Below are 288,358 nucleotides of genomic sequence, written 5' to 3'. Positions count from 1 at the left end.
TCCTTCCAGCAAACATCAGGGAAGTTAAAATCCCCCGCGACGACCACGGCCTGTGACTGTGAGGCCGCTCTCAGCTGCCTGTAGAAGGCCTTGTCAACTTCCTCACCCTGATCCGGTGGTCTGTAACAGACACCTACAATAGTATCCCCCCTGCCAGCCTGCCCCTTAATTCTCACCCACAGACTCTCAACTCGCTCATCATCTGTCCCTGGACAGAACTCGGTGCATTGTAGTTCCTCCCGCATATAAAGAGCAACCCCACCACCCCTCCTGGCTGGCCTGTCTTTCCTGAAAAGGACATAGCCCTCCATGACTATATTCCAGTCATGTGAGCTGTCCCACCACGTCTCTGTAATTGCCACCAGATCATAGTCTCCTGACTTAACACAGGTTTCCAACTCCTCCTGCTTATTTCCCATGCTGCTCGCATTGGTGTACAGGCATTTCAGGGAGCGAGCTGAGCACACCGATTTCACCCTAGGATTGTAGGAGGCCTCCCAGTCTTCATTAATTCTGGAGCGCTGCCCCACTGGGGCAAGCCCAGCTACAACCCCATCCCCCTTCGAATCTATTTTAAAGCTGTCCAAATGAGCCCTGCTAATTCGTGCCCCAGCATCCTTTTCCCTCTGTGAGACAAACCTTTCTCACTTGTCATTGTCCAGACTGGTGCCCTATAAAACCAGCCGTTATCAAAGAATCCAAAGCCCTGCCTGTAGCACCAGTCTCGAAGCCAATTGTTCATGAACTGAATCTTCCCATTCCTTCCCACATCAGTGGAAGATGGAAGGAGTGAGGAGAAGATCACTTGAGCCCCAGACTCTTTCACCATCCGCCCCAAGGCCCTGTAGTCTTTCTTCATCCCCCTCAGACTGCGGGAAGCAGCTTCCTCCCCACCTGTCTGGAAGACCAGCAGCGGGTAGTAGTCTGTTGGGTGCACCAGGTTGGGGAGCGCCCTGCTGATATCCCTGATCCGGGCTCCAGGCAGACTACACACTTCCCTATGATGAGGGTCAACTCTGCATATCGGGCCCTCTGTTCCTTTCAGAAGGGAATCCCCTACTACAATGACCCTTCTTTCTTTCTTAACAGAGGCAGTCTTGAGGTGCAAAGTCGATCGCCTTTTCCTATGTGGCCTTGTGGGCTGGCCTTGCCCCACATTCTCACCTACCTCTCCTTCAAGATCCAGGGCCTCGAACCTATTACGGAGGGACACCTGGGGAAGCAGGGCAGGAAGGGGGGAGGGTTTCCCACGACGTCGAACTGGAACTCGCTTCCAACCCCCGTCGTCTTTTTGGTCCCCTACCTCTGCGCAACAGCTACAGGGCAGGGGGTGTCTCGGGCCATCCCCCTCTGTGTGAGAAGGCAGGGGGTCCTTCCCCTTTTGGGGGGTATCTCCCTGGAACCGTTTCGACTGGCCCGCCAGGAAGTTACTCCACCAGTCGATCTCCCTTTCACACTCCCTGATGGTCCTCAGAGTCTCAACCTCCTCCTTAAGTCTTGCCACCAGGCTAAGCAGATCTTCTACCTGCTCACACCTCATGCAGGTGGAATGCTGTCCTCCCTCCCCCGGCAGCAGCAGGCTCTGGCACTCCCTGCACCTTTGTCCTCATCTCATACCTGAGCAACATGTCCTGCTGGAAAAGAAAAAAAGCCAAATCTGTAATATGCAGACATTCCCTCAGCCCCATTATAAAGAGAGAATGGTAAAGGAAATATTAAAATCAATCTACCAAACATGCACCTTCCTTCTTTCACCTCCCTACCTGTCTCGCGTCTGTCCCCACCCCAAGATTAAGAAATGTTTCAAAGAGGCATTACGTGAAGTAAACATCTGCTTTTCCTGTGTCCTGGGATCTTTGGCTAGTTTGGGTCAGGTGTCCTGCCTCTGCTTCCTCCTGTCTTCCCCTCCTCCCTGGCAGAGCATGAAACTCACAACGTCCTTGGTCAGACTAAATATTTGAGCGGTAACTAAAACCATCTGTGTTATCAGCGCTGTTCCCAGGCCAAAAGTCAAAACCACAGCACTGCACCAGCTACTAAGAAGGAGAAAAATGACTGCTACTGCTGAACCCAGGACATCCTGAAGGATTATTTTTTGGCTAGCTTGGACCCTATGCACTATGTTCTGATGATAGTTGACAATACAATACTTTTTATTTCCTGTAGCTACCCATTTTTCATCATTCCCAGTAAATTTTATGATGTCTTTGGTGGATATAAATGTCACTGGCCAGACCATCCAGGCATGATAAGAAACAATCTCAGCACTGGACATCTTTAAATATATAGTTGGCTGGCTGCATGCTGACAGGACCACAAGAGAAACATTCGGAAAGATGTGACAAGCTCTTCGTGGGGGTGGACCTCAATATGTAACCTTATCAGGATCCACATCTCCGATATTACCCATGCCTCAAAGTCACATATCACTCAATGCCGTAAGAAGACTTGCAGAAACTGCTTTTCATTTCTGATTTCTGACCCTTGAAAGTAGAGTTAGAACAGCTTTGGGGTTGAGTTTTTTTTGTTTGTTTGTTTGGGGGGGGGGGGGTCCCCTGAAAATTTTAGAGTGTAATGTTTGCAAATGTTACACATTTACTCTTTCTCTACTCCTCTACATGAGGTCAGTGTTAACACACTTTCTCTAAATATCTATATTGAAATGTCCTTTCAAATTTCTCTGAAACTACAACTTATTATCAGTTTTCTTTGGGATGTGGATCTTCCAGAGGCAGCTCCTTTGAGTCAGTATCCCTTATATGCCTCCTACCTTGCAACCCCAGCAAAGCAAACTTCCCATCTGTACTCAAAATTTTTTCTCTGCTAATAGATACAAAGTGAAACATTCACCATATCAGTCATATTTAGTAAAGGTAATTTCTTTCTTCTGCTTAAGAAGTTTTCTCCATAAAGAATTCTAGTTCACATAACTAACAGATATACAGAACAATATACATACAGTTACATACGATTGTCATTATTGTCAAATACTGTTGACATGTTTGAACTGAAACCATATACTCCAACCTCCACCTTGATGGCTTGACACATTTTCCCATGTGTAGGCATTTAAAATGCAAGCAGAAGCCTGGCATAAAGCCTGCCCATGTCTGCTTGGTGTCACTCAGCACTCTGCATATTGGTACCTTCCATCAGGATTCCTGATTTAATTTATTCCCCATCCCATCACATTTTTGAATATCCACTCCAGGGCATCTTTGAAAGAGTAACTGGGAATGGTAAGTGGAAATACATTAAACTATCCCTCCCCCTTCCATTCTTTTGAAACAATACCAGTAGTGAGATGCAATTGTGGGTCAATGTTGCAGCTTTCCCCAGAGGATATTGTCCTCAGTCTAATCCTTTCATTAGAAAATACATTTGAAGATTACTTCCTGGGTTTTAAATCTGTTACTTCACTAGTAAAATTATTATGCTATTAAAAAAAAAAAAAAAAAAAAACAACAAAAAAACTGGTTTTAGAAAAAATTGAAAAGACCCTCTTAAAATTCTTATCAATCAAATTCTGAGAAAAATACCCTGAAACAAGTGATATGGAAGTTGTATGAATGTAATACAGCAGAGATAATGGAAGAAAGAATATTGTAAAAAGAGTCAGCTTTTTCCCTCTCTCCCCTGTAAATGGTAGAGCAACTAAAAGGAAGCAACAGAGCCTGAAAATCACAGACCAAGTATATGAAAAATGGAAACAGAGGAAATTAATAATTTCCTGCAGAACCAGAGCAATGTTTTCAAGATACATAATAGGTTTACAAATGAAAACCACAAAGGGACAAAAAATTTCTAGACAACATTCCCTTCTTGAAGTACCAAACAGTACAAATTCTTTCTATGCTCTGAAAGAAACCATTTTAAGAAAAAACTTTGTGGCTGAGGTAAATTTAGCAAATATATATTCTTGTTCTTTTTTTTATACAGCTAAGTGGCTCTGAAATGTATAGAAATATTTAGCCTAAAAGATACATCATAGTAGCAGCTTCTCATGTAGATACTAAGAATAAACAACTAACATGCTTTTTGCATAAAATTATGAGTACTTCTTTATGATAGTTTTGTTATTTGCATTAAGTAGCAAGTTAAGGATACACTATATTAAATTATCTGGGACATTATTAACCATGAATAAAACATGCTTGTGGTAATTTAGAGTAAAGCAATATTTTTGGGGGGTGAAAGTCAAAATTTCATGTAGAGAAAAACACACTCTGAGGAGCATGGGCCAGCATAGACTGCTAGAGCTGTATTCACATTAGTAACACATCGAGTGATAGTTTTGAAGGAAGCACTCCCTTTTCCCATTAACAGTCACTCAGTAAAGCAGATTTGATTTAGGGTAGCGGTGTGATATCGTGCAAGACAGCTATATGTGGCCCTTTAATCTCCTGCAGCCTGCAAGCAGCTCCCACTCCAGGGCAAAGTCACACAATTAGTAATGAGATTTTCATGTCTAACCGTTGCCAAGCAATACAAAATCTCAACACTGGAAGCAGTTGAGCCAAGCACAGGCTAATGAGTCTGATTATCAGTGACTGCTTTAATGCCCAAAGGGACCTCCAAGAATGCTCTGCAGAACCCATGAAAAACATGTCCTACAATTTGCAGCTTTGATTTTACAGTCATGACAAATGGACGACACAGTATAATGGACAGAGACTAAGGTCAGTGGGACAGAGGTTCAAGGCAGACAATTTGTTCAGGTTTCAGATTTTAATTGCCTAGCAGCACTGGAAAACTGACAAAAGATCTTCCAAGACTGATAATCAAGAACTAAGCACTCAGCATCAGCTAAAATCAGTATTTTTCCTTTTTGCTAGGACTGTCAGAGAAAGGACTGCAGCTAGTGCATAAGAGGATAGGACAAGTAGGGTTGCTTTTTCTATTTCATTGTACTTCGGTACTTCTGAATGTTAAATTATTTTGATGGACACTAAAAATTTTAAAAAGTGTTGCAAATTAATTTCCTGGTCAGAGCAAAACGAAAGTTAATCCATATAGATTGTAGAACCTCTTACTCTTCCTGCTTGACAAGCAAGACATGACGACTCTCTTCTGCTCCATTTCCCCTACTATTTTGGCATGAAGTAAGGATCTGATGTGATTGCAATGTGTATGCAAGAAAAGAAGTGGAGGGGTTGAAGTTTTTCTCCTTAACTGCAAACCATAGATTGACTTAATACTGAATTTTTCTGAAGATTTTCTTTAAAAAAAAAAAAAAATTGAAAACATTCCTGGTTAAAAGGAACCAAGGACATAGAAATAAAGAACATATAGATGATAATTTTCTGCTTGGCTGGCATGTAAGCGATAACTTCTATCCCTTATACTGTAATTACACTGAGCCCTCATCTTCAAAGTACATGTTGCCCCTAAATTCACCCTGTCTGGAATACTTTATCCTAATGTGGATGTAATACTACAAGAAGTTTATAATAGGACCAAATAATCTTTCCTAAAGAACATTGTGGATTTTAAGCTAGACCACCAATCAGTCCAGGCAGCTGCCTGGTTATCTTCATAAAGATAAAGCATTAGTGCTTTCCTGTAGAATACTTGAGCCACTAGAGGTTTTTACTTATGCAAGCGCAAAAAGTTTCTAGGTTTTTGCAATTTTTTTATAGCTACTAACTCTGAGGACATTTGAACATTATCAGTTGTGAAAACCATTGAAAGTCAATGAGATACTTTGGGGGTTCATTAAGTTAATAATTCTATTTGGCATAATACTAACATGGAAACAAATCCTTTGCACAAACAGAGCAATGTGTAGGGATTACACATTACCAAACTGTTAGGTTTACTAATTAAATTCCCCATTTGGCTTCTTTGCTACAAGTTTAATTTTATAAACTTATAATGCATGTCATTCCATGAGTCATAGAGCAGTTAGTTAAACTGATAGACTACACATAAATTTCATTTCCTGAAGGAGAACCTTACTGGGATTTTCCACTATGTTTGGGGGTTTGGCTTTGTTTGTTGAAAAATCTCTGAAACAGCGGTAGTTAATCAAATTCAAAGCCAGAACTCTTGGGGTTTGATTCAAAGGTCACTAAAATAAGTAGAAAGTTTTCATGGCTGTCATGGTTTAAGACCAAGTAACAATATGAAGGTTTGGAACTAGATGATTTTTAAGGTCCCTTCCAACACAGATTGTTCTATGGTTCTGATAACTCACCAAATATACGCAATGGTTTTAATTCCCCAGCTTTCTTGTTCAATGAGAGAGTCAGTGCCACCCGGAAGAGAAGTCAAAGAGGAGTTAGCGTCATGGACCACACCTGCCGCAAGCTGCTGAAAGGGACCAGAGCTAGGTTTTGATCCAAATTTGTTCAGGTTTAGGGACATAAAGTGCGTAAATAGAAATATGAGTGTTACAAATCTTCTGATCTCTCTGGTGTTTTCAATAAAATATTTTTCTAGGATTGAGAACTCAAATTACAATGCTCAACCCCATTCCTGCCTTTTGTTTTAAATGCATAACTTTTAGGCTTTTCATTCTTAAATCTGAAAAAGTACATTTTGGAAACAAAGTAGTTTTCAGTCCTGTGCAGGTATGATGTATATTACACAACTGATTTTTTTAGGAACTTTTTTTTTCTCCCTCTTTTATTACTAAGTATGTTTATAAAGACTGCAAAAAACAGTATCTTGGTGAGTGTGTCTGAACTCAATACTCCAACATTTTTATTAAGGTTCATGTATTTTTTAATAGACACAGACTCCCTAAATATTACATTCTATCTACAAATGCTTCATTATGATGTTTTGATCATGCAAACTCACTTTAGCTATGTAGTTAAGCTGTGCTCATGATGCCTGGAATTGCTGAAGAGCTGTGGTCAATCCAAGAATTTCCTTTTAATCACTTGTGTCCTGTAAAATTTTAGCTGAATATCAGACATGAAGTTTCAGATGTGCACTTGAACATGCTATGCACGACAGCTCATAAAAAACTATAACCGTAACTTATTAAATATTGTTCTGTATGAAGAAAACTCAACCTTTTATGTCATCTGAGCACACAGGTAAAATTTGAAGATATATACAGCTGCCTTACAAAATTTTGTAAATGTATATTCTGTCCGGACTTACATCTACTTCTTTACATTGACTATACGGTTACTGTAAGCAGAAAAGTGATACCATTTTTCAACCAATGTTATTCATATAAGAAAGGTAAGTATAATTTGCATGACTTCCAAGTTTGTGATGTAAAAGAGATTCTCATGATCAGTATGGAACAAATAAAAGTATTTTGTTCTATAAATTTGAAAAATTATTCTGATAAAACTGTTTTATTTGGTTAGTTTGTATAATATCTTATCTATGTAATAAAATGGAATATAAAAATTAAATTATCAATCTATATCTTCACATTCATCTTGCAGAAAATTCCTAACTACTGAATTGTAACTTGTGATCATTAATTTATACACAGGTGCTTTATGTTTAAAAAGCAAAACTGAACCAGTTACTATGTGGATCACATAGATTGTCTGAAAGCACATAATTCAAATCTCAGACACAATTTGTACAGTAGCATTAACACTCAATAAAAGTCCTGTATTACTTTCCTGAGAGTAGTCCTTTGTCTACACAGTTGTTTAAATCACATCTTTTCCTTATCTGCAATGCTACAGTCGGAAAATAAAAGTGAGAGATGTCAGAACAGAAAGGTTTGATAACTTGTTGAAGTAATTTTAATTGGGAAAAGAGCTTAATAAAGCTTAATAAAGTTGTACTTCGTGTTCTGAGTGTTCTCCTAATATCTCTTGAGTAGGAAAAAATGAAAACTATCTTTTCTTATTGTGTAACTTTAATAAGATGAAGATTCTTCAAGGAAAAGTAGAGTTCATATTGTTTCTCTTACAAAAAGTAAATATGCATCAGTCTGATAGAATCCTGATAAAAACAGGGTGCCACAATGGTGGCTCATGTTTAAGGTCTATAATATAGTCACTATTAAAAACTTCCAAGGATGAATGACTCTTTGCATACACGAAATGAAAAATTCTTTTAATTTTTTTTTTATTTTCAGTCATTTTCACTATACTTTTTGGTTAAGCACTACTGCTGCTATGAATCCACAAAAAAAAAAAAAAAGTAATTCCCTAGAATTAAGAAGTTGTAGGACACTTCATCTCACACTAAGAGCAAAGACGTGAGTCATTACAAGGGACAAGTACTACAGGACAGGGGCAAGAGGCTCAAGAAACATCATATACATACAGACATATATATATATATATATATATGTCCTGCATTTATAACATTTGCCGTCTTGGTTTTCATTTTGGTTTGAGCATCTATGAAATGTTGATCAAAGACTTTGTAAAAGACTTGCCTCTGTATAGAATCCCTGTTTTGGGGGAATTTTATAATTTTGGGAGAGACCTTTATATTTTCATAACATGGATAAACATTCTCTTTGACAAATGAGGAACATTTAGCACAGTTTTAAAGAATAATTTTAATTTTAAAAAATAATTTTAATTAACATTATCACTGGTGATAATCTTTACTTGGCACATAAGCAAGGACTAAACTGATGTGCACTTTGAAAATGCCAAGACCAGAATAAGAGGCAGACTATCGGCATCAAAAGATTTCAAATTAAAATCACAGCCATTTTAACTGTTTCCAAGAGGCTAAAATTATGATAGCTGAATCCAGAATAATGAGCTTCTGCTTTGGCCTTCATGCTTTGGCTTCAGATCCTTTGATTTTGTAAAATTCACATAAAGCAAGGGAAAAAATAAAAAAGATTTTTTAAGATATTTCAATAATTCAAAAGCTTTCTGTGTGTTCAGATAGATGAATATATGCTTCAACCCCAAGTCTCTACGCCAAATTTCTACCAGTAGCATCTTGTTGCCATAGAGAGAACGCAAGATATGAAAAGATGGTGAACCAGGTGACAGAGTGAACTATATACATCTGTTTATCTCTGGAGACTGGATTGCCTGCATCAGCTGGGAACAAATGAAGCTGAATATAGTTATCCAATGTTAGTGCCTGCCAAAACCCAACACAATTTCGTTAATTCTTTCCTCCTGATACAATTATCTGTTTAGCTCAAGAGTTACCATATTCATTATAATTCTGAACATCTCCTCAATCTATATTAATTATATGGATAATATTATTTAAAACACAGAGCTCACAGTCACATCGCCAGCCAGAGAAGCACATTAGCCTCAGGCTAATCGTTCAAGCAAATTGTTGTGCTTCTGTATGCATCATTTAGATTCTAATTCTGTTCACAACATAAATAATGACCAACTTGGCCTAAACTATCCAAGTTCCTGTGCATGCTTAAAAGAGGGAAGTTTCTCCTGAGTGGATAAAGGTTTTACTTATCTTCGGTATCTGCAATTGCATTGCAACTCCCATTCCCACAGCAGTGCCTGTGTCTTTATCATGAGATGGAAGCATGACAAGAATGAAACAGGAAACCAGTATGCACACAGATTTAATGGGATCTTGCTTTATGAACCATTTGTAAATTTAAGCAGTAACGCATTCTGCTGCATAAAACAGGATAAATTGGAAGTGACTAGCCAGTTGCAATGCAAAAAGTGCAAAGCTATTTATATCAGCCATAATTTATAAAACAACAAGCAGAGAAAAATGTGGATACAATTAGCTGGTTTGTTTGACAATAAAAGCCACTAAGTTCGTGAATTTTAGCCTTGCAGGGAGGATTAATCTAGATGTGTTTTGCAGAGCAGACTGATAGAATGTTTTCCTTTTCACAGAAAAAAAAAAACAAACCAGCTGGTATATCTGGATACTCTAGCAAAACATAAAGCAAACAGACATAAGTAGACATATTCTGTGGTATTTTTTATTTATTTTTTCTTTTTAAGTGAATTTGATTTGGTAATGATTCCTTCCATTCCAGATGTTGAAATAAGAACCTCTGCTTAGTAAAAATTTCACATTGTTTAAGACATTGTGACTAAACCGGCTTGGCTTATCAAATGGGTCAGGAGTACAGTGAAAGTATTCTGTCTGCTTTAAAATCAGTCAGGCTGAATGAAGAGAAGTGTGGGACTCTGGAATAGTCAAATTAACATTAGCAGATTTGCTGAACTCAGATCAATGCAGATTTAATTTAGGATACATGTTCAGTGCAAAGATGTGTTACAAACACGATGTTTAGTCTTTTCTACCAATGGGGTTTTAATTTTATAAACTATTCTTGCCTCATCAGCAGGCACAAGAAGAAACAAAAAAAGTTTATGTCTTCTTAAACTACTCTCCCAAAACATGAAAAGTAATCTGCACAAATGAGCTTCTCTTCTTGAAAAATCTATGCTTTCCTATGGGGTATGACAGAGTCTGGTATTGTCTCTGCTTACATTTCACATCCCCTTTGTTAACCAATCCTTCAGAACAGCAGAAGAGTCATTCTGAAACATTCTTGAAAACCCATTCAGGTCTCTTTGAAGTCCATAGCAGTCCTTCTGCTGACTTCAAACAGCTTGGAATTGGCTCTGTCATGCATAAACAGGGAGGAAAAATTAGGCCAGCAAGGAAAATTAGCTTACAAAATAGTATTGGTATTGATCTAAAAAAAGGAAAAACATATATATTACACTGCATTTGAGAAAGACAAGGTGTTCTTGTGTAAAAGCTGCATCATAAACAATACATTTAATGTGGGCATTTATGAGGGAAATTTCAGTGTAATTATCAAGATTGTAGGTGGTATATTACTGAAAATAATGCTTCAGTACAGCACTCTGCTGAGGTAAAATTTTCCAGAAGGCTTTCATGCCAACTGACCACTAAGACTGTTGCAACCATAATTCAATCCACCAAAGCTAATCCTGGAAGCTGTGCTTACCAAAGACTTAGCCTTAAAAGCTAACGTGCTCTGCCTAGAAACAGCACTTCCTGACCATGGAAGGATCTGTCCTGCTACATTTGCAAGGCATTTCTGCAGCACCGCGTGAACATGCACCCAATGTTATTAGGGGCTCTCTGCCTTGGTCTCCATTTGCGCTGCGAGAATGCTCTCATGCATGCTGAGCATTAGCATTCCATGGTATCTGCTGCTTCCAAAGATGTTAAATTAATCAGGAGGCTTCATCACCACTACACAAACATGCCGGCTATCCCTGGCTGCTCCAATCTGCTGAGACTTACCCGTTACAAAATGACTGCCATTCTCCTTGTACAAAACCTTCAGTAACTAAAAGAATTTGGTAATCTTCTACATGAAGTAACATTTGTTTGTCTAGGATTGTTTTCTAATCCTAGGCTGTTGTTTTGAAAATAATAATCTTACAGTGTTGCACTTTTGCTTGTAAAACGCACCTCAAATGTTAGAAACAGAGTTACCAAGGCTAAAAGCATTGTCTGAGGGTATAAAATCTAACTCTGAGTTGCAAGTATTTTGATTAGCAAGCCACAGCCACAGAATTCCAGTGTTATAAGCAAGGTCCTGGTGTCAGCTACAGTGTTTTTCTGACTGTCCATCTGTTTAGTTTTTAGTTCTAAAAATTACGTTTTACTACATTTTGAAGCAGAATTTAGGAACAGTGGAGTTTATTACCACTCTCCAGATAGTTTCAGATACTGCAGTAGTTTTTGAATGGATATGTGAAACAACCTTACCCAATCTCCTCCATGCTTTATGAATTTATCAGTTGAGCAGTAAAGTGCTATTGGCAGTTCAGATATAAAAGCTTTTTTCAAAGTATTATCTCCCTAGATCTTCCTTATCCTTCTAAGAGAAATCCTTCTCTATGCAAGCTTACTGTTAGAAAACCACACTGAGAGTTTCAGAGAACGAAAGGAAAGGAGATAGAAAAATATTGTAGGAGAGGTACAGAAATAGATTCCCCCTTTCCACTTCTTTATCAATTGAATCCACCCTGATTTTTCCTGTTATTATTCCCAATAATGCTGTGACTCACCAAGCAAAATAATGTCTGGCCTTCAGGATTAAAACAGCATTTGACGCTGGTGTCATGACAGGCTGTCTACAGAAGATCAAAAGATTGTTGGTCAGTGTGACATAAGCAATAACAGCCAGCACAGTAGACAATCTTTCTAATCCATTGAACCTCCAGGAACTGGCAACATTATCACCAAGCATCCTACGCACCGCACAAAGCACTGCGTTTCACAAGGCAACATTCTAGTTACTAGAATTTGGTATATCAGCAGAAATGCAATCCAGAGATTTCAAATGTACTTATCTGTGACCTTTATCCCTAAACTTGTAGGAACTCTGAATCCAAACATAAAACCTGAAGAATCATCACATCTTTGCTTACAAACTCTGAATATTGGTGATTTTGCTGTTTAATTTTGTCCCAGCCCTCTCAGTCAATTACAGCTTTCAAATGTATATGCTTACTATGCTTACCTTTGTTATGCTGAGCAAAACCCCATGAAAATAATTTGCATTTTGCTGAGAGAAATCTGTCATTTCCTTCTGCTCACCAGGAGATTATTCTTTGTGACATTTCAGTATCTTGCTGAGAAAATTGCCTTAAAATAGCAGAGAATTATGGCCTTATATGAAGTGATAATAACAGAAAATACATGCAGTTATTCTTAAAACAAACACCATTCTTTATCAAAATGCTGTGTTGAAATGCAACAGTGGTTATTTCATCAAGTTAACAACAACAAGAAAAATAAAACAAAACTCAGGACACTGTACTTACTAGTTTATAATGAAGGCTCATTAAAAATAACAACTGAAACTTAATTTTCCCTCTTTTTTTTTTTTTCTTTACAGACAAAACCAAGAAGACCTGAAGTATTGGACTGTATGCAATGAAATACAGAAATTTTATGACTGATTTTATTTCAGAGTCCACTATTAGAAAAAGATCAGACAAACATCAAAACCTTCAAATAGTTTAGGTTGTCACCCCAAAATTGAGAAAAAAAAAACAAAACTAGACTATTGTTTCAATACTGATTTTGTAAGTCAACATTTTGTGTTACTGTCTGATGTACTTAATACTGAAGTAATCTAACTAAAGTGCTTATTTCATAGTCAGGGAATAACACTTGCAAAATGCCTAGAATTCCTGAATTGATTGCATTTACAGGAAAAAAAAATAAAAATAGAACTGATCCTGTAATTTCAGAAAGCAATTTAAAATACAGCACTATTGAAAATACAGGGATATGACTTTGTTACAGAGAAATGCATCATCCTATAATGAAAAGGTTGCACACCAAGTGTTTAAATGATGCTCACTTCCAGGATTCAGGTGAGGATGCAAAGTTATCCATATACGCTGAGGACTGTCCTGGGTTCAGCAGTAGCAGTCATTTTTCTCCTTCTTGGCAGCTGGTGCAGTGCAGTGTTTTGACTTTCAGCCTGGGAACAGAGCTGATAACAATGATGTTTTGGTTTGGCCAAGGACTTTGTGAGCCTCATGCTCTGCCAGGGGGGAGTGGAAGCCAGGAGGAAGCAGAGACAGGACACCTGACCCAAACTGACCAAAGAGGTATTCCATACCACAGCATGTCATGCCCAGGATGTAACTGGGAGTTAGCCGGAAGGGCTGGGAGACTGCAGGGTTGGAGGAGGTATCGGTCGGAGCTTGGTCGGGCTGGGGGACAAGTTATCGGTCGGCTGGTGGTGAGGTGTTTTATTCTCTTCCCTTGTTATTTCCTTTATCATTATTATCATTGGTGGTAGCAGTAGTGATTTGTGTTATACCTTAGTTACTAAACTGTTCTTATCTCAACCTGTTGGAGTTGCATTCTTTTCGATTCTCCTCTCCGTCCCTCTGGGAAAGGGGGAGGGAAAGAAGGGGGGGGGGGGGGGGGGGAGTGAGTGAACGAGTTGCCTGAGTGGGTTTAAACCACGACAGTTCTTTTTGGTGCCCAACGTGGGGCACGAAGGGTTGAGATAACGACAGATCTGACCGGATTCATAGTCACTCGTCACAATGCAGATTTATTGGCTCTCAGAGTTGTTCCTCTTGATCTCACAGTTTCAGAATGTAGTACATTACTTAGAGCCGGTATTTGCTGTGTTAGTGTTTATCAAGTGTGGGGCTTGGGCTAAGGTTCTTGTCTCACTGTGTTTCGTGGCAATGACTTGTAATACGGGCGGGCTCCAGCAGCAGGGCGGGACGGACGTGGCCGTGGACTTGTACCTGGCCGTCCGGCTGCTCTTCACCGTCCTGGCCCTCACCCTACTCTCCATCTTCGTGAGGCTGCGGGGAGCCGAGGGGGAGCGGCCCCGGGAGCCGGCGGCTGCTGAAGCGGCCCGGGAGAGCGGCCCCGGGGACCAAGCGGCGGCGGGAGAGGGGCCGGAGGCCGGTAGGGTGGAGGAGGTCGGGGCGGTCGAGGAGGCTGCCGGTGGAGGAGGTCGGGGCAGTCGAGGAGAGGAAGGAGGCGGCTGCCGAGCAGAGGGAGAAGGCGGCGGAGAGGCCGAGCCCCGCGGAGGAGCCGAGCCCCGCGGCCGAGCCGAGCCCCGCAGCCGAGCTCAGCTCTGCGACGGCCGAGAGCATCCCCCGGAAGCCGCCCGCCGAGCCCCAGGAGGACGCAGGAGACCACGCAGCATTTCCCAGCAAGGCAGAGGAGGAAGAGCTGGACTCAGGAAAAGAGAAGCTGGCGGTGGGAGAGCCGGCAAGCACAGCAGCTACACCAGCCCCAGTGACAAGTACTGCAGCATCGTTTGAGAGTTCTGAAGGTTTGGAATGGCCTTTGGGTATCCTTGGGACCTGCCTGCTGATTGTGATGGGGATCAGCATGTTGGCACACACACAGACTGTGTTTTACCCGCAACCATTTTGTCTGATCTCAAAAGGTAAGCCGAGTCAGGTTTGGGTCTTGCCTGGAGTTAGACGACGATATAGGAGGACCAGGAGATTTTCCCCAAAGCTGGACAGTCATGAGTGGCAGGGTGTGTGGGACAGTATGGGCAAGCATCTAGTCCACTGAGCCCCTCCAGTGCTTTGGAAGTATCGGAGATGGAAGGCAGCTGTATGGAGTCCCCAGCAACAAGCTGCAGAAACTGCTAAAGGGGACAGTGAATTATTTTGAGCCTCGAGGGCCCATGGCACTTCAGGCCATCAGAGCAGAGATGCAACATAGAGATGGACTCATGATGGAGGGGTGGACTTAGCAATGGACACTATTGCCCTAGTTATTCATGAGTGTGAACACTGCACACAGTCTCTCCTGCTCTGGAAGACTGTTACAAGAGGTGGAGCCTGACATCATGGACCAGATGGATTTAGCAGCTTTATAGGGACTGGTCCATGCACTAAGAGTGATGGTATATTGAAAATGTGGGATCTGACCATGACGTGAATGGTATGGAATAAGGGGTGGATAATGTCCTGGGTTCAGCAGTAGCAGTCATTTTTCTCCTTCTTGGTAGCTGGTGCAGTGCAGTGTTTTGACTTTCAGCTCGGGAACAGAGCTGATAACAATGATGTTTTGGTTTGGCCAAGGACTTTGTGAGCCTCATGCTCTGCCAGGGAGGAGGGGAAGCCAGGAGGAAGCAGAGACAGGACACCTGACCCAAGCTAGCCAAAGAGGTATTCCATACCACAGCACGTCATGCCCAGGATGTAACTGGGAGTTAGCTGGAAGGGATGGTATTCTGCAGGGTTGGAAGAGGTATGGGTCAGTGCTTGGTCGGGCTGGGGGACAAGTTATCGGTCGGCTGGTGCTGAGGTGTTGTATTCTCTTCCCTTGTTATTTCCTTTATCATTATTATCATTGGTGGTAGCAGTAGTGATTTGTGTTATACCTTAGTTACTAAACTGTACTTATCTAAACCCGTGGGAGTTGCATTCTTTTCGATTCTCCTCTCCGTGCCTCAGGGAGTAGGGGGATGGAAAGAAGGGGGGGAGTGAGTGAACGAGTTACCTGACTGGGTTTAAACCACGACAGGACATATCATTTTTTCCTCCTCTCAGCAGACACAGAGATGACCAAATTTGGAACTGAGGCCCATGGGACACTCTGGGTTTTCTGTTTATATGGTGTCATAGTTTAACCCCAGGCAGCAGCTAAACCTGGCACAGCCACATGCTCACACCTCCCCAGTGGGATAGGGGAGAGAATTAGAAGAGTAAAAGTGAGAAAATTCATGGGTTGAGATAAAGACAGTTTAATAGGTAAAGCAAAAGCTGTGTGCAGAAGCAAAGCAGAACAAGGAATTCCCCACTTCCCTTCAGCAGGCAGGTGTTCAGCCATCCCCAGGACAGCAGGCCTCTATCATGTGTAACGGTTACTTGGAAAAACAAATGCCATCACTCCAAATGCTTTCCTTCTTCTTCCCCTAGCTGAGCATGATACCAGATGATATGGAATAGTCATTTGGTCGGTTGGGGTCAACTGTCTTGGCTGTGTCCCCTCCCAGCTTCTTGCACACTCCCAGAAAAGGCTTTGACTTTGTTTAAGCACTGCTTAGCAGTAACAGAAACATCTCTGTGTTATCAACACTGCTTCCAGCACAAATCTAAAACATAGTCCCATACAGGCTACTGTGAATAAAGTTAACTCTATCCCAGCCAAAACCAGTACATACAGCCACACAGACTGGAGTGCTGTTGCTAGCATAATTTAAGGCAATATAATATACAGACACAAAACTATGGCAAATGTCAGTGTGACATGCTAATAATTCCAGTAATGGTAGAGCTGCAAATGGGACTAAACCTCTGTCTTTGAGCTGGACCATGGTTGAGCCTCACAGTGTTATGGCTTCATTCCAGTTAATCAATGGATGTACCATTATTTACTTGTAGTAATGATCCTGTGGTTCTTTTTTTCACTTCTTTTACAGCATATGGGAACCTAGTGATAAATAACTGTGGCTATGTGTACATATTGAATAAAAGGACAGCTTCTCCTTTTTATGCCATCTAAGACAGGAGGCAGCTATAGATGTGTAGATACTCAAACATGGAAGTATAAGAATTGACTGACACTCTAAGGAGTTGCATTCACTTTTTAATGTTTAATCATATTTTGACTGTGCAAATCAATACACCTGCACTCTAGCAAATACTAGGCTTAGTTTGCAATAAGTTACTTTCAGAGGAAGAATTGTATTTGTCAAAAATACTGCAGGGAAAAAAACCTGTTAGTATGTTTGTTGCATACGCAGCTTCACTCCTGTGTTAGCCAAGAATACTGGCCCCATAAATGAGGCACATTTATGCAGCTACAGATTTCAAGACATACCTTTTGCATTCTCACTTTAATCCCTCAAATGCACTAGCACATACTGCAGTTGCATCTAAAAGCGTGAGGCTTAACAGCAGGAAGAAGAAAACATGAAATAATCAATTTATTTTGCTTTTCAAAGCAGAAAGGAAGAGATTAAATTCCCCGCCTTAATGAAACATGGTCTTTGAGATTACAGGAGCACACTTCCAGGATATCCCTCTTCCCAGCTCCTTCCTGTCCTGGGACTTGTGAAGCAAGGACCAGGTAGTCACAAGGTAAAATGTTAGCACTGTTACTGGTGCTAACGTGCCATAATGCTAGCACGCAGAGCTGCAGTTTTTGTCAGATGGGGAAAGAAAAGTTGCAGAAGAGAGTAGGCAGAATGCCACACAGATCTCCAAAAAAGGAAAGCTGTATTATGAAATGGTACTTTTTAACAACAGGGAAAAAAGAAACAAATCTGAACATAACTTGGGACATAGTGCATTCTAAAATGTTAAGAATGTTTAAAACCATTCATTATACTATCTGCCTTGTAGTTAGTGAAGCTGCTTTTTATTCCAGGTGTAACCATAAGAATATATTCAAATTCAAAATGAGAAAAACCAATAACTAAATCAGCCATGTAAGGCATTTAAAATAATTTTCGATGCAAGACTTAGGCTCATAAACCTGCAAGGCCTACAATATTAGAAAGCATTGTTAGAGTGTTTGTACCTAAGATCAATCCTCTGCTCAGACAGCAAATCAGAGAGCACATGCTCATGAGCTGAACTTTACAGAAGCATAAAGATCAAATACCCACTTTAGTTTCATGTAAAAGGCATTCTTCTTCAAAAGCTCAGTCAGGTGCCTGATCACAGCCAGCAATTATTCAAGTAGATAAGTCAAGATTTTGTCTTTAGTGGAGACAGTAATAGAACAGCATTAATTAATGTAATTAAGTGTAATCCAGCATTCAGATTTGCAGTCAGAGTTGGCATTAGGTATTATTCATGGTATTATTTTGTAAGAAACTCCACTTGATCAGTTCCTCAAATCCCACAGAAACATATTCTCTAAAAAATATTAGAATGGATTTTGCTGCTGGAGGTACTGATTCCTAGCGAGATAAAAAACATAGTTGTTTTCATTATAGAGACAATTCAAATAATTAATCTATTTGAGTAAGGAAAGTTATGGGTAGTTCTATTTTCTTTGGTGTCCCTGCCATATTCTAGTATAAGTGTCTCAGGAAGTCATAGGATGTAAGAGCAGAGAAGAAAGATCCAAATTATTTGTTCTGTCTTCATAGACCATGGTCATTTGAGCAAAGCTTGCTTTTTAAAAGATAACAAAACTTGAGAACAAGAGAAGATAGATAACCCATTAATCTTTAAAAACATGGCAAATCATTTTCACTCTTTTCAATGGTAAGCAGGCAGGAATATTTCTAATTTGTTTTAATATAATTTAAGTACAAACACAGAGACCTTCCTCTGCCACCTCATCTAAGGAGCATGAGATGTGTGCTATCATGGAAGCAACTGAAAACTGTGTAGCCCAGGTTATGAGCATCATGGGATGCAGCGTTTCTCTGTGCAGTTAGTTTGGATTCTCACAGATGGTGTTTAAGTTTAGTGTGAGAAGACAAATGCATATTAAATCCATGATGTCTTCCCTTTTCCTGTCCAAGAGATGGGAAATAATGATTAATTCAGATAACTTCCTGTGCCTCAATATTCCTTTCTCCTGAACATGTAGCTCCTTAGAATCATATATCATGATCTTGTATTCATTGTGCAAATAGCCAGCAGCAGATCTGTACAAGGGGATATAAGGTTTTACAGGATGTATCTGCAACCACAGTGAAAGAAGACATGGGGAATGGAAAGACATGTAACAGGACATCCCTTTGTCAGAGCAGTAAGGTGTTTCCAGGTTAAAAATTTTTTTAGTTTGCAAAGGTATATCTCCTCTGAGAGACCTGCATGAAGCAGCAGCACAGGGTGACACTTCCCATGGCATCTAAAATGTTAAATGGCTTAGACTGTGTTTAGCAGTACTTCAGCTACTCGTAAGAGTGACTTCTCAGAAATCAATATGAAAACCACTTTGGGATCTTCCCGTATGAAAATCAAACTATATCATGACAAGATTATTTTTTTTTTTTTATTTCCTCTGAACAGCCTTCTTTTTCTCAATTAAATTCAACAAGATAGAAGATGAGTCTAAGGCAAGACTTTAATGAATATAACTCAGAAGGCTAATAGTAATTTCCTAAGGGATGACAAAGGGATCAGAGGGTGGGTTTTGTGACACTTTTCTGACAATGCTTTATTGGAGAAAAAAAGGAATGAGAGACAATTCTGAAAAAGGTCATGGAAATCAGCACTTTAGAACAGGAACCAGCTATTCTAGTTACTTCAGAGGAGAAAACAAGTTACTGCCCTCTTAATATACAGAAGAAATAGAATAAACATCAGAAGGAAAGTTCAGTAATGCCAGTGTATTGAACATCAGGTAAAGGGTATTCATTGACAAGGCAGATTATGGAATTACAATGACTGGAATTATCCTTTTATTTCAAGATAGACTTCATCTCTCTTTATCAGAGACCAAATATCAATGGTTAAACTTGATGTTACAGAGAACTGACTGAGCAGGCCTTTAAAGTTCTTTTCAATTCACGTTATTTCAGGCTTCTCCTGTACATCTCTCCTTTCACCCCAAGAGATCAACAGTATTAATTCAGCCTGGGAAAAACTCTGCATTTGAGATTTCTTGACAACACAAATAATTCCAGAAGTTAGGAAAGTTCATTAAATGTATTTAAGGAAACCATTTTTCGTTGTGATTTAAACTTAAGCCTGAATTCCCATAAAATGATTTATGTCCATCACTTGTGAAGGAGTTCTGATGAATAGATAAAACAGATATTTTTAAAACAGATTTTATTTTCCTTTCAGTATTTTATTCTCTATCGATAATGTTCCTGCTTTTCTTACCTCTTTTTCTTTTTTCTTCTCACTCATGGCTACAATAATTGTAGTAATAGAAATTCACACTTTCAAAAGACACATGGTGGCCATGTGAATAAGGTGATTCAGAAAGTGATTGCAGCACCCACTTTTGAGCATTTATTGAATAAAAGCATACCTTCTAGAAGACTGTGCTGCTAGTAATGCATATAAATGACTAGACATAATGTTGCACTAGTATGTGGAAGATAAAACAAAGAAAGGGATTAGATTAGTATTTACAGTGTGATTAGGATTGGCTTTCTTCCCAGTCAAATGCCTTTAATATTATTAAGAACTAATATTGCACTGAAAAGACAATACATTCTGTTAACTCATCGAAGTGAATCTACATATTCAAATCTAAATTAAATATATTCCATTTATAATCATCCCCTCTTTTCTCTAATTGCATATCCATTAATTTGGCTCTTTCTTACCACATTACTGAAAATGAGTTTCCCCATCTTTCTGTTATCATTTGCAAGCAATTCACTGAGGAAAAACTGCCCAAATTCTCCTGTTTGAGTTCCTGCTTCCTTGGGCCCTGAAAAAGGTTATTTTTACAGTGCGGCAGCTGAAATAGAGCAACTAATCCTAATGAAGGAAAAGCAGTCTTACAGCTCTCAAATGAGTTAGCAGATTGCAGTAGAGAATGATAAGAAACAAAGCACATACCCTGAGCTGATATCCTGGTAAGAACTATTCACATTACACCTATGTTGTTCAGTGCTTTTCAGTGGCCATCATCAACAACTGGACGTTTTGCCTTAGGCCCCAAATAAGTGTCCACCACAGTGGACAAATAAATAAATAAATAAAATAGCTAGTGTGAAAAAAAGCAAGAAAATATATTTTAGTGGAAGATAAAGTCCATCTCCCATGAAGGCAGAAAGACTTCTTTGCAAAATCATTAATAGACTTCTCGGATTAAAATTTCAAAACTGAAATAACAAAGTCTGAGATATCAGCACCAAAGCACTGGCAACTGAAGTAACTTCTTGGATCATTTTTTATCCACATTATTTTTATGAGATTGAGAGAAGTCAATATCCCCCATGCTAGAATCAACACTCTTAATTACCTTAAGTTAATTAAGGTATCATGGGATTTGAGCACTATCTGCAGGTTTCCTCCCATCCTACTGTTTCCTTAAAGGACAAGATCTTTTCTTCAGCAACTCAGTTGTTTCCCTCTGGTCTCTTTATTTCTCTTTGACTTTTATGTTTCTGCTTTCTAACATAAAAGTTCCCCTCACTCTTTCCAGGGGTTACTTTCTAACTGCAGACTGCTTGCCTTATCCATCCAGGCATACAGAAGATTCTATTCCATGGCATTACTCAGTTGCTTTTGGGAGAGGAAGCCTCCAGAGAGTGTTGCAGGAACCAGGCAACACCACCTAAAAATAAGTAACCTTCCTCCTCACTTCACAGCTAGACCTTTTCATGAAAAACAATATAGAGTAAATTGAAAACAAATCAAGCTGTTAACAGCAGCTGCCAGAAAAATCCCACAGGTGCTGCAGTTTTGTCACTGGGCCATCATCTGGCCTGAAGTTATGAGAGCTTTTGGCATGGCCAAAAGACATGTGACAGCAGCCTACTGACACACACACTGAGTAGCTTCAGCTTCCCCTGACCGAGCTCCCTGCGTCCCAGTTCCCTGCTGCCTCTTCACCCCATTGTACCTTATCTCCAAGCTAACTGATCTTGAGTCACTGCTTGGTCTCATCTTCCTACCACAGCCTTTCCTCTGTGTCCTCTCACATCCCTGGTACTGAATGACAGCTTCTTGGCATCTTCCTACTCTCCACAGCTAGTCTAGCACCTGCTCTACTTTAGGTAATGCTGTCGACCAAATTAATCACTTTATCCCTCTCTTTCCCCTCCAGTTTGTTCTCATTATTGACTCAAATGAAACACCATCAGAATAACAAAAAAGTTGACTTGAAGCAAATAGCTAGAGGATATATCATTTGAGAGAAATACATGTTTGGATACCTATTTGGTCAGTTCCATGTATATGAATCCTTTGGAAATTGTGTACCAAACCAGATGGCATTTTCTTCAGAGCCAGAATACCTGCAAGAACTATTACAAACTAACATCTCTACTTAAAAGTATTATGTAGTAAATTTCTGAAGAAAAAAAGGTATGAGGTTGCATATTAGGAAATAGTACTCTGGGGAAACGAACTGTCAAGTGTCTGAGGGGCCAGCCATTAGTGGATTAAGTAACTTCAAATTCCATTCAGCTGTGTCAACAAAGAGTTTAATCCACTCTTGCTTACTACCAAAATGTGAAATTCACACCCTTGGAGACTAAAGCCTTAATTAGGAAAGCTACCTCAGTATGTACTAATCAACTCTCTTCTTGGCAGTCATTACAGATATGCCAACAGCCGAGTGAACATGAGGTCTGGGAACCAAACAACTGCTGACAGTTTTTGGAAATGCAGGGTCCACCTGGGACAAATTATTTATTGTTATGTCCTAGGTTATGAATATTGTCATTAAGGAGAGGCATATTATTAGACTAAGGCTAATATATGCAAATTTGTCATCAGGCTTCTGATTTTTCCCCTTCATTTTCACACAGTAACCACCTTTGTGCATATTGTTCCTCACCCTTTTTAACAACTGGATTAAACCATTTCAGAGAGAGAGAGAATGAGGATTCAGGCAACACAATTTTGTCAGTTTTATCAAAAATAGTTTCAAACAAGAACAAAGAGGCACTGTTCAGACCAACGTTTTTGTTCTAAGCGAGACTGTATTTATTATGCTGAGATAGGGAAAAGGAAAAAGAGGCAAATATTTATACAAGAAAATTAAAGTAATGTCTATATAAATTAATGATACATTTGTCTGCTCAATACAGGAGACAGTAAGTCTGAGTTTATTAAATGTTCTTTAAGAAATAAACCATAAGACCAGGAAAATTCAGGCTCTCAAACCTATGTAATTGTCCTGAATAGTAAATCACTGATAGTCACAGGGTATACAAAAAGCAAGCAGTTTATGTAACAGCATTTACAGAGAAGACTGAGTTATAAACTAGATGTTTTGAGTAGGATGTAGTAAAAATATTTGTCTAACATTGCACCCAGACTTGGGAAATAGATAACAATACACTTTTGTTAATATTGGTTTCATTATGCTAATGCCTCAAACACCAATAAAGAGCGGACACCTTCAAAGGTACTGCATATACACCTATTTACAGGATAAATAGATATGCCAGTGAAAGAAGAGGAAACGAAACAGAGGACCACTTATCTTAAAACAGATCACAGCCAGGAAAAGACTACACTAGTCTGGCCGTGTTTAACGTCTTTTTCAGGCACATGGACAGTGAGACTGAGTGCGCCCTCAGCAAGTTTGCTAATGACATCAAACTGCGTGGTGTGGTCCGCACACTGGAGGGAAGGGACCTTGACACACTTGAGAGGTGGGCCAGTGCAAACCTTGTGAAGTTCAATAAGGCCAAATGCAAGGTCCTGTATGTTGGTCAGAGCAATGCAAGCACAAATACAGGCTGGGTGGAGAATGGGTTAAGAACAGCCATGAGGAGCAGCACTGAGAGGTGCTGGTCGATGAGAAGCTTAATATGAGCCAGCTGTGAGCACACACAGCCTAGAAAATCAAATGTCTCCTGAGGTGTGTTGAAAGAAACCTGACCAGATGACTATGTACAGAAGCTAGGGTATGCTAATTTGTAACTGTCCGGCAGAAAACCTACAGGAGTATTTACTGAGTATTATCAGCTATGTGAGTTCTGGTTCTCTGCTATGTATTTGCACCTTCTAAGGGTTTTATATCTTTGTAAACTTATTTGCCTTTTAGCAAAGAAAGCGCAAAACAGATTCACTGCAAAATCATCATTCTCCCACTGTTTACGTCATCAATAATATATTTTGCTCATTTGTCACACTTTATTTGCCATATGTTTGAAAGCATAGGAGAATTTAAGTCATAGACTTGATATTTTCTCTTATTCTTTATGAGCATTGTGCACAGACATTATTCCAACAGGATCAATGCAAGACCATTTACAAAAAAGGAAATATTTTAAGCTATTTGATATGACTCAAGAGTGTATTCAAGGACTATCTGCTGTGTACATTTTTGCTTCAGTGAGAAGAAAAACTGCTTTTATTAAAAAATTCTCTTGGTTGTGCTCTTGTGCAAGTTCTGGGAACACACTGAAGGTTTCTGATGTGCCATGGCTTCACATGAGCAGTGTCTAAGACTTTGTCAGAAAATATCTTTATTTTCACCTGACAGTCTGATGGAATAACCATTTTTACTTTCTGCCTTTCAGTCAAATTACTATGTCGTGATTGTTCATATCATGAACCTTTCATTGGAAATAATATTCATATGTATTTTAGTCAACTATAAAGGGGACTCTCTAGTAAAAATTCTCTGTACACAGAGCAGATTCTTTAATACCTAACCCTCTGCACTTATTAATTCATGTGGGGACTGTCAAACATTTCCCTAGGCTTAAAACTAATTACAGAGAGTTTGAATTGAACAGTTTGGGGTATTTTGCTTCTCAAAACCAAAAAAAAAATCCTAGCATTAAGTATAAAATCTGATTTTTTTGACTGCTTTTTGTTTAAGTTCAAAGAGGACAGTTATTTTTCTTAATAGATTTAAATTACTTTTTTCACATAAAATGTGACATTTTCAAGAAAAGATTGTTCATTTATTTTGTATCATTTCATTTTTCGGAAATAGCTTCCATTTTTCCAGACAATCCTAGTGAAAATTATCACTCAGGACACCTAAGTTTGGTTTTCAGTTGTTCTTTTTATTTTTTTTGTGGGAATTATAGAGGCTAAATGCGATGAATAAATGGATTTTTAACAGGTTTATTGCAATGAACACTTGCCAACATGTTCTCGGCTTGAAAAATAAAGCTCCTAAGATTTAGGATTGGCAACCTTTCTCCAAAAGAAAAATTTAATTAGAACCCAATTATACTAAAATTGATGTAACTGCTGAGGTAGTGCAATGAATACATTGAATCCCATATGGTGTGATTTATAATGGTCCCATACGGTGTGATTTATAATCCACAAGCAGTTTGAAGAACTACCTTGTTGTCATCTCTATATTCATATGCATTTCCTATTAATATCAATAAGAATTGTGTGACTTCTTTGCATATACTTGAGAAAAAACTTAAAGTCATATAAGAATCTCTATTTTACTATGTACTTACTATGGCTTTACAAAGCCAAGAGTAAACATGCATAAATTCACATTAAATTTCATTACTTTAAAGTTTCTATTGGAAAGGTAAAGAAGAAATTAAGTGAATCTGATAGACACGTAAGTATCACCTTAATTCTTTAGTACAGAAAACACTTCCTAGAAAACACAGTTTCCTATTTTGTACCCTATTACAACAATGTGAGCCCAAAATAATGTTTCTGAACTCATTATTTCTAGTTATTCCAGAAGTCTAGCAAACATCTCCAAGCTATATGTTCAACCATAGCATGAAAGATTTTTTGTTTAAACAAACACCCAGAGATACTCTGCCAGACTGTTTTCTTACCCTTTTTCTTTTTCCTGAGGGAATTCCTGACACTTTTAGAGGGTTTGTGTCTGAGATTACTAGTTAATTATATGACCAGAACTTAGAGCAGAAAGCATCTTCATGCTCTCTCTATGTAAGGGACAACATAAGGTACAAGACAATGGAGAATCAGCGGGATAAAAAGCAGTGAAGAAACGGTCTGAAGAAATAGCCCTTCTTGACTCAAGCTCTAAATAATTTCTAGTCAAATTTCAAGTCAGAAATAGCTGCAATTGGATATGTTTTAATGCCAAACAGGAAATGTTAATGATTAAATGGTAATTAGTTATTTACATGATTAGCATTTTCTACAAGATAAATTTGATGTGGACTTAAGCTATCTTGTTAAGCTTAAGCTACCTTCTCCAGAGATCATTTTGTATTTTAAAAAAAGGGTTTCTGTTAAATTGCAACCTGCATTTTAAAAAACAATTTTCTGTATGATCAGCATGATGATCAACTTTTGCAGGCTAGCTAAATGACAGTAAGATATTAAGTTAATGCATGAAACAAGTGTTTTGTTAAGAAGTAGAATACTTTTTTGTAATGGAAAGCTTCTTCTACTTACTTTCATTTTCTTACATACAAGAGGCTTAAAGATTCTTTTATTGTATCTATTTTCTTCAATTACACAGTCTAATTGCAGATCTGACAATGCCATGGGAATTGCCAGCAGTTCTGCTTGTTGGCAGCTAAAAGTCACTAAATGCTGATACTCTACATCACCGTGTAACTTCTCAGATCACACTTGCATCCATAACCCAAGCGCTGTCAAAGAAAGCTAACAGGGGTTCCTACAGAGGATGTGGGACTCTACGACCTCCCACACAAATGATCATTACTCTGCAGTATTCAGTGCTTGATTACACACTGTTGAAAGGTAGAAAACTCTATAGCAATGTGCCTTTTTTTTTTTTTTACGCAATTCAGGCTGCTGCTGTCATTATACAATCATCATAAAAATATTTATGTCTTTGAAAAGGAGTTAGTTAACTTCTGAGCAGGTACTTGGCCATTTGGGAATCTTGCAGGGTGTGATCATCGGCATGCTGGCTCTCCCATACATAGTGTGTGAAAGGACCCTTTCCTCTCATCTCCTCTGCACTGTCTCTGTTCTCTATTGCATTTGTGGGCAAAAAAAGATGAAAAATGAATTTGCATCTGCTCAGTTTTTAATAATACTATTTGGAAATATGTCTTTATTGGAGAGGGACTTTTAATAAGGGCATGTAGTGATAGGATAAGGGGGGATGGATTTAAACTGAAAGAGAATAGATTTAGATTAGACATAAAAAAGAAGTTCTTTACTGTGAAGGTGGTGAAGCACTGGCATTGGTTGCCCAGGGTAGTTGTGGATGCCCTACCCCTGGAATTGTTCAAGGCCAGGCTGGACAGGGCTTTCAGCAACTTGGTCTAGTGGAAGGTGTCCCTGCCCATGGCAGGAGGGTTGGAACTAGATGATATTTAAGGTCCCTTCCAACTTAAACCATTCTATGATTAGTTGCTTTTCTGGTCAGCACTGCTAAATCGTGTCCAGGTATAAGATGATTTGAAACTTTAATGTTTAATTGAAATTTGTTCTTGGGCCTGTTATCATCAGCCAGTATGCTGGAAAATGCAGACTGACTTCTTGTGATACAAGCTGTCACAGTGACCCAGCCACTTTGTCTCAATAAAAGCTAAACCCACTAAAATACATTTGCTTAAACATCTTAAACATCACACTTAATCATACTTAAACATCACACAGAACATTCAAGAAAATCATAGTAAAAGGTCATTGTTTACCTAATAAAGAAAATATCTCCAAATTAGGAAATGCTGGATTTACAGTGACCCTTGCTATCTTTAGCTCCTTCCCCATGCATAAAAAGAAGTTCCTTGGGAGTGGAACAGTTCGTGGTTCTAGAAGTAACAACCACCTCCACCTTGATGATGTCTCACTCAAAAGACAAGTGAGAGACACCAGTGATTTTAGATTTTCCTTCTTTATCAGTGCTCAGGCCCAGCAGCTAAGCCAGGCTATTAGAACAACGACAGATAAAATGTTAAACTGAGGCACAGGAGCCCATATAGCTCCTGTATACGTACACAAAGGTGGTTTAGAACAATGTCCTTCCATCACTGAGTGGAGTACTGCTACCGTCCCTGGGTTTTCTTTGCTGAATCTGTAGGAAAGTGGTAATGATGAAACATGACAAACACATCTGTCTTTGCCTAGAGAAAAAAATGGAAGCAAACAATGTCTAGACATTGAAGAAGCATTTAACTGAGGCTAGTGCACAGTAAAGGCTATGACATTTGCCATTACTGCATTCTCTCCTATGGATATTTCCCCTGCTGTTCACAGCTCCACTCTCCACAGCTACAGTATCAGATCAGAGAAGCTGCTGTAGACTCACAAGCCCACCCAAAGACATGCTGTGCTTTTCTGAAATGTGTTCACTGTTACTGAAATTAGGTAACTCTGCTCTTGGATTGGGGGTAATGGGGCTTGGCAGCATTTACTTTCAGACACTGGGATGCTCGAAGGTAAGGGCACTTTGTCATTTTAGAACTGGCAGTGCTTTTAGATAATATTGATTTTATTTCATTGTCTTGAGATCATCTACCCTTAGCTCTAAGTATAACTGCAGACTCTCACACCTCTTAAAATGCAGGCTGGAATGTACTCCCCAGCTCAGCCTCGGCAAATGGCTGTGCACAGCTCTGCAGAGTGCTGCAGAGGCCAAGACATAGTATGTGCCGCTGGAAATAGGGGTGCTCCGAAAACCAGTCACAGCACTCAAGCAATAGCTAGCTATCCAGGCCAGGTGTTGCAAAGAGTTTCAGCAACAAGAGACAAATCTTGAGGCATGCTTATAGGTTTCATGTAGGCCTGGGATTTGCAGTGAGAAGAGTGAGTCAGCATGCACAAAGAGAAAACACAAGGGGCTCTCAGGCACCCACCTTTTATACCTAAAATATATGGTATTTCCGTTAGTAGTTCAGATGGACCACAGTCAACAACATCAAGCACAACTAGCTTTCCAAAGCTGTGGTGGAGCTAGTTTCCCATTATGCATGTAGGGAGGGGACAAGCAGGCATAGGATACAGCTGAAACATCTCCCATTCATCTTTTTCCTGTCCTGACTTTCCTTTTCCCGTCCTTTACTGTGAGAAGTCCTTTACTGTGGCTGCTACATGCCTTGGGCATGAAATGAGAAGAGGCTGAGATGAATGAAAAGAGAAGGGTTTTATGTGTCAAGCAGGTAAGTACTACATGGTGCAAATGCTGGAGGGGCTGTCTGCTATAGACATTATAGTGCAAGGTCTTGAAAATCACAAATATCAGCAAAGATATGCTACAGCATGGGGCAGCAGTAATATAGACTGGTTCATGGAGCAGCTCAGAACTACAGTGTTTAAAGCAGCTAAGCTACAGTGCCATGCCTCTTGGGAGAGATACAGCACTAATACCTTCTTGTGTCTACTCAACAGAAGTGTCCTTTCTGAATCAAACTTGCACTACAAGGTGCATTGAGCTAGTAATGACAGAGAGCTTCTGATACACAAATTATCTCCCTTGTTTAAAAAATGAACAAAATCCCCCTCCTGACAGATCAAAACCAGCTCACCAGATTAGTTCCATATTACACCTTTTCTGTTCCAAGTCAATGCTATAGAAATTTACCAAGTGTATCATCTTGTAATACAAAATCCAAAATTCTTGAATTTACCTCATACACCAAAAAACCTCACATATAGCCCCAAGAGAAAAAGGAAAGAAAAAAAAAATTGGCTCCACTATATTGCCATCTTCCTGCTGGCTTAAAAGTCATTAACAGATATTCATTGAAATCAAACAGAATTCTTTTGTATTCTTGCTAGTCACCAAGACAGCAGTACAACAGGGAGACAGAAACAAGTCAGAAACAATTAGAAATGAAGGCACCTTGTCAAAACTGAATTAGACAATTGCCTAAATCAAAACAGAAATCAAAAGCAGTTCTGGCTAAGCAATATACTTTTGGCACTGACCTGCCAACTTAGCGGCTGCAAGATGTGCTGTTATGTAAAGCATGAGTCAAATTCTTCAGCCAGACTTCCCTTTTCACTCCACTGGATCAGGACCAATCCCAGAAGCGTCTGAATGTACTTGTGAATTGTACTTAGTTCTACTTTTGTTGTATATTTCTTGAAATATAAAACTTTCTAAGTATTTGGGAATATACAGCTCTTGAGCTGTACGTTTCCAAATGTCTGTCTCTCATCCACATCACAAGAGATCTCTAACCTATTAAAATTTTTGTGGTTTCAGACTGTGTTTGCCAAAATGCAGTCATACTGGCACTCTTTGAGGCAGCAAAGACCATTTGAAGACATGGTTTTTTGGTCTATCCTTGGTTTTATTCTTCCTCCTCCTGTGTCCACTTTTGGCACAGTAGATGGGGCCTCTCTCTAGGCAGGAGAATAAAGAAGACTCATCATGGGACCAGAAAGATGGAAGAAGCTAGTAGCATCCATGTAAAGCCCTGTTCATTACTAGCAGTATAAATATACGGATGGATTTTCAAAGGCTTCCAGTGATTCTGTGACACTGAGTTGTGGTGTTAGTGAAAGGCTGACTATTGTCAGAATATCATTTTAGAAACAAGTGAAGAAAGAAAAGGTACTGGAAATCAACACTGCGAATCTTCAACTTAGTATCAGTCCATTTAAATTATGAGAAAGCATTTTTCTTTTCTACTCCCAAACTGACTCTTCTTTGCTTCTATTTCCATGAATCTGTTTTGACTAAGTCAAAAAAAATCTATGGGACAGGTGTGTTGTGAAAAGTAAAGACGTTGTTATCTATTGTAACCAAAGTGGCTTTGTGGAAGACATCACTTCACAATATAATACTAAATGAAGTACCCTTCTTTTGAGAATTCAACCATACTTTTAGAATTCAGAATTGCAATGTTTCTATTACAGGCAGGGTGAGGTGACAAGATGCTATCAGACTTATTTTGTACTAGCTCTAGTCTAGGAGAAAAAAGTCTCACATAGAGGAAACAGGGAAACTCTGTTCTCTCATTTTTTAAAGACTTCTCAATCATTGTGAAAATATTTTTTAAAGAAACCAACTCAAAACTCAGGAGAGGAGGACAGAAAAGATCTGGTGCTTCTGAAATAATGTTTTCTTACCAAAAAATAATAAAATGGTATTTTAACAACTTTATTCTGGCATAAACCTCAATGTAGTACCTGAAAAGCTGACATGATCTCATTTACAGATTTCCTTTGTTGCTTTGACTACTGCTAGAAGAAAATACTGCATTCTACAATATTTTTTTTTGTTAGCAAGAAGTGTTGTCTGGAAATAGCATCATATATACCATTGCACTTATACACAGTGTGCACAAAAGCACAGTAAAATGTGCTTATTGGGTTAGCAATATATCTAGTAATGCTCCAGGTTAACTAGGTCCAGACAGATTAACTAATTCCCTCACACCACACTACAAGAATTTGAGAAAGCGTATACAATACTTACTCAAAACAGGCTTTGAGTACAAGGCCTGGGAAACAATGAACAAAAATTGTGCTGATTTCCTAATAATAAGGAGTTCTAGTCTATCTGGGAATACCTTTCCCACACAACAAAAACAACAGGCTGTATCCTGCAGTTCTGCCAGAAGGCAGACTCATGCTGTCCATATCGCATAGCAACTTAAGGCCCTGAGTGAAGAGTCTGAATCAAACACAAGCATCGAATCTACTATACATTAGATTATTATTTTTCCAGTAGGGTACCTGTATCATCTGGTAATTTCTACATCAGACAAATGCCTTCAGGAAATAAAATGCACAATGGATTTAGAAGTCCTATGAAATGTTATGTTGTGTAGAGAAATTGGAAAACAAAATGAGAAGCAGTGAACCAGGAAAAAAAAAAGCAGAAATAAAAGGGAAATTTGATCACAGTCAATGATCACCATCAAGAGTTCAGAAAGAAGGATAAGCTTTTGTGTTTTGTGGGTGTAAAATATCCATGAGTAAAAATGATTCAAGACTCATCAGAAGGGAGGAATCCAAAACTCTGGCTGGCATCCAGGAAGAATTAGTGGCATAAAATTAAAGAGGAGTTCTGAGAACATGTGGGCTCATATGGAACTGAGGCATGGAGAAAGAGAAAAGGTGAAATGGAGAAAAAAGGAGGACGAAGCAGTGTTAGGCAGTAATAGATAACAATTTCCTAAACTGTTACAGATAGATTTACAAGTTCGTGCCAATCTGCTGCTTTGCATAAAGTTTTCCAAGGAGCCACTGAAGCCGTAGGGCCGCTGCAGTCATCTAGGGCATGTGGTTTGGAGCTGGTCTACACTGGTTTTCACAAGTTTTCTCATTTGAATGCTGCACACAACTTTAACTACATTACATAATGTAGGTCTCACCAACCGGACCATGCTAGTTGACATGCAGAACTTCAATCTGCTACTTTCCCTGTTGAGTGGTAACAGTTAGGGATTTTCTTAGGTAACTAGTTAAAATAATTTCCAGATTATATCAATATACCTTTTTGTAGCCTTAAAAACTGGGGTAGGGGTATAAATAACCTTGATGGTAGGGGAATTGCAAAAGAAATGTTGAACTTCAGCTGGTTCAAAGGTTACAAATAGAACTAAGTAACAGCAAGTGCATTAATAAGGTCAAATACACTAATACTGTAACCTGCTGCAGTATTAGCACATCAGCTTTTGAAATTACAGGACTTTTTTCAAAATCCAATCTATATTTCTATTGTACTTTCTACTATTCACCTTGGAGAAGTCACTGCAGAAGTACAGGCTACAGTGTTGTGACAGAGACAGATCTGTGCTGAAGCTCTTCCACCCAATTTGAAAGAAAAAGCTATTTAAAATGACATTTGGCTCATGAACTGGCCATAAAAGAACCCTGCTTCTACAAGGTGTCATTGTCTGCCATTACTTCCCCTTCTTCTAAGAAAGATATTGTGAGCTTCTCCTCTCTGGAGCTCACACCCAAAACAGATCCTTGCCCCACCTAACTCCTCACCTGGCTTGGGGAATAGATATTAGTCTGACAGCATGCAGCTGCATATGGGGGGATTTGCTCTGTCCCCATTAATTTCAGCAAAAACTGGTGCAGCCCTGAGACAGATTAGAAACTTTAATACGGGTAGCCTTACATGAGTTTTTGCAGCAACAAGCTTCAGTCATTTTGTCTATTTAACTCTCTGTGTGGACACAAAAACTGATTAAAAAAAAAAAAAGAAAAGATGAGATGTTTTACATTTGAACTGCTTGCTTTCTTGTGGTCTGAAGGGCAGCTCTGGAAGCCTTGCATAGGGTACCTCCAGCAGAGGAGTGTGAATGAAAAGACAGAACCATAATCCCTCACAGTAAATTAATTCTGGACAGGATAGTCATTGGCAACTACAGCCTCACCCACCATTCCCTGATGTTTTAATCCCAGCTCTGCACTGACCATGTACCCTAGAAATGACTTCCTGGGAATACTGACAAAGACCTATGCATGGGCCATGCCACTGGGATGACCCACAAAAAACATTTGAAAATCTGTTTAGGCAACCTAACTAGGATTTTCAGAAGTGCATTGAGTATTTATGCACAAAGACCTTCAAGGAAAAGAAAAAGTGTCTTTTAAAACTGAGATTTTCAACAGTACTTACGCTTTGTTTAGGCTCGTAAACTGTGTGCAAGAAGAATAGACCTAGACAGCAAACAGCTGGTACTTAGCAAACAATGCTAGCTCCCCATGTTTCATCGCTTGGGAGTTATTTCAGACTAGAATTTGTCTGATCGCATGGGCTGGATGATCGTTAATAATCAGAGCATGTTAGGTTTGTTCCTGCAGGACATCCTTCAGTTTGGTTTTGTCTGGCACATAATCTGCATTCTGTGCTCTAAGACTGCTCTGAGCTGCAGCAAGCCTTGCCACAGACCCTCTCTGAAAAAGCCACTCTGAATCTTACCTCTTTAAATGTTCAGCCATCCCTTTACGCTTACTCCTTCTTAGCTGTGTAATGATATCAGCAAGATCAGTTAGTAGTAGCAAATATAAAGCATGTAGACACTCTGAACCAATTATGTCACAGAGTTACGCATCAGAGAAATGAATTTTCAGACACTGAGTTCTAGAAAACCTGCATATTGAACACAACATTTTTATTTTGAGACGTTAATTATGAAAAGCAGTTAATTTTAGTAGATAAACTTCTGACCTCAACAGCAAACAGAACCCCTTAAACGTAAATTCTCATCATGTATGTCTGCCAAAGTGAAAAAAAACAGGGAGATTCAGATAAGGTAAAAATGTGGAACATGATACTTGACTTTTTTTTTTTTTTCCTGAAACTAGAATCTATGCATTGCAATGGCTCTTTAATTGGGTCCAAAATGCCTACCAGTCTTAATGAACAATGCTTGTACACACCACACAGCTAGAATCATGCAAAACCTAAGTAACACATAAGTCTGGATCAATATTCAGTTAAAAATACATATTTTTTAGATCAAAAAAATCTACACTTTTTAAAGTAATGTTAGATCAGCTACACTAATACTCACACCATCGATGTATTTTTTATATGTTAAATATACATCAGCATCTCCTTTAAAGTACAATATGCAGCCAGTCAGTTTTGTTTTCTCAATAAAACAAACTCTTCACTTCTATCTAAAAGTAACACTAGAAGTGAATAACCTCCAATTCACCAGATTTAGCAGATCCTTTGTTGTGACATCTCAGTCTAAGCATAAGAGCCAAAAATGAGATGCAAACTGCAAAGAAAAAGTGCAAATCTTCCACAGCCAAAAATCACACCTATTAAATCATAATGCCATTTCTTGTTTCAAGTTGTGCCCATTCAGTTGTGTCATGCTAGTCACTGTGTTCCTGATATTGCTTTTCAGGGAAGTCATTTGAATAGCAGAAGAGTTGTGCAAGTAGCTGGCGGATCTCTCTTGCTGAGCTTTCCTCCTGCAGCAAAGCTGGTTGTTGAAATGTCTTCTAAAACTCTCACTGAGAAAATACAGTGCAAATGGGTTGACACAAGAGTTGCAGAAGCTTAGTACTCGGGCCACTAAGGTAACAACCATATGTCCTGTCGATGGATCAATTTCATTGTAATTAAAAGATCGGTACATGTATAGAACATGGTTAGGAAACCAGCAGAGAGCAAAGAAGCCAACAAAAACTAGAACAATTTTTGCCAGACGTTTCCGAGTTTCCATCTGAAAAGATGAAGAGAACCTAAATGAACAACAACAAATAGAACTACTCCACATAACAGAATTAAAACATGTAGCATTTTTCTTTACATTAGCTTTAACAAGTATTCCAAGTAAGGCCAGTAAAAATGCTTCCTTCAGAGGCTGAATTACTTTTTTTCTCATTTACTTACTTTTCTCACTCTCAGTTTACTTTCAGTGAAAAATCCTGGCTGTTTGCAGTAACAGAAGTTTGCTCTTCCTATATGATATACACAGCACGTATGATTTATGACCCAAGTAAACACTGGCTTTTAGCCTGAAAGCACACAGCAAAGGATGTCATGAAACATAACCTCTTCAGATGAGATCTCAGTGCTTGGCTTGAAACTCAGCTTTACTTAGACAGTTATTTAGAAACCATTGCCTTTGAAAACTAGGGACATTATGACTGAAATGTGGAGACATTGCTCAGATGTTAGCTATACAATGGTACTTACATCCCTTTATTTAGTCTGAAATTCCTCACCTTTCACACCTCTCCTAGACAAACCACAAAAACTGCATTGCACAGTCTGAAGCATCTTAATTCCAGGGTAAGGTGAAAGATTCAGTTAATCTTCAATAGTGACACAAAAAAAATGTACCTTAAACTGTACCTAAGCTATAATGGATAACAATGTAGACATCGAGAATGGCTGAAAAGCTGACAGGAAATGAGCCTACACAGTGGTTCCAAACTGAGAGAGGGTGAGAAACTGGACAGGTAGAAGGCATCAGAGGGAGACGGAAACTTTCTGTATATTCCTCCCAAAAGATTACTTATGTATGTCAGGTACCAAAGTTTTGCAAAGGCAGGCAAGGTTTATGGCTTTCCCAATTTCTGAGGAAAAAAAAAAAAACCCAAACCTAAAAAAAAACTACAACCACAAAATGAAGTTAATTTATTCTAACAGGGTTTCAAAATCTGTGAAATAAATATGTAAGTAGTTTTCTTGGCTCTACCTAAAACAAAACAATTGGGGAATTCACAAAAGATGGGAAAACTCTAACATTCAAATTTGATAGGATTTGCACTCAGACAGATTGCAAAGGCAGACTAAAAGATGCAGAGGTATTGTGTGAATATTATGCTTTTGTGGTATGGCCTAAAGAAAATTGAGTTGATAACAATAGTCTAAATTTATTTCTTCTTGCTGGGAAATATGCAAGTACACCAGAACTTTCTATCGTTCTGAGCCTCATAGATTAACAAAAAGAGAAAACCTAAGTAGAATGAAAAACTATGTTCTTGCTTTGAAAATACATGTGGGTTCAGAAATGTGATATGAATTATATATTGTTTTCATCCTGAGGGTTCAGCCAAAAGGTTCTCTATATTTCACAGGAAAATAAAATAATACATGAAGTGCTAATATATATGCCTTTTTGACGAGAAACAGATTTAGAGTAGAAATGAAATGTCAAGCAAAAAGGACATGAGGGAATGTGGTCTTTGGTTTTAAAAGAATATGTACATGCTATATATGCAAGGAGATTTCAGTAAGTATAAAAGTATTTTCTAAAATATTGGCAGAGAAAACCCTTCCAAAATGTTTTAATGGGCATAAGCATCTTTCTCTACCAATACTAAAGCTTTTTTAAAGGCGCTTTCACTGCAAAAGCTGTTGTTTGTATATGTATAAATGCTCCTTCCAATGAACAGCCTATCTTATTGCCTCCTGTGCCTTACAAGGAAGCTGGCTTTGTCCAGCATTTTAAAATGCTTTGTCTCAAAGGTATACAGAACCTATACTGAAAGTTTTACAGCATCTAGAATAGAAAGGGTATTAGAAAAGTGCAAGTTTAGGATTGTATCCAATAAAGATAGAAAGCCCAGAAAGAATCAGTTCATGCCCTGTGTTCATATTTCCAGCACTCCTTGGTCTGAGATGAGCCTTAGATCTCCTAAAAAAAGTTTAACCTATGTCAGTTTTTTCATTTTCAAGCAAGAAGGGATAATTCTCCAAAAGTTCATGCAGGATTTCTTCCCAAAATGGCTGCCTACAGAGACAGGTGAAGCCACTAGGATTAACTACAAAAACATTGTTTCTCAGTAACAACATAAGTAATGGTTACAATAACAACACATATAAGCACATATAGCAATCCCATTGCTTGTTAGGAATACACATTGATGGCAGTGAATTTATACTTTCCCTTTTTTACATTTATTTACATACTGGGCTTAATACTGAGCAATTGCAAAAAAGGAGATTTTTCAGGTAATCCTTGGCTTAGTTCATGCACATGGAAACTGAACTGATCCTCTATGAAATCCAACAATTTGGATGTTATAGACCCTTTCATTGTACTTTCATTTGTAAGTGTATACAGCACACACGTCTTTCATTTGGATGTAGAAAGCAAATTGCTTACCTGCCTTTTGCAATGCTCACTGTATTCTCCAGGGATGTTGTGAGCACTTTTTATTAAACTCTTTGCAATATGACAGTAGTAGATACTAATAACAGCAAGAGGGATAAGGAAATACACAAGGAAAATCAGCACAGAATGGATCTTCGGGTGCACGTCGTTCGTCATGGGGTATGGTATGCATGCTGTGAAAGTGACATTATCCGTGTCATTGATGTGGGCCAGTTCAGAGAACACTGCTTCAGGAACTGCTAGAAGCATGGAAATTACCCAGATGGCAATGGCTTTAAGACAGGTCCATAGCACTGCACTGGAGGTCTGGATGTCCATGGGATTTACAATTGCTTTGTACCTGAAATTCATCAAAATGCAAATCCAAATTAAAAGGTATCTTTTTAAATTCAACACGTGATACATAAGGCCACTGCATACCTGTGATTAAAATAATGCCATATTTTGTTCTTATTTGAAATGTCAAGCGCTCTGTATCCTTTATTAAATTTGCATTCTCTAACTCTCTAGCTTCAACTATATATGTACACATCAGAGGGAGAAAATGGAGCCCTGTATACCACCTGTAGCTGTCGGTGTCCATTCTGTGTCAGCCTCGTGAAAGTACCGAAGTGGCCATGACTCAATTCTTTCTTTCTCCATTTCCCCCCCTACCTCCATACTTCACACTCATACCAGCACATGAAAACTAGAGTTTGCTTCCTCCTTCAGGTGCTACAACCAAGGACTCCCCGTGCCTACCAGAATGGCTTTCCCACTTGCAAAATGCACCAGTCCCTCTGGGAGCACAGGGCAACAATCAGCATTCACCACCCCCTGCCAGATCAGCAACAACTGCTGCTGTGGTGGTTCTTGCTTTACCACCCCAGCGCCTTTCTGCATACAGATAGACTGTCCGGACTGTAACATCTGGAATATACGCATCTTCATAAAGTCAGGCAGGAATGACTCCCAACAGCCTATGCAGAATTATTAAACTCTTAAATAAGGCAAACATTTCCCCATCAGTAGCTGGAAGCTACTGCTTTACACCACATTTTGGGAAACTATCTCATATGATTACATATAAACCTTTGCAGAACTGATAATTTCATAACCATTAAAATGAAAACAGGAAAAATTGCAGAGAATGGAAACATCACACTCCAGCAAACTAAAACAAACGAATAGAAATAGACTCTGGTCAGGAATTCTTCCATTAAAAAAAAAAAAAAAAGAAAGAAATTGTTGCATAAAGTGATACAAAGTGATTTTAGTTTTGATTTGATTTGAGATGGCTGTTTTTTTTTTCCTGAAATTGAAAATGTTTTGGATAATGGGAAAATCATTTTTCTTTAATATCTAAAGAAAAGTTTAACAGGAAGAAGAGACTCAGTACAGTTTTATACTCTAGGTATGCAACTTTATTTTCAAGGTCTTTCTAGTCAGTGCATATGTACTTTCAAAGAGTGATTCACATTTTAGCTGTATTAAATCATGCTCTTAGGTGTTTATTTTTCTTATACAGTGAGCTTAGAGTGAGAAGAACTGTAGCGTAGATGTCTTTGGTGATAAGACTCCTTATCCATGCATGTAAATACATATAAATGCATACACAAATATAAATATGTGTATGAACAGATGTCTAAATACCAAGGTTTAGGTTATGGCTAAATATAACTTAGTTTCTGTAGAGAATGCTGAGAAATGGATTTGTGATCCCAAATACTCCTCATGGCTGATTTGCATGTCCTGACAGTTACTTCATAGTCCCTCAACACCTTGAGCAGATGCCATGAAAATGTCTGGAACAGAGCACTGTCTTGTTACCCTAGGACACTTTTTCTTCAGAGAACATTTGAGTCAAAATGTGCCTTGGAGCCCCCTTTCTCAGGACTGTGATGAATTGTCTTACCACTAAATAATTAATAATTATGTCCATATCCTCTCTGAATTCAGCGAGAGGATTTTTACTGTGTCTTCACCCATATCATGAAGTGAAAAAACTCAGTAAATTGTCTCTGTTAATTTACATTTACCATTTCTTCTAAGACACAATGAGAAACTCCCTGGACACCAAGGTGTAAGGAAATCCTTTATGCTGCCATAGGAAGGATAGAAGTTTCTGCAAAAAGCATGAATGCTCCCCAGCACAATCTGTGACCTTATTATTCAATAATTTGCTTCCTATTGCTATCTGCCTTGATTTCATTACATAAGGACAGACCTTCTATTTCATTTCATTCAACTGAGGTGACGTCAAGTCCTTACATCTGCTCATTTCTTCAAAACTTTACATTATTGGGGAGAGCAGGTTTGGGGACTTCAGGGGTGGAGGACATTGGATAAAATAATGTTTTGTACTACAGACTTTTTTCCTGTTTTCCCATTTCAGTGCTTCAAACCATTTTGACAACAGCCCTATACCCCAAGACAATGACCATGTCACAATTAATTGTTTTAGCAGTACTTGGTCTCATTAATATCTAACTGGGAGACATTTTCAGAAGCCGTTACATTAGCAGAAGATGTGGGATATATTTGTGCATTGGCAAATACTGCTGTTTCAGCAAATAGCATGCTTTCTCCTGAGCTGCAACTGACTCCAAATTAAAAGGCATTGGAGCAGAGTGTCCTTTTTCATTAACAGCTGGGTTCAGCTCAAAAAAAACTTCTTTAATCCTATAAAAATTCTACTTTCTTCTTCTACTTCATATGACTACAAAGTGGCACTCTTCTTCCTAGGGCTCAGCCCTCCACAGCGCTCAGTGTCAACAGAAAGGAAAAGGTACTAAGCGCTTTACAAGTCTGTCATCTTGTTTACGTCTCTGAAAAGATGCAGGTAGAAAGAGACAGGTTACAGATAAAATCAAATGTAAAATGAGTGAAATTAGGAGTGTTCCCAAAATGACCACCCAGCCTTTTCCTTTGTATAAAACCAGTGTAAGGCTAAAACATACCACCAATCATTCAAATTACAAGCTGCTTATTTTCTATCAATAAAGCAACCCTATAAATTAGAATAAGGGTGCAAATTATTTAGTCAAATTAGCAAGAAAAATCCATCTTTTTGTTCAGTGATGAGAAAAGGAAATTAAAGCTTGCCAAGAAGTTCAGGAATTAATTATAAATAAGCATTTGGTTTTAATTAAAAGCCTTCATGTAAATTCTGTCTTCCTACATCCTCTATCATTATCACTTCTGACAAAGGCACTCCAACTCAGGAAATACTTTTATAAGTTTCTTTTCTCTGAAAATGTGGTTTCTGCCAACAAACATAAGCATAAACTTGTCTATTTTGCAGATTATTTTTGTCTGTATAGCATGTTTTAATTATAAAGCTATCTTCTCCCTTATCCACAACCCCAAAAATACCTGATGAAAAAAAAGAATATCCTCCTCCTCCAGAATTATGTTGCCACCTTCTAAACTCCAGTATAGTTTACCTACATAGAATTACGTCTCTGCTGCCTCCACAATGCTATTTCCCTCCCACACATTTGACTTCAAAAGACATTGCTCCATGACTGATCCTAAACTGTCCCTCCATTGCAGTGCTATCTCTTTTTCTAGAGTACTCTGTTGTGATGACCTTCAGAAACAAATTAAAAAGAAAACCCAAACCAAGTAGACAATACACCGGACTATGAATACAGCCTACCATTCTAATCAGAATTGCCTCAATATCTCCTTGCTCTTTTGTTCCTGCATCTTCTGCTGTCTCTACTTTAAAATCCTTCATGTCAAAGACCTTCTTCTTGCTCTAGTTCATATAACACCTACCACAAACAAGACCTTAATTTGTCACCTTTTTTTTTGTCACCACAATGCAAATAAATAAATAAATAAACACAGTAATGAAGTGTCATAAATTAATCAGAGATCTAATCCAAGAAGGGAAGATCCATACTACTTCAAATTAATTTGCATTTTAATCCTGCAACTGGGGGGGGGGGGTGGGGGGGTGGTATCCTTTTGTCTTATTATAAAGCTTCTGTTGCAAATGACATTGCTGTGCCATAGTGATGCGTTTCCTGAAAACTAGACTCATTTATCATCCCTATTTATATGTTAGCATTTTATCGTGCCATTGCATGATGATTCTAAACACAAAAAGACAGCATTTAGCTTCACTATATAAAAGAATATAAATAAATCTGAATAGGAAACATGACTGTACGGTCAGTATTTGTTAAAAATACTAATATCGTGTCCAGTTATAGCCTACTCCTCTGGAGTAGAATGAAATTTTGGATGGGACCAATCCCTTTTCCTGGAATTGTCTGGGCACTTGTGTTGACTCTACTCCAGCTGAACCATGAAGAGGAGAACAATACATCTAGCTGAAAACAACGTGGAATCATTTCATTGTGGGAACTTTTTTACTTTTTTCAGAACACACAGTCTGAGATTCACATTTATTCTATTTTTTCTTATAAATTCTTACTCTTTAAAGTAGATTTCTTATTTATTTTACAGCTAGTCCAAACATTTTTGTTCTGTGCTTACCTCTTCAGGACAGAAAATTACATTCTCCAAAAATAAGCATCTCAGAGGTCTGATAGCTGAATATAATTAACAGATTTGAAATTAAGACTAACAGACCATGTCTAAACACAATTTAAATTAATGTCAATTGCATATGTTCTGTATTTCTCAAGGGGAAAATCCTAAGATTTTTCTAAGTGGAAAAAGTTTTCCACTTTGTAGAAACACGCTCTGTTGAGCCAAAAACTATCAATAATGCTTCAACAAAAAAGTCTGATTTAGTCTTTTGCATGATGATTTCCCCACCCCAAAAAGAATCAAAACAAGTTTCCCAGGGTAGGTTGGGTTACCTGTCCTGTCCACCCAGTGTTTCAGAAGAGAATTTTCTCTTTTCTTTTAATTTTTATTTCTCTTGCTACTTCTGTCTGTAGCCATTCACTTCACACTAGCTGACTACATTCCTTACAAGGTCATGCAGATCTTGCAACAGTAGCTCACTGCCTGCAGTCTGGCTTTTTAGTTCTACTTCTCTAAAGCCATTGCATATAATTACACTAGTTAAAAGTACCATCAGTAATTAATGTTTAATTCTTCTCCTGAGAGAAGTAATAGTAAATTGTTTCACTGGCTTTTATTCAGAGAAGTTCATATAAGACAGTACTCCCAGTAGATTTATATTTAAGTTTGATAATTCGATATCTGCTTGTCTGCATATCCACCATGTGCTTACTGCACGTCTCCCAGGAATGATATCCATACATACTTGACTGGAGAAGACCTCATAAAACCATCACTGCTGGAGCATAAGGTCAATAAAAAAATCATTTACAGAAACTAAAGAGTCTGCAAGCAGAAATTCTGATTGTAAAATATGTTCAGTGCATTTACCTTTACAAAATTGTTGCTGTTACAAAACAGCTCTTTCCATTTCCTTGATGAATTGAGTAATAGTCCATGCCATGGCAGATAGCATAACTATTTAGGAGAACATTAAATGATATTTAGAAATGTTACAAGCAAGGAAGAATGAAATAAGCAAACTTCTATTAATGCATCTGGAAAAGGCTTAGATTTCACTATTTGAGAATCTAGACACCTAATCTCTAATTTCAAAATTCAGAAAAGCTGCAACTTCATTTATTTCCTCCAGTATCATAATCTAGAAGGCTCCAGTCTGGCATTTTTAAACTTGTTTCCAGTTCAATTTCATTTTCAACTTTTCTGTTCTTTAGTTTGAAATCGCCAAAGATGGGAAAAAAAAAAGTAACATTAAAAAATCACAGAGGAAAAGGTTAATATAGTAATCCTTAAAATACAAACAATCAAACAAATTTGTAGCCAAAGCCAAACATGACATTATATTAAAAAAAAAAAATACTGTGAAACATAGTTGGAAAAAAAATGAAAAAATATTTGGGATTGTCATATGAAGGACAAAACAGAATCATAAAAGATAGAATGACTACATATCAGAATAATCCATTTCTCTGATATTCATACACATACCACAATTTTTTATGTACATATGCTTTTACAAAGCTGGAAATACACAATTAAATCTATATGCAGCAGATGTAATTGCACTAAGGTATTTATGGATTGTTTATATCTTGGTTATTTTCTCTGACACCTGACAAGCTGTGTGAAGTTAATTCCAAACCACACTTCTCTTCAATGAGCACACCAAAGTAGGTTTCTTCTGCTACCAGTTGTAGTCAGAAGTCAGCACATAGATATTAAACCTGCACAAAATGTTTTTGAGACTTTTTTCACTTTTCAACAGATTGCAACCTTCCAAATTTAAAGCAAATAAAACAAAGTATTAGATCGTTTAGCTACACACTTCTATATAACACATTTTAAGCATCTTAGGCACTGTCTTTAGTTATTTGAGTATTAATTTAAATTTTCCAACTCCTTTGTTGCTAAGATATAGGAAAGGAGTCATGGCACTTATGAATACCTCTGTTATCTGGGTATTCAAGTATTTGTCTCATCAAAGGTGACTCTCTCACACTTTTTTAGAAAGACTAGAAAGAAGATGCTATTTGAATTGCAGTAGGACAAGTTCAGCTTAACTGTCTGCATTAGCATGTAGCAGGACTGTATTTGAGGTAAGACATTTAAACCCTTCATTAGAAAGAAAATTCAATGTAGAAAAATTAGCAGAATTAAATTATATTTCTTTTTACAGATCACAGAAAAAATTAGGCATAAATGACAGCCAAGGAGCAAGACTACATAAGACAAATCTAAAGCTGTTTTAAAAGGCTGCCATTTATTCCTTCAAAATGTATTCACCCCAGGTCTTCTGGCATTTTTTGGGAACAAACACTTTTCATCATCATACACACGCAGTGATGCCCAGAGGTGCACACTGTAGCACTCACTCTTAATCCACTGCCCTCTGCGCTTTTCCAGCCACCTCTCCACCCCAAGGTTTACGCATCATCCAGACCTCTGGCTCCGAAAAGCTTTTGGATTCACCTTTCTGTACTTGCGCTCCACTTCTTTACCCTAGGTTCCTCCCCAGGCATTGAATGGCAAGATCTCACCTTGACGGCAAAGAGCCACGTGGGCCTAGTTTGCACTCTGAGCTAACTGCATAACGTAAAGTGGAAAAGCACTCCCTGGAGCAACAAACAAGTTCATGGGATGGCTCAAGGCAGGTTCACCCCTGATGTGTCATTTTTGCAGGGAGACACTGGCACACCTTTTCTTCATGCGTGCCATGCTGCAGCCCCTGTGGCAACATTTCTCTCACCTATTTTTACCCTTTCTTATTCAAGACCACACCAAGTCCTGAGACTTACCCATCAACATCCATAAGCCCTGGCCAAAACTGCAGTCCATGGCCCTTGGAGATGCAAGCTTGACAGGTGACCCATTTTTAATTCCTTGTCCCACCACACCTCTAGGAAGCGCACCCTGGCCATCATACACCAGCTCTGCAGGCACTTTCAGGATGTGCTGAGTGCTATTGGAGATGTTCTGCACTAGTTCCTACTTCCCTATTATTTTCTTGTTTTGTGCATTTTTGTCCCTCAGCCCCCTTCCTTCTCTCATTTGTCATCCACTGTAATTATTAGGTTTTGTCTTTCTGTACCTTACCCTCTGTTTTATTCTTCTATTTTTTTTTTAAACCAGAGACATATTAAGGCTTCTAGAATGTTCTGGTTTCTCTGCAATAAATAAAAATCAATAGAAGCAGTGGCCATGAGGGACAGGGTTGCTGCCCCTGCACATCTGTGGCGCAATGAGACAGGACATCTGATCCTGCAGTACTGCTCCTGTGCTGCCTTCTATGCCCCAGGGGAGATGTGTACAGCACACTGTACCACCAGTGCCACCACTGCATCATCTCTGCTGCCATCATTCCCACCACTGCTGCTGCTATCCCAGTCCCCTCTGCCCCAGAATGTGTGGAGCTGCAGCAGGGCACCACTGCCCACACCTGGCAGCCAGACCCACAGGAGGGGAAGGGTGGGAAGGGCTGTTTGATGGCACCAGCTGCTATTCCTGGGATAAGGATGAGCAACCTTGGGCAGATCTGCTGTCTGTTGCCAATTTCAATCTGCAAGTATGCTCTAGGGAAGTCTGCGAAGTACTGTTACAAATTACATATCAAGTTTGTGCACACAAAAAAAAGCCCCAACAAACCAAACCCCAAATAGGTCAGTAATATATAATGAAGCTTCCAGATAGAAGTGGCACATTTGTCACACTGAAATCACTATTGATGCCGAGAGGGACTTCTGTAACAAAAAGCCATATGAAATAAGGCAACTTTAGAAAAGACATGCATGCAATGAATACTACTTTTTCTTCCTTACAGCTTCAGTTTGTAGTTAACTATTGTTCAGTTTATTGCTTCTGTAGTCACTGCTGTTAAATGTATCACATACATGTAATTTGCCATGCAGAATTCCCACATAAAGAATAAGAGGAAAACAAGACAACTTCCCTTATCCTAATTCACACAGGTAAAGAATTCTAAATAAATCTTTTCCTTAATGTAATCAATGTCTGGAGTTCTATACAGTCCTGTGGTAATAGGGAGCAAAAAACAGGAAAAGCTGTAATGATTATACATTAATATGCACTTTGAGCATTATCATAGAAAGAAGGGGTCACTGGGAAGACACTGTGTACCAGACCAAATATATACAATGGAGCCTTTTTAATAGTATCACTGCTTCCAAACTGCAAACATCCTATGCTAGATTTACTTCCTGGAGAAAACACTGCCCCCAGACAGACCTCACTTCCACCAGCACCTCTTAGGTGCAGAATACCACCACCAGTCCCAATCTACCAGTTTTCACTTGACAAAACTAGTCAAGATGACACGTTTGGACCTGACTACAAATCAGTGTGGCAAAAAAACCCTCCACACCAGTGCCGCCCCTTTAGTTCAACACAAGTGTTGTACAAAAAAGTAGACCTAAGTCCAGCCCAAACTTCATTGAGAGTTTAGCCAGCTTCACTCAGAGGTGACTTGAACCTCCAGAAGTCTAGACATTAGTCTCTGAAGTCAGCGGTTCTGACTAAAAAGAAAATTTGTTTTATTCTCAGTAACTGAAAAAGTAACTGCAGAGATTAAAAAAACAAAGTTGTTAAATTCTTAGTATAACAATTTCTGATATTTTTATATACTGTGAACTCCAAAATCCTGAAGGAATGTGTTCATTATGAGCTTATATAGTCACAGTACACAATCTGTAGCTGTTTTCTAGGATGTGTAATTCTAAAAGCATTCAGTTTAAACAGATTTAGCATTATTACTTCTTGGATCTTTACTGATATTAAAAGAAGTATATAAAATCATATGGAAAAAGCAAACAATGAATGCTCCAAAGCTATATACAATATAAATGCATGAATCTTTAAACATTAAACCACCAGCATTCTCTCACATTATATTTCAGTAGAGAGACAATGTCCTCTTCAAATAAGATACCACAATCATATTTTTAAACAGTGCAAGAGAGCAGAAAGAAAACAGCAAGGTTTGCTCTGCTCTCCAAGGACAGGTATTGACATACTTTTAAACTGAGGCAATCAAAGAGTCACGGGTATTCACTTTAAGGTACGTTTTGCAAGCCCTTTTTCAAAAATATAATCCTCTTTCAGAAGTTACCAGGTCCTTATACGCAAGTCTTTTAGGTCCTGACTCAAATACCACTGAGACTGATGGCTGTTGAACACTACCCTCAGATGGAAGCAAACAATTTTACTGAATTAGCTTAAAAAAAATTAATAAAAAAAGTAATTCTCTATTTATAAAACAATTAGAAATTTTAAAGAAAAGTTACTGTGTGAAGATCCATTAATAAATTCAATCCTTTACATCATGCACCAATGTAATCCATTTTTTGGCTTAAAATCCAACAAAAAAAAAAAAGGGTTAATTGCTGTGGAGAAGGACTCAAACATTTTCATTTATGGCTAAAAAAAAATAACATGCTCGGATAAATGAAGAAAGACAATTTCATTTAATTTAAGGCTGCCAATTACACTGCAAGATTTTGTCTTTTAGAGCCTGAAGCACAGTCCAACAGCCACCCACTTGCTATAAATCCCTTAAGCACACATTTATAAAAACTGGGAGGAAAAACTTGGGGTCCAACTCTGTTTCTTCCTATTCTGATAAGCAGTGGAAATGGAAGTGTTACTTTCTAATTTGTTTTCAGTGGTTTTCTGCTTTTTTTTTTTTTCCCTTTTCTTTTCTAGAAGTTCAGAAGACACCAATAAGAACAGCTTGATCAAAAGTTTAAGACTGACAATTACAATACAACAATTTGGTGTTTCAAAATTCCCAGAGGCTGAACTAGTTCTGGCAGTGACTTCTGGTAACCTGTTCTTCTACTAGGGCACAAACATGCACTCACACACACACACACACTTGTCAGAAAAAGAAAAAAAATAGATTAAAAATACCTCTGTGCTTAACTTGGTTTAAGCTGCTTACTGCCTGTTGACATACCACTGTTGCTTGGCCTGGGTCATATTTAGCATCTAAAACCTTCCTCTAATGAATAAGATTTCAATGCATGGTCTATTACAAGGCTGTCCTAGAGATGCAGAAGACAGGACTAGCCCAGCTCTTGCCGCTTGCACCCTGAAAGATGGAGGCCCACCTGCATCATCCATTTTCAGAAACCCTTAAAGTTAAGTTAGTACCAGACCTGCCATCAGTCAGTGATGGAAGGAGAAGCACGGGCACCTCACAAGTTGGAATGAGGGAACTGCAAACCAGGGATACTTTACCAGAGGGGTTCTTTACCTCTCATGCCAGCTGCAGCTAGCTTTAGCCCAAGCTGCAGAGAGCCAAGCGGCAGTACAGCTTTCCTACCTGTCAGCACTGAGCGCGGTGAGGGTGAAGACAGAGACACCAACAGAGGTGAGCTGGATGGCAGGGATGAGCTTGCAGCCCACCTCCCCAAAGAGCCACTCCTCGGAAAAATACCGAGAGGCATCCACAGGCACACAGGTCACTAGCAGCAGCAGATCACCAGCAGCAAGGCTGGAGATAAAAATGTTGGGCACACTCCTCATGGCGCTGTTGGAGATGAAGATCTTCATGAGGGTGATGTTGCCCAGCAAGCCCATGGTGATGATGAGCAGGTAAAGTGAAGGGATCACACAGCGGACAATAAACATGGCTGTGCCCCTGCCTTGGGACTGCAGGGCTGTGTCTGGCACCATCTGCGTGCTCCCATTGCCCCCGAGGGGCATCGCTGGGAGCTCAGGCAGCAGCTCTGTCTCCATTCTCCAAGCTTCAGGCAGACTGAGAGGTCTCCAGTGCAAAGTGCTGTGGGAGCCACGGGAAACCTTCACCTCTCTGCAAGTCAGTCAACTTTCTCCCCCTTCCCTCCTGCCTTTCTTCCTCCCCCTCTTCCTCTGCCGAGTTTTCTCCCCTCACAAATACATAGGAAGGCAGCACTGTCCGCCGGCGAAGTGCGAGGGTTAAAATTCCCGCACCGCTCCCCTTCAGCTCTTTGGAGGATCCCTCTCCCGGGTGAGCAGGAGGGAGCGATCCTGCGCCTCGGAGGCAGCCACCGCCATGCGGACAGGAGCCTGCGCGGACAGGGGCGGACAGGAGCGGACAGGAGAGCAGACGACCCAGGCGGAAAGAGGGCGGGCCCGGCGCTGTCCAGCGGCGCCGGTGCTGCTCGCCCCGCGGCTGCTGGCTGCGGAGTCGGAGCAGGGGGCGAGGCGCAGACCCAGCCTGCTGTTTACTCCGCAGCTCGGATTTATACCTGGCGCTGGGAGGAGCCGCCCCGCCTCTCCTCCGGCAACCGCTTGTGCCCTCGCCCCCAGCGCCGAGGCGGATCTTGCGCGGGGGCGACACGCGGAGGCGGGACGCGGATCTCGGCGCCGCTGCCGGCACCCCGCAGGGTCCCAGCCCTGAGCGCGGTGGGGTCGGGAGGGAGCTCTCCCCTCGCCGCTGCCCTCCGCACGCAGTCCCCCGAGAGGCGCTGTTTGGCACGCGGGAGAGCTGTCCGCCACGTGGGATCGCCTCCGGGATACCTGTCTTCCAGCATCTGACCCAGGTGAAACCACCGCGGTTTGAAGTGAAGAGTGACAGGGAGTGAGATGAAGAGATTTTACTCCTCTCATCCAGCTGTGGGCTCTGAATAGATCCTACTCAAAGACATTGGCTGCCTTTAAATTTTGACGGATTGATTTGGTAAGCTGCATTTCACATGAGTCTTGATTACAGAAATGGGGACAGCTGATGTGTTTTATCTACAACTTATTTCGCAAACAGTGTAATACAGTGGAAAATAAACAGTCTGCCTCTATGAAATGCAGCATTTGTCCCTAGTGTTTCTTGCTTTTCACTGAGGTAGTATCTCTTACTTTCTAGCGTCTGCACATGTATAGGCTTTCCAACAGCTCCCTCCGTTTCCAGCAGAAGCCATGAATGTAGGAAGCACTGCAATTATTCTGAAAGAGAAGCAGACCTACCAGATTGAAGTTCTTTTCCTCCCTCTTCTTCAGAGGGAAGATATATGAGCTTGCAGTGAATTTGCTTGTTCTTATTATTAAAACAGCTCTCTTGAGGCCCTACAGACTTATGACAAATGTATGGAGAAAGCAAATGAATGCCAAGGTCTTGCTGAAGTGGGAGAAAGAACCTGACCACTGAAATGCCAGAAATAAAGCATATCACATGTGCAGTGAAAAGTAGCCTGCCCATGACATGCTGTCCAGTGTAGGAATTAAATTTAAGACATCAGCAATTTATCTTAAATAACCTTTTACTATCAAACAGGAAATATTTATAGCTTCTTAAAAGTTACACCTCTCTGTATCTATTGATCGATCTTTGTGACTTTTCTTACTTCTCTGAATATATAAGTGTGTTAAAGTTGTGTAATATTGATTCATATAATGCTGGTGAGTTTATCAGAAACCCCAGCCAGTGCTAGTCCTCAGAAACAATGAGGCTAGAGATTTGCCACAAGGTGGCTGATGGGAATTGCCACAGAGCTCCTCTGGAAGTGGTTCTTGTTACTGATCAAGTTTCCACAGTGTTAAATCCAACTACACTCCCTCCGAGGCAGCCTTACTGCTGTCTTGGATATTTATCTAAACTGATGGGACTCTCTACTTTGCTGAGTACCTTTCCAAGACCATCAATATTCATCTTTCTGCAAACAGTCCAAGCCAGTCTTTTTGGTTCCCATTGTTTGGATCCAACACTGTGGCTCCAGGGTATGGTCCTTTCACGAATTTATTTGAAAATGGGTTTATATGTGAACAATCGATATGATTTCCATTGGGAGAATAAAGTCAAAATGCCTTTAATATTGATTTATCTGGGACAAAAGGAAGCTGAGTCTTTTTGCATGAATATCAACAAAAGAACACTTTAAAAGCTTCCACTGACATAAACTTCTTGCAGTTTGCATGGAGATAGGTAAGACCCCTGGCTTTTTGTTGCACATCACCACTCTCCTACTGCTGCCCTGCAGGAGAATTTCTTCTATACTAGTCAGTTTCACTTGTCCTTTAGTCCACAAGATGGAATTCCTAAGGTTGAGGAATTAGGAACATATTCAGTGGGAGTTTATGTTTCTGATTTTTACCAGCACTTGATTTTATCTACTTTCTATTTTCAAAACTCTGATCAGCAAGGAAATAAGCTTTGGAGACTGTGAGTGTCTCCAACTCAAAGGAAACAGAAAGTTAGATTATGCTTCTAATGCCATTCAACAGATGTCTGTGTAAAGACAAGGGAACATACTTAAACAGCATGAATATAATTTCCTGCAGAGGCAAAAAGGAGAGGGAAAGATCCATAGAACCCGAGATAAACCAGCTGGAATTCAGATTCCCATGTACAAACTGTTCATCATTCTCTTTTCAAACAAAAGAATCCACCCATTTCTTTGGATGTTATTTCAGATTACAGTCTAGACACAACCTCACCTGCAGATGTGACATAGTACTTGGCACATGAGCAATGACGAATGTCACGGGTAACTGTGGGCAGTGGGAAAGAAACTGTGCACAGGCTGAAATCGGCCCACACAGACAGAGCATATCTGGGAGTGCAACACCACAGTCCAGGCACTGCAACAACAGGGAAACGTGGGAAGCAAACCTGCTTTATCAGTAATTCCCAGACGCAGGGATGCAAAAATCAGTACGTGCAGAAGTGAGGAACTCTATGCATCTCACAAACGCCCTCTACCGAGAACTGCTTCTGAAAAGGGAAAAAGGCTTCTTCCGTGTGTGTTCAGCTCAAGGTGCTTGGTAACTCCAGGGCTACTTCCAGATTTGCACATCACAACAAACTTGGTGTAGTCCCATGAAAATCCAACCATATCTGCCACAAATACTACCTGTAATAAGTAGCCTTTAACTATATATGAGTGCTTGCAAACTAAATGAGAACTGTGCTCAAATGCAGCCTTGGTAGTGGTCATCTTTAAAGGCCTGTTCATCAGTCATGAATTAAAAAGAAATAAAGCAACAGACAAGGAGGAAATAGTATTTGAGCATCAGGAACCAAACCTTAGAGAAATTTTTGTAGTATCATGCATTAAACCAGCAGATACAGCTGGAAAAAGTGGATATACATTGCAGCAGAAAGCGACTTTTCCCAGACAGTCAAATGTACAATAATCTAAAGTAAGTCACGTCTTCCTTCTTGTTACTTGAATCCAAACTTCCTTAATTTTGTAGAGAGTTGTTTTGTTGGTTTTTGTTTGTTTGTTTGTTTGTTTTTTTGTGGCAGAGACTTCCATTACCTTTCAGCTTCTTGTGTCAGGGGCTCAATTAAAAGGACAAAGTACAGAAACATATCACTGCCCCATCATCAGGTTTCAGAACAGGTAACAAGGTTTGCTGCTGCTAGTATGTGGGTGGCTGAAAGTGGGTCCAAGAAGCAGCTGAGAAAAGTAGGCAGAGTTGGAGAAAGGAGGGGATGGAGATAAGGGCTCTCTACCTGGGTATAAACCACTCCATATTGTGGAGCCTACAAGGAGGAAAGTGTTCAGCTTCTAATGACATATCTCTAAGGCCAGACCTTAAGCTCCCAGGTTAGATACCTCAACATCAAAACTCTGACTCTTTTCTAGTAAAATAACACTGAAAGTTAATTATGGCTGCACCTGGATGAGCTCTAAGAAGCAGCTAACAATAAAAAATATGTCAGATGTTTGCCTTGCAGCCCTTTCCACCTCAAGACTCAAGGGAACAGAAGAGGTAGCTACACTCTTGGTCAGATCTGAGCTCTGTCTGACAGCAGTACTCTGTCTTTGGAGCGCTGGGCTGCAAGCAGTAGTTTATGATTTCCCGGGCCTGGAAAATCTGCAACAAACACCTGTATGGAAATTCCTCTTTGTTAAGTCTGAGTGACTGGACATGGTGACTGTACAAAAGAATGCTAGAGTGACTAATCATGCCTATTTCATAATTTTTCAAAACATGCTTTTTAGATTAAACAGATTTTGCATTAATAAAGAAATAAAAAGTCAGGAAGAAGCTTTATGTATGATACACATCTCCCCAGACTGAGTGCCATGGATGAGCACATATCCTTGTGCAACAAGCCCAGGTTCTCAACTTCCAGGCTTTGCATCCTGCTCACTACTCTTCATGCTAAACCTAAGCCAGAAGGCAGGCAGAAGGACCTGAGGAATTTATCTGCCTCCTAAGGCTCCCACCTTAGCTGAAGGTGAGACAACCCGCACTTCAGGTCCAAATTGCACTGGAGACTCCTGTGTGGTGGCCTCCAATGGGCCTAAGTTTCAACATGGGGAATTCTGCAAGCCAAAATGGAAATTCAGGTGCTTCCAGGCAAATCTGGAAAGCCTGCAGAAGAGTCTGCTCTCTGCAAAGTCTCTTTTGGCAGACAAAAACTTATCTTGCTGATACCAGTTTATTTTTCCTGCCATTTCATTTTGTGCCATTTTCATGGTGCCATTTTTTCATGACCCAAGAATAACTGGTGCCATTATATTTAACCACATTAAGAAAGCAATGAACTGGGTGCGTAACATTAGACATTCAGTTCATCCCTCTAAGCACAAGTGCATCCTTATGCATGCATTTAGTTTAAATTTGTTTAGCTCTGATTATACAGTAGGGCTTCAACTCACTAAAAGTTTAATGAGCACACTGCTGACTTGCAATCTTGAGCTGAAAGCCAGGCTTAGGACTCACTTCAAAATAAGTGTGATATCAACAGTTCCTCTCACTTGTCCATGTCAGACAACTATCAGACAGCTGCTTCTGCAGATTCAAAGCAAATAATGATTTTCTGTCAAGAAATTCCCAAGAACAGCCTGAGTTGCCTCAACAGGCTGCATTCAAAAGGACTGCACAATGCCAGCTTACTCTGTTCCCATCTCAAGTTATCCTCTTAATGTGGTGTCATGAAGCACATTATCGAACACATATGACAAAAGAAAACCAGTGCTATTTGTTCCATCTAGTGCGAAGATAATGGGCTTCCTGTGCTTCAGCTCACATGACCTATATTGAGCCACTTCAAAGAAACCAACAGTTTTATTGTGGGCCCATTCATCACATTCAGTGGGATTTGAGTGCAGACGTCCATGGGGTTCGTACTGGGTTTATCTGACAACGTCACCAGAATTCATTTCTTATTTCAATGCAGCTGTATTCCTCATGAATTCCCAGAACTAAAGCAGAGCATTGCCCGCTAACTCTTATTTTAGCATTTTTACCACAGGACAGAAATTTAAGTTTCCATAATGTTACTGAGGTCATACAGTGAATTATTTGATTGTCTTAGATTAGATAATCCTGTCAGCTAAGTAATTACATTATCCCCACCTAACAATAAAAACATATAAAGTAGCATTTGTATAGTGCAGCTTTTTTCTCTAGAATATGTTCATAAATGCTGTTTCTATCTATAGTAAAATCAAACTTCCTGATCAAATTTGCTGTTTCTTGTAGGTACATGCTCATCAATTAATGTGAAAATAATCTATACTATACCAAGCATAATAAATAGCACTAAAATACCTATCTCAGTTTAGAAACTAGGAGTTATTCAGTTTTCACCATATTGCCTTTTTAAACACTTCTGCTTAAAGAGATCACAGGAAATACAAATGCAAGTATTATTTGAAGTACATTCAATGGTAGGTTTTCAATAGCAATTCACATTTTAGAAGAATTAAATTATTAAAATATTACTGCTACTAAACATCTGTCAAGCATACTGAGATAATTTAGTAATTTCATAGTATTGTAGGAGCATTAAAAATTGCTTTTGGATGATACCTAAGCTCCATATGTATTATGACAAGAATGAAAACAATTCACTGTGATCACAATTACTGCATTTTTGTGAAGGTTAGTCACACATCCTGAGAATGACAGCATTTTATTGCAGAACACATATGACTGAGATATTGTTGCTTTTAGTTCATTCAATACATACAAACCTCAGCACTTTCTCTAAGCAGAGGAGAAAATGCATCAAGAAAAGTTTAGAAACCCAGTCTCAGTGTTACTAACACAGCACCTTTCACAGTACTCCAGGAAATAAACAGACATTAATTAACTACCTGAAAAGTGAGCTGTACTAAATAACAGACATTGAAGCACTTTTCGCATTCTTTATTATCTATCTGCTTCAGCAGATGCAGGATCCCCTTAGATGTAAAGTTCCCTTACAAAGGGTGTTCTGATGCGTAACAACAGTTATTCTAACCGTGCCAGCAATACAATCACTGCGGTACCTTTTAGAGCCACAGCAGCTAAATCAACACATAAAATGAACCCCAATTCCCATCTCTTCTCTACTTCTTCCCATGTTTGACTGCTACTGCTAAACCCAGGACACCATGCCTATGAGCATACATCACAGAGGGGGCAATACTTCTTGTTACACCAGCTTGAAGCCACACTGCAGTTATAAGGAAGAGTGTCTCGTGAGTTCCAGCCGTTAGGTTCCAACCAACATGTTGAAGCACAACTTTCCTGTGGGTGTTTACCAGCCGGATCATCAGGCACATGCATGAGCTTGCGTATGTAGCTGCTCTTTCAACTGTGCATATGGAGTATTCTGGCAAGTTATTAATAGCAATCATTGCCATTAAGTTATTTGTAGCAATACCAGAGTGGTTAATATTATTTTATTCTATTGCTGCTATTTCTTTGAATTCAGAATCTTGGACTAACAGCTTCCAAGTTTGGTTGCATACTTACTCTTTATGTGACTTAGTTAAAATAAGTTATTAAACTGTAGATGGTGTAAATTGAACCTGTCAGCAGCCCAGGAAGCTGGCGCTATGCCCTGGTTGGTGGAGTCCCAGCTCTCCAGGACCGGGACCAGGACCGGGAAAGAGACAGCAGGGAACCAGGCTGGGGTGATGGGCTGTACAGTGGGTACCCCAAAGTGGGGTGAAAGGCTGGTGTAAGGCAGCAGATCAGGGGCAAAAAAGAACCCAGCAATGGCATGGCAGTGGTGGCCAGCACTGATGGAGATGCTGGCTAGGGATTACCCTTGTGGATGGGGCCCTCAGTGGCTTGGTTTGGTGGTGGTCTTGGCAGTTCTGGGGTAATGGTTGGACTTGATGATCTTAAAGGTCTTTTCCAATCTGGTTGATTCTATGATTCTATACAAGCATCCAGCACTGGCAGGCTGCACTTCTGTTGTGTCCGCTCCCTGCCTGAGGGCCAGGTGACATGACCCCAAGCACAGGCTGGAGGGGGTTGTGAGTAGGCTGATGCCTTCCTGCAGTGTCTCTGAGTGGGATACAAGGCCCACTGAAAGAAAGACAAAGCACCCTTCCTGGGTGCTAGAAATGCTTCTTCAGGGAAGTCAAAAGTTAATTTGCAAGAATAAGTATCATTAGCTTTGATAATGGCACTGCCATTGTCTGACAATAAATAAATCAATAAACGAATACAACAGCAAAGTAAATGAATACAACAGCAAAACAAATGGACTTTTGGTCAGGGCATCCAGCTGTGTCTGGTGCATTCTGCAACAGCAGAATACAGAGGCAGTGAAACAAATCAACTGTAGGTGCCAGTCAAATAAATATTTATCAAAAATTAGTAGCAATGATAGTGTTCTAAGCCATTATTTTGTTAGAAAACTACTGCAGCCTTCAGAGGTAAACTCTCTCCTATGAAAACAAGTAGAATAAAATAAATGTTTTGGATAATGAAAAAGAGCAAGTAGGCCTCCAACAATAACACTGTTCAGTTTTCTTTTCATGTTGAATAACCTTGTGATTTTCAGCTCAGGCCATCAATGGTAATTGGCCAATTCCACACTCTTTTCTTTGGTTCAGTTTATATGTTACTCCTTGGCATTTGGGGCTTTGCTGTTCATGGAAATGAGGCCTTGCATTTCAGCTATGACCCAGACAAGACAGGTTAATCTTTTCTGTTACTAGCTCAGGCCTACAACTCTTGAGACAATCCTTTTTTTTAAAAAAAAAAATTATTCTAGACATCCAATGTTAAGAAAATAAACCACAAAAATTAAACATAATTGTTCCATTAAGGAAGTAGTAACTGACTGGGTTACTTAATTATCACTTAGCTTTTTCATTTACATTTTTGTTCTAATAACCTTTCATCTGTGACTAAATAGGGATCTGTGCTGTCTACCCTTCATAGCAACAACCCTCATGTTTCAGAAAACAACTGAAATTTTCAAATTAAAACATAGAACTGATTTTTACATTTATTGTCATCCATTTATACTTATGACATATATTAAAAACAGAGTTGCAAAATGTTCTAATATGTGCACATTTTAGCTGTCCTGATGCAGTTGCAAATGATCTGACAACTACTTTTCTGCCATATTTTAGGTATTCAGGGCATAAGAACTGGTGATTGTACTGGTACCTGGAGTACCCTTTTCACCTTCATGCTGCATGTAAGAGCATCAAACAGGAAGATATCTACCAAAAGTCATTCTACGCTGATTTTTGTATCTTCTCTGCTTTCTCAAGGATTATCCTTGAAGCTGTCTGTGGCTTTGGCTTCAAATTCAGCTCTCTGGTTTCAAAGAGAACGCAATCTACCTGCATGATGTGGGAGCACTTGAAAAAAAGTTCAACATTACTCAGTATGTGGGACCAAAGCACTTTGCAAAGACCATTTTTCTTATTGCAATGTACACATTTACTGTGATTACAGTGGTTTTTGTTGGCAAAATTTTTGAGATCTCATGTAAAAGGCTAGGTTTGTCAAGAACTGTCTGTCACTCCCAGTCATTTACTAACTTGTTCACCTGCAGTTTTATAACAAAAAACATCTCCTGTCTTCTATGCAGTGTTGCAGAAGAGAACCACAGTCATTATTACTGCTTGAGTAGTTATCTGACACTTATCCTCATCTAAAAACTTCCACATTGTGTAAATAAACTTTGTTTCCATGTCAAACCAAAGTCAAAAAGACGAGAGTAACATGTTTTCATGACCTGCCACATTTAATAGTTTGACCCCAGAGGAGTATCTGTGTGTGAACAGGAGGTTATTTATAAACGTATTTCTAGTCACAGCTTTCCCAAACACGTGCAATTGGAGTGAATCATGTTATTGACCCTCCAAGTAAAACTATTCCCAATTTCTCACATGTTCTTATGGCTTGAGAACTAAGCAGTAAATGTGGATAAACTTGGTACCAGAAAGCATCCAAACATTTTCCCAAGCAGTGCCACGGCTGCAACCTGCACCTCAGACCCCAAGGCAGAGACTCCTGCTCAGGCTGTGGTGACAACATATTCATCCAGACCAGTTTACTCTGTGGCAGTCTAGCTAGTGTCACCTCCTAGATGTGAATCTCCTATTAAAAATGAAAGACTAGCATGGTATTCTTTGTGCTGACTGGAATGCCTTACCTGCCTTATGTTTTAGCTTCTGATGCAGAAGACTTCTGTCAGTTTTGTATGATCACATTCTGAAGGAGTAAAAGGGCTTTATGACTTAGTTTTGCATAAGAGGCTTGGAAGCATCAAATGAAAATCTTAGAGAAAAGCCTTTTTTGGGTACAGTCAAGCCTCAACATCAGTAAGTTTTGCTTGTGTGTGACTGCAGAATTGGGCCAACAGAATTTTTTGCTCTGTGTATCACATCTAACTTCCTATTGCTCTGACTAAAGCTGGTAGAATAGCAGTTAAAAATAAGCCTGCATACTAGAATTATTCCATGCAATAAGTGTATCTGGATAGGTTAGGTCTTGAACCTTATATATGTATCAGATGTTTTTGTGTGCAACAGTTTCTTCTTAAGGACTAGCAGACATATTAAACTTGGAAGTGATTTCATTCCCTGTGCTGATGTGAGGTAATGGCAAAAAAAAAAAAAAGTATTTCAGAAGTGGAAAGAAAGGAGGAGGTAGTTTCCTGTATAAAATATGCACAAATAGCAATCATAACAACTAGCTATTTTCCATCTCCAAAGACCTTCAATTTCTGGAAAAAAAAATAAATTGGTGGTTTCTTCCTCTTGCTTTTTCATAATTTTCTATGGTGGTGTGGCTTAAATGTTTTATATGGCTACTAAACTGAACAACTTCTGTTCTTAATCTCAGTTGAAACAGGAGACTCAGGCTCATCACTATTTAGCAGTGATCCAGGAACCAGCAAAGTAAAAAGGAATCGTCCAAAAGGAATTGGACACAGTGTGACATCTGTAACACTGAAGGGAAGAACATCTTTGCTTCTTGAATTAAGCTTAATTTATGTGAAAAAAAACATTCAGTATGAAAGCAGAAGAAGTTGACAGCCTGGTGACAGTGTTCTTTCAGGAACATTTGTGAAATTCTGGAAAAAAATTGCTACAAAATCTGTCAGCACTATTGTTAGTTAAACAGCCCCAAACAAGGCTGGGTTACAATAGCCGTGTAATCCTCACAGCAATAGCCATGTAATCCTCATAAACCCACAGAAGTAGTCCTTGTTACACAATTGCATGATTTAGGTGTCTTGGATTTTATTGATTGTGGGCCATCTGATTCAAAGTGCATCACAACTAGATGTGCGATTTTTTTAATATGCTGATCAAGAACAAAATGATAAATTTCAATACATTCATTATACTAAAGCATTAATGTTATTTTTCCCCTATGGAAATAAATTAGATGTTGTTTCAAATGCATGTCAAGTCAACACTGTTAGATTTGTGCAATACTAAACTAGTTATGATACTTGCAAGCACTCCAAATGGAGTAAGAATCACTGTAGGAACTTCTTGTTTACGTAACATGCTGTGTTCTTTGGTCAATACATGTTTAATTCTTTGTTCTGTACACCGGTATCCATCTGGAATTATTCTTTGCAATTTAAACTTGTAAACTCACCTAAAACACATTTTTATTTATAAATAAAATACAAAATATATACAACTGCTAGAAAGAAGAATTTCTTTCCATGTGCTAGGTACAGTCATGACCAACTGTATTCAAATCACACTTCATCAGATGTTTGTAAAATAATAACTTCATTACAACCTTCTCAGTATTTTCCCTGGTGCTTAATATTTCCATTGCTTGTTGTACTTGTTCTGTAGATTCCAAAATACTTTGGAAAGGTCAGAGGAGTTCAGAACCCTTAGCACCTCAGGGGACTTCCCTGTCAGCATCAAGAGCCTTGCAGAGCCATGACTGGCACAGGACTACCTGGGGAGGCTCTAGGAGCTGGATGACCCACCACAATTCCCTCTCTGTCGGTGGTCAAAATCTGGAATATATTAAAACATGAGGTACGTTTTTCTTCCAAGTGAGGTACAATGGAGATTTTTTTCTTGAATATCCTGTGAAATTAAAACTCAAATTCCTCAGTTTCAGTTTTCCATTTAAAACTGGAATGTGCATTATTGCCTTTTATGTGCAAATGCTTTTCTGTGACTGATTCTGTCAGTAGTTTCAGGAACACGTTAATGGAAATTTATGTCCACATAAAGAAACCATTTCCCCATGGCTGTCAAAACTTCCCTTTCCTGTATTTGCCATTTGTTTTCCTAGCACTCACTGAAATCTCAAGAGCCTCTAAACTTTTCTTTCCCCCAGTCTTCCAAACTTCCACCACTTTTATCCTCATTTACTATCTGCTTCCTTCCACTCTTACTCCCTCTGAGATTTATAACACGTCTGCATGTGTTCCTCAGTATTGCACTGATTTTAGCTCAAATGCTTAGCAAATCTTTGGGATGATCCTGAAGGCTTCTTTTTACTATCATGAAAGGAATTATACAGTACACCTGGGGAGTCTTTGATTTCATTCTATTTCTTTACACAGTGAACACAAAGTCCTGTCTCCCACAACACAGTAGGAAGTCCTTTTGTTACTTACATCAGGGTCACATTATAAGTGCTTCTCTGACTTCTTCATTGTTTTCCACCATATTCTAGCCACCTCATTTTCACAGACAGCACTCAAAGGAATTCCCAGCTCATGCATTTGTAATCAGTTTTGTCTCTAGCCAGATATCATGCCCATTTCAGCTCCCACTTAAAGAAGAGGTAATTGTTCCCTCCACCATCTTCAATGATACAAGCTAAATACACCCAGTCAGTGACGCAATTGCCTTCGCATCAAATGTATAGTTACTCTGGGACAGCCAACTTCTCCTATATCACCACAACCTCCCAGTGCTATAACCACTCCTTGCTCTATTCCCTTCTTGGCTTCCTTTCTTCTGTTCAGCCGTCATTTCCCTCCCCAATTCTCTTTTCAGCACTCTCCCATGATATTACTGAGACAATATAGGCATCTCTTCTACACAGCGCCTCCCTCCAACATGTATATTTCTTTATGCCCTGGAGCATTAATGTTCCCTTGCAGACAGCCATTTTGAGACCAGAAGTTTGGCAACAAGGCCATTTGAAACACATTTAAAAAAACATTTAACTATGTTGTCAGATTGAGAAAATAGCAGGCACTAAAATAATTTATATTACAATTTTTGAGATTTGAAACCATTTTTCCATTTCTTCTGCTATTCTTATCTGCTCTTAGCAAAAAAAAAAAAACAATCAAACAAAAAAACCTGGGAAATCCTTGGAGGTTCCTCCAAGAAAAAGTTATCTGGGAAATGGTGATCCTGTGAGATACACTTTCCAGGGTTGGTGGCCTTTCTGACAGCTGCTGGGACGCAACACAGTCCAGCGAAGTGCTGTTAGCCAAGCCATGGTAGCATAAGGCTTCTCCAGCAAGCAGCTGCCAGATGACGGCCAGAAGCCCAGGAAAAGAGCTGCGGCTCAGCACCGAGGCCTTCCTGGACCAGTGGGGTAGTCCAAGGGGAAGGTTTTTCAGCGTGAAATGGGATCTTACTTGCAGGTCTACCTCCATGGATAAGGCCTGCACAGATGTTTGGGCTGACATGGTAAAAGGAAGGAAGAAAAAAGGGCTGGGGAGGGCATCACGCTCGGCCCTGGAGAGCTGAGCCGGGCTGTTATTCCCCCGGCTGTGAAGCCGAGGCCTCCGCGAGCTCTCCAGGCCCCTAGACGCGGCGGCAGCGGGCCACGTTTCCAACCCTGAAGAGCCGCTCTTGAGGCAGTACATCCGCCCGCACTGACACACGCCTGCTCGCCCGGCACTGCCCAGCGGCGGTGATCCGCCGCCTGCGCACTTCCAACCAACAGGGGGCGCTCTTGCCGGCCGCACCGTCACAGGCGGCAGCCCTCCCGCCCCGCGCACGCGCCCCGTCGTCCCGTGCCGGAAACGGAAGCGGTCGGCGCCAGCCCCGGTAGCGGGAGCCGCTGACTGCTGTCTGTCTCTCCGTTGTTGCCGCTGCGCGTCGCCCGCCCATCCGTGTGATGGCGGCCACGGCGCTTCCCCCGCTGCCGCCGCAGTTCAAGAGCATCCAGCACCATTTGCGAACCGCGCAGGAGCTGGACAAGCGCGAGCCGGTGGTGGCGTATTACTGTGAGTGAGGCGGCCGCAGCGCCGCCCCTCCGCCCCCCCCGCCCCCGAGCTGAACTGGGCCCGGCCCGGCCCCCAGCATCCCGGCCTGTGCCGAGGTTGGGTGCAGTCCACCGCTACCCGCACCCCTCTGCCCCAGGTCCTTCTCCGTCGTTCCCTCTGTCTCGCTGGGTTACGCAGAGAGCCCGTGGGATGTACGCAGAAGAGGGTAGGGGGGAGAAGCCCCACCTCTCTGGGCGGTGCGGGGCGATCACCGTCTGCCGCTTCAGCCGCGAGCCCTAGCTCGCTTTTCATGTATTCTGCTCTATTTTTATAGTTAAGCCTCTTGGCAGTCTTTGAGGTTATGCCAGAAGCCTGAGTACATAGTTGTACGCGCAAGTTCTCTGTCTCTGTTAGGACAGTCTTAAGAACATTCTTTTCAGAGAGTAGGTGGTGCTTTTTTGTTGTTGTTTGTTTCATGGAAAGGAACACAGCAGAATCTTACAGTAACGCTTCAAAATCAGTATGTAGATGTTTCAGGCTAACATGGCTTCTAAGCTAACGGTCGTTAGTGTGGTTTTGTAAGCCTTTGTAAAAGGCTTTCCCCAGCAGATTAAGAAATGCAAGTGTTTTCTTAGTAGTCTTAAATTTCTGTAACAGTTAATCACAACACTTGGAAAAAATCGTAAGACTAGGAGCTCACCAGAAATGTTTGTTATTTTCTCTGTATTGAGATCTAAGGAGGTCATTTGGTGGGCTTACTTGGCAGTAGATTGTCTTCAAAAAGAGTTGGATAAAGAATAGAGGTAGAAGTGCTAGTTCAATCTGTAAGGTGGTCTTAACTTTAGAAGCATGAATTCATGGAATTCAGGCTTCAGAAAACTCTGAAAAAAAAAACCTGTCAGCTCAGTGTCAGAAGGATAATTTTAATTTTGATGCGTTAGGCAGGAATACTGTCCTAATGTGGAGAAGTGCCACCATAGAAGCGAGACAGACACACACTAGAACACTGGATGTTCTCAATAGTACTCGCTCTTTTTTTACAGAAGAAACATGGGACAAATCATGCTTTGTGTGGCAGGAAGCACCAGCTAATCAAAACCCTAGGGGTTTTTCATTTTATTTTTTTTGGGTGTTTTTAATCAGATGTAACACCCTGCCTGGGTATACAAGAAAACTACTAGTATTTAGTGTAGGCAACAAAATAGAAGTCTATTTTAATTTTAAAACAAATGTTTTTGTGGCTGATATCTATTTTTCTTAATGTCTTTTCCATTCTGAAACTTAATGTTAGTCTTATTATACAGAAAAATAAACTGTGTTGAATAATTACTATTTTGTGTAAAGTTCTGTGCATAGTCTCTCCTAAGGAGCCTGAAAATTTGCATATCTTTTTAGTTTGAGTAGTTCGCATTTGATTCATTACTGAGTTTAGTGAAGACTATATTCTAGAGACCTTTCTCAATACATCATAGATAAAGGAAAAAGCAGTGACACCTCTTTTTCAAGGCAGGTCTTGCTTGAATCCTTTGTTCTTTTAAATACACAAAGGAGAAGAATACTTTTCAGACTGTTTTGAAAGCAACACAGATTTCATGTGGCGATAAAACATTTCTCATCAGATGCTTTGCTGAAAAAAGGTGAATATCTCTTTGCTGAACCTTTGAAACATGTTTCAGAGGAGCTCTATAAATTTGCTCTGTGTGGAAAAAGTAACATGTGGAAAAAGTTTTCTTGTGTGGAAAAAGTAGTGTGAAGAAAGCCTCATGTGTACTGGAACACACCAAGTGTGATGTTCTGTGCTGGGGCTGCTCCACCAGCCTCCATGTCTTGGGACCGGCAGGGGTGGTGTGACACAGAAGCCAGCTGAGGGGACCCTGCGGTGAAAGGTCATGTGACAGGACAGTGCATGTTCCATCACAAGGCTGTTTGCACAGAGAAGAGGAAGGTGTTTATAGCAATGGAATATTGCCAGAAGTGGTCCATTCCTAAAGAAAAGCAGCTTTGGTCATAATATTAATGTTTCCATGGCACAGTAGTTTCAGTATGGGTATATGTTTGCTAAGTTTTGATTGTAGTTCATTGTTCATTGTAGTTCAAATTCATCTGTATATTTCTAATAATAAGAGCTGTGATGCAAACTAATTTGAGTATCAGCAACAAGTGAACTCTGGTAAGATGTGTTTGCAGTGTAAAACACTACGTTCTATAGCTTAATGACACAATTCTTAGGAGGAGCTACTTGATGCTCATATTAATATTTTTGTCTCTCCTCAGCATCCATTTGTGCTAGAAGCGTGCTCTCAAGGATGGGAATTTGAATAGCAGTTACACATTTTATTTGCATACACAATATTAAATCTTTTTTTTTCTTTTTTTTTTTTTTGTGTACTTCGTTTGAAGCATTTAATTAGTATAAACGAGCACTGCCACCTATAGAAGATACTATAGTCCTTCTCTGGTCTCTCATTTCCAACCCTCATGTGCTTCAGAAGCAAGCATCAATCTAACTGTATGATGAAAACCAACAGTAAGCTATTTTTCAACCAGGTCAATTCATTACCACATACATAGCTGTGCCCCACACACAAAAAGACAAGGAGCAAGACGCAGTGGCCTGGGGCAAAGACAGGACTCCTGCTTTTTTGATATTGCTGGCATATGTTGATTTAAAGAAACTGTAATTTGGTGAACATTAATTTCTGTTTTATACAGTATGGATAGCTACAGCATGGATGGTTTGTATTTTTTCAACTGCCACATAATTTTCCAGGTGAAAGATAAAGAAGAACAGTGGCGCTCTTGTGCACCATAACACATCACAGACACTTGTAGTTGTGGTGCTTGCTAGAAATACTGCAAAAAATAAAAAATGGTTTTATTACAGGTAGCTCTGTGTATTCCTTACAAAGCCTTTAGGCTGAACTCCATTTTTAGCTTTCAAATTCAAAGTGGCATATGTTCAGTAGCTTAATATTTTGTTTGCTCTAACTGCTGTTAGTAGATGGACGTAATTAATTGAAGCAATAAAATATATATTTACTTCCTAACAGTAAGTACCATAAGTTTACTTGGTTGTAAAATTTGTTCTACTTAGAATATAAGCTGTAGAGAACTGAAGAAACCAAGTTTATTTTTTTTAAGTTGTACAAGACTTGATCTCACAAAATAATTCTCTTTTTAAAGAGATTAAATACTTTATTAAGTGTTCAGCACTCTGGTAACCTACCACCTTCTTTTGAAATACATACCTCCCCATATGCTTCTTTTTCTCACATTTCATGTTATTTTGTTAGTCATTGTCAGTATGTAACCATTTCAGGTTCAGTACAGATCAGGTCATTCAATAGATATAAGGGAATACCAATAAAGGCTGCTATGTTGATGGCCTAGCAAAATGAAAATAAGCAATTCATGGTCAATAAAGTAACTTTATTATGTTTAAAAGTTTACATGAGTCTGACTGTTTTGAGATGCTATTCAGCAAACACAAGGAGGCAGGCTTTGATAAAAAAAAAATGTATGGCCTGTGTAATAACTAAAGAAATTATATCTCTAGCTCTGCTCTAAGGCAGTTTGACTCAGAAGTTATTTTTTCAAAAAATTGCAGGGTTTGAGAGGTAGTTCTGTCTTCCAGAAATTTCTGGTTTAGCGTTTAAAGCAAGATTTTTCTTAATAGCTGTTGCTTCAGCCTTTCAGTAGTGTTGTTAAACTCTTTTCAAAGATGATTAGTAGTTTATCTATACTTAGTGGCCATTGATGTTCTAATTCAGAAGTATTGCAAGAATGCCAGAGTTGCCAAAAAAGCATTCGTATTCAGTCATACCTAACATCCTAACATACAACAATGTTTGGATATTCAGTGAATGCATCATGAAAAACTGTGATTCCAGTAAGGAATCTTCTGAAAAGCGCTGCTGTGATGGTTTTTGCTTTATAGTCAGCTAAACATCAGAAAACATTCATATGAGAACAGTAGGCTTGATCTGTTTAGAAAAAGTGTGGAAAATGTACAATGTACATTACAATGTATATTACAATGTAAAATGTACAATTCTCAATATATAGAAAATGACCAGAGAAATCCTTCTGAAGAATCTTACTGTGGTGTGGACATTCCTGGTTTTGTGGGATTAAGCAGAAAATAAAAGTGAAAGAATTTTTTTTTTTTTCCCCCACAACTAGTTGACATCCTCATGAATCAGAAGCCATTCAGCTTTTGGAAAAACCCATCTGTTAAATGTGACTGACTGTTTACTTTCAACTTTAGTCAGACATCTATGAAATAAGCTGCTCACTTGCATGCCAATTATAAGACTTTTTTATTTTTTTAATTTATTAGGGAAAAAAGAGATGAAAAATAAAATTCGTGGCCTAACTTGGAACTCTGGAGGGAAAACCATTACTGTGTAGTTTTACAACTGCAATACTGTTAATTTTGTATTGATCCTTCCTCAAAGGAGAGGACTAATAACAGACAGATATTTTTATTGAGCTTTTAATTCATTGAACTTTTGGTTGTATCTTGTTACATTTTTGGATGAGTAATTTAGAAGTTGTATGCAATTCAGAAGTATTGATGGAAATAGCAGTAACTGGTGTTTGCTGTATTTTACTTAAGAGATTTTGCACATACTTACTTCATTTAACTGGGACATTGTAGAATTGAAATGCATGAAATAATGTTCTTATTTCTTATCTAATAAGATCAGATTCCTGAGCTCTCCAGTTTATTTTTTTTCTGTACTACTTTTATATCCATTTCTAGAAATGTTTTCCATCTTCTAATATTGCTGGTGGTAGAAGACTGTTCCGTGAGCTTCTAATACTACAAATGATTTAAAGCCTATTATTAGAGATTACATACTGAAGAATAGATTTAATCTATTCTTTATTCAGGATAAGTTAATTGGTTAAATATTTAAGAAGTAGACGTCCATTTCATAGTGTACTGTAAGACCTGTTTAGGTTGTGGTATGAGTATAAACTAAAAATATTTCTCAATTTCTTTTTTTCCCCCTGTGCCTTTTATTTTATTTTTTTTTTTCTGTCTTCAGTCTTAGCTTGTCTGCTCTGATTTGTGTCAAAGGTTTATAAGTGGGAAAACTGGTTTGCTTGCAGAGCCAGTAAAACAGTGAGAGATGATTGGAATAACAGTGATAAATATATAAACCGCACAGTCCTCAAAGCAAATCGTGAGTAGAAGCAAAAATTAAAAATTATGTTAACTATTGTTTAGTACTTTTGGCACTTGCTTTGATTACATAGGTAATATGTAAAAAAAAATCTGACAGAGGGAGGAATGAGAACATAAAATAGAACAAGTGTGCTCCGAGACTGAAACTTAATTTCTGACATATGTATATTTGTATAAATATAATTTCTGAGGTATGTATGAAACTCCTAAAGTTTAATTGTACGCAGTTAATACAATTATATGCATTTTTCTACCATAGAATTCACTTTTTTTTGGGTGGATCTTTATTCAGCTTGAATTTCTGAAGTAGAATTCAGAATTGTCCTTTTCCTGCCTCAGGTTTGCTGTTGTTTCTAAAGAAGGAATGCATCAATATCAGCATTCTAATTTGCCGAATCACAAAATTGTTGAGGTTGAAGGGAACTTGGTACATCACCTAATCCCATCCCCTACTCTAAGCATGATCACTAGCGCAGGTTGGTTAGGACTGTGTCCAGGCAGTTTTTTAATATCCCCAAAAGACAGAGACTCCAGCTTCTCCAGCCTTTTCCAGTGTGTGATTATCCTCACAGTAGATTTTTATTATGTTTAAATGCAGTTTCCTGTATTTAATTTTGTGCCTATTTCCTCTTGTCCAGTCACTGGGCAACACCAAGAAGGGTCTGGCTTTGGTTTTGCACCCCTTTGATACCCTCCCCACATCAGGTGTTTATTCACATTGATAAGACACTCTGAGCCTTTTCAAGACTAAGCAGTCCCAGTTCTCTGCCTGCCCTGGTATGACAGATGTTGCTAGCCCTTCATCAGCTTTGCGGCCCTTCCAGTGTCGCTCATACTGGATGCCCAGAACTGGAGCCAGTATTTCACATGTGTCACGCCAGTGCCGAGTAGAAGGGAAAGATCACTTCCCTCAGCGTGCTGGCAGTGATTCTCCTAATACAGCCGTGGATGCTGTTAGCAGTTAAGGTCAGGAGTGCACTTGGGAAACTGATCTCATGGTTATGCCCATCTAGAGTGCTTTGGTTCAACTCTCAGAGGACTTTAAGAGTATGAAATAGGTTTCTTCCAGCTTAAACTGGAGAGTGTTCCACAGGCGTACTTCAGATTTGTGCTCTAATCACTGCAAGCTGGTTTATCCGCAGGACTTGACCATAACTAATCTAGAGTAGCTTCCTTCTCCCCTTTTGCCTTCTTGAGATCTCAATTATTATAGAATCATACAGCTAAGGTGTTTTTTTTTCTGGTTCAGTTAGAAATATTTCATTTTCTTTATTAGACTATAGAGATAAGCCTTGAAAACTTTATTTTAAATAAACTTAAACTAAATAAATAAGTTTAAATATTGTGCAAAAGCATGGAAACCTGTGAATTCCACATACAGATCTTTTAATCAAATTTCACAAGGCCAGAATGCACAGTGAAGAATGGCTGCATAGAATATGGCATCATTTCCTAGAATTCATATAGATACTATTAGATTACTTGTTTTGCCATCTAACCTTAATAATTGCCAGTCTTCTTTGTAACTGCAAATTCTGTTTCACCTATTTGTTTACAAGTTGCTGTTCTTCAAATAAGAGCAAATGCTAATGTAATGTACTATAACTTCCAGTCATTTTTAAGTAAGTGACATTTTACTTGAGACAGTTTTGACTTGACAAGTTTGCTAGCATGTAAGGTAACCCTGAAATATATTGCTATCAATCCATTTTCCTCTGTAGGATTTAGAATAATATAAAATAGAGTTGAAGAGAGAGTCATGATACTACCTTTTTTTTTTTGTTGTTGTTGTTATGAGTTTCTTAATTTTTTGTGTAGTCTTCTTCCCTCCCCCCCCAATTTTGCCTCAGACTTTTTTTTTTTTCCTACAGTTTTTCTGTAAGCTAATGCTACTTGAAAATAAATATTTAAAAATAATTTGTTTTCTCTGGAATGTTTCAGATTTTTACTTGATTCTGCCAGCCTAATACCTTGCCTTTTGCCAGCTTCCATCATCATATTATGAAGAGGATGTATAAGGCCCTTCAGAGTTGGTTTGACAATGCTGTTAAATCTATTTTTTAAGGTCTTTGAATTCAGACTATTTGGATTTAGCCATGTAGAAATAACATATATTTATGATCTGCATGCAGAAATTACATTAATTTCTGATACATTAATGTTAACAAAAACAAGAATATTTCATTTTATATGAAAATGATTGCAGTAGTTGAGTGCAATCCAATTTAATGTTTTCTTGTCCCTTGCTTCCCGTATTTGTACTGTCTTCCTATGCCAAGCAGTTAACAAACATTTTTCTGTCAGTGGTTTGACAAAGGGAAGAGGAAGGTGTAGAATATGAATGAGTAATAAATTATGGCCTGAAAAAGCTTTCATCCCTTAATCAGAATCAAAATATGGCTGAGGCTTGTGGCAATGGTTTTTGTTACTGTTTAGTGTAATCTATTACTATCAATGCCAAAAATCTTCCATTTCCTAATTTTTTTCTGTATACTAGAGAACTAAATATGTGTGGGGAAAAAGAACTGTAATCTTTTGATCCTGTTAGATGAGGAAAAGTTAAAATGGATAGTAGGGCAGAATTTAGAAGATAGAATCAGGCTATTGTGCAAGCTTGCTGGCTGGAACTTCTGTTCTCCAGTATTTTTACTTGGCAGAGAGTTAGTTTAAAATGGGAGTGAGGGGAGTTTCAGTTGTTATCCAAACATAAATCTGGAATAACTTACTGTGTATTAGGAATGAATGCCTGGCACATACTAAAGACAAAATTCTCACTCTGAAATTGTGCTGTGTATTAGAAAAGGAAAAATAACATGGTACTACGTGACAAAGCAGAGAAGTTTCTGTAAAGCTCACTGTATAATTCCATCCAGCACACCCACACTTAGTATTTGCTGAAGAGTGATTAAGGGTAAAAAATCAAGGCGTAAATTTTGTAGTTATCTTGACAAAACATTTTTCTGAGAATGACTACTTGCCAAGCCTTTATGAATTTGAATATAAATGTCCTGCCTCCAAACTGAGCACAAACCCTCTTGTAGTTAATAATTGGCAAAACAGTTCTGCCTTTGTGTATAAAAGATTACAAGTGACTTTAGATCTACTTAATAATTAATATTTTGACATTAACTCTTGCAGCCTCCTTTACCTCCTTAGTGCTTTACTTTATGCATATACTGCTGTTGTCAGCTACAAAAATGTTTTGCTACTTGACTTGGATAAAGGGGGGAATATGCAATTTGTGTCTGTTAGGAAGCCAAGTGCATAGAACAAGCTGAAAAAGAAATAATAATTACTTACATTTGTTTTTTTCCAGGTATTCCAGATCTTCATCACAAATAGTGAAAACAGATGAGAATTACAGGTCACTTATTTCCAAGATTGTCTGCATTCTTTTAGTACTTCATTTAGGCTTTAAAAACTTGTTAATGTTTGCAGCTGCAGTCTATAGTTTTATTTGTCTCTTTATATCAGAATTTTCAGCAGCTTGGCTTTTCACAGAGGAAATGTTTTATTAGAAGTTACCAGGCAAATAGGTCCTGTAGGTCTAGTTGTTTGCAGTGTATTACTGTGGTCATTATAGACATGCACTTTAAACATTTTTCAGTGTATAGAGAGAATTTCAGAAGAGAAAACTCTGAAATAATTTTCATGTAAAATGGCGTCTCAAGCACAATATTTACAAAAGGGGAAATAACACAATTGTAATACAGAATGCTAAGAGGATTTCTTTCTGTGGTGTCCATACCATTCAGGAGATTAACTCCTAGTTATTAGAAATTGAGTTAATGTGAGTTAATAGAAACTCACATTAAAGCAGTTTTTGTGGCTTAACAAGCACAATAATAATACATTCCACTGCTTTTGCAATATTACAGAAACCAGAACAGCTGTATTTGAAGGAATGAAAATAATTACTCTGTTTTCTTTCAGATATGGGGGAGGGGGAAAATTGGACTCATATTCAGCTTTCTCAGCAAAATTGTTGGTTGTAGGTGGCAAACTTTTAGCCTCTTGCTTATGTGTTCTTTGCTGCTGAGATTGCCTGTGAACGTAAACATGGAGAACAGTTCTTTGACCATTAGTTGCCGGTTTAAAATTTCACTGGTGCTAATAATGCAGGAAAACTATGTTTTGCTCAATGCTACTGAAAATTCAGGAATGAAGTGAGTATTTGCATCTACTGTAGGTTAGACAGGAAAAGGATATAATAGATTTTCTTCATTGGATCAAAGCATATCTTACAGTAAGGATACATGACAGTAGTATTTGTGGGATAAACTACACACAAAGACCAAAGATATGTAAGAGACTTCTGGCACCTTAATTAGCAAAGTTAGTAGTACGAAAACCAACACAAGCGAACATGGTTTTACAGATAGCTTTCATGTAGAATGCTTAGGACATTTCAGAATCAAAGAGAAGGATGACAAAATACGCAGTCATGGAAAGACTTGTGTTTGGAATGAAGATTCTTTGCCTTAGGAATAAGATGTAATGATAATACACAAAAATGCAAAGAGTAGAACTACTTAGTAGACACTTTTTCCTTTTGTCTGTAATAAGGCAAGGGATTACTTACTGCTTTTAGACTCACATATTTCTCTTCAGATAATTTCAAAAGCAAAATTTCAAAACATTAAAAAAATACTATTTTTATTTCAGTAGTGTCTGTAGAGTCAAATACCAAATTATTTCTGCCTCATCCTATACTATTTTTGCCAAATAAATGCCTAGTTATTTCAGATCAACCATTTCACTTGCTGTCTACTTGATAAGTTTAATGATTGTTGATAGAGGGTTTCAACCCCCAAGCCCCTTTTTTGTCTACAGCAGCACTGAGTAAATAAGTTTACTTAAACATACATAAAACCTTGTTTATCACTGGTGAGTTTCAAACTCTGGGAAGTATACTTTACTTCACTATTGTCAGTTCATCAATTGAAACTGACATTGCAAGAGATTTTGACTGGTAGGATATGGTTTGCATTTTATGACTGTGGGTTTCCATGTATTTCATTATAATCAGTTTATTTTATCAATGGTATTTGAGACAGATGCTCTTTCATTACTGAAAGCTACTAGGTGTTGATGCTTTGTCAGTGGTAATTTTCACAAATATTGTATTCTTTCTTAATCACCACCTATTTGAGAATGAAAGAAGAGCTTATGCCTTACCTTTGGAGTGTTTGAAGGGGTCATAGACTCATAGAAGCAACCAGGTTGGAAAAGACCTTTAAGATCATCAAGTCCAACCTTTACCCCAGGACTGCTAAGTCCACCACTAAACCTGAGTTTCTCAGTCTCTGAAATCCTCAGAAGGGAAAGGACTGGCATTGTGGGGCTGCCTACAAAGCATAGAGATGTAACAGTTCTGTAAATACACCCCTTTGGATATTATTGTGGAAAAAACTTATTTTGCTTTCACTATTTAAATGAATATATTTGAAATGAATGTAAAAAAAAAAAAAACAAAACACCAAAATAACCCCAGAACCAGAATAACACAAGAATAAGTTATAAATAAGCAGATTTTTTAATGATTAAACATTTGAAAGATTCCTGTTTATATGGAAACAGGGTTCTCTTTATTTAAATTAATTGTGGAAGAGATATGAAGATGCATACTTCAGCAAGTAAGGTAAATCTATATCCAGTAACGACCAAGGGTATTCTGAATTTGTCATTCTAACAGTCTAAAATTGATTTACTTTCCTCTAAGAAATATGTGATATTTGCATCTGTCTAACGAAGTAACTGATTTAGATGGCCCATAGGCCTAGCATCCATTATGTTAATTCATAAATTTTACTTTATTAAATCATACCATGAAATGTGTTCAGGGATGTTACAGTCAAGTATGTACTTAAAAATCAGCTTAAGACTATAAGCATTGACGCCTCATCATATGATGATGATATTTTAATTGACAGTAGACTTAAATTATAGTGCCTTAGACACAAATCTTTATCTTTCTGTGTTTGGACTTCTTTGAAATGTATTTTAAACTTCGCATGTGCTGGTTTCATAATTTTTAATATTAATGTGTCAGCATCCTGAAGATAAATAAGGTGTGGGTTTAAGAGTACCTACCAGTAGTTAGCTTAATATTAGTGCTGTCACTTCATGAAACCTACATAGCATGGAATCTACATAGCATTTTCTTGATAAAATTATTGTCTTTCACCTGTCATGGTCACTTATAGTTGGCCCTATCTTTTATCATTCCTGAAGTTTCACTCAGAGTTGACTTTTACTTGGTTGTTCTTTACTGAAAACTTGAATATAAAGGTGCTAGGTTGTTTAGTAAATTGTAAACGTGGAAGTAGAGAAGTGTTGAAGGGCACAAGTACGTTTTTTATTATTTTAGGGAGTATTTAAATGATTGGGCAACCCAACAGTTTTAACATTCAAAAATTTGTCAGCTTTGCACTCTCAAATAAGGAATGTACACTTTTGTCTGTTTTGAATAATCAGTGTATATGGGACATGAAATACTAATTTTAAAATCCAGAGAAATGAGTTATCACACTCACCAGCAGAACCTGGGTTAAGTTTTGTATCAAGCGATCTAATTTTATTAGACAAACTGATAATAGATGGAAAGGGCAGCTTGTGGGCATATAATGCTGCCTTCTGCAGCAGACATCAGCATAAGAGCAGTTTGAAAGCAACTGTGTTATATATTCTTGTTTACTGAGATAATTTGAAGGGAAAAGACTATCTCTAGTGTATGAATTGAGGCTTGTAAGGAAAGAAATGCTAAAGCTGCAAAGCAAGTAAGAATCACTTGCAGACCTCTGCATCCTCCAGGGAGAAGGACACTGTGATATGCCATGATAACCACCCCATGATAATATTTGGTAGAGTTGCATCTTACAGTTCTTAAGCTCTGCATTTGGAAGTGTTTTGTAGGACTCCCTCAAGGGTCAGAAGTGACAGTTAGTAAAATGACTTTCTTGTGAAAAATGTCCTGTATTTGGTTACTGAATGCTTTTGTTCCGTTTTCCTTTCTCTGTATGTTAATCCTAGTATATAATTATTTGATTTTATCCACTGTTTTCTGAAGCATATAAAATTCTGCCATGAGCCTATCTAAAATTCATAGATTTTTGGTAGTAAAAAGGTAACTTTAATTAGAAGTTACTAATCATTGTTAATCATTAATTTTCAGGATCATGTAAAAAAATGGCGACTTTATTTGCTAGGAAAGTTTAGTAAAATCTGTCTTGTCTGATTTAAAGATCCGGTTTGTGTCTTGTGTCTTTTGATGCTATATATACATATAAATGAAATAATAGATGCTTAACTCCATTTAATAAATGGAGTTACTGCTGACTGGTTCTTGCTACATGGAGTTCCATTTTTGAGATATATTCATACACTCTACGCATGTATGTAAGTAATAAAAAAATTACTCATGTATAATTAGGGATAAAAATTGACTTGAAGTTCCCATTTGAGAGTTGCAAACAAGGGTGGTGATTATTTACAAAAGCACTTAATATTGCATAATAGTGATACAAGCATCAATTTGAAATCAGGAGTACTCATCAAGAAAAATAAAGCATGAATCTTAGAAAAATATCTCTCAGTATCTCTGCAAGACTGAATATATCTAGATTTCACTGTCATTGCTCACTAGTAGTGCAATAGTACTTGTGTTAAAACACAAGATGATTTTGTCTTTCAGATTTGTTGTGGGAAGCATTGCTTTGTTTGCCTGTGGGTTTTGCCTTAGATAATCACTTCTGGATTTTTGTGTATTTTCTCTCCTTTAAAGGTCGTTTGTATGCAATGCAAACAGGGATGAAGATTGATAGTAAAACCCCAGAATGCCGTAAATTTTTATCCAAACTTATGGACCAGTTGGAAGCTGTAAGTACAATTTATTGCTTTCCTCTAAAATGGTTCACAGTGTTACTTTCATTTTTATGTAAGCTTCTGCAAATACTATCTTTTCTCTTTCATCAGTCATTTATGCAGCTATTCTCTATGCAGGCATTCTGTGTATAATAAATTGGCAGAAGGATTGAAAGGAGATAAAACTATACGCATGTTTATATGTACATATGCATGCACAAACATAACAGATTTTTATATAGCAGACATTTGCCATGATACTTTATTCATACATATTCTCCTGGGAAATAATAATTCATTACAAAATAAATACCAGTATTCTAGAAGACTTCAGGCTAGCCTAGTCTTTGGGTGCTATTAAAATTTTTTGACCTGAACTGTTGTACACAAGGACTGGGGTTTGAGTTTTAGGTTTTGTTTGGGTTTTTTGTTTGTTGTTGGTTTTGGGTTTTTTTTTAACATTTTCTAAAAGATAAAGATACTTTTGAAGTTACATAAAGTTCTCTTGTTAGAGATTGGGGACCTTATGCTATGCTTTTTTGTAAGCACAGTCTTATCTGTGTGGGTAAGAGATAGCGATGTCATGCTCTTTTGAGTGGACTTGATAGTATTAAAAGCAAACAACCTGAAACAGAACAGAGTTAAAGAAAGGTAAAGGCATTGTACAGATGGTCAGTGGAAGTTCCAGGAGCTGTTTATGTTCACATACTGTAGTTTTCAGTAGCCTTGAAGGTTTAAGTGCTCATTTGCAAGCAGAAAGTAATGTTGAAAAATGAAGCAGCAGTTCTTTTTGTATTCAGTATTAAGATTCCATCCAAAATCTAGTTAGAGCATGCCTGAAGAGTTTGTGTGAAACTGGTGCAATAGCCTTCAATTCTTCGTGAAAACACCCCAAAATGTGAACCATTTGTCTTTTTTTCGTACCTTGTACTTCTTGCTATGTTTTAACTATGATTTGAAAATCAGAGTGACCCATTTGTCTTTTTTCATACCTTGTACCTCTTGCTATGTTTTAACTATGATTTGAAAATCGGAGTAGTGGAAAATCCAGTGTACAGTGACTCCGCGTTGTGTTATTTCATCAATTTTTGACATCTTTAATGAATCTGATTTTCATGTTCAAAGGGGAAGAGAGGTGAGATTAAAACTCCAGAAGATTTTGCTCTTCATTTCCTTAGGATTGTTAAAATCTATTTGATCCATTGTGGTACTTCAGCAACTGGTCTGTCTACAATGTTCTCTTTGCTTCAATTTTTGAAAGACTAGAAAAGCAGCAAAACCATATGGTTTCACCTTTCAGTTGCTGGTAAAATTGGCTGTGTGACAACTGATGCTTAGGTACTGAAGTTCCTTCTATGTACCCAAGTGGTTGAAGGATGGAGAGAGCACTTCTAAGCAGATATAATACAGAATTTTGGGAGCTAGGAAGCTTGGGTATACTGACAGGTTGGACACCTGCAGGAAAAGCAGCCATTTTCAGTCTGCCCTTAACCAGCAGGGGCACAAAGGTGTGCTGTAGTTCTGCCCAAAATGTGCCTCACAGCTTTCTGTGTGTTGCTGCAGTTGATTTAGATGTTAAGAGAGAAGTTTACAAACAATACTAAACATCATTGTTGTCAAGAATAAAACAGTGCAGATATATCTGGAAGATAACCAGATGTGTTCTTAGCAAGAAGCTTAATAATATTCCAAATAGATGAGAGTGATTTTGTGTCCCAAATGTATGTTTCTGTCAGAAATACTTGTATGTATAATTGTGTTGTTTTGCTTTTCCAGTAGATAACTATTTCACTTAAATGTTTGTGGTAAAACTAAAGCAAATGTGCTTGATTTTTAGGTTCAAATTATCAACCATCATTTAAAAACTCAGCATTGCTGTACTGATGCATAGATTGTGTGAAGGGTAATTTCAAAAGTAAACAACTTTGTTAACATCAATATTTTTAGAAGTATATGTAACACTCATTTGAGCATTTGAAATCATGTCCATTGAACATCAGATCAAGAACAGTATGAGGTTATTTTCTAAGTGTAAGGTGTATATATAGGCTGGTGAAATGTATATATACACACACAAAAATAATCTTCTTACTCAATTTAATGTAGTGCTTCATTTCAGTTATATATCTTGCAACTTACAAATTGTGGTACACTCGCAAGGAAAACAATTACACTTTGTAAAACAAATATATTTTGAAAAATACGTGGAGCATGAGTTTGACAAAACTCTTCAAATTTGAAGTTGTATTTGGAAAGTTTCTATTTCACTACTGAAATCAAATAACTTTTCTGGCAACATTCTGTGTTTTAAAAAGTTGGCAGCAATCTGAAAAATATGGAAATGCAGCTTGCATGATTAAATATTCTTCACATGCACAGTGAGAAAGAACTGCCATTCAGGGATTGTGTTTAAATATCTCAGCAAAATAAAGGCTGCAGGTTAGTATCATGCAGTGTTCCTGTTTTTGTTCTGTAAGGATAACCTGAGATTTCCTTATACAGAAACAGTAGGCCTATTCAGAAGCTGTAAATCCACCTGTTGTGTTACAGGGTTATTTGCTTTACTGATTTTTATTGGGAAACCTGAGTATCCTTGTAACGTCTTTGAAAAGAGGTCTTTGCACTACAGTGCACTGCTTACACTGAAAATTCTGGTAAATCTGTAGGTCACTAGTCTGCTCAAGGTAGGGCTTAGACTTAGAAAAATGTAATGAACTGCAGTGAAATGCCTTACAAGAGGGAAGACAGATGGTCGCTCTGACCTACAGTATGTTTATAAAGCATGCCTTACTGTATCAGTTGAACTGTGTGGAATCCTGATACAGGCTTCAGAGTGCTTGTTTTTTGTGTTTTTTTTAATAATAAAGGCAAAAATATCTGTAGCTATTCCTTCACAGTATTGTAGTTGTGTTTATTTTAAAGGTTTGAGTTTTGGTTTGAAGTATTTTGTGTTGTTTTGGTTTTTTTGGTGGGGTTTTTTTTGGTGTTTGGAATTTTTTTAAGTATTCAGAGCTAAAATAAATAATTGAAGTGTATGCTTTTTCTTTTTTAAACTGTACTTCGCTTTGTTTAAATCAGCAGCTTCTTGTACTTGAATTCTGTTGCAGAATTGCTAGGATCTAATAACGTAACTGTCTTTTTTTCAATGTTCTTAAGATGAAAAAGCAATTTGGTGATAATGAAGCAATTACTCAGGACATTGTTGGTTCTGCTCATGTGGAGAATTATGCCTTGAAAATGTTTTTGTATGCAGACAATGAAGACAGAGCTGGGCAATTTCATAAGTAGGTGAAAATCTTTGGTTTTGTTGTCTGAATTAAGATACCGGTCAGGAAATTTGAATATCCACACTCTTTAATTTCACTCGAAACAAGAATTGGGCTTTAATGCATTAATTTATATCTTTCAGAAAACTAAATTTGTTACTACTGGTATGTCTCTAACTTCATACATTAACTAGCATCCTCATTCTTGTCTTCTGTAAGTGGTTGCTCACCTACTGGCAAGCCTTTAAAAACCCCAGGCTAACCGGGAGCTTAACATCAAGCATGTTACAGAATCATAGAATGTTTCTTCTGTCCTCTGATATTAGAATAGTTTTGATGATACATTATGTGGTTTGATTTACAGCAGTTACTACAGCAGCCAGGAGACTAGTCAATGCATTGCTAAATTTAAACATTGTGAAGTAAGTTCTGTAACATCAGAATAAAAAAAGAGTAAAATTAGTGATGTCTGGTTTGAAATAAGCCAGTTTGGTCTAAAATACAGCTTCTAAAAATGTGATCCTGAGAGACTGACATTACCAAGTTAGTGAAATGTTTTAATTTTTCCAGAAACATGATAAAGTCCTTTTATACTGCAAGTCTCCTGATAGATGTTCTAACAGTATTTGGGGAGCTCTCTGAAGAGGTAAGTGGTGGGGATGTCAATGTATTATCTGATTGCCTTTCCTAACAGGTGCAAATTACTTGGTTCGTTCCTTACAGTTGTTTTTATAATTTGTGAATATAAACTTCAAAGAATATAACTTCTAATTATATTGTCAGATATGTGTTAGTCATTGTAATTGTGCTAAGTATTTTGAAGAAATTACATATGAAATATTAGACACCATTATCTGTTGGAAGATGCTTCATGACTTAGGTGCCAGTTAGAAATTCAAATTGTGATGATTACGGTGGGATGCATATATTACATTGAGCAAGTAGAAATTATTATAGGGAAAAAGATGAAAGGTTCCTGGCTTTTTCGACCTTTTTTCTCCCTCAAGCAAGAACTTTAGTGCTAATAACTGAGGTAGAATCATGTACAGTTTTAGTTAGAATAGATATTTTGCCATTGAAACAAACACTGCTTTTAAAAGGTGATATGTTAAGTTTGAAGAATGTAGATTTATTTCATAAAATAATGTCTTGCTATCTGGCCATTAACACATGAATGTTTTAGTTGAAAAAAAAATCTACTAAAGTAACTAACCCAGTGCTCTTCATGGTAGGTAGTCTTTCACTCAAACAAATATTCCAGAATTGGAACACTTTTATTAAGTTCACCAGAATAATCTCTTGGCCTATTTTAAACCAAAATTTTCTGTTAGATGTGTAGTTAACTGCTCTCTGTTACTCATGCCCAATAGAAGAATTAATCTCCAATAGAGAGGAGCACATACTTTTAATAAAGTACTCCTTGTTTTGAAAATTGAAAATGCTAAATTAACTGAGAAGCTCAATTTGAAAATATCATAATATAGTCAGTAACTTACAGCAAATTAAAAAAAAATAGAGAAAGCTACTGCTTCTTGTTAAAAGAAGGTTGAAATACCTGGAAAAATAAATGAGATACAGCAATGACAGTAAACAATCTAAGACAAAATCGGCAAGTGCTGATCGTGTAAGTGCTGATTATGTCTTACAGTGTCTGAATCCACGCAGGTAATCTACAGATATTTTTCTTCTTACGTGCTTGGGTGTTATGTGGAAATTTCAGTTCACCAGTACCTTACAGGTGATGAAGTTGATGTGAAACTTGCTACCAACCTGCGCTGTTCACTTGGCCAAATTACTCATCCTTCCACGTGTCTCATCTGTGTTTATATTCAGCCTTGTTCCTTGAAATGTATTAGCTTGTAACTGGCAGAGCTGGTTATGTCTGTTACAACTTTTGACAAAGTATTTTATTTGCATAATCAGTTTAAGATTTCTTGTAACAGTTGAGAACTCTTCCTGGATACTATTCTAACAGTACCAGGAGATAAAAAGTGAACAATCATTTGATGTTTTGACATATTAAGGTTGTACCCGAGAACAGTAAAGTATATTTAAAAAAAAAATGGAAAATCTCAAAATAGTTGAGACTCTTGGCATTTATTTCAATCACTCATGTTTTGTGAAAAGAAGAATTTATGAAAACCCAGGTGAAAAATGCTTTTCCTTCATAATTTTTCCCATAAACTGAAAATAGTGAAAAATCATGTTGATTTTCTTCAAGTACTGAAGTTACTACCACTTTTTTTCCAATTTTAAAGTGTCAGTATGAAACAAATGCAGTGCTATTTCAGAAGATGAGTTGGCAAAAAATTGTATTGACCAACAGTATATAATCAATTTTTATAGGTATGAATATTTTTTCTAATAACTGAACTATTAAATGTGACATTAACAGTTTATTAAAGCTGTTATTATCATACCCCTTGCTCTGTGTAGTAGTTTATGTATTGCTAAAGTCCTTCATCTGATTTTTAGCCATGTTTTGAAGATACTAAATCAAAATATTGCATGTCCTATAATACCACACACACCACATTAATCTGCAACTGCAGCAGCTTTTCTGTATTCATGCTTTTAAATACATTTTTAAAATCTAAGATAATGTAATTAGACTGTATTACTGGTCAGCAGGAGTAGCATTTTAAGTTTCAAATATTTAAATCTAAAGGTAATAATCATGTAAGTTTATGGAGATAGGAAGTTTTCCTTATTATTTTATATCAGTAATTGCAACACAGTGCTCCACCTTTCACACTAGATGGTCCTGGTGTAATTTATTTCCTTTTTCTGACGTGCTGCACTCATTAAATATCTCCGCATTTTAGTTGCATGCTGAGAGAGCTGTTCTTTTTATATTTTTTCTTTTTAATTCACCAATTAATTTCGCACATGTTTATTTTTAAAGGGGTGTCAAGTGATAGCAGAGAAAGCAGTTTAGTTTTATAATCTCTTCTCAGGGTGGAAGGCCTACTTGTATTTCTGTTATGAATGCATTAATTTTCAGAAGTGAGTGATTAAAATGGCTGGCCTTTTTTCTTTCCCCAGAACGCCCAGCACAGGAAGTATGCTAGGTGGAAGGCAGCATACATTCATAACTGCTTGAAGAACGGAGAGACTCCTCAGCCTGGGCCTATTGGAATGGAAGGGGAGAGCTTTGGTATGTGTTTCACTTTTCTTTTTAAAAGAGTGGATAGCTGGGCCAAGACTTGAAGCGCTGGTATGGACAGTTCTTTAGGGAGCACTCTACAGGAAGCATTCTGCTTTTTCTTTATGCTCCTCTTGCTGTTATTTTTATTGGACATTACTGTTTGATTTACTTTTTTTTTTTTTTGTACCTCTGTAGTGGAGATTATTATTTTGAATATAGCTACTCTAAGAAGGCATTGCCACCTTTGGGCCAGAACCATACATTTCTTTAATGCTACCCACAGTCCTTCTTTTAAATGTTCTTGCATAGTTACAATGCCTTTACCAGTTTATCCTTTCTCAGAAGTTAAATAGGAGTTGAAAATTGATCGATTGTAGATGAATTCAATTCAAAGCAAACACCTCATAGTGAGACAACCCCTTCCTCACTATATAAAATGTGGTTTTCAGTAGGTTTATGGCCTACTCTGTTTAGATTGGATGTCTTACCACTTTCTCACTCATCCCCCTTTTCCTCATGTTTTTAGTTATTGCTTGTCTGGCTACCTGACTTTCCTATGCAGGATTCCTTGAAGTTACATCCTTAACTGTTAAATAAAACATGGTAATTTCCAAGGACAGCCACTTACCAATAACAATTATTTTTAAGCCTTCCAAATTGTGACTTTTACTGTCTTCTATTTAGTGTGCTCAGACCTGTCTAAATTTTGCTGCTACTATAAAAGTCTTAGCTCTTCAGTAAAAAACTTTAGGGGCATCCAAACCTTTCACATTTAGTGCTTTTAAAAAAAAAGACACCACCACTGTGAGCAGACGCAAGCTACCCTCTCCATGAATTAACAGAACACATACTAAGTAGACTCTCTCCTACAAGAGCACATAGATCACATCCTAACCTATTTTGAGAAAGACAGCTCTGTTCTCTTCTTTGATTATGTGTCGTTTTACTAAAAATAATCAATCCAGATCTACCATATTATTTCTAATCCTTACAAATTTTACTCTCCTTCCAAAGTATAGAATCACAGACTTCATATATGTCAAATTTTTGTATAGTCAAATGAAATCACATACAAAACTTTTTCTGTTAAACTGCTGACTAAAACAGGTAACAATATGATTTTTTTTTTGTATAAACTGATCATGCTTTTCAGTTATTGATAAAAACAAAATGTAGGCAAAAAATACTAATTTCTGAAATATATCAAAATCATAATGGTATGTAATTGTTAAATTAACTTTCAGAATATTTTCACCCATTTACTTTTCTGTTGTATGAAGTTTTTCTGTTCTTAATGCTTTATGTTTCATTTATTTTGCATTTCACAGTTCCTTTTCATTGTAATCAGTTTCATAAATAAGGTGTCTCTTCATTTTCCTCCCCAGTCAGTGCAGAAGCTTAAAATAAAAATTTACATGTGAATCTTTTACGGAAATAAGATGTCTTTGGAATGGATGCTTTCCTTACTCGAATTGAAACTGACCAATTCAGCACAAAGACAATAACCTTTACATGTAATTCTTCACATACCTAATGAAACAACTAAGAACATTAAATGATTTGAAATTTTCCTCTGAGCTAGTATGGCTTGAATGGCTTGAATTGTCAAGCCATCACTTAAGTATCCCTTAAGTTGATGCTTGCTTATATCTTTACTCAGGCTTGAATTTAATAATACTTTTTTTTTTAATAATAATACAGTTTCTTCAAATAAAAAGAATCTGCAGTGCAGAAGAGAGAAATCTAACTTGTAGAGTTTGGCTTGTATCTAACAGAGACACCTTGTAGAGTTTTATGAAGTGAAGCATTGGCAAACTAGTTTCTTCTTCAACATACAATCTCTTTCAAGGCAATTTTCTTAACTGCTGGTGCACCTGTAGCAAGAGAGATTTACAGTGCAACTCCACTTGCAAACATTGTCACATCTTTATAAATCTAATTAACACTAGTCTAATGATTTAACGGAAAAGACAACATGCAGGAAAAAATCTATTGTTATAGTGAATGTAATGAATAACCCAATTAAATATTTCTAGCTTTAAGTGAGTCCTCTTTAGTGGTCTCTGTCATAGTGTGGTTATTTACAAAGCTCACCTGATCATGTGAAAGTAAGCTTTCTTCATTTTCTTTAAGTGGAGGTAAAGGTAACTGACTTGTTCAAGGCTGCAAAAGAAACTGTTATAGGAGGAAAAGTGGATTTCAGACTTCACTCAAATCCTTACTATTCATTGCAGGTCATTACAAGCAGTAGCATGAATTGGTGAAGACCTTGTTTTCATTACCAAGTTGTGCCTTCATGCAGTTTGAAAGGGACACAAATGCTGAGTGATCCAAAATTTAATCATCCTTGTTGATAGGGAGCCTGCAATATCTGTAATTTGGCAATATCTTTTTTTTTTTTTTAATTGTATTTCATGTAGTAAGAAACAACACTTCTGTTTTCCAAAGAATTAAATGAGTGGTTTCCACACTTATTTTTGGAAATTAACTCTTTAGGGTAGGTTTCCATAATGCTTTACACAACCAAGACAAAAATTTTATGCAAATTATTTCTAATAGAAGAATCAGTAAAAAAATGTGTCAGTTCTGTCTTTGTGCATCATGAGAAGAAAAGCAGCATTGTTCAAATATATGACTGGACCTTCCCCATTCCTTTCTGCTTGCTCATTTTCTTCCTCCCCTTCCAAGTGGAAAAAGTCTGTTTAAACAGTGTGAAATTTGGTCACTGTAGCTTGACAAATTACCGTTTTTTTCCAAAGTGTTATTTTCTTTGTGATTCTTGAAAACCATACTGTAACTCTTGGAGATGTTTTTACAGTAACATAGGCATGCTTTATGCAGCTCTGCTGTTGAATTTATGGAAGCTTTTGTCAGGATGGAAACCTTAAAATTACATGCTTGATTTATTAATGCAGTTGGAATACAAGTTCTAGAGTACACATAAAGTTCACTTAGCATTAGCCCTGGGTCATTCAACAAGACTTTTTACTAATGGAAAAGAAAAAAGACAATTTCAAATATTAATAAGTTCCTAAATGGTTACGGTATAGCCGCAGTAAAATATGTTAAATGTCACCACTTACGTTGCAATATATAATACATATTTTAAATTTATATTACAGAATTCTAGGAAACCTCTTTTGTCCCAACTAGTAGAAAGAACAGTGTATGAAAGATTGGTGGATTTTTTTAGTCCATTACTCCATGTTGTGGAAAAAGATACACATATATATATATTTTATTTTTTTTTTTATAAAGCAGTGTTTCAATAAAACCTTAAGTTGTAAATCTTTTAGGAACATCTCAAGCTAAAGTGAAGCAGTTCAGAAGAATGCGAAAGAATATTTTTAAATTAAAATTAGTTGATTACTTTTATAAGTCTCTGGACTCCTTAAAAATAGGTGTCCAGAGAACTGGAGGGCTCTGGTTTTAAATTTAGTGCTCTGCCCTGCTGAATTTAAGGCATAATCAGTGCTTCCTTAAACTAGACAAGAAAATGCCATTAAGCTTTGAGAATCCTCTTATTTATATGAAAGTATATTTGGGCAGTTGGTTATGGGGACAGGGGTGTTGGCTTTATTCCATGAAGTCTTGCCTTCAATAAATAAATTAAAAAAATTTGAAACCCAAAGAAACAGATAGTCTGGGTATACTGCAGCTCTGAGGAAAAATCTGAAGAGTGCATGGATTCATTATGCTGGAATGCAAGCACAAAGGCTGATGAGGTTCCAAGACAAGAAACTCAGCTGGAGCTGAAACTGAATGTGAAACAATTATGTCACTGTTTCACAGCCTGGTATTCAGCATCCTTAGGAAAATTGCAAGGAACTGTAAATTCTAGGTTATTGCTGCTTTATGAGAAATTAGTTCTCCTAATTTTTCTGGTGTTCGTTCCCATTCCCTGTAAAAAAAAAATCTGTTTTTCAAGAACGTAATGGATGTTCTAACCACAGAACTTAAAACCGGTCTGTTGACATGCGTTCTTTTCTAGCAGTCTGAAATACTTCTATTTAGCACGACTGTTAAAAAACTCTTCACAAATACTGCAAGCACGTATCTCAAAATTATTCTGATACTTTAATCTTTGATAAAGAATATTTTAAATATTTACTTTGCAGAAAGAATACTTACAATGCTTTGATGACATTTGAGCACTTTAAACACCCAAGAAAAGTTAATTTAAACAAAGCTACTTTTAAGTTTAATACGACCTAACATTTACCAATTGCATAATGAGCAAATCAAACAGTTGAGCTTGGTCTTTTGATGCATATGTCTGATTAAAAAGTATATCACCCTTCTGTGAATTTGCCTCTTACAAGCACTGTTATTAAGGGTGGTCAGCACTTACAACGCTTTTTTTTTGGTTGGGTTTTTTTTTTTATGACATTGCCAGGCTTTAACCATTTGAGTTCATATCTTCCATGGCCAGTGTTGCATACAGCATTGCGCTTATGCAGGAGTGACTTGAGACCATGAACTCTATGCAGTGAGAACATTTGGAGCTGAAACTGGAAATGTCTTGAAAGACGAGATTGGGAGGTAGTGAAAGACAGAAGTATGGGGGAAGAGTTTTCAGATACAGGATATGAAGTCCTGGTGCAGAGAGAGGGAAATCAGAATGGGACTGAAGAGCCAGATAAGGGCAACAGGAAGCTGCAGGAGGCAATATAAATAAGTAAATGCATTAATGGTTTCAGTCTGGGCATGAATTTATAGGTAATTTCTCTTAGTTGAGGTCATTAGTACAATGAAAGCATGGTTTCTCCCACTCCTTCATTCTCAAAAACAGTTTAATAATTGTTACAACAGCTTTTTCCACATAGTAGCTTCAAGCAGATGCCCAACATGGAAAATCCAATTTTTTTGGCTACGGTTTGACCAAGATATAAGTAATTGATAACAGTGTTACAAGTAAGCTTGGGCAGCTTTCAGACAGCACAAATGTGGTCTGGATTTTTGTTAAACTAAATTCGATTTTCTGAAAATTTTTTTTTTTTGCTAGCACCAAACCCACTTAAAAATACAGCCTTTAACCAGTGCTTATTACTATCATTATGCTGTTATTTAGAAGGACATGTATCCTGTGTTTGCTTTTGAATCTCACTCTTTTCTTGCCAGTTTTAACACATTCGGTTTTACTTCCATGCATGTTAGCCACATGATATTGCAGTATGACTCACTAGCAAAAAATACAGCAAAGGAAAAAACCTGGCACTTTAAACTATCCTTTGCCTTCCAGAAATCTGCCATATGTTTGTTTGCATATGTCAGAGGTAGCTTCATATAAAACTACAGCCTGAATTATTGGTTGCAGCAAGTCAGAGTAGTATTCACAACAGTAACATACAAAACCAACTATGTTTTGTGTTTTTATATTAAATTTTGCTAGCAGTGCTTGACATGCCTGGCGGAATTTCACTTCTAGGTTTCTTTGCTTTTTAATACTTTTAAATAAAGATTCTTGGTATTAAACTGTGGATTTGAGGGATTTGTGTATTAGTATGTAGATATTCTGAATTAAAGTAAATTAATACAGCTTTGCAATATAAAATAAAAATATAATCTTTAACTGTGCATTTTCTAAAGTCCAGTAAATATGTCCTAATGACAATACTGTTGATTTTACTCTGCATTATAGCCTTTAATTGTAGTAAATAATACTACGAATTAGTAGTATTTTGTAAAGCTAGTACCTTAACTACTTCTGGGAGGAATAGGACCTTACAAAGAAAAAAATAAATATCAATTTAAAAAAAAATCAATACATTTGTATTAGTAATATTGTTGATAGTAAGCTGTTTTGTTATTAAGTAGTAGAGGTGTTTGCATAGCACATCATCTTGTATAGTTGAAGATCAGTGTGGATTTCATAAACAACATCTTTTGTCAGATCTAGACAGAATACAAGTTTTGTGCTCCTATATTCATTTTGCTCCCTTTCAAGAACTGGATGTTAACAACGCCATTCCTGAAACTGTTTGTTTCACCTGATATTATTGGCATAGATGGGTACTTACATAGTCAAAGAAAAGTAACTTTTAAAAACAGAGATAAATTCAAATTAAGGAGCAGAAATCAGCCGTATTCTAAATTAACGTGATTGTTAGCATACTAAAATTGGACAATTAGTCTTCAAAACTGCATTGAATTATCTAGAGCAGAACCTTAAGAATGTAACTAGATAGAAAAATAACACCTATGTTCTTTGCACACTCTATGGGATATTGTGAACCTCATTATTTTTATAGTGCATTATGTACTCTAACTGTTCAGCTACAGTTATGACTTGGCTAAGCTGCATTTAGTTTTCTTGTTCAGTATTACTTTCCCAAAGTTCCTTTTTTTGTTATTTCTTTGTGGTTTGTTTAATTGATATGGACTAGAAGGATTGGCACTGTCTTTCTTTTTACAAAGAGTTTGTAAGGCAAATACAGTTTTCCATATTCTGGTTCATGTATATATTAAAGTATAGGTTACTGCATATTTGTAGTATCTTGTTCAACTACTGTGGATGCAGTACATGGAAGTATAAGGGATTGTCCTAAAGAGACAGATTGCTTACTCAGACCAGTAATGAGATGATCCTTCAATTTAAACAGAAGAGAGCTTTGAAAGTATGTGAGTTCCTAGATCTCTATCCTATGGTATGTTGCTTTTTTACTTTCTCAAATCAACTGTAGGTGGTTTGGGTTGATAAATGTTTTATATAACATTGCGGTAGCAATTTTTCTACTAAAAAAAATTTGAAAGGAGGCTTTAAAAAGAAGCCTAAATTTACAAGTGTTTGTATATAGTAATTCCTGTTTTGTGTCATCTTGGCAGATGTTGAAAAGGAAGAAGCAGAGTCATCTTCTCTCCATAGTGGAACAACTCAACCAACATCGTCATCTACATATGAAGGCAACAACAAAGCAACTAGTAATTACACTGGCGTACATATACCACCAGGTGCCCATGCACCAGCCAACACTCCAGCTGAAGTACCTCATAACACAGGTATGTCTAAATCACACCCAAAAATCCATGCCGTTATTGAGAGGCAAATTCTAGCCCTCTTTTCATTACATATTAAGTAAAATAATACAGTTGTTCTATAGCAGAGGTAACTTTATAAATTAACATTGTGAAAATGCCATTGGGAATATTTTTTATGTTTTTCTGTTTTTTAAAATATTTAATTCGTATTTTGGAGCACTTTGCCAGAAGAGGTGTATGAACTGAACGAATGAGTGTTCTTGCAGACAGAATGGTTTTTTCTTCTATAGAATAATGCATTGCAACATCTATACTGTAAAGCAGTATTTGAGTCTTTCACTTGATAGATGAAATTTCATGTTTCATATTTAGCTTTCCCTGTGCAGATAAACTGCTGTTCTTTGTGGGAATGTATCCAACATAATGTTGAAACTGTTACAGCAATGCTCTAATGGTACATGCCTGATGCACCATTCATGCTTTTTTCTATTTGGTTAATGCTCTTTTTCCCATGCAACTGTTTCAGTGTGATTGACTTCAAAAAATATAATTAATGGAAATTTTATCCCTGTTGTTAAACATACTGGCTCCTATGTCCTTCCTATTCTGTGTCATTTTTTGGACCAAAACAAAGTCCTTAAAAATCCAAGGTTCCTCACAAGTTGCTGTTTAAAAAAAAAACAAAAACAAAAAAACAGGAAAAAGTTGTATTAAATTGTTTGTGAATATAATTTTTTCACCTCATGTTACCTTTTTTATAATGATGTTTCATAAGACTAAAAACATTAAAAGCTCTTGATTTCAGTCTTGATGATCATTTAATTTTTCAGATACATTTTTATATTATAGAAAATATGAGATGTTTTTGTAACACAGCCCTTTCTTTTCTTTTACTTTCTCATTTTAAAAATGCTTCCCCCTTCAAAAAGTTCAGCATGCTCACTCTTTTCAGCTTTATCAAAGGGAAATCCTTCAGATAGCTGGGGTTGTTTGGGTCTGGGATTGGGAGAGTGTTGTTTTTTACAGTCAGCCTAGGTAAATGTTTAGCTCTTCGTTTTTACCACATCTGAAAATTATGGAATAGATACCGTGTTGGAATATATGAATTCTTTACATTGCATAGTTTTAACTCTATCAGTCATTCCATGAAATAACAGATAGTGTGGCTAAACCATCTTCCTACAAAGCATATATTGTAGAAAGAAATTATATTAGTCTTGTTTGTTCTGAACATACTGCAAAAATGTACGTTTGGATCAGCGCAAATGAGAGTATCTGAAATGTGGATGCAAATACAGGAATGCTTCCCAACATAAAGTGCTGTTTCTTATTCTAGCATCACCATTTCTCTTTTACGTATGGCTGGCTTTTTGACTCTTACCAATTGTTTTTGAAGGAATTAGGAAGGAGACAGTTTTAAGTGTGAGATGGCAGGCATGATACTTTAAAATAATGGAGGATCTGATATTAAAAGGCAGAATTTAAAGTTCAAATATAAAAGCTTACTCCTACTCTTATCTAGCAGGTCTTCCTTACTACTCTAGGATAACAAGTATCTTTTGGACTAGGCTTTTCCTGTTTTTTTAATTAAAATTCTGTGAGAAACTGTACTGATAGAATCAGTGACAGCTTATAAATACTTCTGTATTAATTTATAAAACAGTCTGAAATGAGGTTTTAAAATTATGTTTTAGAAGAGTATGTAGTGACAGGAAAGGAGAAATGATTTTAAGCTGAAAAGGGTAGAATTAGGGTAGAAAAATCTTTCTTGGGAGGTTGGTGAGGCACTGTCACAGTTTGCCCAGAGAAGTTGTGGCTGCCCCATCCCTGGAAGAGTTCAAGGCCAGGTTGGATGGAGCTCTAAGCAGCTTTAAGAGTGGAAGGTATCCGTGCCCATGGCAGGGAGTTGGAACTAGATGATCTTTAAGGTCCCTTCTAACCCAAACCATTGTGTGATTCTATGAATTTTCAGGATTGGGAAGCTATCAGTTGCTTAATTTAAAAACCATTGAGTAATTAGCTTTACGTTTTCTGTTTTCATATTATGCCTGCTTACTTTTAAAGTCTATAAATAAAAATAAACCAAGACCAATTTTTTATATTGATTTGCAGGAGTGACAAGTAACACCATTCAGCCTTCTCCTCAGAATATTCCACTAGGCGATCCTTCCCTTTACAGTGCTCAGTCTGCAGGTAAGGTGGTGACACTTGTATTGTCTGTACAAGCAGTGTGCTGTGTCCTGTGTGTCTCCCATGTGCTAAAGGAAAAAGTTTGAGAAATAATGTCATCGTTACCTGAGCGCTACTAGTTCAGCAATTTTAAAGAGAATCAACCTCATCTAAATACCATGTTACTCAGAGTTTAATAGTTTATGAAAGCTTTGCTGCAGTGTATGATTAGTGTTGCCTGTCTGACTTTATCAGACCAATGAGCTAGCACTGTATTAGGCTTTATTTATATTGTTGCTTGTTAGGGGAGGTTCTCATATACTTAACAAAGCCTATATTCCTGATGGCATTGCTAAATTATATTTTTGGTAATTAATACATGTTCCCTTTACTTAAAATTTCTTCTTCAGGGTCAGTAAGTTATTTTTTCAGTGCATTAAATAATCACACCATTGCAGTGAGGTTTTTTATTGCAGCATAATTAATCAATATAATCAATACGTGCACGTGTTGATTATAAGTAATACCTGTATTAAATTAAATAATTAAGAAGGTGCTACTAATGATGCCATTTTGACATACCATTTAATCAAGCCTTTGATCTTCTAAAATGACAACTGTCTTTGATGTTAAAATCACTAATAAGCTATATTACGTGTATATTATGTCTGCTTATATATATCATGCTTTGAAGTACACACATAAATGCTAACCTTAGAGAAACCATGGCCTGTAAAAGACTGGTGACTGAAAATAAAGTTGAAATCATCCTGGATACTAATCTGTTCACATTCTACCCTATAGTTTTTCCTCACTGAGGAAAGCTGATAATATATGTGTAGAGGTTTTAAGTTCCAGAACTAAATACAGTCAAATATTGACTGTTATGACTACTGAGTTTAGATCCTTATGTTCTTGTATGTCATAGTTGTTTGTTATGTCATTCAGTTTGTTATGTTGATGAAGAGTCTGTGAAAAATACAAGCTTTTTGATACACTGGAATATTATAACAGGAATTCAGTATTTAGCTTGTTTTCAGAGTGCCATCATAAGAATGCTTAAGGATGTGTCTGTTTTAATATATTAAGAAGCCGTTTTTGTAGAACATGTCTTAAAAATAAAAGCCATAAAATTACCTTTAATAGAGACACATTAATCATTAGTATTCTCTTGAAGAACTAAAGCACATCCTACTGTTTGTCTGGCATATTACTGTAATGTCTCATGTGACAATTAGCTCATTGTATTGAAAACAGTACCTCAGACCTGTAGCTGAACCATTTAAATTTGGTGATAGTTTTTTTAGTTTTGAGGGAAGTTGTGAGGGTTTTGGTAGCTCCTCAATGAAAACAGCTGAAGGCTTTACTTAAGCTTTAACATAGTAACTGCTAGTTGGAAAGCAAGTTTTATGTTGTTTGTCAACAAAGCTTTCATACTTAACCATCTTGTCATGATCTGATAGACAGTAATTTTAATAGGGTTTTGGGTAACTACTCTGAAAATTGTAGTTGTCAGTGTTCCTTGTTTTCAGTGTCTAATTCTAGTTGTCAAAAATTATAATTTTGATTTAAACTTTAATTCTTCTTTAAGTGTTAGAAGTTCATCATTCAGTAGCTGGATAGTATCAGTGTATTGCTCCTTCTGTCCACTTACCTGCTTTAATAAGTACATAAATATAAATAAAAAGGAATTGAGTGAATTAAGATACCCTGTGTTTGTGAATTTGTAGTAACTACCGTCATGAAAATAAGAGGTTAAGACCATTGCTAAGCACAGTGATGAACCTCTAAATTTGATCTGAGAATTTGCATGACTGCCTTCTTCTGCACATCTGTTGCATCACTACAAGTTTGGATCTTGTAACAGCTTAAAGTGCCCCATCTGTGGCAGTGCTCAAGGCCAGACTGGATGGGGCTTTGAGCAGCCTGGTCTAGTGAAAGGTGTCCCTGTCTATGGCAGGAGGTTTGGAGCTAGATGATCTTTAAGGTCCCTTCTGACCCAAACCATTCTGCAATTCTGTGATTCTTACAAGGAAGTTTTGCAAAAGTGCACCTGAAGAGGTGATACAACTCATACAGATCCTCAGTTTTGAAAGCTTAGAAAATATACTGTCAGTTATGGAGGAGTTTGAGAAGACATAAGGGATATGCCAGCAGAGATACACTAACAGTTTTCTTTGGATGCATAGAATTAAGAAGCTTGAGATCAATGGAAAGTGTTTGTCCTTGCCTGTCACTGTCCTGTCATCACCCAAAGCATCCACCTTTCAGCTGTACATGTAAGAGTAACAGCAGTTGTCATACTTCTTGTGCTGCCGAGGAGTCCTTTAAATGCCAACAGTATTCTGTTGATAGTAACTGTTCCCTGACCTGTAAGTAGATTTGGAAAGGCCTGTATCTCACAGCAGATGTATTAAACTGTGGGATGAGAAGCCCTTCCCAGTTCCTGAGTTGCAATAGATATGTTCAGGCTAGATCCTGGCTGCTGCATATTGAGGGTAAACTTTGGTATGCACCATTCCCATGGAACTGAAGTTTCCTTTGGGTAGGAAGAAGGGATGTTTTTTCTCTCCGATAGCTACAATAGCTAAAGCTAGCACAGTGCAAAGTAGAATTGCTCCACAGTTTGGACAGTATGTGTCTATACTAATAAATTACACATGACTGTAAAAACACTTGAGAACAGCTGGCACAAAGCCACTCACATGCATACTATTAAACTTTTAAACCTTCTAAACAAGGTAGTTTGTTAAGGCTGCCAGTATTGAATGGTCTCTAGCCTGCTCTGACCACAAGTCATGCCCAGGAATTGTTTGGGAAAGTGCTAGTTTGCACGGGCCAAAACCATACTGGTAGCTGTTCCAGCAGTTTGAAGGTGTAGGCAGTCAACTTTGAGTGCTGAGACACGTTCCCTGGCACTGTTGAATGTACTAGCGTAGGCATAGCCAAAAAGGATATTCTGCATATTCCTGCAAGGCTGTTTCTGGTAGTACTATCAAATATATATTTTTAAAATAAATTACATATTTTATTTCCATCCCATAACATAGGAAAAGCAATTTGATTAATGATATTATGGGAGAGAAGCTCTTGGTGGAGAAGAGTGGAATATTTTATCCAAAGAAAATTAAGCTAAAGTAACAGTATTCCTTTGATTTTAGTCAGCATGAGTCCTTCAATAATTGTCCTGTCCTGTGGAACAGGTTTTGAACTTTAGCATTGACTTTTGAAAGTGTCAAAGCTTATGCACTGGTTAACATCTCTGTCAACAGAAGGTAGAGCTACACAGTGACTTTGTACAATGTGTGTGTGCACTTCTGTGGTGTAGTTTGCTTTAAAAAATTATTACCTCTGGATTTTACTAACACTAAATGCATTCATGGTTGTGCTGCACATAGTTTTTATAAAATCATCTTACATTACTGTATGCTTCCTTCCACAGATGGCATAGCATAGAGAAACAAACCGTTTGTCCATTCTAGGTATATATATAATAATGCTTGATTTTTCTACACATGGAGAAATAATAATTTGACATTTTATGTGTTTTCATGATCTTAAGAAAAAAGTCTTTGAGGATTTCTATTTCAAATATCTTAAGTGCTGTAATGGGAACAAAGAGCATCTTGTTTCAAAAGTAATTTCCGTTACCTTTGCCATCACTGTCTTTATGCACCTGGTTGCATTATTAAAATTTTGCTAAATCTACTCCTTTGTATTTGGGCAACTTCATAAAAAGGAAAAACATCTTGTAGATAGAAAAGGATATGAGGGTGAAGCAGATACTTCATGTAAAATACACACTATTTGCATTCCAAACCTACTTTTTTTCCCCCTGCATGATTTTCACCATCTCTAGTGAAATTGCCTTTTTTTCACTTTCTTTTCCTCTTAAAGAATGATGCTTGTTGTTTATAGATTATATATGTCTGTCACATTTCAGTAATAAATATAACTACAGTGCTAGTAATTTCTGATTAACACAAAAGCAGATTTGTTTCAGGGTAAATACAGTGTACTTTTTCCACCTGTGTTGGGCTTTTTTAGAGTTCAGAATCACAGGATGGTTGAGTTTGGAAAGGAGCTCTAGAGGTCACCTGGTCCAACCCTTCTGCTCAACCAGGGGTCCTGTAAAATGGGTTGCTCAGGGCCATGTCCTTTGTGTCTCCCCCTGCGCCTGTGCTCTCCCCATGGTTTAATTTTCAGCATGGAAGGAGGTATGTCACTGTTAATAACAAAAGCTGTCTTCTGAATCTCTCCAAGTGTGGAGACTCCACAACCCCACTGTGCCAAAGCTCGGTTACGGTAAAAAAGTTCATTCCTGGTGTTCAGACAGGACCCTGCTGTGTTTCAGTTTGTTCCTACCACCTCTGGTCTTGTCACTGGGCACCACTGAAAAGAGCATGGCTCTGTCCTTTATGCACCCTCCCTTCAGGTATTTCTTTACATTGGAGAGATCTCCCTAAGCCTTTTCTTCAGGCTGAACAGTCCCAGCTCTCTCAGCCTCTCATGAGAGGTGCTCCAGTCCCTTAATCATCTTTGTGGCCTTCATGGGACTCTATCCAGGATGTCAGTCTCTCTTGTACTGAGGAACCTAGAATTGGACACAGTTTTCCAGGTTTGGTGTCACCAGCGCTGATCACCTCCCTCCACCTACTGGCAACACTTTTCTTAATGCCCTTTACGCCTCTTTGCTGCAAGGGCAGATGATTGGCTCATGGACAAATCAGCGTCTACCAGGACTTCCCCCCCCCCGGGTCGTTTTCTGCAAAGCTGCTTTGCTTTTCTCCAAAGCTGCTTAACCCTTAGAATATAGAATATGTAAATTGAAGCCAGTTGCTAATTTAATGTGGTTATAACTTTGATGTAAGTATAGGCAATATAATTAATTTTCACATTATTTTGAAAAGAACACAGAGCTATTTCTATTCTGCTTGTCCATTGTGAGGCGCTGACTTCAGTAGGAGCTGAGGCCACTGCAGAGCACATCAAAAGATCAACACCCTTATTGTGTAAATTTTGGTTTATAAATTTAAAATTGTTAACTTGTAAACTTTTTTCCCCTCGAGTTATGTCATAATAGCATCTGAAGTGGATTTCCTAATAAATAAGGCTTTATGCCAGGAAAACATTAATAGAGCTCACACTGCAAAAATAAGATTAGACTGGTGAATTTAGGCTTCCTTCCAATAAATTAGTTGAATACTGAGCTGATGCCTTGGCCAGTTTTTAAAGAATGATTTTGTAGTTTCTTTTGGCATTGTAGCATAAAGCCACTTTGAGGGGAACTTGGTTGTTTTAATTTCTTAAAGATGTTCAGTAACGTGGTTGCAGATTGACCCCAGCTGCTTTTAGTCTGTGACTTTATTTATGTCAAAAATAACCTAAGTGTGTGCTTGTGTTTATGCACTCCTTCACATCTATTTGCTCATATGTATATGTATTTTAAGAGATTTAATGTGGCTTCACTTATTCAGCAGTAAATTAATATACATTGCAATGCTAATGAGACCACAAAGTTGTCATGTGCCTCAATACTCAACAGTAATTTTGTGCTCATGTTTATTTATTGAAGGGGATTAAGTAGAATTGTAGAGTATCTTTTAAAAATTGATACTGTTAATCTTAAGAGCACTAACCCTTCTGCTATTTACCAAGGTAGGGTTGTTTTGAAAACCAGCAAACTAGTGTAGGTTTTCTGTTTTGTTTGTTCAAAAGCTTTTCTTAAATAATAAGATTGGAAAAAGGAAAAGCAAATATAATAGACTTTTCTGATAAGAACTGAGTTTTTTTAGTAAACATTCTCACAGTATTGCCGACAACAGTTTTATTTTGGAAGAAAGGGATCCAGCTAACTGAAATTGTGACATAAAAACCATGGATATTCATGACCTTGCTTAAAATTAGGAAGCTGTACTTAGCTAAATGTTTGTTCAGCCAATTTTCATATAAAATCTGTGGTGCTTTTTAAATGCATTTTCTCTTAATCTGTGAAATCTGTTCATTGCTTATAAATGCTATGTGGGAAAAGTGTTAAATAAGTACATATTTCTCTAGTATTGCATTAATTATTTATCTATGTCCATAAAACCCAGTCTTTTATAAGATAAGTTGTTCCCAAAGAACATAAGTAAAGGTTTTATAATCTATCCGTAGGTTATTGGAGTGCCATGGGATTAGCCTTGAAACTCTCAGTGAATTTGTGGGTGGAAGGAGGGACAGTAACATAACTGTGCTTTACTTTATGCACACATCAGTGATGCTGTTCGCATATTAAGTCTTCTGCCAGTTAAGGCATAAGTCCCCACTGTGTTTTCTAGAAGCCTGAGTGCATGTGTCTGAGCAGCACAGAATTCTCAATGTTTTAACGTAGGTCAAGAAAATATTCTGAGTAATAAATAACAGTTAATTGTTTTGTACTATGAGAGTTTTTTTGCTAGTGTTCTCTGGTATTACAAAAATGTGCACATTTAATGAGATCAATTTTGTTTTCGTTCATCTTACGTAATGAAATTGAAAACATAAATATTACTTGATAAACAGAAATATAAAATGTACAAAACCAGAAACAGTGAGAAATGTTTCGGCAGTTCGAATAGTTACTCCATTTCAGAAGGAACAGTTTCTAACTGTATTATTCCTGAAGAAGAGAGCAAAGTAATTATACTGTAAGCACAAAACCCACTGTCCTTGTTTCTTGCAGGTACAAGATTGATTACAGCTAACTTGTTGTTATAAAGCTCTCCTTTGCTGTCTTAGATGAAGAGCAGATCTTTCTCAAAGGTATTGACTTACTTTTGAAAGACACTGAGTTATATAAATACCAGTGTGTAGAAAGATCCTCTTACATTTTTCAGAATGCCAGCAGCAAAGAAGTTAAGCATTACATGAATGGAAAGAAAAGTGAACAGAAGAAACATCGTAGCTTGGTCTTTGTAATATTACCACAAATATTACTGCTTTTCATAATATTACCGCACATATAAGTAAACCACAGAAATTACAGAAAGGAAGCCTCAATCAGATTTCCTTTATAGTAACTTTGTAATACTTATGTTTTTGCAGGGGAAGTCCATTTGACTCCAGAGGACTTTGCCAGAGCTCAAAAATATTGCAAATACGCTGGCAGTGCTTTGCAATATGAAGATGTGAGCACTGCTGTACAGAATCTACAGAAGGCCCTGAAGTTACTGATTACTGGCAAAGAATGAAGCCTTTATCCAACAGATTTATGGCTTTTGCCTAAAGAACTAACAGCTTATTACTGTACCTGTTAGGGGAGTGGAGTTATACAGAAGTTATCAGTCCCATCACCATGACAGTGAAATTACTGTTTCAGTGTCAGGTTAGCAATTAATGGTGCAGTAGGTAACTCTCTTTTCATTTTACAAACTGTGGAGCTAGAAATATACGAATGCAGTGGCTTGATAATAAGCAAAATGCTAAAGAAAGTACTGTGAACACTGCTCAAGAGTTAGAATTAATCTTGCAATATCTAGATTATTGGAATGGGAAAAAGCTGAAAATGTAAAAAAACTTGAGGATGAGAATGTTCTATTAAAATTCGTGCTCTGATTTTATTATTTCAAACAGTTATTTAATAATAGCTTTAAAATGGTAGGTTAGATTAGTGTTTTCCTCTGGAAATGAGAGCATGTGGGAAGGACTTTTTGCTATACATATGTTATTTGGGTATTATCTAAGACGTAAGTCAAAGCTGAGGGAGACTTGAGAACATTTGTATTTAATTTTAAAACATGATGGTAAAAACATCTTTTGATACTTCAGAGAGAGTTATTATCATGGTGTTCCAAACCGAATCCCCACAACTGTTGGGAATGCTAAATGTATTCTTGTTATTGGTTCTTGCTCCTTTTGTGTGAACACTTAAAATTTTATACATGTATGGGTAATTAAGAAAAAGTACTAATATTTATCAGAGATGATCTTGAAACTGGAGGCAGAGATTCTAAACCACCTGAACTTTTAGGGAGATTTACTTTGTAGCTGTTTCATCTTTTAAGAAGCTAAAATAAAGGCATGTTCTTCAGCCATTAAAGCAGTGTAAGTTCATCTCTGGTATTAGTGTCATAGAGCTTCTTATTTCTGGCTAATATTCTTCCTGTCTGCTTTGTTCTGGAGACCTTTTGGACTTGGGATTTAATTAAAACATCTTGGAAACCAAATTTGGAGTCTTTCTGAGGTCTGCACTTGCAATTATAGAGCTCTTGATTGTTAAAAATCTATCTATGCTGTTTAAAAGAAAGAATAAGTAGTCTTTTAAATGGTGTGACATAATAATTGGGTACACCATAGTGCATGTCTGATTTATGTAATAATGACATATTATCTGATCTTTCTTTCAAAGCTGCTGGATCAAATCCATGTATTTGTAACTGCACTATTTTGCAGTGACTAAAGTCTGATAGTCAAATTAAAAAGATGAGGAAAAAATCAAACATAAGCATACATACTCATAAGAGTGTAGATGTTTTGACAGCAGGTTTGAAAAAAGTAGTATGAAATTTGTAAATGTATGCTTAAGCTTTTTCGTTGACTGAGCTTTAATAGAAAATGTCTGGTATTGTTTGTGTTGGTTTCTGACATGGGACAGCATGCTAATCTGGACAGGGATTTGGGTTGGATTTTAATTGTTTGGGGAAATTTAGAGCAGTCTGAAACTTTTTTGACAATAATACTGTACAGACGTGGGCAATAAGCCTGTGTTTTGTATGGTGCTTCATGCAAGATAGATCAGTCAGTTCAGTATCAAGCTGAATTACTGTAAATTATTCCATGTATAGTGGTGTTACACTGTGATTGGAAGAGCTGCTTTTCAGTTGAAATAAGCATACAGAACATTGATCCATGTAGAATTATATATATATATCATTGCTTTAAGAAAAAGTCAGAAGTTGCTTTCATTTGGGGATCATACCAGTATTTGCTAATAGCAGCTTCAGTCCCCACCACTTGAAGAGGAAAGTCAGTTTTTCTGTTTCTATTTATAAAAGAATTCTATTAATTAAAAGAACCTTGAAGCTTTTGTATTACATGGAAAAATAAGCAAGCTATGGTATAATACTGTATTATTTGAGGCTTTTCAATTAAAATTAATATTTTACTGGTGGTCAAATGATATGAAATGGAAGTACGTAACTAAGTTGCAAACAAATGTTTACATATTTCTTAAAGTGTCTAAAAGATAGTCTGTTGCCATCACTGTGTTGAACCTCTAGATTCCTCTGGGAAACGAGGGTATCATCAGCGAAAAAGCAGTAAGAATGAAAAAGCGTAAAGCAGTTTTTTGAGTCATCATTTACAAATGTATAACCTCGTCTTGCCTGGAAAAAACTAAAATAAGTGTAATAATAAGTGAAAATGCTAGCACAGAAGGTTAGAATTTGTCAGAAAAGCTATCAGGACATTTTTTCTACACATAAATTAATGTTTTGAAGATCTAGCATATAAAATTCTCATGAATTCTGGAATATTAAACATATAAAACATATTCTAATACTGATCTTCAGACCACAGTACCTGAATTAGCATACTGAGTTTAATTTTGCATTAAATTATTTTGCTCTGAGCATTTACTTTTTAATTAAGAATTTTTGTAACAGCCCATCAAACCATGCTTGAAGCCATATTTCTAAGCTGCTAACGTTTGATGCAACAGACTGAGTATTTATCATCCTGATAAAGCTGATGTCTTAAGTAAGTTATAGCAAAATGCTTCCATTCCAATAAATATAGCCTCTGGAACAGCTTTCGGTGTGGCAAGTAGCCCCAAAGTACAAACCAGTGTTGCGGAACAGTTAAAAAAGTGTACACATTTGAGAATGTCAGGAAAATATATGTAGATAGCCTGTAATTATTCCAAATTAGAGTTTGTGGTAGGCACAGGAATTTATGGCCCCATTGTTAAATATTGTGTGAGCTTTTAAGTGTTGACTGATTCATTTTACAGCCGCTCTGAGTGATGAAGTATCAAGCCATAGCTCCTCTTAAACCAATTCCCAACACGCACAAGTACAGTATTAAATAAGTGAGAGTGCAGTTTTTGTTGTGTGCTACAGTCAACAGCTCTCTTCTTCACTATGATTGCCACCTACATCCTTGTTGGTTTTTCTCCTTTGGATTGTGAGTTTTCATTCTTCTCAGTCTTGCTTAAGAAAGGAGAAAGAAGTGTTTTCTGTCAGATATTCTACATTCTGGTTTGCTACTTATGTGAGCTAAAATTTTAGTTAAGCTAAAATTCTGTTCAATGTTTGATACTTAAAAGGCTTTTGGTATTACTTAATATTTGGCAGTTCTTTGTATTTTCACCTCTCTGCAGGGAAAGTTCCATTTTGTACTTTAGAATTCCTGCAAAAGTCTTTGAAAAGTGTGTTGCAGAAGCTGGTCGTAGTTTATGAACTGGTGGAGATATTTTTCAAATGTGCACTAATTGGATTTACTAATACTAGAGGTGTCCTTTTCAAATTGTTGCAGTCATTTTATGGAACTTTTAATGATGTCCTTTGTAAATGAATTTTCAGAAGTATAGACTTTAAATATGATCATATTACAGAATGTGATTGTAATTTTAGTATTTGCAGCTACATGAGAAATGAACAACAGAGAAACTATCTGAAGGAAGTAGAAGTAGGGGGTGGTGTGTGGGGAGACACATGTCTGTGCATTTTTAATATAATGCATGTAAATTCAATGGTGGGCTGTAACAATGCCTTCCAAAAAACGTAAGTAGTGCCTTGTTTACAAGTATTGGTAAAATGTCAGATACAGATAAATAGCTACTGTTGACAAATGTTGTTCCTAATGCTAAATTTTTAAAGTACTAGTATAGTGCCAAAAGTTAGCTTTTATTTGTGCAGTATTGAAATGAATGATCTTTGATTTTCTCCTTTTTCTTGTCAACATTAAAATAGGAGCTAGTTACAAAAAGAATAAGAACACAGACTGAGAGGAAGTTAGTTGTACGAAAGATCAGAGATAGTTTCTGTTACTGTAAAGTCTTCATGATAATGTCATGATTGAGATTGGAAAGTGCCCTTGCTTATAATTACTGCTTTCTTTTAAAATGTCCTGTGTTGTGTGTGGTTTATAGAATTAGAGCCTGAGCCTGGATATCTGGATTAGGAGAACCAAAATGTTGATTCCAAGTTTGTAAACCACTTGTGCATCCTGATACTGACAGGAACTTCCTCACAGTCACCTCAGAGTACCTGTTTTTTGGTGCTGGAATTTTAACGAAGTTTGTTGGGAAAAGAAGCAGTTCTTTTTTCTTACTGCTTCACCAACTTTTAGTGTACAGCTGTAGCAACAAGAGAACGAGAGAAAACATGAATTTACCTTAGATATTTCACTGTCAGCAAGAAAAGACTATTATGTTGCCAGCAGAGCTCTTTTTGGCTTACGGGAGTATTGGAACAGTCAGATCTTAGAGATTCTTCTCTACGTAATATATGCCTACAGAATGTAATGCCCTCAATGATCTCAGAATAGGAACATGGTAAATAAGAACATTGAAAACAAACAAAGAGTGGAAACATGTGCCAGGAGAGAAATCACATTCTCCACAGAATGGTAAGGAGGTACGAAATGATTGCAGAAAAAGTAGAATGCCCACATGGAATGGGAGCAGGGCAGTGACTGGTTAACTCAGGTTAGAGTTGTTGGCCGATTTCTCCAGAACTTCGAAAGAGATGAGAAAGAAGCTTAACCTTAAGGCACAAGATTGCAGGAAGACAACAAAAAACCTCAAACACTTCTTTACTGCAAACTGGGGGAAATGTGAGTTACAGCGCAGAAGAAAGTTGGGAGAGTCTAGCTTTAAAGGAAAGAAAAAAAATAACAAGTAGATAGCATCTGAAAATGGAGAGGATTGGATCCTGTCATCCTTGGAACCTTTCTGTTCATTAAAAATGTTACGGTTTTCGAAGACTTGGGAGACTGCATAGGTAATTGCATGATATTTGCAGAGAACTAGAGAGATTTCATGTTTGTCCTTAAAATGCTTTCTCCTGATTTTGTGCTTTGCTTCTTGTTCTGATTTACCTCCCCTTTTTCATTGTCTGTATTTAATCTCTGCTGTTCCTATAGCTGGAGAGAAGGTTGTTGTTGTGGAATACAATGCTAAGTATGAGTGATAGCACACATACTTAGGCATTCTCGGGTAATTTGGGTAGATTAACAGGTCTGCGTTTTACCTGGTGTGTGTGCTATGGAGAAAAATGTAGTGATTGTACTTCCCTACTAGGTTCAGAGGCTCTTTGGCAGCAGTATGACTACAATATTTAAAGAAGAATTTGTGGGAATAAACTCGGAGCCCAGTTGGAAACCAACAAACATATCTAGAAGTTTGGAGACCTCCAGCTAAGCAGTTGGTGAAACTCATATTTTCCTTGCCTCAGTTAACCCATCTCTAAAATGAGCTTAGGTTTAACACACCTTAAATAGTCAGGATTTTTGTAATCAAGGCAAGGGTTGATTTTTGGTCCCAAATAAATAGTTTTTAGAGAGGTAGAGAAGGCATTAATATGTGATGAGAAGATGTATAATAAGAAGAATTAAAAAAAAAAATGATAGGAAAATTTAGCAGATAATGGTCAGGGATGAGAACATCTGCAATACAGAGACGCTGTAGATTTAAATCATGAAAAGCAGTTTGTACACAGTAGTATCTAATGCAGATCTTAAAATGTTGAGTTAGTGGTTTACAGCAGAGCAACAAATAAAGCAATTGGGGGGGGGGGGAGGAGAGGAAGAAAGCTGTCATCAACTTCAAACCTGTTAGTTTAACAACAAGATTAAGCAAAAGCTTACTTAAGATTTTGAACAAAAGACTTGAAGTTCAGAGACAGACATAATACCATATAGTATGTTTTCTCTAAGCCCTTTTGTTATGCCCCTCACCCTGGGTGGTTTGTGAGACTTCAGTTTTAGAAAGTGAATGCAGTGAATTTAATTTACCTAGAAAAAAGTAATGCTTGACATAAGGCTCTAAAATACTTTGGTGGAAATAGATTAACATGAGAATTTAATGATGGATTAAAGCTGGAGGAGAAGGAGATCGCAGTAAGTTCTAAATTATTTTTGGGATGGAAGTGGAGTGAGATCAGCCTACAAATAAATCGTGTTTCATGTATCAGAGATTTAGGTGACAGTCACCATCTAGGTCACATGTGATTTGTGCATCAGATGAAGGTATTGCAAATACTGCAGAGAACTGGGAAAAATTCCGTGACTTTGACTGAAGGACTAGAGTGAAACTTAAAAGCACAAAGTCATTCACTTGGGTTCTATCAGGAGAATGTTTTTTAATGAAAATTAGGATTCTGGAAGGTGAAATAATTCTCATCAGCCTCACCTAGTTCAGTGGGCTAATGTGAAATTAGGATGCATTGGGTGAGATTGTTTCAGTACAGAGGGTAAGTACACTGTCAGTACTGGGTTTGATTCTCATTGTTGATCAAAGATACGTACTTGTAAGAGATGCAAAGAAGGGCTACTGAGGTGATGAAAATCTTACCTATTGAAAAAAGGTCTAGTTACAGATGGCTTTCTTGAAGCATTAGGGAAAAAATGTTGTTTTAAGACCTCTTGATAAATTTTATGGATTGGATTGCAAGATTGAAGTGATTCTAGAGTTAAATTTTCAGTTTGTCAGTGAGCTTTTGGGAAGGTTTTTCTGGCTTCTGCCAGCTTTTGAGTAATGGTCGATATCCCAAAATACCTGGAAATGTTACTTGTAAATAAAGGTATGGCAGGACCTGAGACATTGTGATGACTAGATTTTTCCTAATGACGCAGCATTTTGTCTTTATTAGGTCTAATGTTTGTTATGATGCATAGTAAGTATTCTGTGAATAATAGTGAGTGCGGGGCAGAACCAAGATTTTTATGCACTGTATGAAATCAGTACCTAGCGTGTGTCTACTTGTGACTGTGGAGGAATATCTAAATATAGTTTGCATGTTTCTGAATACAGACACATTTTAAACTTGCAATATGAAAAGCTTATCAAAGTTCTAGATGTATAGCATACTACCAAGATATGGCACTGCTCAAAGTAGAAGCTGTTATCTCATGGTGTGATTGCAGCTTTGCAGGAACTAGCCATACTGAACCCCTTGTAAGATGTTGTAAAAAACAGCAAATATTTCTTTTGTGCTGAAGGTAGTAAAGCGTATCGGCGAAGTCTTGGGAAAAATACTTTATTCAGTGTAGACATTAAATCTGTATTTGTAAAACAGGCATGCAGGTACTCTGCATGCACTTAGGCTCAGCAGCCCTCTGATAATAGAAACTTTACACACATCTGGCCTTTATCCTACACTTAATTGCCTGAGTAACTTCATCCATGTGAATGGTCCTATTGAGGGAATAAGAGTGCTCATGTACGTAAGTGCTTGCTGTGTTTGGGTAGAAAGCTTTCCTTGTTGTTCAGTAAAATACAGCTAGAACAATGGCAGTGGTTTAATGGATCCAAGTGTGGTATGCTGCTAGTTCTCCATTGTGGAGGGTCTAATCTCATAATACTTATACTGACAGATTTTTAGATGGAAGTCTTTTTTCCATTTATGTTTTCTGTTGGGAAATGCTGAAGTTTTTATTTGCACTTTATACAAAATAATAATGATAAATCTTACCTAATGTAATTGCACTAGACATGCAGAAAAGGACAGTACACCTTTGAAGGCTCTGTCAGTGTCTTTTATGGTGCAAATACATCTAAACACAGCTAAGAATTTTTTATTCTCAGCAACACATGCAGGAACATGATCAGGTGCCACAGTACAGGCTATGCCATGTATACTGAAGGTGATCCTGAAAAAGGGCTTTTGTTCACTCTCCGCCACCTACCTAAATTAGAACATTCAGCTATCCTTCGAAGAGAGCATTGTGAGCCCTGCTGAGCTTTCTTCCTTTAACCACACAGCTTTAGATGACATATTTCTCCCACAGACTCCTTGGAGTACTTAGTGGTTGACCCTGTTGAAGCTCAAGTGAGATACAAACAGCATAAAATGTGAAGGTTTCTTCATACGGCCACTTCTCATAGTAACTGTGTAATGTTTGTTGGTACTGTTCACTCAGTTTTCTGTGAAGTAATCTGTGGATGTTTCTGCCCAAATATGTCTGGTTTACAGACCCATGTGTATCTGCTCAAATCACTAAGCTCTCTGAACCTAAGCATGTTGAAGTATGCTGAACCCGCTGCTACTGCATTCTAGCACCTGCGGTTTCTTCAGTTTCTGAAGGTGGAAATGCCTGTCAAGATTACTGAAATCTAAGCCCTAGTTCCACAGTTCTTCTATCAGTTCTTCTAGTTCTTCTGTCACAGTTCATCATCACTTCTTTTTTGCCTTGGTTCACACAGCTCCAGTGTTAGATGAAAAATAAGATTACTGGCTACAAACATTTTCTGTCAATGCCTAATGCTCTATTAGTCTTCTATCTAGAAATTTCTTGATCTTCAGTCAACTTCCTTGTATTTTTTAGTCCGCAGCTATGCAAAATGTAAGGACTTGAGAGCTCCCAAGAGAAAACATCTGTTTAGGCCTCCCAACTTAAAAGCTCTTTCACATTCAAGCCTTTAGAAAAAGGAAATGGAAAACACAGGGTGGGAACCTTTTTTCCAGGCAATGTTTTTAGAGACTGAAGAGGCTTTCTCTTTGTAGGACACTCTAGAGAGGACGTGAGATTACCACCCATTTTTCTGAAATTCTTTGTCCATTAAGACTTTGATTTAAGGTAATTTCTTGAGGTTTTGGCAAGCAAGTGGCGGATATTGAATCAGTCTACATCTTACTAGGTTTATCCATCATCCCTCCAAAACAAAGATCTTGCTGACTGGCACTTACTAGGTGATTAAGTTCAAAATGCTTGACATTACACTGAAATGCCTAGGAACTCCGACAAAATACATCTTAGAGGGAGTTAGTTTTATTTAACTAACCTTTTTCATACAAATTGTTAAGATACCTTTTCATCGCTAAAATGACCATAGCAGATACTGTTGATGAAGTTACAATGTAACTTACAAAGTTAATGCGCATGCAAAATACAAAATAATAGAAATTCGTATTTATCCTTCTTTCCAGATATGCTCTGGTCAATGCCCAGTAAAAAGACTTTATTTGGAAAGCACATCTCACACAAAAATTTCCACATGGAAGTTGATGGAAGATAGGAAAAAACAACCCAGACTCCAAAATAAAATGTTGAAGATGAACTGTCTACATCTTTACTGCATTGGGAGGTCTGGGGGACATGTATGCTAATTTCTTCATCCAGTACTGTAAATATCTATTTTTATTCTATGGGGACACCATAACAAGATTAATACATTCTTGTGAGTGTAAAAGAAATCAAAGTTTTTAATGGCAATTAGTATTAGTCTCTGGAAAAATATAATTGAATCCAGACGTTTTATCTATTTGCAGTCTCAAAACGTCAGTCTAGATATGGAAGAGGAAACTTCCCCAGCAAAATTCACTCATCCTTCAAGTAATTTTTGTTAGTGGATTACTCTAGATTCATTTGATTGTCTGGAGTGTGAGAGATTTGTACAGACATCTTCTATCCAGAGATTTTACTAAGTAAAGTTCTCAACTAACTGCTGTTGTACTTAAAATTAGAGACAAAGTAAATGTTTGGGAAGCATTGATACTAATTTGTATTTTGCCTCGTAGACATTTAAACATACTCCAAACTTGGGAAGGGTAGCTTTAAAAGATTGCATAGCATATCTTTTTTTAGCTGATATTTCATTTAATGCTACACTTGACACCAAATGGAGCTTCGTAACTTGTGTTACTGCATTCACAAACAAGCCATAATGCTTCATGATCACACTAAACGCTGGCATCTGTTGTAAGCATTCAGCTTTGTTGAATGCAGATAGATTTCTTCAGTAGTTCCTTTCCCTGGCAACACAAATTTTGATCAGTGTCATCAAAATAGTCAGGGAGAGAAGAAGATTACCTGGTCAGATTCTACATGAAAATAGAGCGAATAAAATTTAGTGTGTGAACATTGGTTTCCATCTTCGTAATGTCTGATTCTGTAATATGTAATTTAGTGTCTGGATAGCAAGTTTTCTAGGAGGAGAAATCTAGAGTCATAGAGATCTTTCACTAAAAAGATGAAATTAGCACTTTCCTGGGGACAGAATCAGAACCTTCAATAAGTATGTCAAATTCTCTGCAGAGGAGATTATGCAGTATGAATGTGTGCAAGAAAAAGTACTCTTTTTATGCTGTTTGCCTCTTTCTGACCGCTTTCAATTACCGTTTCATGCGTTTAGCCAGCTTGCTGGTTCTTGGAGTTGCTGTGAGTCATGAACAAATCACATAAACAGTTTCAAAGAAACACGAGTTGCACCTCTGCAGTGTGGCAACAATAATGGCAGGTACCTCAGACCTGTCAGTAGCTTTTTTTTTCCTCAAAGTTATGTTGTAAAAATTACGTGACTTGCTGACAAGGTGAATGTTGCTGAAGTTTAGTGTGAGGTGTCCCTGCCCATGGCAGGGGGGTTGGAACTAGATGATCTTAAGGTCCTTTCCAACCAGCCCTAACTGTTCTATGATTCTGCGAAGTGAATGGCTTGCTTTGTTTATGGGGATGAGATGGAGCATGCTTATACATATGCATGCTGTTTTACACATTGATGCAAGCATGATTCTCATGGATCCATATAATTGTTACAGGAACAGTAGGTTCTTGGAGAAGGGACAGATACTCTTTGGCGACATGTGACTGTAGAGTGTGTAAAGAAGTGAGGGAAACTTCCAGAGAAGGAAGGAAAGTAATAAATTGAGGATGCAAGAAAACTTACATCTAGGTTGCCCTAAGTGGAAACAAAGATAATTAAAGCAGAAAAATACTCCAAATAATCAGTTCAGATCTTTAGGGCATAATTTGTTCTGAAGATTTTAGCTGCTAAACTGTGCTTCTGAAGTTTTTTAACACCAGTTCAAAGTTTATACAGCCTAAATATCACCAATGGCTATTGTGATTTTGTCCATTTGCTTTGTGTTATTCGGGTCTGGTATCTATGGTATAAAAAGATGTATACATTATGGAGATTTTTCTCTGTCACATTTATTCAGATATGTTGCTTTCTACCTGCACAGTCTTTGCCACTTCTGATATTTGCTTGGGAATGGAATTTGTAATTACTGTCTGGCTACCTACAGTCTGAGCACACCTGGAGAGTGCAGTTTTCTGTCTGTGCCATGACCTTGTTGGCATGCTATAGAATTACCTTATGCTTTTTTTTCCCAGCATACAGGTTTCCGCAACTTGTTTTTGTTCTAGATCTGCTTTCATGTAAAAAGCAGCTTAGCTCTGGATGGCGGGGACTCACTTATTTCTGTGTCTTGCCAGCTCCTAGAGGTCAGCACACTAACCAAAGGGGATTTTTTTTCTTTTTCTCTCCTTACAGTATTTTACTTGTGCATCTTATACCAGATAAGCAATTTGTTAAAATAGAAGGAGAAAATTGCATCACTTTGTATGATTTTTTTTTATATAGTCTTACTCCAAATAGTGCTTTTTCAGTTGTTATTTCCATTATAATAGTGTATTATATCTTAACAGGATACATCTTTGTTTATTTTCTCTAATTACAGTATTGGATGTGAGACTTGACTTTTGCCAAGTAAAAATCTGCCAAAATAACAATCCAGTGAACCAAGACTAGTTTAGAGGAAAAAGGCACGAGTCAGTATTTTGCAGTGCACACTCCATTTTGATCAAGTTTTCTTTGTCCTTTGGAAGATTCTTGGATTACAAAACCTTAGGGTACAAACCCAGATGAACCAAGGAGGGAGAGTTCAAAGCAGGCCACCATGTCAAACAGAATCCCTTTCATGACTACCTGTCATTACCCTGCATAATTGCTGCCAGTTTTCTACATGGGGTTTCATCTATTCAACAGGTGTGCTGTTTTATTTTCCCTTTAGTTCTGACTAATTTCTTTCAAATAGGAGTGCCATTTTGAAAACAAAATAAGATTTGAGTATGTATTAATTTTGTGTCGGATGCTGCCCTGATGGGTATTCTAGAGCAGTACTTCTGACCACAGTACCATGCATTGTGAAATAAGCAGGATGCAAGCATGCCAATGTTTTACAAAGCACCATTCTTCTTTTTAAAATGGAAGTGTATTTACGTGTTGAAGTATATCCAGTGTTAATTAGACAACAAAGCAATAACCAGCTCTTTACAGACTGGTTAGACTTCCTACTGTTGCCTATTTGGAGTCAATAATTATTGTCTACTGCATCCTTGGCAAAACTAGGAACCATGCAAAGATGATCAGACAGAGCTTTGACTGGATATGAACTTCTAAAGGAAGAGCTATGCATTTTTATATTTATCTTTGATTACTTTATGAATAATCCTAACATGGGAGTAGCACCAAAGGGGAAAAAATAACAAAGAAAAATGTACCAAAACCAAACCTAGACTTTACTTTCAGTGATGGATTTATATTTCTTAACTCCATTTAGAATTTTAATTTTTATTTAGTTTTACTAGTAAATTCTTATGAGTCCCATTGAACTAGTGGCCCTTCATCTATTAAGCATGTTGTCTGTTTTCTATAGCACAAGCAATAGAAGCAATAAAAGTCTAGGAAAAGTTACTATTGAGGGAACCAAAATCATAAAAGGCTCAGCAGTCAAGTGCTTCTTATTTCAGCTGATACAATTTATTAATCATAAAACATATTCATGATAACTATTTCTAATATATCTTAGAAATATATCTAATATGTACTAGAATATATATCGCTAGATATATATTCTAATATATTTTACTGTCTTCCCAAACTTGCCACTGGTATACAAGAAATTAAATGAATCCATCTCCAGAGAAGAGATACCACCACTGTGGCTGTTCCCTGGTCATCCATAAGGAATGTAGGTGTTGGAGAGGTTCTGACATCCCCAACTGCTGTCTCTGCTTTTCTGCAAAGGCAGCCGGCAGGGTAAAAGCTATTTGTAAGTTTTTAAAAAACAATCCTGAAACACACAATGCGAATGTGCTGTTGCAGGCAGTGTTTCAGCACAAATTCTGGTTTTTAGAGCTATGTTTCCTTAGAATTCCTTGGAATTCCATGCTTGCTGGAGGAGCGCTGGTGCAGGTATGAGAGGGGCTGTGCTTGGAGCAGAGACTGTCACATACTACTCAGACCGTTCTCTCTTGTGTTTAACCAGACTTATGGCTTTAATGGAGCAGTGACTGTGCCCATTTTAGTTGTCTGGTTGGAGCTGGTGGCATCCAGCACTGTGATAAATTACTCCAGTAAATGATCTAATCTGCCTTCTCCGTTTCAATTCCATCCTCCAGTGTTTTTCTGCTTTTTTTCCTGTAGTTCTGCTAAACTTCAAGAAACATTTATGTTCTAATATATATTTTGTGTAAATGCAGGACCTTTGATCCTGAGTGAGCTAATGCAATAATTTAGTATGGGGTTGAATGGAATTTATGGCACACTGTCACTAATCAAGAATTAAAGTTTTGGGTTTGACACTGTTCCTATTTCCATCTCTTCGTATACTCAGGTGGACAGAGTTAGTAATTTTGTGTATGACAATATGATATAGTATAGAATAAAACTTTAGCATCATCATATCCTATTCTAAAATGCCCATAACCTTTACATTTCATTGATGTGTACTATTGAAAGCTTCTTTGTTTTCAAAATACCAGACAGATTCCAGTTCAGTTTAAATTACTTATCAGCCCAGGTGGAGAGTTGCTTCAAGCAGCAATTTCCCTGCTGTTCTCAGAACCAGGTAAAGAAGCTTCAGGTATGTGTGGTCTACAAGAAGTACAGTTGTAACTGTAGGAAGTTTGGGGAAAGTAATGTATTTTTAGACTCTAGTGTCTTCATAGTTACTAATCCAACATTGTCTATTCCAAAGGCAGCCTCTTAGTTTGATATTAATAATTCCTCATCTCGGTGATAGTTTTGAAGACATGGATAGATTTCTGTAGATAAATTATTTGCGTAGTTGAAAACCAAGTAGTATTCTCTGGCATCTGTCTTCAGTTATTTGACTAGAACTGATGATGATGATGTCTGACATCAAAAACTCGCATGATTGTGTGGAGAAGAAAAAAATAAATCAACTAAGTACATGTGAATCTGATCCTTAAAGTATTTCTCTGTAGATGACTTGAAGTAGATGAATGGTTCTGTTTCTACACACACATTTTCCCTGCTTAATGTCTAATATAATAGCACTATCATTTATGAAAAATGATTAGCTGAGTACCTGTCATGTGAATTTAAATCCTGTTTCCTTGCTGCTTATCAGAAAGCTTGAGGCCATACGCCATTTCTGGTGTTTTGTTCCCAGAGGGGACAAAGGTGCTATAGCTGCAGCAAATGTAAACCTGGCAGACACTGGAGACGAGGGGGAAGGAAGTACGTTAAGTGCTTAAAGTTGGGTAGTGTAAATATCAATTTCCCACTCCCCACACTGTTGAAATCCTGAATATTTAGACCAACTGATAAAGACAAGAGGGAGCTCTTTATTTCCATGTGCAAAGCAAGGACACATTTTTAAAGACTGTTCAAGTGTGGAGCATTATTGCAGCAAAAGTAGCTGTATCTAAGTTGTCTTAAATACTGCAAACAGTAAAATCGTGGCAGCTTGAATTTCAGTGTTGTTGGTTAACCTTCCTCGACTAAGGTTAGGAGTGCTAGTATAGCAACCGAAGCCTGGGTTGGGCTGCTTTGCTGCCATCAGTGTTGTGGATGGTTGCAACAAGTGGTTTATGGTGCTTTCTGGACCTGGGTTTATTAAAATACTGGTATCAGTATTTTACTGTTGAAGTGGTCAGATTATGCTTAAATCATTAAATTGGACTGTTAGGTTCCCCTGAATGGTGAAGTAACAGTGTCTTCAATTACTCCTATTAAGCATTTTGGTGATGTCCTTTACTGGGAACAAGCTTACTTTAGGACTAGTATTTCTAATGCATTAAATCTGCATTTTACACTAGTGCAGAAACTTTAGTCTCTGATCATGCTCTAATTTTTACCCTCAGCTCAAAATGCCTTTGAAGATCTTTTTGCTGCTATACAATAACTGTTCAATTTTGAAGCTGATGTGCACTGAAACATCTTTGAAGCCGTACTAAATCCAGTTTTATTTGCTCATATGTTTTCAGTCTCTCAAAGGGAACATGAAAGCTGCTACTAACAGATCAGACATAGGGAAAGATTTGGCATCAGCTATACTTAAGTAGAATATCCCTGTAACAGAAATGGAAAAAGTGTTTCCTTTTTATATTTAGTTACTGTTAAAGTTTTCACATTAATTGCCTACACGTCAGATAACGTACTTTTAAAAGAACTGTGTCTTGAAGAAAGAAGAGACTTTCATACTTCAATACCAGTGCAAAACTTGTGCTAAAGCAGTAATCATAATAAATGTAATTATTTTATAGATACACTGCAGCTAAATGCTGTTTTTAAGCACAATGCAGTCAAAATTTCACACAAATTCACTGAAGCCAAGTGAGCCATTGTAGCAAAATTGATGCAACATAGTCCCATGACAAACTGTAGTATGTTTTCCTCACTAACTTATGGTTTGCATCTCTATACGCAGGTAGAAAAGGTTATCCACCAAAGCTAACTTTATCCTAGGGAGATGAACTTTCCTAAAGTACATTTCTAATTTTCAGTTCCAGGTAATAGTATGTTTGCTGTCAAGCAGTTAAGATTCTGGAAACTTTGCTGAAGCTGTTTCCGGTCTGCAGCATGTACCCAAATACCTTTTAGGTGTAGAATGTAGTTGATTCTAGTGCAAAAGAATTTAAAGGTGTTTTTAAGGGAGAAAACATGACTTGTAATTTTAATTTCACTGTTGCCTTAAGAAGTAAGGAAGATAGTAGATAAAAAAAATTGAAGGAAGTGCCTACATTTCTGCTCGGTGTGGTAGTTCTCAGCTGTACTTACGTTAAGGCTGTTTAAAGACGTGCTTTACTTTCCAGTGGAGCCTGGTTTTCTTAGTTGCACAGTTTTGCAACTAAGCCTTTATTTGCTGTCCTTTGAACTAAAGTTGAATTTAACTGGCTTTTCTGGACTGCAGCCTGCTCTTTGTAACTAATATATTAGTATTATAATTATTAGTGCTAGAGAAGATAAATATGTCAGTTTTCAGGGGATATTAATAAAGGCAGTAAACATAAATGCTTTCATTAACGGCAGTACTCTGCCATGAAAGATTTATAAACAATAACTGGAATTAGTAAACCAAGCATGAAAAATAAGTCCTTCCCTAAAACTGACTCTAGGCTGCTCCTTAAGTCTTTTCCTGTTGTGGGACTGCCTGTTTGTATCTGTTTAATAAAATCTTGGTGCTGAGGGCTGTAACAATTATAGCCTTGTTAATGACAGACAATAGCAAAGCTTTCTCTTTCATTATCCTCATTTTATGTCGTTTCCCAGACTGTAATAGTGGAAGGAACAGTGTGTCTCTGTTGTCCTGGCTCCGTTTTCTATTGAATATGTGCTACATCACACCTGGTAATTCTGTAAGTGATTTGGGTATTTTAGATAGTATTTGTAATAGCTTTCAGTGACACCTTAGGGCTGGATCTGTATGATTTCTGTTTTGGCAGAACTATATAAGGAGTTACATCAATACAATGCATTTTGGGAGCAACAATATGCTTTTTTCCTACCATAGTTTAGTCTTCCCTGCAGATGGATGTAAATTACTTCTTATTATCGGGTCACTGCTAGGGTATGATTGCACCAGTTGTCTCAGTTGATGAAATGCAACAATCTCTCTGTGCAGAAAAGACCTATATCCTTTATATATATATATATATATATATATATATATATATATATATAATTTTTATTTTTAGTGAGTGTTCTTTACCTCTGGAATTACCCTCTTTTGAAATGCTTTGAGTTTTGTCTGATTTATCTAGCAGATATAAAGACCTCTTTAGAGTCATTTGCTTCTAGTTTGTGTTTTGAGTATGCCAGTATAGGTAGAAGGTCTTGTTGGGGTGTTCAGTATGCTCACAGGAATAGGTGCACACAGATCCACCGCAAAAGTTCTGTCTGTCTTGAGATCCCATCTTAGAGTCCAACAGCCAAAATATTAAAGGCCTTACAGAACTTTCAGTAGAAGTGGCAGGATTACCACATGCAGTTAAAAACCCACAACTAATGTGTTACAAAGGCACTTTTTAGAGAGAAAGATTAAGGGATATGACTTCCAGCTGAAGGAGGTAATCAGATTCAGTATCAGAAGGAGAGGTATGCTTAAGATGTAAGCCCTGTCACAGCCCTTGCCTGATGACAGCACAGCAGCAGATGTTAGCCAGGGAGATGGATGAAATACCATGGAGGATGGGATAGGATCTTGCTTGGAAACTAATGAGCTGGTGCTGTGCTAAGGCTAAAACAATCGGGTATGATCATGAGAGGACAATTCAGAAAACCATTCAGATTCTTGGGAGCAGTATGGGGAGGGTGGGGGGAAGAAGTCAGAAGAGCCCAGTCTGGTCTGCGCATTACTTTTTTTAAGGAATAACTTTACTGAAGGCTGAGACTTTGTTCGCCGTAAGCAATAAGCATTAGGAGGGCAGACAAAAAGGGAGATTGTCCAGATGGAAAGAGCATTTGTACCTTGAGTTCTGACACTGTGTAGTAGGGAATGGAGACCAAAGGATGACTGCCAAAGCCACTGAGATGGATGCGTTATTAATTGTCTTCATAAACATATTGTTGGCTTATTATTACACTTTCCAAAAATGAAAGCTGGAGTCCTTCTCTTCTTCAAATTTTCTTTATTTGATGCCGGTATCACTTTCAGAGAAAGGAAATACAGCAGCTGTGTGTGGTCTGTTTCCATCCACTGCTTGCTGTGATTGAATTAATTGTGGTCTATTCTCTTTTTTAGTAATTCTGGAAAGAGTAGAAGTGGATGACAAACTAACAAATATTATTAATGTTCATCGCAGCCATTACAGAAAGGTTTCCTTTCACTCATTTGATGGCCATTTGAGGGAAGTGTAGTCACTTTATTTCTGTGCATACAGCATAAACCACCCTCAACTACTGAAAGGGTCATCTGAAGAAATACTGACAGTCTTTTGACTATCAACAAAACTGACATGCAAAATGGGAGATTATTTTAGAATATCTTCTTGTGGAGTTAAAGGAACGCTGTGACTTCAAGAACAAACTGTTGGAGTTTACCTCAATCTCCCCTTGTAGATGGACAACATTGTGCTCTGCATTTTTCTCAGTATGGTTGTGCATTATGTAATAAGGGTGTACATGTAAAACTTGTGAATCATTGGTTTACAGCACTCTGATTAGATTAAATCTAAAATAAGTGCTTGCAAAAAACTACTTAAAGCTTATAACTGGGTATGCAAAGAGTTATATCAAGTTCTGTAGTAAAGACTTTATTCCTTTCACATCTCACCATATTTTATTTAAAATGCCATAGCAGTTAAAAAGGCTTCTTGTTATTTTGAGAAATAACCAATAAACATGATATTGCCTGCTGCATAATAGGAATCTGTTTATTTATATATAAATATATGTAAATATAAATGTAATTGGCTTTTCATGAAAATAAGTCTCAGTTTGCAGGGAAACTGAACATATTTATCAATGACAATCACACAGTTAACAAAATCAGCAGTGAGTTAGCCCCACCTGGAATTTCTATCTAATAGTGTTAGTTAAAGTCACAGTAGTACCCAAAGCTTTTTGAAAAACACTTAGACTTACTTTGAAATAAGGAGGAACATTCTTGCATGTGAGAAGTAGCTACAGCCTGACACGACACAGTAATAGTAAAGGGAGAGCTACGGTAACAGAGAAGAAATTATTTACAATAGCTTATAAATACCAGAAAGGGACTCCAAAACTGTTGCAGAGAAAACTCTGTCAATATGATTTTATTTGTTGCCAATTAACAAACTTGCAATAATTGATTTAGAAAAAGAAAACATAAACAATAGAACAAACACCTTTTCTCCCCTTTTCCTAGGCACAGCTTCAATCAAGTATCAGTCATAGAATCATAGAATCATAGAATAGTTAGGGATGGAAAGGATCTTAAGACCATCAAGTTCCAACCCCCCTGCCATGGGCAGGGACACCTCACACTAAACCATGTCACCCAAGGCTCTGTCCAGCCTGGCCTTGAACACCGCCAGGGATGGAGCATTCACAACCTCCCTGGGCAACCCATTCCAGTGCCTCACCACCCTCACAGTAAAGAATTTCTTCCTTATATCCAATCTAAATTTCCCCTGTTTAAGTTTGAACCCGTTACCCCTTGTTCTGTCACTACAGTCCCTAATGAAGAGTCCATCCCCAGCATCCCTATAGGCCCCCTTCAGATACTGGAAGGCTGCTATGAGGTCTCCACGCAGCCTTCTCCTCTCCAGGCTGAACAGCCCCAACTTCCTCAGCCTGTCTTCATACAGGAGGTGCTCCAGTCCCCTGATCATCCTCGTGGCCCTTCTCTGGACTTGTTCCAACAGTTCCATGTCCTTTTTATGTTGAGGACACCAGAACTGCACACAATACTCCAAGTGAGGTGTCATGAGAGCAGAGTAGAGGGGCAGAATCACCTCCTGTGACCTGCTGGTCATGCTCCTTTTGATGCAGCCCAGGATACGGTTGGCTTTCTGGGCTGCAAGCGCACACTGCAGCCAGCTCATGTTCATTATCAGTTATAAAATGAATTACAAAATCGACACTGCTTCCACAGACCAAATATCCATTAGCATTATGAGAAAATTTGTATTTTAATGGCACAAAACTTTTCTCTTGGTGTTAGCTTATTTGGTTTTCTTCTGTGTTTCTGTTGAGAATAGCCCCAGAGCTATTTTCAGTTTTACATACATGAATATTCCCATAATGGCTCAGACATCTTCCCCACTTCTACAGAGGTTAATTCAGTCTTCTCTAAGAACAGCCCACAGATTAGTTAAATTCTGCTTAGTTACCTTTCTTTCATCTTTCTGGTTCCAGCTTGTCTGTCTGTTAACAGGTCTAATTCCAGAGTCTGAAGATGCAGTGAGGCAGGCTGGGATTGAGGGAGTGTGAAGAAAAAGAGATGTAGGTAAAAAGCTGTGGTCTGAAAAAATAACAGCACAGGACCTTATTTGCTTTATGAGTACAACAGGGAGGAAAGCAGACTGGAAAGAGTATTCAAGGTTGGTATGCTCTCATATTGTTCTTAGGGAACAGTGCTGTTAGCTGGGGTGTGGTGGAGGCTGTAGGGCTGGGATCTTCACAGCACAGTGAGGGTCAGGAGAGGAAGAGACTTTTGTGAAGGGGAGGGCAGTATGTGGGTTGGAGGGAAGACTATACTGTAGGTACCAAAAATTTTCTCAGGTGGCTATTTTCCAGTGTTAGCGTATCAACACCATGGGGAGCCAGTTCAGCATCCTTAAAAGTAGATGGCAATTTTGAAAGTTTAGTGCATCATGGCTGTGAGAGGAATGACTAAAAGACTGCATTTGCCATGGTTTAAGCAGCTTGAAATACGAGCAGAAATACATGGATAAACCTTCAGATAAGGGAACATCAATTTTTGGTTACAGTGTTACCCTCACTTGGATTCTGGATCTTAACTTTTGTCTTGGTGACTGTAGTCAGTGGGCCCTGCAAGACTTGTTTTTCTTGCATCAGTAATTTAAATGAATAATTCTAGCATAAGATAGGGCCAAAATAATAAATTAGAATATATTTTCATATGTAGAGACACAAGTGGGTTCTTAGCTCCCTTTATTAATGTAATATTTTACTTGAGCAATACACATATTAGCAAGCTAATTGGTTTTCCCTGTTATTTTCTGAAGAGGGCGTTCTTTTTCAGCATGCATCTACAAGTTCTCAGCTTCTTTCAGTCCCCATGCAGATAATAAATTAATTAGTTATTGGTCAACATCTATATATCTGTGTGTAAGTATATAGGATATATATGAATATATTTTGATGATGGCACACAACGTTTTCTCTAAAGAGGTAGTCTTTAGACTAACTGCTCACACTGTCCTGCTGTTTCTTTTGCAAAGCAAGTAAAAAACACATGGTGGGTTGCCAAGAAACTATTAACTCAAGGCAAAATAAAACCTCAGGCATTTTGAACTACTGTGCCTTTACAGGAAAAACCTATTCCATGCTAAAAGAGACCCAAATAAGAGGACCTACAATCTCAACAAGGCTTATTCTTATACCTGTTTCATCAGCTAACAAAAGTAGGATATAAAGTATTGCATCCAACTTGCCTGAAACAACATTTGCATCATTAACTAAAATTACACTGAATTTGGCTCTATGATCTAGTTATCAAGGCGACTTTTTTAGGCATGCCATGGTGAGGCAACCCTAGCTATTTTCCTGCTAAATTTGGGCTTCAGGGTGTGGTGAATGAGTTACAGTCAAGGGATTTTTTTAATTGTGCTTCCCAACTGCTTTTATGCAATTCCCACACACACACAAAAAAAAAGTTAGTGGGAAGCTTGGTTTAACTTTGTATTTTCTGAAGAAGAAAGCCTCAAGGGCCACATTTTTTTTTTTCAGAAGTTTAAACAATAATGTGTAAATTGCATGTATTTGCACTGCTGACACTGGGAAAGATAAATGTGCTTTCTTGCTCAGACTAGGACAAATGCTTTCCTCTGTGCTGGAAGTTCACAGTCTTTATGAACTGGTTTCCCTACACCGGCCTTTGTTCAAACCTGGTTTTCTGGTAAAACATCCATTTGTTATATCTTAAAAACACCAGTGTGCCACAATGAACTTCGTACAGTGCTCCCATTTGTTGCTTTTGTCTGCATGTCTGCTTGAGCAGAAAGTGCTTGAAGCCAGGAACAATGATTAATCCATTGATGTTCTAAGGAATACAATGTTTAAGCACTTGCAGTGCCTTTAATATATGTCCATCTTTTAATATATGTCCGTCTCATGAAAATAAATCAATGTATTTAATTCTAGTCTAGTATATAAATTATTGTCAAGGTGTTTTCCTTTGTAATAATTTTTAAATCTAATGTAATTCAGAAGGCATTAGCAACTAATTTACAAATATGAAAGCCAATGGAATATTAAGAGAAATGCTACTTAATATATATGGGAATTTATGCTATGTCCCCACACAAAAATCAGCTTTTAGAAGGATGTCTTACTATAATCTCAGTAGAAAGAGATAAATAAAAGGGATATTCCTTGGCTCTTAATAGTCCCAAATTTGTTAAAAGGAAGGGGTAATGTATGTGTTGTATCAAAGAAGTTATCCGAGAATCAATCACCAGGCTATTTTCAAACAAGTATGAAATACATGCTAACAGGGAATGGAATTCTCTAGTGTACATTCTGACATTTAACTTGAAACCTTGAATTGCCCATGGGTTCCAACACCATTGACTGTTTTCCTAGATCATACCTTCCTGCATTTTGTTTGCTATCACTGTTAGTAAAGACATTTTAAAACACATTGGTTTCTCATGAATGGACTCACATTCTGTTGAAGATTTGACAGCAAAAGAAAAATTCAGTCTTTCCTCCTGTTTCTTTCCTCCCTTTTTTGGATGGGGAATAATTAGAGCTAGAAAACAAAGGCTAGAAAGTCGCATCTCTTCCAGGAACGAAGCATTCTGAAATTCCGTTTTTGTGTTTATCTGGCAGAGCCCCAGATTCTGTCACCAGTATTTAGTCCGAGCAGGTCCCTACTCACAGCTTAATCCAAAGCCTGTTGAAGTCAGTGGGAACCTTTCCCTTGACCTCAGGGGGAATCGGCTCTTCTTGTGTAAGCAGAGCAGTTTCAAATTATTTCCACTGCTGATTGCAGTTTAAGTACTAGTTGAAATCAGAAACCTGTCCTGAGATCCAGCACTACAGCTAAGTTGATGATGTCTTAAATTACTATTATACTCTTTTAGTTGGGTTTAAAGAAACTTAGTTAGTAACACCTGCCAGAAAAACAACAGATAAATTACTTTTTTCTTCTCTGTTGAGAGTAATTAAGAACTGTACAACTGTTTCTAAAGACTATGTCATTAATAACCATCACTAGAGACAGCATAATGATTCTTCTTGTCTTTTGAAATGTTCATGTCAATAATACAATGTAATTTAAGCATTATAACTCAGGAAAAAAAGTTAGTTTTTGTCCAGAGATTGTTTTTAATGTAGAGGAAGTTCTTCTGATATAAAATAAAGGGACAAAAGTTGGAGAGCAACTTAATAGACACTGTTCTTACTGACTTCAGTAGGAATTTGAACGTTTCTGAAGCTAAGAAACTTCAGATTTAAATCTGGAAAATTCAAATTTAAATCTTACTGACTATTGAACCAAGCAGTATTGGGAGCCATTCCAGGCAGACTAGAGCAAATTCAGTTCCATTTTCCTCATTAGCTTAATGAATGTCTGCATTCAAGTTCATAAAAAAAGGGATGGAAATGGAAGAAGAATGCAATGATTGTAACTTCATGGTTTTTAATAATTTAGACTGTTCATCCTTATAATATTCAGTATAGTGAATATTATCTCTACACACACATTCTCACATAGGTGTGTCACCTCAAAACAGTGCTCTGAAAAGTGCGTTTCCAGTTAAATTGTTAAAATGTTTACAAAAATGCTTGCAGTGTATGAACTCCAAGTCCGATTTAGCATCATCTTTTCCACGCCCATTTCTTTTGATCCAATAATTTTAATTTTAATAAATTTAATGCTTATTTAATATTTTCAAAATTTTCCAATTTAATTTGTTTTCCTTGTGTATCTCCTTTTACCTTCTTCCATTCCTTCCTCTTCTCACTACAATGACGTCTCTTGCCATTTTTCACTCTGTAGCAGTATTTATATTTCTCTTTATTACATGGTCCTGTCTCTACCTCTTCAACACCTCTTTGGCTCATCTATCCAGCCTTTTTCCACCACTTCTACCATTTTCCCAGCATCTTCCTTCTAAAATTCCCAACTCCTGAGATTTTCTGTCTCCTTAATCACCCCACCAATGTCTGTCCTCTGCCTCATACACTCATCCTTCTTAATCAGTAGTGGTTAGGGTTTTGCACTCCTTTGTTTACCTGTCCCTTACACGCTGAGATGATGTGTGAAATTCCAGTTGCCTATTATTGAGCAAGGAGAAGGTGGAGGAGGAGTGCTGCATGCCTGTGGGGCAGAAAGATGACTAGGAAGCCATTGTTGTGGTCTTTGGACACAGTGCTGTTTCTTATTTCATCGTCCTTCAAAAAAAAACATGAGGCAATAAGGGCAGAGACAAGATGGGGAGGAAGCATGTTTTGCAAGAAGAAAGGGCAGTACCCATAGGAACACCCACTCTGAATATATAAATGCAGCCTTTTATAGGAGGATCATTTAATGATGATACAGAAAATACCTCTGCTGATAGGTTAATATTTCTTGCAATATACTTTAAATGGGACTCCAGTGCTGCAGACTACTTTCTCATAGGAAGAGTTTGGGGTAGACATTGTGCCTTCCCAGGTCATTCAGCTAATATGTCTTGTCCATAACTTGAATGGGATATACCTACGATAAGTGACAGCTCCATTGATTTCTCCACTGAGACTTCAAATGAAGATTCCCAAGCATATGTTTAGAGTTATGGTGTGATGATGGTAAAACCATGTCATTGAGACCTGGACTCCAGTAACTTAGGACATGAAAGAACCTGTGTGTTAGATCATTGCTTTAGGGACATATTTGAGCTGCTGAGTCAGTAACTCGAACTGGCCCGCCAAATACTTCCAGTTTAATAAATTACTGACAATATTAACGTCATGGAATTAATAAGCAGCACTAACATTCAACTGTCTAAATTTCCTTTTCTATTTGAAAAAATAAATAAGTATGTTCAGGATAGATTAGACAAAGTTTAGCTGCAGGAAGACATTTCAACATCATAATGAAAATGGTGAACTTCAAAGGAATTACTGTATATTTTTAATTAATCTTTGTGGATTATCAAAAATAATCATTAAACTAAGTTCAGATGTTTTCTTACAAGGGATTTATTTGGACATTGTTCTTTAACCCTCTGCATTTCATAATTGCTCATTTCTGAATAAATTAATTTAAAACAGCAAAATATGAAAGTTAAATGGGAATGATATCCAGACATTGTTAAACTTTGGGAATCTTAAGCATTTATACTTGTATTTGTATTTACATTATTTGAAATGGTTTCTTTCTGTCACTGTTTGTTGTAATAGATTTCACAGATTAAGAGCGTATATAAATGGTCAGTAATTAACATGGCTAATAATGAGAGTAGATTTTGCTTATTTTTTTTACCTTAAGAGCACTGTATCCCTAATATATGCTATACTATAACACTTCAAGCATCTAAGTAGTAGAAGCTCTTGTGATTAGCTAGACTTTAAGGCTGAAATATGAAGCTAGCCATAGGAACACAGGCACGGCTACAATTCCGGTGCTGTGGGATCTGTCCTCTCCTCCTGTATCCTGGTTCACCGGCAAAGCTTGCTCCTTGCCTCAGTAAGTCATGGGTGAATTTTTTCTCACCAGCTGGAATTTGCTGTGGGTAAGCTACAGGGTCTTGCTGCAGCCATTTCACTGGGAAATGCTGTCCTGTGCCTTTTTAACCACAGTGCTGGGGAGAGGGCTGTGTTAAGGGGGGGATTATGCTGCCGGCTATATATGCACTTGAATTCCTCCTGGCAGTCAGGGCTACAGTGGGCAGGATTTTTCTCTATATCCACTTAGAATGTAATGCTTAGGGAACTAAAATAAACAGTCTCCATGTCCTAACAAAAGAGTACAGGGGATACCTCTACTGAAGGTAGGACTGGTCCATATTTCCCAAACATAAATGGAAAATAATGTTTAAAACTAATGAAAAAAAAAAAATAGAGGTAGGTTTGGGTGGTTTCTTTCTTTTTTTTTTTAATTTTATTTTTTCTTTTCGTGTTTAACATAGAGGTTTTGACTGACTTTGTTCTGTAATATGGGTTGTTCTTTTTATGATGTTTTGAAAATTTTAATACAATTCAGGGAAATGACAGTATATCTAGGTAATAAAGCTTGGAGTTCCTGGTTTGGGTTTATTTTTCTGCAAACATACATTAATCTCACTATTTTTCAAAATAAATGCAAAATACAGATTTTTTTAATACTTTAAAAGCTATTTAATGATTTCTCATCTAAGTAGGTATTAATATAGAGTTAAGTTGAATAACATTGAATTTAGAAACTCTAATTAAAATAACTTTACCATCAAATATTTGGAAGGGGGGAGGTGAGGGAAGAAGTGACAGGGAAGGGAGGGGAAGCAGGGCAGGGAGGAAAGGAGGGTAGGAAAAATTTTATAATACTAAGAACGAAACACCAAAGTTTCACATAGGGTTAAATGGAAAATATTTTCTCCTCTCCTTGCATAGTTTTCTGTGACTTGTCAAGCCCCGATTTCAAGTTAGGTAAGTAGACATTCCCTGTTTCTTTCCCCTTCTCCACAAAATTTTCCAGGTCGTATTTAGTCATCATGAAGATATATGATCTCAACTGTTTTTCTAATGCACTTTCTCTCAAATTAAGGAATAAACATAGATAAAACCATCCAACACATGCCTTATAGAAGTAACACCAAAGAATTAAGTGATTTCAGTTCCTGAGGCTATGTTTTAGGATGGCTTATGCAGAAAACGCATAAACTTTCACAAAGAACCTAAAAGATTAAAAAAAAATTATGTGTGACTTGGGCTATGACAAGTTATGAGCGCATCCTACATAGTCTCAATTAGCGCTCTCTCTTAGGAAATGCATGCAGCTGCACATTCATGTTGCAGTACAAGTAGATGCAGTCTTGCTTCTATGATGAAAGTCACAGCAGTGTTTAAAAAGAAATAAAGAAATAAAAAAAATTGAAAGCATATGCATCTAGCTCAGCTTTCACACTAAATTAAGCATGTTCAGATGGTGAACTAGGTCTTCTATTACAATTCTGAATTAAAGCTGTCTATAAAGCTTTGGTATCTGTTTCTTCACTGCTGACTGCTTTACCTTGTTCTGCAGCTGGTTTGTGGAAAGTCACCACCTCTCCTAATCCTCCACAATCACAAAAAGTTATTCCTGTTCCAGTATCATTCTCTTAATGGGGCTGTACCTCTGCTTTTGATTTTTCATGGCTTCATTTATTTATTTATTTATTTATTATATTCTGCCGATGAAAGCAGAAGAGAAGATACAAAGAAGAATCAGCCAGGAGGTCTGCAGAGGTGTGTATTCCTAAGTCATCGTTTGGAAAAGTCCAGGTTTAGGTGAGGCAAATACACATTAATCTAGTGATTCCAAGCTCATTTTGGCTCACCTGGTGGTACTTCTTTGAGTTAAAAAGAAGTATAAGGTGTTCCTTTTTTCAGTTGCAGATCCTAACAAGGATGTTGTATCAGTCCCTGGTCAAGCTAGAGTAAAATATGGCAGCTTAACTGGAGTTTCTGCAGTTAGATGATCCAGTTGCAAGAGGAGCTCAGTGAGCTGGACACAGGTAGAAAGTAGCCATATAACAATATGTATTGTGACATAAGCTTTCATTTCTCACCACACCCTCCTCAAGGTCCTAACCCTATTCACTGCTGGAAGTCTATACATATTCCTGCAAGAATCAGGATTAGTTGTACGATTTGAGATGCTGCTTCTGTGAACAATGCCTGCAACCAGTGATAAAGGGGGAAAAACACATGGGCAAGGAGTTGAAGGCAGACAAAAAATACTTTAAGGAAGCTGTAAAGAACTGGTTCCTACCGCTGCCACAGATCTTTTTATATTAAAAGAAATCATCACTAACTCCTGTATTTCAACTTCCTTATTGGTTTTTACAATAAGGAAGCCTGAGCTCAACAGGAATACATCTTAAAAATAGCGAAATGTTATAAATATAACTCAAAAATCACAAAGGAAAATAATATCCTAATAATTCCAGGCTGGACACTGAGCATGTGGACTCTTCTTGTAATTTTGTCCATAATGTCTCTGTCTGTAAGTTCCCTACTTGGAAAATAAGGGTAAGTCCACATATTCACTGAAGGGTGCTACGTTATGAAGCATTTAGATATTATGGTAAGGGTAATTTAAAATGTACTTTGAAAAGTTCAGGTTTTGGATTTTTTTTTCTCAGATCACTTTTTAATGGAAAGCACATTTTTAATTAACTGTTCTTGTACTGGCTGGGGCCTTATAGTCTGAAGCATAAGTTTAACAGTTACTGTGAATTCACACCACAGTCTGTCCTATTTAGTCCAGATTTCACAGCATTCCTAATCATTTGGTTTGGGGAGCTGAAGGCTGCCAGACTAGGTGTTACCTGTATCCCTCCATTATGTGCTTCAGGCTCAAGAACCTGTTGTATTTCTTGCTTGTCTTGTGGAACAGGGAGTATAGGCCTGTATAATTTACAATAATGCATATGCATAGGAAATGGAATTTAAGCTAAAAAAACAGGTCAACTCTTCACATAGCTTTGAACCAATATTCTTTTTTGCATGTTTTATTGGACAGTAGAATCGCAAGAACTTTTCCTCATACCTTCAAAAGAATACTTTACAGTGCTGGCTTAAAACACAGTGTGTAACTCCTGTGGTTTCAGCCTGAATACAGTGAAAAGTCTTAGAAAAGCAGCTGATACTTAGTTAATCTGAAGCATGGCACTCTCTCATCTTTTTTCTTTCAGTCTCTTTAAAGCCAGAAAGGGTTTATACATCACTACATTTACTGCTTTCACCCTACAACTGCAGCTCTGGTCCTTCAACACTTCTTTGATTGAATGTTGCACTTGTTTTTAGCATCTAGTTTCCATTCTGCTGAAGAAGGGTATTATTTTTTATTACATGTGAAAAAGCTAATTGATTATGATTAATGTGCAATGATTTCCACTTCTATGTAATCCTGTGATTTTGTTACCACTTGTGTGGTTTTTACAAAGAATGATGAATGAAATTCATAATGTTCACTTTGGTTCCAGTTCTGATAAGCATCCAAATATTTTGATGCTTACTCAAAACTTATCCAAAGTTTCCTAAGCTCTTGAGTCTGCGAAACTAGTCTGAACACTTAGAGAAGGGCTTTCCTCATGAGGTTTCCAGTTGTTCCACTAGTGGAACCTGATGGAAATACCATGAGGTCAGCTTTTCTTCCAGTTGTTCCAAATCTTTAACATCTGGACTGAAAACAGAAGTGAGAAATCCTGCCCAGAAATTGTATTATAGGAAAAATTTGATTCTAAAAATAGGTGAAGTATGACTGATTTTTTGACTCCTTCAAACTGGTTAGTCCATGACTGAAAACAATCAAGAATCCAGAATGAGAGATGAATCAGGTAACTGGTACCCGAAGCTACAGCCTACTCAACTGAAACCTTGGGAAGGCCATATCAGTGTACCTTCTTTAAATAACTTTGATTTCAAAGTCAGTGTTTTGAGAAGGTGGGGGAGTTTAGCTGGTGTTGAACTTCTCATTGAAATGACTTCCAGTCACAAAGACACATTTTTAGACAAGACAATTGGATAGTTCAATGTGTTCTACCCTGTTGGTTGGTATCTAATGAGTTTAAAGTATACTTTGCAGAAATGATCTCTTTGATGAAGTCTCTATTTTCACCACCTGTGACTTTCTGTATACTGTGCTTCTTCCCCCATTCTTCATATCACACCAAGAATGATTAGCTCTCACTGCATATCCTCTGATTTTACAAGCTCTTGCTTACCAGGTTTATCTTCCTGTTCAAATACCAGACACCAGCTCAGATCAGCCTGCTGATAATTGCTCGCTGCTCTTATTAACATCATCCTGCAGGTTCTTTATGGCAATAGAATGCATCACCATGTAATATGAGCACTGCTCCTAACTCCATTCATCTGAAGCTGGGAAAAAGTTCTGAGGTTCCTCTTCCCCTTGAGAGAAATCAAAGTTCAGGAAGCCTTTAGAGATGGTAAGCAAGGACCTCCAGCATCCTCCCAACCCCAGAGATCAGAAAGGTGTGCAAGAACACTGAGTGGCAATGTGCTCCAGCAGGCTAAGATTTAGGACCCCTGGAGTGCTTGATCAAGAGAGTAAGGAGTTGGAATGGGCTCAAAAAAATTACAGTGATTAAAAACTTGAAATGTTTTGTGAGAACCATCCAAATTAGTTTTCTTCCCAGTCTGTGCTTTGCTTATGAAGAGCAGTGTGTGCAGACACTGTATATGCAATGCTGTCAGCACTTCATTAAAGACATTTCATCTGGCTCAAAGCACAGCATTTTAGCTGTTGGTAACCTCCCTGACAGGAAATATTTCATAACCTAAGATTTATGCACATGAAAGCACACAAAGAAAGTACCAATGAGGCAAACATCAAGGTGGGTTAGCCCCTGAACTTCTGCACATAAGTTGTAGAAATGTATTAGAGTTACAACTCACTTCATGCTTGTTTTCTGGAGACAAAACAATAAATTCAAGAACATATAAGAAGTCAGTGCAGTCGTTCATAGGTGTATCACCAATTATCAACTTTAGTCAATACGGTCCTTCCAATGCCCTTGCCTCCCAAGTCTCTGGAAGCCCATGCTTGCTTGATATTTGATCAGGCATAGAAACTGTGCGCCATTTCCCTCTATCTAGTGGATCAGCAGCCTCTAAGAAACATTCACTCACCCAGCATTCAGCCATCCCTTGCCAAGCTTGTACATGAAAACACTGTATTAAGAACCACAGTGAAAACTGACTTGCTGCCTCTTCAGTCTATTACTAATGGGAACCAGTACTGTCTGGATGGCATCTCAAACCTGAAGGGAAAACACCTCTCCAGAAAAAAAAGGACTGAACAAAGAAAAAGACTTTCCTGATCCGGTTCTCACCTCATCTACACCTAAAAACAGAAAGGTAAGGCTTTGAATCTCTCAAATAAGGAAAAAGTAAGGAAAGAGGAGTTGTTTAGGGACTTTCTGGCAGAGTTAGTTGAAAAGCCAGGACGTTCAGGCAGGTTGTCCTCTGGAGTGTGAAAAATGACTTCTGCTGTGATCCAGGATGGGGCAAACAAGGCTGACTGGGGCTGAAGTCTGGGTGCTGGCTAAGTAGTCTTTAGGCAGACAGAAGACCCTCAAAAAGGAAGAGCTGCAGAACTCTAAAGATTACTATAAGAAAAAGCATAGTGAAACAGAGTCCTTGCCTGCTCTATCTCAACAGTTTAAAGTAACCTTGAATTACAAGACTTGAGAGCAGCAGTTCATATCAGTGCTGCTACTTCACCTTTTAGCTCAACGCCCAGACTTTGATCCTCAAAACCAGCTTCTGGGAGCTCACCTTTGAACTTGCAGACTCAGCTGGGGGTATCTATCAAGTTTTCTGCAAGATAGGAAAATGACCAGGCAGAAAGCCAAGAATGGTGGTAGAGCACAAAGCCAACTTTTTTTTTTCCTTGGACTTTTTGAGAATGCATCTGATATTGAATTTTCTTCACAAGTTTATAGCACTGCACTATTTATTTTAAGCTTCCTTTTTATTGTTGTGCATCAAGCGTTTTCTCTTTTGCACTGTTACAGGCAATACAGTTTCATCATTTGCGGTGCTTTGGAAAATAAACACAGGTTTTCCTAAATGAAATTGTTATAATAAGGAGGAAACTTTCAGAACAAAAGTTTCAAGAAAAATCATGTAGGAATTATCCAGACATAAAATATGATAGTTCATATTATCATTTAATGAAACATTCTTAAGCATTCTTATAAAATATTTCAGGAGGTTGTGCAATGTTGCACAAAACATGAAGAAACCAACTTAACCCATAAGTTTAAATCATTATATAAACAAAGCCATAAAAATCAGGGCCTACAAAACTCATAAAAAATATTTCACTAATCATCTCAGAATATTCATGAAACACTCTGGAATATTCCTAGAATATGCTACCCCTCTACCTAACAATATTCAGACACCATTGCTTGTAGTATAATAAAAAGAAGTGCAAAGCAACATTGGCACTACAGCCACAGTAAGAAAAAAAAAGAAAAGACCCTCTCATCCTTCTGTTGGTATCACTCACTAGATGTCCATATAAAGAACCTCTCACTGGTTGATTATAGCTCTGTTTCCCAGACTTTGGGAACTTTTTTCCTCCAAATCATGGCCTGCAATGTTAACCTGAGTGAGGTTTTGTAAGGTAGCCTGCAGTCTCTCTGGACAGAGACCTTAAAATCACTGTAATTTACACAAACTCTCACTTTTGCTAAGCAGCAGCCAGAAAAGTAGTCCCCCTCAACAACCCCATACAAAGTTGTTTCAATGTTTATTAAAGGCAGATGTGGCACAGCGAGCTGCTGCCAGATAATGATGGGCATTTTCTCATGAGCAGTTAGGCTGCTCTTCCCTACTCTGCAGCTCTGAGACAGCCTCCAGCAACATGCTACTTCATCATCCAGAAAATCTGCACTGCACATTATTCCTACTGGACAGCACAGGGAGTGTTTGTCTTGAGGATCCAGGAGCAGCAGTGCTCCTGTTGTGAAGGGGAAAGCAGACTGAAGTAAATGACAGCAAATTCAGAACAGGAGAATTAATCAAGAAACAAAAAAACTCCCATGACTTCTTTTTTTCCTTTCCTTTCTTCTACCTTCCAAGTAGGGAAGGAAGATGCAATTTTCCAACATAGTCAGCAGATGCATTACACACATATCAATCAAGAATGTCTGCATGAACAGCAGATTGACTTCTTTCAGATGCTCTTGACTTTCTGTGTACATCACACACATACGCAGTGGGCCCAATATGCCCAGGAGATACTGAGCTTTATCTTCAATTCATCTGCACATATACAGTGAGCCAATGCATTCTAGATGCACAAACTTGCTGTGCATGTGGGATAAATGCAATCTGTGTGTGTACAATAAACCCAGGTGGTGATAACTTATTGCTCAGGCACAAACTGACTGTACCTAGTAGAGTAAGTCTGACATGCATTGATACATCGGACTCACTGGAAATGCTGTATAAAGTTGATCTACACAGACTTCATCCAACAGACTGCTGCAGAAAGCATTGGGGCAGTTGACTACAAGTCCTGGGGCAAACCTGGTGTTTTACCCTTCCCCATGCCTCTCACAGTCCCCGGGGTTTCCCTGTGTGACCCCAGACACAGAAGCAGGGTGGAAAGGGGTGCAATACCTTCTCAGGATACAGAGCTATTAACATGGAGGAAAAGCCAACCTGTGTACAAAGTCATCCTTCCTGCCTTTGGGCTGCAGCTTGAAGCTGGCCACTCAAAGCTTTGGCGAACACAGTCCCAGTGGTTCTTGCACCTGTGTTCAGTGCCAGGAAGTTACAGTGAAAGAGAAACTACAGCTCCCCTGTTCTTAAAGACTAAAAATGAAAATTGACCAGAATGAGTGAATATTAATGTCCAGTATAAAGTTCATGAAAGATGTAGTGGTTTGTTTCTTTTTGTTTTTAATAGGAACTCTGTTTGCTTTTAACTGCCATTGCATGCTGATAAAGTCATTGAATAATTCCCTACGCTGTCTTCTCTTCCCCCATTCTTCCAATCATTCCAGCTCAGATCCAAGGAGTACCATGAAACTTTTGGACTTCTTTTGTGACCTTGTGTTGTGCTGTATCTCCCTTTCTATCATTCCAGTACCACACTCTACAGATTTTAATTGAACAAAGCAACTCAGGATCATTAGCAAATGGTGCAAACTACCACCCTCCAAATTGCTATGCAGGCAAGAAGTAAGTGTGGGCTGGCACTGTGTGTGTGAGCACTGTACAGCCCTGTGCGCTTCAGAAAATGGGTCAGAGGTGCACCACCTCCACCTGTCTTCTATTCCAAGTGTGCCTTGTGTGCATCAGGGAAAACTGGTACCTTCAAGTGCCTTGGGGTCCGTGTCAGCAACTGTGGAATACGGGTGGTTTGTCTCTCGGAGGCACACAGGGCTGTGTGCACTCACCTCTGCTGCCTGCAGTGTGGCGGGTGGGCAGGGTGCGTGCCCCAGGGACCTGCTGCCCCTGAGGTGTTGCGAGGAGCTTCGTGCCCAGGAGGCTGTGACCACCGAGGGTCATGGGATCCCTGCCATGGGATCTCCTCAGAGGTGGCCTGTGTGCTTTGGGCCGGGCTCTCCTGGTGGGTATAAATCTGCTTGGGGACCGTGCACCCCTGGGTTAGCCCCTTACCAGTGGGCCGGGGCGTTGCGACTGGCGTGCGGTCCCGGTAGCCACCTTCCTCCCAGAGCGGCGCGCTGCTCTGGTGGAGCTGGTCCTGGGAGGAGAGCCCGAGGCCCTCCGGTGGCGGCGGCGGCTCGGCGGGTCCCGTCCTGCCCCCACTGCGGCGGGTGTGGCCGGGCCAACCGCGGGGCCGCTCCGGAGCCGCCGCCACCTGAGCCCCAGGCGCGGCGGGCGCGGGGACCGGCGGGCGCGGACGGGGCGGTCCCAGCCCTCCGCGGGAGGCACCGAAGTTCCTCCGGCTTGTGCCAAGAGAGGCACGTCCCGGGGCGGGCACCGCGGCGGCGGGAGGAGGAGGAGGAGCGGAGCAGTGCCGTGCGGGGGGCGGGCGCGGTGGGCGACTGGCGATGACATTCGCGAGGAGCCCGCAAGCGGCGGCGCGGGAGAAGAAGAAGAAGGAGGAGGAGGAGGAGGATGATGGTTGCTGAGGCCGGTAGGAGCAGCCCCGTAATGTCACCATGTAAGTTTCAGCTCTTCCCTGCGCTCCGGGAGTGCCGGTCACCCCCTCGGCGAGCGGGCTCCTTCGTGGAGTGGGAAACTTCAGCTGGATATGCAGGGCTTCCCCTTTCAACCTCCTTCTCCCGCAGTAGTAGCTGATGAGTAATGTCAGGTTTGAGCTGTGCAGACAGGTAGGGCTGAAGGAATGGGGAAACGAAGAGTTTCACGTCGGAAGCTCTTGAGGGCACGGCAGGCACGGCTCTGCTCCGTCCGGGCTCCGGGTCCGCCAGCGACTGCCCCACGGGGTCCCGGATGGCCGCTGCCTTTCTCAGACCGCTGTAGTCCCATTTTTAGCACCGCTCTTATGAGCTTCCCCGTGCTTGAAGGCAAGTAGGGAAACCCTTGTCCCCGCTCGCCGCCCCCTGTGACCGCTGGTGCCCCGGCGCTCGCCCAGCCCCTGCGTCCCGGCTGGGGACCGTGGGTGCTCACGTCGAGGAGCCCCGTCCAGCACAGGCGGCGTTCCCAGCCCCCCAGGTGCGGTGCCAGCAGGAGCAAGGAGAAAGAGAGCGGGAGGGACGGGCGACCTCCATGAAATCTCCCCAGCACCGCCGCTCTCCTTCGAGAGCACTGCGAAGAGGAGGAGGCAGCGCGGAGCTCAGCCGCCGTCGGGGTGCGAGGGGCGGGTCGGTGGCTCGTCTGTCTGTGGGCCCGTCCGCCCGCCGCCTGGTCCCGGGCAGGCCACTCCTGTGGTCTCTAGGCGCTTTCCGCGGTATGTTTCGCCCTTACTGGCAGGTTCTTGTCGAAGGCAAGGCACTAAAGTTTGGGATTAGGCGTTTTGGCCGATGCGTTCACAGCCAGGTGAGAGAAAGCGACCTGTGGCTCGATCCGAGGGAATCACTGCAAGGGGAAGAGGGCAGGGTTTTCTGGCAGCGCACGGTGCAGCAGAGGCAGAAATGAGGAGTTCCTAAAGACCTACTGCTGCAGTGCTACGGAGTTGCAGGCATCCAGCGGATTAGTTGTCTGCAACTGGGAAAAAGTTCATTTTGAAAAGAAAGCCAAGAGGCTAAGATGGATCTGATACAGCTGGCACTGTTTAAATTAAAAAGGCAGTGGTTTATTTTTTTCATCAGTTTCCGTAAGCATGAGGGTGTTTTAACGGTTGAATGTAAGGATACTTAGGAACAAGTAATGCTTAACAAAATGAAAGTTTTAAGTGGAATTGTGTAATTAATCTTTCAAGACATTCGTGTGCTACAATTTTAAGCAAGGTTTTCAAAGTTAAAACCGACTCCTCTGTTAACCTGCAGGAACTAAACTGTGAGTTGTAATCATCTTGTTGTAGTTCCCTTTAGAGTGATTTAAGCTTAAAATACTTTTGTTTATAACTAATGTGAGGAAAAAAAAATAAATTGATGTTATCTTTCTTTTAATTTTAAAGTGTTAGCAACGTTTTTCCTTAATAGTTTTAGACATGTTGAAGACCAAAGAAAGCCATGTCAGCCTGCCTGAGGCAGAATTCACATCCTGCTCCAGGGAACTTTGCTGAAGCTTTGAACAAGGAAGATGGTGTTTTCAAATATGTGTTGGATGTTTTGAGACCATACAGTATACAAATGAAATGCTCCAGGATTATTCACATTTTGCGTATATGTTCTTGCAGAACTGTATGCTCCGTAAGAGGTGATGGTGTTAACTGGCTGCTGGCATGTAGAGTAAAAGGCTTAGTAGTTAGACATAGCAGGACTCTTAACTAATTTTAATTTTGAGCTATGTCAAGTTACCATCCATTTATGGTTTAGATAAATTACATGTCTGTTTTGCTCTTCTGGAATGAATTGTGAATAAGCTCATTGTCCCCCTATGTTATAGGAAATTAAAGTAGCAGTGAAGTGGACTGTGTTGAATTGGTAACTAGAGTGCATAGAATAATGCAACTCCATAGAAAAATTAGTAGCTCTTCTATGAGACTCCACAGAAGGTCCCATTCTAATTTTTCCACTTAAAAAAAAAAAAGTGTTAAGTGACACTGCTGTTGTGAGACTATATCCAAGTGAAATGGATGTACTCCTATTGTAGGTGTCATAATAGTTCCCAGATATGTTGGATAAAATGTTGTTTTGGTTCTTTGTTTGACAGTCTACAATGATGTGTTCAGAGCCACTAGCATCTTACCAGCTGGGAACAGAACAGGGCTTTCTCATTTAAATTGAAATAAAATAGAGAAGAAAACCCAGTAGGAATAGCATTCAGCAAGTTTAATGTATCCAGAGTTAAAGACTGAAATAAACCTTGTATGTTCTGAGATCTTTGATAGGGACTGGTTTGTTTACTCTTGATGTGGTTTAGTACATTGCTGTGCTGATACTTATTCTCTGTGCTACTGATGAATATTAAAACACAGAACACATCCTTTTAATACTATTTAAAATAGGAACACAGGACCAAAAGGGTCTCTTGAGCCGTCAAGTCAGTACTGTTATAGCAGGGGACCATATCATCCCTTGATAAGTTATAAATTAGCTCAGGACTGTTTGCCAGTTTTTCTGTTGAATTATTCATATGCTGTTTGGATTCTGTTCTAGATGTCAGTTAACAATAATGATCAAGAAAATGAACCTTAAAATAAATATAATGGGTATTAACAGGTGAATAATATCTGCAACCAAGTTGTGTTTTTTTTTAATACCTGGGAAGTATTTACCAGTTGCTCTGGCTTATTTTCACAAATGGCTGCTGATTGGATTGCCATTAGAAAAATACCAGGGATGGATTTTGTTATGGAAGAAGCCTTTTTGTTGGCAATGTGTTAGCTGACTTCCATTGCTGACAATGTCTTGTGTGAACAGGAGTGTTGCATACATCACAGTGTAAGGCTCTGAGCAGTTAGGTTTCTGAATCTTGGCTTTTTGCCAATGCAAGATCTCAAGTACATGGAAATAACTGATTTTGTCTCTCGTTTTTAGCATTCAGCTAGCGGTTATGATTTGTGACACAGATCTTCAAAAGTTCTCTCCAAAAGAAACAGGTCTAAGTCATGGTGCCTGGAATGTTTTGGTAGTGTGCTGCTTCTGTGGGCATTCTTGTTGGAGTTTGATAAACATCTCTGTCTTGTGAGCTCAGTTGATGTGGTGTACAGAAAATTGTTCTATACGTGGAGAATGTGGGTGGAGAAGGCAGGCTTGCTATTTTTTATGTATTTATTTATTTGGTAAAGAATTATGTGTTTTTTACAGTAATTGTATAATGATCTAGCCTTTGCCTAGGTTTAAAAATCTTTCAAGTTATTCCTTTCTGCCTTGTGATACACACTTATTTATGCTCTGTGCTGTTGCTGATTATCCATGTTCTTGAAATATTTCTGTTCTTGTACTGTTTTTTTTCTTGTGCTTCCTTTTGTGAAGAAGAGGAAACAGAATGTCAGCTAACACCATGACGTACTGGCTTGTAAGCGTTGCCACAATTCAAGTAAACATTAGTAAATAGAAATTGGCAAAATTAAATAGCACACTCAGAGTAATGCAGAATCTCCGATTCTTTAAGAAAGGCGCTAAAGGCAATGTGACTGGGCAAACTCACTCCAGACCTAGGCAACAGGTACTTGTCATGTTATTTTTTTCTTGAGTATCTCAGAAGTTATCTTGGATTCTCCAGCTATTCAATGAGAAAAATTTCAGCTGAGTTCACAGACATCAAAATTTCTGACTGCTGTAGCACACAGAAAATGCATCTATATGATGAAACCCAACACAGATTTCATCAGAATTAATAAATAACTGTTTGTGACTGTTTCCTAGTCTGGTGACTTTAACTGTGCCTGCTCAAAAGTAAACAACAAACAGAAAACAGTAATGCAACCACTTCTACAGATTTACTTTGGTAGATCATGCACCAGTCTGGCATGTATCTCATCAGTAGCTGCAAACTCTTTCTTCTGTAGAAACAGCAATATTCCTCTGTATCTATCTCAGCTGTCATGCTTCTATCCTCAGCATTTCCATTTCGTCACTCTTTGAGTCTACATGCATGCTGTATGTGTTTTCATACAGACCCCTGTTTAAAGTCTATTTTCTAAATAACTTCTATGGTATTGTGGATTTATGAGTTATATATGTTGATTAGCAACTGTTCCCAAAACTCAGCATTCTGCTGTTTGAGATTTTAATAGGGATTTTTTTGGTCATTAAGTTGAAGGACAATAGTTCTGTTGTTTGATAATCTGGTTATTTTATGTGTCTGGCTTCATCAAAGAGATTCTTGTATTTCAGACCCAAGTGTTTTCTGTGCTTGTCTTCAACACTTGTTAAGTTTGACTTTACAGTATCTCAGAAAAATAAATCAGCTTCAGATTCCTAACTTGATACAACTACCCATAAAGAACTGGACTTCTTTTGTAGTCAGATACTTGTGCCATGTAACACTGCTCTGAAGGGAAATCTGATCGCAGCAGTCTGTTGAAGTGCCATTTACCTGGGCCCAATTGGCCTCTAGCCACAGGAGTGGTTTCATGAACTACTACTTTCAGAAGTGAAACATTAGTTGTTCCTTTACAATGGTTTATCTTGCTGCATTGAGTTTGGCTTGTCTACATTGCAGAACTCCACTTTGGGGAGTAAGAGAGGCTGATATTGGGAAAGGATTTACATTTGCCCCCCGGTTTCACTGACGGGTTTGCAGCAATGAATGTCTGTGGAGCAGAGAAAGACTACTTTACCAACTTCAAAAAGATGATTTTTCTTGCCACTGAGTATGAACTCTGTACTTCCCTTCACTTGTCTCTTTCATATTTCTGTCCCAATAAATCATACTGGTGGCCATTCCAAATACTGTTTTTTTCCCTATTTAAATGCACTAGCTTGGAACACATTTGTGTTCACCGGTGTTTCTTCGTGACTGTTCATTTGTCATTCTTCCTTATATACTGTTGCTGGGAATAGACTTATTAAATATTTTGGGAATTCATTCTGTTAGAAATTTTCTCCCAGCATAAGTAGATAGTATCCTACTGAACAAAAGCCAGTTATCATCAAATAAGAGGGGACTGAGTTGGTCAAAATAATGCATGTTGTGTTTTATTACTTGTTGCTTACTTTTGCTTGTTGTTAACATGTTAAGTAAAAGGAGACAGTAATGTAATGGATCACGATTCATTTTGGATACACGGTTAAAAGTCTGACCAAATTTATGAAGTCTTTCTTGCTTCCTCTTCTACCCAGTATGGAGGAAATATTTTGGTTTTGCCATTAAATGTCCTGTATGCTTCAATGCAAAGGAACCTTTAAGTTCAAGCTAGAACTGATAATATTTTTTATATAATTGCATTTGTTTTATTAAATAATAAAGATGTCCCTGACTTCACTTGCAGCACACATAAGCCCATAGATTTTTTTCAAGGGAAGTTTCAGAATTTTCATTTAAGATGTCAGAAGAAAATGTAGCTATCAGAATATTAGCACTGAAAAATATGGAAAGGTGAGTAAAGGGCAGAGGCAGATTTTCACCTGCCTTCTTGATATAGTTAATAACAAATGCATCTGTATTATATATCTGTTTAAACCACATAAATGTGTATGCAAGTTATATAAGTAGATAGAGTAAAACTTTGCAATCTCCCCGAAAGAAACCTACACCTTAACTCTTTCAGGCTCTCATCAGATGGGCTACTTGTTTCTTTTACTGAAATAACTCGCACACCAACCTGCTTAGAAGCCTAGTGCTGACCAGTCTTCCACTTTGCTGTCTGCTAAGAACCAGACAGCATCATTTCTGACCCTTTTTAGCAGGCGTAGAGACTTTTGTCTCTGATTCAGCAACACTAGGGCCATCCATAATTTTCAAGTGCTACTTTATTTCTGCTAGTTACTCTAATTTGACTAACAACAGTCTTTTCTCATTTTCTTGGCTTGTTGTAAAGCTTCTAAAGTCTTGCTCACTTTTTTTTTCCACAGGATGTCTCATGTAAGTGAAATGTGGTGCTATCATTGGAAATGGAAGCTGCAGCACTGTCTCTGCTTGTTTACTATGTATATCTTATATATGCAGCAAGCAGGTAAGTCATCAAATTATCTTTTTGTTTTAATAAATGGCCTAGGACCAGAGTTTGATGACTAAGGATTATGCTTACCTATGACTGAATTATGTACAACATAACATTTTGATCAAAGTGATGCATTATAATTATTAATCATGATTTGATAAGTTGGGTCATATTTTCTGATACTGCTGAATTTTCTTCTTTTTTTAAATTTACTGTTGTTAATTGGCTTTGGTTTTGTTTTCTTTGACTTTGAATTCCTTCATTTTGCCCGTCCATTTGCATTTACCTTGTTAATACCTACTTTTCTTTTGAATTTCTTTCAGTTGTTGGAATATTGCAAGTTCTTTCATTTTCCACAGTACTGTTTGTGCTTATAGATGATGCATTCAGTACCCCTTCACTCTAATTCTGAGCTGTAAAATAACTGTAGTGTGCTTATTATTTTTAAATGCTTTTATGATTCAAATAATAGAAACATTCCTCAGCAAACTGTAGTACATAAGGTAATCCTGCGCTGTAAAGAACAGTCATTTTAAACTTAGCATCATCTTGGTCTGTAGTGATACTTGAGTACAGAGTAATGTAACACATTCCAACTGTTTTCTTTAAACATATGAATGAGAGATTTCATTTACTAAATGTCTTTTCCTAACCACTAAGAGTGCAAAATATTTTAAGAGCTCCAGCTGCTTTACTGGAAAAAAAAAATAAAAAAGATCTGGAGTTTATTCTGGAGCATATGAAAATTTTGGAGCAGCTTTTAGTGCTCAGCTAATTCCATATCAGATGGGTAGTTTTGCTGTTACAGACTTGCCATTGGAAAAAAGGATGGTTTATATATAGAGTTTCTAGCTTCTTTGATGTTGTTTTTGCTTTAAATAAAAAGTGCAGTGTTGTGTTTTTTTTAACTTGAACTTGTTATTTAGAGAAAAAACAATGCAGTAGCTGTACAGTAGCAGTTTCCAGCTTCATGTCACTTTAATAGGTGTTTTCCATTTCCATTAAATTGTGTAGCCAGAAATGTACTTAGGGCCTAACTCCCACCCGTTGCTCTGTTGGCTGATGGCCTTTGTGTTCCTGGGCAATAAGTGATCCTTGGTGATGCAGCTGCCATCCTCAACACAAAGTAAAAAATCAGCAAAATCTGCTCTAATTTCAGCTGCTGGGGGCTGTTATTGGGTGACTAGAGCATTAAACTAGAACATTAAGACCCAAAGACTATTAGTCTTTGCTGATTCCTTTTGATAAAAGTTTAGTTATCAAAAGTGCAGGTGACACAGCAAGAGTAAGTTTCATGAGCCAGAAGGTCCTAGTCAGTATGCTGTGAGTACAGAGAAAGCCAACTACAAATGAATTCAGCTAACCACAGCATACCGTTGCTGCCTGTGCTGGTACTAAACAAGTAGATGGGTCAAAAGCCCTTTGCCAAACTCCAATATGCATTTCTAAAAAATCATATATGCCCCTGGGTTAACTACTTCAACAGTAAAGAGGTTGATGCTGTTGGGTTGGTAAAGCAGGCAAAGTGATGTTGTTAATTTGGTCTGCTCTATTACAGTTATTGTCCGTGCCCTTTCTTAAGGTGCTGGCTTGGTATGTAGGAGACTCAGAAACAGGTCTCTGGTGGAAATCAGGGCAGAGACCTGAACGTGAGTCTTCTGCATCTCAAGTATGTGCCCCTGGGGGCTTTTTCTTTGTTGCTTTGGCTGGGAAAGATTTGAAATCTTCAAAACTTTCAATAAATGGAAAAGACATTTCCCTATCTGTGTGAATGATGAGTAGATAAATAAGGTAAACTGCAAACACCCAGGTTCAGTAGACAAATGTTTGCTGTTCGACAGTGAGAGAGATCATAGATAGTCTCCTGTTAATACTTGGCTGAAATGAAAATGAGACATTAACCTTTACAGCAACCTGTCATTTGGTAGTACTTGCCTGTAGACCCTCAGGGCTCATGTTTCTTTTTATGTTGGTTATGCTGCAAAATGGAGTCTTTTCTTTATATGTATAGGTTATGCTGCAAAATGGAGTCTTTTCATCTGTTGGGACTTTTGTTGCTTCAGTGGGTTTTCTTTTTGTTGTTTTTTTTTTAATTATTTTTAAAATAGAACAAGGCAGACAAGGTGGGAAGCACTGCTGCTCCTGCATTATTTTGTGTTCTTAAAAGATATTGGTCACTTTGGTTGTGGATTCATGCAGTATCCATAATCTCTCTGGCATCTTAAGTTTTACTGAAATTACTGTAGAAATATCATAAAACCTGATATTCATCCAGCCTCACTAGAAAGCTATAAATTTAGGAATCTGTAAACTTAGAAAGCTATTGGGGGCTATTAATCTTTGCCTAGAGGAGGTTAGATACAAGTGAGGGATTTAGATTATCAGGTACAAGTGTTACGGATTATTTAAGGGGCAACTCATACGGATAAAAATATCAGTCATGCTGTGACATTGAAAAAATGCAAAAATAATAATTTTATAGTTTAACCTGAGAAGAATTACAGGACTTGGCCTCCTTTCAGAAACAAAGCTTAGGAGAAGGATTACACAGAAAAAAAACTTAGAACAGAAGCAGGATGGTCTGTGAAAAGGATGTTTAGCCACAAAATTATGAGTAAGGCACTGACAAACAGGTGCAGCAGTGGAGCATAATCCCAAAATACAGGTGTGGTACCTCAGAAGAATCAACAGATGGACTCTGACACTAAGAAGGGCAGGAAAAAAATATAAAAGTAAATAAATTATGAATCTCAGCAGTCGTAACTGTTTTCGCATACTGGCTTCAGATCATGTGTTGTATCATGAGGTGAAGTTACAGAGCAGCCCTGTAAGCAACTTGACATGTTTCCATTCCTGTCTAGGATAGACATCCCTGAAGGTTTTGAGTTAGTCATTTGGCTGTGCCTCAGTTTCCCTGCCAATAATGATGAGTGCGTGTCTTGCTTCCCTTGTAAACAGCTTGCCTACCTTCCAGTGAAAGGACTGTATAGAGGCTGCTGAGATGTTAGAATGGTGGCATTTTAAACAGAATTAGTTAAATCCACTTTTATCTGAGATTCAGGCATTCCTAACTTTCAATTTGTATGTACATGTTGTTGGTTCCAGAGAGTCAAAAAGAGAATGAAAAGAGTGAACAGAGTTCTGGAAAACATAACTAATGAGGACAGACAGAAGGAGGTAGGATGATTTAGGTCTGTGCTCTCTATGGTAACCCAGGAGCAGAACTGGAGTATATTCAGTGACCTTAAATGCAGATTCCAGTTTACAAAGTTACTTTCCAATCTAGTTTTAAGAGGTCTTGTCAGTACTGGTCTTCCAGTGTTTTGAACATTGCACATTTAGAGGAGACTGCAATATCCTCGTAAGAGTTTTACCTTGTTCTGTCCTCAGTAGGTACATGATTGTGTAAGAGTCAGTAGCTGCTTTAAATTTTGGCTACCATGCAACTATATTTAGTTTTATTCAGGATGTGGAAAATACTAATTTTAATAAAGCCATGGGTGCACCTACAATTTTTCTTACACTACTTCTGCATTGCTTCCCATGCAGTTGTTATCATGGAATTACGGCAACTAGCTTATGTCAGAGTGAGCATTTGTCCTTTTGTTCATCAATCAGTAAAGTGCATTGGTGTCTGTAGTCATGTTTCCATATCCTCAAAAGGCTTTAATCAATCCCCAAGAGCTCACTTAAGAGTAAGTGTCAATTCTATAACAGTCACTGAAACGTTAATTTCATTTAATTTAGTGGTGATTCAAAATTTGTGCTGTTTTTAATTTGTCAAGAAAAAATGAGGTGAGAAAAAAGAAAAAGAATAAATCTGAAAACAGGTCCTTTACCCACATGGCTGATACTGGTCCACAATACAGGATCTTCTCTGTCTGTCATCCTCTTTAATTGGGCCTGTGTAGATAAAGGAGGGATTAAAGTCCTCCTTTGTTTATGGGAGAGTTTCAGAGTGACTCTGCAGGCTCAGGAGCCTAATAAGAAATGGGAAGGGAGTATGGTGGGAAGTATTGCTCATGCCACCAGCACTAGCCGCAAGAGTTAGTCACGTTGCCCTCTGTGAAAATGGATCCGGTTTTATCTGAAACGGCCCATGTCAGGAAATGTGTATTTTCACCACAGATCTGAAACTGCCTACCCCAGACAAGGGCCAAAGATCCTATCACTGAGCAAATGATGAAATGGCTGTCAGCACATTCCCTTATCTTCCTTTCTCTTAACATGTGCATATTAGGAACCAAAGTGCCAAGACATTCATCCAGTCAGTCAGCACAATCCTCACATATGGTGGGAAGTCAGGGGATGATTTTGTAACCTTATTACTGATGCTTTATGAAACTTCACCTATGGTATTGCCGTGGTGGGAACAGGCACGCATATATTGCTGAGCAGGATAAAACTGACTGACAGTGCTGTCCCTGACTGGGGCATGGAAATTCATGTTTCAGGAAGTTACGAAAAAGCTCAAAAAACCTTAAACGTACTCAGTCTGGCAGTCTCTCCTTACACAGGCGTAATTGAGAGATTAGTCAGAAGGAGTCTGGATATTTAATCAATAGTGGAAAGGTACTTTTATTCTTTCCCCTTTCTCTGTCAGTCTAATTTTATATTTTAATGTAGCTTAAGAAAAGCAAATCATCAATACTTTATGTTCTGTTGAACATCTAAATTTCTGTGGGGTTGGGGCATGTGTTTAGAATTTCTGTTCATATAAATCTTGCGAAGGAAAAGTTACTAGTTGGCTTTCTTGTATTTCCCTTAGTTGACAGTTTGTTAATGTAAAAGTAAATCACTGTTGGAATGAATTTCACAGGAAGGTGCCTCTCATTACCTCTGTTTACTTTTTAGCTGTAATTTTTTGATGCTGCTGATAATTCTTTTCCCTAAAGTGTTTTGACCTTATTGCATTAACCATAACAATATTGCCTTAAAAGCACAGTGATTTTTTTCCCTCCTCTGATATGTACTTGTAGCCAAACCCAAATGGAGGTCAGTCAAACATCACAGAAATTCAGACTGACTAGGACCTCATTTTACAGGTTCTCTGCACTCCTTTATTAGAAGATAGGCTAAATAATATACTTCTCTCCAAATAATACACCTTTAAAGAAAGAATTTACCTTTCACTGAAGGCTCTATCTTAATGACCTTTAGGCTTTAGAATCTGTTTATAACTTATTCTTACCTATTTTTTTTCTGTTCACTGTTAAAAATTAAAAACGTTGTCAAATGACAATTTTTGAGTTTGTCAGTATTGTCTATGACAACAGACAGTAAAAGTATCTAGCTAAGTGACAGATCCAGCAATAGAATGACTTGTGGCCAGCTGGACTGTGCTTTACAAAAGGCTGCCTCTGATAGAGGTTATTATGTAAAAGAAATTATTCTTTATGGTATTTGTCAGTTGGATCAATAAAGTGAATGGACATTTTGAAACAAAATGAGTTTTGTCTCATTAAAAGACAAGTCTTTCTTTGAAAATGTAACTTTTTCTGTTTTGTGGATTAATAATGCAAGAAATGTTGCATCATAAAGTGCAGGTCTTAACAGAAGTTTTCCAGATAGGAGTTCTTTACATATAAGTTTAGCAATCATGTGACATGCACTTTAGTAAGTACTACAATTAATATAGAGTAATAAAATTATTTATTTCATATACAAGTGAACCTTTTAGAGGTGAGTTACTACCAATGTCAAGTCAGAATTTCTCAATCAAAAGGGCTGGTCTTGCAGGTTTTAGATGCATATTATTATGTCCATGATTGGTTTGCTAAAATACTGGATTTGTGTACTTAATGGGATTGCTTAAGTGATTTGCACAAGGTGCAACATGTAAGGTTCACTAGATCAAGGCTTCTGTTATCACTGATAAATGAAATGTTAGAACTTACATTACAACCACAGCACAGAGATACCTCAGATAATGTATGGGCAAGTATATCTATGTATGGACAAGACATTTTTCAAGAATCTAGAAAAAAAAAAAAAAGGTGAATGAATTTAGGTGCAATTTGGAAAGAAACTAAGAAATAGGAAGACCCACATGGAAAATTACATTCCTTGTTAAGATTGTGTATACCAATACCTCTGATTAAATAATTCACCCATACAGATTCAGAATTTCTTCTTCCCATCACGGAAAAGAAAAATTGCCTTCCCATGATAGGAAAGTAAAGTACTGCAACTGTAGACCATAAAGATTTTCTACAGAGTTAACTAAAATATTAGTGTAACAGTGTTAAGCTACATCACAGAAGTACATCCCTTACTGTGGTACATTGACCCAGAACTACTTTTCCTGCCGTAATACACGCAGGGAAAGGGAGGGGAGGGCTTCAAGAAGCACCTTGTGTTTTGTCTGGGTTCATTGCTTGATGGTCTGCTCAGTTCCTGTAAATGACAATCTAAGCTCTAACTTTTACTGCAGTATCGGAAAGTTAAGTGCATAATTCATAGTTAGAGTTTTGTTTATGTAGTCTGGCCTCCAGGTATCATTCATGCTAATTCATTTATTGACCTTATCTTGAAGGATGAAACCACTTTTCTCTCTGAGCCCAGCTCCAGTCATAATTTTTTGGTAGCACTATGAATTTGAACTCCTTTTTTCTCATCTTTCATGTTGTAGTTTTTACCCTATTGTCCGGGACAACAGCAGTTGGAGCAGTATGTTGACTGTTTTCAATTTGTTAGTTGGAAATATTTTTGCTAATTGTCCTCAAGATTTCAGCCCCCAAGCACACTCGCCAATTCCCATTCTGGGAATTTCCCCTTCAGTAATTTCTGAAGGTATTTTCAGTTATTTACTGGTTTATCCAAATTCCAGTGCAGCAAATAGTCACTTTTGACAAGAGATGCCACCACAGTGGGAACTCAGATTGCTTAATACAGCAAAACTGCAGCTATATCAAGTACTTATATCCTATAGAAGTGTAAACATGTCCTATTTTCAAACAGCTTATTTTTTGAAAGTTTTTATGGACTGAAACATTGTGTGTTGGAAAGTATTTTTCTCAATTTAAAGAGTGACAGAAAGTTTGTTCCCATTCTTGAAACCAATTTTCCTCTGGATATACCTGAAGTAGTCCAATTGTCTTCCAATACACTGTAAAACAGCTGCTTTTTTTCACAGCTAAATAACTGTGAGAGTTAGCTGTTGAAGAACACATGGGATATCCATGAAAAGATCGTCACACAGCTAGCCTAATTTTTGAAAGGATACAATGCAGTCAGAGTTTTCCCAGTTCCGGGTTTTTTCCCCTCATGATTATGCTTCTTAATGGGTGTCAGACAGAAAACTGCAACTCGCTATCTTGAACAGAGTTTGTTTTGTTCAGATGCGTGCTCTGGTTTCTCATAGCTCTTTTAATTATGAGCTGTGCGGTGACAAATCCATACTATGAAGCTGAAGGCATTTTTTTGTTCAGCACTTGCTTTTTAGGTGGAGAAAAAGGCCTCATGGTTGCAGTTATGACAGAGGCATTTGTACAAGTGACTCCATCCCCTGATTTTTGTTCTTTTGGTGTGAGGAGTGAAGAAAAATGTTTCTCATTGTCTTGAATTTACAAGGTTTAAATTTTAAATCTTTTACTATTTTTTATTGTAATTATGTGTCTAAGTATTTTCCAGTTCCAGAGTATGTTAGTCATGTATCATAGTGCACTTTTCAGAAACTAGAAGCATACAGAGAATCCTGAAATCATCCTCTCTGCCGAGTCATTAAGAATACACAGCAGAACATCAACTATATGTCTTTTGTGCTGAAATGTAAAATAACTGAGAGATATTGTGATGGATGTGGGTGTCCACCTATCCAATGTTTTGAACAAAAAAACCCTGCCCAAATGGTGTCCAATTGCTCTTGGATTTTAACTTTGGTTTAAAGATTTTTAAATTTCAAGAAGTCGTATCTATAATGTCCACACAAAAATAAAAGGGTGAAATGGTGGTGTTGAACAGAGGCATCATTCATACAATGAGTTAGAAGTTGTGCGTTTTATAAAAAAATTAATGTTTGACTGATGAAACTGTTGAAAGGAAGCGTAGCAGTAAAAGCAATGAGCCACTTCCCCTGCATGGGTAAGCCTGGTACGTCCAATGTGCTGTGTGCAACAGCTGTTCTGGTTACTGTGTATTATGTGACTAGTTTATAAAATGTAGGCTTTTTTTCTTGGAACTGTCAAATTTTGGCTGTATATTGTTTCCCTGATGTCCAGTATTTTGATCTTCTTTCTAATTGGGTGTGCTTCTGCTAAAAACTTACTGTTGGAACTGGCAAAAGATGTTGTATACCAGCAATGCCGTCAGTCAGGCCTTCCCTCTGTCTGTCTCTGCATATGGAAAATTATTCTTCTGTTAAGTGATTATTTTACAAGTGAATTGCATTTAACCTTCTGTGTTCTCAGAATGGTCTCAGTGAAAGTCAAAATGATAGAAGTAGCACTGGTATGATGTTAGATTTCTCCTTCTGCTGGCACATGGCAATCAGGAGATAGTGCTGAGGATTAAAAAAGCAAACATCTGTATATACACTCCCTCCCTCTAATAAAATCTGTGCATATTTTTCACCTGTGGGTAATACCAAATGAGTGGGTTCTAAACCCCTTGCCAAATGCTAGTAACTTGGAAGTTATCTACAAATAATAGATGTCTGGCTTAGTCAGTTGTCTTTAGTTTTGGGTGATTTTCTCCCCCCTGCTGTCAGCAGCATTGATTTACACGATACAAGTATTCACTTTTAGGCAACTGCTATAGTTACTGATCCTTTTGACTGTTACCCTCAATGAAACTATCTGAAATTGTTCTGTATTGTTTATAGCATATCAGAATTTAGTGACTGGCAACTTAATTATATAATCAACAACTGAACTCAAGATTTTAGGAAAAATAATCGCCTATTTTCTTGTGCTTGGCTACATAAATCTTTTCTGAATAGCACATTATAGCAATGGAATGTATCAGATGCCAGAAATGTAGCTGAGAAGAGTCCAGTCCTTAAAGCTATTGTTTTCAAAACATTTATCTTGCTTTATCATCTTAATCAGTTTTCTAAAATAATAAATACTCTGAATCTGAAAGAGAAAATGACAATGTTGATTTTAAAATTTCACATTTTCTTATTTCTAGAAAGAATTAATTTTCTGAAATAAAATATATTTTTTCAAGAAAGTAAAGAAGAATAACTGTTACTAATAACGTGATTGAAAAAATAATAAAATTAATTCGTAGCAAGCATGCCATTTCCTTTTTTTATGCCTAGCAATTGTGAAATTAAGACTGAGCTGCTTTAACCTTGAAATAGTTTTGCACACCTTTTGGAATAAAACATAAGGAAACTCTTGAGTAAATGTTCAGATGTATTCAATCTGGTGGTTCCTTCATTTCAGCTCTATTGCATAACGTTGATTTTGCTGAGTCCCAGCAAAGGCAATGCAAGTGTTAACACCCCTTTGAATAACAGTTTAGAGACGTAACTGTTGAACACTTCAGAAAATCCCTCCCCATATAGAAACTCTTTGGAAGTTGATGGCTTGGCCAAACAATGTTCTGATGTCAGAAGAAGCCAAAGTTCTGCCCCATGCCTTCAAGAGATTTAACTTGCATAGTGCTGCAGCAGTGCTGTTCAGTGTTCGGAGAGGAAAAGGATTTAAAGAATGAAAGAAGAGTTGCTGTGTACGCTTGGTAGCAATTGTATGTTGTAACTTGTGGGTTTTGTCTGCAGATTACCGTAATCTCACCCAGTAATTCTTGAAATGGAAGAGGGTTTTGTATTCTGCTTTCTGTCTTTGTAATCCCCATGTCATGGGAATTCTGACTTGGTACTTAAGAACAGACTTAAGCTCTAGCAAAAATAACCTCAAATGCACAAACTCTCCTGGAACAACAGATATTGAAAGACTTTTTCTTCCAGCACTCTTCATGCTTTATGTGGGACGCGATACGTTTTGAGGAGTTCAAAGCACCTCATATTCCCAGAGATTCAGTGGGAAATGAGCATTCTCAGCACTCCCAAAAGCTAAGCTGAGGAGAAGACAGCATTTTTGCTATATCTCCCTTTTTCAGCTAGGTTTACTGCATCTGGTTGGGGACTGTTCAATAACTGGCAGAGCCAGTTGAAACATCATAAGAATCCAGACATCCACTTTTGCTTCTACCTACCTACCCATAATTCATAATCTGCCTGGTCTTTTATCCTAACATAGAGAGCAAAGATTTTTTTTTTAATTCTTTAAATGGCTTGCTTTTAATTATAGTGGCATGAAAGATTTTTTGAGCTTTCCTCATATTTTACTGTAGTGTGTGTGTTTCTAGTGAGAAGATAGCTCAGCCTGGCCGGCAGTCTAATCTTTACGATGAGGTCTGCAATGCTTCTTATCTTAATCAGCTACTGTGTTTATTCACTTGAAATATGTGAAAATCTGAAGAAATATCTACTAAGAGGGATCAAAACAAACTAAGAAAAAAAAAGAACAACAAAAAACCCCCACACAAAAACAAAAAAAAAAAACAAAAGACCCACCAAAAAACCCAACACCCCTTTCAGTAAATTGTGGTGTTTCACATCAGATTTCTATTAGCTTTTCTTTACAGAATTCATTGTAAGGAATGGCAGTAGAATGGAAAGTAAACTTGCATTTTTTTTAAAAGACAACCAACCAAAGAAACCTCAAAATGTCTTCAGCCAGAATCTGGTCACAAAACAAGCATGTTATGAGTCACAGACATAAATTACTTAATAGTGGTTAGTGAAAATTAAAGGAAACTTTTTTTCCCTCTTCCCAAGCAGCTCTTCTGTGGTACTTGCAATTTGCTCTTTATAATTTGTCATAATTTAATAGTCTTCATGTTTGTAGTTCATATAATTTATATTCTCCCTCACAATAGTTCTCACAAATAGTCCCCATTTGTCCTTTTCCTCATAAAACCTACAGTGTTGGAATGTAAACTTAAAAGTATATATATAAGTGTCGATGGTAACATATATCATGATCAAACGCTATGCAAGTAGGCTTTGTATTGCCGAGATAGTCTATACATTGAAGAACTAGTATCCTGAAATGCAAAGAGATAATCTGCTCCATTAGATCCCATTGTTGGGCTATATTTGTCAGTGGTTATGCAAAATGCTGAAGGCCATATGCTCAGTCTAAACACTGATCTGGTGCATATGTTCCCGTATTGGCCTTTCTTGGGGTTATATAAAACACATAAGGAGTTTTCAGTAAGACTAACAATTCACCTGCTATGTTTTTAAAGTTATAATGCAACTCCATGAAAGTTGTTCACTAAAGGTTACAATATAAATGTCAAATAGTAATAATGATGGTATTTTATTTTAGTCTCCATGTAGCCTGATCTTTAATAAGTAAAATAATATTAGTTATCATCATATCTCACTAGAGATACATTGTCTGGATGTTGGATCAGCCATTACCCTGTGCTTGTGTACTGCCATAAATAGTTACTTGACTTGTTCTTTGGTTCTACTTTAAAAGTACAATTAATTGTGTGATAAAAATGCCTATAAAACATTATATTTTTATGACACAAGTTAAACTTTAATACAGGAAAATGTTTAGCTAAACTTTTACAACAGTTTACAGGCAAATATACATATGGAAACACATTACTGTGTATATTTGGATTGTGCAGGTGGCTCTCCTGTACTGCCTGTGAATGCTGACAGATTTGTAAGTCTAGCCCAATAGCACAGAACCTTTGTCCACACTTTAAGTGAATTTTGATCCTGAATATGGGCTGCTTTAGTCACGGAAAAATAGATACGTGTGAGACTTGACTAAATAATGTTTTTTGTTGTGAGCACCTGTTTATCATCAGTAATATGAGAGGTTTGAGTGAATATCCAGGCTCCCAATTGTATGTGGATATTGCCATGTCCATGTAATTTATGTTTTCTAATTATGACACAGTATGTCTCTGACTCTTGTCTGCTACGGATGGCTGAGCAAATGAATTTCGTTGCTGTCTTGAATGTATCTCATTTTCTGTGCCTAATTTAAAGCTATAGAGTTAGCAGTTGAAGTAAATAGGAACAGTGTTTTACTATATTAACCTCAACATAATGCTGCAAATTATGAGCAAGTTAGCTCTTGCATATCTGAGATTAGACACTTAATGTCAAAGGGTTCTTCCCAGCTACTATCCCACTATCCCAAAGAATATTCCCCAGCTACTCTTCTATAAAATTAATTTAAGAATACTTGTTCTCTCACAGTCATATTATAAGTTCTTAATTAATAACTGTTGGGGAAATGTTCAGATGAACTCATGTTCAGCACAGGAGAGCTCACAAGGAAATCAGTGATTTGATTCTGTCTCAGGAGAGGACTGGAATTCCTGCAAGGCTGAGGGTCATACATGGAAGAACGGAGGTAAAGGAGGATACAAAAAAGTTGCTTATTTCATGGAATTTGTCCTTCCTGTGCACTGAATGAGGTCCTGCAGAAGCGGTAGTGTGTGATTATGTAATTGAAGGGTTTTTTCAATTATCTGTGCACAAAAGTCAAAGGAAGGTTAACTCTGGTATTTCCTAACTTCAGTAGTCCTTGATTGTTCAATCCTAATGGTGTCTGCATGTTTCTGGGAGAGTTTTATATTGTTGGCATGTAAGTGTATATGCGGATAACAGTATAATTAGAGATGCTTACCTAGAATTTTAACCCATATGCGGAGCAGAAAATCTTTGTTAACAAAATGTTGTTTACTTATTTTTCTTGTTTTGCTCATTCTCACTTTATCAGAATGTTCTCCACCATATTTTTGAGACAATTTAAGGAAGCTGAGATTGGCAGTGAATGGAGTAATCAAGTCACTTCACTGTGAAGCAGTTCGCTTAGGGGTAGAACTTTCCTTTGAATTTAGTAATTTATCGTGGCCTTTGAATGACCAAGCAGGTAGAATAGTAGCAACCTGGTTCTGTATGACCCATGCAACACCAGAACAGAGTATTTCATAATGAAGTAGAAAAAAAGAACAGAGGGGTATTCTGTTGTAGTGCTTGCTATGTGCTACTATCACTTGTAAGATCAAAAGGGGGTTGGGGACGGAGATTCCCTTCAATTATTTATTCCATCCATAACTTCAAGGAGATCTGGTTTTATACATTTGAAATATTTCCTTTCTTTAGCTTCTATAATATTCTTTCCAGGTACTGTGCATAGGGGTTTTGGGTTTGTTTCTTTTGTTTGTTTGGGTTTGGTTTTGTGTTGCAGTTTTGGGTTTCTTTTTGTTTTCAGTTTGTTTGTTTGGGGTTTTTGTTCATTTGTTTTTTTTATGGCACTGTAATTTTTAGCTTATTGATGATTGATTTATGTCATCCTGTTGCAAAAAGAAAACAAAACACTTTTTGTTTGCAACAGAGGATTCAGTGTTTCACTTAGCAAAAGACAGACAAGAAAATACCTATCATCTAATGAGGAGATGTTAAGGCTTGTACTTCTGCAGTGTTAGTTTCTGGATGAGCATCTGGGGAATGTTAGAGTTTGGATGAGTAGGTCCTCTGTAGACTGAGGTTTGAATGAAGGTGGCATTTTGCTAGGAAATGGGTTCTTGGAAATGCATGAATCTTTCTGTGTATCTGAAGTAATGGCAGGGTGCCCAGAGCTTTGTGGAAAGATGCCCACTTCTTCAGCAATAAATAAAATAAGTAAATAAATAAATATATTTAGTCAAGGGTAGGATATCTTTGATGTGAAGATCTTCTGCTAGATGAAAGACTGCAGCTGGCATGCAGTGCCAGGCACCCCCCTGTTTCCTTAGCGCCTCTGGTGCCAACATCCTCAAAAAGAACAAGGATTGTAATCCTTAAAACATCAGATTTGAAAAAGGATTTCCTTTAGAGCTGAAGTTGTTTTTCTTACCCTCCAGACATGTAGGTAGTGGTTGGACAAATGAGTCTTCCAGAAATTAAGAAATGTTTAATAACTGTGGCTGTTTTCAGATTACAGATCATGAAATAATTAAATTTTCCTGTAACTGTGGACAAGATCTGATGCCCATCTTCTCTTGGAACAGAAGTAGGTCTGTTACTGGTTTAGGCCGGGATGGAAGAAGCCCGGTGTTCATAGATGGGCACCTGAAATAAAGGAGTTAAAGCCTACGTACATGATTCTTCCCCTCAAAACTCTCCCAAACTTCAACTGTTTCCATTTTGGGAATGAAAATCTCACTGAGGCTGGTGTGGCTTGCCTGTTTAGTAACCTGCAATAGATTTCTGCCAACTAGTTGCCCACTGTCCCTTTGAACTCCCACATCCACAGTTGTCCTCAGGCAGGGAGTGCCACATATCCACTTCCTGCTGCATGAAGAGCCACCTTGTTCTCCTTGGTTTGAACCTGGCTTCTGTAACAAGGGGCTACCATGACAGTGAGCAGATAGCCCCTCTCCCAGTTTTTCTTGTCACCATGGACATTTTGTAGACCTTTTTCAGGTCTCTATTACATCATCTCTTTCCCAATCTGAAGAGTACTTGATTACTCCTTCGCTTGCCCTGACCATCTCAACCCAAAACCCCCACCCAGACATCCTCTGCCTGTGGCTCAGAGGTTTCATTTAAGCCCAGGCTGCAGTACCTCTGCATGCCCTGGACTGTCAGCTAGCTGGGAGCAGCAGGAGTTGGGCAGCCTCTGATGGAGAAGAATATGGGAGCTGGGGCAACCCTAGTGCAGACAGGGCCCTCACTGCCCAGGTGCAGTGCCACCACATCAGAGCCAGTTTAGCAGACAGGGCAAGGCAATGAACCAGGTCCAGGGACCATCCAGGAAGTGGGGTCAGGAGCAGCCAGAGACAGATACATCTACAACATACATCCAGCAAGAACTGAAAGCCAATTAAAGTCTTTCAGTGCACTCAGGGCACTGTCAGTTATGTACATCGAATTTTGTCTTTTTTTTTCGCTTATTCAGTCTAACCAATAAGAGACTCACTTCTCAGTTCTGTACAATTTGCTTTCGACGTATCTACTATCTGGAGTAGCTTTCTATCATCAGCAAACTTTGTCTATACTCTTCTACTGCTTTTTCAGATACTCTCTGAATATGGTACCTGATGTTGATCCCAGCAAAGACCCTTGTGGAACTCTGCTGGTGACTTTCTTGCATTTTTACAGCTTCACATTTACTCCTGTGCCCTGCCTCTTAGCCAGTTATTTATCCCTGCCAGAACCTTCCTCATTAAGTAATGGCTGCTTAGTTTCCTTTAAAGCCTTTGGCAAAAGTCTTTGACAGAAATTTTCTGGATATCCAAGTGAACTGTGTCAAGTGGGTCACATTTACCCACATAGAGTGAGTGAACCCTGCAGAGAACTCTCAAGAGGTTTGTAAGACAAAATGTTGCTTTACAGAAGGCATGTTGACTCTCCCAAATAGATTTTATTTATCCAGGTGTCCACTAATTCTAGCATTTCTTATGCCACAGGTCCCTTGTGGTAGCCATGGCAGTAGTCTGCTCAGTGAGAAAAATAAAACTGGAGTAAACCAGTTTTACCTGACTGCCAGTTACTGGCAACCTTTACAGGTGCTAACATTATTAGCAAATCATCAGGATGTATGACTTGTAATTACACTGCTGTTCCAAGATCTCTAGACTAAGACTTCATCTTGCAAAAATAGGCTAGAAAATAATAGGATGTGTTTGATCATGCTGACAAGCGTGGAAAGGACTGAGTGGTACTTCTAGTACTTTATTAAAATGTAATGAAAGGTTTGAGCAGCTCACTTGAGTGGTGGTTCCTCATTGTAATTTTGTCCTAGAGCCTCTCTTGTGGCTCACAACCCTGAACATTAGCAGAACTTTTTCAGTTGCAGTAAATAGCTAGACCACAGTTTGACTATCTTGAGAAAGGAACCAGCATTTGGTTTTCATACAATTCTCCTTCAGAGTGTGAAAGGGAGAAAAGAACAATCACTGGAGAAAGAAAGCATTAATTTCTGCTTTCTTCTGAAATGAAGAAGAGACAGAAATAAACTAAAATGCAGGAGGAGCCAAGATAGTCTGCAATTCACCATATATGGGATATGTTCTGTCTCACAAGTGTAGAGACAAACCTGTTACTCTGCACAGTGCACATGTGGTAGTCATAGCACTAACAGTACTACCTCTCCCTGAAAGGACAGAGCACTTCTGCATATCCTCATATCAACTCAGATATGGTCACATAAATACAATAGATTAATTCTTACTGGTAAGCAGTTCAGAGATCATCTGGTTGACATCAGAGGTTTTTATACCTTTCTGTTTGAAAGGCCACGCAGAAGTCAGTTCTAAGTGGAAGATAAGCACTGTTGTGCTAGTTTTGTTTTTTTAATAATCCCAAATGCCAAGAAACTTCTGATACTATTACTTCCTGGAAAGTAATTGTTTTCTTAGAACAGGAAGGCTTGTAACTTGTAAATGAAATAGCAAGGATTATATTTGCAGGGAATAACCAAATTGGTTTAAAGAAAATTTAAGTATAAGAGAAAATAGTATTAATGAGAATACCCAAATTACTTAATGTAGTTGAACTATCAGGCTTTTAAATCCCTTCGGGCTGTCAGCATTACAACTGGAACAGTAGCTTTTCCTACATTCCACTTTACAAAATTATATGTATATATATATATGGCATGATTCGCAGCTAGAACTTCTTAGAGTTCTTTTAAAATTAATGATGTTGCTGGTGTGCAATGTAGACGCATGGGCAAGAATTTAGTAGAATGTCTCTTTATGCTTTGTCTAGAATGTTTTCCCCATGTTTTTATTCTAAAGTTATATTTGCCACTTTAAGTGCCAAATAGGAGGAAAATCAGGTACTCCTAATTACTGTAATACATTTCTAATATACCTGTTTTCCATAGTATCTTGATTTTACTACAGTGTTTACCATCACTTTGACTTCTTGAGGTTAAGAAATTTCCACACTGGAACTACTATTTTCTTATTGTAACTGTCATTTGCCATGAAATGATACATTTCACATTGTATCTGTGATAAGAGTCATGGATTAAAACCAGAACAAGGTGATTTCCCATTAAAGCTCCTGCTTTGACTTTCAAAATGAAACCAGACCTTTGGTTGGTCTTGGAGACACAGTTCTGGGAGGAGGACCAGCTTCAGGCAGAGCAGAGAGTTCATAGAATCATAGAATGGTTTGGATTGGAAGGGACCTTAAGGATCATCTAGTTCCAACCCTCCTGCCATGGTCAAGGACACCTTCCAGCAGACCAGGTTGCTCAAAGCCTCATCCCACACTGACGTTGAGCACAGTAGTTGCTTTAAGTGGAAGTCTGCTATAGGCAGCAGAGCAGCTGTAATCCTGATACATACAGCCCAAGGTAACCTCACTACCATTAAGGAAGGGATGTGAATGTGTGGCTTATGCTGGAGGAGGTGGGATCACCCGTGCAAGTAGCAGCAGTGACATTTCATACTGATAAAAGCAATAGTTGCTGCAAGTTTGGCTTTCCAGACCTCTCCTGACAACTCTTCCTCACACCTGTATCACTTAACCCGCTCTGTCCCTTATACTTTGCTGGAATTGCTTCATCACAGCCCTTTCTCCACGGACAGGCTAAATCAGATCATTCTTACTTTACTGAGAAGACTCTAAGCATGGTCGGGTTTATTTTTGTTGATTTGTCCTATTTGGAAAGTTGATATGATCAGCTGGTTTAGGCTATGGTACTCCAAGATTTTTGTTACCATTTTGCGTTTGTTTTGTTGGTAGAGTCAGCCTCAGAGGCAGCACCTGTGAACAGACAGGACATTTGAGAAGCAAAGCTGAAATTGTCTGTCTAGTCATAAATGAAAGAAGGCAGTCTGGCAAATGTTCGCAAGTCGTACCTGGGATGAACCTAGGAATTGCTTGATTACTTACAAACGGCCTCCTGCCATTTCCGTAATTAAAAAGTGCTTAAAGTTGCTGCTGACACTTTGTTTTAGTTCAGACTGCAGGCTGGAAGCAGATTTATAAGATGAGCTAAGAAAGCGTTTAGCTTGCCACTATTACTACTGTGTAGTGCAGCGTGTGATTCAGTAGTGGAAGATGTGCTCTCATGGTTTAACCCCAGCAGGTAATTAAGTAACATGCAGCCACTCCCTCACTCCTTGTACTCCCAGGGTGGGATGAGGAGGAGAATTGGTAAAAGATAAAAGCTGTGGGTTGAGATAAGAACAGTTTAATTTAGAAATCAAGTAAAACATAGTAATAGTAATAGTAATTAATAGTAATGGAAAGGCAAGAGTGAGAATAAAGCCCAAGAAAAACAAGTGATGTACAATGCAATTGCTCACCACCCGCTCACTGATGCCCAGCTCATCCCCAAACAGTGATGGCAGTTCTCACACAACTCTCCACAGTTTGTATGCTGAGCATGACGTGCTGTGGTGTGGGATACCCCTTTGGCTAGTTTGGGTGAGCTGTCTTGTCTCTGCTCCCTCCTGACTTCTAGCTTACCTCCTCACTTGTAAAGCATGGGAAACTGAAAAGTTCTTGATTTAGTGTAAGCACAGTGTGTTATCAGCATTGTTCTCAGACTAAAGACAAAGCACAGTACTGCACCAGCTACTAGGAAGAAAATTAACTCTATCCCAGCAGAAACCAAGACATGTGGTCACAGTTTCATGGCCATTTAGATCAGGATTATATCAAATTTTGTTTCTATAACAGTGCCTAGATACAAGTGGGTACTTGAGTGAGTCTTTTCAGCACTGTAGGCCTCTCTCATCTTGAAAGGATAGCATTTTGCCCAGTGGTGTCCCAGACAGACCATGAAGCAGTGCTCTGCCAGTTTCCTAACTGATCCAGAGACGACTGAAGAATATATGCAATCAGTTACCATCTGAGCTATTATATAAGAAGTTTCCTTCTTCTAGTTGTTGCAGCCTGATCATAATGACTCAGTTATCACATGCTATAAAATTCTATAATTGCTGTTAGCTGTATGCTGTCAGAGCCTGTTTTGGCTGTTCTGGCTGAGTAGTCTTGAGACTTGAATATAGGAGGGGATGGGAACTGCCTGGATGGAGAAACCCCTGCAGTCATGAGAGTCACAGGAGAGCTGTCTAGCACACCTGAAGGCTTTTCAAACTACAGATGGATCTCCAGTGCTCTGTCTCACTGCAGTTTACTTCACAATAGCGCTTAAAACTACAAAGAGGAAAGAAAATATTAGCATTCCTTGAAAGCTGTTTGGATGAGGAATGGAGTTGTTATTAAATCAGAAAGAAAATACTAGCATTCCTTGAAAGCTGTTTGGATGAGGAATGGGGTTGTTATTAAATCAGACTGCTTTCTTGTTTTTCTCCAAATAAATTTTGTTGAAACTGAAAAGTCTAAATTTTAAAGAAAAGTGACAGGATGAAAATCTAGCAGAAATGTTTTGATGATGGAAGAAAAAATACTGCTTTGAAAATTTAAAGCAAAGTTTTAAATAATTGTTTTGAATTTACTTCAATATTTTAAAAGTTTCCTTAAACTTTTATAGGCAATACCAATGAAATGTTTTGATTCACTTGAAGTGACTTATTTGATATATTTTGCAGAATATTTTTTTGAAGATTTTTTTATTTTTTCCTTTTTTGGGAATACGTTTTCCTGTCCAGTTATTCCTGTGCTGCTTATTTCCAAGGGGGTCCAGTTGACAGCTGTTATGTTTTAATCTTCCAGTTATTTCTTTGCTACATGAAATTAACATGCCTGGATCTGCTGTCCAGGTATTAGGTTCATATTAGATTTAATACCTGCAGGTATTAAAAGATTTCTCGACTTTTCTGTGCACACTGAGGGAGATCTATGCTGAAGCTGCCCTGTTGGTTTGCACAAACTGCTCAGTAACTTTCACTGGAAAGCTTGTAATGGTTGGTGCTTGTGTCAGCCATACAGCCAATAAAATAGATTCAATTGTTTTGATTTCATAAGAAATAGGAGGTCTGGGCAGCAGCTGTTTTGTAGAGCTTGGCACTAGGGTCAACTGGAGTAGTTAGAATAAGAAGGAATACTTACAGTAAGGAGCTCTTTATAAATACTGTATCTTAGTTAAGCTACTAGCTGGGAGTCCTCGATAAAAAAATCTAGAAGAAAGAAAACATTAAGTCACAAAGTTTTATTGATTGACCTCTTAACTAAAGCCCTAGTCTTAACCACATGGATCTGTCATAAGTCAAAATAAAACTCAGATGATACATCTAAAAATTCTGCCATTCCTTCCACAGAAGCCATAGTTCTAAGCTTAGTCACTGACTTGTGTTGAAGGAATGCTGTCACAGGACTGTAGCAAGGTGGATTTAGGTCAACATGACAGCGCACAGAATACAATAACTACTTAGTTATGCACATAGGTAGTGTGAAGGGAATTGTTTAATTTTTCTTGTCTGTGGCAGTTAAACACTGTGGTCAGGGTGAAATGCAAGACTTCCTTTATTTCCTGTTTACATAGACTCTATCCTCTTTACTGTGTGCTCCCTAATGATGGTTTTGGACTCTCTCGTTTCTTCTTGTTCCTCAGTGCTCTCACAGCCTGTTCAGCTTAGTTCTCCCACAGCCATGGTTTTGGACTAATTTCTGCAGAGCTGTTGAGAACTCATTCATGACTCATTCTTCTCTTGCTTGCATGAGAGAAATATGCCCACTAAAAAAATCTCACTGTGGCATGGCATGACGAACTTGTTAAGTATGCTGAGTTGTGTTTTAGCAGGTCTTTGTGCCGGGTTCCAACCTATACACTGCAACATTAATATGCTTCCTCCTAATGCCTACCCATAGGGTAGCCTGATGGATGTTTTGGAATATCCTTGTTCTTAAGATGCAGTATGTCAGAGTCAGAAGGAGCTACTATTAGGAGAAATAGAGAGTCAGATGCCATAGAATCATAGAATGGTTTGGGTTGGAAAGGACCTTAAAGATCATCTAGTTGCAATGCCCCTGCAGGGGCACCTTCCATTAGACCAAGTTGCTTCAAGCCCCATCCAACCTGGCCTTGAACACTCCCAGGGATGAGGCAGCCACTACTTCCCTGGGCAACCTGTTCCAGTGTCTCACCACCCTGACAGGGAAGAATTTCTTCCTAGTATCTAATTCAAATCTACCCTCTTTCAGTTAAAAGCCATTCCTCTTTGTCCTACCTTTACACACCCTTGTAAAAAGTCCCTCTTCAGATTCCTTGCAGGCCTCCTTTAGGTACTGGAAGGCTGCTGTAAGATCTCCCCTGAGCCTTCTCTTCTCCAGGCTGAACAAGTCCAACTCTCTCAGCCTGTCTTCATAGGAGAGGTACTCCAGCCCCCTGATCATTGATACAGCCCTTAGTGTGTTTTCACCAGGCTTTGTCTGCCTTTTTCTGTTCCACCTTTGTGCAAGTACAATGATATGATCATTTAGGAAGCAAAGTGGTGTAATGGTATGCCTTTCCTTATTTTCCATGGCTGTAGCTTTCCTGTTATGACTCTGTGTTACAGCTAGGACTCACCAACAGTTAGCTCTCTGTTTTTAGGCCACTTCTTACCTTTCCTGACACTAGTGAAATGAAGGTAACGTATTGCCCACATCAGGCCTTGCACTGATATTTTTCTTTCCCTCCATAAATATTCTGTGATATGCTTTCAGTCTAAACCTCCCCTTTGGCAAAATGAGCCTGTTTCCTGTTGTCCTATCACTTGTTGCTTTGGAGAAGAGATCAGACACCTCTTCGCTCCATCCTCTTTTCAAGTAGTTGTAGAGAGCGATATGGTCCCCCCTGAGCCTTCTCTTCTCCAGACTAAACAACCTGAGTTCCCTCAGCCACTCCTCATTAAGACTTGTTCTTCCACACTCTTCACCAGCTTTGTTGCCCTTCTGTGGACCCGCTCCAGCAAATCAATGTCTCTCCTGTAGTAAGGTGCCCAGAACTGAGCATAGTATTTAAGGGGTGGCCTCACCAGTGCCAAGGATAGGGGGACAATCACTGCCCTAGTCCTGCTGGCTATGCTGTTTCTGATACAGGCCAGGATGCTGTTGGCCTTCTTGGCTGCCTGGGCACAAGCTGCTCATGTTCAGTGACTCAGTCAACACACCCAGGTCCTTTTCCACCAAGCAGCTTTTCATCCACTCTTCCCCAAGCCTGTAGCTCTGCATGGGGTTGTTGTGGGCCAAGTGCAGGACCTGGCACTCTGCCTTGTTGAACCTCATGAAATTGGCCACAGCTCATTGATCCAGCCTGCCCAGATCTCTCTGTAGAGCCTTCTTACCCTTAAACAGATCAGCACCCCCAGCCAACTTGATGTCATCTGCAGATTTACTGAGGGTGTGCTCAAACCCCTCATCCAGATCATCAATAAAGATATTAAACAACACTGGCCCTAATACCAAGCCCTGAGGGACAACACTAGTGACTGATCACCAGCTTGATGTGACACTATCAACATTCTTCGGGCTCTGCCATCTAGCCATTGTTTTACCCAGCAAAGAATACACCTATCTGGGCCATGATGGTGACACATGTTGGCTTGCTGGAACTTCAAAGCTTTGTAGAATACAAAAAAGACATGCAGAGTTTCATATTTCAGGGAGATATTTAAAAAAATAGCCTCAGACAGAAGGAATATGGGAGCAATCCAGGGCTTGGCTGTCATTAATTGAATAGTTCAGGCAATTAACACAGTACAATGTGTTAAAGGTCAAGTAAAGGTACAATACTTGGTTATAAATGTTAGAGTATAGTCATCATTAAGAGAGAACAGTTTGTCCGTTTAGTTTTATAGAAGGATGATGCCATAAAGTTCTGTCTCATACTCACTTCCCGTCTCATTTCAAGGAACACTGTGCACCTGTCATTATACTTCCTAATCTTTTAAAACCCCTTAAACTGTGTCTCCAGAACTAACAAAATACCTTTTTCCTGTCTGCTTTATATGTAAATAACAGATTAATGAAAGAGGTTTCCTTTGGTTGATTGGCTTGGTTTGGTTTCAGTAATTGCAGAGCAAGTCAATTGTAAAACTCTGAAGTTTCCACTAAGTGGCAAGCGCTTTAGATTTGTTTCCAAATAATGCCGATGATTGCAGAACCATGGCAAAAAATGAACTTCCTTCACACGAAGCAAGTTCTTTTAACACTAAGAAAGCATTCTTTTCTTATAATAAACTGAGTAACTTGCTGGTTTAGATTCGGGGAAACAAGAAGCTTTAAGTCTACTATTAGAATTCGTCTTTCAGTGAAGAACTGATTTCTCCTGGAGTCTGAGATTTGAAGCTGTCCAGTATTACACAATTACATGCTATACACGTTTTGAACACAGAGACCAGTTTAGCTTTTTTTTTAGCTTTTTTCGCTTACAAAAAATCACTATCTAGAAATCTGTACATTAAGAGGTAGAGAAGACAAATAATAAAAACAAGACATAAGGCATGTTGAAACCTAACAGAGGTCTCCAAGCCAAGCTTAGTTAAACCTATTATAGTTTCCTTGCTAAAAAGAGAGTATGTCCAGGTTTTATGTGTTAAGTGGTCATAGTTGACAAAACAGACACAGTTAGGTCAGTTATTTATTTCTGATTTGATCATTGTGAATATGTTTTCTTGCTTTCAGTAAAGAAGCAAGATGTAGAAAGTAGGGCACACACTGTACGTCCTCAAGGAGTTAAATACATGTGGTTTCATCAGAATCAAATTCCTAACTTTGAAGTCCATTCACCATGGAATATTTTTCTCTATGAAACTAGTAGAAAAAGCTGATAGAGTTGGGAAAAGTACTGGAATGTGTAGGGAGATTTCTTGATTGATTGCAGTGGGAGTTCAGTGGCTAGAGTGATGGGAGATCTGGATCGAGGTTAGAAAAATAAATCACATAGCCTAAACTGACAAAAATGAAAGGTTCAGGTCTAGTCAAACAAAGATCAGTCATTGTAAGCTTAATGGAAGTAGTAAGGAGACACTTGACAGCTTAATACAGACTTTGCCGTCTGTGTTCATAACATTTTCTTTGCTGCCGTTACGTAAAGGAAAGAATACACGAACAACCCAGGGGTGGAAATGTTAATACAGCAGTGAAAGAATTACTGGTTTGAGCTAGATATGTCATTCCCTTCCATCTTTACATTTGATAGAAACACCAGGATAAGAAAGCAGTTTTAGGTACTGTATCACTGAAATTATTCTAAAGCCATAATGAATGCCTTGTTTGAAAACATTGATTAAAAAGCATCGAGATGTCAGAGTAACACTACATGTCAAAAATGTGTATACTTCTCCACCCTCACAAGAGATACAATTGCCATATCACATATAGCATTATTCTATTCTCAGCAATGGAAACTATTGAGAAATAACTTCTGATCTATTTGTTACCCAGAAATTTAATCCTGGTAATTTCTTTAGTCTGTGTCCAGTGTATAGAAGAAATCTATTTCTTGTATCCATCTGTGTGACTGAGTTTTACTGAAAACATGACTTGTGATACTGGTTAAAATAACGTTGCAGTTTGGTGGGATCTCCAGTTCCTACAAACCACTCTTCACTAAAAGAGTGTTAGATGTTTTCCCACTCATTTTTTGAACAGCTTCCCAGGCAGGCATGACAAATGCTTGCACAAATGGTACCCAGGAAATTATTTAACCAATGAGCTCCTCGGCTTGTGCAGCCTGGTATAGCTCTGTTGAAGCTAACTGGGCTCATGGATTTACTCCAGCTAAAGATGTGGTCCTCTTTTAACAATGAACAACTAGGAGCCGGTAGCCAGAACTTCTTGTTGGAGTGGAAAAACCCCAACATTCTTTATAACTGTTAACTCTTGTAAGTCTCAGCATGATTTGCGATGGAGTGTGATACGTAGATCTCAGTTTGAAACCACTGTGTTAAATGCAGCAATCTCACAAAAAACTTACCTGTTCCCACCCTATCCCTTCCCTAATACAATCTTCTCTTTATGGGCATGTATTTTAGCTTATGTGCTTATTGTACCAGCCTGTATACTTACTAGTTAATACTTTTTTATTCAGCATATCTAAACTGAACTGTCAATACCACTCTTTGTCGCAAACTTCTGCTACTTTATGGAAAAAAATGTCCAATTCAGGCCAAAACTAGCGAGTCAATTCTGTTATTTTTATAAGATTATCACAGGAATGCCAATGAAAATATTCTTAAGTTACAATGGGTGTAACACAGGATTTTCACATTACCCCCTCCCTCTGGGGGAAATCCATAACTTTGTCTACAGTGTGAACTCCACTCATATGGGTCAGGGGAGATTTACCCAGTCAGTATGTTTGTTTCCACTTCCATTTTCATTGGCACAAAACCAAACAACTAAGGGGAAACAGGCAGTGCAGGGCCCCCACCCTGGCTCTGAATATATTTTCTTCTATTGTAGCTGGTTCCCTCAATTTCCCAGATCAATCAAAACCTGTGGAGCCACTGCTGTGATAAAGTTGGTTGCTGTCAGGAGGTAGGATATTTGTGCTAGAATGATCAAGAGGGGCCAGAGCTTTTAGTGGCAATGATAACAGAAATAAATATCTGCTGAATTCCAGGATAAAAATGGGGCCTAGTGGCGTTATGGAGTATCTGGAAACACACTGAATTTCTAGCGGTCTTTGTACTGTGCTAGCATCCCAGTCTGAGAGAGTGAAGAGCACCAATTCTGATCTTTTCAGGGCTATCATAACATTATGGAGATCTGGTATATAACAGATGCTGATAATGTCAACACTTGAATGACTCAGAGGTCTGATTAGGATGCTGGTCTTGAGAAGTCAAGAGATCAGTTCCCTGAAATGTCCTGTCCGAAGTCTCAACAGACTGTGTATGAATAGTACACCCTAAATCAGTGTAAAGTTCTAGTCCCTCTATGTCCCTTATGAAAAGGATTAAGAATCATGCTGTGGTTTAGCTATTTATTTGTGAGAAAATAAGCAAGAAAATCTCTCAAGGTGTTGAGACCATGTTATACACTTTTATCATGAGGAAGTGCAGATCAGCTTCTGCTGTCTTGGTTTTAGTGAAGTCTGCTGCTGGGTTTAGTAGTAGCTGGCTGCTGCCTGCTTTCATTGCAAATACTTCCTGAGTCAGTAATTTACTATTCTCACTTCTGCTTTTCTAATCTTAACCTGATTTGAAAGTTAAGCTTTGCTCTTCCTGATTTTTTTTTGGTACATTATTACTTTTACTGGCCTAAAGCATATCCTGAAAGATAATTTTGATTATCATGTTAGAAACAGGATGTACTACCACCTGTTTCTCCCAGATTTACGTGTAGTGTTTGAACCACCAAAACTAGCGAGACCTGCTCTATTGGCTTCTACGTAAGATAAATAAGATAGGGCCTCATGCTCTGTCTTGCGTGGCTACTTTTCCTTTACCACCCATGCACTGGCCATCTCTGTTCCACTAAATGAGATGTGCTCTGCAAGGAGTCTGTGCTCCGCAAGGCTGTGCTCTGCTTCAGAGGCCAGCTCATGCCATGTCCCAAATGCACATGGTTATAAAAACTAGGGTAGCTGTATTCAGGTTGCATTTTGGGAATGGTCACTGACCTGTGCTGGCTGCTGAGCCATGACCAGGAAGTGTTTGTAGAAGAGGTGGCTGGGCTGGCTTGAGCAGTGCCAGGGTCAGCCTCTCTCTGCAGTTGTCCCGAAGGTCAAGTCCCAGAGCCTGGGATCGTGCCTGCCATCAAGGTATGGGTGTTAATAGTGTTCCTGATCAGTTGTTGAGGTAAGTTTCAAGCATAAGCCAGAATGTTTACAACTCTTTACAGGTATGTCTCTTCTTATCGACTGTTACATATCTGGAGGGATTCAGAGGTCTTATTAGATACTTGGAAAAATGTTTGCTTTCTGAATTTTATGATCCTTCCTCTGATACTTTTAGGGTCAGAGTTTCACATGCTGATGTAACATATGAGAAAATACTGTCTTTTATCAGTTTTCAGTTTGCTACATATAATTTCATTAAGTTTCTTGTTCTTGTTTTCCAAAAGAGAGAAAATAACCAGGTCTAATTCCGTTAATAAGCAATCAGGGTTAGAGCAATAGGAAGCAGGATGCAAGAAGTGACTTCACAGGCAACAGTTATATTTTCATATATGTCTGCGTAATAGCCTGTGAGAAGACTTTTTTCTACCATTTCACTTTTCTTAGGTGCACCAACTGGTTCCACCATTTAAAACGTATGCTGCAGGACATAATGCATCAGCAAATGATGATGTGAGGCAAACTGATATGACTGGCCAAAGCATAGTACTGTCTTTGTCTCCTGGCTTCAGTGACCAAAACCCAATTGTTGAATTATTTTCTGAGAGCACAATCTTGTCTTTCATTGAATTATAAAAGGCCCTGCCAGGGTTATGTGCTATTTCCAGTCAGGAATATGGAGGCTTTAAATTCTTGCTGGGTACAAGGAGTACTATGCAGATGATGCAATGGGAATGATGCAGAATAAAAGTCTAGAGTGAGTTTTTAGTAGTGCTTAAAATAGCGTTTTCTTACAAATCAATAAAGTCACATTTGCAAACTAAGAATAACAGAGATGAAAGATTCTTCTTAATTACATCTCTATTATATTCATGCTGTGCAAAATGTAACTGATTATATGTTGCAGCTTTAAGTAGGACAATGTGAAGTTTTTCTCAGATAAAGCTTATAAGATTTATATTTTTAATTATGCTGCTATATTACTGATGAGTGTATGCAGGTGGTTCCACATAAAAACTGGTAATGTTTATCCTGTTGGGGGTTCTATATATTCTACATGTATTAATATAAGTAGGTATTTTAGGAATGTTTTAGAATTATTTAAATTGAACTGGGTTTCATTTTGGATGACCTACACTACACTGCCAGGCATTTAGTGACCAGCAGTTTAACTGTTCAGTGTTTGAGAACTTTAAACCCCCGCGAAGGTTAGCCGGAATGTGTTCCTCCACACATGAGTTGTCCAGCATGAAAGCATGCTACTGATGCCTTCACGGAGCTGTAAGTTAATATAACACCCTACTGACTGTGGCTGATGGGACATCTTTGAACCATACCCGAAGGAACAATGCCCCTATTTTTAAGTGAGAAGACAGGGAATAAAAGTCTTTTACCTGGTGACATTTTTAGAAAGTTCATAACTTAATTAGTATTAAACCTTGCCTTTCCTGGTCTTTAGGCAGAAGGTAACTTAGGAAGTAAATTCAAAGGCTGAAAGGAACTTTTTCTGGGACGATAATTTTTTTGATATAAAAGATGAACCTCTCATTCCCTTCAGTTTCAGTCAGCAGCTTGGAAATCTAGAATATGCTCACTTGGTTGTCAAGCAAAGGAAGGAAGAGTATGGTTGCTGTGTGGACATCAGGCCGGGTATAAAATGGTTCATTTTAATTGTTTAATCATTTGGTAATCATCTTTTCATATGCAGCCTCTGTGTCTGAGAGTAGATCTCTCTCTCTGAATGGGCGTTTGTTTATGGTGCTGGTCCAGTTATTAATCCTTACCTTAAAATGGGAAGAAAATGATCAAAACTAGACGGGATAGCACAGCCTTCCACACTGCTTGGGTCTGTGCAGTGCCTCTGCTGTTGTTTTCATATGGCAGTAGAGTCATGCCCTCCCATTCTGCCTTGAGGGGGCTGCAAGGATGAAGACAGGACTGTAAAGCTTCAAATACAGGACTCAAAGGCATCATTGTGTGGGAAAGGACTTTAAACAGTTGCTGAATTTCAAGTCCATGCTTAAATCCAAATCATAGCTGTGAGACTTTAGATTTTGCTCAAGATTTTTGTGAATTTTGGGTTATATGCACTGTAGAAATGAAGTAGAAATGGTTCTATATTATCACTGCAAATCAGAGGTTCTTTACATTTATACACAATCACAATCATATTTCCAAACAGTAGACCTCAGCCCTGTAACATTGTATGTGAAGGGACAAACTTTTATACAAGTCAGGATGAGAGTCTTCCCTTCTATTTATTGCAGAGATAATCCTTTTTTTCTTTTTTTTTCCTTTTTTTTTCTCTTTGTTTAAATACGAATATTTTAAATAGTTAGAATTAGGATTGTCTGTTTAATTTGACAATTACAATGCATGCTAACATGAAATTATGTGTTGTTTACAGTCATTTTTATCAGGGCCAGCATACCGTAGCAAAATGAGGACCTTTTGGGGAGGTCATACAGCTTCTACAATTTGGAAAAGAAGCAAAAGTAAACCTGCCACACCTCCTTATTTGCATTTTCTCAAACACAGCTCAATCAAATTGTGGGTTGCGCAGAGAGCGAACAACATGATTTGACGTGCAGGGGCTCCAGAAGAGTGCTATGCTTAATATTTTGCATAAAAATTTGTATAGGTCTTACCTTACAGCTAACTTTTAAGCGAGTAAGCAGAGCATTACTTATGTCCAGAGTGAGTGATGTGACACTTCTTTGCAATTACTATATTGACATTTTGCTTATAGGTATTTTTGTAGATCTACAGATTGCCTTTACATCTGAAATGTTTTTTTAGAGTGAAGATATGCTACTCTTGAAGCCTTTGGCATGTGATAGCTGTTCTGGGTTTAGTGTTTGTGTCTCGTTGAAATAACATGGGTTTGTTTGTTCTGTAGCCATTCCAGCCCACCCACACCTTGGTGGTTTGGCCCTTCCTCTTCCTTGCCTGCAGGTGTGCCCATTGCTGACCTCATTCACCCATCTATTTGGAGTCATAAATACATTTAACCTAATGTTTGGCTGTATCTCTGTTATGACATTCTTGAAATAGAAAAAACTTCCAACAATTAATTGCCTATTATAAAGCAAGACTTTTTTTCTGCCTAAATTTCATCAAAAGAGATATTTTTTCATGCTGTTACAGTAAATGATTGTAAACTTTCACTTCTATTTTGGGCTTCGCCACATGCTTGCAAGTGCCTGTGTAATGTCACTTCCCCATGCTCCTCTCTTACTTAGTTCAAAATGACCATCCTTGTGCTACCTTTTAAGAATGTATGTAGAGTGCTTAAAGGTTCGCAGATGTCTACATGAAAGCAAATTATAATTAATTCTGTACTGCTTTTTTATGTCTAAAGTGCCACGTATTGTAGCTAAGATTTTTTGTGGATTAGGATTGGCCTAATTCTGTCAGGCAGAAGAAATTTGATTGTTCACTTGAGTAAAACTGGAGTTAATATCAACTGTTTTGTTCGGTTTCTGAAAATTCAATCCCAAAGCTGCAGAGATTTATTTCAGAATATTTTCATATGAAAGTTATGTCCTCTACAGGGGAAATAAAATTAATTTTCATGCCAAAATGAAATCCAGCACCATTCTGTCTTACTTTTATGAGAAGCCTTTTTAGTGGATTTAAAAAAAATACCAGCAGTGTTAATTGAACCAGCACCGACTATCACTGGTATCCTGTGCTGCTGCCTACGCACATGTAGTCATTTACACTTCTGTAAGGTGGAAAATGCTGTACGGAAGGGCAGCTGCATGCCACAGCTGTAAAAAGAAAAATGCAGTTCAAGGTGTAACTTAGTGTGAAAACAAACTGGATAATGCACAGATTTCAAACACAGACATTTTTCCCCAGAAATCTTGTTTTGTTTTGATTCTAACCTTCACAAATTTCAAGTCTTTAGGGCTGAAACAAGCACTGTACAAAGATAGATTGCTTTTGCTCTTTTAAAAAATTCTTGGCCAAGCAAAAGTTGTTGTCCAGCATTTCTCCAAGGTTGGATAAGTGCAGAAATGAAAGCAGGTGGAGAAAAAGTAAAAACTCATGCCTGAGAAAGAAGTGCAGAGTATAAGAGGGCAAAAGATGAGGTTTTTTGGGGAAATGATGACAACGAGAGAAGTAGAGAAATGTTAGGAGCTAGAGGAAAATATGAATATTAGCACAGATTTTGGAGGCAAGTGCTGGAATGTGTTAGTGATATAAGAAGAAATCAGAAAAAGAGAAATACAAAATGTATGGGATGAGGTTATATACAGAATGTTTCCTTCCCAAATCAGCAGCTCAGCATTGTAGCGCTGGGTCTGATGACGGCTTCAGCTGCCCACAAATGGCTCTTGAAAGTCACTTTCAAATTCTGTATCTCAGTAGCAACAGGTGTCTTCATGAGTTCAAATGGTGGAATTCTGTGCTGATGCTCTAAAGAGACAAAATCAGTAGATGGGACAAGCTTAGCACTTAGTTTTGTTCTATAGAATATGAGGTTTACGCACAGTGTATGCACAGGTCTGTTTGTTTCATGCAATCTTTAATTAGTCATGTACTGTGTCTCTTAGCCGCTTATTTTTAGGACAGTCTGCAAATGATTCAGCATGGTGTGGGGAAGACCAATACAGGGTACTTTCCTCTTCATAAAAATTCAAAGGTATATATGTGAAATAGGCAGAAGACTCCTAGAAGACAAGAGAATGGTCTCATAGTTAGGAAAATTAGCAACTATGAGAATGGGATTCTGTCCCCGCCTTTAGTGATAAGTTCCTATTAAAGATGGCCAGATTGCTTTGACCAAAATTTTCCACTGGCCACTAAGTACTCCTTTTTGGATTTTCTACAGTGGGCCAGATTGGCAGACTGTTCTTCCAGCTGCAGTTTAAGGTCACTGATAGTGTGCATTGGACAGATATAAAACCCCATACAAATACTAAGTAGTTAAGGAAAATCAGTACTCTCATTTCTTAGAGTAGAACCCAAAATCCATGGAAACTTTCACCATTTTTGCCCATTATGTCCATGCCTAGTGTTATCCTTATAAAGTGGGTATGATAGGAGGGAAAAAAACATTTCCCCTGCGGTCAGTTCCTCTTCTGAAGTCAATTAACATTTGTGAATTGCTTAGATAACTTTGGTAAAAGCTGTAATGTACTCCAGAGGAATTTATTAATTTTACTTTTTAGTATAATATTATAGGAAGTATGATTCCTGCAGAAAAAAAAAAATAGTGATTATGAAATGAAAACCATACTCAGGTTATTCTCATGATGGAGAAAAATTAATTACCTAGTGAAACTTTCAGTTTAGGAAGTCTTGAAAGTCCTTGATTTCACTATATGAGGAAGGTGTTCATTTTGGTTTGATGAAGAAAAGATGGAGAGAAAAGATGAAGGCTTTTCTGGGTAAAATATATTTCAAGAGTGAATTTCCTGTGGTTTAGGGTGATCAAAAAATAATTGATAGGCAGATTCTGTGTATGTGGAGTTCCTGACCAAGAGCATCATACCTATATTTGTTTCCATTAAAATCAAGAAAATATCTTAGATTGCTTGTAGAAATGTTTATTGTGTGTATTGCAATAAGTATTCAGTATCCACCGTTCTGAACTGGTCTGGGCCAATGGGATTGCAAAATATTTGTCAGCTTTGGCTGACAGCCTGAAGTTGCCACAGCAATTTTTTCTCTTTAATGAGTATAATAGATGGTGTTTATAGAAAAATAACTGTCTCACGAGAAGCTGTGCAGAAAGTTCCATTCAAAACCATTCTGTTTATATATAGTTTTGTTGTTTGTTTTCTTTTCTTTTTACTTACTACTGTGGACATTTGCATGAAAACAGGCTATTTCTCCTTCAAATTGCAGTCATGGACATAATAGGTACTACGCCAAAATGAAGCCAACGCACTTCAAAAAAGTAAACTATTTTGCTCACCAAATCTGTTTCTTCTGTGTATGTAAAGTTTTGAGCACTTATTTTCCTATCTAAATTTAGGGCCTGTTTTTTTGTGTGTGTGTTAGTTCTGTAAAACCAACAAAACAATATGGATATAATAATAATACACTAGCAAAAGACTAAATGAGTAAAAAACCCCAATAGCTTAAATAGCCTTCATGTTTTAGCACTTAACAGTGACAGCAGGGAAAAAGTTTTTTATTGCATGTACTGATCGGGGATTTTATACAGCTTAGCATCAGTTATAAATACTCATCAGAGAGATAAAAGGAAAAGCTGAGTCCTATTTTGGGTGATGGTGATCAATGGAATTAATAAAGGCAGGCTTCTCTTAAGAATGTCTGTGTTCTTTCTGATGGTCAAATTTTACTTTTCCAGTCTCAGGTTGAATGTAATATTCTGCCAGTTTGAAAGATACACTTTCACTGACAAGTAGCATAGCTTTTCTGGTTCAGCAGTGTTTTATAGTGCCCTTAAGATTTACTTTAGGGGTCCAAGGCTGAATGAGTGCACATTAACACTTATGTTCGTATTTGTATTTACACCACTTCACGGCTTGGTCCCTGGCTTCAGGTCCATCTGAACAGGAAATACTCTCAGCTGCCTAGATAGCCCTGTGTCATTTATTTCTCTGGCAGGAACAAGTAGGAGAGTGGGTGCAGCATACTGCCAGATCCTTAGCCCTTGTAGCCCTCATCCTAACAAAAATGTAGGCAGGAGCGTGAATCACTGAGCCTTCCAGCTGGAGGCAGCTCCAGCCAGATCAGTCTTACAACTGCTCTGCCCTGTAGAGGTTCACTTGCCCTGAGACTAGAAGACCACTGTGGCTTGTGGCATAGAGCATGCTTTTCCTGTTCTTCCTCCTCTCAGTCTAGGGTGGTTCTCTGAAAATTGATACTTACCTGTGCAAAATCTACTGGATGAAGCTGTTTGTGCAACTGTAGGATTTACAGTCACCATACCAATAAATAAATGTTCCCTCTTTGGTTAATAAATGGAACAGCAGGGTTCTAGGGCAGGTGAGCATAGTCCTCTGACTGTAAAGATCTGCAGAGAAATTAGGAGTGGACAGGCTCCTGTTTCTACGGCATGATCATTTTCCAGTGTCATGAGCCCCACTTCTTCCCAAGTTACCTGCAAATCTTTCAGACAGTCTTTTTTTTTTCTCATCTGAACAAGTAAGAATCCCTCTGATCTTTTCTAGTGTAGCCAGCTCTGAGAGCCTGATGAATTGCTCTTACCTCTTTGGGGCCATATGAATTTTTGATTTTCAAATAAAAATTACAAAACCTCTGTAAAATACACCTCACAGTTCTCCCTGCAGATGTAAGCTGCTTCTAGTTTTGCTGTGCAGCTTCACAGAGTCAGGGTCCATTTGCTTAGGCCAAACACCATTTGAATGTGACTGAATGATATCAGGACCCAAGCAGTGGATAGAAACATCAAGGGTTCTTTGGAGAAGTTTGTTGTATTAATTCCTATTTTATAGCTGCTGTGTATGTAGTTTACACTTGACAAATTTTTTAGTTGCTTTTTGCTTCTGCAACTGATAATGCCTGCTCATATTGTCCTATTTTTTCATACTTTGGTGTTTGATGCAGGACTATGGCCTAGTGAAATGTTTGCAAAGTAATTCAGCCTGAGTGTGCCGGTTGTTTCTTTGGTTATCTGTTGGTGATATTCTGTTCCCACCTAGTTTGTTCAGTGCTGATTTGGCAAACTGTTGCAGGTTTTAGCAGCAGGCAGTTCACAGTAATTGTATCATATAATACATTAAATAAATATATGATAAATGAGCAAACAATAGACACAACCACAGCAACTAACCAGGCTTATCTTGTGAATAAGCACAGCAGGTTGGCAAAGGAGTATGAGGAATCGGAGAAGAATTTCTTAGAGCGTGACTGCCACAAGTATGTCAATGGAGCTAAGTCAGCATGGGAAGAGTGCTGGAGTGCAGTAATTTGCTGTGGATTCAAAAGCCAGCTACCCTTCTGGGTGATGTGGAGGGCATTTTCTGCGAATGCTGATGACTAACCTTCGTGAGCTCTGCAGAGCTGTTGCTTGTGCCACTCTTCAGCCAGCCTCTGTGCTGCTGCATTCCAGGGACATTCCACTGGAAACAGTAGCATGGCACAGAGCTGCTGGAATGGCCACTAGTCAGCATCAGACGAGTAGCTAAAAATTGTAAAGGACACCAGTCGTCTTTTTCGAAGTTGCAGTTTAAGGATTTGTTTGCCGTTCTGAATTAAAAAATCTTGCTTTTGCTTCACCTTTGTCCAGTCAATACATATAGCAGATTCATAGTGTGTGCACAAATGGATATTTAGCACTATAATTTATATTTATTTTTTGTAGGTTTTCTGATATAAAATCATATTTTGCTGTACTATTCTTACAGCATTTTGCCCACTAGAAACCAGGACTTTTTTCTGCCTTTCTTCCTCCTATCTCTGTTTATGTTTTTCTATATAGATCTACATTTAGTTATTGTGTTGATGATACTTTTCTGTTCTCTCTCTTCCTGACGTCAACCTTTCTCTGTTTTTCTTGCCAGCACATGGATGCTATGACTGTAGGATTGTGCTAACTGACCCATCTGGAGTTTTCACTTCTCCATGCTTCCCCAGTGATTATCCTAACAGCCAAGCATGCAAGTGGATCATCCGAGCACCTCATGGATTCATCATACAGCTAACATTTATTGATTTTGACATTGAAGAAGCTCCAGGCTGCATTTATGATTCATTAACATTAGACAATGGAGAAAGCCCAATGAATCTTTGTGGCATCACTGCCAAAGGATTATCCTATAACTCTACCGGAAATGAAATGATTGTGTCATTTAAAAGTGACTTCAGTATCCAAAAGAAAGGTTTTAATGCCACCTATGTACGAAGTAAGTAAACCGAGAGCATTTCATTCCTCTTTTAGATGTTAGAAGGAAATGTCTTATAAGGATTAGAATGACACTTCCTCAGTAAATCGAGTCTTTCATAAGAAGAGAAAGGATGGGGAGGCTGCAGGGTAAAGCTACAGAGTTCTCTTATTTTTTTCTTACTGAATTTATTTTTCTTTGGGTGAAAATAAATTATTTTATTCTGAAACAAAGCATCAGATTGTGTTAGAAAAACTTCTTCACATGCAAAAATTTTAGGCCTAGCTGTGCCTCTCCCTGCAAATTTATGCTGGAGGGTTTGGAAGCAAGACACTTCTCCTTCAGGTCAACATACCTGCACATGGACAGAAAACTGAAAGAGAGCATGAAAGGGAGCTTAGCTGAGCCAGAAATACGGCTGGCACAGACCTTTGGCCCAGTGAAATACCCAACAGTGGGAAGGAGCTGTGCTGAAGAACTTCTCAGGAGTCTTCTAGCCTCTAGAACAAACTCCCAGGGATGAACTGGCATTGCAGGATGGCTACCTTTCATTCCAGTTCCTTGATCTTTCTTTCCCTCCCTTAAATATGTAGCAATGCTTACTTTTTAAAAAGCTTAACAGCTGCAGAAAAGAAAAGGACACTTACTCTTATTCTCTTAGAATATATAGGTACAAACAGCCTATGTTTGTTTTGTTGTTTAAAGCATTAATTAGTGGCTCTCACATGGCGGTAAAGGGCGGCGAGGTAACAGAAGGACATAGGATCATCGCCTACAGGCCCCATATGCTACTGACCATTCATTCCACTTCAGGGTTATAGTTTACAGTTGCCTGCTCTCAGTAGGTTTTCTGAAGTCACACACCTTAGACTAAATACTAGTATTGTATTGAGCATTTATATTATTATTTCACACTTCTGTTGGTTGGCTGGCTGCTGTAGAAAGACAGAGGAAAGAGGTTTGCAGTTATCTCTTCAGTCACAGGTACATCTTCCTCAGAATATTTTTTAATATTTATTACATATATTATATATTTTAACATCATTAAGATAGTAGCCCCCAGGATTCATAAGAAAAGAGTACTCCTGATTTGCCAGCAAAATTTGTGTGTAATTCTGAAAAAAAAAAAAAGTAATGTCATATCATATGAGCTAAAAATACTTCTTTTTACTTTTACTGTCCTTTTTCATGCTGAAGAAATTAATGTAGTAGTAATTCTAGGAGCAGTGAGATTATGCAAGATTATTAATCTCCTTTTTCCTCTTTAATCTTTTCATGTCTAAGTATGACTATAAGGGATGAGATGACTCACAACTGGAATTGAAAGATGCAATGTTACCCTCAAATATGTTCAGTGAAGAGGAGAGAAAAGGTCCACAGGTATAGCAGGGAACCATTTGCAGGCAAAGATCACTGCAGCATTTAACCTGGCTATGGATGCAGAAAAGGGGCTTCATAAAGGGAGGATAATGTACTGCTTTCCTTTAAGTTATAAAAGCATGTAGACAATAGGACATCATCCACACACACACACATTATGATGCATCTGCATGGCAGATGTTAGTGCTACATTCTCTTTTCCTTGCAAAGAGTTCCCAAAGCCATTGGAGAAATTGCACACCCCCTAACTTCAGGTTCCCAATGGAGCTGCAAAACTCCTTTGTCAAGCTGACACCATTGTTACTACTGCAAACATGATGCTTGAGCAAAATCATTCATTTATCCTAGAGCAAGAAAAACAGGGTTATATTCATACTTTATTTCTCGGAAGTAGTCATATGTAAATAATGAAATTAAGTAGTTCAGTTTTGAGTTTAACAAAGTAATGCAATGAAAACGACTGTTCAAAGACACACAGAAATTTTCTAACTGGACATGGCATTTAGAAAGAGATTAATGGTTCATCCTAATATAAAATATGTACGCAAAAAAAAGGAAAGACAAAATAAGAGAGTGAGTTTTGGGAGGGAATTATCAGAGAATAGAACAGCTTTTGTGTGGCTCCTTGGTTTTATGTAAGAGCAGTTTCAAGCTGAGTTTCACAGAGCATGTCCTGTTATTCATAACAAGTTGGCCACCCACACAAATGCTGCCTTTCCTGTTGTCACCTTCTGCAACACACCAAAAGTAGATGGACGGGCCATATCCTTAGCCGCAGTAAATGAATGCAGCTTTGCTAGTCTTAGGATGGCTATGTCAATTTACAGCAGCTGAATAGCTGGCATGTTAAATAATTTTCTAGTAATTCTTAACTGCATAAGTTAACTGGTGAGTAGAACTCAGTCACTTAAATGAGAGGAAGGCTAGCCAACAGACCTGTGTTAGCTTCCTTGCTGTTAGAAATGCTTGAGACAATGTTAAGTGAAATTAGCATAGAGTTCAGTAGTACTGCAGTAGCCCAGATTAAAAACACAGTTCAGTGAAATAGTAACAAAAAATTCTCAAACAGGTATTTGATACGTAGACACTTGCAGATCTCATTAAAGGTAGTGCATTTCTTCCAGCAACAGTGAAAGGGCAGATGAAAGCGGTGAAGTTAGGAACAGCAGAAGCCACCACTTAAGCACTGAACCATGGTGAAAAGCCCACCAATTGTCAGGAAAGCAGTTTTTCCTGCAAGGGATTATAAAATACTTTCTAGAGACTCCTGGCTTGTTTATGTAAAGGGGCATACGAGATGTGAGACAGTGAGCTGCACGTAAGCTGGGGGCACTAAAAAGCAGCAGAGGCAGGCTTCATGTTGTCCCAGTGCTCCCATAAAAGCAGATGTGGATCTCAGAGCAGTGAGCTGCCTGTTGCTGGTCAATTCTGCTGCTTTTGAGCTGCCAAGGTTTTTGTACGTTCTTCACAAGTAAGTAGCAGTGTGTCCAAAAATACCCCTGTTCATTGTAATCCCGCTATCTTCCTAACAGAAACAGTTTAACATCATTCTGGAAGTAGTCTAAACACTTAAATAAATATTCTAAGAATATATATGTATATTCTTCCTTGGAGAATAACCAGCTTCTCCAATACAAACATCTGAAATTCATCAGTATGATGACTGGCTGTGCGGCTGTAATCAGGAAGGAAATCTCTGCTTTATGTTGATGGCACGATTCTGTTTTCTCCACAGGGACAAAACAGTTGTTAGTTTTCTTCTTTCACTCTACAGGGAAGGTGCCAGTGGTTAAATCTGTTGGATCCGAGTACAGTGAAGTTGGGTAGACTTCTTCAGTGCTGGAGCAATGTCTTCCCTGTTTATTTCTCTTTCTGTACTGTTTAAATGTGACCAGGTGGTTCATAACTCTGCTTACCATCCTAACACAGGCAGGACAGCATTCATATGAATGAGGTTTCTTTCTTCTTTTTTAAGCCTGGAATCCTTATACTTCTTCTGGAACACTTCCCATATTATGTAAAGAAGCTTTCAGTATAATAAACCCATGAAAAAAAAGCCCCTGTTTTCAGTGGAGAGTTGAATGCATTTTCTATCTATAAAATTGTTACAACATACTTTTGCCCTTGGGAAGGAAAAAAAAAAAATTATGAAGTAAATCCAGTCATTATAAAGGCCAGTATTTTTCTCTCTTCCCTCCCATTCTCTATTTGCTGGGTTGGCAGATAATGCACAATGTTATTTTACTATATATTTGTCAAATTATGTCCTTGTGTGTATCCAAATATGGCAGTTTGGAGCTCAGAGACTTTGCAAGCTGCTGGCAAAGGGAAATTGCAATACCACAGACTACGCAGAATCCTTATATCCTATGTGTCTGTCTTTTTTGCTGAGCGTAGCGTTACAGTCACCCTTTCTTTACATGTCTCACTCTCCCATATTGAAAGGCTTTTATTTAATTCTGAGAAGGGAACAGTAATTAATGTATGTGTTGTGGCATCTCTTAAAAATCCCAGAAGGGACTAGGGATTAATAGCTGTGACATTTACTGTTTCAGGTATAGCAAAAACCAGTTTCACTTCCAGCATATAGACTGTGAAATTGTGTAAAAGAAGTAGCAGATACTTGCTGGCGATGTTGTCTGTCACAAAACTGTGGAACCACAAGTGAAACCAAAGGCTGCTGCAGTCTGCCCTTACTGCAGTGAGCATTTGCAGGAGGACTAGCCATTTCTAGATACTTGTGCAAAATCCAAAATTGATGACACAAATATTAACAAATGGTGAACAGCTTGGATATAAATATTCATGGTTTCAGTATTCAACCAGAAGGCTGCTGAGAAGATGCCTAATGCATTGCAGAAACCCTTTAGCTGGATTCAAGAACAAAAAGCTTCAGTTTGCCAAGGAATTTAATGGGGGCTTACTTCTGTTGCAGTATTTAAAAGAAGCAAGATGTGAACTTCACTGGTGTAATGCAGTCATGCAGACAAGTTAAAATAATATAACTTAAAGGAAGTCATACTGTGTTTTTCAAGTAACTTGTTTATTCCATTGCCTACTGCATACTTACTGGATGAACGAGTAGTAATTTTTATAAAGTGAGCTGAGGCAGAGTTAGAAGTTAGTAGGTAATATGTCCTAATATTGCTGTTAATGCATCTTGAGAGGCTGTTAACAGCATTGTCTATGTTACTGAAAAGGAATTGTACATTTTCTCTTGAGTGCATTCCCAAGCCAAATTCCTCTTTGTAGGTGCTATTGGTATATTACAGTGATAAAAACACCTGGTGAATGTTTGATTTTAATGAATGTAACTTTAGCTTCTGCTGCCAGTCTGCCTTTATATGATGATTTTTATTTTTTTTTTTATTTATTTATCTGCTCTTGGTTCTAGTTGCCGTGTCTCTGAGGAATCAGAAAGTCATCATTCCTCAGGTTCCTGATGTTGATGCTGTGTATGTGGCAGAGACTGTCTCAGTGCCAGAGCTCAGCCAGTTTACGCTGTGCTTCGAAGCAACCAAGGGCAGCAATGATGACAATGATGACTGGAAGGTTTTCTCATACACCGATGCATTGTCAAAAGAATTTTTCAGCTTTGGGAAGACCACAAAAGGCCATTTTCTGTCCATCTCAGGCACGCAGTGCATCCTTGAGAATGCATTGCCCCGAAATGCAGAGTTTTTCACGGGAACTTTTCAACAGCTCTGTGTCGTAGGGGATAGCTTCTCAGGCAGCATAGGTATATATGCCAAAAGCACCTATCATATAGTGTACTGTCCAGGTATCTTTGGCAAAGTTATCCCTGGAAACGGCAGGCTGGTGCTGGGCTCTAACAGCAATGAAGTGAGCTCTCTAAATGGAGACATTTACAACTTCCGCCTCTGGAATTTCACCATGAATGCACAAACACTGGCCAACCTCAGCTGTGATGTGAAAGGAAACATTGTAGACTGGGAAAATGAATTCTGGAGTATTCCAACTTCAGCACTGAAAGCAGAAAACAATTTGAGTTGTGGTGAGTATGCCTTGCCAAATCTTTTTTTGCTTATTTTCCCCCCATGCATGTGCATTGTGCTGAACATATCATATACCAGTATGGAAAATAAAGAGTTCCTGTGAAAGGAATACTGCTAGCTCTTACCTTTATTAGACTTCAGCTCAACTCTTGCCATATGCAGATGCTTTGAAAGGGTGTAGATTTGATTCCCTAAAGGAAAAGAACAAGCCCCTGAGTATGTTGAGTTGCTGCTTGAAATAATCTGCATATCAAAGTTTTTTCTGAACAATTTGTTTCCTGGCCTTCTACTCATATGAAATGGGGATAACAGGCAAGTACGTGCTAGCCTTAAGTAAGATTACAGCGATATCTGGAGAAAAAAATGTGTGTTAACTAACCATTTAGGAAATGGTTTTGTGCCTGCCCCTTGGCCCTTTGATTAGCCAGAAGGAGCACTTGCTAGCCTTGTGCTGTGTGTGCAGAGCCAGCAAGAACAGTGACAAAACAACAATCCATATGAGACAGAAGAGTATGAGAAAACATTAAATTAGAGGAGGCAGACAGGAAGAGTTTTAGATCAAAATCATTGTGTTTTATCTTCCTGGTGACATATTATCAGTCCTTCTTTTAACTGGTAATTACTGAAGGACTTTCTTCCTGTAGATTACTCCAGAAGATAAATTTCAGTACATTGTCCAGCCTCTTCTCATTTCATGCCTCAGATGCTCAGATAACACTAACCGTATCCTGGGCTGCATCAAAAGGAGCGTGACCAGCAGGGTGATCCTGCGCCTTTACTCTGCTCTCATGATCTCACTTGGAGTACTGTGTGCAGTTCTGGTGTCCTCAGCATGAGAACATGGAGCTGTTGGAGCAAGTCCAGAGGGCCACAGGGATGATCAGGGGGCTGGAGCACCTCCCGTATGAAGAGAGGCTGAGAGAGTTGGGGCTGTTCAGCCTGGGGACCTTATACAGTGATAGGACAAGAGGCAATGTGTTTCCAACTCAAACACAGAAGGTTTAGGTTAGGTAAAAGGAAGAAATTCTTTACTGTGAGGATGGTGAGGCACTGGAACAAGTTGCCCAAAGAAGTGGTAAATGCTCTGTCATTAGCAGTGATCAAGGCCAGCTTGGACAGAGCCTTGGGTGACATGGTTTAGTGTGAGTTGTTCCTGCCCATGGCAGGGGGATTGGAACTAGATGATCTTAAGGTCTTTTCCAACCCTAACCATTCTGTGAGTCTCATAATTGTCCAGGTGTCATTCTTACATATGTATATGTTATTACAGGTGATTGACAGTTTTCTATTGGAACATCAAAAACTGAAAAAACTTTGTCACTTTGGACCAGTGCTTTTTCTTCTTTTTTGCTTAGTAACAACTTTAGAGATATTTAGATAATTATAAAATGCATAGGGAAAAATCCTGGCAGCAGTAGCCTATACACACATGTATGCTTGTGAAAATCAGCTCTTATCAGAGTTTGAGCCCTCCTATTATAGCAAATGCATTCCTGGCATTTGTGAAAAAAAAGCAACCAACCAAACAAAAAACACCCAGAAAAGTCAAACTAAGCATTTACAAATATTGGTTCTTTCTGAACCATGTAGGGTCTCTTCATATCTAATGTCCTCTCCAGTTCTGCCACCTTGTCCCTTTGACACCTTACTCCTCGTTAGTTTAAACATAGTTTAGATAGTGTCAGTGTAAGCACCTCCTGACAGAGCAGCTGTCAGCGCTCTGAGAATCCTTAGCTTGAAACAGAAGCTGGTATCGTTAAGGTGTGCTAGTTTCTGTATCTAATAGCTCGTGAGGGATTAAGGTGGCTAAGAAAACGTCTTGTTTGCTTTAGTTCACTCAAACCAGTGTGAGGTACTCCTTCACAGTTAGACTCACTGGGACAGTTCTCAGCATGCCTCTGCTAAAAAAATTGAAGCAACACCTTTATGAAAACACAAGCAACTAGGTGTCTTCACCCCTCTACCAGAACAAAGAAAAGGCTGATCTAAACAGTGACCATGACTGGTGAAGGCCTTTTGGACAAAAAAAAACAAACAAACCAAAGTTGCTTTTCCAGATCTGACTGAGAATAACTTCCCAGACATTCTTACTTCTCTCACACCTTTGTACCATGAAGATTACCACAACACTTTCACTAAGCAGCCTGCCAAGACCTATGTGAATGTTGTGGTCATATTTAGTTTTGACTGGAGTATGGGTCTTTGCCCTTCTTTCTGTTAGAAGCTGTACAGTTCTGTGACACAAATGTAATACCACAGCTGTTCTCATAGAAACAGTACATTTATTTTCATTCCACAGCTTTATTCCTTGGGATGTCATTGTTCAGTGGTTCCTTACAGCAGGTTATTAGTTTAGAAAATGTGCATTAGTATTCATAGGTTGGGCTCAGGTTTCTATACAAGCCATTTCAAATATATTTATATGTAATCATTGTTACTTCCTGTAGGCCTATGAGAAAGCTAATTAATTAGTCAGTCTTTTTCTTTTGAAGATGCTATATCGCCCTCTGTGATACAGTCTTTCCTGACCCAGAGATTTTGTAAAAGAAAATACTGAGTGCAGTGCCATTTCAAACATGGTTACTGATCTCAGACATGGAATTGTTAGAATTTTCTTCCCTTCATCTTCTTGAATAAAAGCCATCATTGTAAAACCAGCCTCCAACAGGAGAGTTGATGAGTCAGGCTATCACCCATGAATAAACCACTGACAGTAGGGAGATGAATCTAACTGATTAGGCTTCATTTACCGGCAATGGAAGGATTGAGGCAGAAAAGAGGTTTCTGCACAGCTCCAGTGCTTCCGCAAGAAGTGGCATGTAGCTTAAAAAAACCTAAGCCGCGCATTTAGCAATGATCTCAGCATATCTGTGCCTGAACAGTGCTTACATTTTTCAAGGGGTATTATTTTCATGTTTTTTTAAACAAAGATTTTACAAGTAGATTTACGGAGCATAAAAACACTGGCAAATTGTTCCAGATAATCTTTTCTTAGTTTTACCTTCTCCTACTTTATTCCTTAGACTAATGTTTTCACAGCTGTGCAATCATGGTGGGGTGTTTCTGTAAGACTTGATGGAATTCTGTTTTTATTGCAGTACCTTCAGACAGCTTGCATTTAAAGGTATATGTACACAGCCTGGGTATCCAGACTATTTTTAAAACAAGTAGCCTAAGTAACGATAGCAGTGTACCACCAACAGTTCAGAGCTCAGTGCAGGCAAACTGAGGAGCGTTTAATCAACTTCTGATACTAATTTTGGAGCCTGCACTGGCTACATCTATAGCAGGATATGATCTACTCAGTTAAGGGTAATGTGGCCCCATGTCTGACCGTGCCTGCAATTGCACTTGCTTCATGTGCACTTCATATGAGTCCTTCACTCCTCAAAGCCAGAGGAATTCTTAATTTTGCTCTCAGATTTAATTCAGGGTAGGATCTGTCCTCCTTAGGCAGCTGAATGATGTTTCTGGCTGAGCTAATTGTCCTCAGTGCTGTTAATGAATAATGGAAAGAAAAAGACTGTTCCAAAGGTCAATGCATCTCATACTGGAGAAGATGTTTCAGTTAAGTCAGAAGTTTGTTGCTGTAGGAGTTCCTCTCCGCTGACTATAAAGAAAGTATAGCATGACAAGCAGATACAGATGTCTGAGTTTCAGACATTTAGAGTGAGATACTTTAGACAAAGTTTCCATAATACAAGTCCATATCTTCTGTTCACATTACTGACCATGCTACTTGGATTCATAAATATATTTACTGAAAACATTTCTCTTTATACGGTTGTGGTGGGTTAATGCTGTTTGTATGACAGGTGCCCACCAGAGCTGCTCTGTCACTCTCCTCCTCAGCTGGACAGGAGAGAGAAAATACAACAAAAGGCTCATGGGTCAAGATAAGGACAGGGAGAGATCACTCAGCAATTACCATCATGGGCAGGTGGATATCTACTCCACTGTGGACCCCCATAGGCTTCATGGGGGACAGCCACCATGGTCTGCACCACAGGCTGCAGGGGAATCTCTGCTCCATCGCCTGAAGCACTTCCTCCCCTCCTTCTGCGCTAACCTTGGTGTCTGCAGAGCTGTTGCTCTCACATGTTCTCACTCCTCTCTCTGGCTGCAGTTCTGCAGTTATTTTTCCCCCCTTCTTAACTATGCTATCTCAGAGGTGCTACCACTGTCACTGGTGGGCTTGGCCTTGGCCAGCGATGGGTATGTCTTGTAGCTGGATGGCATGGGCTCTACCAGACACAGGGGAAGCTTCTAGTAGCTTCTTACAGAAGCCACCTCTGTAGACCCTCAGCTACCAAAACCTTGCAATGCAGAACTAATACAACAATCTTCTGACTTAAGTGTTTTGCAAAGTTGGATTGTATTTTTTTTCAGTTTCACTAAGTAAAATAGTTTTTAACTACTCACTGAAGAAAATACAGAGGTCCACAGATTTTCCAAGCCAACTTTCAGGTGATTTTTCCATTATACAGAACCAAAAGGAGATAAGTTACAGGAGGTTTTGATATTGACTGTTTAATACTAGCAAATACACTTTTTGGAGAAAATAATTCTCACACAGGTGGTACTGCACCTACTTAGAGCATCCTTCCTGGAGTGCATGGGAAGTGTACCAAGGAAATTACTTTGTCTGAATCTCTTAATCCATTAAAACAAAAACAAAAACCCACAAAAAAAGCCCAAGCTTTTATATTTGTTGAGGATCACGTGTTTTTAATGTTTTTACATGTAATGGTATCTGTGTCCTGACATGATTTCTGTGTTGAGGCCGCATGCTTTATCTGCTCTTGCATCACAGGAAATACTTTCCTAGCTATCTTTACGAGCTGGTGGGTGGTGGCTCTTTAATTTTATGGAAGGATACAATGTTTCATGAGAGAAGCTCATTGAGCCCATATAAACTTGAAGTGGTAAAGCAAAAGCCGAAAGGGCAAACTCTCCCAGTAGGTTCATATTATGCCATCCTCTATGGCCCCATTATTTTCAGTGCAGTGTGCAAAAGCTGCTCTATCTGCAGCTGAAATGCTGGGATACACAAAGTGTGATTAATGCGGCTTCACCAGTTCTTTGTAGCTGTTCTTATATGCCCTATTTTTGTCTTCAGATCATCAAAGTGTGTACATGTTATGAATAATTCAGTGGAGATACAGACTTGTAACATTATCTGCCTATAAATCCTGCATACCAGAATATTAATCACAACCACACCCTGGGCAGAGGAACAAGTTTAATCACCTTTTATCTGGTTGGTGTCTGTCACAGGCAAATTACTCAGAGGTGGGAGGTGGGTAACCTGTGCTACAGCAGCAGAGTGTGGTTGCTTCTCTGAGGCACATATTATTACTCACTGGGATTGCATAAATCCTGTGGCCATACTGACCCCTCTGCTTAAAGCCATTTCACAGAGTACACGCAGGCTGCATTCATTTAATGTTATGTTATTTAGCGAAAACTAGGAAAACCAGTGGAGGATACATAAGTCACTGTAACTTGCAAGTCAGCGGGTTTTCATGGATCCCTCAGCTGCAACAGAAAATGCAAACACATAAATCTTGCAGGCAAATGGCAGTATCAGTTTTGCCACTGAGAGAAATTAGGAAGAGGACTGTGTCACTGCGAAGTGTAATGTATTTTGAGACATGATAGTTTTATGCCCAGTAGCCAGACCTTTCTAACTATTTTGCTTCCTTTTCCTAAAGGCTCATACCTAATTCCCTCTTCTACAATTGAACCAACCAGTTGTGCGAACCTGGGAAGCCTTTGCCAAGGTAAGAAGCCCCGGTTATTTTCACAGTTTCGTCTTTGTGAAATCTTTATTTTCCTTGGTTGTTCTTTTTTTATTCCTTTTTTATTATTATTTCTAAAAGGGTGAACTGCAGTAAATAATAGCAAGGAAAGGAATTCTTTAGTCTCATCAAGTGTGTGGGTGTCCTGTATGTACAATATGTGGAAAAAATGTGATCACTCTGTTGATAATACATATTCCAGATAGTCTCCATTATATCAAAACTGAATTAATTGACTGCTTTCTTTTCTTTCTCCATCTCTTTTCCTCCTGCACATTTTGATAGTAAAGTATTAACTAGGATAAGAAGTGGGTACATCTGTAAACAAACAAAAAAAATAAGCAGATGTAAATAAAGGATCTGACTATTCATTTTTTTCCAATAAACTATTCTGAGGCTAAGTACTTTTGAGATTAGCAGGTGAAAATCTAACATCAAACTGCAAATTCCAGCAGCTATTAGTTAATGAAACACTTTATACAGTGCTTAGGGATGGTTTAGTAGTGTAAAAATTACACATATAAGGATATATTACGTGGTTTTAAGATCAGCTCAGTTGAATGCAAAGAATAGGCGAAGTCTGGAGATTTCCATGCCAATTGAATCGTTGAACATGCAGAGGCAGTTAATTCCTTCTGCTCTGCTTAGAGGGGAAAGTTGTATAAAAACGCTCAACATGACCAAGGTCAGCTCATTTCCACGATACCTTCATGAACACAGACCTGCTAATGAGGTGTCATGCTACGTTAAACTTCAGTCACAGCAGCAGATGCACCAAAAATAATGTCTAGCTCTGTAATCCTTTTCAGGCTGAATGGTGAAGGAAGGATATAGCAGAGAATAAAATATAAAAGGAGAGGAGGAAGTCTCAGGAGTCTTTCAAACTGACATTTAGAGGTAAATCAGTTTGAGCTTAACAGTACGGAAGATGCACTTTCCTTAGGAAGTCAGTAAGAGATCTATGTCAGTCTTCAGTGTACTCCCATATTTTCCTGAGGTTAATTTATCATGTTCTTGGAGCGTGTTGTACTGGTCTCCACAGGGAAAGTGAAATGCAGTAATGTCCATAATCAGATTTCAAACAGTAATTTTCAGGTGTCACATTAACAAAGCACAGTGTGATCTAAATAATGCTACCTGAATACCTTAGGTAAATGTGACAGCAACAATTATCAATATTGGTCTTTTTATATGTAAAAGGTAATATAGCCACCATATAAAAAATTTCTTGTATTCTCCTGGAAGAGCTCAAGGCATTTTCCTCTATCAAAATGGGACGGTGTGAAAGGACATTAGGTCATCCAATATGACTGCAGAGATGGGCACACTTTCAGCAAAGCAAGCCTGCTTTTCTAAAAGCCTCGTCCTTTTTTTCAGCTTTATTAACTTTAGTAGAAGATGTTGCCTCTAGTAAAAGATGCTACTTTTCAAACTTGCCTCTCTTAACTTCTTAGACCATCACATCTTCAGTAAAGACTGAGTCCTTTCACTAAGGTAATACTCTTCTTTTTCTTCTGAAAAGCATTTGCTAAAGTGTCACTGGTGTTCTGTGTTTGTCACTTTGGAAGTGACAGATCAGATTTACCATCATCATCACCATCATTGTTATTGTCATAATTACGAAAATCATAAAAAAATGTCTATTTCTGTCAGCAATGCAGATTTATTTTAAACTGAGAGGCCAGTTTGGATTCCTTTTTTGTTTGTTTGTTGTGTGTTGTGCAATTGCACCAGTAACAAAGTTTGCAGATGCCAGATTGTGTCAGCTATAGTCTGATGAAAGAGCCATTTTCTCCATTATGCTTAACAAATATTTTCATTCATTGGAACATAACTCCTTTAATGGTGTTGGCTGGAAGATACAGTCAGGAAGAACCCTTATAACTTGTTTCTCAGACAATACAGCCCTGAAGTTTCATGGAAGAAGAGTTTTTTTATATTATAGGGTGTCACTTTATATATTCACATTCCCAGTTAGAACCTGTTTACTGGAATGTCCAACTCTTCCTTCTCTTGCCCTAAGCTTCTTGTTTCACTGAAACCTGAGCATGAACCTGCTCCCTAAGCTGAGACCTGAGTTTATGACTTTCAGACTCAAAAGGTTAGCTAAAACAACCACACAAAAAATCAGAATCTCTTGCCTAAAATACATTTTTAACCTTTTCAGGTTGGTTCTTGGTCAAATCTGCAAAAGCAATGTAACGCTGAGATTATACTGCACTAACCTTCAGATTTTAAAAAGAGTTTTCAGGGAAAAAGAAATCTGTCAGTGAGTGGATTTGCATTCCTTGGGAGTTTCTAGAAAAAATGAAATTATTTTCCAAACTGTTATTTGAAAATGTAGTGGTATGATCTTTGAATTCCTTTAGCGTGTTTATCTTCCCAGTCCACTACCAGGGGGAAATTTGCAGTTTGATTTTGAGAAGTGTTCTAGCTGGTTCTCCTGGGAAATATTTCCCAGGGTTGTGTGGGGTGACTCCTGTTAATGTCAGTGGGAATAATACAGCCAAGATCCTACATGAAGCTTTCAAAATATATAGTCCATTTCAATTATACCAAATGTGATTTCAGTTCTCTTTAGTGAATGATTTCAATGGTGATAACTGGATCCTTACTTGGGTGGTTTAGTTTCAAATTTGTTTGTCATCTTCAGGCCCTGAGCAGGGACAGTTACTCTTTTCACAAGAAATATTCTGTATTCATGCATCTTAGATCTGTTTTCTGGTCTTTGCGCAGCCGTTTGGATCTGAAGCTCTTTTAAGAGGATTTTGAGTTTATAATAGCAGCAGGACTGATCTTGCAAATCTTACACTTGCAAAACAGTGAAAGTGAAGATTGCAGGACTGGGACCTCAGATCATATCCATTTATCACTTTCTGCAGGGAAAAAAAAAAAGTTTATTTTAAAATATGGCATTGTGTGTAGATGTTTTCATTTTACATTGTCATGTGTTGTTCCCATTTTGTCTTACCATATTAACATTCATATTTCATTCAAGTTCACCTCTCTCTCATCTTTATTACCAGCTACTGTAAATGCTACTACTCCTACACCACCCACTGTCACCACTAACATGCCCGATACTAATAGAAACGATAAGCCAAACAATGGTAAGAAATCCTGTGTTACATTTTTCCTTGTACTGTGTCTAGAGCAAAATTATTGTATTTTAAGGTGTGTTTTTCATAGTATCATAATGTCAAGGGTCATGCCTCAGTTTTGATCTCATTTACACTGAAATAAATCAGGAGTAACTTCACTGAACCATGTAAGAATGGTGTAAATGACAACAGAACCAAACTCTTGTGTTTATTTGTATCATGTTTACCTGACACTTGTATGAATGTGTCACCCATTGTATTTACCCATGCAAAGAATGAGGGAAGGGAGAGGGATTTTTAAAGAGGGTCTGTAAAGAATCATGCTATTGAAATGTTTTAAGGCTACAGGTTATGAGTCATTGTGTAGCTCCTGCTTATGCAGCCAGGGTGGTAGTATGCTGAGATTGTCTGTTCCTCACTAGTCAGTTGCAGGAGCTAAGTGGAATCATTCCTATGGAGCAAAGCCACCTCCACTGAGTCAACAGGAATCTTTCCACTGACTTCAAGAAGAGCTGGATTAGACTTTACTAGGGAAAATGTTGACAGTATCAGATATCATTTACTTTTCATTTAGAAAGATTAAGGGAAAAAATAAGGTAGTAAATGAACCTATTATTAGCACAGGAAAAAAAGCTGGGATTTCTTTTGGGGTTTTCTCAAATTCTGTGATATCACTGTCTCCTAGAGACTGAGCATCATTTTATGAGGCACAGCTAAAATATTTATCAGTTTGTTAAAGGTAGTTGTTAAACATTAACAACACAGATGTAGATTTCTGCAATTTTTATCTGAGGCTTAAAGATTATTATTTTTTTTTTTTAAGATTTATTTTTTTCAGTGTGCTCCACAGAAATAAATTAGAATACGTGGGGGGTTTTGTGGTTTGTTTCCATTTTGGGCTGGTTTTTTTTGGTTTGTTTTTTTTTTTTTGGCCTGGTTTGATTTTGGTTTTATCCCCAAATGCATCAGTTGTTACTGTAGGTTTTAAAATTCCTGGAGATTCTTGGAAGATCATTTGTTGTACATTGGCAATCAGGCAGTACAGTAGACAATGTGAAATAATTTATCTGCATTCAGCCTGTCCAGACCTATTAAACTGTAGAAGTAAGAAGCAGATATTGAAAATTTCTTCTAAATACTGCATTTTTCTTTTGTGGAGCCATTCACTTTATGTTCGCTGTAAGCATTTAACTGATTTTTGTAACTACAGAGGATAAGCCTTCTTAATGTTAGCATGAATAAAAACTGGACAATTAAATCCTTTCTTTGGCTTTGAAACTCCCAAGAGAAAGTAGAAAGACTAAGAAAAATAACCCAAATTTGTTTACAGTAGAAGCAAATTAAACTTTCACTCAGCTGTCTGGAGTAATTTTTCAGTCTTGGTAAGTTGATTTTTAGGCCAAGAACAGACAGTTAAGTTGCATATATTTTCTTTAATCCTTTAACTATGTGGCTTACTACACACAGACCTGCAGGAATTCAGACTTCCTGCTACAGTTATCTTCAGAATGAAGAGAAATTCACCTGAATCCTCCCATATACGACCACAGAGGCACCAAGAGTCTAAGATAGAAGGGGTCAAAACCATAGGAATTATCTCAACCCCGATTATTTGGCCAGTGAAACGAAGGCCTCTCCATTTCAGTAAAAACTCAGCAGATGAGAACCCAGAGAGAAAAACTATCTACAACTTTTTTCTTCTAACTATGTCCACATCAGCCACTTCTGAGGACACTGGCAATGATACCTTGGCTGCTTTTACAGAAAAAATCAACCTAGATAATACTGCGATGAATCAGTCACCAAATGAAAATATTTTGAATTATTCTAGAAGTTCATTTCATGGCACTTCTGATGCATCAGATGCTGTTACAGAGCCTTCTGTGAATGCAGCAATTCCTCTTCGTCAAAGCAGAAGTCCTAATGCAGAGCTAGCACAGACTTTGGCAGATGGGCTGGATCATTCTGACTCTGAGTCAGTGTTCCACTCTCCTGTTAGCAGCAGCAGCACTGCTTATGAACACAAAAAAGAAACTCTGTGGATTTCATCCTCCAACAGCAGCACAACCGATTTCAAGCATATAAGCAACATCTTGGATCCTGCGAGTTGGTGGAATGAGACCTTATTTCATCATTATATCACCTCTGACATTGAAGACCGACATTCTTTTTCTAGCTTATCTATATCAGTTGCAGAGCAGAAACCATCATTCCAAAAAAGTAAGCTAGATTTGCTAGACTCCTCACCTGAAAACTTTTACCTGGAAATGATAGAAGGCAATGCTGATAGGGAAACTTTTTCTGCATTAGAAGCAAATAGTGAATTTGAGTTTAGAAAATCTACACACGTTAAGGAACATCACTTAGGAGGCATTACAAATTTAACTTCTATGGCGACTCCACATGCAAACCCAAATATTTTTTTTCAAAACATGAAAACAAGATACACAAAATTTATGCCTGATATCCAACTGACAAATTCATTCCTAGGACACAGTAGAGAACTACCACCATCCTCAGCACTTCTGCTAGGAGCAGGCTGGACAAGTTCAGCATTTAAGGATGTTGTAACAAACCTGCCTGTTTATCAACCATTGTTGACTGCCATATATATGGAAAGTGACAGCATGTTTATTTCCAATAGCAATTACTGGTCTCATTATTTAAAACATACACTATATTTTCAAAATCCAAGTGACATCCTCAGGTATGGAATAGTGGAGAACAATTTGGATGCATTTTCCAAATTAGAGGCAGAGAACAGGAATAGAGTTGGCAGCTCTGGGGGCTCAGGTTACTTGGATTTTCCAACAGAATATCTAGATATTTCTCCTTCTTTAACAGCAAGTTTCTGGACTGTTTCCTACTATTTGAAAGAAGAATCTCAAGTGTTTTCTGGGGAGCCATCAGAAAATAGGTGGCTCTTATTTAATAAACTGCTTTCTTCCCCAACAGAAAGATTATCATCCATTAGTTCACCTGATAAATCTGGCAGTATCTCTGAACAAACATCTGCCATTAGATTATTAGGTCACAGGGTTGAAGAAATGAAATTCTCTAGTCATGCATCAGCTTTGGAAACACAAATCTTTAGTTCATTTATTCCAGGCCTCTCAAAGAGAATTTCAGAAAGTAATGGCAGGACAATATCACAGTTGTACTCGACAATGAACTTTGCAAACATAACCATGTCTTCCAACAGTGAATTTTATTTTGATTTTCCTTTGCCCTCCTTGGAAGCACCTTTGCGACAACCCTCTCTAGAAGTACAGGTAAGTCCCTTAAGTCCCTTTGATAAGATACTTGAAAACTCCACAGAGAAATTAATTATATTTGATAGTTTACACATGCAAATTAGAACTGACCTAGTAAGTGATCAAACCAACATGACCTTCCTAAACAAAAGGCAGCAGCTTGTTTCTGTCCTTCCAATGCATTCAGGAACCCAGTCTTCAAGGTATAGCCAAGCTCCTTTCTTGATAAATGCACGAGTTAAGAGTTTGGTAAACCATACAAGAACACATGAATCACTGCAGCCTCAAAGTCGTTCAGAAAATGATGCTGTAGCAAATGCTATTGATAAAGCAAGAAGTAAAGTTCAAATAGATGCAGATATTCTTTTAAAAAACATCACTTTGATGAGTTCTGACTTCCTTCCAGTGACTTGGTCTTTGGAATTAAGGCACCTTCTTCATTCAGACTCAGAATTCAGAGTCAGTGAACCTTACTCCACACCTCCACTCTCACAGAGTTTTCAGAACCATCTTGATACAATTTCTCCAAGCCTGGTTACTCAGTGGGACATACCAGAGTTAAGCTTGCCAGCAACTGTAGTACCAAGAAATCATCTAACTGTTATAGGACAAAACTCCATTGAAAATCAAGGGGACAGTCTGAGATACTCTCTATGGGCAGTAGAACAAGAAAGCACTGGTGATAATGAAGACATAAGGAATTCTGTTCTGACATCAACAAATATATTGAAGCTTTCTGAATGGGATTCAGAAGGGGAGGTGTACAGATCCTTCAGCAAGCCCAGAGAAGGAATGTCTTCTCTGAATACTTTTAGTACTCATGTCTTGGATTTTGAAAATGCTGATTATGGACGTTTTGTAAATCTCTCTTCTGTTTTGAAGGCATCAAGAACTGCAGTCATGAGTGATGCAATACCTTTGCCGTCTTCATACAGTGGAGTTGTTATTCAGCAAAAAGACACTATCTTTCAGGGCACTCTGATGACACCTGCAGCAGCAATCCATCACTCTGTCATGCCATCCCAAATGCCAGTTTCTTCTGTAATGTACCATCAGTTTCCAGTTTCAGCACATGTTCATTCCTTGGCCAATTTACCCTCTGAGACAAGCCAAAATACCACTCCTTATCCACCACTGAATCAACTTACTAGCTCTTCTGCAGTCTTTTTGTCTTGTTTGTGTTACTCCATCACTGAGCTGGGCTGCCTGTGTCGACCTGAGGTCAACTACAGTATGTCACGCCATTAAGTTAGCTATAGAAAAAAATCCAGATTATCTTATCTGTTATATATACAGTTGGTAGAAGTAGCTGGCTTTCATCCTTTAGGTATAGATCCATTTAGCATATAAAACGATTTTGCAACAGTAGTTTAATTACAGTAGAAGGGAATTAGTAACATCTTAGTGATAGTAAATGTCATTAACATTTGATTTCTAATTTTTGTGTGCATCTCTAAAACAGCTGTCATGAGACTGTGAGGATAATGTATTAGGTTGCCATATATTTAATATTTTTATGCCATTTTATTGAGATTGTATGATTGTTTTTAACTAAGTGTATTCATATATTTTTGAGGATTTAACTTTCAAAAAACAACTTTAGTTTGCCTAACAGAACAAAAAAAAAAACCAAACCAACAGCAAGCCTGGAATTTCATTGATCATTGTAATTTTGAAGTTAATGGTGGGTGTGGGAAGATTGTTTTTCCAGGTTCTTTTTTCAAATTATCTTTGGCTACTTTTCATCAATTTTCTGCCCATAAAAATATTTTTTTCATTCACCATTTTGGGATGGGATTTCCACTGTTTAATTTGGAGTGTGAGAAATCATTTCTGGTTTTCACTATCTGCCACTGCAGTCTCCTGAGAGTGTTTCAAAATGTAGATTAGTTCTTTGTTCTTGTTCTTTCTTTGCCTCATTAAAACATGCTTTGGGTAACCATCTGGTGGAGATCTTGAGGCTCTTGACTAGTTTATAGTTACTATATTTGATTTTAGACTTACTTTGCATATTCCTATATTAAGGTGATTTTTTCCATATGCATCATTATATAAATAAGGTTATAATTATATATATGACTATATATGAAATATATAATGCACACTTTCTGTATGTGTGTATTGGTATAGCACATATGAAAGTTACATTATACATATAAAATTGAATATATATATATATACAGAGATATATGCATATAAATGAGATCCAAATCTTGCAAGTGTTTTCAACTTGCCCAAAGTCCAATTTTCTACTTCCAAGGACTTAATTTGACTTGTGAAAAGTATAGGCTTTTAACAGAGAATATTTGATGTTACTTATTAGACCTGTAATCTTCTAATGCTGCTTACCAACTCCTGAGCTTAAAGGGAATTTATATTTACCCTGTGCCATTTCAAAACCATTTTACTGAATATAAAATTGCCCCAAGCCAAGTGTTACACATTTTGTGACTGAAAGATGGTTTGTTCAGTTGCCAGTTTTCTAAAGCTAATGTGAGTTCTACTATCTGGCCATCACTAGGCCTGAGAGCAATGACTGCGTTGTGAATGGGGTATTCCTTCTCCCACCTAATTCTGCTGTCAGTTGTCTTGTGGTTTCTAGTTGATGAGCTTTATCTGCTCTCTTTAAGTGTAATCTGCAGTGGTTGAATTCTGGATTATAATAATATGACTGGGAGCAAAATTTATTGTGTTGCAGACTACTGTAATTATAATTTCGTAAATTCCTTACACTTTCATCATCTTTTACACACCACATTAAAGGCATATGCAAAATACTATTTATACATGCATTTGTGAGTTTCCATATCACATTTCATGTGTCTCAAAAAATGGGGGGAGAGGGGGGCAGGAAATTCCTGTCTAATTCGACAGGTCTAATGGGAATGAGCCCAAGCCCACAGGGCTTGTTCACTCCAAAATTTTAGAATGCCATCTAGAGCTTGACGTGTCCTTGTATGTTGGTTTCAGCCCAATCTTTCTATTCATCATGAAACTAAAGTCTCATTATTATGACGGGTAATTTGCTCAATTTCTAACATTATAATACCTTTCTAATGAACAGGTGGGCTATTCTACAGGATATCTATAGTTGTCTTTAGTTCCAACTCTGATGCTACGTTAAAAGTACATGATGTGGTTGCAGAATGGGTAAGCTACGTTTTTTCTCCTCTGTGATTACATACATGAATCTGCCCCATTGATGTTACCAGTCCGAAAAAAAAAAAAAAAGAAAAAAAAAAGGGGAGGCTGTTAACTAAATTCTTAAATTAATTTGTGTTCTCTGAAAATCTTTCTATTATTGATTTACACAGTAATGAGTTCAGGTCTAACTGGGGCTATTAAGCATTATAGATAAAATTTTGAAATGTCTCCACTATACTAGCCATCTTCTTAAGAAATGTAGATGCTAGTTGAACTTTTGGAAGTTCAGAGAGATCAGAATTGTCTACTGAAAGAGGCAGATGTGTAAGTTCCAACGTCATTATAGAGAGCAAAATTTTTCTCCAAAAATACTAACATGGTTTTGAAGTTATAGTAATAGAAATAATAATAAAAAAGACAATATTCATTTGTGTGAGGCAATATAATTTTGCAATTTACACTAATATTCTCTACTTCAAAAGTCTTCTATCATAGGTTAGTTGTTGGGGTTTCTGTTGGGGCCCTGTTTTTCAGCCCATTTATCAAACAAGCTGCTTTCTGGGCCCTTTGGGTGGAGGATTTTTGAAGTTCTTGTCTTGGAAAGTGCCTTCTGTCTGAGTACAGATATTCTCTGTCCCTTTTGACAGTTCACATAGTGTCACTCAGTCTGTAGGTAGTCTTTATACCAACTACTTAACGTGAAAATATGATATCATAATATATGGCAGTTATTCTTTCTGTTTCTTTTAATAAAGCTGGAGACTTTCAGCTTTCAGAAGCTAAAGAAACCAATAGTCATCTACAAGCCAGAAATACAGCCAGGTGCAAGTCTCTTGACAGCAGTAACCAGGCAAATGTACATAGGTGCCTGAGCCAGAAAATCTATAAAGGTGTCAGTTGGCCCTACCAGAGTATACAGAAGTTTCGCCCAGTGGGAAAACTGAACACCCGCTGCCCACTCAGAATAAATAGTACAAAGATCTGAAAAAAAAGATCATTAAAAGGTTGTTTCTGGGAATTTAAGATGCGAAAGAACAGGAAAAAAGGAAAAGTTTAGCATCCCATGCACATTCAGCATGTTGTGGCCTTAAGATTTCCTTCTGTCAGTAAAAAAGTCCACATCTTTCACTACCAGTTATGCATCTAATACAACAGTCACCTCACTGAAATGGGAGAGTGTTCTCTTTGCTTTGAAAAAGAGAAGGGGATTTCTCAGGGGGGAGAAGGGTGAATTTCTAACTCTGTCTTAAGCAACAAAGTATCCTATTGACATCTCATTATTCATCTGATCAATGTATTTCTGTTTTTCAGCTAAACCGTACTTTCCAGAACTGGAATTATACTGTGTATGTGGTCAATATCAGGTAAATGATAGGGGAAAGATGTTTATGCTATGTTCCTTTTGAGAACTAGCCCACCCTAATTAATATTCATTTCTTTCATAGCATCCACCCTGGCTCCATAAAAGAGGGAACAAGGGAAAAAAGAAGTATTAAAAGGTAACATTTTTAAAGACATTTTCTTGATAGAGGCAATGGCTGCTATTACAAGTGGCTTTACAACAGGCTTTGTTGTCTGTTGCTGGGTTCATTGTCTGTTATTTGGCATATGCTGCCAGTGTGTAAATGTATGACTGCTGGTGAGCTGTGTGCTCTGGATGTGTTCAAAAACCTAATACTGGTTATTGTGTTTGTTTTGTTTTGAACCTGCTGAGCTTTAAACCTTAACAGATCCTTTTTCGGGGCTCAGGTTTCACCTGTCACAAAACTGAATAGACATATCATATATATGTGGTATGGCACGCCCAGCTTGCTTTAGCAACAAGCATTGGTACACTGCTGTCTATCCACTGTCGCTGCATTTTTTCTCTTGAACCACAGTCTTTTGAGTTAACAGACATCTTACTAGATGCAAAACACTGAAAAATCATGCTAGAATTGAAAGTCAAATGAGAGTGAGTGAAACTATTTACCATATGCTCTCATTTCCTGGCTTTTGCTGGGCCCAGAGGCACTTGAGCTGGGACAGCCTCAAAGGCAGCCAAAGAAAGTTAGATGGGTCACACCCTCTGAAAATTGGGCCTTGGGGGATTTCTTTGAAAGCAGCAGTCTGATTTCTGAGAGATATGTGGGGAGGGAGTGAATCTTGGAACCAAAGTAAGGAGAGGAAACCAAAACAGAATTATTAGTATTGTGAGGAAGGGGCAACAAGTGGGTATGGGATGTATCTGTTTGCAGTAGTAGGCAAAAATCTCATGGGAAAGGACTCGAGAACTGCCACAGTAACAGCTGGGTATTTTCATTTCAGAGGTAGCCAAGTATTCCCAATTTACCAGCAGGGAGTAGTTATTGATGCTTCCAGTTTTCTACAGTTTAGCTACACGCAAAAAGATTTGTAAAAGTTACTATCTCCTTCCCACACACCCACAGCAGAAAGACAGCTTTTATTGGCAAAACCATTTAGCTGGTATAGTGTAAACCCAGTCTCTGAATGGGCTGTTTCGCTGCTTAACCTACATTTTTGCAGTAAGGTGTAGTGTTGTGGCTTGGACTTTTTTTCCCACTTGTAATTGATATGGTTATGCCAGCAGAACCTTTTAAGTGGAGACCATGCCTCAGGTCTTACCAACAATCTAAGACTGCTGAGAAATGTAAAACTTTCCCCATCTTTATTCCTGCATCTTTTACAAGGCTACCGGCTCAGCCTGTCAGCATGTTCTCCCCTAGACTGCGTACCTGATTTCTTCTTGTCTCACCTTCCCACCGTCCTGTCTTCTGGATTCTGTTTATTATTCCTTGTCTATTAAAAAAAAAAAAAAAAAAAAGGTGAAGGGGGAGAAATTATTCTAGTAATTCTGGTAATTCCCTTTCCCTCCTTTTGTGACAGACAGTGAATACAGCACTAAATTACTTCTAGATAGTTATGAGGAAGTAACCTCATTCCTATTTACTTTGCTTATCATATGTAATTTCAGAAGCAATGTAATTACACATTTGTAGTATGTCATAAAGCTTTTCAGGTCTAATGAAAAACTAATCTTCTCATGGGCTCTAGTGCACTTTGTGTCAAGGCCAACTGGTATTTTTTTATAATTCTGAAAAATTTAGTATAAATGTGAGCATGTCACTCAAAATGTTACTGTTCTCCAAATAATCAGGATTGTTATGCTGGGCATGTTTACTTAGAAAAGTGCAAAAAGAGAAATCAAAATTCTGCCCAACCTAGCAACTAAGTTGGGGTAACACAGGGAAAACAAAAAATTTAATTGAGCTGCATGATACATGACTAACAAAAATTAAACTTTTCATGCGTTGTATAAGCACATGTGCATATATACAAATATATATACACTGAATTTTTTGCTGTTTTCTCATGCATTTTTCATGTCTGACATGTATTTTCATGCATCATTTACCTCTTACAGGAGAGACATTTGAGAAAAGCTGGTGTTCTCTCAGCTTCAGGTCTTCTAAGTATATGTCTGTCATTATATATTGCTTCCCTTACGAAAAAAAAAGAAGGATCAGCTTACCAGTAGTCTTCAATGTTCCTGGGTTTAGTCGCCAGGTTTCCAGTTCTTTGAGGTTCATGCATCTATTTCTAGATTTTGCAAGGAAGAAATCTGTTGAACTTCTGAAGATCCAGAAAACAAACTTTTTTTAAACTATTTTCCAATCATTGTTTTCAAGATACTTTGTTAGGTTTTCCACTTTCTTGGTTTTGTCCTGGGTAGGATTCTAAGGAAATCCTGCAGCACGCCAGAGTAACATTTGGGGGTATAAAATATTAGCAGGTTACAGGTTGGAAATTTTTAATCCCTGATGGAAGTAATGTTACTTTCTCACTACTCAGGTGATCCACTAAAATGTTAAGGATGATATCTTGCATGTAACTTACTTACAGTGGGATTTTGTGCAGGTTCTGTTAATTAAACATTCATATAGATTATTTCAGTGAATAGTTGTCTGAAGATTTTCGTACTTCATGGAATTATAGAATGGTTTGGGTTGGAAAGGACCTTAAATCCATCTAGTTCTGACCCCCATGACAGGGGCAGGTACACCTTCCAGCAGACCAGGTTGCTCAAAGCCCCATCCAACCTAGCACTGACCACTTCCAGGGATGGTGCAGCCACAGCTTCTCTGGGCAATCTGTGCCAGTGCCTCATAATGAATTTTTTCCTAATATCTTCTAGATCTACTCTTTTTCAGTTTAAAACCATTTCCCCATGTTCTATCCCTACATGCCCTTGTAAAAAGTCCCTCTCCAGCTTTCTTGTTTCTCCATTTTGGAGAGGCAAGAGTAAGTCTGTTGTAGTTTGAGCCATTCTACTACTTCTCTTAGCTTTAAATACTTCTTATTCCATTTGTGTTCACCTGAACAGAATTTCACTCCACAGTTAAAAGACCTAACCCATAAGTATCATGGCCTTAACTATCTTTACAGAAGTGAATGTAATAATCTTACTGTAACTCACAAAACCTTATCTCTCTTTTCTGAATTTCCCCCAAGATCATAACCTTTTTTATTTCTAAGGCACTATTATAATTCTTCAAATTGCTCTTCAGAAGTTTTCCCTCTCTTTACATGAAGTCATATTCTTACTATTCAGATTGCATCTTTTTTCCTTACCTTTTGGATTAGTATTTTATACAGCAGTTAAAAGCCAAAACCAAACCAAAACTACAAACAAAACAAATATAAAAGCCCCCAGAACTTTCCCAATACTTTCTATGCATTTTCCTTTTCTTCAACCTTATTTACCACACTGCTACCTTATCAAGGCACTTCTGCTGTCGTTCTCCCCACTTAATCTTCTTGCAAGTGAAAGAGGAAGAATTGTTAGAATGATGTAGAGAAGAAATAGAAGCTGAAAGTAGGAGGTAGGAAGCTGGCTTTTTTTGGCATGTTAAAAATAGGTGTTTTCCAAATAAATATTTTAAACTGTACTGTTTCCAGAGAAGAGCAAAACGAAACAAAAATGTGGAAGCGGATTCTTAATCTTTCATTGTTGTGTTCTATGAGCTGCGGAAATCCAAAGTACACTGTGATTGCTACGAATTTATGTACATGGTGGTGAGAGATAGAGTGCCAAGTCCAAAATTCATATTATTATCAGCACATTTAATACTGTGAGATATCTGTATGAGAGCAATATATCAAGCTAATACTTTAGTAGATTATTAACTACCTTAATAGAATGTTATCACAGTTTAACCTGACTTCATACCTGTTTTTATTTTTTGACTCTGGTCATACTGTTGCCATCTCTTAATGAGAGGGCAGCTGTTCAAAATTAAGTTTCAGAATGGTACCCCATTATTTTGAACAAATCTTTGAAAGTGCAGCCAATTTGTGGATTTGATGTAGATAAATGATAAATGTGTTTGTTTCTTTCATTAATTCATTGCTTTTTATGACTCTGCAGCTTTTTCAGAATTTTGTGTGACTCCTGCTGCTGCTTTTCTCAGATGGGTCCTACTGATCCTAGGTCTTGTCAAATGGCTCTATAGGGCTGCCTCCAGAATTCGTCTTTATTAAACAATTCTGCTCCACTGCTTCTTATTTCTTCTTTAATTTTGCAAGTAATTTTGAGAATTCAGGTCCCAATTAATTTAAAACCTTTTCTCTGCTTAATATATAAAGAAGATTATGCTTGCTCCAGCATCCACTACTTGATTGTCGTAATTCTGACCTATTTCCCATGTTCAATTTCTTCTCCTGTGGGAAACAACATTAATGTTAGTACTGCTAAACAACTCATCCAAATTAAAAACCACAGTGGTGAGCATTTTTGTAAAGACCACTAAAGTTAAACAGAAATCCCTTCTCGTAAGAATGAAAATAGAGAAGAAAGCAGGAAATCAGAGCTGCCCATAGTCATGCCTAGTTCTTTTTTGAGGTCCATGGGAGTTGTGCCACCAGTGTCAGTGAAGCAGAGTGAGGCTCCTGCATGCTGTGTTCTTGGGTCTTGTGTTGCTTAATGGAAATTTTAATGCACTTGGATAAAACTTAAGCTAATTACATTGCGTAATAGCTTTAGACAGGAGCTAGCAACATCAGAGCAGCATAATTTTACTTTTATAGTCCTAAGCATCTTTACCGAGTAAAGTATCTGCCTTTTGCATTCTTTGTAGGTTACTTAAGATTATTTGTTATGAAATAATAGTTACTTTATTGTTCTAAACGAACACATCTGTGATGCCTATTCCTATTTTTAAAATTTTCCTGGTTTCTGCTGGTGAGGTTTTAGGAACAACTTGGACCTGGCACACCTCTACTCGCTGTGAATTCAACTTCAGTGTTACTGAAGGCAGAAAAGAACAGCCTTGACCAGTGCTGAGCAATGTTTTAAAATGCCACATAATGTGTACATTATGTGTAACATTTCTGCTTGAAAAACTGAGCAACAAAGAGCCAAGCATAAATCCACAGGTTTCTCCACAGTGGCATCTTGTGTCCATGACCTATAAATAAAGCCTTCATTACAGATGGAGAAATCTGAGAATTTCTCCCAAGTGACTGAGGGATGAACGCTTCTTAGTGTCCTGCTGGAGCTGCCTGCTTTTCTTCCAACTTCCAGTGACTTTCATTGTCTTTCCAGTGACTTTTAACTGGCCTGACATTGTTAGATGCCATTTTTAGGGAAGTACTGTGTTAGGGAATGGGGTTTTTCTTTGTATCTTTGGAACATAGTTCAAGCACCACCAAAAACATTTCAGTGAAAACAAGATGTTGAAATGTGAAGGATTCCAGCCCTTTCTGCTACATTCTCTACTAACAAATAGTCTTCATACCAAATCTTCACATACTGTAAGTGGTTTCTGTTTAAAAGCCTTAGTTTTTTTTTGTATTCCCACACCAGATCTGTAAGGAGGAGTAAGGCCCAAAGGCAGAAGGACAGGCATAGAGGTATGACCCTGCTATTTACAGATCTATTCTGATACAGTGGCCACTGACTTAAGAGAAAGGCTTAGGATTCTTTTATTTTTAGTAGTCTAAAAAGAAACTGCAGATTTTAGTTTTGTGTCCTGATGTCTGTGATTTTTTATTTTTTCTGTAATAAAACCTTCTGCTGATAAAGGAACCACTTCATCCCTGGCATTATTTTGAATGTATTTTTTATGGCCAGTCCTGTTTTTTTTCTCTCTATTCTGAACATTTTAATGGTATCACAGTCAAAATCAACTCAAGTAAAAGCTGATCCACAACTCAGATGCTTGTGTGGAATACTTTTAATTTCCCTCTATTTTGACATTTCATTCTGTCTCATTCTGTGTGTTTTCTAATATTTTTTCTGTTTTTTATAGTAAATATTCATGAGTGGCTTAAGCAATAATCAGCTCGCTCTTTGTCCTTTTAATGGGAAGAAGTTAGTAGTGTTCACAGGTGACTAGATGGCCTACCTGTGCTGCCAGTTTTGAGTTACAGCTACCCATCTCTGCTTCTTCAAAGCCAGCATAACAGCAACATTGGTAAAGAATTTAATTCTGACATCTTGAAACATTTTTGAATATGCCAAGGTACTTAGGAATGAAATTCCCAGTGACTTTTCGTGGAAGTATAGACTCCCTGAGTACTTAGGTGCTTTTAAAATGATTCTTTATATTCTTTAAATCAAGTAACATTAACTACAAAGGAAATAAATAGTGATTTGTTAAACAGTTTGGCAACCACAATAACTCAGTATTAGCCCAGACTGTCTAGTACAACTGAAATGCATGGAGAAATATGCATTGCTAATTATCAACCACATATCTTCAGGTATGAGGGAGTCTGTGCTGCACGGTTCACATGGTTTGTTAATCCTTCCTTCAGGCTTCTTGCATTGCGTAGCAGTGAGACCACTGCCTGTGTGTAGGCACACAGTCCTGGAATAGCTCTGAGTCACGCTGCCAGAGAAGAAAGCCGGCTTTGTGGTACGCACCATGGCAGCATAGGCTCCACCACCGCCTTCTGTGCTTTTGATGAGGATGCAGCTCTGTAAACTTCTCTCTGTGAGCCAGCTTAGCTCAACAGACCAGGAAAAAGTGGGATAGACACCAGTCTTCCCCTGTTTCCTTGCTTGCTGCAGCTGTTACCATTTCAGTGAAAGAGAAGAGAGGCATAAATACTTATCCCCATGGTGTTTACGTACACCACAGTCCAGCTTTTTATACTGACTGCAGTAGTACTAGCAGTACAGGTTGCTGTGGTGATGTGCAGTTTGTATCTGGTTACTGCATTGAGAATCATTCTGCTTTTATATGCCACACAAAAAAAGATGTAAGACTGGGTGTGTTAAATCCAGTGACACCAGCAGAGCATAGCAGTGTTGCCATTTATTTGAGTGTAGGCCTACTGTTTCCCAAAGCAAGAATTTTTGTTCTTCACCATTAAAATGTTTTCTTTCTGGGATCTGAGTGTGACAAAAGTGGAAGGAAGCGCTCAGCTTCATATTGCGTCAGCTGTCAAGTTAAAAGGTATTTATTTACTTTGGGAAGCTAGCATGAGTCATTCTGAAAAGTTTATAGAAATTGTTTTCATCATAATATGGTACAGGCTCTTATTACACAGTATACATGTCTTGTGCTCTCAGAGTTTCTCAGAACACAAATAACAAAGTGGTTTAGAGATTATTTTTATCAGTGCTTCATAATCAATACCTTTCTCTATAATTGTTCAAGATAACTGTAACCAGTTCTACTTCATCTATCATTATCCCTTCTGTTTTGTTGCCGTTATCCCTCTGCACAGTTATGGTACAGTATTAAATAACATTTTGGTTAGCTGGGAGTCCTGCAATAGGCAGCATAGCAGTAGCAGTGACGACTTCTGTTTTGCAGCCAAAGTGCTGAGGTAGGGAGTGGCATCAGTACATTAAGTTTTCCTCTTCTGAAGTAAAGGGAATAGATGAGTGAAGCCAGAATCTTTTAGGAAAGATGGTTAAGTGCCAGGAGACTCTGGGGCTGAAGTGCTGGAGGGCTGAAGGAACTGGCAATCCCATAGGCAATTTCCATGCTTCTGCTAAAAATAAATGCCTTAATAAACTTATGCCACATAATATACCCGAGGTATATAGCAAAAGCTGCAAGGGTGCATATCCACCCTCCTGAGCCTATTGCCATATACTGAACACTCCACAGAGGCCAAAAGAGTGTTAGGAGGAACTCACTATCTCTGGGAGCAGGGTAGGAGTGACCTTGCCAGGGATAGCTGTAATTTCTCTGCTAAAATACATCCCCTGGGAAACAACACGCCAAGCCAGGTTGTCACTTTTTCACTTCTTCTCCAGCAAAATGTTACCAGTAAAACAGTGGATATGGCAAAAAAATAGGAAAGTGCCCTGGTGTGCAATAAACAACAACAAAAAAACCAAACCCAAACCTAGACAAAAAAAAAGGCTCCAACCAGGGACTGTGTATATTTTATTTACTTTACATCTGCAACAGTGAAATGTGTGGAGTATTTAGTTAACAGTCGGGATTTCTTTATGAGGTTTGGGCTTTGTTTTTCATTTGTAGGTTTTTTCCTAGACTGAGAGGTTGCTCTAATGCCAGCTCTTTTAATGTCATTCCACTAATGAGAGCACTTCAAAATTACTGGATTTGCTCAGTTTTTAGAATTATGTCTGAGAGAAAGAGGGTTCAATCTGCCATCTAAGAGCAACATCTGTACAGTAAGCTGTAGCTTTATACTGTACCAGACTAGGCGCCTCTGGAAAGTGCAACTCTGAGCTGTTATCATGGGGATGTCCTTCTGAAAGATTTTTGGAAATGAAGTCCTGGTCTGTCTAGGAAGGGGTACCTGAAAACCCTACCAGCCCTCCTACATACAGCACCCATACAGATTTTTTCTTCTAGTCTTCAAGTAGACTTGAAGACCCTTTAGCTCACAGCTGCTTTCTTGCACTGGGTGCTGCCAGTGAAAGCAGCTCTGTTTGGTGTGTGCCCTGCTCACTCTATGTGTGCTGACAGTGCTGCCACTTCCCAGGCTGCCAGGAACTGCTCACATGCTGCAAAGGTCTGTCTTTATTCAGACTGCTGGGTATCCAAGGGCAAGGCTATGATGAAGACAACCCAAAGGAGGCTTGCTTTTTCCTTTTCTCTGCATTTTGGCTAACACGAAGAGCCAATGTTCCATGCTTCAGTGGCGTCACCTTCTACTAGCCAGATCCAAGCAATGCTCTTGGGTACCGACATTCTCTTCTCCAACATGTGTTTTCTCTGTACCAGGAGGAAATTTTTGAGCTTTCTACTCTGGGCTTCTTTCCTGTGTCCTGCGAGAACTTTTTTCTGTTCATTATTTCCCTTCCAGAAAAGCTATGTTTTTGGACAAGGGTGGGGACCTTTATTTCTCTCACAGGAAAGAGTCTTGGGCACTTTTAACTACATCTTATGCCCAAGAAAGTAGCAGTGGGCTACAGTACAAAACAGCTGCTGCTGCTCAAACTTGAATTACTCATCTGAGTAACTAGATTTCCCTAATTAGGACTACAAGTTTCAGAAGTGTGTCGGGGTGTTTTTCACTACATCAAAATGTAGACATCTGTTCTTTGTTAATCTTCCAGTCTTCTGCAGTCAGCGAAGAGACAGACCCTCTTGGATGATTTTTCCCAAGTTTTGTAAGGTGGGATGAATCAGCTTTTAAGTTCTTCAGACATCAGCAACCAGATTTTTAAATTTAATTAAGGCCCATTTAGAACTCACAGCTTTATGCTTTCATCTTTTAAAAGAATCTGAATCCTCTGAAAACATTTCTTAGCTACTTTGATAAGATGCTTCTTTAATGGTAACTCGAGGATGAAATTTCCTAAATGTACTTTTTTTCATGGCCTTATATATACAAAAAAAGTAATTTACAGATAATGAGCAACATTGTCTTGGTGCTACTTGTTCCATACTGGGAAAACCAGAGTTTGTCAGATATTTTTATTTCCACACATTTGGCCTCTGCTGTTCTGACTCAAACACTCATAATTTTCCTTGCAGTTTTGGGGTTTTGGCTCTTCTGGTTTATAATTCTACCAATAACATCAATTTAGAAGAGGAAGACATCCGACAGAAGCTCATAAGTAATAATGGGACCATGGAAGGAGGATATAAGATTCATACTGTTGATGTTGATCCAGTGGGTAGGTAGTTTTTGGCTTTGCTACAACAGATTTTGTTTGCTTGTCCATAAGTAAGCATTTTCTGTGCTCTACTAATCTCACATTGCCAAGCGGTATGGCTGTTTCAAATTTTAAATTTTTCCTGTAAGCCTCATTGTTCCACTAATCTCGGAGAGCTGTGCTCAAGATACCTGTTTTAACGCAAATGCGGTTTTCCAGACTGCTTTAGTCAGTTTTGCTGTCTGGTTCAAAGAGGCTGGGACAGTTCCTGACAGCTCCTCTTCTAAGAAGTATGATTTACAGCCAGAGCTTTCGTGAGACATTTTGGACCTCCAAGGCCCCTCATGCCCACTCCTCCACCCCGTTGTTTGTGCTCCTGCCAGTTGCTGTCCTTAATCGACTTCCTTTTAGCTCTCATCTTTTACCATTTAGCTTCTTGCAGAGATTGCCCTTCCTTTGAGAGGGAGGAGGTGGGGGCTGGTGGAGTGCATGTGGAATGCACAGCATGCATGGTTCAATCCTGTGTCTCAAGCACCAGCACTATATATTGTCCCCTGTTGTGGCCCCTTCCATTGCCACTACTCTGTAGACAGCAACCAAGCATTTAATGTAAAGACAGCTTTGCACTGTAGACTGGGTGATAAGATGAGGAAGAAGTGGAAGATGATTAGATGAAGAAATTTACCATTAACACTGATACACTTTTATTGTTACAGAAAAATGTTTAGCAGAAGAAAACCCTCCAAACTATTTTTGGCCAGATACCAGACCAACTGTTACCAACTTCACATTATGCCATGGGAGCTCTGTTCAGACTGCATCAAGAACCTGGTAGGTTTTCAAATACCTAAGAAGCTGAGAGCTTCAAATGCAACTTTCTGGTTATATTGTTAAACTGCATCCTGCATAATGGTTGTCACTGGCTGGTATTGTATTTCAGGAAGATGATTTCTATACTGTGAGAGATTATGTGTGTACAGTAAGAGTATGTACTTCACTGATAAGAAAAAAAAGGCTCATCTACCGCTTCTGTAGGGCAGTTGAGGCCCACAAGTAATACGTGTTCAAAGTGACTATAAAAATAGCACCTTTATACAAAATTAAACTGCTCTCTTCTAGTCTTGATGTTTATGTTATTGAAACCAAAGTTTCATATTTGCTACCTCTCAACTACTACTATCTGACTTGTATAAGAAATTTCAACAAAATTTGATGATGAGTGGTGTAATTGGTTTAATCCAGATCATCTCATGTCATTAAGAGAAAGTAAAAGAAATTCTGTGAAACAAGCATTTTGCTAGTAGTTAGTCAGGATTGAAGTTGGGGATAATCTTATGCTTAAAGATTTAAGCTTGTATTTTTAAAAACACATGGTTTAGCATAAATTTTCCCTACTGTTGGCTTTCTTTGTGAGCATTTAATAAAGATTTAGACACCATATCTCTATTTCACATTTGTAAAATGGTAGTATTATTACTTCCTTTGCTATATTACCAAAACAATATGGCTTTGATCTCCTTTCAGTGGCTTGAACATGGCTATGATGTGTTATTTAATTTTATCAGTATTTAGGATGATCACCATTACATGTAATACAGTAGTCTTATCTGCCCACATTACGTCTGGAACATGTTCTGAGAAGACCAGATCTTTTACTTTTTGAAAACAATATGGCAACATGAATATGAATCAGCTTTGAGCATCTGTGCCAAACAGGAAAGCAACCAGCATTATATGTAACTAACTCACTTCCTCAGCCTCTTAATCTTATACAAGAACTGCTGGATTCTAATAGACCAACTTTTGTTGTAGAGTGAGTAGTGCAGAAGTCAAATTGTTTTTGTGTCAGAACCTCAGAATCATTAAAAATTAAGGCTTCTGGTCTTTGCTGCCCCATATTGCTTATCTTTATTGTTCATGTGTGGTCTGCACAATACGTTGATTGTCCATGTACAGCACTTCTCATGAAAAAAAAAAAGTACATGTTCTGCACTGTGCTATGCTTTCCTTGACTCTGCATCCACTAGGTTTTGCTAATGTGGAGTACAGGTGGGATGTGTTTTGAGAGAAGAGGAAGCTCTTCTAAGGCCTTCTTCTAATCCTGTACTTCCCACAGTGGAAGGTTACCAACTAGTGTGCTGTTATAATAAAGTCAATCAATGGAGGAATAACTTTATTCTATCATGTGCTGAATGAAAGGATACATTCTTCCTGTTCTCCATTCTGCCTTTGCCTTGCTATGATAACATGACTGTGTTTAAAGAAAACTGAGGAGCAAAGCGTGGTTCATTTCAGAGCCATATCTGGGTATTTTGCTATGGTAAGGCTTTTTTTAAAAAGCATTTTGAAAAAACTGTTTATACGTGACCCTCACCTGGGACCTGGATCTGACGGTGACTTGCCCCAGTTTTCAGCGGTGGCATAAATTTATATATCTCCACATAGCTCCTGTCCTTGTTCTTCTTACAGTTTGCCATTGGCATGATCAAAACCATTTGTATCAGATGGAAATTATGGAAACAGCATCTGATGAGGTCATAGTAAGGGCACAGTAGATTTTGTCAACATTTTGCTCTTTCCTGAAATGCAAGGCCAGAATTTCTACTAATGCAGTTTATCAAATCAGTATAGCAATCAGCTGGGAATTTGTCCAAAAGAGCAAGGGTTTGTCTCAGCACTGTCACTTAATTGTTCACATATTTACACTGACAAGCATACATATTTCATTTTACTAGGGGCCATGTTGCTAGGACAGTTGTGAATTGAGAAGAGTTGACCACTGTGACTCCTATAGAAGAATTATGAAAAATTTATATAATGCATGCTATTGTATTTCATGTGAATTTTGTCATTTTTCCCCTTTAGCTATTTGGGTCTGCAGAATTATACATCATACTGGGGCCAGCCTGATCTTAGAAATTGCACAGGTGTGTATATTGATACTGGTCTTTGGCTAAAGGAATAGTTTTGTAGGCCTTGGTTACCGCTTGCTGTAATGAAGTTACATTAAGGAAGAAAATATTCCTTTATGCTGGGTTGCTTAAAATCTGTCTAAAAAGTCAGTGCAAATGTAAAATATTTAAATTCTGGGGAAGTACATCAAGTTGAATTCAGCCCATCCATGAAAAGCTCTGGGTACCAATTCATGAAATAAATCAAACTCTAAAGGTAATTCAGCAAGAACTGAAGCAGGTGGTAGCTTGATATTCAGATAAATTTTAAATGTTTCCAGTGCCTGTAAGTGCCAGTGGAAAGGCTCCCACTCTCTTCACTGGGTTTACAATCAGAAATTTTCAGATTTTTTCTCACTTTGCAAAATACCCCTTGGTGTCATTCTAGCCTTAAAGGAGTAATGAAACAATAATAACAATTTTATGGCCCCCATTTTTAGTGCCAGTGCTAGTGAGGAGAATGATACTTACCTAAGGAATTCAGAGCACCTACACTAAGCTCCTGTTCTAATTTGCTTTCTTGAAGAAGCACCCTCACTGATAGAGGGGTCCTAGGGGGCCTGGCTACCTATCTTGTTTGATTGGGTACTCACAGTCAGACTATAGGAAACCATTATTTCATGTAAAATGAAAATTCTACAGTAAAGGTAGCAAAAGCTATATTATAAAACGCAGCATTAAAAAAAAACACATCCAGTTGCAAACTAAAGAAGCCCTGTCTTCTTTCAAAATCTTACTTACAAATTCCAATAAATCTCAACTTTTATATTTTAAAATTTAGTGTTTACATTAGTTTTCTATGGCATCAAATTTATGGTTTAACACGTGATTTACTCTGATATTTTGCCATTGGATAAACTGTCAAACTTCCCTTACCAGGAAGATTCTTGTCAAGAAATATGCTTGTGTGTTGTGCTTGCCAACCCAGTATAAGCACGACCTTCTGAAGGAACTGAAACACTTGCAATGTGGTCAGACTTTCTCCCTCAAGCTTAGAAGAGTTAATACTTTGTCAGTAATAGTGACTTCAGATGCATTTGTTTCATTTCAAAGTGAAACTGTTTTTTTCCCAGTGGAAAAAAAAAAAAAAAGGATAGCCTAAGGAGAAAAAAAAGAGAGAAAATATGCTTTTTATTTCTTACTTCCCCTTTTTCCTTTCAATCAGCCATTTCAATAATAGTTCTAATTTGCAAACTCAAATCAAATTAAGGCAAGAAAGACACAGCCCCAATGAGGACAGCAAGTTCTATATAGCTTTTCAGAAAATTATAGATTTGTTAAAATTATAAGGTCCTATGTTCAAGTACCACAGAACATGCTGTAGCTTTCAACAATGAGGATAAAAATGTGTATTTCTGAATATTTCAGGACTGATATACATTATGTTCTCTTTTTACTTCATTTTACCTATACACTTACAGAAAATGCAGCTGACATAGCCAATCAGCTTCTGAATCTCACTGGTGAAGGGCAACAGCTAACCTCAGACAAAGTGAATGATGTTGTGCAGAAGCTCAAAAAAATTGTGAACGATGAAGAAATTGATGAATCTCTGGGTTCTACCGTGGTGACAATTTTTTCCAATATTCTAACCAGTTCAGACAGTGTACTGGCAGCATCATCTTCAGAGTAAGTATTTCTGCATTTAAGTCAAGGTTTTTAGAGCAACCTGCAAGGTTGGAAGGATATGGTTTAGTGTGAGGTGTCCCTGCCCATGGCAGGGGTGTTGGAACTTGATGATCTTAAGGTCCTTTCCAACCCTAACTATTCTATGATTCTATGATTCTCCCTTCTATTTATAGATGAACAACCACAGTGATTTTGATCAAAAATAATTTTCCAAATTAGATATACAAATATTTCTTCTTGTACTAAAATGAATGTGCATGACAAAGATGATGATAAAGTGTTTGGATGGAATTCTCCTGTTACATGACACAGCATAGATCTAAGTATTGTTGGAAACTTATTTCAGGGCCAGTGATATGTAGTCAGATAGTTTTTCTTAATCAAAACCTTTTATTTTCAACAGAGATGCCTAAATTTACAGCCTGAGTGTCTCCTTGTGAATACACAGATGAGTGATAGAAACATAGTAAAAGGATCATCTTAAATGTGGAGAGTAAAAAGAGCATAGTATTTTTTTTTTTCCTGTTTTCAGTTTTTATAATAATTTTATTTCTGGTTTTAGAGCTCTAAAAACTATTGATGCCTTGGCTTTAAAGATCCAGTTCACTGGACCATCCATGAGTATTTCAACGCGAAACCTCGCACTTGGAGTGTCTTCTATAAACTCGACTTCATTCAGAGGTGGTTCTTTCAGTGTCAGTCCACAAAATAATGCATCTGATTTCCAGGTATGGAACAAGCAGTTATATTGGAACATGAAATGTGCCTGTTGTTCAGGTGTCTTTACTGTGCTTTTATAAAACCGCAGTTCCCAGTTTTCCCCATACTTTTTATTTCCTCTTTCCTGCAACCATCCAAACAAATTAATGTAGTATTTCTTTGAGTGACAGGAAACCCAGATAAAGTCACATGTTCCATATGGATAAAAAGTATTTTCCTTACAGATCCAGGACGGATCCATTTCATGTTCTATTTACGTTCTAATAATGAAAAGGGAAAATGGTCTCTAACAGTCTTCTCTATCACCCATTGTACGCTAACAGACAATTCCATTGATGCATTTCAGCTTTAGACTAAGACGTCTAACTGTAGGTATTTACATGTAAATTTCTACATATAAAATAGGTCTTCAATATTCCAGTAGAGTTTAAAAACTTACTGCTAACAGGGATGTAAGGCTGATCCAGTTGTCCACACATAGGTTGCTCCGTTGGCGATGTTTGAGGTGGTTCAAGACATTCATGTGGAGCTTGAACAGCCTAGACATGAAAAATGAAGAAAAAAACTACTTATCACACAAAATGCATAATGGTCTCTAGTGCTACAGTATCTAGACAGGCTGCTGTAGTTAAGATATTTGTCATCACAAAATACTTTTTCTTCTTTTTTTTCCACAAATAGAAAAGCCTAGACATCTAAAAGCTATGAAACAGCATTTGAGAAGCACATGAACACCCATTGGAATTTTCCAAAGATTCTTTTGAAATCAGTAGCAATAAGGTGCTGAAACTTTTAAAATTCCACTATATGCCTGCTTGCATCTTATGGCACCTAAATGCTTTTTAAAATGTAGTGCAGTGTCTTTTTTTCACAGTTATATGAGAAGTCTATGACAGAGGTAATGTAATCTCAGTTTCCTGGGAATCTAACTATTAGAATGTGGTGAGTCTTACTTGGAGAAAAACACAAAAAGGATTAAACAGGAGTAGTAAAAAAATCACCCATCACTTGGTAGAGGAAATAAAGAGGAATTCAAAAAGGAACCAAAGCTGAATTCAAACGAAACGTGCCATTATGCCATTATGAAAACAGGCTAATCACTGGGGTATAAACTTATAGAACAAAACAAAATTCCTGCTGCAAATTGGTAAGACAACAAACCTAACATATGTCTGATCATTTTATAAAGTACTGTGTACTGTAAAAATCAAAAATAATAAAGGTGCCAGAAAAAGTAGTAGTAGCATTATAAGGTGCAGGCCTTTTACATGCTATGTATATAAACCTTGGATCAAAACTCAAATGCTGATTTGAATAGATACAAATGGATGTAATGTAATCAAGTTTTCACATATTTATATTTATATAAATTTGGGGTAAAATTTCTTTGAATCAATTTTATTAGAAATCTTTAATGATTGTAAATCTGCTGTTGTTTAGGTCTGTTATTCATGAAGCTAAATAGCTGATTGTTCTTTGATTATTATCAAAGGAATGCTTCTTATCCAGATTTTATCCTGTATTTATGGAAAGAGGAAAGGAAAAATTCTGAAGCCAGGTTTGGGATATTTGCATGTATAATAAGAATTACCATCTGTGGCTTGAGGACATCCAGGAATTTTCTTGCCCTGGAATCATTTCTTACAGCACTGTCTAAATAATCATAGAATCCAAACTCCATCAAATTATTTATAATGTTCCTATTGGAACATGAGTTTATTCTAAGACTTTCACATTTCCAGCAGATGATTGATGGAGAATTCTTAGCATCCTTCCTCCCAGAAAAGTCTGCAGCAGCTGGGTCACCGTTTAGATTTTCCATGCCTGTCGGAAAGATACTTGTTATCCCTGCTGGAGGTAGATTCCCTTGTGAAAACCCAGGTTTTTCACCAGTGATGTGATGACCTATCCCAGGCTCATCAGGGAGCATTAAACTCTTCTAGCTGTATATCAGAATGTTTCCAGAGTTTATTTTTTTTTTTTATAGTAGATATTAAGCAAAAGTGTCCATGGCGATTTGGAAAGATTCTATTTCAGTCCCCTGTACTTTTACATTTCTTGCCAAACCTTTGACTGAGCTAGCTTTTGGTGATTCATATTATTAAATTGTTCCTGTAATATATCCATACTTCTTTATAGAAGCTTCTTCCATTCTATTTGCTGACTGTATCTAATGAACAACTTTATCACACGCAGACTTTCTGTTTAATATGGCACCATTATCCTTTCAAAATCATTTATTCAACTGCTTCTAGCCATGTCAGGAGATATCTGTGAGCCATTTCTTACTAATTTCCAAGGGTGCCTGTTATTCACAGTAAAACTGCGAAAATTTGCAACTTAAATAAATCTGGCGTATGGCTTTTAACTTTCTATTAGCTAATGGTGCTTTAAGAATCCTGTGGCTGAGCATGAGAAGCATAAATATGTGATAAAGTTGCCTCTGGAGAACTCAGGATTGTGAGTTTCCTTATATCACAGTAAAATGCTTAATCGCTTTTTCTATAGAGCCACTGTGAGATGGCTTGCTCCCCTTTTGATGGATAAGGTGGAACGCCATGAAGGAAGAGCATGCAGTCATAGAATTGTTTATTGGTAGCTGATGAAATGCAAGTTTGCATCCTCATTCTTTTCCTGGTCACTTATTACATCCCTATGCCATAGAGGGCTTTCAGCTGTCTGACATTTTGCAGGTATAGATTAAGCTTATATTGATGCCAGAAGGTGTCTTTTCTTTGTGCTACATAGCATGACAAACACTGAGAGATGATGCTAATCATTATTGCAAGATCTCCTTTCTGTAATAGAGAAACAAGAAAAGCTCATGAGAAAATTAAGATGTGGAGATCAAATGATGCAACTCAAGAAAGTAGGATTCAGAACTTGTTTTTCTTTTCTCAATATTGTTTGGTATGAGGAGAAGCATCTTGAAGGTTACTGAAAATTACTGACTGCTACTATTGCCATCTCATTACTTCCAAATCATCATTATAGCAGTGGGGGAGGTTTTCTGTTTGTTGGTTTTATCTAATACATTTTTGTAGAAGGCTGATCTCATGCTGAAAGAATGGGAAAACCTCCCAGGCCTTTATTTATTTATTGCATCAGTTCTTACATAGGTACAGGTCATATTAGTTTGGTAACTTCTAGCTGCATGTTTACATATCTTTGTGTAAGGATGTGAACCCAGTTGTGGACAGTGGATGGTTTCTTTTTTGTTTGAACATTTTCTTCTGTTCTTTTTATTTAACAGATAGATTTTGACAAAGATCAGACAAATGCCATCGCTTCTGTTGTTCTGCCACCAAGTTTACTGAAGAATCTAAGTCAAGATGAGTTTGAAGTTATATCCAGGGCTCAGTTTACTTTCTTCAATAAAAATGGTCTTTTTCAGGTAAACTTTAATGTGTTTGTGTGTGAATTTCAGTTAGGGTGAGTCAAAGCCAGCTGCTGAAAGTTTCCTGTAGTTTAATCATTTCACAGCATCTCATGAGTTACAGGAATGAGAAGGTGATAGCAGATGTAGGCACTAGAGACAGTGTTATGTTCATAGTGACGTAGTCACATTGCTGAAGTTGAATTAAAGCCAACTTTTGGCTGTAGTTTGATTGACTGCAAATTGATTATAGAATCATAGAATCATAGAATAATTAGGCTTGGAAAGGACCTTAAGATCATCTAGTTCCAACCCCCCTGCCGTGGGCAGGGACACCTTATGCTAAATCTTGTCACCCAAATTGCACATTCCTGTCACATGTGAAATAAACTTTTTCTCAGGGTAATCTGTGGAAAACTGTATCCCAGCTGATTAGACTCAGAGTAAAGTGGCAAGGCCTTTTAAACAGCATAATTTCTGTTAAAATGTATTAATATAAGTCGTTGATGTTCAGTGGAGCCAGATTCTTTTCTATCGGAAGGGAATTTGGCATTTAACACTGCCAAGTACTCTTTCTTTCTCTTTTCCTTAAAACAGTTGGGTGGCCCTGATATCCACCTGAATACTTATATTCAGTTGGAAACTCTGAGCTGGTGGTCATCAGCCAAAGAACATTTGTTTCTATACATACTATTATTCTTTCCACATATGGGCTCTCATAAGCACACTGTATTTTAACATGGGATAACAGTACTTGTACCTGAACGCCAAGAGAACTCAGGTACATTTGACTTTTTTTCTCCTTTGGGTCCCAACACATGTTAATTATAAATAGTTCCTGCATAGCAGATGTGAAAAAAATTAGGAAGAGTTCACAGCTTGGAAAAACAATCAAAAACTTACATATTTTGAAAAAAAAAAAGTTAATTAAGAAGGAAACATTGTTACATACTTAACTGCTGACTGAGTCTCAGAAGGCTTGAGTTTGTTTTCCCATTAGTATTTCAAATGAACTTTGGCTCCTGTGCATCCGCAGAACTCTGTAGTATTGTATTGTCCCTATATTATCGTTTTTATTGGCAGTGTATCCAGATTCTTAAGATAATCTAGGCAAGAAAATACTCATGACCCTCAGTTGCCTTCTGAAATACACTCCTAAGTATTAACTATTTAAAATAATATTAATTTTAGGCCACTGTTGATAAAAAACAGGATGGATATATTTAATTAAAAAAACCCAGAAGACTACAGATGTAGGCTCGTCATAATGGCATAAAAACATATAAAATCAGAATTTGTCCTTTAATGGTTTGAACTGGTTTCTAAGGGATACTTAATCACTGGAAAGCAGAAACCATGAAAATTTGCATCTAAATACCTTCTTTTTTTGGTGTGTTTTTCAAACTATTTATGGCTGACATGTTCAATGTAATTTATTAAAAATGTGTAAAAATCTCATTTTGGTAAGTCTAAAAATTAAGTAAATTAAAAGTAAATAAAGGCTAAAAATACAGCCTAAAAATAAATTGACCCACATAGAATCACAGAATTGTACATGCCATCTCAAACCCAATAACTTTATCCATTAGTATAAAAGTATTTCATAAATATTTATTACAGTTGCAAGTAAAAATCCCAATGCTATTGGCTGTGTTTCTTACAAGCATTCAATATAACAGTGAAACGGCATGCTTTAAAGCACTGGAGGGTTGTTTGTTTTTTTTTATTGCAACTGAGAAAATACTAGTAATTTTTATCTTGTGATTCATAAAAATATGATTGTTACATTACTTGTAAGTCTGTATGAAAAGCTGATGTAAGATATTCAGGGTAGGATGCATTTCACCAAACATAGGTGTGTTCAGCATATATACCTATGCCTGAACTGTTGTCCGTAAATTTCCTTCAAAGCCACTTGATGGAAAAGAATTAACAATGTTGAGATGTGACACATCTCATCCTGGTGCAGGACTAGGCATCAGACAAAGGGGTGCAATTTGCAACACCCCAAGGTAAAAGGTACTACTTACTGGCTGACAGATGTGACAATAAATCTGTAAGAGATGTGAGATCTTCTGCAGTAGCAGCTAAAGACTGGACAGGATACTTTAAAGCCTCTTACAATGGACACATATTTTTAGGCGACCCATATTCAACCTAGATAATTTAGAAAGAATAGGTAAGATGTATTATGCTCTGGACATACTGATTTCCTATCTTTGACTATGTTAAGAAACACTGGAATGGCTACTTCATTTCTAGACATCTTCTTTTTTGCATGTGTAAAGTTATTTGAAAGGGTCATCCTCATGAGTTCTGAGGCCATGAAAATAATGTACGAATATGATAAATACGTGAATTGTTTTGATTGCTTAAACTAGACCAGGTTTATGTCATTGAAACTAGCCTCAGCATTGCTTTACTTTGTACCTCTATGTATTTTGCTAGCTGAAAGCTTACCCCTAATTTAGCTGAGCACAGCCTTATAGCTAAATAATCAGTTACCTGTATTCTACTTTAATGTAAACCTTATTTCTATTCCTTTATAAGGACAAGTAAGCATATATTATAAAGAGACCAATCGATACTAATTTCTGCTTTTTATCTGCAGGAGATAGAATACATAAAAAACCATCAAAATCTGTGCAAAGGCTTCCATAGAATTGACTAATATTGAAATTTAGGTGGTAGCCAAGAGATTTTCTCTTTTTTAAATGCTAAAGAACTATCCAGAAAACTGCATTTTCATTTCTTTGCAATTTTTCAGTTTTTAGGAAATTATGTTTCAAAGCTTCAGTATAATCTGAAATACTGTGTTTAAAAACTCTTGGATATGGTTCTTAAGAAAGAAAATATTCTTCTCAGGATAGTGTGCACTTAATAACTGAAGCTATTCTGTGTCTCATGACTGGTGGGGTGTCATGAGCCCAGTACTGGTATCTGACATCTTGTGAGGCTAACAAAACCCCTGGACTGAAGGAATCAGGGGTTTAGGAGTTTGGCCGCCCAGATTTTTGGAGGTAAAGTGAGTGGCAATAGATTATTTGACCTAAGATCTGCCACAGGCAGTAACCAAGCTTCTCACCTTCCCATGAGGCCAACCAGGCATGTAATTATGAGGTTTCAGTGGAAGGTCATCAGAAGAATATAGGATTTCCAAAGCACTTCCATATTAGTAAAACATCAGTTTTCAAGGAAAACTTATCTTTTGGAAAATTCTGAACCTGGTACTTTTTCACTGCAGGTTAGAAATGGTACTGCTTATTGACAGCATCAGCCTTTTATTTAAAATCCCATCAAATAAGACATTCTAGATATTACTCTCTCCTACAGTCTATAACATTGTTTTGAATTTGTTTACTACTTCTTATTCATTCTAAGATGGAGGATGATTTAGCAACAATACACAGAAAATATTTTATGCTTCAAAAACTTTGCATCTACTAAAAAGGATAGTGTTGACAATAAGATAAGAAAGCTAGTTCATTATTGTTTAAGGAAATGAGCTAATCATATCATGGGTTGTTATCTGCTGCATTGTTTGAGTCATAATTTTTTTGGCATCAGGCATAATGATTAAAAGGAGAATTTAAGCCTTCTAACCTCTCCAGAATAATTGTGCCTATATGTGTTTATGGCTATATGGAAAATAGGGAAACTTCCGTGAGGGAAACCCATAATTTGATTGAATAGCATAATGTTCTTATATTGCATGATCAAAAGTGCAGAAATGCTGACAACTTACTTACTCTATCACTCTGTAAAAATGAAATTGTGTACTCTGGCTTTTATGTTACCTGCTATGTAAGCTTTTATTATATTTTTCTGAATCTTTCAAAGGATGCAGAAAATCCTGCTGATTTGACCAGTTTTGTGGTGGCATGCAGTATTGGAAACATAACCATTCAGGATCTTCAGGATTACGTGAAGGTTACAATTAAGCATACCAAAATTCAGGTAAAACAAGACTCACCATTCAGCGGAAAAGAATGCAGATTATGTATAGGCAAAGCATATAGCCTGATTCATTTGGATGGATTTTTTGCCACTCAGAGGCAATTTCTGTGCCATTAACTGTAGGCAGCACCTCTGTTCATGACCAAATTCACAACCAGTGACCAGGGATATGATTTATTACACCTCAGCTTTAGAATGACTTAAATTGTTTGATCAAGCGTGAATTGCTTTGTTAATAGTTCCCCATGTTATTTTGTTGTCATGTGGTTTTCATCAAAGGAAGAATGGACAGAATCATGTTGTTAAAAGATGACTACAATTAATTTAGGGAAATACAGACCAAATGTAACCTTTGGCTACATGCTGTTTCAGTTAAAAAATATGTGAGCTTGACTCTGTTCTGCATGTTGTCAATAGCTACTCCAAAAGAGACAGCACTGTAGAAGTTAAGACAGAATGTTAAAATGTTAAAATGCAGTACCTAAGAAAACTGTTTATATAGTGAGAGCCTGTTTTGTAATTTTCACAGTTTGATTAACTTGGATTAATCTTATGTTTCATTATAATTTAATATTTTGTCAGGCAAAACAACCTTCCCTTAAATTCAGCAGGCTTTTGCACGTTTTCTAGGCCAGTTACATAGAGGATTCACTTAAAAGTCCTAAGGAAGTGAACAGTAAAAAGTATTTAGAGTCTGTAAAGACATCATATTCATGGATAACTGTAGTGAGAAAATAAAACGTCATTATTCTGAGGATGTGGAAAAGGAGCAGTTCAAAGGAACAGTGCTCTAGATTTTATAATCTAGGCAGCTGTGTCTTTCTAGCAGAGTACTTTTTAAATTGCCAGTAGACAAAATTTCAAGAATCCGAATGATATTTAGTCTTCTGCTCATTTAATGAAAAGATATGTAGTAAAACTTCTGCTGTAAATGTATATGTTGATAAGACTTGTCTGAAGAGGTATACAAAGCCTAATTTTGCATATGTTCTTAGGAAGATCCTAAGCCTACCTGCGTCTTCTGGGATATGAACAAAAATGGTAAGTTTAAAATTACTGTATTTTCTTTTATGTGGGGAATAAAAGTGTCTAAGTTTTAAAATTGGACACAGACTTGGCCATTTTGCTTCTTAATCAGTCCTTGCAGAATTCAATGAAATCTTTAGATTGTATTTTTTCTTCTGGTTAGTACAGTTGCTTGCAACAACAGAGGTTAAATATACTTTACTTTTAGAAAATTTTTAATGTTAATTTGTTTAGCATTTTAAATTTGTAAATTAATTTTTTCTACTTTTCTGTATCTGATAGCAGTTTCTCACTGATCTGTCTGTATCTGTTAATTAAAAAAGTAATGCTACACAGACAAATGAATGGTTCTTAGCCATATTTTTAATTGATCGTTTTTTATATGTTGTGTTATTTAATTCTGAGATTGTGCCTGTTACAAATCTTAAGCTCGTTTTTCTTCCATAGAAGGTTAGGAACTGCATTACACAAACCTCATCCACCTTGTAAACAGATGGCAGTCCAGCATGATGAGGTCTCATATGGAGACATTAACAAGACAGCATTTTAGCCCATTCTTCATTGCTACTGTCTAACCCATGTGTGATGTTACACTCAGGTTCTTCATTCTTTGCAAAGACAAAGTCATTCTCTGGGATGAATTTCCAGATCCTTCTACTTTAGAAGATCACTACTGAGATATTTCTCTTCCTTACAGTGAAACAAATAAAGCAAAGAAATAACTGTCCTTACCAGGAGGATTCCCAGGGGAGAGATTTAGTGTTGCAAGAAATAAAATTTACCATCCAAACTTGTCCTTGAAATCGTGAAATTCAACAGAAGAACTGAAGAGAATGCAGAAGGATAAAAATGAGGGGGGGCTGGGTGGGATGGGTAAGAATAATCTATTTTGGAAACTAAACTTAAGAAGGAGAAACACACAGGGAGAAAAGTTTTTCTAGTAGCTGCTTGAATGGGGGAGACTTTTAAGTGGTTTTGGAACATCATCGCAGTCTTTTGAGAGATTCTGTCTTGAATTTGGGGTAAAGTTATAGGGCCAGTCAGGTAATTTGCTGATTTTGCCTGGAGCTGTGCAAAAATGTCCTAAGAGTTCAGAGAATACGAACTATTTCACAAAATTAGTTCATGTTTTAGCAGGAGAAAAATGAAAGAAGAAGTAACTAGAAATACAAATTTTACTTTTTACCTTTCTATTTTTAAAAAGATAATATTTCTATTTATTTATCATAATGGCCTTTTCAGGTGAGGTGGGTAGGGGATTGTTTACTTCATGTTTTTTCTGAAGGCCACAAAGGATCATTGGGATTATCCACGCTGACCTTGTGCATTACATGCTCCAGAGAGGAAGGGTGGGACCCTCTGCTCCAGGCAATAAATGCTTTCATGTGCCTGGGGATATATAAGTAGAGGGAGGTAGGTGCAGACATTATGTCAGTGTGTTAAAAAGGAGTTATAAAACCTGTTGGGTAAAACTAAGCTGTGTTTTAATGAGTGATCCACAAAGTCATTCATCAGCTCAAAAAAGCTTCCTACTTTTTTAGATCTTGGTCTATTGCTTCAGCTCAGTTGTCCGTTACTGGGACACTCATCTGGTGTGATTCTCTGCAGAAACTAGGAAATCTGACACTTGCTTCTCTCCTAATTGTTTTTTATGTTCACTTATACAATTTGAGAAAGCATTTGCACAAGATGAAATGAGAAATGTATTAGAAGAGAGAATGACATGAGTTTGTGGGAAAGTACAGTTTCTCCTCTTTGATTTCCACAGGTGGAAGTGGTGGCTGGAGCCCTGAGGGCTGCCAGGTGGACACAGAATCCAATGAAAATGAGACGGTTTGCTTATGCAATCACCTCACACACTTTGGGGTCCTAATGGTAGGCAAACTCACTGTTCACTAAGTTACCTTTTCTAGGAACTGCAATGCAGTTTTTGTCTTGGGTCAAGAACACTCATATTTTTCTTATCATCATTTTCCCCATTATTGTCATAAAGTTATTTTTTCATAACAAAATAGCTAGTGATAAGGACTCAGGAATGAGGTAATGAATAAAGTTAGCAATGAAAGTATGTTGTTGTTGCTGTTTTATTGTTATGATTATTATTGAGTTCTTTACAAGTGGCTAAATATTTAAAAATAAAAAATTGTGCCCATAAGAGTATTCTATATTTTAAAAGTACTGTGCCACAAAAGACCTGGTGTTGAGACTTCTGAGCAATACCAAAATACAGAGAGCATATTATACCATCCTTCAAAGCTGGGACAAGGCTCAGTGAAAAAGAAAGTCATAGACTGTAAAGTCAAGGCCCAATACTAACACTTCCACTAGTGAAACAGAAAAAAATTACCTTAATGAGTCATAAGGGTTTCTCTTAACAATATAATCTGACAAAAATGACATGCAGCTGTCACATGTAACAAGAGGGCGTAGCAAGAGGGAAGTGAACGAAGTCTAGGTAGATTTGAAATGTCAAGATCAGGGAAGTGGGAAAGTTGTTTGCAGAAAAGAAAAAAAGTAGGAGAAAAAGTTCAGGTGCTGTTTTCAGAACAATAAAAGAGAGACTCACATTGTCAGGGAAAAGAGTCATGGGGAAAAAATGTCCTAGCGTCAGTAAAATGGCTAAGGAAGATGAAAAGTCAAGGGAGCACAATAATTCCCTTTCATCCTGAGATTCAAGAGACTAAATCATCCCTCACAAATTTAGGTTGCAAATCTGACAATATTTATATTTATCTACTGCCAAAAAGTATAGATCAGTACCTTCTTTCCTGAAATGTGTACACCTCTACTTGCTGTTTTCTTATAAACGGCTTTAATCAGCTTTGGGGATGCCTTGCAGTACAAGCCTTTTCCTGGAAAAAGACTGCTCACTGAGAGCTCATATAATATGTGTAACTCATACTCTTTCAGAGCCTTAAGCAAAGTCTCCAGACAGGGTGGCTGGGATAGGTAGGGCATAGCCTATCAGGGAGATGAAAAAGGGAAACGTACAGAGCACTTTAACCACAGTATCATAATTCTTCTGGCACTTCATTCAAGTGTCTCCAGCAATTTGCACATGAAGTCTTTTTGAGAGGAAGAAAATCTCAACATTTAAAAGATGGAATACTGTTACCTTGTATTAACATGTGGAGATTTTTTTTATGCTCAGTAGTGGGCTGGAACATTTCTTTCCATCTAAAATGAACATTCTTTGGCCTCTAAAGCATACCTACATAAAAGATATCTGCTCTTGATCACAACAGTGCTCCTACTGGAAGTTTTTGGGGTTTAATTTAACTTGTTTCAGTGACACATAGGACTTGACTTAACTGAACAAGGGAGCCCCGTGCACCAATTTTTTCAGCTTTGGCTTTCCAGATCCTTCTTAACAGAGCTACTCTCTTCATGTCAGGCTCAGATGTACATATGAAAAAGCCACATGCTTTTTGTCTTTTTGCAGGCTAAATTGTAGTCTTGTTTCACTTTTCATCCTCAAACACAGAAAAAAAGAGCTTTCTGTAGGGTATAGTCAATGAGTCCCTTCTCTTCTCCGAATGCTTTTGTGGCACTTTGAAATAAGGCAGAAGTTCTCTGAATCTGGGCTGTGTTCCAGTAGATTTTTACATAGTTTTGACCCTTCTAATTGCTTTTCCATTTTAATAATCTTTTCTGACTTTAATTTAGATATTAAATTGTTTTCAAATAACATTCTTCTTATATATACAAACTGTCATATAAGGTTGGGACAAGGTGTAAGAAACCTGCTTCTTCCTTTTCCTATAAAGAATGCAATCTTTGGAGCATTTCATTCTTTTTGCTAGATAATTTTCCTAGGGACAGCTACTGTAAAATGGACACCATTATGTGTTAGTATTTGCTTACATTTACTCCACAGTGATATAGATCCAAACATTCTCATTTTTTTTGTCCTTAAAAAAAGGAAATAACACTGCCATTTATGCTCAGACAGTACTATGTGACAATTACAGCTGGACAGAAAACTGGAAAAAAAAAATCCTCAGGATGTTCCTGCTTCATTTCCAATTTTTTTTTAATGTTGTCTTTGTCACTTTTTTTCTGACCAATTCTATTTATGACTATAGTTTGCATGTCAAAACAGACCATAAAACCAAAAAGGAGTATCTTGCCCTTGGTTTCACCCATAGATGATCAGGAACTTTTAATAATGAGAAGTGATGTCAGAAACTTCCCAGAATGTTGCACATTTTAGTATGAATGCTTTTAAATTACATTCTCTTAAATCTTGCATCTTCTTAAAGAGTGTTGCTTGTAAGCAGTGGAACTAAAAATTTTGAAAAAGCAATGGAACTAAAAATTTTGAAAATTTTCCCAGAGAAGGACATTTCAGTTCCTGGTACTGAATTATAAGGGTCAGTATCAGACTCTGTCTGCTGATCCCAGCAGTTATAATACTTAACACACAATGTTTTGAAGAGCTATGGGAAGGAAGTGAGACGTGTAACAACTATAGACTAAGTATACTCAGTAAACATGAACCCTCATGTCAGGGTTACAGTAATATTGCCAAAGTGCTTTGGAATTTTACTTGACTAATTACCAAGAGTGTTGTGCACATGGCAAAAGTGTTTGCTGTGACTGATACCTCTTCCTTCTCTCTCACATAGGATCTTCAGAGAACCGTTACACAAATAGACCCACAGAATACCAAGGTCCTCACCTTTATCACTTACATAGGCTGTGGGATATCTGCTATATTTTCAGCTGCAACTCTTCTAACATATATTGCATTTGAGTAAGTATTAGTTCTGTGAAAAAGATCACAAAGGAGGTATCTGAATGTGATGAGTAAAATAAATTAGTTGTATGGTTAGTGTGGTTTATTTGTCTAGGAAAGGAAATTTTTATATATATATATATATATATATATATATAAAATTTAAAAAAAGCCTCCAAAATCATGGTCACAATGTTGTGATTTTTTTTTTTTTAAGGAGACTTAACTTTACGTTAGTGCATCTCAAAAATTTCACTTTTGGGAGTACAGAATCTTCTAGAGTCTAAACAGATATGTATTATTTTAAAATCCTCCACCAGGCTTTTAATAAAAATAAAACAAATCTTACCTGTGTGAGTATAACAAGTCCTAAGTATAAAGAGAGAAATTTCCAGCTGCATTTACATTTACATTACATGTAGCCCTTCAGGAAGAAGTGGAAAGAGAAATAAAATTAATATAAATTGTGAAATGTTACAACAATTTCAATAGCAGTCCTGCTGAAATGTGAAAGTGACTCAAGGGAATACAAAAGTTGTGAAGTGGTACAGTACTGTGAATAGTAAAAAGAGAAAATGAAGTCATGTCAACACAAAGGAACCATTCTGCCTGTAACAAAACAGGACAGAGTAGCTCCTAAAGAATGATAGTTTGCTAGGGGAAGAAAAGGAGTTTCTGAGTTCTGAGTATCTCCAATGATTGCATTCCTATGGCATTACCTATGGTATAGCATTCTGTTCCAACATGGCAGAAGTTGTTGGCTTGGCCATCAGTTCATACATTTCAATGTGTATTAGTTAAAAACAAAAACTGACTTGATCTTCAATATTCCTAAAATGCTATTAAGCAAGCAAACAAACAAACAAAAAAACCCAAACAAACAGGAAAGATTATGCACTGAACTATATATGCCAAAAATTAAGCAAATATTTGCATGGAAAATTACCAGATGAGCTTCTGATCAGCTGTATTTTGAAAGTGTTCTTCTAATTCAGTTTTCATTTAAAGTACAAAACACATTGTGTTATATTTAATTTGAAGGGGGTTTAATAATAGGTTGCTAAAATATTGTAGTAGTTAATTAGCTTATTAAGCACCCAAAGAAGTAGTAGTTTTCCCACATCACATACAGCAGAAGCCTGCAGAGATATCACACAGAAGTACACATCACTATGCTTTATTGCCATAAAAGCTTACAGATAGCAGCAAATCCCAGTAAGTAGCTTGGGTGATTGAAGCCAATTAATCATATGCGCCTGTATTTCTCTCATTAGGAAGTTGCGAAGAGATTACCCATCCAAGATCCTGATGAACTTGAGCACAGCCCTGCTCTTTCTTAACCTGATCTTCTTACTTGATGGCTGGATTGCATCCTTTGACATAGATGGCCTCTGCATAGCTGTAGCTGCACTTTTGCACTTTTTTCTTCTGGCCACCTTTACATGGATGGGACTGGAAGCTGTTCACATGTACATTGCTCTGGTGAAAGTGTTTAACACCTATATACGGCGATACATACTGAAGTTTTGCATCATTGGCTGGGGTGAGTTCAGTAGCGTCAATATTTACATAGCATAGATTTTGAAATTATGCTATATAAAAACTGTCTATCACAAATGCAGAGCAGAATCAAAATTTGTGTGACATTTTCCACACGGTGGTACCTGAGTGCAGTAAACCCACTCTGTTGCGGAATTACTCTGTATTAATTCTGTGCAAATGCACCATAACTGGAACCCCGTGTCCAGAGCAGCTCACAGCCCAAGGAGGAGTGTGGAGACCAAACAGACTTTCCAGGGAGGCCAGAATGGGAGAGGGGAAATATTAGTGTCATATCAAATACGGAGAACCGTGGCACACAATGAATTCAGAAACTTTTGCAGTTACTACAAAGCCTATGGGGATCTTCGCATTGACTTTCAAAAAGCTTTCAACCCAACTTAAAGTTTCTTCCCAACAAGTACAAGACTATGGCAGAATCAGAAGCAAAACAAAACTTCCTGAGCTTCAGCACAGTGTTTAAACCACAGAGAGAGCCTGCCTGCCCTAAGCAGTGTACACAGCAGGACTGAAATGGAAAATATAATATTAAAAAATAACTGCAAGGCTCAGGCAGCAAGGCTTTTATTCTTCTTTTTTTTTTTTTCTGTATCAGGAATCTGTGCCCTCTGCTTGAATGCACATATTGTGTTTGAAATAATACAACACAATACAAAACCATTAACCTCATGGCTAGAGCATTGACCTCAGTCCAGCTGATAATTGATGTCTTTCCATTGGCAACTAGCATCCTCTTTGGCAGCCTCAGCAGAGGACAAGGACTGAGTGGTCGGAAAAGCAAATTAACCTCTTCCCCTTTGAATCTGTTTTGTCATAGCAAGGATAAGACATGTAAATAAGGCATGTCAGGAAATGTAGGTTTCTTTTGTGTGAGCTGTACCACTCTGCACAGAGTTCTCTTCTGTATAGCTGTCGATTTTACAAAAATATTCCCTTTACCTAATTATTAAGAAATAATGCATACACTTAACACACATTTACAGCTGCGAGAAGCAGTGGAGAAACTACAGGTTCAAGTTCACATTCCCCAATTCTCCAGAGTAATAAAGTGACACTAGCATCAATGAAAAAAGGTCCCCCCAAAAACTCCCAATATCATCCCTCCATTAGATCTCATTTTTGTAATAGTTTGTTAACCTTCTTCTCGCTATAAGAGCCTGCATGCAATTTCAAATTTGGTAACTAAGGGAGATTATTTTACTTTAGTTTCCATATTGCATACTTACAGGATGTTATGAGGCTTATTCAGTTAATACCCATTAATTTCTTTGATTACTATTTGAACTATTGTTTAAAAAATTGTTTCCTTCTACTTCTCTGTGCAGTTTTCTGACAGAACCACCTCAGGATAGTCTGTATTAATAAGGGTGGAGACATCAGTAATTTGGCTTTGCATGGTGATTTTGAAGTTTTAGGTGATTTGAAAGCAAGCTGCTAGTTTTCTTGTGTTACAGGTTTGCCAGCTCTGGTGATAGCAATTGTTTTTGCAAGTGCTAATACAAATGCAAGTCATGTATATGGCAAACAGTTATATGGCAAAGATGCTAATGGACAAGGAGGAGACAACTTGTGAGTATTTCTTTTAATCTCATACCATTTAGCATTTAAAGTATGAAAGAAATTGCACTGAATGTATGAAAGAAAAGTATGAAAAAACAGCATTGGTCAGATGCTTTGGAAAAGTTCCTTGCCTGGCAAAGCTGTCATTTTGTATTTTTATTATTGTTTCATGCTAAATATTCTGTCAGTTTGCTATTAGAGGAGCAAGCTAGGTCTCTCACACGGCCAGCTGCCAAATGGCTACCTCAAAAGGCTACCCATCCTGCTTATTCTGCAGAGATGTGAGTTCTCCTTTCACTCAAGTGACAGAAACTTGGGATTTTGACACTGAAAATCCAAGTTTTCCCATTCTGTTACTAAAGTATCCTATGCTTCACACAGGTGAAAGTGTGGAAGCTACACATACTGAGGCTAAGCTTTCCACGATGGCATTGCAGTCCCCACAACTTGTATCTGAGGCCAGATTTTCTGTTTAGCTTCAACAAAAATGCAGTACAACCCTCAGACTTCTGACATAGAATCATAGAATCATAGAATAGTTAGGGCTGGAAAGGACCTTAAGACCAACCCCCCTGCCATGGGCAGGGACACCTCACACTAAACCATGTCATCCAAGGCTCTGTCTAACCTGGCCCTGAACACTGTCAGGGATGGAGCATTCACAACTTCCTCGGGCAACCCATTCCAGTGCCTCACCACCCTCACAGTAAAGGACTTCCTCCTTATATCCAATCTAAACTTCCCCTGTTTAAGTTTTAACCCGTTACCCTTTGTCCTATCACTACAGTCCCTAATGAAGATGGGCTATGGTCATTTAAAATGTCACTAAACTTGATCCTCTTTACAAACAGAAAATAGACAAAGGTTTCATGTTAAAGTATAGCTCAGCATCGGTGATATCAGAGATAGATGGATGTTCCTTGTAGGCATATAAATAGTTGGAGTATAGTTTGCATTACCTAAAAATGATCGTATTTTTGTATTTTTTTACAGCTGCTGGATCAAGAATGAAGTTGTCTTTTATGTGACATGTGCTGGATACTTTGGAATCATGTTTCTGATGAATGTTGCCATGTTTATTGTGGTGATGGTGCAGATCTGTGGGAGGAATGGGAAAAGAACTAATCGAAGCCTGAAGGAAGAGATCCTGAGGAACCTCCGTAGCGTGGTCAGCCTGACCTTCCTCTTGGGCATGACATGGGGCTTTGCCTTTTTTGCCTGGGGTCCCTTAACTCTTCCTTTCCTGTACCTCTTCTCAATTTTCAATTCACTGCAAGGTAAGCCGATCAAATAATATTTGAACTGTTGCTGTCCTGGGACATACTACGTTTAGTGATTTGACTAGGAAACACAGATCCAAGCACTCTAGTTTTTCCCTTGATGCTAAACCGTCATTAGTTTCCCTTTATGTGGAATAATACCAACTACATATGGCTTGAATGTCTTAGTTAAAGTAATTAGCACTTCAAGGTCTTTTCCATAAAATGCACGGAATAATAAATAATGCTATTCCTAGCTGACAGTCTTCAGCGATCAGTGCTGAGATAGACGCTGTATGACCTTCAGCATTTTCTTTCACTGATTATAACACATATAGGAAGCCTCTTTACTTAATTTATTCCTGAAGGGAATCTGTAAAGCTCATAACTATTTTATTTAGGCATGAAAAGCTCATAAGACAAAATTCAGTCCTGTTCCAATGTGGATAAGTAGCACAAAGATATGGGATATCTTTTAGCTCTGTAAGGAAAATCCAGTGACTGTTGTCAGCTTTTTTTTGGTTGCCTTTAGTGAAGTTTTGGATATTTACCTTTCCAACATAGTTCATCTTTTTGAAAATGCTGGAAATTGTAATCAAACAGCCATAAATTACAGAATTGTATAGGTGACATTTAAAAGAATTTCAGCTCAGAGCTGAAATTTGCATTGTCCTTCAATGTCATTGGAGGAGCATGTGTTATGCCACACAAATACTGAGATAAGAAACACATTTTCTCAGGGTCAGCAAAATATCTTCCCTTTATGAAAAAAAGTACTTACTGTGACACTGTGTACATTATATCTCTTACAGCTGAGGTATATTTACTGTGCTAAAAGATTTATTGAGCATTTGCAGAAAGAGAATAATGTTGTAGGTTTTGGTATGGTTCAGTTTCAACCAAAAATACTTTGGTAAAATGGCAAAAGTTGTTTGCATGTGGTGTTCTTACTAAAGACTTGTTTTCCAAAGAACAGATTCTGATACTCCCCTGGCAGCATAGTAAAGTATTTGCTGCAGTGTGTCCCTGTTAGAAATTTAGAAGGGCCTAAGGAGATTAGAAGTATGCGAAGAACATGAAAAAAGATTGAAACTCTGAAAAGCATGCCAAGGACCAAATTGAACAAGTTCTCTGTAACCAGAATTTCCAGTGCAATCAATTAGTCTTGTATGTGCAGAGTGTACACAAGGTTGACCACCACTGCTTAAGTCTCTGTGGGGTAATAACACTGTTCAATGGAAAATGAATATTTGGAAGGCAGTTAAGCCAGGAGATGAAACTGAAAAAGCTGAGGAGTAAATGCAAAAGCAAGAGTGAAGAGCTTTTCACAGATTTTGGTAGCAATGATGGCACAGTATATGCTCAGGAATGTCATATAAAGCACAGGAAGATAACAATCCCATATCTCAAAATGCTTACTGCTGTGTCAGAAAGAGCTAGGCAAAGCTAAGGAAGAGGATATTTAAAATCACATATATCTGGTGCAGTGCACATGTAGCAGTAAGGGGATGGAATGGAGCAAAGGAAAAATTAGGATTTGTATCAGGAAGCATTTCTTAGCACCAAAAAGATGGGCAAAGTCTGACAAGTCTTTCATCAGTATTAGAATGAGCTTTTTTGAAGACCTCAGTAAATACGTTTATTCCCTCTCAAGTTTTTGAAACCTGCATGAGTATTTTAAGCTATACCTGCAGCCTCCATCAAGTTTTCTGTGCACTGTCAGTGAAAAAGTAAATTGCAGCAACTATTGGTGTTAGTGTACTTTGCTATTTCATCTACATAGGAAATGATTTTTCTCTCTTTGATGCTCAAAGTAAAAAAAAATGGGAACATCTTTTTTTGGCTGCTCATTTTATATGTATGCCTGGGCAAGCCAAATACCTTCAAGTCCAAACCAAGCCTAGGTCTGATTTGGCTCTGGGAAGCAAAACCAAAACTGTGCTACTAAAGCACATTGTAAACTTAATGAATAATGAAATACAGATTAAAAAAAAAAATCTAGAGACCAAGTCCAGACAGGGCAAAGGTAAAGTACTAATGCAGTACATTTGTTTTGTATTACTATAGGCATACACATTTTCTTTTTTAACCATTCAGAATGGTCCAGACATTCACTACAACTTAATTAAGCATCAATTTAGTAAGTTTGTAGGTGTGCAGAAGTACGAAGAGGTAATTTGGGCCACAAACAACTGCTTATCTCTAAACCTGTAAGAGCTGCTAATGATTGAATTGGGATTACTGTGTGCTTAAAACCACACAAAGAAATGTTTTACTGAACAGAAAAACTGTAGTGCAGCAGAGCTTGTGTATGGGATGCGTTAAGGTATGTTTGCCTTTCCTAAATTGTGCTGCTTTGGTTTGGTTTGGTTTTTTTTCCCTATCAGCTCTTGAAAAACTGCAAAAAGTTTTCCATGTCACAACTTTTACCTGAAGTTAACTGATCTCAGTGCTCTGAGCCTGGCGTGATGGCTGTAAGCAAATAGAAGTCCAGTTCAATGACATGCATTCATGCAAAATTAGACTTTAACGCTTTGGAGGAAAGAGGATAATTTTATACTCCAGAGCACTTTTTTCCAAGCTGTACCCTGCCATTGTGCTCTACCAGCTGAAACATAGTAGGCATTAGTATACAGAACTATTCATGATGATCATAAAGGCACTGTTTTAAGGGACGGTACTTAACCACATTTGCCCACATTAAGTAGTATTTATCCATGTTTAAGATATAATCATGAGGGATTTGGCAGTGACATTTTGCCATCAGGTGTTCAGCCTCAGGCTAGCTCTCTCCTAGAGAGTAAGAGTAAAACAAGAACAGGCCAAAACAGAGGATGGAAGATTCCACAACTAGTGACTACCTGGAAAGGGCCAGGAGCATATGAGACTTCCAACTTCTATATTTAGCTCCAAAATATCTGATGAAATTGTATCATATGCCCAGTTAAGACCTCATTTATAGCATGGTAGATGCTTACCTTTTGTCTTGAAAATAAAGATTATACAATTGCAAGCAAAAAATAAACTACAAAAACATTCTTAAACACATTTATTGCAATTGCATGCACAAACCAGGAAATTTTCTTAAGAAGTATCTGGACACCTAATTAGTACTTGTAAACATATTCTTACCATTTTCATAGTCATTTCAAGTACATACATGAGATGCACATAAATCAAAGTGCTCTTTTCCAGGGCATTCTTTAGTGCCAATTACAAGACTTTCTGGTTGTAAAGGAATACAGCCCAGAGTTCTATACATACAGAACAGGAGAAGATAAAATTATCTCCTTACTAATATAAGTGCCTGTATTTACTTTGCAATTTGTCTCTAGCAGTCCTGTGAAAATACTCATTTGGTTCAAGGACAAAACCTTTTAATTATTTCCCTTCCAGCCAAAAAAATAATTAGAAGATCCACACTGAGCTGGATCTAAATCAACAGTGTCAATAAAAGGGGTCCTATTCTCTCTCTTTAGATTTCCCTTCTTCTCTCCAGACACTGACACGGCAGTTAGAGGTTGGAAAAACTTTAATTAATTTCCATACTTCCTAAAGGAGGCAGAGATGACAATAACAAAACTTTAAAATTGTTTTCCTTCACTTACAGTTCAGTCTTTGTTTTAGCAGACATTCATTAATCTGTTTATTTATAAATACATGCTTCATTTGCTGTTTATTTGCTTTTGTCACAGGTTTGTTTATATTTGTATTCCATTGTGCAATGAAAGAAAACGTGCAGAAGCAATGGAGGAGACATCTTTGCTGTGGCAGATTCCGACTGGCAGACAATTCAGGTAAAAGCAATTCATAGCTCCCCTCCTTAGGTGCTGCAGTAGTCTATTAAAGTCCAGTAGTCTATAAAAGTGAACAGCTTGCTATGTTATTTTTAATATAACTCAATGTAAGCCAGAGATGTGGAAATATAGATTAATCACAGCCTGTCATTTCACTTCAGTACTAACACTTGCCAAGGGACTTTTCATATACCACTTCATAAAAATGCTCAAGCCTTCTCTGTCAGTTTTCCACTGAAGCAGCTGGTGAATTTTGTGCTATAAGCATGGTTTCAAAAGAGCCTTTTGGACCTGGAAAAAAAAAAAAAAAAAGAAGTTCCAGAGATTCAAACTCTGTTATTCAAAAGCCAGTCTTTGTCTCCTACATTACAGCATGTTCGATGAATTGTGTGGACTGTGAGGTTGATCTAGGAGCAATTATTAAAAAGCAGATAGAAATACTCTGACTTCTTTTGTTTTTATCTTTGCCTGTTCAAACTGTTCTGCACTTGACCGTATAATTCAGGGAGACCAAAACCATAGAAAATTCCTTTAGGAGAAGCCTAATGAGGTTCCAGGATTGAAGCTCATCTTCATCTGCAACTCTCAGAGAGCAAGGAGAGCAGTTGGTTTGGACGCTTAAAAGTACACCACTTGGGACACTGCATTTATAGTCTCTTGTACCTTTGGCAGTCTCAGATGGCATTAGACTCCTATGTTTAGGAACTGGGTTTTGTTTTACTGTCTGATGGAACCATATGATTTTTTGCTCATATGGTTCTTGCTCAATGACCAGCCTTGAAATCTACAGTTGATGTAAGGTGGCATAAGCTCATTGCCTAGTAAGGTGAGCTGGTATATCCTGGATAATAACAGTGCTCCAAATATCCTTGTGTCCTTTCTCTCTTGGCATCCAAGGTTTGTTTTCAAGTTTTTAAGTAACCTTTTTGCCATGGCGACTTCTGCTTTGTCTTGCTCTGTTTTGTTAGGGAATGCATTGTCATTGTACACTATAAAGTATTTCTGCTTTCACTTTGTAGTAAGAAAATCTGATTCATGATTTTAAAGAGTTAATACAAATTAGGAAAAGCATATTCTTTCTGATCAGGCATCCAGATTGTTTCATCTGTTCAGTTTCCACGTGGTTCATGCTGTAACTCCTGAACTGGAAGACACGGATCACATTATTTCCAGATTTTTATGCTGTTGTTGTGGGTATGATTTGAGTACTTCAGTGGTATAGTTATGTGCGGCCATTATGCCTAGCACTAACCAGTCCAACCCCATCGGCTGGTTTTATTGTGCACGAACCTGACATAGTTTTCCGGCAGAATACTGAAACATAGCCAAATGTGAATTTGCATACCTATCCAGTTGAAGTATACTTCAGGGCATGCTGTGATAAGGCAAAGAAACAAACAAGTTAAAGCCTTGCAGCACTGCCACAGCTAGATCAGAGAAATAGTAACCGATACCCTAAAGCAATGATTTAAGATAAAATATTTGTCTTGATTTGTATTTCTTAAGCATAAAAGAGGCTACCTAATAGGAAAAGGACAGGCTGTGTGTAAGAAGCAACATTAGGAAATGTACCTGATACTTGAAATGTTCACAATTGAATAAATTAGGCATTTAGTGCCTATGGTAATTATTTATGTAAAAATTTTCAATCATTTTTAGATTGGAGCAAAACAGCCACCAATATTATAAAGAAGAGTTCTGATAATCTTGGGAAATCCCTATCCTCTAGTTCCATTGGCTCCAATTCAACCTACTTAACATCCAAATCAAAATCTACAACAAATACATATTGCAAACGGAACAGCCATACAGGTGAGTTCTTGCCTCTCTGAATATGTAGTTTCATGTTAAAGGCAAAATAGGGATTTCTACTCAAAGGTTAATGTGAGAAAATTTATCCATTTGTATAGGTTTGGTATTTTTAAAATGTATGTTACTGTTTAATAAGAATCTTACTATTATTTTCTCAGTAACCGATATTCAGTGCATCCATTAGCGTGAGGGGCTATGCGTCAAGTGTTTTAAGAGTGTATGTCTTTCCTGATTATTGAGATTGTACATGAAGAACATTTGCTTTGAATGCAGTAAAAATGACCAGTGTCTTAGAAATACCCCAGTGTACCTGAGCTTGCTTTCAGGGCTGCTGTTTGCAGCCATGCTGGAGTACACATCTGGGGCTTGCCTCACCAGGGTACCTGTCCGTGCTGCCACCTCAGGTTTGATGGGCCACACACACAACTGCCCTAAGCAAGCTGTCTTCAGTACTCTCTCCTATGAAGGCACACTTCTGTCAGCAGTCTTCCACAGACAGCATCTATAATAGTCACTGATCACAATGCTGCTCATAATTTAATAGTAGAGGAGGAGAGCATTGTCCACTGCAGAGCAACCTCTCTTCTGCAGACAGAGAATTCCCATTTGCACTTGTGGCAGATAAACATCTAGACCCTTAGTATTGGGATTAATGATAAAAATATGCTTGAATGTTTTGCTGGACTCGACTTTCTATCAGTCTGACAATTAAAGAGACTTAATGCTGGGGCTTTTGAAATGCATTCTTAAAGCAAAACAATAAAACAGTTCCAGATAAAAAGTGAGTAGGTTAAAAGAAACTTGCATTTAGGAAGAAGCTCATGCTTTCTTCAAAAGTGGTGAGCTTAATCCCATAGACAAGTAAAAGGGACTGCCGTTGGTAATGTAATCAGAGTCTGTAATGTGATGGTTTGTTGGACGTTAAGGGAATACCACAGTTTTCTCTCTGCTTTTAAGATTCTAATACATTTTGCTTTGACCTCTGAAAATACACATTTTTTTGTGATAATCCAAAGGAATTTTTGATAAGGTTAGGTTTTTATATGATGACGTTCTTCTCACATGTTAAAGTAATAGAAAATAACGTTCAGATTCTGATTTTTAATACAGCTAAAGTTGTTTGATGTCTTAGCTAAATTGCAAACAAATAATATAATAGCTACATGTCTTGGCAACTCTTGTTAATATGGTTATAATGTGCTCTCTGGAATTGACACAAGCGTTCATGTGTTTGTGGTATAGATAATGTCTTCTAAAGCCCTTTCCTCATCAGTGGTGGAGCGTTACAGGTAAAATGAGAATTGCTTTTGTTGAATGCATGGGTCAAACAGCAGGGTGGAGGGACGTGTCTTGCATGATGACCTCATTGACACAAAGTACTTTTCTAATCAGAAGCGCTGCTTGTTTCTCAATATTACATCTTGCACCATTGATGCTGAATCAAAGGATAAGTGAGCTTCGGAGTCTGGGTGTCTGCACTCTGCATGGGGCATAAAGCATTTGGAAGATACCTTTTTAGAAACTAGACCATGTCCTGACATTAATGCTGTGTACAGTAATCTGTGGAAAAGAGACTGAGTTGAAATACCCATACACAAAAAATACAATAAAAAGCAAAAACAATCTGATTGAGTCCTAGAAAATATTTTCATATTTTTTTAAAGTTATTACAGGGATTTCAAGATACTGTATTTCTATTTGGTCTATGGCCATTATGGAATTAGTCTTCTAGCTATGGCTTTTCATATCTAGTCACACCCAAAATAACTCGGAATGAGAAACTATATATGCCTGAAAGCCATGCTGTGAACTGCTGGTTGACTGCAGAATGCACCGATTGGAACACGAATATTGAGTGGACCCCACTGGGTAAAGGAAAAAATCACTTCAGCATCTTGTGGGACAGCTGTCTAGGGGCCTGATACAAACTTGTAGATAGTACCATATGTGACACTTATGTGAATTAAAAGTTAAGATTATTTCTGTGGATAATTTCGTGGTACAACTACCAATTACTTCAGTGATACAGGATTTTAACCCTGTACTTAAGTGCAAAGCCCATTGAGCTAAAAAAAAATTTAAGAGCCTCCCAGTGGTTTCAAAGGCCTTATGTAATTCCTGTGCATACAACTTTCATGAGGAAGTAGCTGGTATTTAACGTAATGATGCCTTGTGAGAAAAAGTGTACATATTTGCAAGGAATTTCAAAAACTTTCCCTAAAGACTGAGAACTAACTTTGTAATAAGATTAAATATGTAGAAAAACTTCAAAATGTAGTAGCATTGGCTAGTAAATGCATACATCTGAAAGGCACACAGTACTCTGCAGGTTGCTGTTGGACATGGAGTTATTTGCTGCAATTCATAGATATTATTGCGTGCTTTGAAAAAAAATCATCCTGATAATGCCTGAACATGCCTGTTTCTTTTGTCACAAGTAAAATTGTGTTGATTTCTCACTCTGCAATCCATTTCTCCTTTGCAATGCTTTTTATGGCTTGATATCATGACTTCTGCAGGGGTGGGTTACTTTTCCGTTTACTTTTAGTTAATTTATTTCTCTAAGATTTTTTTGTATGAAATCATAGTTTAAGTGATAGGCTAAATTCTTAAATTATCCTTTAGCAAGGAATTTTTGAGGGTGATTTCACTAGTCTTGTAAACAGCCATCAAAAATGTCACTTGTAGAAAACACTGCTTCACAGGATACTCCATCTTACTGTTGGCTTGCAATGGTGCAAAACTTGCCTGGGTTAAGAAAATTAATTCCAGCTTTATTCACTGCGGTGGAAGAGATAAGAGAGCTCATTGGCACTTTGTACTTGAGAAAATGAGATAACAGGCTCTGTCGTCTCATTGCTCACTACATGAGCTCTACCTACTGACCGTTCTCTGAACAGCAATACTGTTAGCCGCTGAAGCACTTCGCCAGCCCGGCTGGGAAATGCCTTTGCTCCTCTTTCTCTTCAGCTCCACCCTTGGCTGGTAGCACCTGAAATGTGAGGGGGTGCCAGTTTTCTGCATCTTTTTCTCCCCACTGTTGTTCAGTACCCTCTATATTATGGAAAAAACAAAGGGATGCTCAGCAAGTCAAAGTTTAGGCCAGTTTCAGTCTGGCTGTCTGCTTTAAGATGCAAGTCATTTTCTGGTATATTTTGCACAGAGTGCATTATTTCTGTGCTACCCTAAAACCTCAGCTACTGAAATAATTAAATCCTTTTATTGTCATTTTCCCCTACTTTATTGTGTGGAGATGTGATTTACCAGATGTTAAGGAGGTAACCCCTATTCCAGTGCTAAAAACATCAAAATGTTTTTAGTTTGTAAGATTCAAAGCATCAACAGTAAATTAATGTATTTAGATAATGCCAGTAGTGGCAAATGAAGGCATAACTATGTGGGAATGACACTGTTAGACCTGTTAAACTATGAGTTTACTTAAGAAGCTCTAACTTCTTGTTGTTGCTCTTTCCCCTTTCTAGAGAATGTTTATCTTGACAAGCCATCTTCAAAATTTGCCCAAGATGATGGAGAACAGACCTCAATTATCCCTGTCCACCAGGTTATTGACAAGGTCAAGGGATACTGTAATCCTCACTCCAACAACTTCTATAAAAATATCATCATGTCCGACACATTCAGTCACAGCACAAAGTTCTAACTGGGCTTCTGAATTTTTTAAACTGAAGGAAGACAGAAAGTCTTTTTTGAACTGCCAGTACTGGATGTCATAAAATGTGACCTGTTTAGTTATTTTTTCCCAGTTTATAATATTCTCCTGTTAACAGCTCCCACTCAAGGACTGATTTCTCTACCTTTTTACTGTTGTGGAAAAAGTCAATTTTTCCACTATGGTATTGAGCTGTTTTTAAATGCGCGCCAGCCAACATGATGCCTGGACAGCTAATTGTAATCCTGTGTAAATATTTCTTAAAACTGAAGAGCCACAAGCCTATCTCTAAATTATATAGTCCAGACAGAAGCGAGTCTTAACTCCTGATGAAAATAACAGACGTGACATGCAGTACAGAAAAGCAGTTTACTGATGGTCTTTTTCTGTTGAAAAATACGTATTTTTCCCTATGACACTTGTTAGATTCTTGCTTCTTTACTGTCTAGTGCTGTCTGTTCTTTATTCATAAGTGAAAAACCCTACCACCAGTGTTAAAGGGTTATTTTAAACCATTTTTCACTAAATAGACCTAATCATGCAAATCTTGCTTGCCAAAAGAGTATGTGCTGTAAATTCAGGCTATATTATATCCATGTACAAAGAAATACACGTATTACATAAATGTGCTGGCTGAGAAAGTCATGGAGGTCATTAGTAACTTTTGCAGATTTTAAACCCATTGATATATATGGAAACACAGTCATATGTATCATTTGCATCTGTGCACAACAAGTACACAGGTAAATCCAAAGTTTACACAAAGTCATGTTTCAACGTTTATTGATCGGTATGTATAAAACAGGGCATCTCCAGTCAATTCTATGTTTAATATTCTTTTTCACTAAACAAAATAGAAGACATGCAGCTATATGTAGATGTATAAATATGTATGTAGGACTCTCTCCACACGTTTTTATAATGCACACAGTAAAATGACAGGAAACCACAATGTGTACCACAGTCTTAAAATGAACGGTGCTAAAACGTAAGTATTTAAATGCAAGATGAATACTTTGTAAACCCATGGGTTCATTTGTCAGTTTCTGTACTTCAGATTGCTGTATGTATAGACACCTCCATCAGATGGCATTGCAACATTAGAATAACCTGGAATACATTTACCAGTAATAAATAAATAACATCTTTCTGGGCACATAATGTTATCAGTATCAGTATTCCTCTCCTGCCCCTCTGTTGGTTGACTTGATTGAGGTTGAGGCACAGAGTTTAAACAGCATTTAGGCAACATTGGGGAATTTCACATAGCTATACTGTGTGCACAGCGACATTGAGTTGTTTGTGTGCAGAGAACAAGAACATAAAAGAACTTGTTCTAATAAATGTGTGACACATTAGCATGTGGCCATGACTGCCAGAAAGCATGTCTTGCCCCATGACAAGTTTTATAACAATTGTAACTGCACATGTTGCTGAAGGAATAGGCCAAAACAGCAAAGGTGTTTTTAAATACTGTTTTCAGAGGAGAATGTTTCCTCATGGAAATTTTCATTTTTGAAAAGGCTTTTCTTTTTTTTTAACCAAAATTATTTTAGCCAGGTATTTATTTATAGTATTCAGAAGGGACCAGAAAGTTGTGCTGAGATTTTTCAGTTGCCAAGCAGGTGGATGTTCAGTGATTAGGGATGTGGATTTGTGCCTCTCTTTGCTCTTTGCATGAGATCACTTAATGCTGTGATCATGTGCAGAGATCATTTAATGCTGTGACTGCACAAATGGTGTATTTTCCTTGGCTGCAAATCCCTGGTGGAAGGAGGATGCCCTGATGGTATTCTGTCCATCTGACCGCAGTCACTACATGGACCATAATGACCTCAGTCTCATAACTGCAAATACTTACATGGTGGTGTGAATGAAAGTCAACCTGATTGATTAACTTAAAATCTAATTATTAACAGAGATGAGTGTTGTCAGATCATCTTTAGTAAGGGAAATGATTTAGGGAGAGATTATGTACAAGCATTTACTGAACTTATATTTATCATCCCACTTGCTTACCTACTGTAGATAATAGTGTTCACATGCAGCTTACTGTGAGATTTCTACCTGATTAAGGTGTTCAGAAGTGAAGGATGACCAGACATTCCTGAAAAATGAGGAATCAATAAAATGTAACAGATTAGTAAAATATAAATAAAAAGCAAACACCGTATCCTGACTGAAGCTGAGCTGTAACCTATTAGTTTAATGTATAGCTACCTATATTTTTGCTGAATTATTTTTTCTCCTTTTTTTTTTTACTACCATGTAGTAATCTTAAACTGTGTCAGTTAGATGCTCTTGAATGCTCTCAGTTCTACAATGTAATATTCCACTTTGTAGTTGACATGCTGTAACCTCCCCTGTATATATTTATTTATTTGTGAGGTTAAATATGTCAAATATATTTAGCTCTATAATGACTGTTCTTGTACGTTAAAACTGAGCTTCTGCTTCATCATAGAAGAAGAGGGAGAGAATAATTTCTTATATGTTTTTTCCAAACACCTTGTGAAACAATTTACTGTAGTTCTATCTTTTATAAGTGTGAGGAAACATGTCAGTATAATTTGTAATATTAGTCAGTGGAATATAGTGTAACAGGTTTGAAGATGAACTAAAGTGGAAAGAAATATTTTCAAGTAAACATTCTTGATGTTAGTGTTCCAAGTAATTAAAGTCTTTTAATAGTGAATGGTTGGGTTTTTTTAATTTTTTTATTTTCCTTTTTGTGTTTAATGGCAAAAATCATTCAGTGGAATTCTGGAAAATAATCTTGTGTTTATTAAGTATGTGAGACAGGTATATGCCTAGCCAAAATGTTGGAAATAAATGTGCAAGACTTACTTCATCTCATCAGAGGAATGCATTTTGCAGAATATAATTTTTCCTTTCATGATTTACTCAGTGCCACATCAGTGAATGATCTGAAAGTTATGCAAGTTCATTTATTTATGGCAACAGCCATGTCATAGAAATGAAAGGAAAATCAAGGCAACAGACAATATGCTGGGATGATCTTCTAGAGGTAACACAAATGAATAATCTAAAATTCTGGAGTTATTTCTGTTCATGTGTTTCTTTCCAGCTGACTATATTCTCTCATTATCAGTAACTTGATTCTACTTGTAATCATACTTTGACTGACCACTGCTGAAACATTATAGTCAGCTAATCACTTGATTAGTGCACACTAATGTATAAACGTTAAATTTAACACAGTAATGGCCTAGCTTCAAATATTTACCTTTAAAGAACGCAGAAACTGGCTGAACTGGCTATATCAGCTCTGCTCCCCTATATTTCAGTCTTATCACAGAAAGTGCACAGAATATGAAGACAGCAGTAATACTTTTTAGAAAGCAATCAAAAAAACCCGTGTGATAAGTGGCATTTGTTAATGAGGATGATGAGTGTGCCTGTGAATGATCTGTCCATGTGCCTGTGGACAGTGAACATTACCCTTGAGCTTTATGCTTTGAACAGTGTGGGCGGACCCTCTGAGGGAAGGAGCCAGGTTTTTTTCCCCAAGGAGGATCTTGGCAGATGCCAAACTTGTAAAGAGTGATCTGCAGTGTTTGGGGGTGGATTTATATTTCTCCTCATTTCATCACTTTTAAAATATCAAGAACAATTTTATTTTAAGCCTCTACTTTTAACAGCTTCCTACTGTAACCCATTGAAGTTACATAAAATGCCACTTCATTTTATTACTTTTGAAAGCCTGATCTATAATCAGACACATCTATGTAACCACAGGGACAGCTACTGAGTTACAGGGCAACAGTGTGTCATTCATGGAGCCATTATAAAAAAAGTTGTTATGCACTTACTATATATAAAGACCTAAAACTATATATGGGTCAGCAAATTAGGCAGAGGGCTTAGAAGTTAATGTCAGGGAAAGCAATCATGCAAACCAGGTTGTGGAACAGCCATTTCACGCCCAGTGCTCCAGCTGCTTCTATGCTAAGGAGGCTTTTGCGTTCACTGCTTAGCTGGTCTTTGGTCACTCAGTCCATTTAATTTTCAGATCTCCTGACCCCATCCTGGCACTCCCATCCTCAGGACAATCATTTGCTGCAGTGCTAGGGGAAGGGTAAGGAGAAGAGAAATAAAGAGAGACTGAAAGGGAAAGGGTAGTTGTCAAGGCCTGCGCTGCATCTTCTTACACTTTCTACATGAGTTCTCAACCCTTCCACAGGATGTTACCCTGACCAGTGATATAGGCAGACCATTGGAGTAGGTGGAACACACTGCTATGGCTATTTGTGCACTATCAATTAAAACTAATGTTTTTGACCCTCCAGCTTTAAGCTGAAGATCTGCTATGGTTCTTCAAGGCAGCAACTCCACTCTTTCCGTGCTTGGAGACTAACCTAACAATGCTATCTGTGAGTTTAGGAAGAACCTAATGCCCCATCATGATGAGAAATCAGTCTGATAAGGTTCAAGTACCAAACCAGAAATAGCTAAATAAATCTTATGGAAACCTTTTCTGGAAAGATAGGCATGCCTCAGATACATCTGTTTGCTCGAAACCAATGCTGCTCTTGGTCTAAGATTAAGCTCAGATTTAGTACTTACGAAGGGAGCACATTGTGGTGATATGTAACAAAAGGCATCTGACAGCTATGTGAATGGCATGGTTTTCTCGAGGTGTATTGAATGACCTACCTTATATATGCCAGCTTGGAACTTTAGCATGTACAAAATAGCCAAGACTGGGTGTTTTGCATCCAGACTATTGTCGTAAGAGTTCTCAAAATACAGCTTTAGATAGAAGAGTTCTCAAAAATCCCAGCAGTATTCCGTTCTCCTCTCTGAAGTGTATGAGAAAGCACAAATGCTGATAACTCTGGTATGATTTTTCCTGTCACTGCCAGGCTTTTCCTGTCCTGGGAGCTCACTGAAGCAACGGAAGAGGGCTGTAGTAGGGGAGTGCATCCTGCTCTCCCCAAAGGGCACAGGGATCCCGCTGTCCCTGTCATCCTGCATTTTGCAGTGCTGCAGTTCCAAGTGCAGTAAATGCAATAATATTACGCATTTACAAAATGCTACTCTGGTTTTCTTTCCCGCTTGCCTGGCACGACCGCTCTTACTTTTCCAGCAGAGGGCAGTGGCATATTGCTCGTGGTAAAGATGTTAAAATCAAGTGAAAAATGCACCAAGATTCTTCCACATTCTTCCACAGCACAGAGATAAGTAGGAGAGTTCGTATCAGGTTTGTCTATTATTTAGCAATCTGTTACATCACCGGATAAAGCGAACACTCTGTGCTTGGGGAAATAAGGGGAGAGAGCTGTCTGCCTGCATTTGGGCATATTTAGTGGAAAGAGCAATACAGAGTTTCTGTATTTTCTCTTGGTGGTTGCTACATTTCCTCCTTTTTTGCTGTAAGGGATGCAGTGGATTTAGAAAACTGCTGCACTGCTGTCAGCTGAGCAAACAGAGCCAGCTCACCATTTCAGGCTTGCACACTAGCTTATTCCAGTACTGGGCAAATGAGTCGATCTGCTGGGCTGCCATCCTGTGACTCACAAATTCACTGTACGCATAAGTGTCCAGGGAGGGAAAACAAAACAGCAGCCCTCTGTTGACACTGGCACATAGGTCCATACCTCCCTATCATTTTTTCCCTCCACTGCATAGGGACAGGATCTGCTGTCAGCTGGGTCCTCTGCTCCACATAGTCTTTCCCCTATTACCAGGTCAGCTCAAGCAAGGTGCAGAACGGCTCAGCTACACGCTTGGCTGTACAGCTGCCCCCAGTGCTGCTCTGTTTTAGGGCAGGACTGAACAGAAAGCTGCTCCACTGGAAAATGGCACCATGTCAAAATTAAATTGCCTTGTCTGCAATTCTGGTAAGATCTTCAGGGAAAAAATCTGAAGCTGTTTGAATCCCCAACATCTGTGCTTGCCCCAGGAGTCTTATTGGCATGTCCCTTTCACCCCACACCTGCACCAGCACCAAGCTGGCACCAAGATACTGGGAGACAGGTGATCTGGGGCAGATGTTGGGGAATGCAGCAAAGGACATGACCTGCTTTAGCCTCACCTGGTTTTTTTTTGGAAAGAACCCATAGGTGTGTCTGCTGTGTCTATGGGAAGGAGCACTGGAAAGAGGGGCCCAGGACCAGTCAGGACCTGGAGCAAGGCACAAGACTAGTATGGCAGACTTCATGACGCCATCACTTGTCCAAAACACTTGCGGTGCTGGTGTTGCACAAGTCCAGAGTCACAGCACAGCTATGTTACTGGCACTTTGTCTCTCAGTGAACTTACACAAGATGGCTCTGCACAAGTTAAGAGCCGCCCTGTTTCTCTGTGCTCCCTACAAACAACACTGACTTCCCAGGAAAGCAGACATGCCAGCATGCCTTTCAGTCTAGCTGCAAATGTCGCATTGCTCAGACATGATAATTTTCTAGAATTACCCAAGGCACATTTTGAGCTGAGCATTATGCAGATGCTGGCACCACTACATACATCCCCGAGCTGCAACCGACAGTTTAGGACAGTGAGGGTGCTCAAGAAAGGAGGGCAAGCATGGGAAAACAGCCCTTACAAAGCTTTGCAGGGATACTGGAGGAAAGGGGCTGAAATACTGTGGTTTCCCATGCAGACTGCAATTCAAAGAGCTCTCAGAGGATTTTTGTATGTCTGCAACAACTTGGTGTGTGATGAGCCCAGACTGATCTCTGCTGGGAGGGCAGCTCAAGGTGATACATCTCCATCAGCCTAGCTGGACTTTGACCTATGGATGGCTTCTTCACTGTTTCTTTGGTATAGTCTAGAGACGGTGGAAACTGTGGAGCAAGATCTGAAGCAGTCAGGCTACTGCCTCTTGCAGGTTAGTAGGATGTATTTAGGCAGACTGAGCCTTAAAAAGATCATCCAAACCAGCCCCTGCCCTGATCTGGTTAGGTTGGCAGCTCTTACCAGGGATGAAAAACATATATTCATTTTAGCTGCATTAGATGGAAGAGAAGCTGGGGTCAAGCCTGCCAGTTCCTAGTAGATGACTCTAAGGATTGCGCTCCGAGGATTGCACCAAGAAAGTACTTCAATGGGTTTTCAAAGAAAAGGTGAACCTGTTCAAGCCTCAGACTGCACACCGTCAGACCTTTGTACCAGGTTCAGCTAGAGGCACAGTGAAGTGCCTCTGTCATGGTACTTCAGAGGTGGCTGGGCAGAAATGAGAGAAAAGAAGAATGTACATTTCATTTGCACAAAAGATCAACCTGAAAAAGATCAGCATAGGCAGAAGCAGCATGTCCCTGGGAGTGGGGCTGTCAGATACTGTTGCTGGGTAACAGCCAGCTGACTTTAACGCATCCTGCTTTTTTATTCTCATTGACTTTTAATGACTCTCAAAGAAAGGTCTTTTTCACTTTGCCTGTTTTCACCTAAATTGATTTGTGCTCTGTTTCAGCAAATAAGCCATTTTCTGGCCATATTTTATCCTACCAGATGCTATATATGATGTTTTCTGCATTCAAGCAAAGAAGACCACCTCACCGCAATCAGACTGGACATTAGTTGGAGACTAGTGTAAGGATAGTCTATAAATTGCCTCCTGAACAAGGCAAAGGTGAAAGATATGTCCTAGTGAAGTACCAGAAGACTTTCAGGACAGAAGCAACCCTCTGTCACTGGAGGTGTCTAAGAACATGCTGAACCTAAACCCACTCATGGGCCCCACCATCAACACCAACAGCAGTATCAGATGACATACAGAGGCAACCTCCTTCCCTGTGAGCCTCTTTAATTTCACGCAGCTATATTTGTTAACACAGTACACTGCATGAGGAGGAAGGTGCTCCCACAATAAACTCATATCAGTACCCTGTCTCTACAGTTTATCTTCTCCTTCTAATTTCTCAGCTCTAAACCTTTTGCCCATAACAACTCTTTCATGCACCAAATAGCTTCACCCACCCAAATGAAGACCCCACACCCATTACACTTCCATACTACCATTAATCACTCTACTCACCAGCATCCCCCCACTGCAGCAGCAGCCCCCATCCCTTCACTTGCTGAAACCTTATAAAGAAGAGATGGCCACAACAGCAGTGGCTCGCAGAGCTCAAGCAGCTTGGCACTGGCACAGCGGTGTGGTGCAACCAGGCAGCAGCACCCCGCCATGTGCAGGCAAGGCATGGGCTGGAGGAACAGTTGCAGACACCATTGCCACCACAGTCTCTGAGCCCTGGTCCCTTTTAGAGGTGGATTGCAAACCTCTGGGCTAGGCATGTGTAACTCTGGGTTGATTTCTGACATAGGTAAATTTGCTTTAAATAAAGGGAAGAACTAGACACCCTTCTGAGAAACTCTCTGGCTCCATTTTCCTTTTTCATTGTTATTTTACTCAGAATAACATCCAATGTAGGCTTGTGCAGGCTATTTACAGTAGAAATCAGGGCTTCTGACCGGTGTCTTTATGCACTGGGTCAAATTTGTGCAACAGCTTTAGGTATTTGTTTTACTCCTTAATCTTTCTGCTAAATTCATGTAGTTGCCTTGTGTGAGATGCCTTGAGTGTGGCAGCCTGCATGTCCTTTGACTCTTGCCATCTAAAATTGACAGGCTCTTTATTTCCCATGTAAAAGAGACCCATCCATTCCTGAAGATGCAAAAGATAGTTCAGTGTTTTCTTTTGGTGAGGCTGAAAAAGGAGTGCGAGAAAGAAGCTTCAGAGATAATGTTAATATGAAGAAGTTTGACTGAAAGTGTTGACATTTGCCAGGGATGTCAAGAATTAACTTCTCAAACACCCAGGCATGCAGGCACAGAGGCAGCATGCTGCAGTGCTCCCTGGTTAAGCAGCTATTTCAGCAGGTACTCAGCAGGCAGTGGGATAAGAAGGATGTAAGTAACAACACATATTGGTACCACATGTGGAGGCACAAACATATCCCAGCCATGTCTGAAAAACAGGCCATGTGTTTCTTCTCTTCTTTTTTTCGAAACTGCTGCGTACACAACCCATCCCAAAAGCAAAACACTAGCTGCAATTGTCCCAAAGTCCAGGATACAGAAACTAACAGATAGTTTTCCAGGATATTTGCAAATAAATGGATCAACCCAGTCCCATATTTAGGTATCTAATTAAATAGCTCAATTTTTGTTATTTTTCGTGCCACAGGAAAAAAAAATTCTTCCCTTTGGCAGAGAGTGCTTCCTCCTCAGATCTCAGTCTCTGCCTAGCAGGGTTTCTGTGCACATAAACCTTGAATTGTCTTGGTGCATGCAAATCACGAGGTTTTGGCTGCCGGATGATAGAGCTGCGGTGGCTTATTTCAGTAAGGTAGATATTTCAATGTGTGTAGAGCAGCCCTATGACTGTGATTGGCATGTGGCTACTTTCAACCAGCTTGTTTCTCCCATGGCTGGCACAATGCCAAGAGAAGCGTTTTAATATTAAGGTGGTTGTGGAAAAGCAACAGATGCAATAGCTGAGGAACAAAAAAAAACGCTGCTTTATGAAGTGTTTTGGCTCACTTGCCCATTCTAAATTACCGATGACTAAGTGCCTGGGTTCAGAAAACAAAGGTTGGTTGTCTCACCCGAGTTCACTTGTCCAGTTTGGGATGTAGGGTCCACTGACCCAACACCAGCACATGAGACAGGAAGCTCTCACAGAAACAGTTTTCTTCGTATCAGCCAAAATAGGACCAATTTGCTTTGCCTCTTTTGCCATACACCTGTGATTTATTCATTAAGGCACACTACTGAAGGAGGATGAGGATCATCAGCTTCACTCAGGCTGAAAAGAGCCCTTCTTTCTCTCTCCAGATAGAGGGCTCAACCTGAGCCTAGTACTGTGCGTAGCCTTCCTATATATGTTTTGGTTTTCTACTGTGGATGTCTTTTCAATGGAGCATTGCAGTGGTGGGTCTTCAGGCATTGCTCACAAATTCTAACACAAATGCACAAACACCTGTGTATTATCCACTTTTCCATTTTATCAGGACCATTTAGGTGCACAGCAATAGCTTTTATATTCAAGTAGCTATGTGACGTATATTCTCACTGTAGAGGAAGCAGAAACTTAAAGTCATGAGGCTGATGGCTCACCATGTTTAATCTGCTTGGCTGTCCTCTCACATCCACAGAGTTGGCGTCTTTTCTCAAGCACTCAGCTTCCCTTTCCATAAACTTTTGGGCTCAAACATACAATCAAGTTACTGCCATTTTAAAAGTTTGCCCCATCCTCCTGAGGCACCAAGGAGATGGTTCTTCATCTACCGCTTTTACTCCCTAAGGTGTTTTACCTTACACTTGCACAAGCTAAGAACAGAGCTAGCTGCTGCCAGTCCTCACTCAGCTGCTGCACACTGAATTGCTGTAACAAAACCATGTGCCCAAGACCTGAACACACTGATTTATCAAGTGCAACGTGCTACTGATGTCATCTTGTTGTGTCTGTGAAACAGTGTAACTAGCTATATAAAAAATATAAATGATCACTTGTCTTTGCAATGATTTTAGTCATAAGAATAAATTATTTCAGAGTGGATGAATGGGGCAATTCGATTTGAAGCCTTTATAGCTGAATTATTTCTATATGTAAATAAAACTACCATTTCTAAAAGGCAGGAACACCAACTTACGAGACCATTGGATAACACATAGGTAGTGTTCAAAAATATCTATAGTCTTAAGTTTAAAAAACAAAAAAAGGGAAATAAATACCCTATCATACTGGACTTACCATACTTCTGTCAGTAGAAGGAATAGAAACATAGAATAGTTTGAATTGGAAGGGACCTTCAAAATTCATCTAGTCCAAAACCCCTGCCATGGGCAGGTACATCTTCAACTAGATCAGGTTGCCCAGAACCACATCCAGCCTGGCCTTGAATGTCTCCAGGGGTAGCTCATCCACCACCTCTCTGGGCAACCTGTCCCAGTGTTTTACCACCCTCACTGTAAAAAAATTTCTCCGTTGCATCCAGCCTGAATCTCCCCCCTTGTAGTTTAAAACCATTACCCCTTCTCCTTTGCTGATTACAAATTTTTAGCAATGGAGTTTTAGATGAGAACAGATTTCAAAGTCCTGAGTAAGGAAAAGGGAATTGCAGTCAGTTAATGCATGAGAGTGAATGAATAGCAGCACACCTTGCACTTCTGTGTCTGGTAGGACAAAAAAAACATTTGCAAGTACACTTATTGAAATGTAAATTGATTGTCTTCCCTTGGCCTGATAAATCTATCAATTGTAAGAAACTGTCAAATAGCTTAAACCAAAAGCAGACTTATCGTTAGGACTCAGAAATGAGCCAAAACTATAAATCAAGGAAAAGGGCAGCCTGAAACTGTTATTTGTCTCCTGCAGACGTGAAACTCTGAGGCAAAAGCCATCCTGAGTCTGGTCCACAAGACCGGCCCCAGGATGTGTGGTGGGTGTATCCTGTACACTGTGCACCAGGTGAACAACCCTCTGAATCACTCTGCAGGAAGAGCACCAGATCTACAGTGAGGGGTCCAGGCTGGATCATAGTCTTGGTGGGAGAATTCGTATTTACTGCTCAGCTTGGACACTTGCCTGACCCCCAAAGAAAGGACCTGCAAGGGTACACATCTGAGCCACCCTTCCCATGGAAAGCAAAATATGAGGGAGGAGAAGAGGATCAAGCATTCAGCCTGTAACCCAACATGTGGATACCACATGCATCCTCAGTGGGAATCTGAAAGAGCCTGTCCCAACACAGGACAGGCATCAAAGCTTTAAAAGGGCAATAGAGCACTAATAAATCCCAAGTCCTATAAGCTCTGTTTGCTCTGCTCAGTGGGAGTCTTTCTAGAGCATCACAGGATGAGAAGCATTTCCCCCAACAGGAAACTGCATTACCGAGCAAGACACCATCTCGCCTTTCCCTCTTCTTCCTGGCCCTTTTCATCCTACAGTCACTATGCCACTGAAACAAGCCCTTCCTCCTGACAGCAACCCTAGCCAAAGATCAGGTTTTGAGTTCATTAACCCAGCTGTCATCTTGTCCTCAAACTCACCATGGATCTCCTGGTGAGCCCTTTGGCACTTGGAGCACACTGACGCTGGGAAGTAGACACATGGACAGAAAGGAGATAGTGCTTTCAAAGAGCCCCGCTGGCACCCTTAAAGCCTCGTGCTCTTTATTTCAGCCCTGAGCTTCCCCTGTGACCCTCAGCAGTGCTGAGCTGCTTGCTATCTGTTTTTCTCCGGCAGCACTTTAGAGGTATCTCCAGCTAATGGGGCACTATTCTTAGCCAGCAGCCCCGTGGCAGGTGCAGCTGTGGGCACAGAGCTGCATGTGGGAAGGCAGCAGAGCCACAGCGATACCATCCCAACACATAGCCCAGGGTGTTTGCGTGGGTAGGGAGGGCTCAGGGATGGATAAAAATAAGTGAAATAAGGCCCAGAGATCTGAACAATTAGAGAGTATCCCATCTAGAAATGTAGAGCAATCATCAGTGTTAAGCAAATTCAGAGCAAGTCATGATAAGCCACGTGGAAACCTCTGGTGCCAGAAGCCATGCTGCTGTCTGCAGCTGTGCCTGGGCTTGTTATGCTCTTGTAGCCACAGCAGTGTCAGAAATGTAGAAGTTTTAGAATCATAGAATCGCAAACTGGTTTGGGTTGGAAAGGACCTTAACATCATCTAGTTCCAAACCCCTGCCACGGGCACGGACGTCTCACACTACACCATGTTGCCCAAGGCTCTGTCCCACCTGGCCTTTAACACTGCCAGGGATGGAGCATTTACACTTCTTTCATTTACCTTTCATTGAGCCGTTTCCTCTCTGTGAAAAGTGCTGCTACACAAACTTGGCTCCATATTCCCAGCCCAACTTCTTACAGAACAGTTCGCAAAAAAACACAGCAGAGGGAGAACAGGGAAAGGCAGATGTCACTAAGATTCACAAGTGACACTGGAGACCCCCACACTCACGACTGAAGGTGTCCCTATGAAATATGCCACTTGCCAAATTTTACACTTCAGTCTGGTATTACTGGCTTCAAATTCAGGTAAAGATGCAGATAAATTGATGCATAAGCTATAACGCAACAAAGACATTCAAGAGAAGTAAGAGAAAATGTTGGAAAAGTTTCCAATATTGTTACTGGGATATGTTTACAAATTAGATGGTTTTAATTCTTCAGCACCTTTTTTCATTTTTAAAACAAAAATGGTGTAAACAAAAAACGTGCAGACACTGACTGATGTTTTATTTATTTATGTTTTCAAAAAGAAAACCAGTATGGGAAATAGCGGTCAAAATTAAGTTTTATTTTTTGCCAGAAATCACTTTTCATTCCACATTGGATTCAGACCCGCACTTCAGTGTGGAGGAGCCCCTCTGCCTGAGCAGTGCCACCTGACCGCAAGCAGAGCTGAAGGCAACATATTTTTCTCATTTAGTGAGAACTTCTAGGATTTTTCCTGCTTAATACAGGGAAAATCCACTGAAATGAGAATTCCCAGCAGAAGATCTAATAACTCCAGGCACCCACATAAGTTTTTTCTGAACTCACCCAGTGCAGAGGTCCAGCAACAGAGGACATTGCAGGCTGCAGTGTATAGCTGAATTAAAGATAGTTTTACTGTACTTTGAGTGGGCAAGAACGGCTATAGTAGTCATTCAAAGAGCTGCCTCTACATCCTACCACTCTCTCGGGCAGCATTCTAAATGATCTCATCTATTTTGTAGGGTTTCATATAGCTCGTTCCATGCATGAACTTTGTCTCGCCTAGTATCTACAGAATGACTAAGTTACCTGTTATCCGGGCAAAACTTAAGACCCATTACACCTGCAAAACCTCTGCCTTCATTCCACTTTCCCATAGCACTGAGGTCTGGGGAGGCCACCTGCCTCCTGTGGCAGCCTGACTTGTGAGCAATTCTTCAAGCTTGTCACCCCAAAAATACCATTTGCTTTTAAGCCATTCTTTGAGGCCTAAATACTCTTTGGCATTGAGAGAGGCAAGTCAACCCCCTGGATGCAACCTGTTGCTGGATAGCTGTTGGGTTCAGCAAAACTGGGATGTCCTCCAGAAAAAAAGAAAAAAAGAAGGAAAAACCAAATCTATGTGGAGGGACTGGATAACAAAGAGCTGCAGCAGAAATGCCTGATCACTTGTAGCTGCTCTCTCCCAGCTACAGAGTACCCGACTGTGCATAGAAGGGACCTACAGCTATCTCAGTGTGAGTTTTGACTATTCTTTAAGAATTTTAGGTAGAGAAGTCTAGATGTTTTGCTCATTTGCAACAATCTTTGTAATTTCACAGAGTATTTACATGGTATCTGGGACTTTCTGGCATGCCAGGTAGATGGTGAAGAAGACAGGCATGGAAGTATCAGAAGAGGTTTAGTCTTACCCCTCTCCTGACCAGTGCCCCCAAGAACACCATGTACAAACACAGTACAGCCATGCTGAGGTGCAGCACAAAGGTCTCGTGCTCCCCGCATCCCATTTGAGCTCTTCATTCCTCCAATTTTCACTTTTTCCCATGTTTGCATCCTTTGAAAATTATGAGAAAATAATTGCTCATAAAAAAAACAGAAAAAAACCACATCCCTCGTAAAAAGGCATACATACAGCAGCAAATCCGGTAACTCAGTGAACATTGGCAGATCACCACTACAAGCAAACCATAGAAGTAAGAAAGGTTTTGGTAAATTGCACTTGCTGCTTCTTGTTCTGTATCTGGCTGAGGAACGGAGACTTCAGTATCTACTATGACCAAACCAGCACATTCTACAATGTTAAATTGGTCAGAAAAAAATCCTCCTGAAAAGAATTAAAAGTTTGTAATCAATTCCAATGTGATCATGGATTTCAATTCTTTTCTTTCTGGTCAATCAAAGGAGTTTTCAACTATTTTGGGTGTGAAATTCTGGAAAAAATATATTTCCAATTTCAAAATTTCAAAAATTTCTGGAGTCTGCACAGGATGCAATCAATCAGTTTCTCCAGATGAGCAAAGAGTAATTCATTTACTACATTCACTGTATCTGCTACCATCAAGCTTGCCTAATTTTTACGCTAAAGATTTCTTACCTTAAGTAATGTTTGCTATCTTTTGGCACTATTTGAATGATACTCAAAAACACAGAGGAAGCTACCATTATACAAAGCTCCTATCAAATTCTCAAAATACTCTGGAAAACATAGGGTTTTTTTTTCAAAACCACAAGATTAAATAATAATACCATAAAGTTGTCTTATAATTACATTATGCTTATTTTATAAGCATAAAGCATGACTTATGCTTCTTCAAACAATTAGATACACTTATGTTTTCAAGCGCTTCTCTGCAAACATGAGGATTAGAAATTAATATTTTACTTTTTAAATGAAAGTAAGACAAGCAAGCAAACCACCCCAGCTTCAGTTAGCATAAATCAGCATAGTCACACTGGTGGAACTACAATTTATACTGAATTTTTTCAGTTAATAATCACAGGTTCTTTCCATATATTTTTTTGTCACTCCATTTATCTCACATGCTGCTTCTTTCACAGCCCTGTAATAAATTCTAAAGAATTAAAATATGAATGCTTACAAAGCAATGTTTTTACCCTGGGACAAATGAAACCCCGTGCTTCAAAGCATAAATGATGTAGATAAAGGCTATAAAGTTTGTCACTGCAACAGGTTTTCTTTTAGCGTTCATAAGTATCTTTAGTGAATTTCTCAAAGCTTAAACAGTTAAGTCAGGGTATCACTCTGATCTTGCAACACATCACAGCTATTTGCAAGGTAACATCAGTGCCATATCACATGAAGTTAGGTCAGAATTAGCACCATGGGCTCCAGTGACCTGATATGCACCTGCAAGGGGCAACCAACACAGTTATAGGAGTCCCAACGTCTCCGTTTCTACCTCTTTGATAGGTCTGCCTTGGTTTTAGTTGTCTTACTTCTCTTCCTCCTTTGTTTCTCTGGGTCACTCAGGAGGGCAAAGAGGAGAGAAAAATGCCTGGGAAAGCTGCAGTCCCTTTGGTATTTACCTGTGTGGACCTACTGGCCTTCAGCTAACATTGTGGGGTCTGTGCACTATTTTCTCAGTGGAAACCAGAGCTATTCCTTCTTCTTTGAGAAAAAATGGCCTAGATCCCAGAGTGAAAGAACTGAAGGTAAACCAAGAGACGCAGATGTCTGTGTCCTTGTCACTCAGTTTTAAGGAGCTTGTTCTGGTTTTCTTCCCTGTATCATCATTGCTGGGACAGGAGCAAGCCTAAGGACTCCTCACAAAGTTCATTTTCTCATCTTATTTATTCTATAACTTGAATTTGCTCATAGCATTTTATAGCCACAATTGTCTCGATTCATAGTTGCCAAAGTAGCAGAGCAGTGTTAAGTGAAAGGCCTATTTTATGTTAGCCATAATCCTTTTTAAACTGAATGCTTCAATTTGTAACTTCCTACCCTATAGTTCTGGTGTTTATTTTTGTTTAACTCTTATGTTGTAAATGTCTTATTCCAGCTATTTCAGCACAGTAATGATTCTACATAGGTTTAAAATTTCCAATTACAATAGAACTTTAAAGACCCCAATACTGGTTTATGGGCAGGCTCACTCCACTTTTTATTTTATTTTTATTCTCCTTTTATTCTTTTATAAAAAGCAAATTCCAGTTGTGAGTTCATGAGCTGTAATAGAAAGGAAATAGATATCAAATCTTTGTTCTGGGCTCAATAAACTACAATTGCAATCTACAGTTTATGAAGGGAAATTCTTTCCATAGGTTTTTTTTCTGCTTCACCAGACAGAAACAATTTTCTGATTTATTTTTCCTCCCTTTCCAGAGGTTCTGCTGCAGCAGTAGACCAGGTTTCACTCGCTGCTATACAAAGACTGCAAAGCACTTGCAACCCTTGAGCTTTTGATTTACACAAGATAATGCCTTTCAAACATGTAGAGCACATTCCACTATTGAACTGATGACAAAGGGATAGAGCAAGCAGGAGAAGTAAAAATCAAGAAACAGGAGAAAAGATGACTCTCAATTGGTAGTACTACCTAGCCAAAAGGGCAGAGCACAGTAAACAGTATCCATTCCACTGTGACTCTTCATATACAGAGGGTGTTCTTGGGAAAACTGAGCATTTTCTGTCTCTGAGGGTGTGTACCGCTCCTTGATGCTACCTGCCCACCCAGCACTGTGCATGGGCTGCAGCAATGAGGTAGCCAGGACATTTCTAGGGGACAGCCCTGAGTGAGGACATAGACCTCAAGAAGCCAATCCCTCCTGCATCCCTGCTCCTTCCACCATCAGTGCCGGTGCAAAAAAGTCATTGCCAGGGTTTTTTTGGTGTATGACAGCTTGACAACATCAGACAGAAAGGCCCTGAATAAGGCACCGATAATGCTGATCTTCACTTTCCTCCTCCAGAGAACCTTGATCCTTCTGAAAATGGCACAGAAAGGACCTTCTTAAAAAACAGGGGAATATAAAAAATTCAAGTGTGATCCAGCACCTATACAGGAAACTTAGGAATACTGGGAGAAAAAACTAAGGAAAAGGGTTAAAACTTACATAAATAGAATACTATCATCCATGTTATATTTAACCAGGCTAGTATTAAACGCCATTTATTGTCTAAAACATAGCATTTTATCTGTATCTCACAGGATCAGAAATGAACGCCCATTTTTATGTCTTTCCTAAATCAGAATCATTCAAATATGTACACATTTGTATTCCCGAATCCTTTCACCTTTGCAATGTTATCCAATTTTCCTCTGCTTTTTTCACTGCGTGGTGAGAATGACACAATTTATATATATTGTCCTGTAAGTCTGTCTTCTGTCAGTATTACTGTTCTGAAAAGTCTGCATGTCTTCCCGATTTTTCAATCAAAATATTTGACTACAACGAAATGTCACATGACTGAAAATTCGTCCAGCTTAGCATTCCTTCTGGACAATAGACACTATCTGCAGGCGCTTCAGGAAAAAGAATAAAAAACAAGCCATGTCTGAAGTGATTTCTGGTAACTAATTTTGAGCCCATTGACTAGATTTGTCATTTTACCCCCTGTGCAGTACTTTACATTATATTTCATTTTACGCCCCTGCCACCTAATACTGTGATAGCACACTCCAGCTTCTTATTGCTGTCTTTCCAGCTGAGTATCCCAAATCACCTTCAGACTTCATCACCTCTCTGTTTTCCTCACAAATCATGTATGGGTTTATTTAACAGCCTGCAGTAATGCATCCTTCATGGGGCTATATTAGTAACCTCATTTCATTGTTAAAAGTTTTCATCCCTTATCTCTTATCAATTATGTACCCCAAAGGGTCTTCTTTCTTCACGGAGGGGGTTTAAGAGTTTTCAGGGAGGGGGTTAAGACCTCTGGTGAGTGATCTTGCTGAAGACTTGTAGAAAGTCCATATGTACTACATGGACCTACATATATTACTTACAAAGTATTCTAATAGCTCTGTGAGACATAACTTCCTTTGATAAAATCCGTATTGACTGTTCCTTCCTGTAATGCATTATCCAGTATCTGTTTATTCTACTCTATTATGTTTTTTACTGATTTTCCAGAATGAAAAACTAGACCTACTGGTCTACGTTATCCAAAACCATGCTTTCAGTGACTGAAGTTACCTTTGTCAACTTTCATTTCTTTGGTAGTGCTAAAGGTTTAAACTATGTCCTACTGCTACAGGTCACAGTTTAGCAATTTTATGTTTGGGATTCTTCAGAACTTGTGGCACCAGCATCATATAGTCCTGTCAATCTGTAAAATTTGCCCTACTTCACCTTGAAGCCTGAAATATAAATACTGTAAGAAATTCTGTTATGGTTTATATGGTAGCCTGACCTGAGATATATATGTGGGGTTTTTTGTTTGTTTTAGCAAAGTCTTCCTCGTGGTTTGTGTGTAAGTCAGTACACTCTCTTGCCAGCAAAAGGAAAATGAATCATGTTTTTTTGTGGGATCCTCCCTTCCTTCAGTCTGTGCTTCAATCCACAAATGGCACCACCCAGCCAGCAGCTGGACATGAGTGGTGCACAGGGGCAGTTCACCTATGGTTCCCTCGCTGTGTCTGGCCAGAATTCTCTGAGTGTCCAGCACCTTTTGGCATCAGGAGAGTAATAGTTTAATAGCCTCCTCTATTCATCACTTTTATTTTGGGTCTACAAAGTACACAGGACAGTGCCAGTCATTTAACATTACACACCTGAAAATCCATATATAATCTATACATGCTGTAGCTCCAACCAAAGTGTGAACCGTAACTTCAATAAAGTCTGTGTCCATGAAGGTTTGTAACTGGTACTGCCCCTTAGGTACCCCCAGCTATTTTGTACTGAATGAATCTTGTTCGATAACAGCTAATTAGAAAAGAAAAAAAAACCAACAAAACCTAAGCATGCTCTATGGAGTACTTAAGGTGCAAGAAATCATGATAACATTTGAGGAGAAGGTGAAAAAAAACCCTGATTTTAAATGGATGAAAGGATGAGGAAGTATTCTGCTGGAGTCGAACCATGCATTCTGGTGCAATTGTCACTTCTTAACAGTTAAGCCTGGATTCCCACTTTCCATGATCATGACTCCTAAAAAGCAAGAAAAAGTAATAACCTCGCAGATATGAATTGAAGTGAAGCCAGATAAGTCAAAATAAAGTATCACAAGGAACCCCTCCTGGAGTGATAACTCTGAATTAGTTGGATTAACAAGATATTTTCATCTCTAAACTCCATCTTTTAACTAAGATTTTCCATAGTTTGCTAAGAGTGCTAATTCACAGCTTTCCCCCACATACACACATTCAGAATATTTAATATTGGGTATGCCAGGAAAATAGATGCAGGTTTTCCTGAGTCTTTGTCCTCATTCAGGTTCATCCATTCTCTCTTCTTCAAAGGTGTATAGACCAGTCTGTAGCTTAACTATGGATGCTAACTATGCATATTTTTAAAAAACATAAGGTAGCTCATTCTGGACTTTTCTCAGCTCTTTTGAGTATTTTCCCCAACTTCCTTATCATTCCTAGCCCAAGATTATCTGGCTTTATTTTTAATTGTCCTGCAAACCCCCTTACTCAGGGAGAAGAAATAATTCACAGCTGGTATATTCCTTAATGTCTTTGACAGTCAAAACATACAGCTTGCCATTTACTGGCAACATGGTTATCATGATTCAAGCCATTTGGCTCTTCTGTTAGATCCCTCTGGCGTGTAATGGAAAATTCACACCAGTGAAGACAAAACCCATCAAGTCATTAAATATTTATTCAAATATTTAAATAGTTGGCTGCAGAGAAGTGTCTAGGGAGAGCTCCATATTTATCAAGTGGGCTTACAGAATCCACACCTTCAGACAACACTTGCAATTTGCTGACACATTTGCTGAACACATCTCTGTAAAAGAAGAGTGGAACTCTGTATTACAGGAGACACTAAAATATAAACAATTCCTTTCTAATTTGGGAGTGCAAGGCAATGCTGGTGGAACAGGAAATCAAATTGCCATTGATACCACATGTGGTGATGAGGAAATTATTCTCCTCTTAGTCAGACAGACTATGGGTAATAAGCTGGAAGTCAAATGCAATGATCCAGAGCTTGACTGGAAGTAGAGCGTGACCTGTCATGTCTCACGCAAGGAGGATTTTCAGACTTAGACAATCCATGTTCTTTTGTATCTTAGGGCTCAAGCTGAATGTTGCTCATTTTCAGAGAAGCTGTGTTTGGGGCACTGGCTTAGCAGCTGAAACACCATTTGGCCATAGTGCTGAAAGAGCTATGAGCTCTACCTGTCAATGGTGCTCCTGGTAACATGGTTCCTTCTCATCAGTTTTCCTTCTTATAACTGCAATAAGCCAAGGCATTATCCTTTATGTGCCCTCTTATGACACTGTCTCATAATGCAGAAGAAACCTTACAGATCTACAAATGAGTTAAAAATTAGAAAGGTAAAATTAAGAGCATAGACTAGATGTGCAGAGCAAACAAAGCTTTTTTTCCCCTTCTTTCACATGAAAGCTATTGTATCATAAGAATTATTACACCATTAAAAAGAGAACTTTGAGAAAAATAAAACCCAGACAGGAAATACAGTGGAGAAATATTTTTTGATCCTTCCAAAAGATTTCATTTTGAATGAGGTCTTAAACACACAAAAGCAGGCAAAACACGTTAATTTTACAGTTGTATTTGTTTTGCAAACCAAATGGGCAAAACTCCTAAAAATAATATGTTCCTAAGGCAGGATCAAGTAAATCAGTTTAATGTTTGGAAAAGGAGGCAGCTTATGCAGTATTGGGAAGGTCTTAGGAAGACTTCACTGGTTTGTCTAGATGAGAAAAAATATGGTGATGACATAAAAAGAAAAATAGCAGGATTTTTTCCGTTTTATCCATGTAAGTTCTAAAAGAAAATTTGTTTCTTATATGACTTAATGTTATAAATTTATGTATGCAGATCTGAACTGACATGAGTGACAGAGACTTCCTGTGAGATAGTTCAAGATTCAAATCCCTTTTCCTGATGAGTGTCTTCTTATTAATGGCAAGGAAACAAGTCTAATAGGAGAGAGCCACCCCCTGAAATAATCAATACCCATCGCTTACAGTGCTCAGTTATTCTTAGAAAATCAAGACTGATTTTCTAAGAAAACAGACCAGATGTTGGTCACTGGCACTGTGCTCTTGGTCTTACAGCTGACATTGCCCACAGGAATTGTCAGCTTTGTGCTAGACCGACTGGTCGAATTAAAAAAAATCACTATATTCAAGGACTCATTACTACACATTAATACTATTCATAATGCCAGGATGGCACAGCTGTGTACCAATGCAAATAATGCCTTTCAAAAATTAAGTTAAAATTAAAAAAAAAAAAACTAAATCCCTAACTCAACAGAAGAATTTTTTTTTATTATTATTATTTTATTTCATTCTTGGCAAAATCTGGGCTTTAGGAGGCCAATAAATAAGTAAGTTTAAGCAAGTTAAATAAGCTTTCAGGATCTCCTTAGTTTCTTCATCATAAAGGGTATAACAAATTAAAATTGGAAATATTCCCGGCTGCCCTAAAACATCTCATCAATCACAGACTTGTGTTTGCGTTGACATCTTTTCTTTTCCCTCCAAAGAAAAGAAGTTGGCTAAACAGAGCATCTGCCTAGAGCCAATCTTTTCCCCAAAGGAATCTGGTGCTTATTGGAGTGAAATGAAACTACCGGTTTCCAACAAATATTTGCAAGAGGGTAATAGGAATAAAAAAAACCTTTAACTTTAAAAGTAATTGCATGATCAATTTAAACACTTGCATAAGCCCTTCTCTTTCTCCAAAATGGCAGTAATTATAACTTTAAGTCTCATGATGGTCTTTCTCCTTACTGCCTAACAATTCAGAATAGGGCTATAGCTATGCTTACTATATGTTCAGCATATGCCATAAAAATACTCCATCTCTGAACAGAATTTTCTAACACCAAGGGACACAACTTGCAGAAAATGAGCAAACTGCACAGGAAGGAGACATGTTTGTTGTATTCCTGTTATCCATTGCACATGAAAGATAAGTAAAATCAGTTGGAGGAGGGAAAAAAGGCTTAAGATAAAATGTAAAATAGCATCTAGCTGATTCGAAAATCAAATCCTGCTGCGGGACTCAGGATCCTAAACCTTACTGCATTCTTCTGTAATGTGTTTTTAGAGTTAATAAAAAATTTAACTTAAAAAACTTAAGGGCAAATCAGGAATATAATGCCTCCATCTTTGTACAGGAAAACACTAGAGTCAAGTAAAAATCTATTTATTTCTATTGCCTCTGAAGAAAAGAGAGGACATAAACCACAACTGAACTGTCCTACCCACAATGAGACATCTAAAATTTTTTGTCTTTTCAAGGCCATTTGCATCTGTTATACAGGGAGTACTGTCACTTCTCATGTGTTTTGACCACGAGGAGATTGACACAGTGATCATAGGTAGCTGAAGTAAACCTGCAGGCACTCAGCTGTATCCTGCGTTTCAATGCAGTTCTGCCATTTCAATAATCTGTGCTTCTGTGGCAGTACTGTAACAAAAACATGAGAAAATCTGATGTAATGATTTTGAGGTCTCTACTACATAAGAATGCAAAGCATATGTTGAAGTAGTTTTAAATTAAAAAAAAAAATACGGATAATCACTACTGCAGACAAAAAAATGTTGATTTGTTTTTTTCCAGACTAAAAAAGTTTTTCCTTCTGCCATCAGTGAAGAATGCATTAATGAAAACAAATTTCCCATGGACCTTAGATGCCATCTGAAAGTAAGAAGAGAAATTGCTGTTCCTATTCATATTTTGGTTTCCATGACGTAAGCCGTCACTGGCAATGATGTTATACCACCACTGCCACAGCAGATATTTATTCATCACTCTCATATCCTGGCTGAGTTGTAAAATTTGATTAATTCCTTCTGCATGCCACACAAAAATGTCAGGGTCACCTGCTTTATGAGCACACAGTGAGAATTCTTTGCACATTGTTCCTGCTTCTATAAATGAAAGGTAATTACCCGCCCCTCAAAATGTCCACAAAGGTATTGGATGGTGATTTCATACACTTAATACAATACTTACATTATTGCAGAATATCTTCTGTAATGCCTGTTTTCCAATGAACTGTAATTACTTACAGCATATTTTTAATCCTAGCCGGGGTGATCACTATTACAATGAAGAGCAGTAAATTAACCCCACATACTGCCTTAAGATGAGGAAAATATTTGGTAAACAATGTACTCCTGAAATGAAATGAAACCACTTTCAAAGAGACATTTGTAAGTAATTTGTATAACTTCATGCTCATTAGCAGTAGCACGAAAGCTGAGAGAAGCTGTTAAAATATACTTTGATAAATAATGGCATTATTTTCCCACAGCTATATTTTTTGTTCATTGTCTACATTTTTTAATGGCTCTGGAAAATAATTCTCTTCTATTTATTTGCATCTTCATCAGTGAACCAGAATTGCTAATGATATCAGAATAGACATTGGAACAAAGCTCATTAAATATTGTTAGCCTAACCCTGCAGTCCCTAAATGACTAAAGTTTCTTTTAAAATTAATGTGAGGTTGCTCTCTGAGAGGAATTAGCATTATTATTCTACTGCACTATTCTTCATTATTCAAGACACCATTAAGCACAGTGCACAAACATATGGGAAAAACTGCAGAGCATGAGGAGCACATCCCTGAAAGCCACAAAAATGCTTCGTACTGGAGATGTTTCATTCTACAACTCTAACCATCCTTATAATGATAGGTGATTGATAGAAATGTTGGTGTATAATTTTTCTTGTAATATTTTCTTGTAACATTTTCTTGTAACATTTTTCCTTCTTACAGGAAATGATTGCAGAAATAAAGTGATAAAATATATCTAAAAATGCTGCTATCTTAGCTACAGAGAAAAAAAGTCCTTTGCCTCCCCAGAGTATGAAAGGTGACATCAATGGGACAAGGCCCTGCAGTGCTGCTGTAAGTAGAAAATGTGAAAGGATGAAAGGATGAAGGTACATTTATATCTTTACCTGGGGTGCTCTTAACCCGCAGCGTTCTTACTCCAGTGGTGTGGAAATGGGTAGCCGGAAATGCTGGATACCCAAGAGATGCATACCCCAAGGGGGAGACCATTGAATCCCCACCTCAGATTTTCCTAGTGGTTTTAGCATCTTGCTTAGACCATGTGCATAGTCCTTAAACACAGTCTTACTGTGGAAAAGTCAGTGTCCCTCTGATGCCCTTTGCCTTCTGCACTGCTGCCACCTCAGGAGCCACAGCTCAGGCTGCATTGTCACTGTCCCTCCAAGAAGACAGGTTTTGTTCTGTGTCCTTTCCCCTGAAACTGAGGTTTAAACTGTTTGGATGTTAGTTAGGCCTAAAGAATCTGGGCCACTTCAGAGAGCCGTAAGTTACATTCTAAGCAGTGCATAATGAGAAACCAGAATTACTTATAAAAACAACTTGAAGTTTATTTGATGATGTTTTTGTAAAATTCAATGTTTTCATGCTTTAAATAATGGTACGTATTTTGATAATGAAGTTACAGGACCTTTTTGTTCAATAGAAAATCCTAGAAATTCTGATAAAGACTGAAAATGTCTCTGATTTAGAATGGTCTTCTCAGTTTCAGGCATTGTATTAAAAAGTAATTCCAAATCAAAGGAATTTGGCTCCCATTCATGTACTAAATTTGCATGTATGATTAGTTTATTTACCTCTGGAATTCCTTGATGCCAGACTTAAGGTTTCATGGAAACATTTGTTTCTGAGTCACAGTCTTAACTGATTGTGAGGAATCACGATGTCACAAAATATATCATAATTTGGCTTGGTTTACGTCAATATTTTCTCTCTACCATAAATGTCTTAAGAATCAATAAACATTGGACTCCATGCCCATTTTTATAAGGAAATCTTCTATTTTAAGAATATTGGCTGTTTAAATTATTTGTGGTCATAGGCACTACCACTATACATAGAATTCTTCCACTGACTCATGGAATTTTATCTGGCAACTCATGGTTTTCTGGCCGCATTATCCATGTCCTTCATATTCTACTGATTAATTAACATTAATTAGATAATAAAAACAAGGGAGGTTTGTTTCTAAAAATTATGTCTGACACAGAATATGGCTGATTCAATAGGTCTAGTACTCAAGCAAAAATCTCAGAAATCTGTACTGAATTAATCCTTCAACTAAATTCATGGAACGTACAGAAACTTTCTGGTTAATCTTTTGGGCTTGTGTTTAGTTCAATACTACCACCAATGCTGCTTTAGAGTAGATGCTATGATGGATTTCAGAAACTGATGAAAAGTAATAAAAGTTTACTCTGACAATGTCCTACTGGCAGAAAAGGTCTAAGGTACAGGAGAAGGAATTTAGCATTCAATATTTCTCCAACTAAAAGCTTTCAGTGACTGATCCAGAGTTGGTGAAAGCATTTGATGTCTTTCCACTGACTGCAAAGGAGTCTGAATCAGCTTTTAAGACTGGCGTAAGGGTCATCAGAGCTGAGATTACTTTCAAGTTAAAAATAGCAGACTCAGGAATTAGAAGCCTACAATTATTTGATTCTGTGGGGGGAGAAGGGGTGTGTCAAATTATTTAAATAGGAAAATGCTATCAATAAATATTTGCTTTTGTATCATATTTTCACATCATAATGCTTCCATTTTTTTTCACTTGAAAATTTCCATCTGCTTGAAAAACACTTGTCAAAGTTAATAGAATAAGTAATACACAATTTCTCTCTGAAAATTGAGCCAAATAGCTGATTTGCAAATTGATTGCAAAAATGGGGAGAAAGTTGTAACTAATTTTTTTCTAAGTTCTTGAACTGATGCGTAACACATTTTGGACATCAGTGCTGCAGTTTCAAACAGTTTTGGTTTTATGGTTACATAAGTATGTTAAAAAAAAAAGGAAAATGCACACTCTGCTAAAAAGGCTGTACATAGATTTAAAAATTGGATCAAAACTTGCCAAATAATAAAGCTTTGGACCTTTTCTGCTTGGCAAGCTCACACATAGCGTAAATTGATTTTTATCTGTTTGGAACAGTTTTAGTTATTACCACTTTAAACAGACACTTTACTACATGGATCAATTTACCAATATGAAAAGCAGTTGTTGTATTGTTTGTGCCCAGAACATTTATTTGACCTCACTTTTAAAGATCTCCTTCTAGCAAGACACTGATGAAAGTCATCTGTATTATGCAGGTCCTCTACAACTGGACCTGATGGGAAACAAGAGTGACGTTATAGGGCCTGTGGCAGATGACAGCCAGCAATTCCAAGGCCCCCAAGCACTCTGCTATGGAGACAGGTACCTGGAAGCCCACAGACTTTCCTGCTACCTGGAACATCCACATTTAAGAAAAAAACACTATCTTTTTGACCAACTATTTAAAGTAAAATGGTTGGCCATAAAGTGAAAGGTCTCTAGAGTAAATTTCTTCCTAGAGGAATGATTTAGCAGAAATAAAGAAAAGAACCAGGCCTAAAGGCACAGAAAAACATACTTTGTCAGTCCCTTCAAACTCACAAAATGTGACAGTAGATCTTTGCCTGTCCACACTCTTAGTCTGGTACATCATGATCTGAGATACGACTTCTGGTATGTGGCTCGAGGAAAATGTATTTATAAGTAATGGCATGTAATTCAGTGGGGCTTGTTTTTTTTTCAGTGATTGCCACTGGAAAGAGATCAAAGCTGATTTGGAGGAATTGATTTGAATTTTTGTTAGGAAAATTCTAACACTTACAAAATAATGAATCATCATCTCTCTCTTTTCTCCTCAGAAATTAAGAGGCGTAAAGAGTGATACCAAAATTATTGTTTAGTCAGCAACAGTGGAATCAAATGATCCAGTTCCAGAAACCATATGGGACATATAAGGTGATATAATAATGTTTAGCAACCATTAACAACTGCAATTTCCCTCCAAACAACTTTCTATTTGAGCCAGCCCTCTGGAAAAGAATAGAAAAAGAACTGGGCACAGGTTTCCCCCAAAAAACTGCTATTGCCAATGGAAACCTGGCTGCTGGGAACTTCCCCTTGCTGAACCTCTCTGGATGTACTCTACCAAAGAGTACCTCTGGCAACCAGAACTCATTGTGCAACTTCAGAGTGAAAATTCCCAGCTAAGAAATTGCCAGCTTGCTTTTTTTTTCAGGCAAGACCTGCTAAGTGAGCCTTTTAAGGAGACCAAAGGGGCTCCTTAGAGTTTGATGCAAAGCATATACTTCTGGAAAGCCTCTTCTCAATCAGCAACAGCCCATATAATTTAACCCCTCCCCCTCCCAGCAGCAGATTTGCAGATGGTCTTGCTCCTTGCTGAAAAAAAAAAAAAAAGAGAACTAAAAAGAGATTATATCTTGTAGCTGGGGTTCTGTGACGGTCTAAAGCTTGCAGTCACTGAATCTGATTCTCTCTATACTCACTGAAAAGCACCTTTTCTGACTTTACTGGATTTACTGCAGACTTTAAAAAATGTAAATGATAGGAGAAGCCATCTGTCTCCTGGCAAGGTGCTTCAGTAAGATAATTTTGTGGTGTAAGTTATTTATTCCAGGAGGAGAATGTGTATGAAAAATTGTTTAGCAATCTAATCTCCTGAGTCATTTCCATGAGATTATTTATGAGGGATGTCTCTTACTGAGCATTGTAAAAAAAAAAAACAAAACAAAAGGAAGTGGAAATCGCCCTGAGAAAACATAATGCAGACCCAAGGATGCTTAGAAAATACGTCTGGGTTATAATGTCTGTCAAAACCAAATGAAATGTAAGTAACAGGTGATTCTTCAGTCTTGCAAATGTGCAGTGTTGAATCAGGGAAAGGAAAATAGAAATGTATTTTCTACTGCATCATCTGTTGTAAGTTAGACTGGCAACCTAGATCATCAAATAACTCAACATGACCAGAATTTATGCAATGGGCAGTTAAAGTGGATCTTGAGCAGTCACTGTGGTGAGTAATGAGTTTTGAGCTGGAACAAAACAAACTGTTCTCAAGCAATTTGTCTTGTTCACTTGCCACCATTCCCTTTCCCATACTCCAGAAAATCTTTCCAACAGATTCCTTGCATAAAGGTAGATGCTAGTAGTAGAATTCTATCAAATGCAATGGAAGTTATGCCCTTCACTTGGGATTTTCCCCTGGAAGTAATATTTGGATTATTTGGGTTGATCTGAGGTGGTTGTTGCCTCTTTTTTACGTCAAAGGGAAATACTTGTGTAACAATATTCTTTCACTTTTATTAATTTTCAATAAATTTTTCAATTTCTTTGCATATCCAGTCAGTCAAGTTAAAGTTCACTGGTAAACAGAACTGCAGAAAACCACAAACAGTGCTAACACAGCGTTTAGACCTGTCACACAATACAGCAGGTCACTGGGCAGATACTCCGATTTACAGTGCTGAACTGAATGGGGCAAGAAAATGCCACATACTCACAAGGCAAATATTTGTGCCTGACTGACCCAGCTGACTGCAAAGTGCCTCTCTCAAACTCTTCATCAAAGCTGCGCACTGGTGATGAAAAATACAATGCTATTGCATATTTGTCGATAATGAAGAGCAATATGGTTAAGAAGAATAAGCACAGAGATGGGAGATGGAAAGTACCGATTCCCATTTGGCCTTGGATCTTTGTATAATTTTTGGCAGATTTCTTCAGTCCAGGCTTTGATTTCTTTATTTGCGAAGCAGAGGTAACATTCAAAACTCGCCTGGACACATTCCTGTGTAACATTATCTAGGTGTTCCTGCTCCGGCAGGGGGATTGGACTAGGTGATCTTTTGAGGTCCCTTCCAATCTCTAGCATACTGTGTGTACTGTGTGTGTGTGTGTGTGTAACGAATTCCACCTATTCTATTCCCCCGCTTGTCACAAAGAACATTTGATGCTTGTATCACACTTTGAAGGCATACTCACTTTTTTATTTATGCTTTCCATTTTTTTAATAAAGCTTATCCTCAGTCACACTCTGCAGCCTAGTGTTTTTGAGCACACCTTCTTGCCATAACACCAAATATGTAAAGAAGACATCAGACAGTCCTCTGGAAACCTGCCCAAATTTGCTCACTAACTGCACTATGTGGGAGGCAGTCTGAAGGGGACTGAGCATGCTGAACTCCCAAGAGACCCCTTCTCCCAAGGTTTCCCAACTTAGGTGTCTAGGAGAATGCCATGGGAACTGCACAATGATATTAATTCCTCTGTCTTGCATAGGCCTTACAAAGATGTGATGATCACAACACCCTTTTTTAGGACTCTTACAAATATACTTACCTATGTACGTGTGACTATGTGCATATATGGCAAGAGAGAGAATTGACGAGTCTTTCTGGAGCACTAATTTTCTTAAGAAAGCCTAGCAGAAGAAGATCTACCAGGCAATGTATCATTCAGATTGTGCCTTCACGAGCTATGCACGTGCTACCACAGAGGCAGAACAAACTTAGCTACTTACTAAGTCATCATTGCTGAACACATTAATGGAAAAATCATATCTAAACCTATGACTACCTTCTAAGGTAACCGGAGCATGGCAGATCTTAGGGGAATTGAACTGAAGCTGAATGGTCCATCTCAGTTCTACCACTTCCTAAATGTTGCATGCTTGACTTTGCATCTTAATGTTTCTTTAATGAAGTTTTCTCATATGAAAAAATAATTATTTGCTTAGATAATATTATCTAGATGATTCATAGCAACAGACCCATCATCCTTATTTGTACTCAACATGTTGCCACAAGTGCTAGTTACAGGCAGCACTCATTGCCCTACAATCTTACTTATAAGTCAAAACAGAAGAAAGAACATTATAATGGTCTTGCTGGCTGAAGTCAGATTTTATACTTTGCAGCTTCATTAGATGGCATTACATCACAGGATACAGAGAAGCAAAGCCTGAATTGATCCTACTTGACTGAATTCTAAATGAATGGAAAATGACTGCATGGTTTGACAAGGAGCAGCAACAATGGCATGACAAACCTATGATTTCTATTAAGATTTATGTCTTTATAGCACTTCTTTTCAGTTTATGTGTTTCAGCTGTGGTTATGGAACTTGAAAAATGAAGACCTTTTTGCAAAATGATTTTTCGAGCAAACTGAAAAAAAATTATTGATTTCTCAGTGTATAATTTTAGAGTTTTTTCATTTCACTTAAAGAATTGTGGATTATTCAAAGCACAGAAACCTCATGGTATTCTGGAAGCTTACTTCACTGTATTGATAATTGCCAGTTATCAAAGTGGCTTCTCAGTACCCTTCCTGAAAGAGACGGGAGCAGAAAAAAATTGGGCATATGTGTTGTAGGAATGTATAAAGGATGAATCCTTTAATGAACTAATATTCAGGACAAAATGTTAGGAATCTGGTCTTGCAGATTTACCTCTCTATGATTTTGAGAAGTTCATCTCACCTTTAATTCTGATTAAACCTTCCCCAGAAAATCTCCTAAAGATACTCTTGCAAAAAAGAAGAAATAAATCTCCAGAAAACCTCAGAGAACAACTTATTCAGAGGATGTAGAAAAGATATGGCATCTTGGTTTGTTACTCTGATGACCATAACAATTTGGATTTCTGACGTTCTGTGCAACAGGAAATGCACTGCATCTTTACATGAGTTCTGCAGTGTGAGATGAACAGACAGTTTTATTTTCTTCCACATTCTGCCATACTCTTTCAGGCAGACTAATCACACAAAGTAAAAAGAGTATCCCGAAAACAGTTTTATGAAAGACACTAACTGAAAGGTTCACAAAGAGTCCTCTAAATACACAGGTCTGGCTAGGAAAGGGCAGAATATCCCTCTCTTTTGACAAAATTCATTTTCAGATAAAATCCCACATTTTTCTTTTAAGGTGATGAATAGTTTATTTTGGAATTCAGGAAGAAATACTCCTTAACCACTTGGCATGGCAGAGGATGGTTTGGGAAACATCAGGCATTAAGGAACCCTTCCAATGACAGAATGAATGTGCTTGAACTTGGAAGCTCTACATTTTCTTTGCTGGTATCTCTTAAAATATGTTTTGACCAGACCAGGTGAAAAGAAGTAACAAGATGTTGTCTTGTCGCATCCTGTGGGTGTGATTTGAGTGGTGTGGGGTTTGTTAATAGAATGTTAACATTATCTCTTACATTAAACTTTCCTCCTCTTCCATTTGAGATTATTCCATTTTCAAAACTCGACTAGCCAGACAAGTCTGACCTTGTGACATGGTTTTATGGTTAAAGGAGAATCTGAGTCCACAAATCTGGCTTTGACTTACAAAGTTTGTGCCTGAGAATAAATGAAGGGGTACCGTGTTCAGACAGAGCAATATGTGCTCTGGGGCTGGAGAATAGAGAGCACATCTGCAGAGAGTTGTCCAAGAATTACACTGCTCAGCCCTAACCCTGATCTTTTTCAGGAGAAATCCTGGAGAGGAGAAAGGAATACATATAGGTCAGTGGAAAAGAAATTAGAGTCCTACAGAAGCAAGAATAAGGGTTTTGAAGCTATTAATAAGCAAGAGCTCTAAACCTTGTTGTTTTTTCTAAAATATGGAAGAGTAGAAGTTTAGTACTAGCAGGGGTTGACACTAGAATGAAGGAATAGGCTTTGCTTGTACAGTAAGTTTGATTACAAAACAGATTATAAATTTCATCCTCATTATAATTATTTTGGTTCTCTGTTTCAGCACTCTTCTGGTAGCATAATTCAGTAACATCCTTACCGGAGCATATTTCTGTGGCATTTGGCTGTCTGCTTGTCAATATGCATTTGCAGCAAAGAAGCCTTGAAAGGTTTTGGGGTTGGATTTGATTCAAGCAACCATCCAAACATCTGAAGGATTATCCAATCTTTTTGCATCTTTTGTTTTTTGAAAAAGATGAAAATCCATTGGAAATTTCACAAAGACAACCCTTCTTTGAGATTTTTGCCTCTACTCTTAAATAGAAAACTGGAGGAAAATAATCCATGTCAAATAAAATAGAAATATATAAATGCTTCTTTCTTTCCTTTTTCTGACCTGGATCAAAACTAGGTGCTGTGGCAATGGATGAAACAGATCAGGAAAACGGCCAAATTAAGGAGAAAGGTGATTTGGGTATAAAATACAGAGGAAATGGATCAAACGGAAAAACAAAGAAGAAAGTGTTTTCAAACTCTCTACTTAATTCCTTCAACAACTTCATTTTCTTCCTATTCCACCATCAAATAACATACTGTCTTGTTAGGATGTGCTAATAAGTCTGTGAAACAAGAAGTACAAAGCTGAGGCATTGCATAGTGAGATAGCCCATTTTCAAAGGTGATACAAATGGAAATCAGGCAGAAATTTTCATACAGCAAGGAAAAGGCTTTCAAAAAGAAATACAAGACACCTATTTTTAACAACTGTGTAGTTTTCAAACAGAGCTGCCTTTTCTGTGAAATAGAAGCAGAGACACCCAGGCTCTGTAATGGGACCTTGCTAGGGCACTAGGATATTATACATGCAGAATCATCTTAGTCTTCCCAGAACATCAGCTAAATAGTTTAAAATAATAGAAAGGGGGAAGAATAAAGTCTTGGAGACCTAACAGCTATGGGATTGCATTTTCCCCAGAGAGAATATTTTCCATCTTTCCTCATATAAAGATAAAATACATATGAGAAAATTTTAGTCTCTTATTGTATTAAGCCATTAATATAATACTTTTCCTGTTTGTTTGACCAACTGGAGCTTCATCAAGCCTTAAAAAAAAAAAACTCAAATATTTGAATGGTAAGGTACCAATGTATGCCACCATTAAATTAACTTTATCATGGATTAAGTCCAAGTCATGAAAGCCATTTATTACTGAGATTAAAGCTTAGTGGCTAACATGCTGCAGTTCAGTTTCATAACAGACAAGGTCATTTTTCAGGAGGAATCCCTAAAATTGCTTTCTTACTATATCCTGGAGACTTGTATTTCTCTTTTTCTAACATTATGTGCAACAGGAGAAATTGAATAATGAATTAGAGAAGTTGGTATAAAATATACATTTAAAAGTTCTGGAAATAAATCCTGAGATACTCGGCTACAAGAGTCTGTCAGTGGTACTAGTATGCTGCAGTAATCCACAACATAAGCATCTGTCCTGAATTGTTTTGTATCCTGCTGATGAGAAGATGCTACCAGTGAAGTGAGATGTATTTCAGCATGACTAATGATTACAGGGTCAGTCTGATACTTATGAGATCAGGCATTCCTTCGTCTTGCTGGAGCACCGAGCCTTTGGTGATGGCAGAAAAAGAAATGGGGCAATCAGGCTGGTCTCCCACCTAGCAACAATCACAGGGGAAAACAGGTTTGGGAAAAGCAATGATGAAAGTGTAATGACCCCTGTGTCTGAGAGTTGTAGTGGTCCACTGAGAGTACCATGTGGGTATATGGCCATGGCTACACTGATTTATGTACTACATATCAAAATAAATTAAACAAACAAACAAACAAAAAAAAAAAACAAACCGCAAAACCAGCAAGAATAAGGTCAGGCTTTTTGCTGTTTTCTTCCTCCTCTTCTCTGACAGCAAAGAGATTCTGCATCACGAACACTGCTCTGCTAAACCTTTTCCTGATAGGGAAGTCTCTCCCCACTTATAATTGATTTTTCTGTGCTCCCTATCCCCACTAAGAGCTTCCTTCCTACTCTCTGAGTATAGCTCAATTATACATATATTACATATATATATAACTATATCCCTGATTACCAAGCATCCCCTTTCTCAGCTCTGTATAGATACCAGATGGGCCTTTGGACGTCATCATGCTGACATCCAGGTATCCCACTGATTTCCTTTCTTCCTGTCCAGCCCTTCTATCACCTATATCCAACCATTTAATTTTTTATATTCTTTGTGTAATACACTTTTTTAATGTGTAGGACTGGAAGGAAAAAGATCCTCAGCTGTCTATCTATCTGTAAGAAATATTTCTCCTGAGCTGCCCTGTAATGCCCCACAGGGTATTACGCATGTGTCCTTCCAGAAAGTTCCTGCAAAATCATGGAAAACAGGGGATGGGGTGAAGAAAGAGCTTGAATCTCTCATCTTTTGTGGGTCTCTACTCTACATCTTCTCGTAAAATCTTGTGCCTTTTCCTTGTGCAGGATACACTGCTCTTGTCTCAGAACAAAAAGCTGAGCACAATTTAGCATGAGGCAAGAATCCTTATGGAGTACTAAAATATCTGGAATTACAGTGTGAGTCTTTGCGATACCTGAGCTGTTTTTTTTAATGACTTCATTTCTGAATCCATAGTGATGTCAAAACTGAGAGGCATTCTTTTGGGAACTTTCATCTAAAACATCACTTTTTTGAAGACAGCGTTTCCCTTGACAATGACCAGGATTCCTGCCAGCATAAACACACCTTTTTTTTTTCATTGGACTGTCTGTGTGTGATTCAGTGAAATGGATGTTACAGTCCAGAGAGAGGTTTAAAGCATCCGTTATTGTGCTTCTGGCATTTTTCTCATTTTTCAAATGGAGCAGTCCTGGACTTAGTATGTTTTTACTTTTTTAATGTGTATATTCTGGGTGACGGTCAGATTGCGAATTCTGGGCAGAGAATAAGGCAGAAATGTCTTTCTGATTTTCGACAGAATTTTTGAAGTTACATTTCCTTCAATTATACAGGAAATAAGAAACATTAAGGTCAGAAAGAATGACAGCTTCAAAGGTAGAGGGTTCAAGGTACAGTTCCATACACCTCAAGATTTTCTGGTGATTCTGATACAACAATAAAATACAGAAGTCAATTCAGTAAAAGACTGCTCACATAATGCATAAGGACAGCAAAGTCTGTAAGGCAGCAGTCAGTATTGACTGATTTGGTCATTACTGCATCTTCCCTGTGCAGGAAAAAGATAAATATACACTGCAAATGCAAAACCTCTGCAATGCAACAGAACTAACCACATTATCTGGTATGAATATCATCAGGGACTTTGTTACTGAGCAAAATGCAGTAAATATAGATGAAAAAGCTTACTAAAGGAATGTGGCTGGAAAATAAACCCAACAGGAGTGCTGGAGGGAGCACTAAGGAAACTTTATTGAACCATAACCTGTTCCGTATAGGGTAAAAACTGGTTTACTCTTCCCAAGCTTTGTAGAGTTTACTGATTCACTGATTTAGGTCAGAAAAGCTATAGTTAGCTAAAATACTTCTTCTTTAATTCGTATTGTATTAAACAACAATGCATTTCTTTCAGCTAGCATGTTTATTTGATCAAAGGTTTTTTCTGGGTCACATAAATTTATGAACGAGACTCCCATGATGCTTGAGCTCTTATGTTAACTGGCTTAACATAACCTTTGCATGACCTTTGAGCTTGTAAAGTATTAAAAAAAAAATTTAGCAGTCTTTCTTTGGACTTGTCAGAGATGATTTATGTATTTTGCACTTTTACATGTCTGCTTTTAAAATTTGCCAGACAAACACAGTTAGGAAGATTTGTGTGTCTGGTACTTCAGTACTTCTTCATATAAGATAAGCAGATGAGATAAGCTCCCTTTTATAATGTGCTGTAAACAAGTATGGATATAAACATATATAAATATATATGATATATACACATTCACGTATATATGCTGAGCTTGCTCAGTTTCAGTTATTGACAAACCATAAGTCCAGAGCAACACTTGCAATATATACTTTATGAGTTATGGACTTTGGAGGCAATCAATAAGGCAATTGAACTGCACAAGGTTCATTTTCTGGGTGTTTCTTCATACTAGAAATGACAGCCCATGTTACGGTGATCATCTGACCCCAGCATATCCAGGTTGTAAAAGATTTTCCCATTGCTGGACTGAGCTGTCTTCCTAAAATAAAAAATATTTTAATGATTATTATAATAGATAGTAATTTATCACCTGCCTTGCTAAACCATCCAAAGGTCTAATTATCTCCACTGATGAGACACATATCCTATTTCAAGACTAATTGTTTCTCTTTTCAGAGCCCTCTCATGGGTCTAAACCTTGTTTACACAATCTCTCATCACACTGCTATGTATGTTTAACAAAACACTGAGAGAATCTACAGTTGACATATATAGTCTTCCTGCAAGTGATAATGTGTTTTTAAGGTCATCTTTCAGCTTTTCCTCAATACACTGATGAGTATTGAATAAATATTTGCACCATGCAAAAGGGCAAAGTGCAGAGACGCCTAACGAATGACAATTTTGGGCACCTGCACAGCATGCGTGCTTGATGGAGGTAACAGTGCAAGCTCACAGAATCTAGCCGCATCTTTGCACCCCAGCTCATCACTCTAGATGAAAGCATGAAGTAAATTATCTCTATGGGGTCCACATTTGGAAATTTAGATGTAACAGCTAGGTCAGCAGTACAGCAGGGCAAGTTCCTTTACTTTAGTATAGGAATCCAGGCATGATTTCCCAGCACCAGATGGCTTTTCATTTACAACTTTTTTTTAATTGTGAACTGAACACAATAATCTCCGTATAATCTACCATCTGACCAGCAACTGGTCCTGAGAGAGAGTTCCACATACTGATGCTTCTCTCAGGCTGCTTGTAAGACTAGAGGAGGGTACTAAGCTATGGCAGGGCACTGTACCTGACTGCTACCAAACCATCTCAGAGGGATGCAAAGTGACAGAGCACCCAATAGGAGCAGGACAGAGTGGCATTTATAAATGTTTACAAGAAAAGACTGAGGTTAGGTAAGGGGAAAGATAAACAGTTTTACATATTAATGTTATTTTTTGCTCTACATACTTTTAACCCTTAATCTTTTGTCTGGAATTTGCTGTTTGTGTGTCGTTGAGTGTTAATGGTGACAGGGATTCCCAAAGGAAATTCATCCATTTCCCAAACTTAGATAGGTTTCCATGTCAGCAGGGTTCCAAAACTGCTCAACACTTTGGTGTAATAGTTCTTTTTTTCCAGCTTCCATGAAAATAAATATGTTGTCACCCATGGCTTCAACTCAGTGATGGCATGAAGTCAAGAACAGGATGGAGACACACAAACACAGATCCAGAGCGTGTAACTCAGTTCCCCTCTTCTGTGCTTCATTTTTCTGCCTGTAAAATGAATAAAGAATTTTCCAACTGATCATGATCTGGAAAGCTAAGATGCACTATGGAGCACTAGTTATTTAGAACCACAATAAAACCCATCATTTGAATTAAAAGAGAAGAGGGGGGGGAAGGCAGTAAAACAGTTATATTTACAGCAGAGGGTGCATAGTTCTGGCATAAAAAAATTGCATGAATACCATGCAAACTGAAATATTAGACAGAAAGTAAACTCAGTAGGAAGAAGCCCTTTAGGACTGATTTACTCCGCAGTAGGGTAGACCCATAGCATCCCATAACTAATGCAGCTATGACAGATTTGGTACCTGGGTACACAGTGCTAGATGATCCCAGGTAGATACAGCTCAGGTCTCGTTTGAATAACCCTAATTTATTTGTGGCTTAATAAATGGACTGGAAAGAATTTTCTATTTTTCTTTTTTTCATTTACTTGAGAAGTTTTGTCAACTGAAATAAACCCCTTCATTCTGTTAAACTATTTCACAGTGAATATGTGCAAAGTGGAGTAGAGCCTGTTTCAAAGCACTCAGCAGTCAGCCAAAGTGACATCTTTCTGACAGGTGACACATTCCTCCTTGCAAGTTCCGAAAATTTAACACAGTGCATAGACACTTGTTCAATGATTGCATAATCTTCACAGCTCCTAAGGGAAAGACTAGGATATCACACAGAAGAATTTCTTGTACACATAAAATAAGCCAATATTCAGATCCTGTCAATATAAATAAGTTGCTGTCTGTTTCCTAGTCTATTGCAGGAAAGAAAAATTATGCATACAGCCTCTTCTCTGTCATTTCTAGCCTCCCCCTTTTCAGCCAGTCAGCAAGGCAGTACCATATAAAGTGACCTGGACTAATAATTTATTTATGGCAATTGTTCATGTATTAATCAGTCAGAATGCTTAAACACCAAGGTTGCTTCCTTCCAAAACATGTTTACTCTCTGAATTAAATGGATCATCAAAGGAAAGCATAAAGGGGAAAAAAAAAGTAGTAAGCTTACATAATTTCCCAATAAATTCACAAAAGCATCTAAGCATCCACCTCCCAGTGAAATAAGAGCCTTCCACTACTTACAGATACACACTGAAGCTTTGGCATAAATGCCAGCGCCCACACATACCTTTTTGGTCCAACAGAGTATCTCTTTTTGAATTGTTTTAGTGAATGGCAACTGAGTGGAGGAATTCTGAAGAGCAGTTTGAATGAAGGAGGATGTTGGTTAATATGAGCTCAGCAGCTTGAGAGAAGCAAGCTACGAATGAATAGATGGAAACACTATGCCCCCCAAAATACTCTGTCCATATGATGAAATGTTCTCCTTAAGCTCCATCTTGTTTCCTGTTTCTGTCTTTGGTATGGACACCGAGTGAGTCACTGCAGTTTTGCACTCATTTCATCTTCCACCTTTCAGTTTATTTAATGTGGATTTCAGCTCTCTCTTGGCTGAAGTGTCAAGCTGCTAACTAAATATCAAGACCGTATTTACCATCAAATAGTGTGAAATAATTAAGAAAGCCATTCTGTATGTAAGAAGAGGAAATACTCTGAAATCTGCAACATGACAATCGCTCCTGAAAAACTATTTTACTTCATTCTTTTTTTTTTTTCCCCTGAAGTCAGGGCAAAACAGAAGAGGTTCAGCCTGTTGCTTGGCCTACTGAAGTCACATCCAGAATATGATGTAAAAGTGATCATTAAAACATAGCGCTTTAAGAGGAAACAAACCAGCACTGGGTAATCAGAAGTATTCTAACATATTATGTACAAAATTAGAAGCTCTTTGATATGTTCCCGCAGGCTTTACTCAGGCAAGCCAACTATTATAACTGAATTTGTCTGCTTGGAATTATGTTTGATTTCACAAAGGTAAAACACCTGCAAGGCATACAGGCATATGAGCATCAGATGATTGCAGCTGGTGACCTCAGGGTCATTATTTTTAACCTTTGGGGCCGTTTCTGTCTGGAGCAGACATGGAGCCAGTGTTCCACAGAAAATGGCAGCATTTTCAGCGCAGTGGCACCGTCTTGAAGCTGTAGAGTTTATTCAGGAGGCTGTGTGCCCTTCTTTCTCAATAGATTAGCATTTTTTACCTCCAGAAAAGACAACAATTTCCAAAATAGATGTTAAATACTCTGAAGTCAGAAAAGCCTGCAGTGTGGAAAGATGCACTGTAAGATGCACAGGAAAATCCCCTACTTCTCATGAGGCTGGCAGCCAGGAGTCCTAAAAGGAAGCTCTCTGGGATTGATCTTCTGCTGCCTGGTTGCTATTTGTCCAAGGCTGTCAGGAAAGGTCTTTTGGCTTCCTGCATCCATCAGTTGGTCATGTTTTTACTGGACTCATATCTCTCTAGTAGTGTTTGGCTCTGACTGCTCTGTGTTGGTTGGGCAGACACATCAGGTCAAAGAGTTGCTTCTTGCTGACAGTGCCTGGTTTGGTGCAGTCAAGGAGGAATAGTTCGAGCACAGCTTGAGGTTATTGTAGCTACAGCTCCAAATATATAATTAACATGAAATATGCCATGACTGCTCAGAACTTGTGGCTGACCTGCAGGATAAGTCACTAGGCATCAGCTAGCCTCTGACAGTGAGGAAGTCAGAGGAGCCACCCTGGAAAGGACAACAGCCTGGTCTGGGCCCTTGTGCCTTTTCTCAGTTGTGATAAAGGTTTTCCATACACATGGGCACATCACAATGCTGTACTCCCATTCAATGAAAGCACACAGCCATCTCAGCCCAGCCTGAATATCACTGACCAGGACGGTAGGCCAGCAACTGCGTTTGGTGTCATCAAGGGCTCCAACTATACAGATTCTAGATGTGACAAACACACTGAATTCACAAAGAATGATTCTCCAGATCCAAATAATGAGTTCTTAGGCAGGAAAAAAAGTGAGATTTCCAGTGATCAAATTAGGTGGATAAATAAGAGAATCATAGGAAATAGAGCTAGCACATAGTTCACCCAGCTGACATCCCAGGACATCTAGGACAGAACTGTATATCAATCTCATAATGTGTTGGAATTAACTTGATGCAGGGCAGGCAAATGAGCAGAGAGAGAGACTTGGAAGAGTTAAACCTCAGGAACAGCGAGGCACTCAGAAGATTTACTGTAGGTGGAATTTCATTACACAGAGAAGCTCATGGCTAGAATAAGCTGCCAAAGGAAACAATAGAAGCCACTACTTTGCTTTAAAGACTTAAGAAAATATTTAAAAGAAATAAATATTTGGTAGTACATCTGCCATCTCAAAGAATACCTAGCTTCCTTTCAACCCTACAGTGTTCTCTGTTCCAGCTGCAGGATATTTTTCCTCATTGTACTGCAAATTATATTTTTTCAGGCTTAAAAGCAGCATCTGCTGTATTTTAAGATGGTTCTCTTTGTTCACCCAGGCTACCACTAGTCCTAATCCCAGCAGAATATGTATAAAAGCATCTTTATTCTTCTTTTGTCCTCTCCTCAGCTCAAGGATGAAGAAAATGGCTGTGTCACCACCACCTCCCCCAGCCCCTGCACCCCCAAGACTATATCCCAGCAAGCTCAGAGTTGCTCTACTTGCTGCCTGGCAGTATGGAGTATAGGGTACCTCTACATCTGCTCCAGGCTAAAGAATATGCCGACTCTTAGCCCTCTTTACTTGCAGTTTGACCTTCTAATGCTGGATTTTAGTTTACATGTTCGGTTGACAGGCAGTGCATAAGGCACTTCATGGGACCATGAAGGAAGACCCTCTAAATCTCTAACCTCAGCTGCAACAGCAAGGAAGAGTTAAAAAAAAATGTTAAGTTCTGAATTTGGAAGTTATGATTAATTTCTGTGTGGGGAAGGAGAATTATACATGTATTAGTTTCACCATGTGAGGAACATATTTTTGCCATTACCTAAGTAATGAAGCTCCAAGGACAAGAAAAAGGAACTTGGAAGCCCTATTTTTCCCATTTTGATCCAACAGCAGTGGGGGTCGGTGCCTCCTATGTCAGCTTGTTATAATGAAGAGTTACTAAAAGGTTTTTCTACTTGTCAGCTTCCTGACAACTCCTGAAAGCGGTAAAGGTGGGCTAAGAGATGATTAGTCACCACCTGCCTCTTAACAAACAAGTTCTCTTGAGTAACTCATGTGCAGTATTTAACTATGAATAAATTCATTTAAAACACCAGCTCTCTCAGAGGCCATCTGATGGTAATCAGGCCCAGTTCCTCTTCCCAGGAGATGTCTTGAACACTGTCCCACAGCACAGCCCTGTAGCCACATACTCCTGTCCTAAGCGCCTCTGGATGCCAGCACAGAGAAAGCCAGGTGAAGAGGCACATACAGCAGTTTATGCTCAGTGCATAAAAAGCATTTTTCGGTTTGCTCCATGTCCTGTTAGGCATATTTGGGCATTACAAGAACAGTGGGTGTTGTCGTGGTTTAAACCCAGTTAGGTAATTCGTTCGCTCACTTCCCCCCCTTTCTTGCCCTCCCCCTGCTCCCAGAGGGACGGAGAGGAGAATCAAAAAGAATGAAACTCCCACAGGTTGAGATAAGAACAGTTTAGTAACTAAGGTATAACACAGATCACTACTGCTACCACCAATGATAATAATGATAAAGGAAATAACAAGGGAAGAGAATACAACACCTCAGCACCAGCTGACCGATAACTCGCCCCCCAAGCCTGACCAAGCACCGACCGATACCTCCTCCAACCCTGCAGTCTCCCAGCCCTTCCGGCTAACTCCCAGTTACATCCTGGGCATGACGTGCTGTGGTATGGAATACCTCTTTGGTCAGTTTGGGTCAGGTGTCCTGTCTCTGCTTCCTCCTGGCTTCCCCTCCTCCCTGGCAGAGCATGAGGCTCACAAAGTCCTTGGCCAAACCAAAACATCATCGCTATCAGCTCTGTTCCCAGGCTGAAAATCAAAACACAGCACTGCACCAGCTGCCAAGAAGGGGAAAAATGACTGCTACTGCTGAACCCAGGACACTTAGTTACTAAACTGTTCTTATCTCGACCTGTGGGAGTTGCATTCTTTTTGATTCTCCTCTCCGTCCCTCCGGGAGCAGGGGGAGGGAAAGAAGGGGGGGGGGGGGGTGGTGAGTTAACGAGTTACCTGACTGGGTTTAAACCACGACAGGTGTAAGGGCCTGGAAACTGTACCTTGACCACAAGCTGCTTCCCCTGCAAGGGGAGCATGTACGTCCCAACTGCAGTACAACAGCCACAGCTGGGACACTGCCTGTGGCTTTCCTTCAGTGCTACACCTTCCTTCTTGAATGGCATAAGGAGTTTCAGATGCCCTTCCTGCATGTTTTTGCGCCATACATATTATGAATAGGAACAACACAAACTATAATATTTAGTATTTTGTTCCCAACTGATTCACTTTAATTCCTCCTCTCTTCCACCATTTTAACTGAGTTCCCAGCTTTGTGCTTTCAATCCACTAAACTTCTTACCTTCCTCTATTTCCTTCATTTAGGGTCTCCTACAGTCTCTACAGTCCCACTGCATGTTTTAACATCAGCATATATTGTGCCCTCAAAGCCTAGCATTAAATTCATGGAGCACCTGCACAGGTACTCATACACACACAAAATGTATGGAAAGACATAACAAAAAGAAATCTAATGTCTGAAGAAGTCCATGCATGTCCTTAGACTTCACACTTTTTCTGGCAGAAAATGGTTCCCTAATTTGTTACAGTACTCACCTAGTAGTGGTACACAGTCCAAATGCCAACCCACACAAAGCACTGCAGTCTGGGTTGCTGGTACCTGAACTAATTCTTTTGCATATTGTGCCTTGGGATGTATTCAAAACTAAGTTTGGCAGCATCTTTTTATCATTTAATTTGTAGTGTCTCATTCCTTCTCTCTGCTGGACTTGTCTTCTAGCACATTTCATAAATACACTAGGCACCATGGGAAAGTTGGCACCATTCATTCAAAAGACCTGCTTGAACAGAGAGCTAATATAGTAATTGATGCTTATGTAAGTGATGAAGAAAAGGCCTGAAGAGCAAAAGTGATGATAAACTAAGAAGTGGAATTAGCTGTAAAACTCAGAATTCAGTTACAGCAGTTGAAAGTTGGATGCATCATCCTGCACAGTAATGGCATGACAGCTTTCATACACATTCATCTAAGGATTGAGGTAAACATTACTCTTCCCCCTTTGCTGGGAGGTGGGATCTGCTCTTTTCGGGGGGGATGGGGGGGTGCCTATGTTCCCTTCTACATCATCCTAAAGTGTGATTGGGGGCAGCTTGTTATGTTTCCACTTACCCTTTGAAAAATAGATGTTGTGTAGTGTTTTCCTTTCTAAGGAACTGCGGGATGAGTGAGAAGGCTGCTAAAAAACATCCAGATGTGTATTTGAGAGATCTAAAGGAAGCAAGAGACAGTATTGTAATTCAGCTGTTAAATCAGATTGTACACTTAGCATTAGCTGAGACATTTTCCCAGGTGAGAGAAATTACTACAGAAGCATACGCACCATTAAAGGAATTTACATAGTAAGGTAAAAGCAACACAAGTTTCTAGAGAACAGGTAGACCAGAACCAACACAGGAACTATATTAGAGACTCTCATCCAGGTGAGTCACAAAGAGTTTTAGACCTCTTCAGAATAAGATGTATTTTAAGTAAGATCAACTCACTGAATGTATGCTCATTAAACACTGGCAATGAATGTGTCTGCCCCTTGTCACTCTGAATTTTGGTTCTCTCCCATTCAGTTGTCCTGTCTTTTTCTATATGATGTTGAATAGAAAGCCACTTTCAAGGTGTTCACGTCACAGTTCCCAAGGATCATACAGTTTCATTTAGATAAAAAAGCTAGGTGATTTTCAAGGGACAAGCAAGTATCAGACTCATTGCACCAATGCCAATTCCTTTTGAAGCACAAAACCCCACAGCTGTTGATCTAAGTTTCTGCATCTGCTCCAGGCTGGAAGAGTGTTTTCAGATCATAAATGAAAGTGAATGAGCTAAAAAAGAGCAACTGATATCCTTTGGCAAAGACTACAGGTATAGGGTGGGTGGAGGCAGGGGCAAGGGGCACAAAGTGAAGTGCAGATTTCTCCATCAAGCCTGGGGACTGTCTGGTTTTATGCTAGCCCAGTCCTTGGAACACTACCCCATGAAGTACAGTTTGCCATCCATTGCCTGGGGAGCGCATTTCTTTGGTTTCCACAGAAATGTATGCTAAAAACTTGATGTCATCATTTTGTCTTCTTGTAAATGACAATATGTCTTTATAAAGAATAGTTTCAGCATTTTCTGCATGCAGTTATACTATGGAGTGGGGTTCCTGGCTGCTAATCTGGACTTTGCTGTCTGTGTTTAAACTCTGCAGGATGAGTTATTTGTGAACAATCCACGTTGCATCCATTTTATGACATGTTGGGGCAGTCATTCATTTAAAAGGCTTTGGTTCCAGGTTTGCCCCCAGATAAGACACAGCTGCCATTGAACTGTAAGAGCACATGAAAATCAAATGATTCTGACACCCATTTCCATGTAATCCATCCCCCATCATCCAATACAAGACAGTCAAAAAATTGTTGAGTCTGCTCTGAGATTAATCCACTCTTGTTCTTCCAGGCAGAGTAGTCTGAGTAGCTTTTCTCAAGACTGGGCTTCTCATTTTCTGATACATTAAAAAAAAAATCCATTCTGTATGTAGAAAGCTGATCAAAAAGATGAAGAAGTCTTCCTTGCACTGATTGAAAGCTTTTAATTCACTGATTCACTGAAAGATTCACAGATAGATACACTCTGTAACATCCAGGTTTATAGTTAGAGTCCACAGAACTGCCTCTGAAAAGGTGCAGTAAATAAAAATATGAAGTACCTTCAGTACTGGTGAGGGAGAATAACTCGTGCTTCTGCAAGCACAAATAGCTTGTGAAGGGAATAAGGAGCCTAAACAGTGGAAGAAAGAAATAAACCAAGAAAATCTTGGCTGCACTGAATCCACAAATGCTGTGCATTTTATGGACACATGATGGTTGCCGCAGAACTGGCAAATATATTCACATTGCCAATGACAAAGCATAAAGCCCTCATCTTAGTCCTGATGTCAGTGAACTCTTTATGACAGAAGGTAAAGAATTTGTTCAACACCAACATAAACTATCACATTGTCTTCCAAAGAAAAAACAAGCAAACAAAATTCTGCATAACCTCTTTGCTCTCCTCTGTTGATAAGAGTGAAAACCTAATGGAAGATTAAGCAAGTCTGCAGAAAACCTAGGAAAAGAAATAAAATTTAGAATCACTTTATATTAGATACATTAACCAGCTAAGGAGGAAGAATAGATTTAAAGATTGGCTTTTGCTGAAAGAAGGAAAACCCTTTACTCTAAAGTAGTTATATTTTGCAGCTCTGAAGTCATCTTCATTTTGATATTTCTGACCTGAACTGGTACAGCTTGGCTGGCTGACTGAAACCAATACTACTTCAAGCAGAGCTAAAATCTGTTATTATTGTTTGAATTAATATTTTTTGTTTAAAAAGTAGATAATGTTTTTTCCCTGTTTGTTTACAGTTAGGATATCCAAAGGGATTGAATGTTTCCATTAGAAATTTAATTTTCTTCAAATGCTTTTCGTGTCCTAAAAAGTATTGCAGAAACTTAAAAGCAGCCACTAGATGAGTCCAGGTCTTCCAGGCTGTGTAAAAGGGCAGATCAGGGTACAAGAACTCTACCCAGTCTAAAAGCTAAATCTCAATGAATATAACTGACTTTACACAGCCTTATGTGGGCACTTGTAGTGCCATACTCAGATATAAAAAGATAAAACAAGTGTGCTAAAATTCAAAGGTCTCTATTCATCAGTGCCTCAATATGCTGTATGCAGTACAGAAACTTAATGAATCCCTGGTCCTTGATGCTAAGTGTTTAAATAACATGCCTACATTAAAAGTGTGCTATTCACCTCATTACTTCTGCCAATTGCCAGAAACCTGCCCAGAGGTGACCAACATGAGCTTATTTTATTGGTTTTTGCAGAAAGTCTCTGTGAACTTGATTCAAAGTGTTATTTTCGTTCACAGGGCCCGTTTGCACAATTAAGTGATCCAAATTACATACTGTAATTGCTGAAGTATCCACATTCCAAAAAGAAAGTTATTTTTTGCCTTTTCTGTTTGTTAGCAGGTATGTTCAGGATGGTGAGGAAAAGATTTCTTGCACTTGTGCTATAAGTAACTGGACCTGGAAGGAAGCTAGTGTGTCTGTGCTATAGTAAGGCATGTGCATGGTATTTTTTTCTCTAAAGAAGGACGATGATAGATGATTTCTCATTAAAAAAATCAGTGTCCAATCCAAACCAGGTAAGTAGTGATGAGCAGTGGCAAGCTTTCGGTGGCTTTTAAGAAAGCTTTAAAATCAGCCCAATTCATTGTTGTGGGCACAGTCTTATGCAATCATAGCAAGAGAGCTCTTGTCAGATCAAAAGCTAGTTCAATAACCCACAGGAGAGACCTTTCTAGAGGTGAGTGGCTGGCTGGAAGGAACTGGGGAAAGAAGATTAGTGGAGAGGTCTTTTCTTCTTCCTTCCTTGCTAGAGCTGTTTCATGGATCAATGAAAGCCTGTTACTAAAAACTTTTGCCAGTTTGTCATTTGTCAACCTAAGTAAACAGACAATTCAACGTCATTGCATTGCAGGAGTCCAGGACTCATTATGCTCTGCTAGCTCTCTCCAATGCCAAGATTAACACCTGTGGTAGGAAAAGTAACATAACCACTAACACTCTATGTTGGCGTTCTCACCAGCCCAGAACAGGCTCTCACTTGATGCAGCCAAGTGCTCTTTCTTTCCCTCCATGTTCTTCTCCCCAGGAAGGAGAGATATTTAAGGATTCAGAGGCAGGTAAAGACCTTCAGCTAATGCAAACTGGTGTGGCTTCTCTGACTTCTTGCACAAGCTAAGAAACTTGTGCCAAGAGCAAAAAGTTATTTTCTGTAGGGAAGTAGGAGAATACAAATTTAATCCTCACACACTGTTCCACTGAAGCTGGCATGAGCAGTCACTGCTGAGTGACTGCTGTTTACGTGTCCCACTTCCAGCTGGTTTTATGAGCATATGTTATATCTACAGGAGATATGTGTAGGGAGCGGAAACAAAGACACTATGGAGCGATCTGCCTTCATCGACTGGAGAAATGTTTAAAAAAAGTACACATGGATTCAGAACTACTCCAGTGCTGAGGAATGAGTTTTACAGGCATATTTGAGGACCAGGGGGGTACCACTAGCAGTGAAACCAGAGCAGTTCTGCTCAGGGTGGCGGAGACAGTAGGGATGCCCCTAACTCTGCCCTGTCAGGATCCCATGTCCTTGCATGGAAATCTTCTCTCCACCACTTCGCTGGGGCAGAAAGGAACAGAAGGGGTGGAGGAGACCTTGAAACTTCCGAATGTACCAGGCTGGAGACCAATCACATCCTGTGGCTTGCTGTGGAGCACACTGCTCCCAAAGCCCATCCAAGCATCAGAGCTCAAACGATGGCTTTAAGCAACCCCCCAGAGACTGCAGGTGAGCCTGAGATTAAAAATACTTCCGCAGTCTCTGCGGTGGTGAGCAGCCAGCAAAGAAGAAGATATTCTGCAGCTTTCCAAGGTCAAAGCTTGTCTGCAGAAAAATCTCAGTCAGACAGATCTCACAAATCATACCAGCCATTCTTTCCAAGCATTTTGTTACACATGCTAGTAACAAGATCACATATGATTTCAAAATGTTTCATGAAGAAATGAAACCTTTTGGTTTTGATGCTGTTTGTCATTGGCAGCTGATTACTCTTTGTTGTGAGCATTTGATTATAGTGTTACAGCATGGAGCACTTCATAGAAAACAGGTAATGCACTCAGGATAGTTCATTTTAGATACAAGAAATCCTGCATATCTTGATAAATCCAGATAGGCAGTTTCCATATTTCTTCAGTTCTTATTCCCCTAAATCAGCTTCTTAGGGACACAGAGATAAACCTTAAAGCAGAAAATGGTATTTGTGTTGCATTCAAACAGCTGAAGACCACCACTGTGAAGCTTTACTAGAATAAGTCCTTAGTCCTGCTATCTGATATCCGGCAGATTTTAGAAGGGAGCTTAGCTGAGCTCAATACCCAATGACCAGTTTTAATATCTTTCAGCAGACACACAGACCACATTTTCACCCCTTCTTCTCCTTCTTCCCCCACCAGTGAAAATACTTTAAAGCTTTTCTCACACAGATCTAAGTTCAGAATTTTGGGTAGAGTTAGTGAAATGATTCATTGGGAAAAACCTCAGATGTAAATGCCTTACTTTAGGATAGATTTACAAATGCAGCCAGGGAACAGTATTCAAATTCCCAAATCAGTGCAGGAAAAGATTGCAAGGCAAGGAGAAAAGACAGTTGCTGTTTTCTGACCTTGCTTTCCACTTTGGGGGGGGGGAGGAACCTCAGTGCTTCCAAAAGACACAGAACTCCCACTCTCTAATCAGGCAATTAACGTAAGAACAGTTCTGACATCTGCAGAGAAAACTTGCCAGATTTATCTTCTGTACCTTTCTAATAATTGCTTACAGTTATGTAGCATGGCTGCAAAATCTGGAAAATTAAGTCAAAAGTAGCAGGCAGTTCAACAAAAATCCTCTCTAGTTAAACTGGTTTGTTACAGAATCCTCTTGTAAAAAGATTCATTTGTCCTTTCAAATTAACCCAGATAAACGAAAATCCTGATCCAGGACTTTCTTCAAAGACCTTTGAAATCCTATAGTCAGGTCCTTTAAAATACTTTCCCATACTCAAATCTTTTCCTTCTTCTTAGGATCATCTCCCACATTTCTGTCTACACCTGCAATTATCTGAAATAAAGTTCAACATGGAAAACTCATCTAGAAGGGATGTTTAAAACATCTAACTTGAGTCATTCAAACACTGAATTTATATTCTCTAATATAATTATATAGTCACAGGGGATAAGACTTTTAAGCTACTTTTAGGCACTTACAAATCAAAAGACCTTTTAGAAAACACCATTTGGCATCCAAATGCTTCTGAAATGTGCTCTGTCATGTACTTATCTATCAGCATGGAGGTGATGCTTTGCCCCATGGCTACTCCAGGAGATTGATTTTCTAGTGCCCATAACTGACTTTTTCCAATGAAATGCATATGAGCCAGAGTTTCACAGTCACAGAAGACAGCTATCAACCTCTGATATATCAGCATCAAACTTCAGCTCAGAGGAGCTTAACTCTGAAAGATTATACATCTGTTAAACATCTTGGTGTTTCTGAAAAGCTGTCTGGGATTGTATTCCTTGAATCAGCTTCTAGGTACCCATCTTAAGGCTCATTTAACCCAGTCTGGGCAGCACTCTGGATCTACCTCATCTTCAGTGCTCAGGTATTCAGGAATCTGACAGCAAGGAAAATAACATAGCCTTTATTTCTCAATAATTAATAAGAGGGAAAATTAAATTCTTTGAAACTCTGTAGTGTTCGTGTACTTCTTCCTTTTTCACATGCAACTTGCATGTAAAAGATTGAGCTGACATTCTCTCATGCTTCAGGTTATGAATCACCTGTTGGTAGACTTGGAAATAAAGTTACTTTTGCAACAGTTATATGTAAATGTCCTCTGTCAGGTTTCTTGAGTTGTGATTGGTCTTATTGAAAAGAGGTGAAAGGGAAATTTAAATCGTAACTGCTCAGCAGTGGTAATTTGTGACCAAGGTATGATATGACTGCAAGAAGGCACATCTGCAGAACGGGTTAAACTAATCGGAAGC

At 38.3% G+C, this 288,358-nt stretch overlaps 4 protein-coding genes across 14 annotated transcripts; 3 read left to right on the top strand and 1 right to left on the bottom strand.

Annotated features, from left to right (window-relative positions):
• Window positions 1–32,539: 32,539 nt before the first annotated feature.
• On the bottom strand, window positions 32,540–49,000 carry NMBR (neuromedin B receptor). 2 transcript variants are annotated; one of them, XM_061471681.1, is made up of 3 exons: window positions 48,255–49,000; window positions 37,424–37,772; window positions 32,540–35,029 (listed from the first exon to the last, which is right to left on the bottom strand). In XM_061471681.1, exons 1-3 carry the CDS (start codon window positions 48,668–48,670, stop codon window positions 34,628–34,630), a joined length of 1,167 nt encoding a protein of 388 aa, XP_061327665.1. In that variant the 5' UTR covers window positions 48,671–49,000; the 3' UTR covers window positions 32,540–34,627. The 2 variants fall into 2 exon arrangements, with proteins under 2 accessions (XP_061327665.1, XP_061327666.1); XM_061471682.1 differs by lacking the exon at window positions 48,255–49,000 and adding an exon at window positions 42,788–42,905.
• A 2,545-nt stretch (window positions 49,001–51,545) lies between these two features.
• GJE1 (gap junction protein epsilon 1) lies at window positions 51,546–57,979 on the top strand. The gene is given in 7 exon segments (XM_061471702.1): window positions 51,546–51,667; window positions 55,667–55,793; window positions 56,646–56,773; window positions 56,775–56,826; window positions 57,205–57,270; window positions 57,272–57,391; window positions 57,394–57,979. Coding segments are annotated over 7 exon segments (981 nt in total). The 3' UTR covers window positions 57,760–57,979.
• Window positions 57,980–62,063: 4,084 nt separating this feature from the next.
• Window positions 62,064–98,542, top strand: VTA1 (vesicle trafficking 1). 5 transcript variants are annotated; one of them, XM_061471679.1, is made up of 9 exons: window positions 62,064–62,285; window positions 75,242–75,336; window positions 78,478–78,605; window positions 79,158–79,233; window positions 81,633–81,744; window positions 88,561–88,734; window positions 90,826–90,906; window positions 97,586–97,665; window positions 97,948–98,083. In XM_061471679.1, the coding sequence occupies exons 1-8, from the start codon at window positions 62,177–62,179 to the stop codon at window positions 97,618–97,620; spliced, it is 810 nt and encodes a 269-aa protein (XP_061327663.1). In that variant the 5' UTR covers window positions 62,064–62,176; the 3' UTR covers window positions 97,621–97,665; window positions 97,948–98,083. The 5 variants fall into 5 exon arrangements, with proteins under 5 accessions (XP_061327663.1, XP_061327660.1, XP_061327661.1 ...); XM_061471676.1 differs by lacking the exon at window positions 97,586–97,665 and having other exon boundaries at window positions 62,065–62,285; window positions 97,948–98,542; XM_061471677.1 differs by lacking the exons at window positions 62,064–62,285; window positions 97,586–97,665 and adding an exon at window positions 62,399–62,490 and having other exon boundaries at window positions 97,948–98,542.
• A 33,897-nt stretch (window positions 98,543–132,439) lies between these two features.
• ADGRG6 (adhesion G protein-coupled receptor G6) lies at window positions 132,440–239,103 on the top strand. 6 transcript variants are annotated; one of them, XM_061471674.1, is made up of 26 exons: window positions 132,440–132,599; window positions 138,523–138,623; window positions 173,779–174,120; window positions 178,874–179,494; window positions 185,210–185,278; window positions 188,323–188,406; window positions 194,716–194,801; window positions 196,107–196,159; window positions 196,241–196,294; window positions 205,766–205,908; window positions 206,604–206,718; window positions 208,753–208,814; window positions 210,260–210,467; window positions 211,030–211,195; window positions 214,441–214,581; window positions 218,404–218,520; window positions 219,516–219,561; window positions 221,315–221,421; window positions 224,175–224,302; window positions 225,559–225,827; window positions 227,299–227,413; window positions 228,398–228,681; window positions 232,359–232,460; window positions 234,120–234,272; window positions 235,515–235,561; window positions 237,755–237,879. In XM_061471674.1, coding segments are annotated over exons 1-25 (3,582 nt in total). In that variant the 5' UTR covers window positions 132,440–132,597; the 3' UTR covers window positions 235,529–235,561; window positions 237,755–237,879. The 6 variants fall into 6 exon arrangements, with proteins under 6 accessions (XP_061327658.1, XP_061327653.1, XP_061327659.1 ...); XM_061471669.1 differs by lacking the exon at window positions 235,515–235,561 and having other exon boundaries at window positions 237,755–239,103; XM_061471670.1 differs by lacking the exons at window positions 132,440–132,599; window positions 235,515–235,561 and adding an exon at window positions 132,649–132,669 and having other exon boundaries at window positions 237,755–239,103.
• Window positions 239,104–288,358: the final 49,255 nt, after the last annotated feature.

Source organism: Pezoporus flaviventris, unplaced genomic scaffold (genome assembly GCF_033815535.1).
Source record: "Pezoporus flaviventris isolate CSIRO_AGI_PZ_B2104156 unplaced genomic scaffold, CSIRO_AGI_Pfla_v1 ptg000066l, whole genome shotgun sequence".
NCBI lineage: Eukaryota > Metazoa > Chordata > Aves > Psittaciformes > Psittacidae > Pezoporus > Pezoporus flaviventris.
Note: the sequence above shows the minus strand (reverse complement) of the source record. Positions and strands in the feature narration are given on the sequence as shown.

Bases quoted from the DNA above. Each gene is read 5' to 3' on its own strand.
- VTA1 (XM_061471676.1), top strand. From the start codon at position 62,177: ATGGCGGCCACGGCGCTTCCCCCGCTGCCGCCGCAGTTCAAGAGCATC. The intron at 62,286-75,241 runs GTGAGTGAGGCG...TCTCCTTTAAAG, and splicing joins GCCGGTGGTGGCGTATTACT to GTCGTTTGTATGCAATGCAA. The intron at 79,234-81,632 runs GTAAGTGGTGGG...TTCTTTCCCCAG, and splicing joins TTGGGGAGCTCTCTGAAGAG to AACGCCCAGCACAGGAAGTA.
- NMBR (XM_061471681.1), bottom strand. From the start codon at position 48,670: ATGGAGACAGAGCTGCTGCCTGAGCTCCCAGCGATGCCCCTCGGGGGC. The intron at 37,773-48,254 runs GTAGGAAAGCTG...GATGAATTTCAG, and splicing joins ACCGCGCTCAGTGCTGACAG to GTACAAAGCAATTGTAAATC. The intron at 35,030-37,423 runs GTAAGCAATTTG...TCATCTTTTCAG, and splicing joins GTGAGCATTGCAAAAGGCAG to ATGGAAACTCGGAAACGTCT.
- ADGRG6 (XM_061471669.1), top strand. The intron at 179,495-185,209 runs GTGAGTATGCCT...CTTTTCCTAAAG, and splicing joins AGAAAACAATTTGAGTTGTG to GCTCATACCTAATTCCCTCT. The intron at 234,273-237,754 runs GTGAGTTCTTGC...TCCCCTTTCTAG, and splicing joins CAAACGGAACAGCCATACAG to AGAATGTTTATCTTGACAAG.